This window comes from Heloderma suspectum, chromosome 1, assembly GCF_057233095.1.
Source record: "Heloderma suspectum isolate Gila_16-S chromosome 1, 16-S_ref, whole genome shotgun sequence".
NCBI lineage: Eukaryota > Metazoa > Chordata > Lepidosauria > Squamata > Helodermatidae > Heloderma > Heloderma suspectum.
The window spans coordinates 142,423,940-142,652,500 of NC_139458.1; the positions used below are offsets into that span (position 1 = coordinate 142,423,940).

A 228,561-nucleotide genomic window follows, 5' to 3' on the forward strand; every position below is an offset into this window, starting at 1 on the left:
CCATGGTAAATTACTTCATTTTCACTTATTTTATCACATTGTTGCCCTGCCCTTTCTCCATGGAGCACAAGACAGTGTACATGCAGTTATCCCATTTCCTTCCTTATTTTTTTATAAATTCTTCAACACTGAACACACTGAGGCTGCTTAAATCCCATTGATTTCAATCCTTGTGCACAGGATTGTTGCAGCCAACATTTTTATGCCACATTTCAACAGCGTTACTGAGATGGTGGTGTACAAGTTTAAAAGTTTATCTTCAGAACTACTTTGAGAAGTGGTGACTTTGTTTAAGGCCACCCAGTTAGCTTCTTGGCTGGATGGAGATTTGAACCCAGACCTCCAACCCTAGCAATTGATCCAGTACACCCCAAAGCCTCTGTCAGGGTGGACACTGAGCCCATAGAATCCCAGAGTAGTTCTGGTTCTGAGGAAGAGCAGTCGCTCCTGGGAGAGGCGCGCGCTCCTCTTTCCCAGGGCCAACAGCTGACGGAGATTCCTCCCACCAGCATTCCTAGCTTAGATAGCAGTCCAGGGAGTGACAGAGCGCGGGAAGCAGACTTGGTGGACGCACAACGCTGACGCAGAGAGCGGCACCAAATGGAGGGCGCAGAAAGGAGGCGTAGTGCCCGGTTGGCGCGCAAACAACGGCTGCACCCAGAGGATCCAAGGGAAAAGGGGAGGGACTCTCCCTAGTCCTTAAGTTCAGGGGTCTGCCAGTAATTCCCTTTCAAACGGGCACCAACTGTTCCAACTTAGGGCATAGGTACTGTGCTGCTCAGATCTAGTTGCAATCGGTATAGTTGTTAAGTTGTAAAAGAAGAATAAAGCTTTGAAAGGAATCCCTTTGTCTGTGTCTGGACTTGGCTACTGGATTAGACTGAGAGAGGCCTCCAAGGAGCCCTTGACAGCCTCACTCATAAGTATGATTTGTTGAGACAGATTAAATGGGTCTTCATGGTGGGGTGACCACTGAAACTAGTATTATGGTATAGGGTAGTATTCAGTGTTAGTCCTCCATAGAGTTGACCCATTGAAATAAATGGTATTTAAGTTAGCCATGACTACTTATTCTCACTAAATTTACTGGGTCTACTCCAAGTAGGACTAATATTGGATACTACACACAGTGCATGCTCATCCAAAGCTGCCCCCAAAGCATTTGGAACAACCTTCCCCAGCGTGTTGCCCTCCAGACGTGTTGGACTACAACTGCCATAACCTGAGCCAGTATGGCCAGTGGTCAGGAATGGTGGGAGTTGTAGTCCCACACATCTAGGGGGCACTAGTTTGGGGAAGGCTGATTTAGATGAATATCATGTTAACATAGCTTGTTAACTAGAAGTGAGACTGAGCCAAAAAGGGGGGAAAAGTGAGCCAAGTTGGGAAACAAATGCCTTTCCTAACACCCCTCCATCAATGCTTCCCCCACTGCTTCTGTTTCTTCCTCTCTTTTCTATACCTTGCACATTTTGAGCAACACCATGGTACAAATCTAAGTATGCTTGCATTCCCAAAGGAAGGGTAGAGAGATTGCACTACATTATATTTTAAAAGAGGGAGACATCATGGCCCTGATGACTATGGACAGTGGGGCTGAAGCTGCCTCACTTCTCCAGGATAGCTAACAAGTCCAAGCAAGACTCACCATCTTGCAAAATGTCTTCGACCTGGCAGCAATGAACTCAGAGGACGAAGGATGAGAATGAAGGTGTTACTTGCAGGGGCTGGTTTTTATAGCATTCCAAAGCTCATCTCTAGGCAGGAGAGATGCTTTGTTGTTAGAAACGGACACAGGGCTAGCCTTTTCCTGAATGGTTTCTGGGATACGACCAAGCCCAACACATAACCAATAGTAAAAGCAGAGCTAGACCTCCAGGGGCCTTGGTTACATCAAACAACACCACAGCCAGGGCCTGGTGTGTGTGTGTGTGTGAGTAAAGTCCCCAGAAATTTCATATGTGGTATTGAAACCTTATTCAGTCAAGCTGCACAGCAAAGGCAAACCTGATCACAGGGGATTTAAAAAATGATACTTGGTAGTATAGCTAGGGCTTGACCTTGGGGCCGAAGTCCAACCCCCCCCATCCCGATGATCACCCAAGCAGCAGTCAGCACCTGGACCAGTGGGAGGGCGCACTAGGGCTGCTGCTGGCCATCTTTCTGCATTCTTTCTTCTTATTTTTAAAAGGGGGTGGCCAGGACAGGAAGGCCTGGCGTGCTATGGTCCATGGGGTCACAAAGAGTCGGACACGACTGAACGACTGAACAACAACAACAACAACAACCAGGCCTGTACATGGTTACAAATGCTAATTTTATTATTTTTACTTTTAAAAACAATAATATCCCTTTCTACAACTAAATGGTGCTTATTTCCAAGTAAATGTGCTTTACTTATGCAGAAAAAGTGCAGAAAAGGGCAACTAAGGTGATCAAGGGGCTGGAGCATCTCCCCTATGAGAGAAGGTTACAACAGCTGGGATTGTTTAGCTTGGGAAAAAGGAGGGTAAGCGGAGACATGATAGAGGTATACAAAATTATGCGTGGTGTGGAGAATGTGGATAGGGAGACATTTTTCTCCCTCTCTCAAAATACTAGAAACCAGGGTCATCCTATGAAGCTGATTGGTGGGAGATTCAGGACAGATAAAAGGAAGCACTTCTTCACACAGCACATAGTTACACTGTGGAATTCGCTACCACAGGGTAGTGATGGCCACCAATTTGTATGGCTTTAAAAGGGGGTTGGACAAATTCCTGGAAGAAAAAGACTATCAATGGCTGCTAGTCTTGATGGTTATGTGCTACCTCCAGTACCAGAAGCAGTGAACCTATGTACACTAGTTGCTGTGGAACATGGATGGGAGGGTGCTGTTGCACTCATGCCCTACTTGTGGGTTCCCGGTCAACAGCTGGTTGGCCACTGTGTGAACAGAATGCTGGACTAAATGGACATTTGGTCTGATCCAGCAGGACTCTTCTTATGTTATTATGTGTTTAGTATCAGGGCAGCAGCAAAAGCAAACCCCATTGTATCCCTGAAGTCGTGTTGGTGCTATTATTTATGAGTTTAAAATGCAAACATGCACGTGTTCAGAGGATTTAAAAAAACAAAACACAGGGTTGGCATATACAGGGATTTGGGGTTCGTTTGTTTCTTTTTGCTCTAATGTATCAGGAATGTAGAGGCAGTTGTAAAACATGGAATAGTGGTGTGTGTTGGGGGGTGGGTGGGAGAGAGAACAGAAATATTGCAATAGGAAAAAGATGTGCTTCACAACTGAAGTAATACACATGGCCATCTAAAGTATCCCCCGCCTCTGGTAAGACCATTATGTTCAGGGGTCTAAAATTACCTAGCTACACCACCAATTGGGTATTTTGTTTTGAACTCTTCTGCGCTGCCATTATGCTAGCAGAGGAAGCTAGAGTACAGCATATGTGTGGTGGCAGAATAGGTGCAGGGCGCGGAGGGAGGGATGTGCCACTAGCAGAGCAAATCAAGCTGGGTAGAAACACTCACGGAATGATCCACCCTTCCTGCATCCTAACATGGGGCTTCTCCACACCACACATTTTTTCTTGTAACTTACTGGGACTTCTGTTTCTGGATTCTTTGCAGGATTCGGCTCCTTACACAGGCTGACACAGGCTTTTTTTCTGGGACTTCCTTTATCTGTAAGTTCTACATGTTTCATTATACAGCCACTAGATGGTACTGTATTGTAGCAGAACGGTGCAATTTCACACCGCCGTTAAAGCGGAGTGACATTTATTACTGCATTATTCCCGATTTTTAAGAAACTGGGATAAAGGTCAGAAAGCACAGGAGACACCCTGGAGATTGGCGACTTCATGTAAAGGACCCACAAACGTCTGTGAGTGACCAATCGTGAGCATGTGATAAAAGCCTCATGTAGAAATGCTCATGGTTGCAGCTTTGCTGAAGACACCAAAGCAGTGATCTCCTGGTTTAGTGTATCCTAGATGGGCTGGAAGTACAACTCTCTCCTCTTTACCCCCCCTGAGGTTGCTTGAGTGGACTTGATAACTTTGGCAGGAAGGTCAAAGTAATGTGCCCGTCCCTGAATTGCACCAGACAGGCCCTTCGCCCTCGCCTAATTTATGCCTTGAAAATGCATAAGGCTTTTTGGATCTGAAAATGCCTTTGCTCTTTGGAGGATGCTAATTCAAATGTTGTTGTTGTTGTTCAGTCGTGTCCGACTCTTCGTGACCCCATGGACCATAGCACGCCAGGCCTTCCTGTCCTGCGCTCTCTCCCGGAGTGTGCTCAAGTTCATATTCATTGCATCGGTGATGCTATCTAGCCATCTCATCCTCTGCCGTCCCCTTCTCCTTTTGCCTTCAGGCTTTCCCAGCATCAGGGTCTTTTCCAGAGAGTTTTCTCTTCGCATTAGGTGGCCAAAATATTTCAGCTTCAGCTTCAGGATCTGTCCTTCCAATGAGCACTCAGGGTTGATTTCCTTTAGTATGGACTGATTTGACCTCCTTGCAGTCCAGGGGACTTGTAAGAGTCTTCTCCAGCACCACAGTTCGAAAGCATCAATTCTTCGGCGCTCAGCCTTCCTTATAGTCCAGCTCTCACAGCCATACATTACTACTGGGAAAACCATAGCTTTGATTAGACGGACCTTTGTCGGCAAGGTGATGTCTCTGCTTCTTACTATGCTGTCTAGGTTGGCCATAGCTTTCCTCCCAAGGAGCAAGCGTCTTTTAATTTCATGGCTACAGTCACCGTCTGCGGTGATCTTGGAGCCCAAGAAAGTAAAATCTGTCACTGCTTCCATTTCTTCCCCTTCTATATGCCAGGAAGTGATGGGGCCAGATGCCATGATCTTAGTTTTTTTAATGTTGAGTTTCAAACCAGCTTTTGCACTCTCCTCTTTCACCCTCAACAAGAGGCTCTTGAGATCCTCTTCACTTTCTGCCATTAGGGTGGTATCGTCTGCATATCGGAGGTTGTTGATAATTCTCCCAGCAATCTTAATTCCGACCTCTGATTCATCCAACCCGGCATTTCTCATGATGTACTCTGCATATAAGTTAAATAAGCAGGGTGACAATATGCAGCCTTGTCGTACTCCTTTCCCAATTTTGAACCAATCGGTTGTTCCATGTCTGGTTCTTACTGTTGCTTCTTGACCCTCGTACAGGTTTCTCAGGAGACAGGTAAGGTGGTCTGGTACTCCCATCACTTTAAGAATTTGCCACAGTTTGTTGTGATCCACACAATCAAAGGCTTTAGCGTAGTCAATGAAGCAGAAATAGACGTTTTTCTGGAATTCTCTTGCTTTCTCCATGATGCAGCGAATGTTGGCGATTTGATCTCTAGTTCCTCTGCCTCTTCGAAACCCAGCTTGTACTTCCTGTACATACGTGTAAAAATTTCCATTACTTACCGCTGTGATGTCACCACAGGGAAAATACTTTCACTGTCTGATCCTACTGAAGTCATCCCGATATCTTCAGTGAGATGTATTATGACAAGACAGAAGCCAGATAAGTTTGAAAATATTTGGCAGAACTTCCTATAGTTCTTTGGGGACTGAGTTGTTGTGGGGGCTTTCTGCTTACCGGGGGCAGCTGACAGAGAATCTCAAAACTTCCCCCTTTTCCCATTTCCTTTTTCCTCCCTGTTTCCTTTCCTTTTTCTTCTTTCTTCCATGCCCACTCTTCTTATATTATTAAATTAAATTAAATTATTTATTTATTAAACTAAATTAAATGTATTTATTTTAACTGTGTTAACTATGATTTGGGCATCCTAGGATTGGGGGTATTGGGAGGGTGGAAGGACATATAAAGGGGGGCATATAGTTCAGTGAGGAAAGAGTTGGAGAAGGAAAGGTTTAAATACATTATAGACCAACAGTTACGCAAGACAAGTTTGTTGATAGAATTCATTTATAACCCATGAATATTTTTTTTAAAAAAGAGAGGTTTACTCCCGAATACACATTAGATTAGAACCCTGCTATTTTAATCACAAGTTATTTTGGAAATTATGCTACAATTAAGAGGTGGGTCTAAATACCCCCCATACATACTGGTCAGGGCTGTTTCAAACTGGTCAGGGTGAGCAAGTCGTAGGGTGGCCACTTATGAATCGGCAAAAGAAGAGGATATGCACCAGCAAAATTACGGGGCAGAGGAACTAGAGATCAAATCGCCAACGTTCGCTGGATCATGGAGAAAGCAAGAGAATTCCAGAAAAACGTCTATTTCTGCTTCATTGACTACGCTAAAGCCTTTGATTGTGTAGATCACAACAAACTGTGGCAAATTCTTAAAGTGATGGGAGTACCAGATCACCTTACCTGTCTCCTGAGAAACCTGTACGAGGGTCAAGAAGCAACAGTAAGAACCAGACATGGAACAACCGATTGGTTCAAAATTGGGAAAGGAGTACGACAAGGCTGCATATTGTCACCCTGCTTATTTAACTTATATGCAGAGTACATCATGAGAAACGCCGGGTTGGATGAATCACAGGTTGGAATTAAGATTGCCGGGAGAATTATCAACAACCTCCGATATGCAGACGATACCACCCTAATGGCAGAAAGTGAAGAGGATCTCAAGAGCCTCTTGTTGAGGGTGAAAGAGGAGAGTGCAAAAGCTGGTTTGAAACTCAGCATTAAAAAAACTAAGATCATGGCATCTGGCCCCATCACTTCCTGGCATATAGAAGGGGAAGAAATGGAAGCAGTGACAGATTTTACTTTCTTGGGCTCCAAGACCACCGCAGACAGAGACTGTAGCCATGAAATTAAAAGACGCTTGCTCCTTGGGAGGAAAGCTATGGCCAACCTAGACAGCATAGTAAGAAGCAGAGACATCACCTTGCCGACAAAGGTCCGTCTAATCAAAGCTATGGTTTTCCCAGTAGTAATGTATGGCTGTGAGAGCTGGACTATAAGGAAGGCTGAGCGCCGAAGAATTGATGCTTTCGAACTGTGGTGCTGGAGAAGACTCTTACGAGTCCCCTGGGCTGCAAGGAGGTCAAATCAGTCCATCCTAAAGGAAATCAACCCTGAGTGCTCATTGGAAGGACAGATCCTGAAGCTGAAGCTGAAATATTTTGGCCACCTAATGCGAAGAGAAAACTCTCTGGAAAAGACCCTGATGCTGGGAAAGCCTGAAGGCAAAAGGAGAAGGGGACGGCAGAGGATGAGATGGCTAGATAGCATCACGGATGCAATGAATATGAACTTGAGCACGCTCCGGGAGAGAGCGCAGGACAGGAAGGCCTGGCGTGCTATGGTCCATGGGGTCACGAAGAGTCGGACATGACTGAACGACTGAACAACAACAATCTGCATATCCTAACTTATTTGTATAGAAGCAAATTTTAAAATAATGATTACAATTGAAATAAAAATACAGTGCATTTCAGCATAGTGTGGAAGACTGAGACCAGGTGGCCTGTGTGCCTGCCTGCTCAGTCTGCTGTTCAAGTGCTAAATGTTGATGGGCAACTTCAAGGCCCAGTTCTTACTTCTGATGGTTGTTTATCTCTATACTGGACTTGCAATGGACAGCCCTTCAAACAGAGGATGCCTTCAAAACAGAGGACTGTCCCTCTGGCAGCCCCTCAAATAGAGGACTGTCCTCTGTAAAACAGGCCACACAACCGCCTTAGGCTACTGTGCTTGTTTATTTATTTTATTTATTGCATTTATATCCCGCCTTTTTTCCTCTTGCAAGGAACCCAAGGTGGCTTACATTATCCTCCTCCTCTCCATTTTATCCTCAAAACAACCCTGTGAGGTAGGTTGGGCTGAGAGTGTGTGACTGGCCCAAAGTCACCCAGTGAGCTTCCATGGCCGAGTGGGGACTAGAACCCGTATCTCCTGGCTCCCAGTCCAACACTCTTGCCACTACACCACACTGGCTCTTGTGCTTCCTTGTTTGCCTTTTCCCAAACGTCACTGCAGCACGCGGGGGATTTTTCGAGGGGAGAATCGAAGGGTTAGCCAGCTCCTCCCTCCCCAGCAGCGCCCCGCCCCTCAAAAAATGCCCCCCATACACAGCAATTAGGGTTTTTAAAAGCCTAAATGGTGGGAGGGGAGGCTGCGGGCCAGAGGCCCTGCCCTGCCTACTGTTCTGCTCAGCCAAGCTGTGACCATGGAGACTGAGGAGATGAGGCAAGGGCTGGTTCTCCTTTATATTTTCTGCTCCAGCCCCCCCCCCCCAGCCTGCTCAAATACAGAGGACAGGCACCGCACGCATGGTTCACCGCCCCTCTCCATGGCAGGTGGGGTAGCCACTCCACAGAGTACATTTAGGGAGGGCTTGTCAAGACTTCAGAGAGTTTCATACTATAAACATTATTACTGCCGTTTCCAAGACTCAGCAGCAGCAAACAAGGGACAATGCTGTCCCCTCGTGGTGCATAGCCAACAACCAGGCAGACTTTGTTGGCATTTCCAAGGCAACGGGCAAGTCTCAACAGAGAGCGTACTGAGTCCGAGGAGAAGAAGAAGAACAGAGAGACCCTTTGTCAGGAGCAGTGCTGGACAGGTGGGAGCAGAACAGTCTTTTTTGCCACTAGCTTTCTAGAAGGAAAAAGCTCCTCTTCCCTTCGAACCTGGGACACTCTGTCATGATTTAGCTCTTGGGAATGGGCAATATACGTTTCCTAGCAGTGTAAACCAGTGGGCCATCTTGCCCAGGAAAGGCTCCATCCTAGCAACAGACCTTAGCCGCAGCTTCCATCCACACACACACCTCTGACCTTTTGGACTGTGATCACTGGATCCAAGCTGCAGTTTCCAGTCGTGGGCACCAAAATCTACACGCCAAGCGCTCTGTGGAGCTCTCACAGAGAGACCCTCCAGTGGAGCAGGTAAGGGTTATTTACAGGGCTGGTTGGCGACTTTGGTGGTAAGGCACTCCATTACAGTGATTGGGGGTGTAGGGTGGGAACATTAGCTAAAGATCCCAGGCAGGGGCTGACTCTGCCTTCCCCAACCTGGCACCCTCTAGCTGTGCTGGACTACAACTCCCATTGTTACCAGCCAGCATGACACAATCCTTTTTCACAACCATGCTGGACTGGTACACCAGTCCAGCACGGTACAAAGATGCCACATCTGCTGGATTTAATGGCACCTTTCCTTGTGCTAATGCATAGACCACATACTAGCTGTGCTGATTAGAACATGTTATCTTTGGCAACATATTTGGGGGGTGGGAGGCAGGAGCAAAATGCTGCCACTTATTTTCACACTGGTGGACCTTCTGTGTTGGGCTGTAAGTAACCACAACCTGCACACAGTTGGATCACAAGGTGGACAGAATTTGTGCACTGCCATCTTTCCTTCTGGACTTTAGTAGAAGGGATGGAAGAATCTGTCAATATGGTTTCTCATTTTTCCAATATTCAGTTTGGTTCATCTCAGTTCCACATCAATGTGAGAATGTTGTTTTCAAAGTATGCACAAAAACTTGTAGCATTTTTGTGAGCAGTCCTCTTAATATGTGCAATTTTGTATGCAATTTTGCCTAATATATGCATTTTTGCAAGCAATATTTCCTAATATAACATGTTTTGTATGTTATTTTCACTAATATACAAATTTTTGTGTATATTTTTCTAATATACACATTTTATATGTATTTTTGTCCTTTTGTTGAAATAAATAACATCAAAAGGAATTAATAAATGTTGAAAGTGATTGTATTGGAGGGGGGAAGGCTGGAAATAGATACATCTCTGTCATTTTTGCATGTGCCTCTCCAGACGTTTCCAATTCCATGCTGCAGGAGTTTGGTGGATAAGCCCCACTACATCCCATGGCTAGGGATGTGCGAACTCACCCCCATCCAGGTTCTCCAGACTCCTGCCCAGCCCCTGCCCCCACACACCAGTCCCTGGACTATGCTCGAGACCCTCCCACTCTCGGCGAGCAGCCCACACTCACCCCAGCAGCCTTGTCGAGCTGTGCAGTCGCCATTTCTAAAAAAAATAAAATGGCAATTGCAAAAATGTGCATGTTTTTGTATGCACAAAAATGCACATTTTTGTGAATGCGCATCTCATGTGTGAAATGCGCATTTTTGTGAAGGCACACATTACACTGTGTACGAAAATGTGCATTTTAGTCATATATGCATTTTGCGCATATGCAAATATGCGCATTCACAAAATGCGCATTTTCGCGTGTGCTCAAATTTGCACATTTTTGCAATCGCCATTTTCTCTCTCAGAAAATGGAGACTGCGAAGCTTGACAAGACTGCCAGGGTGAGTGCAGGCCATTCGCCGAGCATGGATGGGGGCAAACGAGTGGGGCTCGGGGATGCAGGCAGGAGCAGGTCCACCAGATTCCCAGACTGAATTTGGTGCCCGTGCCATCCCTACCCATGGTTGAGCCATTCTGAACGTTGTGTTGGTAACACCCTCTGGTGGTAATGAGTAGTGATACATGCCTGCTGCATATATGAGGATAGTGTGTGGTAGGGAAGACCATGGCTCATCAGAAACTCTTGCTCAGGAGAACTGGGACAGGCAATTGTCAAGTACAAGAATTGTTGTCAGGAAAAAGGTGGCTCCCCCAATGGTGGGAGTGAGCCTACCCTTACCTTACCACCAGTGCAGTCATGCACCTGCAAGAAAGAAAGCACAGGAACATAAGAAGAGCTATGCTGAATCAGACGAAGGGCATATCTAGTCCAGCATTCTGTTCATTCAGTGGCCAACCAGCCACCTGTGGGAAGCCCACAAGTAGGGCACAGTTGCAACAGCACCCTCCCCCTTCTGTTCCCCAGCAACTGGCACTGAGAGGCACACCGCCTCCAATACTGGAGGTCAAATATAGCCTTCATGGCCAGTAGCCATTGATAGCCTTTTCCTCCATGAATTTGTCTAACTGAGAGCCAGGGCCTGCAGGAGAAGCTGCCACCACAGGGGAAGAGGCGGGCCTGCTGCTGCCGGGCCTGCTGTGGCTGCTGCCTCCACCAACACCAGGCCTTCCCTATGGACCTCTGCCTGGCAGACCGCCAGCCCCTGCAGGACCAGGCCCCCAGGTACTGAGCCAGCTGTGCTGCTTCCACCTGCTCCTTCCTGGAGGGGCTACATAAGCTAGCTGGCTGAGGTGGCCTGGGAGAGCCAGGGCCGGCAGGAGAAGCTGCCACCACTGGGGAAGAGGCATCCCTGCTGCTGCTGCTGCTGCTGCTGCTGCTGCTGTGCCGCCGCCGCCGCCGCCGCCACCACCACCACCACCACCACCACCACCACCACCACTATCACTACCGTGGACTCCTGCCTGGCATTATTTTTAAGGGATTTTTTAATTAAAAAAAAAATTCTGGGGGATTCTGTTGTGTTTTTAGGGGTGGGTAGCCTGCCTGATAGGCGGGAGTGAGGGGGCATGTGTCCACGTGATGGAGGCAATGGGGGGAGTGCTGGGGGCCAGAACATACCGAGGCTGGGCGGCAGGCGCTGGTGGAGCGCTAGGGGCAGGCCATGCCAGGTAAGGGGAACAAGGGAGAGATGCGTAATATCCCTTGTTCCGGGCCTGTCCAGAGCCAAAGGATGGTTGGGGGAGGCATGACTCCATCTTCTGGCCTTCGTTTGCTGCTCTGCAATGCCAGGTCTGTTACCCAGAAAATCTCCCTCATCCATGACATGATCCTGGATGAGGGGGCAGACCTGGCATGTATTACGGAGACCTGGCTGGCTGAGGCCGCTGCTCCAACTCTTGCGGCCAAGTGTCCAACTGGATTTTCGTACGCATAGCAGCCGAGGACTGGGGATCGGGGAGGGGGAGTGGCTGTTATCTACGAAGAGTCCTTGGTTTTCACTAGACCCCATCTCTGGGAGACCAAGTTTGCTGAGTGCATGTACTGGAGGTTGGGCCCGAGGAGCAGTCTTGTGTACCGTCCACCCTGCTGCACAACTGACTCCCTGGCCGAGGAGCTTGAGGTGGTCTCTGATGTGCGTGTGCAGTCCCCTAACTTATTGTTGTTGGGGGACTTCAATGTACATTCAGAGGCCATCCTCACGGGGGCATCTCCAGACTTCATGGACACCATGGCTTCCTGGGAGCTGCACCCTATTCCAACTGGGCCCACCCATTTAGCCGGTCATGCGCTAGACCTTGTGCTTGTTTCTGGAGAAGCGGGGAATGATCTGGAAGTCGGGGGTATATCCAAAACCTCCTTGTCATGGTCAGATTACTATCTGGTGACGTTGGACTTCTCGTTTCCACAACCCCTCCACGGGGCGGTGACCCATTAAAATGGTCCGCCCCAGGCATCTTATGGATCCGACTGGATTCCTGAACACGCTTGGGGATTCTCTGGAGCACGCCAACGGCCACTTGGTTGAGACCCTGGTGGGTGGGTGGAATTCCGCAATCACTAGGGCATTAGATCGGGTGGCTCCAAAACGCCCTCTCCCCCTGAACAGGACTCGGACTGCACCATGGTTCAATCCGCAGTTACAAGCTCTGAAACAGGAGGTGAGATGGCTAGAGCGCTGGTGGCGGAAGTCTCGCTCCAAAGATGATCAGACATAGGCTAGAGCTATATCTTCCGCCTATCACGTGGCGGTGAAGGCAGCAAAAAAGGAATATTATGCTGCCTATATTGCGTCTGCAGAGTGCTGTCCCAGGAGGCTGTTCCAAGTGGTCCAGAGCCTGGTTGGTCCAGTGGCTCCGGAACCGCTGGAGCATTCTAAGGCCTCCTGTGAGGCCTTGGCAAAGCACTTTGTGGATAAAATTGATGGGATTAGGAGTTTTATTTCATGCGCTGTGGATACAGTTAGTGAGCAAGAGGTGGTCTGTGGTAGGGATGGACGAAAGGGACTTACCTGGTCCCTCAGCTTGCTTCGCGGTGGGGGGGAGGCGCTTCGGTTCTCCCTCCAAAGTTCAGGTGAGGGGGGGGAGGCGCCCCACCTCGCCCGGCCGAACTTCAGGCCGGGGGGGAGGCGCCCCATCCCTCGCCGCCGAAATTCAGGCGGGGGAGGAGCGCCCCGTCTACCCGGCCGCGAAAAAAAAAGTAAGTAAAAAAACAACAACACACACCCGTGATAGGCTACGTAAAGATTTACGTGGCCTATCACGGCTAGATTTCCAAAGTCAGCCGTGATAGGCTATGTAAATTGTCACGTAGCCTATCACGGGTGACTTTGAAAAAAAAAAAAAGCGTGTACGCAAATGCGCGTACGCATTTGCGTTCCTTAGTTTGGCACGTCTAGTCTACGTAAAGATTTATGTAGACTACGGTGAAAATAAGGGAACGCTATTTGTGTTGCCCTTATTTTCGCCGTAGTCTACGTAAATCTTTACGTAGACTAGACGTGCCAAACTAAGGAACGCAAATGGCGGCGCCCCTTGGGCACTGCCATTTGCGTACGCGCTTTTTTTCCCCCAAAGTCACCCGTGATAGGCTACGTGACGATTTACATAGCCTACCATGGCTGACTTTGGAAATCTAGCCGTGATAGGCTACGTAAATCGTTACGTAGCCTATCATGGGTGTTTTTGTTTTGTTTTACTTTTTTATTTTGCAATGGCAGCGGCGGCAGCCGGTCAGAAGACCGGCCGCTGCCGCCGCCCCCGCTGAAACGCCGCCGAAACGCCGCCGGGACCCGCCACCGAGAGGGACATTTGCATGAGGTACATCCCATCCGGGGGGGGCGGGGGCTGGCGGAGAATTTCACCACCAATTTCGGAGGGCCGAATGCATTGGCATTCGGCCTCCCGGAGATTCGTGGAGAAATTCTCCGCCATCCCTAGTCTGTGGCAAACTGGTTTTGTGGGATAGATTCCAGCTTCTTCCTTCTGATGACGTAGACAAGGTGCTTTCATCTGTAAGGCCGACCACCTGCTTACTTGATCCTTGCCCATCTTGGCTCATTATGGGCTGCAGAGAGAGATTGGGTGAGGGGATCAGGGTGGTGGTGAACACCTTCCTTGAGGAGGGAGTGATGCCATCAGCCCTCAAGGAGGCAGTGATAAGATCGTTCTTAAAGAAGCCCCCCTTGGATCCCCAAATTCTGAACAACTTTTGCCCAGTCTTGAATCTGCCATTTTGGGGCAAGGTGATTGAGCGGGTGGTGACGATGCAGTTGAGGGCACACTTGGAAGAAGCTGATTATCTAGATCCATTTCAGTCGGGCTTCAGGCCAGGGCATGGGACAGAAACGTCCTTGGTCGCCTTGGTGGATGATAGGAGGAGAGCTCTGGATAGGGGCGAATGCTCCTTCCTTGTTCTCCTCGACCTCTCAGTGGCTTTTGATACTGTTGACCATGGTATCCTCCTGGACTGCCCGGAGGGGTTGGGCATTGGAGACACCATATTGCGGTGGTTCCGGTCCTTCCTCTCCGGCAGGTACCAGAGGGTAGCACTGGGAGAGGAGGTTTCCGACCCATGGCCACCCACTTGTGGGGTGCCACAGGGTTCCATCCTCTCCCCGATGCTATTTAACATCTATGTGAAGCCGCTGGGGGCTATCATCAGGAGGTTTGGGGTGCGGTGTCATCAATATGCGGATGACACGCAGCTCTACCTCACGTTCAAATCTTCACCAAGGTTGGCTGTAGAATCCCTGTCCAAATGTCTGGAGATGGTGAGTGGCTGGATGGGGAGGAATAAGCTGAACCCTGACAAGACTGAGGTACTTTAGGTGGGAGACAAGAGGAGTTTGGGGGATGCTGACCTGCTGTTGAATGGGGTACGGCTACCCTTAAAAGACCAGGTCCGCAGCCTGGGGGTCATTTTAGACTCCCAGCTGTCCATGGTGGCTCAGGTGTCAGCTGTGAGCCGGACAGCGCTGCACCAACTCCATCTGATATGGTAGCTGCACCCCTACCTTCCCAACCACCTGCTCCCATCGGTAGTACATGCCCTGGTCTCCTCTCGTTTAGACTACTGTAATGCACTCTATGTGGGGTTACCCTTGAAGACAGTTAGGAAGCTGCAGCTGGTACAGAACGTGGCAGCATCACATCACTCCAGTGCTGAAGGAGTTGCACTAGTTACCAGTTGTTTTCCAGGCCAAATTGAAGGTGTTGGTTTTGACCTTTAAAACCCTATATGGTTCTGGCCCAGCCTATCTTAAGGAGTGCCTCCAGCAACACCAGACAGGCCGCTCCACAAGATCAGCCTTGGATGGTGTTCTCTCTGTCCCATCAGCCAGGACAGCTAGGCTGGTGAGGACGAGGGAGAGGGCCTTCTCTGTGGTGGCCCCCACTCTGTGGAACTCCCTCCCTAGGGAACTCCGCCATGCCCCCTCTGTAATGAACTTCCGCCGCGCATTAAAAACATGGTTGTTCAGGCAGGCATTTGGGGTGGGTTAGGGTACTTTTTATGATGTTTTTAATGTAGAATTTTATTGTTTTAACTGTTTTGTTGTTGTACATCGCCCAGAGTGGCTGGGTGACCAGCCAGATGGGTGATTGATTGATTGATTGATTGATTAATAAATAAATAAATAAATAAATAAATACTCCCTTTTAAAGCCATCTAAATTGGTAGCCATCATGACATCCTGTGGTAGCCAATTCCATGGTTTAACTATGCGCTGTGTGAAGAAGTACTTCCGTTTATTTTTCCTGAATCTCCCACCATTCAGTTTCAAGTGATGACCTCGGGTTCTAGCATTATGGCATTTTTCTCCCTATCTACTTTCTGCATGCCAGGCATCATTTTGTACACCTCCATCATGTCTCCCCATCCTCGCTATTTTTTTTAAGCTAGACAGTCCCAGACGTAATTGGCCAGAGCTGCCTTTGTGGCAAGCGTTTGGAGCCCTGCCCCTTGGCAGTCGGCATCCACATTTCTTTCCCATGTGCATGATGAGAGGTGACCTGGGACTGTATTTGTTTGCCATCTCAGCTACACAAACTGTGTGTTTCTTTCATTCTGTGCTGCTGAGACTATGATCATGAACTGCTATGACCTGCTGAACAGTGAACTGCTGTTAGGCCTCCAGCAAGAGCTTCTTACCTTTGTTCTTTATGCTAGCCCTTGTCATGGCTAAAGAGTTAAGAAAAGGAATGGAATCACTCACACACAGAGAGAGACACACACACACAGCTTCAAGTTCCAGAGGATTGCATGGAAAACCACTGTTGCCCATGATGTATTGTCTTTAGATAAAGATAGGAACGCTCCATCCATGCATCCCTATGGCACAAACCTTATATGGCTGGCCATAGTAATTAGGATCCAGTGTAATAAGTTGTAACAAAATGTTACAGTGTGGAGCGCCCCTCTTCAGAGTTCCAGGTAGCTATGCTCTTTTCTGGGATACTCCATTCTGTTCTGCCTCACCCATTTTGCCTCAACAGTCATTCAGCATTCTATGCCAACTGAGCATACTCAGTCCTCATTGAGCTGTTTTTGCGTCTCCCCCATGCCTTAGGGGATTTTTCCCTAAAGGTTTTTTTTTGGGGGGGGGGGTACTGCAGACTGTGAGCTTTCCCTGAGCCTCCTGATACCTCCCCCTTGCATGTGGATGGTGCTGTTTTGGCTACGTAAGAATAAGCACTCTTAGAACTGAGATTCTAGAAGAGGCAGTAAGTTTGGAGCCAGATTACCTTGGCCATGGATAGTCAGTGGCCTCACTCTCAACTTTTTCCTCTAAGGGTAGAAGAGATAGAAGCTTGAGGTTGAGAGTGTCTGGTTACCAGTGTGGCTGCTAATGACCCTGCAGCTCAGACAGCTAAGCTTATTTATGTGTTACATTTTTATCCTGCCCTTCCCCCAAGGAGCTGGAATGGCTTTTTTGATGCTTTTTTTTGCTGGCTGTTTTAATAGCAGGCCTGACATGCATGTAAAGCTTTTCCCATCACTTTATCTTTGTGCTAGAGAAAGCTTCACCTGCAAAATTCTTGCATGTCAGGCTGCTGTTAAAGTCACAGCAGCTGGGCCAGACAATAAAATAAGTGAAGACCTTGCAAGGAGCCCAAAATTGCATTTTAGCTTCACAAAAACTGTGCCAGGTAGGAGAGGCTGAGCAAAAGTGTTTAGGAGAGAGATGTATGAGACAGAAAGGTGTAGGGGGAATTGTGTAGGTGTGGTGCTTAGCATAGGTATACTAACATATACCAGGATAATTTAAAAGGCTCTTCGGTCCTTGCACGATCAGTCATTCAGTTTCAGTGAGTTCCTACACCTCACTTGTGTGATCTGGCTACTAGAATGTGGCTTGCCTTTGGCCTTAAAAGGTATTGAACTCCAAGTAACAACTAAATAACAAGAGTACAATTTGGTTTTATTAATAAGAAAGACAATTTCAAACTTACAATATGAAATGTACGTTAGATACAGTTCAACCTTCTATTTCAGCAGTGCGCAATCTTTTTGGCCCTGAGGGCCAAATTTGATTCTGTGGGGGGTTGGGGCTGCACATGGCATGCACATGCATACTGGGGTTGGGGAGATACACACAGAGCTACTTTGGGGTCCTCCGATAACCCTTCAATTACAGGGCCCTCTGACAACCCTTCAAATATGGCCTCTGTGAAGTAGGACACAGGACCATCCCTCCCACAGCTTCTGCTGTCCCCACATGCATTTGTTTTACAGCTCACACACAGATATGGGCATGGCCAGGTGGATGCAAATCCCCCACTCATTTCCTGCAAACCCTATGGGTTTGATGGACTCCTTGCTCTGGACCTCAGTATCCTCCAGTCATAGCAAGTCCTGCAAGGGATATTCTGCCCTTGGCCTCCCTTTAAACCAAGGGTGGGCTACTTGTGCCCCGCTCCCAGATGTTTTGGCCTACAATTCCCATCAGCCCTAGCCAGCATAGCTAATGGTGAGGGATCCTGGGAGATGTAAACAAAAGCAAGGGGGGGCACAAGTTGCCCACCCCTGCTTTAAACAATATTTTCCACAAATAGTGGCACAAAAGCAACCCTGAGTGTCTGGAAGGGGCACGTTCATTAAAGGTAAGGCCAGCTAGCAGCAGCAGCAGCCTTATTACTGTGGCCACGTGTCCTACTTTACAGAGGAGAGTGCTCTGTTTGAAGGTGTCTTCTGTTTGAAGGGCAGTCTAGTCCAAGTTTGGTATAAAGGTAAAGAAACATCAGAAAAGAAGAGCTCAGCCTTGAAGCTGAGCATCAACAGTTACCGCCTGGACAGCAGACTAAGCAGCAAGTGCACACGTCACCTGGTTACTGTCTTCCCCAATATGAGACGTAGTGTATTTCTATTTAAATAATTATTTCTAAATGTGTTCCTATACATATGAATTAGCATATGCAAATCGATACAGATCTATGTCCTCTTTTCTGGTGATGCATTGCCTCTTTTTTGATGAGGCACAAGTGACCACTCTACCTCCAGAGGGGGGTGAAAGAACAGAGCTTCTAATCCCAGGCTCAGCCAGTGCGGTAGTAGACAGTTTCCATATGCACAGTTTCAGCTGGGCTAATCAAGGAGCCCATCTTTGAGTCCAGTGAACTGCATGCTTGGGAATGCTCTGTCATGTTCCGCTGTGCTGGGAATCTTGGAAATGAACGATGATGTCGATAGGACAAAACAGACTGGGGCAATTTAATCTTGCAGCTCACAGAATAACAGAACCCAGCTAACTCCCAGCTATTTCTCTCTCTGCCCCCCTGCCCCTTTCCATCTATCACTATGCCCAGTACAAAACCTGGCATGGATGTCCCTGGAGCCCTGGCCAGAGGCTAGAGCGACTGAATGAATGAATCCATAAATATTACATGCCCTTGTACTGTTTCTTTGCCTCAGGCAACCAGAACAAACAGGTTAACTTCTCTTCTAGCCAACTCCTGCACAGTGCGTGGTCTACATAGGTAGGGATGTACGAAAGTCATTTACCTTTTTACGAAATGTGATTTGAGGTGGGGGGAGGCGCCCCGTCCCTCCCCCCTGAAATTCTGGCTGGGGGGGAGGTGCCCCGTCCCTCCCCTCCCAAATTCTGGCCGGTGGGGGAGGTGCCCCATCCCTCCTGCCGCGAATCCTGGCCGGCCGGGTCTGCAAATGGCAGTGGCTGTAGCCGCCGCCGTTTGCATCCCTGCAGTCAGCCGTGATAGGCTACGTAAATGTTTACGTAGCCTATTATGGCTGAGTAAAAACAAAAACAAAAAACTGTGCGTATGCAAATGGCGGCGCCCATGGGCGCCGCCATTTGTGTTCCTTATTTTGGCACGTCTAGTCTACGTAAACATTTATGTAGACTACGGCGAAAATAAGGGGAACGCAAATAGCGTAGCGTCTATGCTATTTGCGTTCCCCTTATTTTCGCCATAGTCTACGTAAATGTTTACGTAGACTAGACGTCCCAAAATAAGGAACGCAAATGGTGGTGCCCATGGGCGCTGCCATTTGCGTACGTGCAGTTTTTTAAAAAAAATTTACTCAGCCGTGATAGGCTACGTAAACATTTACATAGCCTATCACGGTATTTTTTAAAAATCTAGCCATGATAGGCTACGTAAATCTTTACGTAGCCTATCACGTTTTTTTTGTGTTTTTGTGTTTTTTTACTGGAAATGGTGGCGGCGGCCGGTCGGAAGACCGGCCGCCGCAGCCGCCGCCCCGCCGCCAGAGCTGCCGCCACCAGGGAGATTCGCCCAAGGTAAGTCCCGTCACGGGGGGGGGCGGGGGGCAGACTGTTCCGCCACCGATTTCGGGGGGCCAAATGCGCTGGCATTCGGCCTCCCCGAGATTCGTGGCGAAATTCTCTGACATCCCTGTACATAGGTGCCTTCCTTGCTCTGCTATTCAGCAATGAACTTGTTTCCCAAACACGTACTCTTTTATTATTTCTGCAAGCACCAGATGAGCACAGGCAACATGAGCTGCTGCTTCTACTTGCTCATTAACTAAACAAAATTCTTTTGCTAACCAATCATGTCCTCTCAGAGCCCGCCGCTTGTGCCTTGGCTGCCTGCCCAACACTTGCTTTCTCTCAAGGGATTCTTGCGCGCGAAGGCCCCTTGGACCGCTGGTTTTCGCTAAACTGGAGCATTTCCCTTCTCTGGCTCTGCTGGGGGTTGTTGACAGGCTGCTCACACCACATGGGCGTTTGCCCATCTGTCAGCTAAAGCACATACACGCAGCAGGGACAGAGGACAGGCCAAAGTGCCAGGAGGCAGCAGGCCCTCTCCTGCAGGCCCCTTGGCCTCCTGGGAGCTCTCTGCACAGGAGAAAGGATCTTGGGCTCCTTGCAAAACCAGGCATGTCCCACAAGGTTTGCACGTCAGGCTTTGAGAGGGTAGTCACCTGGAATGTAGCTTTTGCAAGTGACAGGAGTTCACGGACTCAGCATTGACAGGCTGGATGGGCCTGATCTCGTCTGATCTCGAAAGCTAAGCAGGGTCAGCCCTGGCTAGTACTTGGACAGGAGACCGCCTGGGAATCAGGCTTCTTGCATTGAGCAGGGGGTTGGACTCGATGGTCTTGTAGCCTCCTTCCAACCCTATGATTCTATGACTGCCTTAGGAAGGAGGAGCTAATAGCAGTTCTTGTCTGACCCAGGCCCTGCTCCCCTGCCATCTCCATGAGGTGTTCTTTGCTGAGTAGCTGGTGATCAAAGGGCAAAGATCCACTTGCAGCCCTTCACTTTCAGCTAATTGCCCTGCCCTGCCCTGCCCGCCTGAGAGTCTCCCTTCGCCACCTGCCAGGGAACTCTACTTACAGAGGGCACCTAGTTAAATTTTTGTGCCTGTACATTTTCTTCTTCCTGTCTAATAGCAGCTTAGTAGAGGAGGATTTGGATCAGGACCGTGGTGCATGGGCAAAAGGTTAGACTCTCCTCTCCTATGCTGAGGTACCAGTCCAAATCCCCCACCCAGCCATGGCTATTTTTTAAGAAAGAGAGTTCCACTCGTGGGACTGCTGTGTAACATCTCACTTGGCCCTTAGCTACGAGGCCCTAAAAGCCTCATCTTCTCCATGGCTAGATAACCTCATATGAGACCTGGGGAATCCTGCCCATCATCCACGGGCAATTTATAACCGTCATCTCCAGTTGTTCCACTTGATTGCCTTGTAAATTTAACACTTTACAATAAATACAAACCCAGCAAACAATACAACCCCTGCAATGTGCAAATCAGGATTAAATCTCCTCCTTCGTAATTTCATGGTTCCATCCAATGTCACCAGAGCTGTCACTTCCCTTCAAGTAACAGGACTTCCCCTTCTTCTCTTCCTCCTTGCACCCCCCTCACCTCCTCAGAATCTGCTCTGAAGGGTCCCCCAACCCTCCTGCACAGATTTAGACCGCATGAAGTGGGGAAGGGGAATCCATTTTGCCAGCAGTGTCTGTTCCGCTACTGGACAGGCACCACTGGAATCTGGATACAACCCTCAGCTTTTAGCACAGGGTTGCCACTTTTCTACCCTGGCAGGACTTCCCTGCCTTTAACACAGGGAAGGAGAACCTCTGGGCATAGGCCAAATTTAGCCCACTAGGCCTTTCCAACTGGTCCACTGAGGCCCCTCTCTTTCCCTGTAGCTTCACCCCCTCCCTGATATCCCTGTCCTTCAGAGAAGGGAGGGAGGGTCTTCTGCATGCAAAGCAGGTGCTCTTCCACTGAGTTATGGTCCCTCCCCTGCCTGACACAGCTGTCAAAGCTATAGGAGCCCTAGCAGGACAAAAAAGATGGCAGCACTGCTGTGGTTCTTGATGCTATTCTTGATGAGCATAGCATTGCCTAGCAAAACAAACCTGAGAGCATATACTGTGAGACCTAAGGTTGACACTTTTTTTTCCTGGCAGGGCTCCTGTGTGAAGCTTTTCGTGCATGCATTATGTGTTTGTTAAAGGAAGCCCTACTCCTCAAAAGGCCAACCCTTTGGGCACCCCTTATTGCAGTAGAGATGCCATCCTCCTTGCACCCCAGCTCTGACATAACCTTCCCTCACCCCAAAATTCCCTCAGGCAATGCTACAGTGTGCTCAGACTAGTATCTACAGGTGTTACCACTGGTTGCCTTAAACCAGCCTTCCCTAACCTGGTGCTTTCCAGCTGTGTTGGACCATAACTCCCAGCATGCCTCAGCCAGCACAGCTGGCTGGAGCATGCTGGGAGTTGTGGTCCAACACAGCTGGAGGGCTCCAGGCTGGGGTACGCTGCATTAAATCAATAGTGGCATAGATCCTTGTCTACCATCCCAGAGCTGCAGGAGAACATGTGGGTGGGAGAAGAACCATCCACTTCAATGGCAGAGCCCAGCTTGAGTTTGGGGGAATGAACACTCATGTTAATTTTAAGCACAGTACTGCCTGACATTAATGAAAAAGTGATAGAAAAAAAAGAGCGGAGGAGGAAGATGGTAATAATGATAAACCCATGACAGGCGTAAGGCAGTACTGGAGAGTGAGGAGCCATGTGGGGGAGATGATGAGGTACAGAGGGGTGAAGAGGAGGCTGAAAATGCTGGGCAAAAAGTGCACATAATGTTATTGGAGGTTAATCCCATGTGGTGCATGTAGATCAGTGCTTTATATCCAGCAGTGACCCCCAGTTCCAAATGCTTCAGAGCCGTAGTTTTCAAACCTCCTGCCTTCCAAGGAACCCTTTCTGCATTCACTTGTATGCCAAGAAACCTGTATTTTAAATCTGTATTTTAAATTTCTGTATTGCTGCTAGGTTTTATTCTGGTTGTATTGTTATATTGTGGTTTTAATGCTTTTATATTTTATATTGTTTTATCCTGTGCTTTTTGGTTTTAATTTTTGTGAACCGCCCAGAGAGCTTTGGCTATTGGGTGGTCTAGAAATGAAATGAATGAAATGAATGAATGAATAAATAAATAAATAAATAAAACCCTGCAAGTAGCAGAGGATGCTGGGGAATGTCCTCCTAGGTCACGCACAAAGTTCACATGAGGTTTTGGCCAGGAGGTGTTGGGCCTCAGTGCATGAAAGGAGGACGGAGTCCAGAATACACCCACCACATTGTAGGAGATGAAGGCAGTGATGAGCAAGCTGTCTTGGAGGGAAACATGTCCACCATTCAGTATTGTCATTGAGGAATCCATTCTTTAGAGGTGACATAAAACAGCATGTGAAATACACCATAAGCATATTTCCTTCTGCTCCCAGCAGTCTTGTGGGGTTGATGGTTCAATGACTTTGCCATCCTAGCTATTGTCATTAACATTCCTGTTTTTTTTTTATAAATTTGTTTACACCTCTTTTTAAAATGATATTTTTAGCCATCATATGCCCTATGGCAGGGTGATCCACAGATCCATAGTATTCTTTGTTGGGGTTATATTTTTGTTTGTTTTGCTGTGTGTTAATTTGATTGGGTGTCTACTAGTTGTGCTATTATGTGAAAGAGTAAAATATGTCTCCCTTGTTTGCTTTTGTGCCTCAGACCATGTATGACTTCAACAACAGTCATTGTTTACCCTTTCTTCTACCAGACTTTCTAGTATGTTTCCCAAAGTGTGGTACTGAGAAGAGAATGAGAGAGACTGTAAGTAACAGACATGCTGTCCCTTTAAACTAAAGAATAGTGGTTACTGTGTGTGCCCAACTTATAAGAGGGCATGCTGGGAGCTGTAGTCTGGATACAAGGAACTGGTGACTGAAAAATACACACTGTATAAAGCTGCCTATTCTTGTAGAGATCAGGACAGCAGGAAAGTCTGGGAAGATATGGCAGTGTCCCACAGTGAGCAGTATTAGAGCTTAATCAAGGCCATTATAGCTTGAACATGGGAAAGGGAAATACTTAGAATAAGGCTACTACTTGTTCACTGGAAAATATTTTAATACAGATTATATAATTTAGACCATTTTCTCCCTCTGCTGCTGCCTTAGCACAGACATGCCTCTTAAGGATCAGACCTGATTATTATTATTTTAAAGCTCACGCAGATGACCCATGTTTTCATTTAGAAATATCAACAACAAGAGTAGAGTGACACAGACAGCCTGAATATGTGGCACAAACAGAAAGCAGCCATTAGCCATGATGCTCTATGGACTGAGACAGCAGTGTCACTTTACCCCTCCATCTCTATGGTGTCCGGGGGTACACAAGCTGCTGCCATCCAGATGTTTTGGATTACAAATCTCAGCAGCCCCAGCCACCATGGCTAATTGTTAGAGATTATGGGAGTTGTTGTCCAAAACATCTGGAGGGCACCAGGTTGCCTATCGCTGCGGTAAGCCCTCTATGCTGGCATTAGGAGTTCAGTGTCATACCAGAAGTGTTGAATTTACAATTGTTGGAGATATTTTCTTCCTGTCTGCCTACAAAATGCTGTTCTTGGAGACACTGGCCACTGAATTTGTATGGCAAAGTGTCAACTCAGGCAATGTGGCACAAAGCCAACAGGGAGTGATAACCCTCACTCCCGCATGCATCAGTGCAGGCTAGCATTGCCCTTGAATTTTGCACAAGTGCATTGCTAACTCAAAGGGCCTTTCTAATACTAGAAAGTAAGTGTTTAGCCCAACCCAGCAACAGCCTGAGTAAGAGCAAAAACAGACATTACTTTAAATCTGATTTTAGCAGTTGTGTTTTGGTTGGTGTTTTACTTTAGAGTAGGTGTAGGGGGGCTGAGCTGGATTGGGACCGGAGCATGTAGGGTAGGGGGCATTTAAGATCTGGATTGGCCCCCCTGCACCTACTCTAGACTAAAAATGAAAAAGACATAGTTGCTAGACACAGATTTAAATTAATGTCTGTTTTGGCCCTGACAGGCTGAACCTATGCAGAGCAAGATGCATGTAATTGGCATACCGAACTGGATAGGATCAAGCTGTTCTGTAGACATTTCCTTGGGAGGAAGCCCTATTGAACTCAGAGGGACTGAGATTCAAGTCAGAGGCAGCTAACTCCATCAGTTTCAATGCAACACACACCCTGATCTGAGCTAGAGCTATCCTGTGCTGGCCAACGCCGTCTTGCTGCCTGAAGCAAAGCCCAGATGGTGTCTCTTCGCCCCGCCCCACCGGCAACTCTTTAAACCTTGCTTTATCATTCAACACTATTTTCTGTCCACATCCCTCCCTCACGGTGAAATAGGTTATTTCACCCTGCTGCGTGACAGGGCCAGCCCTGGAATTAGGCACCCCTAAGCCCAGGACTGGGGAACCTTTTTCAGCCCAGCTGTCCAGTGGCGTTCTGGGGGGAGGAGGCAAAAGGGGCGGGGCCAAAATGCCATCACATTGTAGCTTAAAGCTCTTACTACCAGTAACGAAGCCTGCCTTAGGAGAGGCATTTCAACGGGGGGGGGGGGGGGATACTGGGAAGCCACCAAATGGTCACTGGCAGGAGGAAAGGGGGCAGGGCTATCTGGGGAACCCTAAGAGGGCTGGGTTTGGCCCCAGTGCCTGAGGTTCCCCACTTGTGCCTAAGCCCACTGAAATCAGTGGATGCAGGCACACCTAACTACATAAGATGGCAGCCTAAGTCGCCCCTAACTTTAGCTGGATATTGCATAGCGCTTGGAACTTGCCTAGCCTCCTTCCCTCCATCAATAGCACCATGTCCATATGAACCTGACTGATTGTTAAGAGCCCCATCAGAGGCCCTTCCCAAGTGACTCTGCTTTCAGAACTGCGGTAGGCAGCTACCAGGATAGGAGGGCTTCTTCCGCAGCAGATCCTCATTTGTGGAGCCCCTCCCTAAACCTGTTTGCCTGGTCCTGACGTTGTGGGCTTTTGGGTGCCACATGAAAGCAGTCTTGTTCTTCACAGGCTTTTACTGGCTCTTAACAGCTTTTAGTCATTTCCGTTGTGCTTATTAATTTTGCTGCCCATGTTTTGTTTTTCCTCATATTGTATTTATAGTATTTCATTCTTTTTTGTGTGTAATGTGTGGGGTTTTTTTAAGTGTTCTAAGCCAGGTGTGGGCAGACCACAGGTTTTGGATGTCAACTCCCAGAAGCCCCTGCCAGCAAAGTTAAAAGGAATGCTGGGAGATGAAGTCGAAAACATCTGGAGATCTACTTTCTGCCCACACCTGTTCTAAGCCACCTTGAAAGCTATGCCAACAGGATAGAGAGAGACGTTTTAAACCAGGGGCGGGGAAAGTGTGGCCCTCCAGATGTTGTTGAACTACAACTCCCATCATCCCCCACCTTTGGCTATGCTGGCTAAGACTGATGGGAGTTGCAGTCCAGTGACATCTGGAGGGCCATACATACCCCAGCCCTTTTTTGAACCAATGAATTCATTCCCATACATAATGGGTGGGGGTGCAAACTATGCTCATGCTGCGGGTCGCCTTGCCCTTAAGAAAGGAAAGAAAACAATCCACAGCCAAATCCTATGACCATCTACTACTCAGAAGGCTCACTGTATTTATTGGAACTTACTCCCAGGCAAGCATACTTGGGATTGCAGCCTTAGAAGCACTGTGCTCTGCAGCACTGCAGAGCTGGAAGCCCATTGCCTTAAAAAAAAAAAAAAACCTTGAAGAAAAATTAAAGGAAGGGCACAGAAAATGGTGTGTCATTGCTGCAAGAGGGAGGAGGCAGCCTTGCTGGTTTCCATCAGCTTGTTTGTTTAAAGAACTAGCAGTGCATTCTTGCACTTGAGTTGTACAGCAGGGACTGGGAGCACTTTGCCTCTTAAGATTGCTTAGGGTTGCAGTCCTAAATGTGTTTACTGGAGAGTAAGACCCACTGTACTCGGTGGGACTTGCTTCTGAGTAATGATGCATAGGCTTTGAATGTAAGGCTGCATCCTTCCTGGAGTAACCTCAGTGGGATTTACTTCTGAATAAACATGCTTAGGATTGTGCCGCATGAATATAACACCCTATCAGAAAATAAGGTGTCAGATGATTTTCTTGTTTTCCTGAGCTTTCAGTCAATAATGTTGGCTAACTTTTATTGTTGTTACTGGGCTTTGTTTTGTTTTCCTTGTTGTGTTTTGTTAGTGATTTTATATAGCTATTTCTTTTGCTCCATTTTAAACTTCTGACCAGTAGTTGCCGTTAGTATATTTTTGTGGAAAGGCAGGAGACACATAGTCTAAATAAATAAATCCAACCATGTACTGCATAGTTCTTCTGGTGCTAAATGCCAGGAAATTAATGAGTAATAGTCCAACCCTATACCTACCTACTCAGGCGTAAGTCCCATTGAGTTCAATAGAGCATGTTCCCATGTAAGTGGGTATGGGGTGCAGTTACATGGGAGTAATTTCCACTGAACTCAGATGGACTGGGCTGTATCAAACCTAGGAAAAATAAACCTATCTAACCAATGCAGAAACCTTAGAATCATAGAATTGGAACGTGCCTCAAAGGTCATCTAGTCCAACCTGCTGCCAACTCAGGAAATCCACAGCTACAGAATCGCAGATAAATGGATTCTGCTTAAAAACTTCTAACAAAAAAGAATCTACTACCTTCTGAGGCAGTCTGTTCCATGATCAAATGATCAGGAAGTTCTTCCTAATGTTTAGTCTAAATCCTTTCTTGTAATTTGAACTCATTGGTTCATGTCCTATCCTCTGGAGTGGGGGTCCCCAACATGGCACCGTGGGGACCTATAACAGCACCCACAAAGCTCTCCCTTCCTTCCCCCTTAAAAAAAAAATGGTTTTAAGAAAAACCATGGAAAATGTTAAGGCAGTCTTCTTTCTCTCCCTTTCTAGTCTCCAGCCTTGATCTTTCTCTCGCCTCTACCTTGCTATTTTCCCCTCCCTCCCAGCTTCTAGTGTGATTATGGCCCTCTCCACTTTAGCTCACGGTTTCTCCCCTCTTCCAGCCTCTAGCCTTTCTCTTTCCCTACCTCTTTGCCTTGCTGTTTCCCACTCCCTCCCAGCCTCTAGCTTGGCTATTTTCTCCCCATCTCTTTATCTTACTGTTTCTCCCCACTCCCAGCCTCTAGGCTTGCTCTTTCTCTCCCCTCCACCCCTTTGCCTTGCTATTTCCCCTTTCCTCCCAGCCTCTAGCCTCACTATTTCTCTCCCCCATCCTTCTTTAGCTCACTTTTGATTAACCAGCTGCCCCATGGCAGCCATTATGTGACTAGCCACATCCTCCATAGGAGCCATTTTGTGGTGGCGCCCACAGCCGTTTCTCAAATTCCCCGATGTGCCCATGGATCCATAAAGGTTGGGGACCCCTGCTCTGAAGCAATAGAAAACAAATTTGCTCCATCATCTATGTGACAGCCCTCCAAATATTTGAAGATGGCTCTCATACCACCTCTCAGTCATCTCTCCTCCTCACCACCACCCCTCCCTATGGTCTTTTTGCCAATACTTATAGTGTAATATTTCTCAAAGCATTGTCAGGTGGTACAGAAAGTTCCTGAGACTGCACAGAGCAAACCACCCCAAATCATGCAGTCCCCCTGCCATCGCTCCATCTTTTCCCACAGCATGACCTAGGCAACCATTTCAGAGACTGAACAGCAGACTTTAGTTCAAATAGGGGAAAGCAGCAATGCAGGTGCCGAGCCCAAGGCCAGGAGAGCTCAGCCCACACACGGCATGCAGCTCCTGAGTGGCTCAAAATGCACAGCTCCCGGCTCCTTAACTCTGTCTTTGCCTCACTGCAGCTGCTGCCTCAACTTGGGGGAGCATTTGGGGCACGTTTCTCTCTAGTAAGCAAGTCTTGGCTTCCAAAGGGATTTCATTAATAAATGAGCCTCTCTCCTTTTCCCCCTCCAGGTATGATCAGTCACGGCTTACCTGAAAATCTGCCTGGTGGACTGGAGAACTGGTATGTGTACAATGCCCCCCACGTGCCCGCATGAAAAAGTCTGTGACTGTAGCCATTGGACCTGTGTGAGCTGGCTTCTCCAGAGTACTGGAGGACTGAAACAGGAGGAGGGTATCATCCTTGAAAATAGGAAGAAATGCTTCCCTGAGTGGTCCCTTTAGCAGCCCTAGGCATTTGGGCATCCTAGGCAGGGGCCTAATTCTACAAACCTGCATGCCCAGCTCCATTGTCACCCTTTAGCAGCATGACCTTAGCTCAGGGGCTGCTACATCTCCACTTGCTGCCACCTCCCTTCCTCCTTCACTCCTCCTTCCTGGGCTCCCAGATCCATCTGATTTCTGGCATTACTTTTTTTAAAAAGAAGAAATAGAACTTTTAACTACAACCCACTCACCTGACTTCAGGCCTTTCTTATGAGAAGCGAAGTCAGCTCCCAAATCAGAGGCGGCTTGTTTAGCAGGACGGAGACAGCGGCCCCAGGAAGGGTTACCTGCCTGTCCTAGCAGGCGCAGCTGAAAATGCACAAGAACTGTGGCTCACATGCCCAGACCTGCCATCACCACAGGCAGCATTCTTGAGGAGAGGTGCAGGGGGAAGGGAGGGGCTTCTACAAGCCCGGGGACTAAAGGGGTAGTGAACAAGGAACCCTGCCCCCATCCTTTTGCTTTTCTGCTTCTAGGCTTTTCTGGTCCAGTCCTTGGACAGCTCCTGTATTTTATTCAGAAGGGAAAACAAATCCCAGATGTGACTTTTACCATTATTACAGGACTGGGGGGGGGGGTAACCTGGTAAAGTTTTATTTATTTGTTTATTTTATTAAATTTCTTAATGGTAACGTTCTGATTTCCATGCATCCTCCACCCACCCACCCACCCACCACCAGTCTCCCAGTGGGTGTCATGACAGTGTCGCTGGCACTAAGCCAGGTCTCCTTTGGTCCTGGCCCCACCTCAAAGGTTCTTGTGCACATTTGACAAACACTATACTAGTGTTTGTCAAACATTTTCCATTTCACAGCCATTTTCATTTTCCATTTTCACAGCCCTGTCCTATGACCCTAGATGCTCAGGGCTCAGCTGTGGCCAGGACTGCTCTTACCCAGGCTGATGCACCAACTAGGCCTGTTCCTGGGCACTGCAGACTTGGCCAGGCTGACACATGTCTTAATCACATCATGCCTGGATTACTGCAATGTGGTCTATGTAGGGCCACCTTTGCAGAGTGCCTGGAAATGACAATTGATTCAGAATACTGCGGCAAGGCTGTTAACAGGGGCTGCACATGCTGAAACAGTTCCACTGGCTTCTGAGTTGTTTCCCAATTCAAAGTTCTGGTCATGACCTTAAAAGCCCTTTAAGTTTGGGACCAGGATATCTGAAGGAATGCCTTCTGCCTTATAAACCTCCCTGCCTACTGAGACCATCATCGGAGGCCCTCCTGTGTGTCCCAACATCCCCAGAAATGTGTGTAGTTGGGACCAAGGAGAAGGTGGCCTTTTCAGTGGTTGTGCCCAAGCTCAGGACCTCTCTCTTGAGGAAGGCTCACCTGAACCCCTCTTTAGGGGCCTTCTGTAGGATGGCCAGAAAGTAAAACTTTGGGCCACAAATGGTTGCTCTCTTTTTAAGAAGCGCCATGCTGGATCAGACCAAGGGTCCATCTAGTCCAGCATTCTGTTCACACAGTGGCCAACCAGCTGTCTACTGGGAACCCACAAGAAGGGCATGAGTGCAACAGCACCCTCCCACCCCTGTTCCCCAGCAACTGCTGTACATAGGCTCACTTGAAGTGAATTAAAGTGGGGGGGGGAGTTTGAAGTGGTTTAAATTGCTGTGGTTAAATGATTTTTGAAGGCTGTTTGCATTTTTCAATGGTTTTTCTCTGCTGTTAGTGTTTTATGGCTGCTTTATTGTATTTAATATTATTGTCATACAGATTTTTTTTTAATGGTGAGGTTATTGTTTTAATGTTTGTTGTTAGCTGCCTTGGGCTCCTTGAGGAAAGGTGGGGTATACATGTTTAAAATAAACAAACAAATGTTCACTCGGAAGCAGTGCAGGAAAGGGTAACCAAAATGATTGGAGAGCAGCTGGAGTGGCTCCCCTATGAGGAAAGGTTACAGTGTTCGGCTCTTTTTAGCTTAGAAAAAAAGGCAAATAAGGGGGAACATGATAGAGGTGTATAAAATTAAGTACAGCGTGGAGAAAGTCTCTCATGAATGAGCAGAGATAATGGCCAGATTCCCCTGCGTGCTGCTCCCCCTCCCCCTTCCATTGACAGGGTAACCAGCATGCTAAGGGGAATCCCCTCTGTTATCTCCACCCACTGCTGTCCTTCCGTTAATGGAGGATTAAGTCATCCAGCCCACCCCCACCCACCCCAGTTCCCCAGCCCTGGCTTACGGCCGTAGGCAAACTGCGCCTGTACAAAATGGCACTGCCACTACTTGCAGGTTGGGTGGATCCTGATGTTCCTTTGGCCACATCTCTCAGGTATTCCATTCTAGCCATAACTCCTTTTCATTGTCTCTCCCCGGCTGCTCTTTTGACTTCTTCACCCACAGGCAGCACCACCATGCTAGTCCTTTCCCACATATACTGAGAGCCAGTGTGGTGTAGTGGCAAGAGTGTTGGACTGGGAGCTGGGAGATCCGGGTTCTAGTCCCCACTCGGCCATGGAAGCTCACTGGGTGACTTTGGGCCAGTCACACACTCTCAGCCCAACCTACCTCACAGGGTTGTTGTTGTGAGGATAAAATGGAGGGGAGGAAGATAATGTAAGCTGCCTTGGGTGCCTTGCAAGAGGAAAAAAGGTGGGATATAAATGCAATAATAATAAATATTTGATCTTCTTTCCCACCCCTGACATATAGGAGAAATTGAACTCCACCAAACAGCTGGTTTCTTGGGACTCCCCTAAATAAGTGTCCTGGACCATTATCAAACCTTTCCAATGACACCAGGGTTAAGCATAGTTCAGCAACACCGGTTCTAACCCATGGAGCAGGGGTGAGGAACCTTTTTTCCGCCAAGGGCCACATTCCCTTCAGGGGCAATCTGTGTGTGTGTGTGGGGGGGGCATGCTAGCTGTGGGTGGGACCAAAGTGGGAAGGGCCACTTCTTTCCCCCCTCCCCAGTGGTGTGTCAAAGGAGGGGCAAATCACACTTGCCCAGAGGTCTGAACTGACTGCTTGCGGAGGGCTTTTGAAATTGGACAGAGGTGTTCAGGTTGCCCACCCCCACCACAGAGATACACCCACATGGCATGTACTGCTCTCTTCTCATAATGGTTACATGCAGCAGCACTTTTTCACAGGGGCCTCTGCTGCCTTCCTGGTCTTCCTGACAGGTATAGAGTTGAGCAACAAAACTTTTAGAATCTGTTAAGAGGCTTGGTGAAGCTTGGGCTGAAGCCTGGATTGCTTCTTTTAAAAATGAAAAAGAAAATAGGCATGGTGCCTTTAACAGCTGGATGGCAGGAAGAAATCAACAGGTAACGCTCTCCTCAACATGGAGATGCCATGAGGGGGGGACTTCACCTTTTGCTTGCTGCCTGTCAAGCAACTGCTGAAACCCTGCACTGCCTCAGAAAAATCGGTGATCCTAGCAGTAAGGTACGAGGTGCCAAGGAAAGAAAGGGGGCTTGCTTTTCCCTGTCGTGACGGTGTTACGCTCCTCTTATTGAAGCTGCACCTTTCCAAAACTCCCTCCTGTACACTCAACCATTTGTTGTTGTTGTTCAGTCGTTCAGTCGTGTCCGACTCTTCGTGACCCCATGGACCATAGCACGCCAGGCCTTCCTGTCCTGCGCTCTCTCCCGGAGCGTGCTCAAGTTCATATTCATTGCATCCGTGATGCTATCTAGCCATCTCATCCTCTGCCGTCCCCTTCTCCTTTTGCCTTCAGGCTTTCCCAGCATCAGGGTCTTTTCCAGGGAGTTTTCTCTTCGCATTAGGTGGCCAAAATACTGGAGCTTCAGCTTCATTATCTGTCCTTCCAATGAGCAGTCAGGGTTGATTTCCTTTAGGATGGACTGATTTGACCTCCTTGCAGTCCAGGGCACTCGTAAGAGTCTTCAACCATTACCGGTTCGTAAAGCGGCTCGGTCCTCCTTTGCCGCTGGACAACCTACCTAGCAACGCCCCCCTCCGAACTCACTTCTCTTCGCCTGCTGCTGTGTGAAAAGGGTCAGCGCGATGGCGGGGGATTTACAGCCGAAGCTGGGCCAGCCGCCTCGGAAAACAAACGCGCCCCGCCCCAACAGTCTCGCCTCTCGCCAGCAACCACGAAGGGCGCGGCTACTTTGGGGGCCCGGCCCCTCTGCCGTGGAGGCCCCGCCCACTCCTTTATAATGCCACTGCGGCAGGGCGGGTTGCGCCAGGCGTAGCTGCTTCTCACAGAGGCTCCGTCGCACCGACTCTGCGTGAGACCTCAGCCCCGCCGTTCCTCACCATGGTAAGCGCGGCGCGAGCGGGGAGGGGCCTGCTAGGAGCCGGCCTGAGGCCCTTGGGCTGCTACAGGAGCAAGGCGCGGGGTCCCTTTCCGGGCAGGGGAGCGCGTCCTCCACTCCGCGCGGCAGCTGGTAGGATCCTTGGTAGGTGCCTGCAGGCGCTGGCTGCGCGCGCCGGGGTTCCCCAGAGTACCTCTGCCTTCCTCGCGTTCCAGGCGGGCTCTGAAGGTGTCGGCCGTGTGCTGCGTGACCTTGGGGTGGGGAAGGTGCCGGTGCTCGGCTCGCCTCTTCTCCCCACCCCGCCTTCCCGCTCCAGGAGCATGGTGAAGGTGTAGCCAGGCCTGCCAGCGAGGAGGGGGAGCTAGCTGGCCAAGGGGCTCCCCAAGAATTGCAATTCGGCACTGTAGGACACGGAGGATACCTGACGGGTTGCGAGGCACGTGTGGAGGGGGGGGGGAAGCAGCCGTACAGCAGGATCGGGCAGGCCTCAGCCTCTGATGGTAGCTGGCCGCCTGCCCGGAGCTGCTCCTGTGCGCGCTCAGTTTCTCGGCGGCGCCCTTGGAGCCACGTTGGTACAACGGGCAGGGACAGCTGGCCTGAGGCGCGGGCTCCGCGCTCGAACGGAGGAGGGCGGAGAGAGACATCGATAAGTTGGGGTGGGCTGCGTTGCTGCCCGCGCTCGGTGCTACGGGCGAGTGGGGAGAATATTCTAGTCACGCGTTGGGAGAAGTCGTGCTGCAGATGTATCTATTATCTCCCCCCCCCCTTACCGATCACCGCCCGCGGACTGTGGGGGTGGGAGGTTATTAATAGGCAGGTAGCAGGAAGGGAGAACTGGGCTAGGGTGCTTCGCTGCGTCCCGCCGCCCCGCTTCCAGCCAAATCCCAGGGCTGGAAATAGCTGGGCTGGCGGCCAGGCTCCGGTCCAAAGTAGGTAATCGCATCTCCCGTCTCATCTCGGGGGAATCTTCGCACTCCGGTGGAGGGAGAGGGCGGCCTATATTTAGCCTACCAGGCTGGACGAGTGAATGAGCAGGAAGCTGGAGCTCGCCGCCACCCCGATCCCACCCGAGGCGGTCTTTGTCGATCGGGGTGCTGGCGTTTCCAAGTAGCTAGACTTGTTCCCCCAGCTCCGGGAGCCAGTAGCCTGGAGGCCGGGGCGTTTTCACAAGTGACGCAACTCCTTTTTCTTTGGGCTGCGTCACTTGTGAATGTGCGTGTCGGGAGGTGTGGAAAGCGGAAGAGAGCCATTTTAAAAATCGCACGTTCGCTCTAGCTAGCCAATGTCGGGCTTGCGATTCGAATCTCGAAACGGGAAGTGCAAGAAACCGATGTAAAGCGGCGCTTAAGAGACCGTCCTCTGCCACTGGAAATCCTTGGAGAGGGATTCAGTAGAACCTGGCTCGCCCGCCCTGACAGCCCGCTTCCTGCCCCCAGAACGCTGCTTTACTACGGATAGTTCCTTCACCCGTTACGTGGCTCCATCTGCATCCGAGACTGGAACAGCCTTCCCAAACCGGGTGCTCCCCAAATGTGTTGGACTACAACTTCCAGCATCCCCCAGCCAGCTGGGAGCTGTAGTCCAACACATCTGGAGGGCACCGGGCTGGGCAAGGCTGCTGTTGTGCTTTTCCAGTTACATGTGCAGTCCCCACTTCCCTTGCTCCCAGTATCAGGAAGCTACGAGCAGAGCAATATAAAAGGGCAGCACTTGATGTTGAACCTCAGCAGCTGTGGAATGGGGAGGACATCCCACATCTGGCTAGTTGGCAGACCAAGGGAGGAGCTTAGCTCACCAGACTTTACCTGGTTGGTTGGTTGGTTTAGTTTCAAAATTACCGTGGTGGTGGAATGGCGGGGCTGAGATCTCACACAGAGTTTGCCTTTGCTATGGAGAACAACAATTCAATACATTCCTGTATTTAGGGAGAAGGTAGAGCTGACATTGGAGAGTGGGTGCGTGGCCTCCATGTGTTTTGGACTACAACTCCCATAAGCCCCAGCCAGCATGCCCCAAAGTGAGGGACTATGGGAGTTATAGTCCAAAACATGCCGATTGGGGCATGCTAGGAGTTGAGGGACTTTTTTCTGTCTAAACATGCATAGAATTGCACCTGAAGTGAATCTGATTAGGAAAAACTTCCTGACTGTTAGAACAATACAACAATGGAACCAATTATCCAGGGAGGTGGTGGGCTCTCCCACACTGGAGGCATTCAAGACAAGGCTGGACAGCCATCTGTCAGGGATGCTCTGACTTGGATTCCTGCATTGAGCAGGGGGTTGGACTCGATGGCCTTGTAGGCCCCTTCCAACCCTACTATTCTATGATTTGAACCTGGGACCTGCTAGTTCTTGGCTCAGTCTTGGCCATTATGTTCAGTCACTTTCTACTGTTTGGCTGTGCAAAATGTAGCTATTTTATGTTGTAATAGTTCTCTGGAGAATTTTAAAACTGTATCTCCTTGTGCAATTGAAAAAAAAGACCAATGTTGTTGATTATGGATACTGTTGCGAGTTAAGATTTTGAAAAAAGTATGGTGTAAAAGATGTTGCAATAGCCTTAAACAACAAACAAAATAATACACCCTTACCAGCCTCCCCTAACACGGTGTCCTTCAGATGTTTCGGTGCTGACTAGCCCCAGCCAGCATAGCCCACTACAGTGCCCAGTAGCAGCAGCCAGCTCTGGCCAGTGGTCAGGCATGATGGGAGTTGTAGTCCAAAACATCTGAAAGACACCCGATTAGGGAAGGCTGCCCTTATCTCTTGGCCTTACCAATTAACAACCAAAGTGTTGGTCAGTTGCGAACAAGGTGAATTTTGAGGTTGTTTTGCTTCTGTTGTGTTACTGGAAGATGGAACAAAGATCCTTAATATGAATAGGATCAGTTTACACATGTTTATTCAGAATTAATGTCACTGAGCTGAGTGGGCCTTACTCCTAGGTCAGTGTGCTTTACGGTACTTCATTTCTTTTAAAAGTATCCTCTGTCTTTCAATTTACACTTTAGGGGTTTGGGGGGCACTTTGGAATGAAAAATTTATTTCAAAATCTAATTTCTCTGAAATTACTTTGGTAGAGCAGAGCCTTAAGTTGTGCTGTGCTAGCTGTATGCAGTATGGGTGGTGTTGCCTCTGATGCTACCCCCTGCAGTGCACCACTTGGCTTAGCCTGTGATTGTAAAATAAATTGCAGTGCAGGTAGTCAGACACTCACTCTTGAGAGTGCAAGTGCACCTTGATTGAGTTGAGGCAGGGAGAGGCTCAGTGATGCAGGAAACGGCTCTTAACAATGACAAAATTCTGGTCATAATTTTATGGGGTGGCAGGTAACCTGTTTGGTGGCTTCCTCATTGGCTGTGACCCAGTGGTTTATTCTGCTCATCTGTGCACTTGGTCTGGGGGTTCCACTTGTACCCCTTCTAAAACAGAGCTGTGGTCTGTAGTTTAGAGACTGCTAGAGAAATGTGCATCCTTGCCTCCATTCCTCCTGTGTCTCAATGCCCACTGTGAATGAAGTGGGTCTTGGCTTTTCTCACCATAGATAGGTGAAGACCTGATCAAAGGAATACTGTGCTGGGTTCACATGCTAGATCTAATTGTTTATAGATGTGGTCTTGGGCCTAGTTCTCAGTGAAGACTAGCCTACTTTCTATCCCTCTCCCCCCTCCCATTTTCTATAGTTTTCTATTTGGAGGGTGTGCTCATGGAGGAGCAGTCTCATCATTTGAGCCCTCATCTGCAGCCTAAAGTGGTGCAGCTTGGACCATGGTATTAATAATATCATATTTATATACTACACAACTGACAGATCCCCTTGGGGTGGTTTACAATCATAAACCTGCTCAAAACAACAATACAGTAACAACCAAAACAATAAATCCACCCAGAGAACATTGGTTATTGGGTGGATTAAAATTGTAATGAATAAAATAAATCAGTACAACAATAAATATTAAAATATTAATTCACCACTTCAGTGAGAATGAGGCTTTAGTTTTAAAGCTGTAGTCAGCAATTGCAGGCAGGGCACCCCACTCCTAAGTTGGGCTCATCCAGCTCTACCAATATGGCTTGCTCTGAGCAGCTAGCTGGTTCTTTTTCTCTGGAATGGATAATGTCTCAGTGCTGGAGGCAGGAGGTGACAGCACTGATTTAAAGCCCAATGTTCTATGTGCCCATTCAGCACCTGGCTTTCACTGCTTCTGGCACTGAATCAGGCTGTCGCAGCAAGGAGCTTACTAACTGCATGGGCTGGGCTGCCCAACAGCCTGGGTGACTCTAAACAGCTACCCTCCCTGACTGAACTGTGATGACCTGACCCACTGAGCACCAGCTGGCACAAACTCACCAGCCACATGAGCTGTTTGGAAACGTTCTCTCAGGCCACTGCCAGCTTGGCCACTACATTCCACATTGCGGTCTGTCTGCGGTGGGGCTGGAGTTAGATCAGGGCAGGCACCAGTCGGTAACCCTGGAGCGGTGTTCTGGGCCCCACCTCTATTCATGGAAGTAATGATCAACTCTTCCCTGTTGTTCCTCTTTCCTCCCTCCCACCTCCATTCTACTTTGGGCTCTTAATAGCCTCGATAGACATGCTGTTGGCCTCTTCTTTCTGATCATTTGGATCCAGTTCTGTCATCACCACCACGGTCTTGGCTTCCAGGTGGGAAGTGACTGCATGTAACCTGTGTGTGGATTCAGACATCCTTGCCTTCGGACCAGGGAGAGGGAATGCGTATGTGCCCCAACATGCTTTCTGAGTCTGGATGTTGCTGGGGTGTGGAGGGGGATATCAGCCTGTGAAACTTGTAAAATAAGTTCTGTGCATCGCTCGGGGCAGAAGCGGGCTAAAGAGGCCTGAATGCACCTCTTGAAAACTGCGGAGTGTGAGAGTGAGAGGGAAATGCTGTTCGAGCATGTGCTGTGGAGTGTGAGTGGTGGAAGTGTGCAGAGTGGCAGTTCACAGTAATCCCCCTGTGGCTCTGCAGCGTAATTGATTCCTTAGCAACACTGCTACCTATTTTGCTCACTTCAGTCACTGCCACCATCAGTTTCTGAAATGGCCACTTAATGTGAATAAATTAGGGATTGACGCTCCTCAGCACAATGCATAGCTCAGGCGCATTTCTCCCGTCGCCAACACTTACTTTGGCATTGTATTTAACAAGTAATGTCAACGATTCTGCTGTCTTATCCTGTAACTGCTTGGGAGCGTAGGCAGCCTACCTGCAGCACGAGTGCCACAGTGTGTGTCTGTGCACCTGGCTATGGCATAAGCAGGCCTACCTGCCTCTCCCATGCTGCACTGATGCTGCTTTCTGGTTCGGTAGGGCTAGAGGCAAAACTATGTCAAGGCATGGGTTGGTTTGCATGTCACACTTACTAAAATGTTACTAAAATGTTACTGTGAAATACTCTAGGCACCTCACACAAACACACACCTCTACTGCCTCTGACTGGTGTATCACAAGCATATTGGCCTGAACCAATGACCCTGGTAAAACTCCTTCCACAAGTGTGCACAAAAAGTTTGCGACCTCTGGCCCGTGGTTTGGAGTCTTTGCACTCAATTGTGCTACCACTTGATCTCCTTTTGCTAAAGAAGGCTCAACATATTTTCTCTCTACAGCGTGAGTGTATCTCAGTCCATGTCGGCCAAGCTGGCGTGCAGATGGGCAATACCTGCTGGGAATTGTATTGCCTGGAGCATGGAATTCAGCCGGATGGGCAGATGCCAAGCGAGAAGACCATTGGGGGTGGGGATGACTCCTTCACCACTTTCTTCTGTGAAACTGGAGCTGGGAAGCATGTGCCCCGGGCAGTCTTTGTGGACTTGGAACCCACCGTGATTGGTGAGTGCATGCATGTGAGGGAGTGTGGGCCTCATGCCATCTCGTGGGCAGCAGTGGCTACTGCTCTCACTGGCCCTGTGGTCTGGCTTGGGTCTAGTTCAGCACCCATTTCTGCAAGAACAGAACTGGGTGGTGGTGGTTTGAACCCTTTAGTACAGGGGTGCAGAACCTCTTTCAGCTCAGGGGCCAAATTCCAATTACCTGAGAAGTTCTCAGGGGCTGCATCCCAGTGGGGGGCAGGGCCAAAATACCAGCATATTTTAGGCTAAAGCTCTTGCTGCCGGTAACCAAGCCTTAGGAGGGGCATTTCAGCCTTTTAGGATGGAGGAACAATGTGCAAAAACTGGAAAACCACCAAACAGTTGGTGGTCTGGGGGAACGAGGTGTAGCCATCTGGGAAAATCTGGAGGACCAGTTTGGGACTCTACAAGGGCTAGATTTGGCCCCTGGGCCTGAGGTTCTGTATCTCTGCTTTAGTAGCTAAGGAATTGCTGAATTCTAGGTCAGGAACTGGCAGCCCTTTGGGACAAATTTGACTCTATGAAGGATGTAGTCTAGTTCTACAGTTCACAACCCAGGGGACTGTGGTTGAGTAGCATTTGCAGCAATGGGGCTTGACAGCATGTTGAGGGACAGGGAGGAGCCTGGCTTGCCAGCTTCCACTCAATAGTTACAGTGGCACACTCCATCAGAACAACTCACTGGCATGTACACTGTTGATTTAACCTGCTAGTAAGGCAATATTGGGCGGGGAGTGAGGATTCCTGGAGTGTTCTGGATCTTGTGAGCTTTTGAGGCATTTAGGCAGCACGCAGGTACCCTTTCCTCTTGGTAGGAGCCTTGGCTGAATTCTTCAGACTGCTTGCTGTACTGAGAGTCTGAGAGCATCCACCTGATGGACAATTTATCTGGCATCCCCTCCCCAATCTTTTCCAGATGAAATTCGTACTGGCACTTACCGCCAGCTCTTTCATCCAGAGCAGCTGATCACTGGCAAGGAAGATGCTGCCAACAACTATGCTCGTGGGCACTACACCATCGGGAAGGAGATCATCGACTTGGTGTTGGACAGGATCCGGAAGCTGGTATAAATGCAGTGAGGGACCGGGGGCGGGGTACTCTTGGGAGGAGGGGAAGGACTTGCCAAGGGATGGCAAGTGGTGCTGAGCTGGAACGTGGGGGCGGGGGGCTTGCAGGCTAAGGATTTAAGGTGACTCTTTGCTCATGGAACTTCTACTGAGGGGCTGATTCAGGATTTTGCATTGCCACATTAAGCTACATGGCAGATTTCTTCAGGGGGTGGGCAACCATACCTCCTCTTCCTAAAGTACTCCCCCAACCTCCTGATAAACCATGTTGTGCTATGGAGGCCGTGCTGGAAGGTTTCAGCCAAAGAATTGGATGCTTAGTGCAAAAAATGGATGTGAATTTCAGAGCTGCCACCTCCTCCCTGCTTCTTGGCTCTCATCACCCTACTAACATTGCCAGTTCCATGATGCAGTGGTGGTAGAAGCCATAAGTGGCAGAACTTGCCTGTCAGAGTTCAGGTTCTAAACTAGAAACCCGCTGCCCCCCTTGGCTTCCTCCCTTGCCTGCCCACTTCCTTCCTGCTGATGGTGCTTAGAGACAGAAAGAGCTGTGTGCTCTGCGACTTGCCCAATTCTACTTTCTCTTTGTCTCCACCACCTGTGGTTTCTTTCAGTCCCTGACTTTTTCAAGCTTTGCTACCTTTGACTCACTGCTTTTGCTACCTTGGCTCTTTGCTAGCCTTCCTGGAACTCCCCTCTTCCACCCCCCCCCCCCGCATAGCACACAGCCCTTCCTGGCCTTAAACACTGGGCTATTTCCAAAGAACCCCCTCTTGCCTCGATGTACTGTCTCCTCTGCCTTGCTCCTCCGAGCTTCTGTCTTTTTCCCTTGGGTTCTTCTTTCTCACTCCATTGCTTGCTCATTGGTTTCCTTCCCTCGCTGGCAGCTCCTATCTGACGCTTCTGTGAATCTAGGACAGTAAGGGAGAAGCAGAGCTGGGTGAAGGGGTGGGTGTTGCAGCTAGCTGTCAAATGCTGCCTCTATGTGTCTGGGAACTAAGCACAAGTTCTCAGGAAGGATCCAGAGCTTGGTGGTAGAGCACATGCTGCACATGCATAAGGTCCCAGGTTCAGTCCCTGGTATCTCCAGTTAAAAAGCCCCCTCTCTGAGGGCCTCAGGAGCTGCTGCCAGACAGAATAGACAAGGAATGTTTACTCTTTCAGACCTGGGACCCATCTGTAGCCCAAACATAAATTTGGGAGGGCCCTCTTAATTTTTTACTATATATTTGTATGGTGGTAGTGCTGCTGTTCTGACCTGCCTTAGGTCAGGCTGTGACCCAGCAGTGCAGGAGTAGGCCACCTCGTAGTCCAAAACCTCTGGAGAGCACAGCTCCCATCACCCTCAGCCAGCATGGCCAATGGCCAGGGATTGTGGGAGTTATAGTCCCATACATCTGGAGGGCACTGGTTTGCCTACCCCTGCAGTAGTGGTTCCCAACCCACCAAAGTTTAGTGGAGGAGACCAGCCTTCCCCAACCTGGTGCTGTCCAGATGTGTTGGATTGCAATTCCCATTACCTCTGGTCGTGGCAGGGGATTATGGGAATTGTGCCATCCAGATGTGTCGCCTACCCCTGCAGTAGTGGTTCCCAACCCACCAAAGTTTAGTGGAGGAGACCAGCCTTCCCCAACCTGGTGCTGTCCAGATGTGTTGGATTGCAATTCCCATTACCTCTGGTCGTGGCAGGGGATTATGGGAATTGTGCCATCCAGATGTGTCGCCTACCCCTGCAGTAGTGGTTCCCAACCCACCAAAGTTTAGTGGAGGAGACCAGCCTTCCCCAACCTGGTGCTGTCCAGATGTGTTAGATTGCAATTCCCATTACCTCTGGTCGTGGCAGGGGATTATGGGAATTGTGCCATCCAGATGTGTTGGGCAACCAGATTAGGGAAGGCTGGAGGAGACAATACTGGGCCAGTGGTCTGATCTCCTATAAGGCTGCTTCCTGTATTCTCTCAGTTCAGTTTGCCTGCCTGCCCTCCCACCACTAGCCCTCTGGCTGAGGATGGGCTAAAGAGATTACTGCCTCTCCCCATCTGCCACATCTCAAAGGAGCAGGAGGAGTGGTTGATGAGCCTTTCAGTTTGCATGGCTACCTGAAAAAAGGAGGTTGGCCCCTTACTTCCTGGGAGGCCTGCACAAAGAAAATTGTAATTGCCTTTCCTCCTTGGTTATATGCAGGCGAAGGAAGGGAAGTGAACCTGATCTTTCACTCAACCTGAAGGGATGAGTTGGAACAGCACAGCCTCTTCTCTTCTTAGGCACTTTGCAAGAAGTAAAAGGCTCACACAGGGCCTGCAAGGAAACCCTCTTCTCATCCTCAGCCAGAGGATAGGAAAGCAGCTTGCCCTGGTCACACATATCCTTTGCCATGCTTCATTGCCACAAGTATAGTACAATATGAGATGTTGTCTCCTAACCTTGAAGAGCTACTTGCTTTTCTACATTGTGAGAGGGAAAGGATGGTCTATGGGGTGGTGGGGAGGGACTAGTCTCCTGAGGCAAGGAAGAATTGTCTCAACCAGGTGGCTAACGGCAAGTTTTACATTTGTGGGTGAAGGTTAGATACCTCTGCTGGATCAGTATAGCAAGTTGCACTATAGGTTGGGAGGAAATGATTTTTAGCAACTATTTCTTTTGGGGTTTCCAATAGGCTGACCAGTGTACGGGACTCCAAGGATTCTTGGTCTTCCACAGTTTTGGGGGAGGCACTGGCTCAGGATTCACCTCCCTTCTGATGGAACGGCTCTCTGTTGACTATGGCAAAAAGTCCAAGCTAGAATTTGCTATCTACCCAGCTCCGCAAGTCTCCACAGCTGTGGTGGAGCCCTACAACTCCATCCTCACCACACACACCACCCTTGAGCACTCAGATTGTGCTTTCATGGTGGACAATGAAGCCATCTATGACATCTGCCGCAGGAACCTGGACATCGAGCGCCCAACGTACACAAACCTGAACCGCCTTATCAGCCAGATTGTCTCCTCCATCACAGCCTCCCTGCGCTTTGATGGGGCTCTCAATGTAGACCTGACAGAGTTCCAGACCAACCTGGTGCCCTACCCTCGCATCCACTTTCCCCTGGCCACTTACGCCCCAGTCATTTCTGCAGAGAAGGCTTACCATGAGCAGCTCTCTGTGGCTGAGATCACAAATTCTTGTTTTGAGCCTGCCAACCAAATGGTGAAATGTGACCCCCGCCATGGCAAATACATGGCCTGCTGCCTTTTGTATCGGGGTGATGTGGTGCCCAAGGATGTCAATGCTGCTATTGCCGCCATAAAGACGAAGCGCAGCATCCAGTTTGTGGACTGGTGCCCCACAGGCTTCAAGGTGGGCATCAACTACCAGCCCCCCACTGCGGTTCCTGGCGGAGACCTAGCCAAGGTGCAGCGGGCAGTGTGTATGCTGAGCAACACCACAGCCATTGCTGAGGCCTGGGCCCGCCTGGATCACAAGTTTGACCTCATGTATGCCAAGCGGGCCTTTGTCCACTGGTACGTAGGGGAAGGCATGGAAGAAGGGGAGTTCTCTGAGGCACGAGAAGACATGGCTGCCCTGGAGAAGGATTATGAAGAGGTGGGCCTTGACTCATATGAAGATGAAGAGGAGGGAGAAGAGTAGCTGAAAATGCCATATTTTGTCTGGACCTTCATTTTCATTAAACTATGCTTGGTTTTAATCTGAATTCCTGTGATATGTCTCTTCCTTGGCCACAATCGTGGCTGCTCAAGGAGCAGCTCATCTAATGTAATTGCTGCTAGTGCTAGCCTTCTCCCTCCATTCTCTCCCTGGTAGGATGGAAGAAGGGAAAGCGTTTTTCTTGGCAGCTAAAGTTGAAGAACCTGGTGGAACAATATTGCACCACAAAGGCACGTTGTCTACAGAGTACTTGGGAAAGGTGGCATGAACCGGGGTTGGAACAGGTGCCTTTCCCATCTTCTTTAGACAGATGAGCCTGTGTCCTAGCCTTCCCCAACCTGGTGCCCTCCTGCTCCCATCAGCCCCAGCCAGCATGGCCAGTCAGGAATGCTTGGAGCTGTAGTCCAACACATCTAGAGAACACCAGGTGGGGGAAGGCTGCTATACCTATTGAAAGTTAGATTTAACATACATTTTATATCCAGGAAATAAATTATGCACTCAAATTATAGGAACTTGGATATTATTCCCCCTTGCCCAAACTTGCTTTGGTTTCTAATTTTAAATCCGGGATGGGGAATGAGTGGCCCTCCGAATACTGGTTTGCATCTCTCCCATCAGCCCTCACAATTGGCTGTGCTGGCTGGGGTTGATGGGAGTTGCTGTCAACAAATGGCGGGAGGGCCACATGTTTTAAATAAGATTAGAAAAGTGGAATGAGGTTAAAAAATAAGGATTAACTGGGACAAAGGACCTAATTCCTGGAGTAAAGGCAGGGCTATGCACCTACTGCCCTGCCTCTGGAAATCCCATGCTGCCCCATATATTCGGCGGGGTGAGCTGCCTTAAAAAAAAAATTGAATTCCTCATTGCGGAAGATTGTAGCAGTAAGATATCAAACTGCTAGAAAACATCTGTATCGCACCCTTCTCCAGAATGGTGAGCAACATTTTAGCTCTACAATAAACTGTTGAGGGAGTTTAGATGTGACCAGCGTGAGCTTTATGTCTGGGCAGGGATTTGATTTCTGGATCTAATTATTACAATTCCTAAAAAAGGGGGGTATGCCAGAGTGGCTTAAACGGAGCTCCCCTCCAGGCTGAGACATGCTTAGCTTTAACCATGTAAACGGGGATCCCTAACCTTTTTGGGTCAGTAGGCACATTTGGAATTTTGTCGCTGGGTGCTTTTACAAAATGGCTGCCAGAGGGATTTTCACCTATTCACAAAATGGCTGCCATGGTGGATGTGGCCAGTCACAAAACACCCATTTCCTGGAAGGCAAAGTAGTGAGAATAAGAGAAGGCACTTGCCCAAGAGCATAAGTACAAGGCAGAGGTGGCATCTGAATTTGGAAACAAAAAACCACTCCAAACCCAGTTTTCTGCTCCAGCACCCAGCTCACAGAAGACAAACTGATAAGAATCGGAGTCATAACTTGGCCAAGAAACCAAGTACAAGGCAGTGATGGGGTCTGAGTCCCAAATGCCAAATCACATATTTACCCCCCTCCAAACACATAAAAAAATCAACTGATAAGAATCGGAGTCATAACTTGGCCAAGAAACCAAGTACAAGGCAGTGATGGGGTCTGAGTCCCAAATGCCAAATCACATATTTACCCCCCTCCAAACACATAAAAAAATCAATTTTGCAAGGCAAACATTATGTGCAGAGAACATACTCCATGCCACCCCCTCCAGTTCCCTGGGATGCTCCCTACCACCCATAGTAGACAATTTTCTGGACATGCTTCAAAACTAAGAGCTGGGCTGCAGCCACCTCTCATGTTTATTTTCTAAAAATCTCAGGCTCACAGGCATTCTTGAAAATAAAGATGGTGCTGGAGGCCAGTTTTTAAAATTAATGTAAACAATCTAAAAATTTAATGCAGAAGGGGAGCCTGGTTGGCACCAAGGGAGGTGTCTATGGTTACAAGATTGAGCATCTCTGCCTTCAGTGGATACAGTTTTTCCTACACCCCCATCTGCCATCACTGGCCATTTGCTTGCTGCATGTGTGGAATATACATCCCTTGAAGAGTTTGGTCAGAGGAATCTGGAAAGATGTAATTGAGCCTTTGGCCAAAGACTGATTCATCTTCTCTTGGAGAAGTTTTACTTGTGCCACCTTCTCCCACCACACACCCTTCTCCACTGAACCATATTGCATGCATCTAGCCCTCACCCTGTTTCAGTTGCCTTGGTGGGGTAAGTAGCCATCTACAAAGGGCTTAAAACAGCTTTTCCACAACCTTGGATCCTCAGATGATGTTGGACTGCAACACCCATCATCCCTGACCATTGTCTGTAGTGGGACTTGTAGTCCAGCATAGGGGGTGGGTGGGGGCTAGCCTAAGGAGTGGAAATGACCACTGAAGTAGATAGGAGGGGATCTGCACTACAGCTCTGAGAGGAGGGTAGAACATAATGTACTCTAGGTGAAAATACTAGCTTTGCGTCTTCTGCCTGCTGCTTTTCCAGACAAAAGTACTTATTCATTCTTCCGGGAGTTTCACAACTGCCAGGGGACGGGTTGAGAGGAAGAGGGTCAGTGGTTAAACCCAACGTGGAAAAATGTGCTGGCCCCCGTCAGGTCTGGCAAGGCCACTGTAAATTTTGCTCCATCCTCCTTTGTACCAGGCAGAGAGACAGTCCTCTCTCTTTCCCCTCCATTTCTGCTTAGTCTCTACATGGACCACAGAATAGGAATCTAAAACTAGAATTTCCAGCTTTTACCCACCTTCACAAAGGGTGGTGGGTGATGGAGAGGCCTGTGCTCCTTTTAGGTGATTGGTCTTGTGAACCCCTTTGACCTTCCTTTGTTGAGTATACAGCATTTACTTTCTTCTACACGTGGCCAGACTCATCCTATCATTTTTTTCTTCAGTAGGAATGCTTTGCCTGCACTAATCTTGTCAAGAGCAGCTGTCACCCTTGCTTGCTCACATCATATGTGCCTGATGGGTGATCAGTGAATTTGTTCCAAATAAGACAGTGATTACTACTGAATACAAATTCAGCCCCTCTGCCCCACCATGCAGTGTTTCTATACCTTTGAGGTTTGTGTGTGAACAATGCCTAGTGAACCTGCAGCTGATCAAATGGACTCTAGTCTGTAAAAGCTTATGATGTAACAAATTAGTCCTCAAGATGCCACAAGACTTCTTGGTGTTTTTACTGGAACAGACTAACCCAGCCTTCCCTCCAGATGTTTTGGACTTCAGCTAGCACAGCCAATGGTCAGGAATGCTGGAAGTTGTAGTCTAAAACATCTGGTGGGCACCAGGTTGGGGAAGGCAGAATTAACCCAATTATTCCTTTGGAAACAGCAAAATCTTGGGAGGGCTAAACAAGATTAGTTCCCCGACACCAAGTGTGAGCAGAAGGTGGATCTCCAGATGTTTTGAACTTCCAACTCTCAGAAGCTTCTGCCAGCATTTTGTTGTTGTTCAGTCGTTCAGTCGTGTCCGACTCTTCGTGACCCCATGGACCATAGCACGCCAGGCCTTCCTGTCCTGCGCTCTCTCCCGGAGCGTGCTCAAGTTCATATTCATTGCATCCGTGATGCTATCTAGCCATCTCATCCTCTGCCGTCCCCTTCTCCTTTTGCCTTCAGTCTTTCCCAGCATCAGGGTCTTTTCCAGGGAGTTTTCTCTTCGCATTAGGTGGCCAAAATATTGGAGCTTCAGCTTCATTATCTGTCCTTCCAAAGAGCAGTCAGGGTTGATTTCCTTTAGGATGGACTGATTTGACCTCCTTGCAGTCCAGGGGACTCGTAAGAGTCTTCTCCAGCACCACAGTTCGAAAGCATCAATTCTTCGGCGCTCAGCCTTCCTTATAGTCCAGCTCTCACAGCCATACAAAAAATGTTGGGAGCTGAAGTCCAAAACATCTGGAGATCTCCTTTTGGCTCACCCCCTCTGAACAATTAGCAGGTGCAGCGTAAGTTATACAAAAAGAGCAAGTTTCTCAATTTATACATAATACAGTTCCATGCCCAGAAAATGCAGAAGCTACCTGGTGCAGAACTGGAAGAGGCAAAGTATAAAGGAATGGGCGAGGGAACAGTATTACAGTTGGATCACCTCCCCCTGCCACTGGTTTATAAACTTTGCAGCCCATACTTAAAGTATTTATCTAGCTTTGTTGCACAGACTTTATTCAACACACAGGCATTGAGGGCATGCCTGCACCAAAACAAATAGGGCATCAGCCCCTCAATAGTTAGCTGGAAGCTGTACTTGAGTACAAAAAGCTCAGCATCTTTCCTACCCTTCAGTGCTGAAGTACCTTGGGTCCCATACAGCTGGAGTGGCTTGCTTTGTGGAAGCAGCTAACAACTGCCAACACAGCAGGTGACGCCCAGTGAAGACCCAGGCAGTACCAAGGCAGGAGGTGGTCCCAGAGTGGACAAGTTCCTGGCATAGAACAGAAACACAACGAGGCTGTGTCAAGTCTTTGCTTTCAATGTAACCTCTTGAGGTCCCATCTGGGCTGCAACTCCTCTGCTGCCCCCATCTTTATCACACACACAGTGGGCTCAGATGTGTGTGGTGTCCTGTCCAGTGGGAGGTGGCTGTATCTCTTCAAGCTGGTAGATGACGTTAGCAATGTATGGCCTCTCCTGGGGATTCACCACCATAGTAGAGGAGAGGAGATGTTCCAAGGCAGGTGAGTATCTGAAATTTAGAGGCAATTCACATCAGGTCTTCCTTGGATCAAGGGCAGCCACAACCCCCACCCCCTCCTTGCAAGAACTCCTTACCTGGTATTCTGGGGCACAGTGAGAAGGTTCTGCACAGCCAAGGCCACGCTGTCCCCCTTTTGGAAGATCATGTCATAAGGCCCCTCGCCAAACATCATGCAGTACAGAACACAGCCTAAGGACTAAGCAGAGGCAAGGTCAGCATAGAGAAAAGAAGTTTGCCCTAGAATGGTGAGACACCACAAGGACAGTATCTCCCTGCCCTGGACAGAGATGAACCAGGATATTACACTCTTTTGAATACTTTTGGAAAGGTGACTTGACACATACTCTTAAGTAGAAATGAAGGCCCTTACCCAGATGTCCGTACGTTCATCAATAACGCATTCACGCTCAACAGAGAACAGCTCTGGTGCTCGGTATGAGATGGTGCAGCGTTGGGCAGCCCAGTCCTATGAGATAAATTGGGAGAGGGGAACGGAACTGAGCCTCAACTGCAAAGGGGGGTGGGGGATGGACAGAAGCCCCCAATCCCAACTTTTCTCTCTGGAACGTCCCCACATTGCCTACTGGCAGCTAAGAGATCACAGCAGCAGCAAGTCATTTTAAAACAGGGACAGCAACCTTAAATGGAAAAGGGCAGGCAAGACTCAGCAAGGCCCCTGCCTACCAAAGAAAGAAGGAAAGACATCCCAGGTTTCCTGCCTGCCCATAGGCCTGTAATTTTAGAAATACTTTTAAGAGGTTTGAAGTTACAATTTGCAACTCTGTAATTCAAAAATATATCCTTTCTTCTGCATAGATGTCCTTTCATGGCTGTCGTTTGCTAGTTGCTCCCCTCCTGTTGAAACCATAACCACACTATGCTGGAGGGAAGGGGAAAGCAGCTGCAATCAGTTCCCCCTCTTGGAGCAAAAGCTGGGGTGGGTTAGTCTTCTGGAGATCCAACTTGTGGTGACTTTGGTTAAGGACCAGGTATAGAGGTAGCTTGTGGGAACACATAAAGCAGCCTTTGTACTGAATCAGATCACTGAGTATTGTCTGCTCTGATTAGCAGCAGGTCTGAGGTCTTGGGCAAAGGTCTTTAGGAAAGGGCAGGAGCTCAGTGGTATTGCACATGCTTGGCATGGAGAAGGTCCCAGTTTCAATCCCCAGCATCTCCAGGTAGAGCTGGAAAAGACTCATGTCTGAAACCCTGGAAAGCTGCTGCCAGTCAGTGTTGACAATAGTGAGCGAGATGGATCAATGGTCTGAGTCAGTATAAGGCAGCATCTTGTATCTTTCCTGTCCTCTTCTGCATGCAGAGCATATTCTCTGCCACTGAGGCACAGCCCATTCCTTCAAGGAGATTTTTCCATGTTGCAGAACAAAAGACTGCACAGGATTGTAACACACCATTTTGCATGCGCAAATGAGATGACCCCTCGTAAACATTCTCTTTCACTCTGCCATTAAACTGTGTCTGCGTGAGCTTGTGGGTTTTATAGTTCCATCTAATTGAGAAGCTTCTCTCTCATCTTTGTTGGAAGGAGCTATCCTCCCGCTTCCCTTTCACCAGGCCACCCTCATACCTGGACAGTCATGGCCTCCCGTGAGCTCTGCACCTCAATTCGTGCCTGATTCATAGAGCCCAGGTCCATCAGCAATGGTTGGTCTTCATCATCCAGCAGCACATTTGTAGGTTTCAGGTCCCTGAAGAGAAGGGATGGATGATCCTTGATGTGTTTCAATCACAGAACCATTAGAGCTTTGCTCCTGCTTTGAAACCATCTTTAAATATCTTAATACCCCAACCTGGGGTGGGGGTGAGGCTATTGATAATTGCCACTGATGCTCCATATCAAAATGAGGCTCCTTACCTTTGTTAACTGCTCTTTTCCAATGACCTCACTACTGATTGACAGCCACTCACTTATCTGAACTCTACACCCCACCCCATAGTCAACTCCATCCATGTGAATGCCCTAGAATGCTTTCTAGAAGCAGCTCACCTGTGTGCATAACCCTTGTTATGAATGGCCTGCAGGCCCCGGCAGATACCATGAAGGATGGTAAGGATCCGCTCCTCAGGCATGAAGGCACCTTTATCTCTCAGAGCTTCAACCTCCTGCCAGAGGGTCCCTCTCTGCAAAGAGAAGCCAGGGGACCTTGATGACTGGGATTGCACATACTCTCCCCAAAAATTACTGGCTGAGGAGATTGTCTACAGGTGAGTACCAGAGCCAGTGGCCCAACAGGCCTAAGGCTAATTTCGTGCACTGGGCATATGCTCTATAAATTTGCGAACTGCAGAGGCTTGAAGGGCAGTGGGTTCTTGGATGGTGGCATCCTGCTCCACATGGCTTCTTTCCCTATCCAAATATCACCCAGAAGAAGCAAATAATGTTTACTGAGGATGGGCTGGCTAGTTTGGGAGCTATCCTGAATGCCTCGCTTTTCCAAGAGCCCTGCTTGACCGTGGGCCACCACCCATATAGCTCTGAATTTATCCTATCACCCTGCTAGAGTCTGCCGTTTTTAGGTGACTATTGTTGTGGAACGCTCCACCACAGGGGGAAAATGCAAACATAGCAGAAATGTGGGAGAGGCAACAGAGGCAAGAAAATTACAGTAACAGCATCTATTGCTTTCATCTTACTGATGTGGGCTTGGACATGGAAAAGGAATGGATACTGGAGGATCTGAGCTGACTTCATTGGTTACTGCCATGTGCATCCCTTAAAGGCAGGGATAGGCAACTTGTGGCTCTCCAAATGTTTTGGCCTATAGCTCCCATCATCTCTAACCAGCACCACCAATGGTGAGGGATGATGGGAGCTGTATGCCAAAGTATCTGGAGGGCCACAAGTTGCCCAGCCTGGCATTAAGGGATGCCTGTAGAAAAACCAAGCTAGATTTTCTGATCCTCCCAGTACTGTGGTGGTTGTTACAGAATCTTATGTGCCATGTTACTAAAGCCTTTCATACTGAAGCAGAAGCTGTGAACACCTTCCCCACGGAGGCCGCTTGCCTCAGAGGACATCTCTGATATCTGATCCAGCAGAAGTCAGGTAGACTACAGTATGCTTTGTGGCTGAGGCAGCCAGAGAGGAGATGCTATCATTCAGGGGTTCATCTTGTTCCCTGTGCTATTCAATATTTATATGAAACTGCTAGGAGAGGTCATCCAGGGATTTGAGATGGGTGTCATCAGCATCCAAACTCTCCTCCTTTTTATCTGAGGTCCTGAACCAATGCCAGAGTGCAGTAATGGACTAGATGAGGGCTAACAAGCTGAGACTTAATCCAGACAAGTCAAAGGGACTCTTAGTGACTAGGAAAGATTAGGCGTACGTCTTGTTCTGGACAGGGCTGTGATCCCTTTGAAGGGCCATTCTGGGTAGGGATGTACGGATTATGTCAAATCCGTTCCATCTGTGTATCGTGGGTTGTCAGGCGCCTTTTGCTCTGTCATCTGCCCATCAACGGAACTGGATTTTTTTTTTGGTTTCCGGAATGCAAAATGCACAAATTCCCACAAAATGTGCAAATCCTCCCACATGCGCACTTTCATGCTTTAGTCTATGAGGGAAGTGTACGTTTTCAGCCAGATTTTATTTTTGCATATTTTTCTATGATGAAATTTGTGCAAAATTCCCAAAGGTTAGAAAAACAGTCCAGAAGTTTGCAGAATCTGCCCAACAGGGGAAAAGCTGGTCCGCTGCAGAATCCATGGGTTGGATTCATGAAGATCCAAACTAGTTTGGTTCTGTTGCAGATTTCGCCGACATTCCTAATTCTGGGGGTTGATTGTCAGGTGGTAGCTGTAGCCAGGAGTGCTTTTGCACAGCTTTGGCAGGTGTACCAACTTTGCCCTTTCTTGGAAAAAGCAGATCTGGCCACTGTCACACATGCCTTGGTTGCATCCAGACTAGATTACTGCAATGCACTCTATACAGGGCTGCATCCAGAGTGTTGTCTGGGGCTTGTTTTTCAGTGCATATAAATCCAGTTTTGTTCAATTTGTGCGGGCTACCAGTTCATTTCCAGGCACAGTTCAAAAGTGCTGGCTATTACCTATAAAGCCGTGAACAGTTTGGGACCAGAAAATCTGAAGGACCACATTCTCCCGCATGCTCCTGCCCACTGATTGCATTCTTCGCCTAAGGCCTTGTTCCATGTCCTGTTGTCATTGGAAGTCTGCTTGGCTGGGGCACGGGACAGGGCCTTTTCAGTTGCTGCACTCAGACTGTGCAACTCCCTACACTGGGAGGTCCTGTTGCCACTCTCTCTTGTTGACATTTCAGCATTCTGTAATGATCTTTTTCACCAAGCCTTTGGGATGGTTTACATCCTCCCGGCCATCCACTTCTGTGAGTTATGTTTTAATTAGCTCTAGTTTTTAGTTTCCTGATTCATTTTTTTAAAAGTTGTCTTATGTTTTAAACTGGTGATTGTGTGCCACCTTGAGGGCCCTAAGTGGGGCCCAAAGGCAGGATAATATAATTTTATAAATACATAAATAAATGCTATTGGACAAACTGCAGCTGATCCAGAAGGGTTCTATGTTTTCTAGATCTAGGGGACTCAGTTATATCAGCTGGCTCCATCTTGAAGATGGCCTCATTCTGGACAGGAACCTGGAGGCTGCCCAGCACTGGAACAGCCCAGCCTCTGGCACTGGTGTCTCATTCACCTCACAGCAACACATGATGTATCCACAAATCCTACACTTCCCAGCATGCACTGCTGTACTCATCTGTATTTTGCACTGAGACTCAGGTTCCAGGCATGATGCTACCCGCCTCTCAGATACTCACCTTGAGAAAGGGCAACAGGAGCCAGGCCTCGTGTTTGGATCCCTTCTCCACCATGGCATGTGCACATAGGGGCAGGATGTTGGGGTGCTCAAATAGCAGGTGCATCTCTACCTCATGCATGGCCTCCTGGCGATCTTCCTTATCATGGCAGATGATGCGTTTCAATGCATAGAAGTGCCCATCGTGCAGCCCCTCGACTAGGTCCACATAGCTAAAGCCACTGTGTGGGGAGGAGGTATGTCAAGAACAGAATGGGCAGCTTGGCAGGGAAAGGGAGGAAGCATTTCAATGGACAAAATCCAGGCAGCTTTCTTCCCTGCTCCCAATCAGGTCTTTCCCAACTTTAAAAGCTCATATGTTTAAAATAAATGAACAAGTAAATAAATTATCAAGATAAGCCTTCTTTTGTCACAGGTTTGAAGGGAACTGGGGGTAGAGGGGACTTTAAGTGTCCCAACCTTCCCCTCTCCAGTCCTCAGTCTGGGGGACAAGGCACAATCCACACGCTGTGGCACAAGGACCTCCTTCTGGCTCCTCCTTGCCCCTTATCACAACTCTGACAAATACTGCAGGAAAGCATAACTGAGTAAGCTAATAAATAACTAGGGAGTTCAACCATATGCTGAAAATATCTCTAACCCATTGGAAATATATGGGGACAGATCACCGCAGATCCTGAAGCTTCCTGCAGTTTCTTCTGAAACATCAGATACAAATCAATGAGCTGGAAACACTGTTGATCTAACAGCCCAGTTCCATGTGTTTTAGATATCTAAAGGAAGACATACAGTAGCGGAAGAAGGTCTGTTTACCAAAGCTACTTGAGGGAGGGCAAGCAGCAGGTTCAAATTGCAGCAAAGCAGACTTTGGTTACATATCACACTTGAATAAAATTTCCAGCTGTAAAGAATGACTAGGCAGTGGAATGAGGGGTCCACGCAGTTGTGGTATCACCTTCTGTAGAGGAATTTGCAACCCACTCTTACATTCTTTTACTTAAGATGTCCAAATGGGGCTTACAGCCAAGCAGAGTATGACCTGGTTTGCCTGTAATGACAACCCACTGATTTAAAAACCGATGGGTGCATGAACAGATGCACTGCCTGCAGCGCACTCCTCTTCGGCTTTTACTCAGCAACCCATGATTGGCTCCTGCTGAATGTGACGTCCAAACCCAGACTGCTGGGTTGCTTAGGGGGTAAACATCCCAGTGGTTAACCCACAGTGTGTTGTTGGGTTAACCACTGGGTTGTTTAGCTCATAAACATCCCAGTGGTCTGGGGTTGGATGTCATGCTCAGCGGGAGTCAATCGTGGGTTGCTAAGTAAAAGCATGTGCAAACAGCCCCCTTGAATAGGACTGCAAACCTTAAGGCAGCCTTCCTTCCCCAATCTGATGCCCTCCAGATGTTTTGGACCACAACTCCCAGCATTCCTAGCTGTGCTGGCTGGGGCTGATATGAGTTAAAAGTCTAAAACATCTAGGGGGCACCAGGTTGGGGGAAGACTGCCTTAAGGGAAGCTTGAACAATAATATTTTGGGGATGGTTTACAGCAGCTTTCCCCCTACCTGCCCCCCTGGATATCTTGGACTACACCTCCCATTATCCCCACCCAGCAGGGCCAATGGGCTTGCTAACTGGGGGTGATGGAAGTTGTAGTCCAAGGCATGAGGGGGGCCAGGTGGAGGAAGATGGATTTACATAGAGGGAATACTGCCCCTGCAATGGTTGGACTAGGTAATCCCTAGATGAGGCACCTTCCTCCATCCCTTGCAGACAACGGCAGTGCTCAGCGTGCAAGATGAGTGTTGCCCTCAGCTGTCTTATACTCACCCTTCCCCAAGCTTATGGATTAAAAGGTAACGTTTGTTATTGATGGTGATGGTCCCCCTTGAGCAGATACATAGGGCATGGCCCATGATGGTCGCTCCAACATCCTTCAGGCCCTATGGAAGATAAGAAAGTAATGGCTGTCTACAACAGAATCATATTTATTCACTGATGATGATTTGTATCCCACCTTTTCCTACATGATGCCCAAGGCAGTCAACAACATTAAAATCGCAAAATATACTAATACGATAAAGATTATAAATAGCAAAGATAAAGTGACAGAACTATTAGCAAGAAGGTGGCTGAAGCGAAAATCAGGCAACATATGGAAGTACAGCATGGCAGAAATCCAACAATCCAGGCCTGCTGAAACAAAAAAAATATGGCCCTGTCAGTGAAAGACTATCTAAGAGGAATCTAGATGGCCTCTCTAGGAAGAGAGTACCAGATCCTGGGTGCAGCTACTGAGAAGGCCTCTCCCCAACGAAACACGTCAGAAATTGGTGGGATGTGGAGAAGAGCCTTTCCTGAAGATCTTAGTACATGGGCATTGTAACATATGGTCCTTCGAGCAAGTTACAGAATTGGAAGGCAGCACAAGGCAATCTATTCTAACCTCTTGCACAAAGACAGGATTATCCACCCACTTGCTTCCCCTGCCCCAATCAACACATTCAATTTTAAAAGGCAGCATCCATAACACTGGTACCGGTAGAGAGCAAATGACCCCAGAATGGTTCAAAGAAGTGTTTCAAGTTGCATGTTTTAATGGAAGACAATCCCTCCATCCTCTGCTCTGTTACCATTGAATCTGTTGGGTGGACTGCTGCAGAAGAGGGAGAGGTTAATTTCCACCTTCAAATATGGTGATCAATCTAAAGTAATGTTTTCAGTAAAATATATTCACTGGGTCTCTCAAACAGAAATGGCAAGGTTATGTGGAACTGGAACTGAAGGACAGGGCATGACTCCAGTCACCAAGATCCTGTCCCATTCTGCAGCATTTCCCTCACCCTGCCCTCAGGAGAGCAAAACCCCACTATTCATCTGAGCAAGGAAAGGAGGAGGAGATCCCTCCTCCACCCACTGCCAGCACAGGTGTACTATGTTGCAACATGCTTGTGGTGGCATGAACGTGGCATTACCACAAACGCAAGGAAACTGAGTCATGACCCCAACTGAATGGTTTGGACAGACAGCTCAGCTTGGAAGGAGAGAGGGGAAGTCAAAATGCCTCAATTACTGACTGTCAAAGGTATGCTGCTACTCATCGTTTGTGTTTTTTAAAGATGTCTAATAAATACACCTCTTAAGGAAGCCCCATGCCAGTAACGTCATGTGCTTCCTTGGAAATTAAATGGTTTCTAATACTTATACTTGGGCTATTCCCTCACACATACACACCCCATGACAGGTGACAACTACAGCTAATTTTTCAAACGAGCAGAGAGCACCAACTTCCTACTCAAGAGACTTCCAGTGGAATCATTCCCATGTAAACGAGCTGCTACACTCTAGAGTGAGCACAGGAGGGGCAGAAATACCACAGCTCAGCTTTCCCAGGAGAAGGCCATTTGTGGGCGTTACTGGGGGAGAGGGTCGTTATCAACAGCCCCCACTGTGGCTAGTTCAAAAAGGGACGCCCTTCCTCTAAACCCAGATGTGTAAAAGGCTACGGTGAGTCCGCAATGAGGGGAATGCATTCTGCACGTGCCCAGAGGCACGCTCGTTTTTATTGTTACGTCATTTGTTCCACATCTGATCTTTGATAATTGGACTGGGTTCCGGGGCACAAGCTCTGGCTCAAAGTAAGTGGGAGGGAGCAAACGCTCTGCCTAGGCAGCCCCGACGCTTTTTCTGGCCCCAGCAGGCTGGAGGAAGGAATAGTAGAAACCATGACCTCGCTCACCCTAACGCCCCGCCCACCCGCGGAGCCGAGGGGAGGGGGCGGGAGGGGGTCGAGCACTCACCCCGTCTCGGTCCAGCGCACGGAGGCTTCCCAGAGAGCGTCACTGCGACAAGAGCCGCTCACGCCGCCTGTTGACGTCATTATCCTGCGCCATCCACACGGCTGCCTGCAAGGGGGTAGCCTAGCAACCATGCAAGGGGGAGGAGAAGGAGGAGCAGAGGAAAGAGGGGAACTGAATAGGGAATGGGGAGAGAGGAGAGTCATAAACTGGGAGCAGAAAGTTAGAGGCAGAGCTTGGGTATGGGGAGACGTGCAGTGCAATCCTACACCTGTCTACTCAGACGTAAGCCCCGTTGGTTTCAATGGAGCTTACTTCCAGATGTGTATAGGACTGCAACCTTAAGCTAATTCTGGTCTCATGCGTATTTGCTTACAAGTAAGTCTCACACTGAATTCAGTAACCCTTATTCCCAAATAAATGCGCATGGGCCTATAACCTCCAGACGAATTTTGTTATGGTACAAGCACTTCCGTGTTCAACCTAGTTCACCTCACAGGGCTGTTGTGAAGATAACAGTAAGGGCCAGAAATATTGAAAGAAGGATAACTGTTTTGGCAGTTGGCCTCTGTACACCACCACATTGAAGTTGAAAGGAAACACACCCAGATGGGGGCGAAGTCAGGACTTCCAGCTGTAATTCAAGGGGGTTGACAAAAGTGGGGCACTAACCATTCAGGAAGGACAGCCAGTGGCATACACCCCCCCCCCCATCGTTGGTGGCTCATAAGTAATGGAACAAACCAACATCATTTCAAACTTAAGGATCGGCTTTAATACCTGGATGAAAATCCTTTGCAGTATATGAGTGCCTGAAGTGTAGAACCCATGGACATGACCAAATGCTGAGTTTCCTCCCTTGAGATGCTTTGCCAGGCCTTTACTGCAGCTGCCTTCAGCTGCTGCTTGTTTGTGGGTCTTTCTGCCTTCAGTCTTGTCTTCAGTGAGTGAGAAGCAAGCTCTGTTGGGTTGAGATCAGGTGACTGGCTTGGCCATTGAAGAACATCTCACTTCTTTGCCTTCAGAAACTCTTGGGTAGCTTTTGCTGTATGTTTTGGGTCATTATCCATCTGCAATATGAAGCGGCGTCCTATCAGTTTGGCAGCATTCGGCTGAATCTGAGCAGAAAGTATAGCCCTATACACTTCAGAATTCATCCTGCTGCGTTTATCAGCAGTCAGGTCATTAATAAACACCAGTGACTCAGTTCCATTGGCAGCCATACATGTCCATAACACTGCCTCCACCATGTTTGACAGATGATGTGGTACGCTTTGGATCATGAGTTGTTCCTTTCTTTCTCCATACTTTTCCCATCATTCTGGTACAAGTTAATCTTGGTTTCATCAGTCCAAAGAATCTTATTCCAGAACTGAGCATGCTTTTTAAGGTGTTTGCTGGCAAAGGCTAATCTGGCCTTTCTGTTCTTGAGCATTACCAGTGGTTTGCACCTTGTTGTGAAGCCTCTGTATTTACATGCATACAGCTGTCTCTTGACTGTAGATGTTGACAATGACATGCTTACCTCTGCAAGAGCATTCTTGACCTGGCTAGATGTTGTGAAAGGGTTCCTCTTCACCATGAGCAGAATTCTGCGGTCATCCACTTTAGTTGTCTTCTGTGATCTTCCAGGCCTTTTTGCTGTTGCTGAGCTTGCCTGTTAATTCCCTTTTTCAGGATGTTCCAGACTGTTGTGTTGGCCACTCCCACTGTTTTTGCTATCTCTCTGATGGGTTTATTTTGTTTCTTCAGCCTGATGATGGCCTCCTTCACTTGCATGGACACCTCTTTGGACCTCATGTTAGGAGTTCCAGTGAACAGCAACCAAATGCAAATGTAACACTCAGAACCTCCTCCAGGCCTTTTATCTGCTTGATTGGTCATGGGGTACTCAGGAAACAGGCCACACCTGGCCATGCAGCTGCTTGTCAGGCATTCCTTCCATTACTTATGAGCCACCAATGATGGGTTTGTGTGTATGCCACTGGCTGTACTTCCTGAATTATTAGTGCCCCATTTTTGTCAAACTCCTTAAATTACAGCTGAAAGTCCTGACTTCGCTCCCATTTGGGTGTTTCAACTTCAATGTGGTAGTGTACAGAGGCCAACTGCCAAAACAGTTATCCTTGCTCCAATATTTCTGGCCCTGACTGTATAGCAAGCTAGGTATTGTAAGGCAGTTGTACCTTAAAATAAATTTTACTTTTTATTACATTTTTATATTAGCCTTCCTCCAAAAGCTTAGGGCAGCATACATAATTCTCCCTGATTGTGGCTAAACCAAGGTCATCCAATGAACTTTGTTGCTGTGTAGGGATTTGAATGCAGGTTTCCCCCATCTTAAGTCCCAGCGCTCTAGCCACCACAAGAGATTGGCTAATGAAATTAAGATAATGAATAATGATAATAAAGTTCATTTCATCCCTTCTCAAATATGAATATGGGACAGGAGCACTCTAAATACAGACATAGGGTGCTTCCAGATGAGGCTTTTATCATGCCATCACCCTGCCTCATTCATGGAATGTTATGGGAGGTTCAGATGACATCTTCCAGATGTAGCCCTCCTGTTTTCCCCCCACCTCATCTGTCTTTTCTCTTACTGCAGAAAATGTGTTAAGAAAGAAAAGACGGAATAGCTCCACAATGATTTCTAACTGGTAGCGCTAGGAGCTGTAGAACGTAAGAGAAGCCATGCTGGATCAGACCAAAGGTCCATCTAGTCCAACATTCTAGTCACACAGTGGGCATGAGTGCAGTAGCACCTTCTTGCTCATGTTCTTCAGCAACTGCTGTCTGTAGGCATACACTCTCTGATACTGGAGGTAGCATATAGCCATTAGGGCTAGTAGCCATTGAGAGCCTTATCCCCCATGAATTTGTCTAACCCCTTTTAAAGCCGTCCAAATTGGTGACCATCACTACATCTTGTGGTAGAGAATTCCATAGTTTAACTATGCGCTGTGTGATGAAGGACTTAATTTTACTTTTCCTGAAACTCCCATCAATCAGCTTCATGGGATGACCCTGGGCCTTCCATCTGGAATCACCTGACATAATCCCATTGTGGATTAGAATCAAATTTAAGGTGCAGTTCTGGACCCTGATGTCTTTCTCATAAATTGCACCAATCAGTGACTCTGATGAAGTCCATGTTTCTTAGAACATCCTATCCCATTGTGAGGTGACACAGAATGTAGTGATGCCAATGGTGGTGTGGTCCTAGCTTTGATATTCTGTATAAATCACCCATGGGTTATACGGGGGATTCCTACCACTTAATGGACACAGTGACTGTACAGGCCCAGTGAGTAAAAGGGTCTTCAGCTGACAAATGAGTTGCTGTAAGTTGAATATAAGTGAATACTCATTGGGGTTATGTATTTTTTAATGTATTACATTTTAAAAGGCATAAGTAAAAAAGAAAAACACATAAAAATAATCACATTATGGGCAGCATCCAATGGGTCACCTCACCCCCACTGATTCTGTTCTGTAAATGGTGCCTACTGCTAGACACTGCCCAAAATGTAACATAATTGTTCATAGTGAGAGCAGTGCAATGTAATACTATGTATTTCAATGAACATGTATCCAAAATGATGCTAATTAATAGATGACATTAATTATGATACATTTTCTTCAGGTTTAACTGTGCATTTGATGCACTCACTGGGCACTGATGTTCATGCATCACACTATCACCAACATACTTCTTGCACATTGTGCTGTGGGAGGTCCAAACTGAACCATAAACATAGCACAAACTCAAATCTAGCCATAGTCAAGTCATGTGGAGTCATAACTCATTTACCTTAACCACGATTTCTAGTGACATGGATGAAGATTGCAAACATTTTGCCACATTTTACCTATGTCCTTGATAGGATGATTAGATACTAATTTCTTTGAGAATTTTCTTTGAGAAGTATGGTTATTTCTCATGGAAAATTGTGCAGCCTCTGTATTCTGGCTTCCGTGGTCAATTTACATCATAAAGGCTGTTGTGATTTGTATTCTGGTTTTCCTATTGCATGGGATCTTGGATTTATTTTTTTACTTACTTCCTCTGAAATATTACGAACTGCTACTAGAAGGGACAGGTCATTAGGTAGAATGGAAAAGCATCCAGTTAAATTTTCCTTGGGATAGTTTGATACATGACATTTTATCTCTGCCAGAGCATGTCTGAGGACTCACGATACAGCCACCTTGCTAAAGCTAGGCAGGTCTGGAAAATGGATCAGTGCCTGGATGGGAGACCACTTGGGAACCCCATGCATGCCACCTTGAGTGACATGATAGAATAAAGATGGGATATAGATGTACTAAATAAATCATATACAAATATATATGGGACCACCGAGGGATTTTTCCCTGTAGTCAGATTGGTAGAGACTCTGGGAGATTTAGGGCACCATTCTATCTTGATAGTCGGCAGACTCTGAAGTCAGAGGCTGCCGAGTATCCAGCACAGGGCAGCCAGAGGCGAACCTTGCCTCCATGCTCCAGCTGCCCTCATTTTCCCTAGATGGGTGATTTTGGCTGTCTAGGCATGGCTTTGGGGAGGGGAAGGGAAGGAGGCCGGGATGCTTATAGGAAGTGGCTTAAAGCAGCTTCCAGGGTCTCCTCCCTGCCCCCAGGAGTGTCCCTTGTCCTGTCAGCTTCAGCCTGGCAGGGCATTGGATACACGGAAGCCTTAAATTTGGAGGCTTCCATCTTGTGAGGATGCAACCCATAGGACTGCGTCCTAATTCTATCTAGGTAAGATCTGTTAGGGTCATGGCCCCTCATTTAGGGAAGTTCCTACTGATCTATGTATGGCCCCTATGGTGTAGGCCTTCAAACAAGCATAAAAGACTCATTTGTTTTGGGTTGTGTTTTCTTATGGTTTTAATGGTGTGGTTTTAATATAACATAGCTTGCTCCAAATTGTTTACATTCATTTTTTATAGTATGATTGGGTCTATTGGTTTTAAGCTCCTGTTTTAAATTGATTTTATTTGGCTGGAATTGGTTGTTTACTTCAAATGTTTATATTTATGTTTTGATGTATGTAAACTGGCTTATGAAGGCTATACCCTAAAAGGTAGACTAAACAAATAATCCCTAAATACTTTTTTTTTAGTTAAAGATTTAAAGAAATAGGGCTGGGAAGACCTCCCTATAGCAGGGATCCCCAGTCTTTATGGGTTGGTGGGCACATTTGGAATGTTGAGAGTGTGTCATAGACACACTCACAAAATAGCTGCCATGGTGGGTATAGCCAGTCACAAAACACAAATTTCGCAGAAAGCAAACTGATGAGACAAAAAGAAAAGTTATTTCCCCAAGAACCTAAGTACAAGGCAGAGCTGGGGTCTGAGCTCCAAAAGACAAAACCACTCTTTTGAACCCAATTTGTTTTTTGTTCCAACACTCATTTCACAGAAGGTAAATTGATGAGGCTCAGAGACAAGTAACTTCATCAAGAACCTGAGTAAAAGGCAGAGGTGAAGTCTGAGCCCCAAATGCCAAATCACATACTTACCCCCATAAAGCACAATAAAATACCCATTTCACTGAATACAAAAGGTGATGCTCCAAGAAATACAAACATACACAAGCAAAATCAGAGTAGACTATTCTGGGCTGGGCGGGCTAGTGGCCTGACTCATTATAAGGAAACTTCATATGTACTATATAACTGAGGTGGTCCAAATAAAAGTATTTTCTCATTGCTTTAGTCTGGAGGAAGGGAACCATTCTGCTTTTGATTCCAGTACTGTTGCTGTAATTCCTGAAAACTTGGGAGGGGTTCATGGAGCAATGATAGGAACTGTGCCAGTTAGGATAGTTGTGGGAAATTGTACTCTGTTTTAGTATTAGATATGGGAGAAGATGCAAGAAGGTGTGGAAACAATGGTACAAACAAATCAGAACATACAAGAGACTAAAAGCTCACAATCTTGCAGCTTCTCTCAGGGAGAAAAATAAGCACTGAGTAGTAATGGTAGATGGGATGCCAAAATGCAATTTAATTGAACAGCTGGAAGTTAAAGCCAAAAGTCCATATTAGAAGTCATTTCCCAGGATTTAGCAGACAACACAGATTAGTCATTAGAACAAGCTGCTGGTGGGAGGGAGGAGGGTGCATTTTCTATCACTCATAGCCTCCAGACCAACAAAGAGACCATTTAGTTATATGTAATGTTATAGCACAAGTAGTCTTAAGGGAGTGCTCTCATCTAGGTTATCTAAGGGAGGTCAGATTAGTTGTTCTTTCTGATCATTGTGCTATTTCCCAGATTAGGTGGGTGAATTACACCTTGTTCCAACAGGACCTTGCTTAATCACTGCATTTAGTTCACCCCATTTACATTTAGATACTTTACTAGACTTATGAAAAGTGCCCCAATATTGCCTACCTTTAAGGGAGAAGGAAAAACCCATGAAAACTCTGACTTAGATTAGATGTAGAGAGAGTAGGAACCTGTTCTACTCTGTATGGCCACACTCAAGAAACCTCTGTGCCAATGATTGTTCCTGCCTCAGTGAGAGCCAATGCTAACTGCTCGTTCTCTCTCGCTCGCTCTCTCCCCACCCCCCGGATGCCTTTGAACAGCACGAGATGATTGTCTATCTCTGATAGTTCGAAGTCTGTGTTTCTCAGACCTTGAAATCTGAGTAGAGAAAACAGCCTCTCTGTTTCAGTTCCTCCGTGTTGATCTTCTTTTGTCTCTGGATTTGTGGGAGTTTGGTGCCTCATGATCTCCTCTGATTCATGGTCACTGGCTCTGGATACTGTTGCAGGGATATTCCCTCCTTCCCTTCTCTTTCTAATATGTAGTGTTTGTGCTTGCGTCATCTTCAAATTTTGGAAGAAGCGCCGGGGCCTGCCCACTCACTAGTCATGTGATGACTCCCTGCTACTCCTTGCCTCAGGCTGAAGCTGTAGCCAAAGAGATGGGGCTGTGGCTGTATGCCCTGGTGTTATTGTTGGGAGGCCTGCAACTCCAGGTAAGGAATAGGAAGGAGATTATGGGAGGGTGTTTCCTTGGGGGAAACAACAGAGATGACTCTTATCTTAGGGTATCTAAGGGAACTGTATCTGTTGCTCTAGGTCCCCCCCCCCTTACTTTCCGCACAATTAAACTGAGCCCAAGCTCTTCCTTGGATATTCCTGGAACTTCTCCCCCATTCCCCACCTGTTATTCTGTCTCTTGTCATTAGAATGTCTGCTCTGCTACAGAATTGAGCTCTTATGTGGTTATAATTATCTGGGAGTACCCCAGTATGGAGCATATCCATCCTGCTTATTTAAAATACCCTGCAGTCAAGAAAATGGTGGCTGCTCCTTTATCCACAAAGCAAGGGCAGAATGGCTTTATCTGCTGCTGTAATATTACTGGTGGATCAGGCAACAGTGAGGAGCAGTCTGTAGTGCAGATGATTTCAGGGTCAGGACAAGATAAAGTGAATGACAAAATCTTTCTCCTGTGCGCTGGCTGGAGACGTATGTGACTGCAGCAGAAGTTAAGGTACAGCACTGGTAGCCCCAGGATATGATTCAGCAAATGGGCCTATATGGGCCAGTAATTCAGGGATACTTGGGAGGGTCTTGGAGCCTGGGGAGAGGATTTGAACCTCTGGTGCAAATCTTCACTGGAAAATTAGATTTAAACTTGGAAGATTTTGAGCCGGTTGAGCATGTGCAAGCACTTAGAGATATATTATGTGATATGCCTTTGTGTATTGGACTGCACTTGGGGAATGCATGCCATGTGTACTTACATACTAGGACATTGCACTGCTTGGGCCAGTTCTCACGACACACTGGGCTCACCATGGCTTATTTGAATATGCAACCCCCAATGGGGTTGAGGCATGTTGTCCAAACCTGGCCTCCATGGGTTACTCGAGAGTTAAACAACTATAAATTGAGGGTTATGCGAGGCCTGTTTAATCCTTGAATAACTCACAGTGGCTGGGTTTGGACAACACCATCAAGGGTTGCATATTCATGCCTGGCACGTGCTTTGGCTCATCATGGGTTAAATAACCCATGGTGAGCTTGGTGTGTTGTGTGAACCAGGTCTATGTGTGCTGAGTATGCAATGAATCCAGGAAGCTCTGTGCAAAGCAGTGACATTGTAGAGATACCCATGAGAACAGACAGTGTCAACCTTACTACCCAGGTTCCATGGCAAGGAAAATGACATCCATGAGTATCTCCTGCTGTGACAGAAAGCAGGGGGTGATGCTCCTTATCTGATCCTCGTAGCAAGGGATGGGGCAGTGTTGCAGTTTTATATAAAAATAACTATGTTATCTTCCCCGCTCCCATCCTGGATGCCAGGCCACCTCAGCGGTCCGTTCCTTCAGCATTGATTATGAAAATGACTGCTTCCTCAAGGATGGTGTTCCATTTCGCTATATCTCGGGCAGTATCCATTACTTCCGTGTCCCACCTGCCTATTGGAAAGATCGGCTCCTCAAGATGTACATGAGTGGCCTCAATGCTGTGCAGATGTAAGTGATAAGTAGAAGTGGGGCTATGTTGGTATTTAATCTGTGCAGTGGCGTCTCGAGGCTCAAGACTGCCCATAGGTGCTGCAGCTTTCTCAGTGGGTGCTCCTCGCTTTAGACTCTGGTCAGCCTTTGGAACAGCGGCACTTATGCTGAGTGAGAATGGAGCTGGCCCAAGTAATGGAGGCCTTTGACTGTATCACATGGTCCTACCAGGACCTAGAGCACCTTGTGGTCAGGGCCAAAATGAGCAAACACTTTTGCAAACAATGGCACACATATCCATATCACCCTATCTAGAATACAGAAAAAAGGGCTGCAGGAAAAAATGTCAAACCTGTGCCTGTTGTTGCCCACCTTTCCTTTAGGATTAGGAGAATTATCTCTGCTCATGATCCCAACTTGAAAAACAGGGCAGACAAATCTTTGTTCATGTCTTTCTCCCACCCCCACTTTTGTTTGGATATTTTGACATACTGGACTGAAAAACTGGAATTGGATCATGTAGATGAACTGCTTCCGCCAGGCTTTTAAAACCTGGCTGTTCAGGCAGGCATTTGGGATGGGTTAGGGTTTTTTAGAGCGGTGTTGTTTTGTTGTGTTGTTTTGTTCAGTTGATTATGTAAATTCGTTGTATTTCGTGTTATTAGTATTGTATACCGCCTAGAGTGGCTGAATAGTCGGCCAGATGGGTGGCTAATAAAACTAATAAGTAAATAAAATAAGTAAAAGACGAAATATGTGTAATGTGTAGGGCTTGGCCACAGCCATAATAGATTCCTGCCTTATTTATCCACAGATATCTCCTAGGGCAAGGTGCAGAACCTCTTTCAGTCCAAGCGCCAAATTCTATTTCAGAGAAACTTTTGGGGGCTGCATTCCAGTGGTGGGTAGGACCAAAGGCAAGGTGGAGCCATAAATACCAGCATATTTTAGCTTAAAACTTTTACTGCCAGTAACTAAGCCTTAGGAGAGGCATTTCAACCTTTTAGAAGGGTGGGGGGGAACTGCACAAAAGCTGGAGAACCACCAAACAATTGGTGGTTGCAGGAAAGGGGTGTGGCCATCTGGGGAAACCAAATTAGGACCCCAGGAGGCCTGGATTTGGCCCCCAGGTCTGAGGTTCGGCACCTCTCTACTAGGGAGTATCCTCCTTGTCTCAAGGCTTCTATTTCAGACTGAAATGTGTACCTTCATCCCTCAGCTATGTGCCCTGGAACTACCATGAGCCACTGCCTGGTAGCTACATCTTTTCTGGAGACAGAGACCTGGAGGGATTCCTGGACCTGGTAGAACAGTTAGGCTTGTTGGTGATCTTGCGACCTGGGCCCTACATTTGTGCTGAATGGGAAATGGTGAGGGCTCTGCAAAAGATTCAGATGAGTTATGACTCACTTGCTGCATTTGATTGCTATTCTACACTACCCATCTCTGCCCACATGACTGCCATTCTCCTCTGAGTAAACTGTCTATCATTTCATTCTTTTTAACTCCTCCTGTGCCTTGGCCTTCTATCACACTATCCTTTCCTGGTTCTCCTGCTATTTCACTGACCAATCTTTCTCTCCTTTTCTTCTCCTTCCTTATCTTTCTTGGGTTTTGATCTTGTAATTTTCTTGCTGTATATTTTTTGTATGGATGCTGCCATTTGCTTTCGTGACGTCAGCAACTACTTTTATGATAATGAATCTCAAACTTGCTTTTGCCACTATGGATTCTCACCTTCCAACCAGTTCCACCAGTACTTATTGTTTGGATCAGGGGATGAGCACCTACACACTCAGGCCTTATTGGTGAGGGAGGTTGACCTCTTGACCTTTTTTCCTAGGGCGGCCTTCCATCGTGGCTGTTGGCAAACCCAGGCATTATCCTGCGCACATCTAATCCAGGTAAGAAGGAACATTGTAATTGGGGGTGCGGGGAGAGACAGGCACTCTGGATCTCAGTTTCAGTTCCCTAGATTGTTGGTAACTTTGTTTTGGTTCTGGCTTGTCTACACCAAGCTGTTAGAAGGACAATCATCTGGGCTTCCCAGCTTCCATATCTCGCCTGCAGAAGTAAAATATGTTGTTTAATGGCCGAAAGGGACTTTCAAACCTCTTCTCTCTACACAGTACCAGTCTCCAACTCTTTTCTTAACAACTATGTTGGGAATTGGGCAGTAGTGCCCCGGTCCTTGGTTGAGTGAGTTGCTTTCTGCTCTCAGATTTCCTGAAAGCTGTGGACAAATGGTTGGATGTCTTACTGCCTAAGATTAAGCCCCGTCTCTATCAGAATGGTGGCAACATCATCAGTGTCCAGGTGCGTGCGGTGTTTCGGCATTATGTTTCCTGTCTGTGCCTCCAGGGTGTGGGGGTGGGCAACTCCAGAATGAGTTAGACTCCAACTCCTGTCATCTCTGTCCATTGGCCATGCTGCTTGGGGCTGATGAGAGTTGGAGTATGACAACATCTGGAGGTCCTCAGGACGTCCACTACTGCTCTAGTGGCTTCCTGAACAGCTAACTAGAGGCATGCAAAGTTAGCTTGTTGAGCTGGTGTACATTTGTGTGCACTTGTGTGTGCAGTATCCAGCTGAGGGAAAATAAAAGCCACTACTGCATTGCCACCACTAGGACTTTCTGTGGAAGAGACAGGCCAGCCAAGGTTTCATTGCCCCTGCCTGAGCACTGACTACCCTTTAAGAGAATTGCCATCTTGATTGGCCTGTCCCTTGCACAGAAAGTTCTGATGGTGGCAATGCAGTGAGCAGCCACTCATTATCCTTCTATCTTTGATCTTGGCAATACTTCATAGCGGGCTCTGTGACAAATAGCAGAAAGCAGAAGAGCATTGATGGACTGTAGATGGAGCATGGGTGGGGTGGAGTGCCAGGTAGGATTCATATACCTTAAACCGTCGCTTCATACCTGTCTTTCACTGTCAAGCTAGAGGGGCATTGTTAACAATAAAACCCTTCGGCCACATCAGGGGCTTGGGGCTTTCAGAATATCATGTTTGTCTCCTTAATGAAGAGTGGGGCTGTACCTACTTTGGTGACCAGCATCTGGTGTAAAAAGGGTTGGGCACCACTTCAGTAGACCTAATGTTTGACAGATGAAGTCTGTACGAAGGCTTATAAAAATCTGCTCCTTCAGGCAGGGTAAGGGCTGTGAGTCACCATTCTTTAATGTTTGCTGTTCTCCAGGCAGGTGGAGAATGAATATGGGAGCTACTATGCCTGCGACTATGACTATCTGCGGTACTTACTGGCTGCCTTTCGTGCCCACCTTGGCAACGAAGTTGTGCTCTTCACCACTGATGGCACCTCAGAGTCCGAGCTCCGATGTGGGACGCTGCAGGGCCTTTATGCCACTGTGGACTTTGGACAAGGTAGTGCAAGCCTGGACGAGCTCTGATGGGATTGGCAAGAATCAGGAAGGAGTCTTGGTTTGATTTCTGCTCTTATCTTTGCCCTTTAACAGATGAGAACGTGACAAAGGCATTTGAGCAGCAGCGACTGGTTGAGCCGAAGGGGCCACTGGTGAGAGGTCCTTGCCTTGAATTATGGAAAGATGGCATCCCATGTCTTCAGTAATGCTTACTCCTCCTGAGCACCCATCTCTCAAAATAATCTGGCCACGTCTCTTCTAGGCCAGACTCTGGCTTGTTTCCACCTCTCATGTTGTCTGCTTGACTGCCATGTCCCTTCCCTAGCATCTTCCAAGGTACTCAGAGAATCAAGAGTACTGAAGTGTTAAATCCTTCTTTACTCACGTGGTTACTTAGCTGGTGCTGACACCATGAAGCTTGCAATCAAGTGCTTTCAAGAGTCTCTTGACAGGTTATGAACTTGGCTTACTTCTTTGAATTATTAATGATGCCAGACCTACAGGCTCAAAGGATCATCGAGAGCAATCCTACCTTTTGGTAGGCATTTCTGAGGGCCTTATCAGACTAATTGGCCTGTGTTGCAATGAAACCAGCTCTCACAATATATAGACTGTCTTGGCCATTACAGGTGCGAAGAGATCTTCATCCTGTACAGTGAGATTCCAAAATGGGCAAGGGAAAAATTGATATCTTTTACCCTGCTGCTTCACTAAAAATGTTGAAAATTACTTAACTGCCCCTGCTCCATAAAGGTTTTGATTCTGCTTTCCTCCTAGGTGAATTCTGAGTACTACACAGGCTGGCTGGATTATTGGGGTGAGCCACACTCCACAAAACATGCCAAGGACGTGGCTCAGGGCCTGCAGAAGATACTAGAATTGGAGGCCAACGTCAACATGTAACCGTGAGGCCATAGGGGAGAGTGGGCAATGGGGCATAAGCAATAAAACTGATAATACAAAGTGGGGGCTAGCTCCAAGGTGCAAGCCCATGGCTCTTTGCTTCACCTTGCCCTCTGCAAATCTCTCAAGTTGCTCTGAAATGTGTGTCTGTGTATGTAACCTCTTGTTATCTTTGGCCATTTGCATAGCTGGCAAAGGTTCCCTGCAGAATGAAGAGTAAGGTCCATAGTTTTAGCCACTACTCTGGGCCAGAGACTTTTGCATTCCCATTGCAAAACTAACTAGCTCCCATCTCTTTTTGTCTTACTCCCCTGCCTGTAACTGCCTTATTATTTCAAAGGCAGGGGAACTCTTATTGTGATATTTGGCCTTTTTACAGGTATATGTTCCAGGGTGGCACCAACTTTGGTTACTGGAGTGGTGAGTTTCTGGCTGTTGCCTCAGCCAAGACTAGGGAAACCTAGTTTCTGGCCAGAGTCGAGGCACCTGGGTTGGGGTGGGTGGGTGGTGGCATTAAGATGCATGGGCAGCGTGTGCTCTCCAGATGGTTTGGCCTGCTACTCCCATCAGCCCTAGCCAGCACAGCCAATGGGGAGGGATGATGGAAGTTGTAGGCCAAAACGTCTGGAAAGTCGTAAGTTGCCCCCCCACCCCACTTACGTTGAGAGGTCCAAGAGCCTGCCTTATTCTCACAGCCTTCTCTATCCAGGTGCTGATTACAAGGATGGTTACAATCCCATCACTACTAGCTATGACTATGACGCACCTCTCTCAGAAGCTGGAGATCCTACTGACAAGCTGTATGCCATCCAGGCAGTCATTGGCAAGGTAAGAGTCTAGCACTCTTTTGGCAGTGCATGGGATGCAGTGAAACACTTCATACTGATTGAAAGGGGCTATTTATCATTCAGGCTGTTGTATGAAGTGTGCGTGCGCACACACATATGCATGTACACCAGGATACACTGTGCTCAATTCAGTAACTTACTGCCAGTAAAAATCAGGAACTATAACTCGGTTCTGTTCATGGTTCTTGGGAACAGAGGAGTGGAATTGACACTAGTTCAGGACTTCAGCTGTGCTGTTGTGCGTGGTCAGACCTGACCTTACCATCGAGTGAAGTGAGCTGCTTCAGGTGGCAAATTTGGGGTTACTTTTCCGGGGTGGCAGATGGGTTTCTGGGTTCTGCCATCCCAATCTCCAGCTCACCTGCCCTGCCTCCTTTATTTAACATTAAGTGTGCACACTGCTTTATCTCCTCTTATTGGCTTGGAGAGAGAGGAAGAGGAAAGAGGATGACTAAAACACACTGGGAGGAAACGCAGCACTTCTGCTTGCTTACTCACACGTCTCACATAATAAGTGGGTGTCAGCCCAGCATTAGAGCATAGTGTGGAGGGGACAAGTGAGAGTGAAAATCAGAACATGCGTGTGAAAGAGTGAGAGATATTTTTTAATAGCACTGCATCTTTACTCGGAGACATCCCATTGAATTAAATGGGGCTTATTGCAGTTGCATCCTGGACATGCATTCTTTGAGCACCAGTCAATGTCATGAAGACCAGCAGAGAAACACAAGATACGTTTACTTTTTATTATTTATTATTTTATTTATTTCTCCAAGGAGTTCTAGGTGGCTTACAAGATTCACTCCCACCATTCCTCTTTTATCCTTACATCAGCCCTGTAAAATGGTTTAGATTGAGACAGTGACTGCTCTTCATTTCAGGTGCTGTGTGTGGAGCTGCCATCATCTGAAACAGGGGCCCAATTCTGTTGACATATTTTTTTAACTTCAGTTTCAGGTGCTGCCCACAGGACCAATGCCACCCCCCACCCCAAAGTTTGCATATGGCTATGTAACCCTATCACAGGTGAGTCAGAACTGGAAGCCATTCCCTCACAAGTGAATTTCTTTGGTTGGTAGAGAGGTTGGCTGTGTTCCCCTGCACGCTCCCTCATGCACCTATGGTGACTGGGTGTGGACGACATGCCATGGCTCATCATGGGTTATTTAACCTTTGATGAGTTGCAGTGCCCACAAGCACCAAGTTGATGTTTAACTTGGGGGTTGTCGTGTCATGTGAATCTGGCGAGTGTGGGTTATGGGAGGGTTAAACAACCCTCCCATAACCCATTGTCTGTTTTAGGGTTATGCGAGGGTTGTTTAACTCTCATATAATCCACACTTGCGGGGTTCACACATGACAAGCTCTGAGCAGGAACTGCATATTCAAAATGGTGGCTGCATTTGTGCTGCCTTCCCCTTACCTCACGGTGGGTTAAATAACCCACGGTGGGCTATTGTGTCATGCAAACAGCCCCAATGTGTTCTGTCTATCAGCTATCTCATCAGATATAAGAACAGGTAGATAAGGCAAGAAAGCAAAGTGGGGAGGAGTTCAAAGGAACTGAAATGGAAGCTGGTGAAATATAAGGGAACTTCTATGGTGGTAGATGAGATACCTTGCATATCCAGATAGGGATACAGGACCTTTTTGGTGGTGGTACCACCATTGTGGAGTTTTCTCCCTCCAGAATGTCAATAGATTCACTCTTCCCATTTTTATTTGGTGTTTAAGAGAGGTATTTATTCAAGAAGGCATTTTATGACTGAGTCTGCTTATTGTTTTCTGCTGGCTCTTAATGCTGTTCTCTGGTTAATTGGGGGGCTATATTTTTTTCATGTCAGCCACTTCAGAATAAAAAAGCAGAGTAGACATAATTTAAATACAATAACTCTTCCCACTCTTCCTCTTTCTTGTAGCGTGTGGCCTTGCTGGATGTTCTAGGCCTTATCTCGCCTTCCCTGCCATTTTATTCCTCCTTCCCCCTCACATTTGAGGCTGTGAAACAGGTAAGAAATGGGGCAGGAGTCCGTGTCAGCAATCAGAAGTTGTGAGAGTCCAGCGGGGATGGTCTTTCCTATTTGTCACCTGGATTGTAGTTCATACCTGAGAGGGCTTCTGTTCTGTATTCCAGACCCATGGTTTCATGCTCTACCGGACTGTTCTGCCACATGACATCCTGGAGCCTGAGCTGCTCAGTATTCTTGAGAATGGGGTCCATGATCTTGCCTACATTCTTCTCAATGGAGTAAGGTGGAAAGTGGAGGTCTCCCTTGTGGGCAGGGAAGGTGATCATTCACTGCAATTAACTGCAACAATGCAACAAGTCCCAGACCCTCACTGTGGCTTACAGTATCTCCATGGGATTGTCAGGGGACACAGGGGCTTTGCTTCAGCTCTGCAAGTGCTCCTCAACTACGATGACTGCTAATTCTGTTTCTCCCTTTCCCTCTTCAGGAGTACAAGGGGACACTAGAACGGGACAGAGTGAATGGGGTCAATATATCTGGGCAGCTCGGGGACACGTTGGACCTGCTGGTGGAGAACATGGGTCGTATCAACTTTGGGGCCAATAACAGTGATTTTAAGGTACATCTGGACAGGAGCTTTGGGGCTGCTACTTCTGGAATAGTGGGTTGACAGGTAATGCTTCCATTATTGTCTGCTGGAGGCATGCTGTGTTGAGACGGACTTTTAAGGACGTCCCTGGCTGTGTCAGACTTCTAGCCTAAGCTGAACACTAGCCAGCAAGGATACCTGCCAAGACTGAATGACTGAAGCTCTCAGCTGGAGTTGGGAGACTAGAGTACAATGAAATAAGTGGAGGTCTTCCATGAGCTTTGGGATGTTGTCCTACCTTAGGAAAATGGGCTGTAAGAGCTGCACAGGCCTGGTTTTTAGCTCTGCTTCAGTCACTGCAAGTTCTATTGCAGCTTAATTTAATAGTGTGAATAGTACTAGATCCAAGCACGAGTGCTGGGGCAGTGAGATTGCATTTCTGTGTTGGTTATTTACCAATTTTCTGCTCTAACTGCTTCTCCAGTGTTGGCAAATTAGCCCGCATAGGCACTTCCTCCCTATTACAGAGCAATTATGCCAAGTCAAGAGGAGAGTTGTGTGTAGCTCTCATCACTCTCACACTTTAAGGCCAAGAGATGCATCCTGGCATCCACTGTTTCCAACTCAGAGAAGGCTCATTGCAGAGCTATCCTGGCCCTCAAAGCAGGGTAGCAAAACAGTGCCTTTTCTATCACCAGATACAGTATTGCTCTTCCCAAGGGGGAATGTCCCCTAGCCTACTTTTAAGAAGAGGAAGTGCGTTGAGCCTTGTAACGGTCTTTCAAGAAGGAGCAGATGGGGAAATGTTGGATATGCATGGGTAGTGGCTGATGGTCCTACTATTTGCAAGGTCACTAAATGAGTAGTAACTGAGCTGTAGTTCTTACACTTAAAAGATGGACAAATGCTATTCTTCCTCCACTCTTGGCTGCACCTAACCAGTCTGTCTTATCCCATCCTCCTGCCCAGGGTCTAATCCACAATCTCACGCTTGGTTCCACCATACTCAGCGACTGGCTCATCTACCCCCTAGACATTGACTCAGCTGTGGCCCATGCATGGCCCCCAACTGCCCCATCAAGTAGCGGGACCACAGGACCTGCTTTCTACACTGGTGTCTTCACAACGCCTGGCATCAGCGAGGACACCTATGTGAAACTCCCAGGCTGGAGCAAGGTACTCTTGAGCCCAATCTCTAGCTAGGCAGCTATGCTATTTCTCCAGCAACTGCGGGGCAGGGGCCTCGTCAGAACTAGACAGCTAGCTGCAGCTCTTACACTGCATTTACTGTTTTGGCACTGTATAAAGGTATAAAGGATTCAAGAACAAGTATGCAATAGATAGTTTTGCCTTTCCTTTTTCCTCTGTTTTAAGATCAGATGGCCATTAAGCATTTAAGATCATGGACAGGATTGTAGTCTTAAGTACACTTACCCCCTAGTAAGTCAGTGGGACTCCTTTCTGAGAGAACATGCTTACCATTGCATTAGTAAAGCTTATTCTCTTGCCCCAGCAGACCTTCCTGGCTTCGGGGGTGAGGAACAATAGATGGAAGTGACTAAGCAAAGTTTTGGGATATCTAAGTAGAGAGAAGTATTGTCTTGTAAGAGTCCCTCTTGTCTTTTCACTCAGGGCCAGCTCTGGATCAATGGCTTTAACTTGGGCCGGTTCTGGCCAGCTCGGGGACCTCAGCAAACTCTCTTTGTGCCTGGCCCACTCCTCAATGGCTCAACCCTCAACACTATTGTGATTCTGGAACTTCAGGATGCTCCAGAGAAGCCCAATGTGCGCTTCCTTGACCGGCCCCTTCTCAATGGTACCTACAGCTCCACCCACAGAAACACGGAGTAATAGGAACTTCTATCCAGCTATGAAGTTGCTGAGATCTGCAGTGCAGCTGTAAGAGAAATTATTTCCCTGAAACCAACATATTCTGTAACATTGATTCCTATGTCAAATGAATAGAGGGTACTCTTTAAGATCAAGGCTCTGCTCTTGTATGTCAGACTGCAGTTTAAAGAGGGGGTAAAAAAGCACTCAGGACTGTGATTATTAGGAAGACAGTTTATGTACTCAGACTCTTCCCTCAGTACTACTCACAGCTGATGTCATACAGGCCTGTGCAGCAGGACAGAATCTCAGCACCTAACGTTGTATTGTAGGCATTAGCCTCCAAATTAAAAATACACAAGCCTGGTATGGCTCTGTGGTAAGTATATTTCTCCACTGTGCATCAAGGGATTGGGGAGAGAAGATTTAGGGACAAAGAACAGTTTTATAGCTCCAGTTCAAAGCTAGACAGACAATGCAGTGAAAATAGTAGGGTGTAAGACATGATGAGTCTTGATGAGTGTAAGACACATACAAAGTGGCATATAGTGGTGACAAGGCACAAATAAACCTACATCCAACATCAGTAGCAGAGAGCAAAATTCTCTGTAGTGTACATTAAAAAGGACCATGGTTTTTATCTTGGTCCTTAAACCATCCTGCACAACTTGTGATGCCATATGTTTCACAAAGACATAGCAGCAGAATGATGTTCCTGCAGGCATTGTTTTGTTTAGGGAAATGAGAGATGATCAAATAGTTCTGGTTGTGGTCCAGAAAAATATTCTCATAGTACTCAACTCTAGGCAGATTCTCCCAGTTTTGGTATATTCACTGCTAGAATAGGCGATGTCTCTCCCTTTTCCAAATGGAGAGAAGAGGATATCTATATTCTTTACCCCTGGACACTGTCAGATATCTTCTCCACCCACTTTGCACATATAACATTTATCTTCTGGCTTAAAAGGAAGAAAATTTTCTCAATAGGCACCAGCTACCCATGTTAACCTCCTATGGGATACATGGAAGCAGCTACTCAGGTCTGTCCTCCCTTCTCCCACCCAAGTGACAGCAACCATTTAGTAGGATTTCCATTCAGAGTACAGCAAGTATAGTCCACTGGTACTGAATCCCCTCAGCTAGGACGGGGCAGCTTTCCCTTGTCGATGAGCTTGCAGACAGCTTACGGAGCAGAAAGAGAAGTCAAGGTAATGGAATGGAATGCGGCCCAGCAGTGACTCCCCACAAAGCCAGCAGCGCCTGTAGAAACCAAAGAGACAGCACCATGTAGCCTTGTAGTTAGAGAACATACTAAAATGAAGGCACCGCTCTCCCAAGGTACCTGGTATTACTTAAAGATGCACCGGAGTCCTTCAACTGGGAAGCAAGTCTCCTCTCAGCCGCCAGAGCACGCTATAAGAAAAAACAAGCTGTTAAGAACAAAAAAAAAACCTAGCCCCCAGGGTTAAAAAGGAAAAGGGCCTCCATCCCTCTGTACATAGTCAACCTCAGAGGTTCTGGCCAGCTTGCTGTGCAGGAATGTCCCAGCTGGGCCAAACTATGGAAGGAATCTGCCTACGACACTGACCAAGTCAGAATTAGCCACTTTTATTCAAGGGAGCTGCTTGACTTTTAAAACAGAACAAAAACTAAACTAGAACAGTTTGCACCAGAGATCATCCCCAAAATGGGGGGGGGGGGAGTATTTTAGCAAGTACTGTAGTAGAGATGCCCTATAATCTTAAACTAATCAAGGCCAGAGTATATGTTTCTCTATAGCAAGATCAGGCTGGCACAAAGCAGCAAGTTCTGAATCCCTTCTCACTGTAACTCTGGCTGATGGGTGAAGCCTCAGGAAGTAGGACAGACAAAGCAGGTTATTTCCCATCCTGGGAGTTCCTTCTTACTTGTAGGCCATGTCACACGCCTACACAAAAGGCAGACATGCCTCTTTTGGGTTCAGGGTACATCCCAGCATGACATGTTAAGTAGACCTTCAAGAATCAATCATTTTTTTGCACAAGTGGGCAGAGAAAGGGCAAGAAAGACATATACAAATAAAACATCTCAGTGGAGATGTCTGGCAGAAGGCAGCAAAGAAATGGATCATCACTCAAGAGAAGATGGTAAGTTATCTTGTCCAGAAAAAAGGAGTTATCAGCACAGCAGAAAGTTTTAATGGATGTAAGCACAGAAGTGAATGCCACCTTTTAAGCCACCCTTTTGCTTGAATCACATGAGAATGTTAGGCCCTCACCTTCTCACGGTCACTTAGCAGGGCAAAACGCTTTTTCTCATCCTCCTCTTGCTCCAACAGCTGCTGTGCCTCTCGTTCCTCTCTCTCACGCTGCTTCCGCTGGGCCTTCTGTGCTCTGCGGCGTTCTGCCTGCCTAGCCTCCATTTCAGCTGTTAGGGGTCCGGGGACCTGTGGTTACAATGTAGATGTAGATCAGGCAGTACAGGGGCAGGTCCCAGCATCAAGTGGCCAAAATGAGCCTCGGAGGGACTAAACCAGGGGTTTCAAACCTTTTTAGGCTCGTGAGCGCATCTGGCATTTTGAGGAAGTCAGAAACTGACTGCAGGGCGGGGGGAACCACAAAAATGTTAGGAGTACCCCCTTATCTGTGTGTGCATGTGCATGCTACCCACTATGGCTTCTCTCTCACTCTGGGGCTATTCTTTGTTTCCTTCTCTCTCTCTGGTGCTTTTCTTTTTCTCTGACTCCTCTTTCTTTCCCTCCATATGTCTCCCGGTCCTGTCTCCTGCTCCCCTTCCTTCTTTCCCATTCCCCTGGCTGCTGTTCCTTCCCCTCTATCACTCGCTCCTTTCTCTCTCTGGCTCCTCTTTCCTTCTCTCCCTACACCCCCTCCCTGCAGCTTTCTTTCATCTCTCTCGGGACTCGTTCTCCCCCCACCTTTTCCGCTGGCTCTTCTGTCTCTCTGCCTTTCTCTGGCTCCTATTTCTCTCCCACTCTTCCCACCCCCTTGCAACTGAATGGAGCAATTTCTCTATTCATTTGCATTCTGAACATGGGTGGTGGTGGGGTGATATCCAGTCCTCATCAAGGACCCTGTTGCCTCAAGGGTTCTTGATTGGGGGGGACTTCTCTCTCTCTCTCTCTCTCTCGCGCGCGCACACACACACACACACACACACACACACAGTCGCTTTTTGGCAAGGGGGCTTTATCGCTCCTAAACCAGCCTACGGAGCTATTCCTCAAAGGTTTGTAAAGGGAGTGAAAAGCCCCCCCTGCTGAAAATGGGCAGGGGGGGTGACATCCACCCCCTACCAAGGACCCGGCTGGCTCTAGAGTCCTTGAAGGGAGAAGGACTCCCCCCCCGCCCCGCCGCCACTGTTGGGCAGGGAGGCTTTTTCACTCCGTATACAACTAGATAGGGCTGCTAGTTGGAGAGTCTTTTACATTTCTGTGGGTATTTGGCAAAGCAATCTTCAAGTGAGGAATCGTCCATAGGCTTATATAGGGAGCAAAAAAAGCTTAGTAGGCACCATGTTAGGGACCCCTGCATAGACTTTCACCTTGTCCTGTGTATGTCGTCCCACTCAACTGCTGGGTGCACACTCCCTGGACACCATCCAAATTCATTTTTTCCTTCCCCAGTGGACTCCAATAACATGTTTAGATGATATTTAGTTGGACAATTAAAACAAACATGCAAAGACATCCTCCATACACATACCCAAAGACACCTTCCATTTAGCAGATCAATGCTTATTCAGTAAATGTTTGGTTAAAAGAAATGAATGTGCACTGTGTGTGTGACACCACAGAAATATGTAAAGGAGAAATATGTAAAGGTGGGTGGCAGGGTCCAAGTAGCTTCCCTCCCCAAATTATATTATTATTATTAGCATTTCTATACCACTTCATAGCTGAAGCTCTCTGAGCGGTTTACATAAGTTAAAACATTAGATACAATATAAAAAGTTTAAAAGCCATTTACGTAAATGCACACAGACAATATACACAGACATATAATGAAAAACAACTTTGTCATTAGTTGTCATTCATAACTAATGACACATTCAAGACAAATTAAAACTCATCATGTGCTGCCAAATGCCTGGGAAAAGAGATAGGTCTTAATCTGGTGCCTAAAAGATAATAATGTTGGCATTAGGTGGACCTCATCAGGGAGCTTGTTCCACAGATGGGGGGGCCACCACTGAGAAGGCCCTCTCTTTTGTTGCCACCTTCCAAGTATCAGGGTGGAAACTGAGCCCATAGAGCCCCAGAGCAGTTCTGATTCGGAGGAGGAACAGCTATCCATGGGAGAGGGGCCAGCTCATCCCTCACAGGCTCAGCACCTGGCAGAGATTCCTCCTGCTGGCATTCCTGAGGTAGATAGTGATCCTAGCCGTGAGAAAGTAAGGGAACGAGGCTTGCTAGATGCTCGACACAGATGCAGAGAGCGACGAACAATGGAGGGCACAAAAAGGAGGCGTAGTGCCCATTTGGCGCGCAAGCAACTGCTGCCTCCCATGGACCCAAGGGAAAGAGGGAGGATCTCTCCCTAGCCCATACGTTCTGGGTCTTCAAGTGACTCTCTTTCAAATGGGGATCAACTGCCTATTTGAAGCTTAGGCCACTCTGCTGTACCTTGCTTTAGTCGCTGGTGATTAGCATCAGAAAGAGTCATTAAGTTGTAAAAGGATTCAAGCTTTGAAAAGAATCCTTTCATCTGTGTCTTGAGTTGGCTATTGGAGTCTACTGAAAGAGGCCGCCAGGAAGCTCCTTGACACCAAGCTTCTTTGGGAAGAAGCCCTCAGAGGAGGGCCATAGATGCTTAACAATTGTGGTTGTATTGTTATATTGTGGTTTTAATGTTCTATATATTTTAAATTGTTTTATTGTGTGCTGTTTGGTTTTAATTTTTGTGAACCGCCCAAAGAGCTTCGGCTATTGGGCGGTATAGAAATGAAATAAATAAATAAATAAATAAATAAATTAACGTAGTATATGAGTAGGTTCGAAGTGAAGTTGTGTGAGAAGCAATAGAAGGGAACAAAGCAAGGACTAATGTATTCTATCCATCTATTCTCCCCACCCAAGTTGCAGGTCATGCAACTCAAAAAACCACCCAAAGCCAGGCAAAAAGTAGAAAAAAAGTCTTCTATGGCCTTGGCCCTGGACAGTCAGGTTGCAGCTGTCCTCCACTCCCATTTATTCCCAAGTGTTGGGATCCAGCCCAGACACCTCCCACTTCCTCACACATGCACCCAGGATACTGCTTCCACTCACCTGGGCTCGGACATAATCGTATTTTTCAGGCTGTTCACCCATGAACTTGCGGAATTCACTACGAGTTTGCTTATTGGCAGACACACAGTATGGAGGCTGTTCCTGTCTGTCCCTGGGTAGGAAACACAGTGTGTTGCTCTTTGAGTCCAAATGTACAACCTTCACCTTCGTAGCAGATATCACTGCTGAGAAATGAAGCAGTGTGAACCACATCACTTCCCTTGCTTCCAGAACTAGGCACTGAGGGCAAGGCCACCCAAGGCTATGAACAGATTTTAATTTGTTCCAGGAAGTGGAGTGGGCTATGGCTGCTAGTTAAAGAGCCTTCTGCATTTCCATGGGTATTTGGCAAAGCAATCTTCAAGTGCTCAGGCTCTTGGAAACCAATTAATTCCTAATGCCCAACCTGGGCTCATACTGCACTGTGTGTTGTCACCAGGAGCAGTAGGCATCTAGCAGGAGCTGATTGCCCACACTGAAGTCAGAACTGCTGACCCTGTGCAGAGAGCAAGCGAGACTCAAGATCCATATCTCAGGACTCTAAAACAGAAAGCCCTGCCCTCAACATATCCCTCTCCGGCTGGGCATTACCTGAGGGCAGGGTCAGCCCCAGTCTCCAACAGCAGCCGCACAACTGCACTTCTTCCTGCTGCTGCTGCCACATGCAAAAGCGTCCAGCCACTCTCATCCAGGGGTGTGTTGAGCAACTCTTGTGGGGCCAAACTATCGCACTCGTCTCCTTCATCTGCTGTGCTATCAGCCATCCCCAGAAGATGCTGTAGTGCTTTCATGTCTCCCATCTTACAGGCTGTGAACAAGGCATCCTGCACTGATATGCTGGGAGTGTCTGGGAGGGAGAAGAAAGGCATTCATGGTTCATGTGAGGCAGTTACCTACAAGGATACCCAGTGTCATGTAGTGGTTAGAGTGTTAGACTGGCACTCCAGAGACCTGGGTTCTAGTCCCCACTCAGCCTTGAAGCTCCTCAGGTGACTTTAGGCCAGTCAATGACTCTACCTCACAAAGTTGTTGTGATAGAATGGAGAGGAGGGGATCATGCATGCCATCTTGGGCTCCTTGGAGGAATGGTGGGATATAAATATAATGAATAAATAAAAGAGAGCAGAATATTCAGGCTCTGCTTCAGGGGGAGGTGCTGTTCCATCAAGGGTGAGCTGTTCCACCTGCTTTCCTCCCCCCACCTGGGGACTTTAAAAGCAAGGCTGGAGCTGCAAGTTGGGAGGCTCTGCTTTGGGGGGAGGCGCTGTTCCAACCAAGGCATTTTTTTCCTCATCTGCTCTGCCCATCCCCCTGCCTGGGAAACCTTATAAGGTGCCCCAGATTATTCCAGCTCTTTTCTGGTATTTTTGCTGATGGGTTTTTGCGTTTGGATATGTAGGAGGTGTGTTCAGGCTGCAGGGTTTTTAGTTGTTTTAGTTTTAAATCACTGTTGTGATATTTCTGCTTTAAATTTGTATTTAGTGTACTGTTTGAATGTTGTATTTATATATTTTTGCAAGCCACTTTGGGGGCCTTTTGGCCGAAAGGCAGCATAAAGTATAACATAATGTAACATTCAAGTCCCAGCAGCCAACCTTGAAAAAAAGGCCAAAATGGCAAGTCACTGTAGAACCCCACATGGCAGAATAGAGCTGGAGCTGCAAGCACAGGCTTAGCCATCTCAGATGCCATATGCTTTAGTGTACACACACACACACACAAACACACACACACACTCCTCAGACTCACCTTGATGTTCCTGATGCTTCTGAGCCTCAGCTGACTTCTCTCTTCTGGACAATGAGGCCTTGGGCTCTTCATCATCTCCCAAACTCTCAGAGCAAGACTCTGTTTCAAAAGTGATGGAACACATGCTGGAAGGTGTTCCTTCCCCAACTCATGTCAGTCTAACAGTACTGTTGGATCCCTGTCCTATAAACATTTTAGCTCGGGCCCAGTATGACCCAGAAATGGGTGGGATTACTGGCCCAGTGATTTTTAAAACAGCAGGTTTCTAGTCCTCATGGGTGAATTAAGGGGGGGGTGAACACAATGCCTTCCTGAAACAAGCTTGAGTTTCTTCTAGTAGCAAGTGTAAGTGCTTTTTCGTAATTCACACTCTATGACAACTACCCCTCTTGACTGTTCAGTTCCCACAAGTTCAATTCTGTCATGTTTCTTCCCATCTTCTTCTGTTGTACATTTTAAAACTAGGACAGATTGCTTATCTAGCACATTGTTGTTAATGCTAAATGGAGTCTGCACCCTAAAGTTTACTTTAATATGTAATTGTGTAATTTAAATGATTCTCAACAGGAATGGATTTCAGTTTCTGAGTTGTAGAATTTGTGTTGCTGACACTGTGAACAAAGGATCCTGATTACTGCACCAAGCCTAGTACCATCTCCTTATTCTGATGGGCTGGGCCTTGTTAGGAAGCAGCTGCCAAGAAGTACAGCAAGCTCAGTTGCTCTGTACTTCTCTGTACTGCATTGCCCAGAAACAGCCACTCTAGAAAGGATATGCACTCAAGTTATTTGTGCCTTACAGCAGCGCCATTACCTCAGCCACCTACCTGTCAGCACTTTTGGTTTCTTCCTTCTCTTCTTGCGATTTCGTTTTGGCACCACCTCAAATTCACGTAGTTCCAGTGTATTTAGTGTCGCCTCCACCAATTCCAGCTGCTTCAGACTTCCCTCCTCCCCTTCTTCTTCTTCCTCCTCCTCATCTTTTGACCTTGCAGAAGAGACTGTAAGAGAGAGGGGGCATGGTTCAGTTTTTCCTTCTCATCTCCAAAGGAACAAAGGGACTATTAGCTATGGGGGGTGGGTGGGTAAGGGAGGATGGTCTAATCAGCTAATCATCCCTCTCGCAGCTATACTGCAGCCATGGCTATAATCACACACCCCTTTTTTTCAGGGTCTCTTCACTAAAGCCACTCCAGGCAGAATCGCCTGTACGTTGTTGTATTCAGCAGCCTTCAGATGGTCTTTCCATCTGATGTTGTATTCAGATGGTCTTTCCATCTGAGAGCCTAGGAGTCAGGTGGAAAGGATGCAGGACACACCTACATTGGCAAGAAGGGCAGGGCTGGCAGAGTAGGAATGCCTGCAAATGCCTTTAGCTTCAAGAGAGGGCTCTCCAACTCACTAGTGTCTTGATGCTGTGAAGATACTTCATCCCGGCGAACTACTTTTTTCCAGCTCTTTCGAGGAGAGCCAATCAGCTCTGCCACTGTTGTGCCCTTTCCTGTCAAAAGAACCAGAATGGCATTTTCCCTGGCAGAAGACCTCTGTTATGCACCCTTATTAAAAGCCTCAATTTGGGATTGCAAGCAATACACTCCCTTCCCGGCAGCATCCCAGTGGCACAATTCCAGCTGGCCAATTCACAATGGCCAAATTTCAATAAGAGCAGAGTAGCAGCCAAATTACGTGGGCAGGGCTGGAATGGAAAAAGGCCAGGAAAGGGTCAGGAAAACTGCATGAAGCCTTCAGAGCAGTTTCACATATGAGTGCGGAAGATAGTTCAAGGATAAGTTCAGTCCTTTGACTGGCAAACCCTCTAGTGCATTATGGATAAAGGCCAAGGGGTCCCAATCTTTTTTGGGCTGGTGGGCACATTTGGAATTTTGAGAAAGTGTTGTGGGCACTCTCATGAAATGGCTGTCATGGGAGCATGCCCATTCATAAAATGGCTGTCATAGCAGGCATGGCTGTACACAAAACACTTGTTTCCCAGAAGGCAAATGGGGGAGACTGAAAGAGAAGTGACTTGCCCAAGACCAAGGCAGAGATGGGATCTAAGTACCGAAACACAAAACCACACTTTTGAACCCAAATTGTAGCAGCCATATCGGGGGTCAGACTAAGTAGCCTCATGCAGTCTCATGCTTCATGTTCTTGCTGAGCTCTTTCTCCCTTGAATATATTGTTGTAAGCTGACGAGACACAGGAATTCCTTATCTTGTCAAAGGTCATACAATTGTATATCTTGTTCTCTGCTGTTCTCTTCTGTTCTCTCCTTATCATGGCTACCCTATAACCCAGTTCTTGTATTATAAACAATAGTGCTAAGAGAAAAAATGTTGAGGATTGCAACCCCATGCGGGAGGGAGAGGAGGAGCCGTTTCATATGTGTCACAATGTCTATAAAACCAATGTGCTAATGTAAATCAGGGCTTCTGGCTCTTTGGAAACGATTCCAGCCTTAAGCCCGCGCGTTAAATAAAGAATCTCTTTTTCCTTCACTCCGTGGTCTCTCTGACTCTGGGTTCTGCAACATAAATGGTGCCGTGACTCGGATGTGGCAGGCTCTGAGCCAGACAGGTGGCAGTTGCCTGCTCTTGATCGCCGCACCAGGAGGACGAGCTCGGCGCATGCCTCCCTTTCTTGGCGCCACCGACCTTTTTGTCGAGTGAATGGGAGAAAGCCTGCACCGGGATCGCCCAAACGGCAGCGAGCAGCAACAGAACCTTGGGAAGCGGAGGAAGGAACTTGAGCCCTGCCTGTATCGCAGCTGCAATTGAGTTGAAACCCACATTGGAAGCCTTCAGGAGAAAGGCAAGTATATGGGAAAAAGAGGGCCCCGCCTTTAGGGAGAAAGGCCACTGGGCAGAAAAAAAGAGGGCCCCGCCTTATGAAGAAGGTCAGTGTTGGTGGTATACGTATACAAAAGAACCTACTCCTTGCGGGTAGAAGGGGGGCCTGATCACACCCCCGAGTGGGCGCCAGTACCTAGCACGCCAGTACTCAGTAGGAAGCTGAGGAAGCTGGGGAAGCCGTTTTCCGCTCTGGTAAAAAGTGGGAAAAGTGGGTGGCAGGGACATATGGATGTAGTGGAGAGATTGATGATTGTGTGAGTGGCTACTGCGGTTTCTGACGCATACCGTTGACCGTCCGGGTGCCCAGGCCAGTAGCAAAGTGCGTGGTGTGAAAAATCCTCTTGTGTCGGCCAGTGAGACCCCTTACTCACTGACCAATTCCCATTCCCTAATTGTGTCTGTCTTCAATTTAGGAGGGAGGCTATGGGTGGTGGGGGAAGCAAACCTTGCACCCCCTTGAGATGTATGTCAAACAAAGAAGGAAAAAGGTTTTTTTAAAAAGATTCAGAATAAAGAGAAAACAGCAAAAAGCTCAAGGTCGAGCTGAGAGGAAAAAAAACAAGATCTGAGGCTGTTAATTAGAAAAATGTTGCAGGACAGTCTGGCTTTTAACAAAGCGTGGGAGCGTGAGAGTGTAAGGCCAAAGAAGTAGCTGTTAGCCTAGCGCGCCGAGAGAGGGGGGGCAGGAAAATTGCCCACAACGTTCTGAGTTGTGCAACATCATCACCTCGCCTAATTGAGATAAAATCCCTAAGAAATGGAAACTGAAAATGAAGACCCAGAAGATGAAGGCAAAATAGAAAATAAAGGTGAAGAATCAGCCCCCAGAGCACAGGCTAGACCCCTCTTCGAGTGAAAAGTGTGCCATAAGACTGTCCTAAAGCAGAATGAAGCGGAAAGACCATGTTGAAGATCTCTGTCAAGGTAACCGTGTTTAGCTTTGAACTGTGTTAGAATTGCATAGAGCCTGTAGCTACTGACCATCAGCTATATGATTTCTGAAGAGCGTAACCATTAAGCTTTTGCCATGGGATTCCCTGCAATGAAGAAATCTCACTGATTTGAGTGTCCAGTGTTACACTGCCTAAGTGTGTGTGCTAAAGAGACCGAGAAACCAGACAGCATGTTCCTGGCCAAGCCAAAATCACGCTACTGCCATGCTCCTGGAAGCTGCAATAAACTGTGTAAGCTGGGAGACCCAACCTGATTGAGAAGAAAAGAAGATATTGGAGCAACTGTCTTGAAAAACAATGAGATCTGTGTAGCTGGCTGGCTGACGCTGTCAGTGATGTTACAACTTTAAGACTGTTTTCCTGTTTGAGACCCCAGCGAAGAAAGCTAACCCGAGTTATTTGTTGCCCGTGCCAAAGCAAGAATTTGGTGGCCCTGTACCTCATCGTGTCCTGTTTTGAGCTTGGGATTTACAAATACAAACAAACTGAGAAGCTTGCCTTTGAAGTCCTGCAAATCACCCCACCGCCTTCCCGAAGATTAATGGCTGCCTGAAAAATGCAAGTATAAAGCGATGCCCATCACCCCCCAGCGTCCTGAGTTTCGGCACTCAGTGTTTCAGTGCTTTCGTGTACCAGGTTAGAAGAAAAAAAAAAAAGAGTAAGTTTTTAAAATGTCTGTGAGAGAACCTGACAGAAGTAAAATAAAATTTACAGAGGAGTTGCCCAGGTTAAAGTGTCACGGCTAGAGAGCTGAGCTGTGCCGCTCTGTTTAGACAGAGGCCTTGCTAAAAAGTTAAAGGCCCTTGTCTGTCAAAAGGGGTGTAGGGCCACACTTTCCCTTTTTAAACTCATGCAAAAGTAGAGAGCCTTTGCTGGAAACATCGCATCTTCATTGCCCAGAGCCTTCACTGTTTGCCTCCATCATCATCTGGGCTTTTTAGAGACACTCTGCACATGAACTAAAATTTTAAATTGTCAAAGACTTGCCATGGACAGTGCTGTGAAGCTTTTGATAAACTTGAGCTCTCATCGCTGTGGACCATGTGTCTATGTTTGTAGTCAGCTCAGTGTACAGCAGGCTAAGTTTGATTTATAACTTTTAAATTTCCTTCTGCTAAAACTCATGCAGCATAGAGTTGCTGATGCAAAAATGGTGACCTAGAACTCTTTGTGTGTGTGGGTATGCCTTTCCCTTGATTTTGATGAGCCCTGAGCTTTCAGCCAGAAGAGCAGTATAATTGCTGGATCTGCTCCATCATGCCTTACCATGCAAAAAGTGTTTTCCATTCATTGTGTTAAATTGCAGAAAAAGTTTGTTGTGTATATTTTATGATTTCTTAAATATCATGAAATATATGTGATATTTGCAAATTAGTGTTAGTTGCAACTCCAAATGATACTAAGTGTAGTTCCCAATGGATGACGAAGAGAAAAGACAAAAGCAAGTAGAAAAGAAAAAATAGAGAAAGTAGAAGACAGATAGAGAAGAGAGAAAAAGAAAAGGCAAAAGGCAAAGAAAAAACATTTGTAAAAAAGAAGCGTGGCCATAGTTGCCCCCAGGGTAAATTAAAAGCAGCTGATTGTGCCTGGAGCTTATTACCTGGAATAAAGTAGCCACAATAATGTAATAGTTCTTTAAGATAAAGAAAATGTAACTAGAAGGAGAAGAAGAGCCTATCCCAAATGTGTGTCATTGGGACTAGTGTAAGGCAGAAAGGTTTAAGTAAGTTTAACTTGAAAAAGACAAATAAAGAGACAAGGCTGGTGCATGGAGCAGAAAGTTTTGTGTAAAAAGTTTGAAACATGATCTGCAATACAGGCAGATCAGCAAAGAAAAAGAAAGCAAAAAAAAGAGAAAAAATTTGTCTTCCCATACTAATAAATAAAAGTGTTATCAAGCACTCTGAGAAGCGAAATTGTTTACAGGAAGCTGTGCCTGAGAACCAAACACTTCTAGCCTATGCTGAAAATGCTTGCTAGTGTTGTGCTGCCTCATGGGTAACATGTATGGTATAAAACCCATTTAGCCCAATAGCTCGTGGTTCAGAGAAGCTGTCTGATCCAACCATTAAGTACGCCTGTGTGCTGTAAGTTACCCAATAAAGCCTCCTTGTAAGTACCCCCCCCCCCGCTGGAATCCCAAAACACAAGTGGGGCTAGAGCGCCTCACCCAGTATCAAACCTGCTGTTAGAAGCCATGAAAGCAGGTATGAAGAAGTCAGTTAATATGACCAAAGTGTCTAAAGTGCTGCAAGGTGCCACCGAGGCCCCAGAGCGTACTTGGAGCGTCTTTCAAATGCCTATCGCCAGTATACCTCCCTCAACCCAGAGGCCCAAGAAGACATGGATGAAAGAAGAAAAGAAGAAGACCCAGCAGAGGCAGAAGATTCTTAAAAAAGAACCAGTGTGCCCAGTGTGGACAAGATGGACATTAGTGGCATGAATGCCCAAATAAAATAAATCAAATACACAAAGGAGAAAACCAAAGGGGCCAGAATGGGCGAAGAGGGAGACAGCTTGAGAGGGGCCGTGACATTGACTGTGAGGGGCAGTGACATTGACTTCATGATTGACACTGGAGTGGCATCAAAAGCAAGCAAACGTTAGCCTTAAACAAGAAGTTCAAACACTGAGCAAAGTTCTTCAAGCCCAGCGTTGCTTTGTCTTAAAAAAATAAGCCATTCCCATCACAGAAGTTCATCCTTTCCAACCAAGAGTTAAAGTATGAGTTAAAGAGGGAAAAATAACCCTTTGACTCCCAGATGGAAAGAACTCAGAACTGTCATACTTTCCACCCCCGCAGCTATGAAAGCAGCTAGAGTTAAACCCTAGATACATTGGACACGAGTCAAGAGAGCGAGAGGGGGAGAGTAGACTGTAAACAGAAATCCTGAAAATCCTTTAAAAATCATTCTGAAAAAGCAGTAAGAAGACTCAGGCTAGACCTTACTGTGGACACACCGGGAAACTGTCCCCCTGCGTACGGTCAGACCTGCAACTGGAGAATTGAAGAAGGGGACTAGACCCTACTGCAGCTTGCCAGGTGAATAGCTGCCCAGCGTACGGTCAGATCCCAAAGAAGATCAAACATGCGTGTTGTAGTGTTAGTAGTGTTGCATTGTGTTTCCTTAATAAGGTGCAAAAAGGGGGGTCTGCCCCTGGAAAAAGAAGTTTGTCCCAGTGATTTGCTGATAATTACTGGCTTCACCTGGCTAACATCACGAGAGTAAAACATTTTTGTTTGCCAAGACGTATACCTGCAAACAGGCTTATTAGCTCTTGCCTAATACCTGTCTGTAGACATCCTGGGAACATTCAAAAAGATACCATGTTAAGAGTTTATGGTGTAAGTTTAACTTATTCCCAAAATGCTAATTGGGGCGTAGTTGCAAAGATCCTACCCCCTACAGAGTTCACTCTACGCACCCCCATCATTGCTGAAACAAATGCTACGTGTGCACGAATGCTTAATTGTCAAAAATTTTCCAGAAAATATAAAGCTATCCCTGGCCCCCTTCCACTGAAATAAAATTCAAAACATATCTTTTAATGATGCCCACATACTTTTGCCTCATGGATAGTTTTAGACATGTAATTCCCGCACTTGGTCATTCATTCCTGCCAACTTGTCTGATAACCACCCATGTTGCCTCAGCCGCCAATTGAACTGGTGCCAATTCTTCCCCTGTAGCCCGAGAAAATCCGTCAACGGCAGCCTCGAGCACTCCAACTAACTAAAAATTGTAATAGTCATGTGCAGTTATATTCTGACTCAGAAAAATTGGCCTTAGCAATGTCACTAGCTGGGGTTCCAGGTTTAGCCTTGGCTAATGGTCTAAAGAACAACTGGTTAGCTTGCAGCTTAGCCAAAAGCATAAATGCCACCTCACGAGCATTGTCATTGTTAAATAAAGAGTTGCGTGATCTAAGAGGTGCAGTTCTAGAAAATAGAGCTGGTATAGATTACCTCTTCCTTCTTCATCATTTAAGTTGTGAGACACACCAAAAGCTCTGTTGTTTTAACTTAACTAATAATGGCAATGCTGTAGATGAACAGATCAACAAGCTGCACAATATAGTAGCTAACAAAACAATAAGACAAAACAATTAGCTCAATTAGTTAACCCCTTGGCTTCCAGATCTTAGCTGGCTTAAAAGCATTGTTCATCCTAATTCTACCAGTATTGTTCATAAAAGTTCTGTTATGTCTCTGCGTTCCTTGTCTTATGCGCTGTTTAACCAATCTGTTTTATGTCTCAGCTAGTAAAACTGCTGCCCTCTATGCTCTAATAGCCCAACAAGAGGCTAATATGTATGTCACAAAAAGCTTTGTATAGTTATCAGAAATGCTATAATTGTAATGAAATTATGCATTTAAGGGGGGAATGTAGCAGCCATATCGGGGGTCAGACTAAGTAGCCTCATGCAGTCTCATGCTTCATGTTCTTGCTGAGCTCTTTCTCCCTTGAATATATTGTTGTAAGCTGACGAGACACAGGAATTCCTTATCTTGTCAAAGGTCATACAATTGTATATCTTGTTCTCTGCTGTTCTCTTCTGTTCTCTCCTTATCATGGCTACCCTATAACCCAGTTCTTGTATTATAAACAATAGTGCTAAGAGAAAAAATGTTGAGGATTGCAACCCCATGCGGGAGGGAGAGGAGGAGCCGTTTCATATGTGTCACAATGTCTATAAAACCAATGTGCTAATGTAAATCAGGGCTTCTGGCTCTTTGGAAACGATTCCAGCCTTAAGCCCGCGCGTTAAATAAAGAATCTCTTTTTCCTTCACTCCGTGGTCTCTCTGACTCTGGGTTCTGCAACAAAATAAAGATGGTGCTGGAGGGCAGCACTTCACTGGCAGCCTCCCAGTTCATTTTTTAAAGCATGAAAAATCTTAACTAATAAAACTCAGGAGAACAGGGAGCCTAGTGGGTACCAAGAGAGGTGTCTATGGGCACAATGTTGGAGACCCGAGGCCCAAGCCAACAACACAACAACACAAATTCATCATGTGGAAGAAAAGCACACTCTACCAATACAGTTTTAAAAGGTGTGCTTACCATACACTTGCAAGCTGCTCAGAGCCCCATGCACCCGCTGCACCTCATGGAAAGTGGCTCTCCGGGTGCTGAAAGGAATGCCCCGGATACGGGAGTCATCTCGCTGAAGAGGGCCATTTTTGCTGCCAAAAAAACAAGCCCGATTGGTGCGAGGGGCACGAAGGAAGATGCACTCAGCTCCTTGTAAATGCCCTGCCCAGCTGGCCAACAGCTCCTGAATGTCCTGCAGGAAAGACAAGTACAACAGGTATATCTTCATGTACAGAGTTTCCATCCTGGTGTATGCCAGTGCAGCAGTAGCACACTACAAGGAATGCTGACTTGTGGCCAAAATGCAAGAACTGGTCAAACATTCCAAGAGATCCCTGCCTTGGTGCTCTATCCCACACAAAATCCGTGTTTTCATGCAAATAAAACAATACAAAAACCGTGCAAATGCTATAGAAGAACCCTGACATGTGGGATATACAGAAAGACTTCCACTTTAGCAATCAATCTTCCTGATTTTCTCTTTTGACCACTCTGCTCTGCTATGTATGCTACCAAGAAGAATCTATATAGACTTACCAAATTAAATTAACGGTATCTTGTCTTTGTGAAGGCAGAAGAGCCTTGGCAACCTCACCCAGAAAACTGCAGAGCCAAAGGGTGGCCCCAGGGCTCTCAAACAGCCCAGTCCCTCCCACTTTGTGGGTTAATCCTTGGCTGCTCTAGGGGTCACACTCACCTTGAGCAGGGCAGCCTCATTGTAGCGTCGCAGTGAAGCCCCAGCAGATTTCGGCATAGATCCTTGAGCATCCCTCACCCCTTGGGCTGTACCTCGGCGAGCTCGAACTGTGTACCGATGGAAAGTCTTATGCTCCAGTACCTCATTTCTGGGAGGAAAGTGAAAGTAAGGAGATAGCAAAAGGGGGCACCTAGGATCATTAGGAATGATATATGGCCAAAATGGACTCTGCTTTTATCTACACTCTGAATGGGGTCCAGCAGCTTACAGATGGGGCAGGAGGAACCCTCCCTGTTACGCAAACATGCGCAAAGCACTCAAGCACATTACATTCCCTACCCTGCCAGCCCTCTCCCCTGAGCGACCTGCCATGAGTAAGACCATGGGATGAGCATCAACACTGGCCTAGAATCATAGCATCTTTCAGCCTTCTGACAGACCCACACTCTAAGGGAGCATCTACAGCCCCATGACAGCCAGCCCTTCTGCATTCTTACCCCTTAAAGACAGCTCCCGCAAAGTGTCCCCCGCCAGCCATCAGGATAACCCAGGACATCCCGGGACTCTGACTCTGAAGGGATGCCACTAGCTCTGCAGGTTCTTCCATACTGCCCTGGAGATACACAAGACCCCTTCAGTTAGTGAGGGGTCATAGATGGAGGGATGGGAGCATTCTCAGCATGGCTGTTAAACAGGGATGGGCAGGGTGTCACCTGGACCTGCAGAAGAGGGCAGATAGTTTTATGCAAGATCTGACCTTCAGCCAGAGATAGACTTTGCAGGTCCCAAGCAGGGACCAAGCAGATAAATATACAATTAAAAAAAGTCAAGGGAAAGCATCCCGTGGGGATGTTCCTTTCCACACAAGTAGGGAAACTGCCTCCATTCATCCTGCAGAAACTCAGAAGATACAGGAGGGGAGGAATCGTGCCTGGAAAGCAAGATGGGATGGTGTGGCATTACAAATGGATGGGCAGGGAAAAGTCACAGACACGTGACTAGGGCAATTGTGCAGGACTCATGAGGTAATCTCACATATTCAAAGCAACAAGCCCACAGTTTAAGAATAGTCCCAGCCAGCTGAGATCACAACATTAAGCTGAGACTCAGGATGCCTGGGAGGGAGGAGGTTGGCAATTAAAGTAGGAAGGTAGGTGGGAGAATTAAACGTAGCAGAAGTTAGTTAAACTGTAGCACAGCAGACAATGGAGCTGTTCCTTTGAAAGCCAGCTATGACATTGCCCTCTGCTGGTTTCACAATAGGCAAATAAAAGCTGTATCTATCATTTCATGATGGGCAACTAAAGGAGGAAGAGACAGAATGCTAGAAAAGGAATGAGGCCCAGTGGGCTCTTTGCTTTGGTGTCCTGCTGCAACATGCCTTCACAGTGGTCAACACACAGCGATAGACCGAGATGAGCTGGCCTTGGGAATTTCTGAACAGAACCCGCTGAGAGCGTGGACGTGGCGAAGGGCTCTGACTGCTCCCCTTGCCTTCATTGTTCTGGTAAGATGGTGATTCGGATTCACTGTCCGAGTCAGAGTTGCTGGAATCCGAGCCAGAGATGCTGGAGACATCACCTGTGTACCAAGGCAGTGACATGAAGATCACAAAGCTAGAGATCCCATCTCTGGCATTGCACTTCCTATCCTCCCAGTGACGTTCCTGCACAAAGGAGACCCATCCAGATTGGCAAAGCTGGACAATTCCCTGGTGGAAGAACATGTATTGATCTAAAAGACCAAACTTCTCTGGACATATCTCACCAACAGAGTTTTTTTATGGTCACTAGAGTCAAACGAAAGGGGTGCAAGTGTTATATGGCAGTCGATCATGAAATGAACCAGTGCCCCATGCAGAGTAACATAATGGATAAGGGACCCAGCAGAGATTGTGTAGTCACCCTCACCAGTCTGTTAAGGAATGACTCTGAAGCTGGATGCCTGGAATCTTTGACTGAGCTAGGGCAGAATGGTGGGGTATTAGGACCACCAGAAGTAGCAGAGTCTTTGAGCAACAGCTAGCCTAAGCCATGAATTTTTCCTCACCCGCTTGAGTTTTCACCTCAAATTCTTCAGCTGTGAGCATCCAGCGGCCCAGCAGTCGCTGCTTTAGGTTGAAGCGATGCCAATCTAGCCGATAATGCTCAGTCTGAACAGGAAAAGAAGAGACAGGGGCGAGCCGACATAGGCAACAGCAGTAACTGGTTCAGTGTTTGGCATGCGTGTGTGTGTGTGTGTGTGTGTGTGTGTGTACACCAAACCTCCCTCCCTCCAGCTACTAGGGGTAAGCTAAGCCCAGAATGCCTAGTACTTGGGTAAGGATATAAAGTATCCAGGCCAGCCCAAGATAGAAGATGCACAGCTCTCTTTGACTACAGGGATCTACAATTCCCATAATATAATGTCCCACCTTTGCATGATTCTTAGGGCCTGTAGTCCCTGAGTTTCATCTGAGGGCAAGAAATGAAAGGATTCTTGCACCATCCTGCTCCCACAGAAAACACCTTTCACAGAACATCACTCAGCAACACCCACCTGCTCCTCCCGACTGTCAAAGGCCCTTGAGCAGGCAGAGCAATACATCCGGTCGGATACCTCTAGGACCACACAGGGTCGATCTGGTCCCTTAGTCACTGCAGTGAACAGACCCAGAACAACAGACAGATATAGGCATAAATACAAAATTATGTAAGGAAAGAATATAAATCCTTATCTTACCCAACTCACAAACTCAAAGATACGAACACACAATAGCTACCAAATTAAGGATGCAAAAATCACGATGCAAAAGGATTAAAAGTTAAAATGAAAATAGGAATTCAGAAAGCATGTGTGTGCAGTTTATATACAATATACTCAAAAGGTATTAATCACCTGAACTAGAAGAATCTCAGGTGGAATGCAATACATGAACTTACTCAGTGGCAAAGGGAAACCAGATTCTTAGAGAGCTACAAAACTGGTTTTAACTAGTTGATAAAAATGCTAATGTGCTAAACTTGCAGAACGATGATGTCATGAAGTGATATTGTAACACTTCAGACTATGGCCCAGCTCAGACATATCATAAAACCATGATTTCCTATTATGTTCCTGCTACATGAATGAGCCATGGTACGCCTTGAGCTTATGTGCTACCTCCTCTCCCCCTCTTTTGTAGTCCTGAGATCAGAAGCTTTCTCTCCTGCTTTTAAACTAACCATAGTTTCCTGTGATGTCTGAACTTGGGGAACTGCGGTTTGTTCAAACTATAGTTAGTGAAAACAAGCCAGGATGTGAAAACCCAAGAATAGGACTCAGTGACAACTGTGCATGTTAGGTAGCAGAAAAGAAGTCAGCATCTAAAAGAAAGAAGGGTAGATAGATCTTCAGTGTTCAACAGTGTGGGGAATTATCCAATGGGACAAGCTACCCATATAGAAAGTAGAAAGTTGTCCATCCACAGCACCCAAAACTAGATGTTTTGATTAAAGGCAGGTTAGCTAACTCCAGTATAATTCTTGGAGAACATTTTCAAGACTTCTAGAAGAGCTAAACTTGATACCACCAGCTTCTTTTTAACTAGAGACTCAAGAGTCACAAACTCTTCAAATTTGGTGAACGGTAACCATTGGCCAGAACCCTTTCCCCAGGTATGTTGCCTTAGAAAGTAGCACCTGGAACTGCCACAGGGGTGGCATGTCCTGTTGATTCAGGGATAAGGCAAAGTCCATCCATTAAAGCTGCATTCTGAACGGCCTCAAACACAGACCAGGTCTCAGCAGGCTGCATGATCTGAGGAAGAGGAGAAAGTGAGGGAAGATCAGAAAGCCTGGGGGGTGGGGGAGTAAGCACACACGCATGCATGCACGCACGCACGCACGCACACACACACTATGGATGGCAACACATCCAGCTGTTACATCTCTAGATCCAACAGGCAGTTCTGAAGCTGGCACTAATAATCTTCCTCCACCGCCAGGGGCAGGGATAAGGCCTACCTAGGGTTACCACCGCCATACTGCCAGACCTCTGTGCCTTTAATATATTTAACATATTGCTACAATTTCAATAGGTGCAGCTTTTCCCAGCATGGAGATATGGCAATGCGAAAAGCTTCACTTGCTGAATTTGTTTCCTGGGGGAACCACTTTAAGAAGGGGGTGGGGGAAGGGAGTGCAAAGAACATTTTAGCCTCTCTCCATAAGCAAAGGGCCCTGCAAATGTTAGCAAATCCCATTGTCATAGCAACATTTCCCTTCTTTCTCCATTTTTCATAGGCAGCAGAAATTCTTAGGTGTCCAAATACAAGCCAGGGGCTAGAGGTTGGTATTTCTTATGAGAAATGAACAAGAGCCATATCAGAAAAAAGTAGTAACACTAGGAGCACCCAAAGAAGCACGCTCCTTAGCCTATTAGGCTTCAACTGGTGGTTTGCAGAGGCAGCATCACCACCACCATTCTTGTCTGGGTTCCTCCCACCCCCATCTAAAAAAAAAAGGTGTGAGAAAAAGAGAAAGATGCTACTCCTGGGGGCTGATCAAATTTGCAGATGGCACAAAATTGGGCGGGATAGCGAATACTTTGGAAGACCGAAACACAATTCAAAGTGATCTGGATAGACTGCAGTGCTGGGCAGAAAACAACAGAATGACATTTCATAGGGATATATGCCAAGTTCTGCACCTAGGAAAAAGAAACCAAAGGCACAGTTACAAGATGGGGAAAACGTGGCTCAACAACACTACAAGTGAGAAGGATCTTGGAACTGTTGTCGATCACAAGCTGAATATGAGCCAACAATGTGATGTGGCTGCAAAAAAGGCCAATGCTCTTTTGGGCTGCACTAATAGAAGCATAGCTTCCAAATCCCGGGAAGTACTAGTTCCCTTCTACTCAGCACTGGTTAGGCCTCATCTGGAGTACTGTGTCCAGTTCTGGGCACCACACTTGAAGAAGGATGCAGACAAGCTGGAGAGGGTTCAGAGGAGGGCAACAAAGATGATCAGGGGACTGGAAACAAAGCCCTATGAAGAGAGACTGAAGGCTAAACACTGGGCATGTTTAGCCTTGAAAAGAGAAGACTGAGGGGAGATATGATAACACCCTTCAAGTACTTGAAAGTTTGTCACAGAGAGGAAGGCCAGGATCTCTTCTCCATCATCCCAGAGTGCAGGACATGGAATAATGGGCTCAAGTTACAGGAAGCCAGATCCCGGCTGAACATCAGGAAAAACGTCCTGACCGTTAGAGCAATACGACAATGAACCAATGACCTAGGGAGGTGGTGGGCTCTCCCACACTGGAGGCGTTCAAGACGAGGCTGGACAGCCATCTGTCAGGGATGCTCTGACTTGGATTCCTGCATTGAGCAGGGGGTTGGACTCAATGGCCTTGTAGGCCCCTTCCAACCCTACTATTCTATGACTCTATAACTGGAGGACACTCTAATAACAGGTATCTCGAGCAGGGAAGAATCAATCCTTGTTCAGCTACAGCAGAGGTAGGCACAAGGTTGATTGGGATCTAGTAGTAGTTCTTTGGGTGATTTGCAGTAGATCAGCAAAGATTTCCGACTCCTAATGGCCTAACAACAGCAACTAAGCATGCAATCCTATGCAGGTTTAAACAGAAAAAAACTCCCATGCTGGCTGGGGCATGCTGGGAGTTGTAGGCCTTTTTCTGTCTAAACCTGAATGGGATTGTTCCCTGAAAAGCTTTTTTTCTCTCCTCAGCTAGGTTGCTGGAAAAGAACACTTGGGGGAAACCCAAGGGCGGATTTGTGCGTGAAAGAACTTGTAAGTTTGGCTCTCCTACTGCTCACAAATTCCTGGGCTTAGCATGTCCTTAGAGGCACCCTGTTCCTTAATGTATATCCACCCACTTGTGCCACTATTTTGTACCTGGCTCTGGTTGGCGGACCTCAGTGTTCTAGTTAAAAAAAGAAAGTAGATCCCGCAAACCTGAAGTCTTCCCACCCCTGAGCTGCTGTAGTTCGTGGAGGAATTCTATGGCTGCAATACTGACGGGAAAATATGGGGGATTTATTTGTTCCCCAGGAGAAATAAACCTCACAACCCAACGATTACGGGGCGGGGAGCGCTTACCTCCCCCAGAACTGGAGAGCACACGCGGGAGGGACTGACACCCCACGAGGAAGTTGTAGCACTGAGCTCCGTCACTTCCGCCCGTCAAGGTTTTCCCCGCAAGAGACCATCCTTTCCGCCCCACCGCCTCACCCCCAGCGCAGCTTTCCCATTGGTCGGCCCTGATTCCACCTCCTGGCTCCGTCCTGACCTCCGATTGGTAGCGGAAGGCGCCAGCCGGGGAGGAAGGAGAGGCTGAGGAGGAGGAGGAGGAGGAGGAGGGAGAATGAGTGACAGTCCTGGAAGTCGCGGCGGCGGCGGCGGCGGCGGAGCCCCGGGCCGGTTACCAGGGGCGACCGTAGAGGTGAGCCGCGCAGCTTCCAGGGAAAAAGGGGCGAGCGCGGCGGCGGAGGAAATCTCCCCCACGCTCCCGCTTCTCGCCTGGCCTCCCTGTCTCCCTCTCCCCCGCAAGTAAACAACCCCCAGGAGGGCCCCGCCCCCAAGCCCGGCTGAGCCCAAACAAAACCGCCTCGGAGGAGCTGCCGGAGCCCACCGGGGCCCGTCTCTAGCCTCGTCAGCCCGGCCTCGGCCTGGCAGCGCTGCCTTTCCAGCGGAGGAGGGACCCGGCGAGAGCCCACCTTACCCTCCGGCCGCGCTCAGCCCACCCTCGGGGGCAAGAGGTGCACCCGCAAAGGCGCGGGAGGCGGGTGCCTTGCTCACCTGTTTGGCCGGCCCGCCGGCCGGCAGCTGGAGCTGAGCAGGCCTCCCCCCTCCTCCTCCTCCCCCCTCCTCCTCTTCCTCTTCCTCTCTCGACTCACGGGCGTCGGTAGAGCAGAATCAGTGCCCCCCCCCCCCAGCTCCAAATCGGGGTGGAACTGATTCTCTGCTTGAGAAGGAGCCACTAGCCGCCACCAGCTGTCACCAGGTGTTGAATGAACCTCCAAGTGTTTTTCTGGGCACCCAAACCCTCATCTCCCTGTCGAAATCGCCACTGTAGGCTGTGCCTTATTCTTTCAGACGCTACCCTAGAAGTCGGGGAAAGCACAGTGGAGGTCCCAAGCTAGAGAGGCCCCCATGCCTCTCAGATGTCCAAAACGCAGCGCAAGACTGGTGTTCCCACAGCACTAGGGATAGATGGAGCAGGTGAGCATCTCTCTTGCTCTGGGTGGGATTTGTTTTGTCACGCTAAAGGAATTGAGGCTGCTGCTTGTTCTGAATGGTGGTAACTACACACCAGTTAAGCTGGGTGTGCCCCTCCTGTAGCTGTGGGCACTGCCTCTGTATGAGTCAAAGTATGGGGCGTATTATAAATAAACAAGGAGAAATTCTAAAGTATGGGTGTGGTTGCTTTTATTTGCAAAGCTGGCAAGAACACAGATGAGCGTAGAATGAAAAGCATCATAAAGTATCTCAGGGATCCTTAATATAAATCATTTGTTCTGATGAAAAAGAGTGATATGTTCTTATGTTATACCACCCTTGATTAATGGACCACAGTCGTTTTCAGCACATAGCTTTCCAGTAGTGCCAGTTCCAAGTTAATCCTGTTTTTCTTCCACAAAAAATGACAGGTTCTGTAACCATGCATTCCATACATGTGGATTTTCCTCACTGCCCAGGATTTGGTATTTATTGCAGAATTAACATCCTGAGATGAATCGGGGTTGCTTTCAAATGGAGGGCTCCTGGCATTACCAGTCAAAGGACATTATACAGCTGTTCCACCTTTCTCTCCTTAATAGATTTTTTGAAGTAAGAAAAAAAGACGGAAGAAGCAGTGGGAAAATGCAGGAGGGTTACAAATGGAAGACGTCAGGTGCTTCCAGACAGAGGGCTCCTAGCAGTAGCAGTCAGAAGGCAATTACATATTTTTCCTTAATGGTTTTCTACGACAGGAAAAGAGACAGAAGAAGCAGTAGGAAAATATGGGAGGGTTATGAGTGGAAGATGACGAGGTCTGGACCCCCCTAGAAAATTCCATGAATCAGACAGGGGGATTGTACGATAAAAGCCTCATCTGGAAACACTTCACGTTTCATTATGCTCGTCTTTCTGTTTGTTTATTTTTTTCTTTGTTTTTACATTGCCAACATGCTATAATTTAAGAATGGTGTATATCTGCTACATTTGTTCAAATTTTTATATGGTCTCTTTTAATTAGAATGTATTTTTACAAATGTTGTGTAAAAAAGCTATAACAATAACATAAGAAGAGCTGTGCTGGATCAGACCAAGGGTCCATCTAGTCCAGCATTCTGTTCACACAGTAGCCAACCAGTTGCCCATAGAAAACCCACAAGCAGGACATGAGAACAATTTAACGTATTCCAGTTTAACAAATTAAACTGAAACTAAAACTGAAGAGAGTTCTTATAAAGACCAGAAGGGAGTGGCTTTCCTTGACTTGAAACATTGTACTTTGTATGTGGACAGAGATTGATATTCTTGTAACTATATGTGCTGAATCCATGTTCCTGCTGTTCATGAAAATGAAATTAATGTAAGGGTTTTATTTTAGGGGTATAACGTAGTGGCAGCCAACAGCTTTCATTACTGGTGTGACCATAGAGATGAGCCACACATCCTCCAGGAAAAGGAAATGATGGGAAGAAGAGGCCATCGCCCCACAATATCCTGTCCCTTCATTTTTACTGCTTCTCTGTTGTCGGCACTTTCCTTGCACTTGCTTTTCCTCATTGTTTTCCTCCCCTTGCCCTCTGCCCTTGTATCCCCACAAAAACCTCTCCAGTTTCAAGTAAAACTAAAAGGAAGTGTTGAGACTTTCCCCAGAGTCTTCCAAACTGGCTGATGGCTGCTAGTTGAGCCAAATTGCTGTTCTTTACACTGGCTTTCCTTCCCTCAGAACCTGTGTGACGCTGGATGACACCCACCTTGGTGACAACATGGCTCACTTCGATACAGAGTATCAGCGGCTGGAGGCCTCATACAACGACTCTCCCCCTGGAGAAGAGGACTTGATGGTTCATGTACCTGAGGGCAGCAAATGTGAGTACAGTTGAGCTGCCAGTCTCAGTGCCAGGCACCCTACAAAGCAGTGCTGACAGTGCCTGTGCTTGGCAAAATGCTAGTCTGAACAGGAAGTAGAAATGTGGGCCTCTGGCCTACATTCCTGGAAAACTGTTTCCTGTGCAGCAGGATCCCAAGCAGGTTTGCTCAGGAATCCCACTAAATTCAGTGGGGATTACTTTCTAGTAAGTGTGATAGGAATTCAGCTTTATATTGTGTTGTTGTAGCAGTAAGCTTGAGTGAGGCAATGAGCTGCCGTGTCGGAGAGAAAATCATACATCTCATAACTCCCATGGAGTGCAGGTCCTCTAACTGAGGGTGATACCTGCAGCTTCTCACATGATGAGACTCTCTCACTGACAGTATCTGTCTGATTTCCTGTCCTATGAAACCTGCTGAGTTGAATGTTGGAACTGTTATTTTTTTTTACCTTGTCTCTGCCTTGTAGCTCCCTGGCACCACATTGAGAATTTGGATCTTTTTTTCTCTCGTATATCCTTACTTACTTGATAGAAAGGCAGGGATGATTGCGTCCCTGCTGTGGGTTTTGGGGGTGGGCAGCTCAGTTGCAGCAGAGGTAGGAAGCCTTTACAAGGGTATTCTTGGCCCAAGGACTTCTGAATGACTCCCAGTCCAAAGACATGAGCTTTGGAACTACCTTGCTGAAGAAACTACCTGAGTGGACTGTTGGGGCAGCCTTTCCCCTGATTTCCCTGGGGCTAAAGACCTGCGTGCTCTGAGGGAAGGCAGAAGAGGAGAAGTCCAGTCTGAGGAGCTGGTGCTATCAGCTCCTGCAAGGAACTTCAGTTGGCCTGAGAGAACTGTACGTTGATGTTTTGCGGGGATTGGTAACATTTGCTTGTTTCCGTATTTAAACATTGTGCGCTGCCTTGGGGGCCTTGACAGAAACGTGGTATAGATATGTATTGCATAAATAAAAAATAAGGATTTATTCAGCAGAATGTAATTTTTGACATGCGAAAAGGCAAGAGTCTTTTCAATATAAATTTAGGAACAAAGATGAGCATAGTCTAGGAACAACCTCTCATATAGAACTCATGTGGGTTTTATGGATAAAATGATAACAAAAGGAATACAGGGAGGTTTGTGGTATTGCCTTCCAGTGGAATTATTTATGGCAGAAAGTTACTGACTCCCTTTTCAAGCTGGTTATGGCTCACTTCTTGGAGCACGGCAGGTAGAACTGGGAGAGGAGAGGCCTCCTGCAAATTGGAGGAGGCTAGTCTCTGATGTAGCCAGGGGTGGGTTCTGCAGCCAATAGTCCATGCAATTCTCCTTGACTGTAGCCCTCACGTCTATAACCTGCACCAGAAGAATGGCTTCACTTGCATGCTCATCAGCGAGATATTTGAGTTAATGTGAGTATAAACCATATTCCTATTCCCTGAAGCTAGGATTTGTAAGCGAGCATTCTCATGTTTTCATGTGCACCCTGTGAAGCAGAGGGGGAAGGAGTCATCAGTTCATGCTGGGGATGGCAACCCTTCCCTATCCCCAGTTTCCTGCCATTTAGGTTGAAAGGAAAATTAATTCTGCTTTTCATTCTCTTACCCTTCACCCACATGCAAGATGTCTCTGATATGAAGGACACAGACAGCCTGGTGCCTTCTGCTGCCCCAGATAGTTTCAACGTGGGCTCCTGTTCCACATGGTCTCCTGATGTGTGTCCTCTTTTCTCATAGGCAGTTCATCTTTGTTGTGGCCTTCACCACATTCCTTGTCAGCTGTGTTGACTATGACATCCTTTTTGCCAACAAGCTGGTGAATCACAGCCAGCATTCCAGTGACCCAATCAAGGTGACCCTGCCAGATGCCTTCCTGCCTCCCAATGAGTGCAGTGCCAGGTAAAGTTGACGGTAGCCATCCCTGACTACATTCAGCCACATCCTTGCCCATCTTGATGAGGTCTAAAATCCAAGAGACCTTCCGGACATGGAAAGATCCTCTGCTTCGAATTAGGTTGCACTCCATTAGCACTGGAATTAGGAGTGAGCAGTGAGGTGGCCATGTTTGCTGATGACACCAAGTTATCTAGCGTGGTTAAAACAAAAAGATTGCAGAGAATTCCAAAAGGATATCTCCAAACTAAGAGAATGGGTATTAAAATGGCAAATGGAGTTCAGTGTCAGCAAGTGTAAAGTGATGCACATTGGGGCAAAAAAATCCCAGCTTCACTTACACACTGACAGAATTTGAGCTGGCAGTGACAGACTGAGAAAGTGATCTTGAGGTTGTGGATAGCTCGATGGAAATGTTAACCCAGTGTGCATCTGCTGTGAAAAAGGCAAATTCCATGTTGGGGATCATTAGAAATGGAATATTTATTTATTTATTTATTAGAATAGAAAATAAAACTGTCAATATTCCAATGCCCTTGTGCAAATCTATGGTGCAACCACACTTGGAATACTGTGTGCAGTTCTGGTCACCACAACTAAAAAAGGATATTGTAGAGTTGGGTAATGTGCAGAAAAGGGCAACCAAAATGATCAAGGGGCTGGAGCAACTCCTCTATGAGGAAAGGTTCCAACATCTGGGACTGTTTAGCTTAGAAAAATGGTGAGTAAGGGGAGACATGATAGAGGTGAACAAAATTATGTATGGTGTGGATAGGGAGAGGTTTTTCTCCCTCTCTCGTAATACTAGATCCTGGGGTAATCCAATGAAGCTGAATGGTGGGGGATTCAGGATAGATAAGAAGTACTTCTTCACACTGTGCACAGTTAAACTATGGAATGCTCCACCATGAGATGAAGTGATGGCCACCAGGTTGGATGGATTTAAAAGGGAATTAGACAGATTCATGGAGGACAAGGTTATCTACAGCTACTAGTTATAATGGCTACAGATTACCTCCAGTATCGGAAGCAGGATGCCTCTGTATACCAGTTGCTGGGGAACATGAGCGGGAGGGTAGTATTGCACTCATGCCCTACTTGTGGGCTTCTCCCAGGCAGCTGGTTGGCCACAGTGTGAAGAGAATGCTGCACTAGTAGACCTTTGGTCGCATCCAGCATGGCTCTTCGTGTGTTGTTATATTCACTTTATGCTGGGAAATGTAGCTCTCGCAAGGTGACTGTAGCTGTCACTGACTGCTAGTTAGAACTGCTTTTAGATGTTTGCTGCTACATTTGGAGAATTGAGGGTCTCTGGTGTTAACCTACACTCTGCAGTTGGGGTGGGCTCTTGATTAGTCAGCTGGACTCAGTGACAGCACTTGTAATTATAGTCAGCCAATCTTTGAGCCCTCAGTGTCTTTTGGATTGGTTGTCCACTTATAGGAACAGGGATATTTCAAGAAGCCCTTGTGAGAGAAAACATTGTATTCACTTCCATACTACTACCCTGATCGCCTGCTCTCAGTCTTGCCAACCCAGCTGCTTTGTGATCTAACCCCCCTAGTACAGTTTAATGATGTATCTCAGCACAGCATGCCTTGTCATATTTGCAAAGCCCTAGCGGCACCTTCCAACGGTGAGTCCATTCTTTCCAATAGGATTCCGGCCAATGGCTTTCTCCTCTCCATCTTGGTGATCGCGGGGGTCTTCTGGATCCATCGGCTGATTAAGTTCATCTACAACATTTGCTGCTATTGGGAAATCCACTCTTTTTACATCAGTGCTCTCAAGATCCCTATGGTAAGCTGTTGGGCTCCAGAGACCATGGGCATGTGTGCTCACATAAACGTTCTGTGCAGATAAAAAGGAATGTAGAGACATAAGTGGAACTTCATGTTTAGAGGCAATAGATATTTTCAATTACCAGATGGCTTGAGGCAAGCAGATCATCATCCTTTCTGCATGTTTCTCAGGGGCATTTGGCTGATTCTTGTTGGAGGCAGAATGCTGGACTAACAGGACTTTGGGGTTACTCCAGCAAGGCAGTTCTTATAGTCTTGTGTTCTTGTCAAAGCCATGAAAAAGCAAGAGATAAGAACTGTTGTTGCTTACTACTGCCTTTTTTAACCCCCTCCCCCAATACCCAGCCTAATGTCTTCTGGTTTGTTTGCTTTCCCTTACTGACCTTCCTCCTGAGCTATGCACTGCTGCTGATCTCTCCAGTCTGGTGCAAATCCCACGGATGCTCTGTCTTGCCCATGCGTCTTGTTTGCTGTTCTGACATATTTTGTTGAGTGGCAGGGTTGGTATTCTATGCAGCTGCTATGTCTGGGTTTGCCAGTATCTGTTCTTGGGCTCTTGCCCAAGGGTGTTAGAGGCTGAGTCTCTACATTAACGAATTCCCTTCCCTTTACACGTAAGCAGAAAAGGTTTAGTCCCATTGCACCAAAAGCAAAATTATAGAGCAAAAAGGCAATATGAATTTTACACCACACTTTTTTTGCATTTGAAAGGAGTTTTGCATTCCTTTCAACCTTTTCTGAAGCTGAGTGAGTGGAGAGCACTGGGAAAAGGAGAAGGGGGAAAAGCTGAGTTGGGTTTGTTAGGAGCCATTAAAGAAGCTTTGGAGTTGCGAGCCTGCAAGTGGTTTCCATTTGGGAGAGGACCATACAGAAGGTTAAGACATATTGTGTAGGGAGAGAACACAGAGGAGAAGGACAGAAGAATTCTTGATTATATGCAGAAGCATGGGTCCTATGACTTCCAATTATCAGTATGATGTGAGGAGTTCATATCTCCCAGTAAGCAGGGAGGGGGAGGCCCTTATTCCATTGACCTTGTCACACTGCTAACTGCACTGTGCCTGTCTCTCTGCCTACAGTCCAGTTTACCCTACTACACATGGCAGGAGGTGCAGGCCCGGATTGTGCAAATCCAGAAGGAGCACCAGATCTGCATCCACAAGAAGGAACTGACAGAGCTGGACATCTACCACCGTATCCTGCGTTTCAAGAACTACATGGTAGCCATGGTGAACAAGTCACTCCTGCCTGTGCGCTTCCACCTTCCCCTGCTGGGCGACACGGTCTTCTATACGCGTGGCCTTAAGTACAACTTTGAGCTCATCTTCTTCTGGGGCCCCGGCTCTCTCTTTGAGAATGAGTGGAGCCTCAAGGCTGAGTACAAGCGAGGCAGCAACCGCCTGGAGCTGGCCGATAAGCTGGGCACCCGCATTCTGTGGATTGGTATTGCCAACTTCCTGCTCTGCCCGCTGATCCTCATCTGGCAGATCCTCTACGCTTTCTTCAGCTACACGGAGATCCTCAAGCGAGAACCTGGCAGCCTGGGGGCGCGTTGCTGGTCCCTCTATGGCCGCTGCTACCTGCGCCACTTCAACGAGCTGGACCACGAGTTGCACTCACGCCTCAGCAAGGGCTACAAACCGGCCTCCAAGTACATGAACTGTTTCATTTCACCCCTCTTCACCATCGTGGCAAAGAACGTGGCCTTCTTTGCTGGGTCCATCCTTGCTGTCCTCATTGCCCTCACCATTTATGATGAAGACGTACTTGCTGTGGAGCACGTCCTCACTACTGTCACCATTCTGGGTGTGGCAGTCACTGTTTGCAGGTGAGTGAGAGTGACTGAGTGGAACCTTCGTGCCTTAGGAGGGAGAGTTCTTTATACTTTGTGGACATCAGCAGGGCAGCGGTGGTGGTGGTTACTGTGCGAAGCACCCAAGCAGAGAATTGGCAGGTGGAAGCTAAAAGCATTTTGCTGACCAAAAGTGCATTCATCAGCAGAACCTATTATGCTCTCTGTCCCTCAGTTAGTCTGTAGCTAGAATACAAATGGCCTGTGCTGCTCTTTAGCAAAGATTGCTAGAACACTTGAGAGGTTCATGGGCCTGAAATTTAATTTCAACTCAACTAGGCAAGCCTCTTCTCTAATCTCACTGCTGATGGTGCCTTGGACTCATTTTCATTGTGACACATGCACTGTGAGGGCCTCTGAGATTCCACAAGGCAAAGTCTGTCTTTTCTAGAATGGCGCAACCTTCAACCTACCTTTCAGGGTTGGTTTGTTTGTTTGTTTGTTTGTTTGTTTTTGCTGGATCAAGTGGGGACAGGGCTTCTAGTTGTCTGTGAAGGGTGTGACAGATACTGCTCCAGGGGGAATAGGCTAGGGCAGTCTGCACATTTGCTTAAGAGAACTGGAATGGAGAAAGGAGTTGGAAGCATCAGCAGAACTTGAGAGATGGAACAGGAAGGGACAACATTGGGGGTAATATAGCGGAGCGGTGGCTGTTTAAACAGCATACCTCCCAAGTTAGCTGTGTTGTATATTGATCTGTGTTTAAAATCACTCAGACATTTTATATGTTATATGAAGTTGATCTGCTGCTGCCATGATTTTGGATCAGCCTTCGCCAACCCAGTACCCACCACATCTGTCGAACTACAACTCCCATCATCTCCAGCAACATGGCAACATATCTGGAAACTGCCAAGTTGGGGAAGGCTGCTTGATATTGATGTAACCTGCAGGTGACTTCAGCAGCTTGATAGGACCCTAGGAATCCATAGCCTAAGATTTTGGCTGCCCACTAAGCCCGTGAAAAATTCTTGCAAAATGGCTATAGGTGAAGAGGCTTTATCCATTTTATTACTCTTTTATCAAAAGGTAATCTGAAAGCTGATTTGTATACTCCAAACCAGGATATAAGCTAGTATAAAAATGTGTCTTCCAGCGTAATGAATTGCTTTGGTTAAAGGTGACCATGCTAGATCTGTGCCACTAAGAGCCTCTCTCTGTAGGCTTGCTAGTGTGTATGTTTTTTCATAAAGAAGGAAGCCTGGGGCTGTGTGCTGGACAGCCTGAGGACCTAGACCACGAGGACATGCAACCTTTTCCAACAAGCTGCTTTTTCATCTGCTTGCTGTTATCAAGGGATGTAGATCTCTTTGATTCATTCTGTGTGTCCCACCTGTCCTGCAGATCCTTCATCCCAGACCAGCACCTGGTATTCTGCCCAGAGCAGCTGCTTCGAGTGATTCTGGCACACATCCACTACATGCCTGACCACTGGCAAGGCAACGCCCACCGCTATGAGACCCGAGATGAGTTCGCCCAACTCTTCCAGTACAAGGCGGTGAGATGGGGTGGGGGAGGGTGGAGAGGGAGGGAGGGAGTTGTATCACTGCTGCCCTTGGGATCCTAGTACATCTTGTTTTCAAGTGTTCCCCCAGGAATTGGGGAAGCTTCTCTGATGACAGGGCACATGGGTCAAAGGCAGTGCCTGGAGTCTTATCCTGAGGCTGTACTGGTGAAACATGTGATCCCCAGCTGTGGCAGTTCTTTGAATTTGTCTTCCTTATTCAAGGTCTTCATTCTGGAAGAGCTGCTCAGCCCCATTGTGACTCCCTTGATCCTCATCTTCTGTCTGAGGCCCAAAGCCCTGGAGATCATTGACTTCTTCCGCAACTTCACAGTGGAGGTGGTGGGTGTGGGAGACACCTGCTCCTTTGCCCAGATGGATGTGCGTCAGCATGGACACCCTGCAGTAAGTCCCAGCAAAATTGAGAAATTTGGGGTAGGGAGCTCATGGACTTCTTGGGTAGGATATAAATACCTTCTCTTCCATAATTGGATGAAAGCATGTCAGACAGTGGCTTCAGTATCTCAAGTCACAGAGTGCAGACTTGTAAGATCAGGTGGTAACATTTGGTTTATGTGAGATGATGAATGTATAATTGCCTTCAGCATTGAAGCTAGGTTTTCAGGGTGGGAAATGTCACTTTCTCCTGTTCAGCCTTAAAACAAGTGCTTTAAAAGAAGTGAAGTCCATGTTCTAGGCAGCTGGTACACTTGGGAAATTCATTTTGACAATGTGTGTTCCTTTCAGAAAGTATTGGCTCCTTTTGTTCCTTTCAAAAAGAATCTGTTTGATGCTGAGAAAAGTAATGGCTTGAAAGGAAAATATATTAATTTTGTTAATAGACACAAATCTCAGTTAAAAAGCATGACCTCACTTCACAGAAACAAAACTTGCCCTCTTGATCCCCAAGCCACAGTTTCAACGCTTTATCATTTGAACAGAGTTTTGTGTCCAATCACTGCTTTTGACCAGATATCAAGACTTGGCTACTGGCAACTCTGTTTTCATGCAACAAAAAATACTAAGTGAGGGTCTGCCCTACTCCTAGATCTCTTACTGGAACATTGTAGGGTCGGACAGTCCATGCTGGTCCCAGTATCCTAGAGGAGTGGTGCGGATCTTAGTGTGTTTGTAGCCCTTTCCTTGTTTTGGCTTTGGTTTTGGGAGACCTAGATGGTTGGATGTGTGTGGTGGAGGGCAGTGGGGTGGTGTAGGCTCTGCTACAAGTCTGGCCCTGTGTGTTTTGCAGTGGATGTCGGCTGGGAAGACTGAGGCTTCCATTTACCAGCAGGCCGAGGATGGGAAGACAGAGCTGTCCCTCATGCACTTTGCCATCACCAACCCACACTGGCAGCCACCTCGGGAGAGCACGGCTTTCATTGGCTTGCTCAAGGAACGTGTGCACCGGGACAGCAGCCTGGCGTTAGCCCAGCAGGCTGTCCTCCCTGACAACACACTCTTCACCTCCATCCAGTCCCTACAGTCAGAATCTGAGGTACCTGCCCTGAAGATGGAGGGAATGAGTGGGTGGTAGAGCAGGATATAATCTTGGCTTATCATGGGAGAGAGAGAAGCAGAGTGCTGAGCTGGTTTTGTGGGATATGCCTATTTCCTTGTGTGCCCTGCCCTGAGACTGGAGAGTACTGGTGTCTCTGCATGGACCTCAGGGCCAGTGGAGTCATTTAGGTGCCAAGGTAGGGAATAGCATGGCTGCTCTCCCGCTTTGCCTCATAAGACCCCTCTTCTTTGTTTCACAAGCTTGTTAACTTCTGCCTCCTTTTTTCTCCTCAGCAAAGCTTAGTTATATTCCACTAAAGGTTGGCATCCTCAGACTATCCACATTATCCATCCCCTTACATTAGGCTATTTTGAGATTCCTTTCCATAGGACTTCTTATAGTGATTAACAAACCTCACTGAATCTCTCATCTTCCTCTTGTCTTTGTAAAGGATCCTCTGTCCAACTATAACGTCTCCTCTTCCAGAAGTTAGTATTTAGAAGTATTAGACCTGCTGGAGGTTTGAGATGGGTGGGCTAACTTCCCAGACGTGGAGGGAGTTGGAGATACCCCAGGGGCAGAGCTGAAGATGGATTGTGGTGGCTGAGTATCACACCTTGAGATGGACAAGACGTTTGTGTTCCTGTCTGACCCATGCTCCATTCTGTGTTCTCTCCCTGCAGCCGCACAGTCTGATTGCCAATGTGATTGCAGGCTCCTCAGCACTGGGCTACCAGGCAGTCCGTGATGCGCAGGCCTCGCGGCATCTCTCAGCTGTTTCTGAGGTGGCATCTGCCCTGCGTTCTTTCTCCCCTCTTCAATCTGCTCAGACAGTCCACGGGAGTTCCCATGCTGATGGTTCCCAACTTCGGGGCGCTGGCACAATGGCAGGCTCAGGGTAAGAAGCTGCATTTGGTAAGGACCTAGAGAAAAAGGCCAAGGATCAAGCACTTCACCAGCACTTTACCTAGAGAGCTTTGGGACAGCTGTCTTTGAGGACAATGTCACACATGATGCTTTTCCCAGCAAAGGTTTCCAGGAGCGTTGGAGGGTAGGGAAGCAGTCTCCTACATGCTCCTTAAAAGCAACTGTGAAAATTTTTGTGGCCTTTATTTGCATCCTTTCTTTCTGTAGTCTGAGTAGTGAGTGCCTAAGGTTCCTTTGCATTTGGAGCTGAGGTTATGAGGGATAACACAAGACTATCCAGTTCTGCAGGACTCCACAAAAGACTGCCGTGCCTGTCAACCACATATTTTTTCATTCCCATCCCATGGGTACATGATCTATGTGTTACAAAGTATGCTTTAATGTACAGGGCTGTCCATCTCATATACATGTAAACCAAATACATACATGAGGGATCTTTTGGCATTGAACTCTGGGCATTTAGGAAAACCCAATAACCCCAAAGCTGAAAGAATAAGAGACCACAACAAGGTCTTTTAAAGCAATTAGTTGTTTTATTAAAGAAGAATTTAAAATGAATTAAAATCGCACATGTAGGGAATTAGAATCGTACATTAAAACTGAGAAAGTTAAAGTTAACAAGTATTTCAAGTCAGTAGTGAAGCTAGGTACGCTGGGATACTTAGAAAATCTTAGTGTGTTTGTGTGTTCAAAAGAGAACAGATTTAATTTTTAGCAAGGTGTATATTTGTGTTCAAAAAAAGGGTGATAGAAGTGGGGCACCTCGAAGAGGGCAGTTTTGACTTTTAGCAAGGTGTGAGTGTGGCTTATAGTGAAGTGGGGGAGAGAAAGAAGTTTCAGCCTGGGATAATTTGAATAGGGGAGGAACAGACTGTCTTGGGGGATTGTAAGACAGTTTTGGAGGAGGGGGTTAGAGCAAATGTAGGGGTTTGGGAAGAAAGTGGATGGAGAGGCATAAAGAGCAACAGGGAGTTGCAAAGCCAAGGGGTTTTGGAATTTGGAACCGGGTAGAATATTAGGGAAAGGGGATGAAAAGAGATAATTGGAGTATGCACCCCTTAGAAGGAAAAATAGAAGATAATGCAAAGATTTACCTCTCTGTAACTACTGACTTGTGAAGTGATGGGAAACTCTTTAGAGCTCCTTCTCTGGAAAAGAAGGGGAGACAGAGTGGAGGAAAAAGGGGGGTTGCTCTTCTGAGCAGAAAGAATGGAAGGGATCTTCTTTCCTTCTCTCCCTCTCTGTGTAAACCATGAATTTGGGTTGCTGCTTTTATCCCTCCTCTCGCACGATTTAGTGATCAAAATAAAACCGAACAAATCCTTCCTCCAAGATTGCTCATGGATGTTTGAAAATGGATTTTTAGGTGCCAGACATTAAGGAAAGAATGAAGACAATGGGCTCCTCTTTCTTTCCTGATGTGAGGAAAGGATGGGAGTGAATGAGTGCTTCTCTCTGGCTATCATAGGTCCAGGTGAGCAAGATGGGGGGGGGGGATTTTGGTGATTGTCTTATACAAAGGTGAGAAAAAGAGTCATGGAGACATGCCTGCTTACACAATATTGGATTGTCAGGGTCTCACAGCTTTAAAAGACACTGAATTCTTTATTTTTCTTTCCATTTAAACAAGAGGGTTAGAAATCAGCATAAAGTATTTCATGGTGGAGGTGTCTGTGGTTGTTGTCCTGAGGCAAGATCTGAAATTTGCAAGTGTTCTGGCTAGAAAGTTGTATTCAAGAAGTCTGCAGCTCTATTTGGGATGTGCAAGGCCTCAATATCCTATGGAACCTGCTTTTTCGCTCTTCTCCAAGACCAAGAAACCTTAGTCCCCTTCCAGATACAGGTCCCTTCTTCTCAAAACAGCAGAATTTGGGGGTTCTTTATAATATATGGGAGTTGGATGGTTTGGACTACAACTCCCATCATTCCCCAACCATTGGCCATTCTGGGTGGGGCTCATGGGACTTGTAGTCCCAATCATCTGGATGGCGCCAGGTTGGTGAAGACAGATCTGTGGCTAGTACGCTACTGCAGAGGTGCTGTTACCATGTCTAAGCTAGGACTAATGACAAGCTGCCACATTCACGGTTTATTAGGGCACAGGGTGCGGGGAAAGTCATTCCGTACACTAAAGAATCCTTTCTCACACCACATCTTGACTCTCTTTTCTCCATTCTGGCTGCAGGGCTGATGCGAGAACAGCTAGTTCTGGCAGCAGTGCCTGGGAGGGCCAGCTCCAGAGCCTGATTCTTTCGGAATATGCCTCTACTGAGATGAGTCTGCACGCACTCTACATGCACGAGGTGAGCTGAGCCCTAAAAACCATTTATTATTTATTTTATTTAAAACATTTCTTGTCTTCCTGTCAGGGCAGAAGCCCTCCCAAGGTGGCTCACAGCAATAAAATACATAAAAACAGTTAAACATTAAAAGGGATAAAAAATAAAAACAATAAAAGCCAACAATAGAACCATGCAGGTCTTAGCATTAGGCCATGGAGATCCAAGTAGACTCGCATATCAAGATATGAAAGCCTGAATGATCCTAGCACAGGGGAATCATATAGTACTGTGGTGGGGTATCTGAAAAATATGCACTTCATTACATCGAAATCAGGCTGGGAGGAAGAGTCCTCCTCACTGGGTATGTATGGAGTTAGGAGGGTCCATACATACCTAGACATCACAGGTGGGTAATCTACAGCCTTTGGCTACTCTCCATGAAGCCTGCCAGAGTCCCAGAGAGCCCTGCTTACTTTTCTCCACCACCCAGCTGATCAGCTGGGTGGTGGGGAAAAGACAGCTGTTCCGGCACTAACAGTGATCTTGATCAGGATGACTGGCGAGTGCAGGAGGCTTTACCCTTGCTCCCCCCCCCCCCAGTGTTCCTAGTACAGCCAAGGTCACTGTTTCCTTGCTTCTAATAGCAGTGGGGAAACTGCAGTCTGGATTAGGATTGCTGAGGCAGGATGGCTTTAAATACTCCCTCTAACGATCCCATTCCATTATTTCAGCAGACAGGGAAGGGAGATTTAAACCTCTCCATCCTTTGCACCAAGGGGTGGGTGGGTATGGGGAAAAGTATGTGTGTGCACGTGCATGTGTGTGCGACCCCCAACCCACGAGCAGACACCACGTGAAGCCTTTGGAGCAAAAAAGCTTACATCATACAGTGAAGCTGGAAGTACACAGACTTGCATTTCAGGTAGCAGGATATGACTACACTTTGCATAAGTGCAGGTGGGAATTCTCATAGAGCATAGGATCCTAGTTGGTTGAGCATGGCCCTGAGTTGTCAGTTCACACCTCCCCCCTGTCACTCACACAGTTGCACAAGCAGCATGCCCAGTTGGACCTTGAGCGGCACTTGTGGCACCGGCGAGAGAGTGATGAGAGTGGCGAGAGTGCCCAGGAGGAGCCGGAGGCTCAGCGAGGCACCCCCAGCAGCGCCATTCCTCGCTCAGCCAGCTATCCTCTTGCCTCACCGCGCCAGGCTGGAGATGAGACAGCTGCCCTGCAAGCAGGCTTCCAGCGCCGATACGGTGGTCTCTCAGGTATAGATAAGGAGGCCTAGATCCATTGTCCATCTGTATTCCTTGGCTGGGAAAATGCCTTGTCCCCCGCCTAACATTGCCCATACACTTTTTGGGGCCTCTTGGGGCATGGGTTAGGCGGAGCTTGAAATGCAGCTCTGCAGTTTGGTGGACCTTTTTGCCTAATTAGATGGCTAGGGCATCACATAGAAGAGGCAAGCCTGAACTGCCTATACCCAGAAGCAGCCCTAAGGCTCCTTCCCAGCCTCTCTTCACTCATTGCTACCCAGCAGTGGTGAAAGTAAGTGGGTACGGTCAATCAGAGAGCATCAGCCTAAGGCTTAGCAATGATACAGGAGTGCCATGGTAAGCTTGAAAAGTTCCCCAAACCATTTTGCATTCACTGCTGCTGTTGCAGAAGGCACCATTTTGTCCTTTTTTTAAGGCTCCATTTTCTCTTGCTATGAAATGATAATTTTTCAAACAAGGGGCATGGGAGAAGGCTTGTAGGGTGTTGCTTAATGGGCTTGGTTAGAGGAGTGGGGTGGGGGCTCCAAGTCCAACTGTACCTGCAAGGGACATTATTTCTACTGCTTCTCAGCTATCTCTTTTGGGTAGGGACAGGGCAGTCTGGAAACCTCAGGTAGGTTTCCTGGAAGCTGGCCTTGTTTCCTGATGCCTGCTCCCTCCTGCAATTATCTGCCCCTTTTGCTATCTGTCTCACGCAGACCCGGGTGCGGTGAACAGGGCCGCGTCACACTTTGCTCGGCTGCCACTTGGGGGCTGGGCTGAGGATGGCCAGACTGCTCGACACCCAGAGCCTGTCCCAGAGGAGAGCTCGGAAGATGAGTTGCCACCTCAGATACACAAGGTACAGCCTGGCTCGTGCTTTGACAGTGGTGGTGTGTGGGACACAAATAAGAGCGATCTCCTGTCTCCTAACTGGGGGATATACATTGTTTCACCTCCATTACCAGGGGTGTTTCCAGATGAGGCTTTTATCGCAGCATCACCCTGCTTCATTCACAAAAATGTACAGGGCATTCAGGTATTGTTATCGTCCATTTGTAGTCCTATGTTTTCCCATTGCTTCTTCCATTTTTTTTTTACTGTGGAAAATCTGTTAAGGGAAAAAGATGGAATTGCTGCACAGTGCTTACTGATGGGTACCACGAGGAGCCCTCCGTCTGGAAGCACCTCAGAACTATCTGTCCAAGGATTGGTTCATAAATTATTTGATTCTGAGTTTAGAAAGGTACTGTTGAGGTGAGGTCCCATTTGCAAACAGACCAGGTGCATGAAACCTATTAAATCATGTGTGGCTAAAATGTCTCTATCAAAAAGGTATCCAGTCTTGTCAGGGTAGGAAGGAAGAGAGAAATCTATGGAGAGGTTTGGGGACTAAGAGCCATGGAGGAAGGACAAAGAGCTATGCCAAGCATAGCACATTCTATCCAAGATCTTTATTGGTTTCTGAGGCTTTATTGGTTTTCTTCTGCTTAGAAAAGGGGATTTCAGTATACACAGAATTTCTTGCCCCTGCATCACAAGTTGTACTTGCCAAAATGTCCTTCTCTGTACAGCTGTGAAAGGTAAAGCAGCCTTGTCCTCCTTTGCATTTGATCACCTTGGACATCAGCTGTGCTTGCTTACAAACCACCTACATTCATGAAATACAAAAACGTTGCTTTAAAAAAGTAAATAGAGAGATTTTCAGGAAGGTGAAGCTTGCTTGCCCCCAAATTTAGAGTAGCTTGGTTTCTGACCAAATCAGTCTTTCCTCTATCAGAATAACTGCTTCTGTCCTACCAACCCCCAACAGGTGTAGCTGTGAAGGCTGAAGATCCCATGAGGGTTCCAGATTCTGGGCCCGCCGCGGCTGCTGGGACATTGGGTTACCCTGCCCTGCGAGGTATGGGTCGGCTCAAGTGTCCATGTCCTGGACGTCAGTACCAGAGGGAAGAACTTGCAAGTCAGCAGTGCCTTTGTGGTGGGCGGAACTCTATCCAGACATACACCATGCCAGTGGCGCATTAGCTGTGCATAGGCTGGATGTGTGTGTGATTACATATATTTGTCGGTGTCTGCATATATGTCGTCCATGTTGGAGAATCATCCGAGACCTGCACGGAACGCCACGGAGCACACAAGATAGCAGGGAGATTGGTAGGCACTCACCCTGCCTGAAATGTTCCATAGTGGGAGGAGGACCTGTGATATGGATCCCGTTCAGAGGCCGGAAAAGGTGTACCGCTGTCCAGGCTGCAGCATAATTAAAGATGCAATCAGGAGATAGATTAGGACTCAGGAAAAGAAGGGCTGTGAGAGATTATTTTTGTAACAGTAATTGGGCACAGGCTTCCTCCAGTGGCAGAGCCTGACTCAGATGAAGTTTTCCACACACAAAAAGTGTGTGAATCTTTTTCTGTCTTTATCATTCACTCATGAACTTCGAAGCCAAGCCAGATGGAGCACCCCCGTAATGCCATCACGGGTACTGCCGCAGGATTTCCCGTCCAGGTGCACAATTGATTCCATTCTGCTTTGGGCAACATTTATTTAATATCCCTATCGCAGTATCAAAGCACAGGCTTGGAAGGGTGATGCACCACACCATTACTGGGGTTTACTTGAGCCAGTAGCTGAAGCAGCCTAAGTCATCTCCACACCTGGCAAATCACACCAAGCTTGAGCACCTCACTCTCCATAGAGATGGCTCTGGAGGAAGCCCCTTGCTCTTGCCTTGTTCATCCTGTTAGGACTTAGAAGCGAGAATGAGGCTCTTCATCATGTACTGTACATGGGTGTATGGGTGGAAGGCGGGCAGGCGGGCAGGCGGGCAGGCATTATCATGCTATTTGAATATATCCCCGTTTCCTAGACCCTGCTTGGGTTATTCTCCAAGCTGGTGCTGCCCCATTTGTGATATGTGTGTGTTTTTTTCTGGGTGCCTTGACAGGAAGCATCCAGGTCTCATTGAAGTGCCAGCAAGTGAAGGATTCTTACATGCCAAAATAAATAGAAATCTGTCATTATCTTAAAAATTAGGGAAGGAATGGGTTGCAGGTTCTTCTGGAAAGAGCTAGACCTCCAAAGGCGTTTGTTTGAGCTGTCTGCTGAAACTCTTCTTGTTCTACTGGTTCACCGCTTATACTCAAGAACGATGTTCCACTCTTGCACCTGCACCACTGCCCTTTTCCCATTGCTATCTGGCCCCTAGCACAGCAGCAGGAGACTTCATCGTTTGCATACCTAACATCGCTACACATCCTCCCTGGAGGGCCTGTCAAAGCATTGTATCCCAAGGGGGCATGGTAAAATCCAGCCAATACTTGCATGGGTGAATGTTGAGCCACAGGTTCCCACATGCCTTGGTCTACCCTGTAATCTAACTCCTTCCTTATCTTTCTGGAGCCAAACTTGGAACACTTTTTTAAAATTTACAATGGCTGCTGCAAACTCCAACAGCTGCTTGCCAAACCCACTCCTTTGTGTGGAAAAAGGGTTGCTGTCACAGATAAAACATGTATCCCTACTAGCTGTTGGCACAGGCTGAGCTGCATGAAGATCCCATACTATGAGCTGGCCCTATGAGTGGCATTACATATTTTGGGAGCCAGAACTCCTTGGTCTATTTTCTTTCCTGCCCTGTTTAAGAAACAACGAGGTTATTTGTCCTTGGCAAATGGAGGGACTGATTTCAACTGGAGGCTTGCTGCGTACTGACAGATTATACCTGCAAGGAGCACTGCCCCCTCCCCCCAGTAGCTTTACAGGATCCTGCCCTCCAGATCTATTGGATTGCAACTCCTGGCATGTCTGATGTGTTTGCTGGGGCTGATGGGAGTTGAAGTTCAAAACACCTGGAGAGTGCATCAGGTTGGGGATGTCTGGGGTAGGTACTGAGAGGGAGCTTGGTAAGCAGCAGCTCCAAGTTGTTTTCTACAAGAGTTTAGAACAGTTTTCTCCAACTTGGTGCCCTCTGGATATGCTGGGCTACAACTTCCATTATCCCAAGCCAGCATAGCCCATGTTGATTGGGAATGATGGGGGTTGTAGTCAAACACATCTGGGAGAGCACCAGATTGGAGAAGGCTGACTTAGAAGTATGGATGGGGTTGCGATCAACCTTATTCCCACTCTCTTACTGGTGTATTTTAAGATAGCCTTCCCCAACCTAGCATCCTCCAGATATGTTGCACTACAACTGTTACAATGGCTGGGGGATTATGGAAGTTGTAGTCCAACACATCTGGAGGATGCTGGGTCGAGGAAGGTTGTTTTAAGGAATTCAAAGCAACTGGTGCTACAATATACATTTGCTATTCTCCCCCCGCCCCCCATATACACATACTGCCCTGGACTGTAGGAAGGAGGAAAGCTTCGTAGGCTGCAACTTTGAACTGTGCTGGCTAGGTATTGCTGCCAGAGCACCCATCTTGGCAGAGGTGGCCCTGGTCCATGCTAGTGGAAATATTTGCAGCCTTGTCCTAGCAGTGAATAAAGGGAGCATTTTTAGCTAAAATATGGGTGGGGGTACTATCAGCCATGTATTACGCTTGTCTTTGCCCCTCTCCATGTGCATGGCACAGCTACCTGCTGCCTCCTGTTTTATTAGTGACACTAGAAAGGCAGAGCTGTGAATATGTGGAGCACTGCAAATGGTTTGTAAAGCAGAGCTTATGTCTGGCATCCTGTACAGTGCTGTATCTACTGAATAAAGAGGGGTGTTCCATTCTTTGATGGCTCTGGCCACTTCTGTGGGATTGTCCTTCATTATGTGTCATAGCCTGCTACTTGCAGGATGAATCCAGCAGAGTCCCAAGATGTCAATGCTCCCCAAGTTAACTCCTGGATGTCGTTATGTATGCTATTTGGAACACATTCCAGTTTCTCTGAACTGTGAGAAGTGGGGGTGTCTCATCTGGAAACAAAAGGAACTTTGGAATTTATTTGCTGCATGTAACCAGGTTACATGTGTTGTCACTTGGGACTGGTTTTTGGACATAGAACTTTATTGTTTTTTATGTATATTGGTTGGTGTTTTGTTTTTGTTTTTAATCACAACTTTAGGTAGTGAGGGGAAAAGAGTGAGAGGGCATCTGTGCTTAATGTATAAGAACTGTGGTCATGACCTGTGGGGATGCTCTTGACCTGGACATCTTCCCTGATCCCCAGTTCCATCCTTAATCTGAAGGCTTAGACTGCCTTTTTAAAGGCAAGTCACAGTCAGGCCTGCCTGTACAGGGAAAGGGATGTGCTGATTAGTTGTGTGTAAGAGTACTTAATGGCTTTTGTCATTATTCTTTCCATTTTTCTCCTCTGGCTTCTAATCCTAGGATGCTGGAGCAGGAGTATGTAGACCAGATCCCCCTACCAGGGTGAAGATGGGGCTTGGAAAAAGGGATTTCCTGAGGTGTTGGCTGTATGGCTTGGGCTTTGTTTTTGTAAGCTGTGTGACAAGGATTAAACACCATAACTTCTTTAGCTCCAATAACTTAGACCAAGGGTAGGCAATGTGGCATGTGCCAAGGTGCCTCCAGCTGCAGCAGTCTTCATTTCTCATGAATGCCTCTGGGCTACAAGATGGGGCTCAGAGATATTATTAGGAAATGAAGACAAAAGGGGGGGTGAATGTGAGTGGAAGGGAGGGTGGGAGGAAGGGAGCAAGTGAGAGTATCTATGGGTGGTGATCCAGAGTGAGATAGAAAAAGAGATGGAGGAGAATTAGTTGGCTGGCAGAGAAGGAGGAGAGAACAAAGATGTCGTCTTTGAAACAGGTTTCTGCTGGTGCTGAAAACTGAGTTCAAAGGAGTTGTTAGTGGGCTCACACCCCACCTCTGCCTTGTACAGTGTTGTCTGGGCAGGTTACTTGTACTTTGTGACTAGCTACACCCCCCATGGAAGCTATTTGTGGTGCTGCCATGACAGCATCTCAAATTGCCAAATGTGTCCATAGGTCAAAAAGGTTGTCCGCCCCTAATCAGGGCAAGTAGGGTACAATCCTAATGGGATAGTCGGCTGCCTCTGAACTCCGAGATGGCCGACTGTCCAATGCAGGGTGGGCGGAGCATGGAGGGGATCCTCTCCTCTGTGCTCCGGCTACCCTGCATTTGTCTAGCTGGGGACATTGGAGCTGGACGGGGGGAGGTTGGATGGCACATAGGAAGTGTCGTAACCACGCTTCTGCAGTTTCCTCCTCATCCCTGGGAATGCTCCCTCTTCACCTGCTCTGCACTGCAGTTATGAGCGTCGAGATGGGGAAGAACCACGCTGCTTAGCGGCCATAGGATTGCTCTCTCAGTGAGGAGCCAGGTCTCCATGTGCTCATGTTGCCTTCTGAATACATCAAGCTTCCTCTATCAACCACCATGTGAGTGTTTTTGCTTCGAATAGGTTCACTTTACTATACACAGCTGCAATCTGAGAAATGTTCGACAAATTAAGCAAAGTGTTTTGGAATACTTCAAAACAATATCAGTATTTAATATCTGTGCTCAATGGAATTATGAAACATGTCCATTTTAATTTATGATACCAGGAATTTTATTTTAAAAAATGGCTGTAGAATACTGATTTTTTACACTTCAAAGGAGTAGAGTTGCATCTGCTTCTAAAAAGAGAGGTACAAACCTGCAAATTTGTCTCAGGTAACTTGAGATCCCCAAGGATGAGCTGTGGGGTATCCATTGGTAGGAAGAGCCAGGGGGCAGTCTGTTCATGATGCATAGAAGCACTGCTTGGTCCTTTCACTTCATATATATTTCAGAGCTGAGGTCTCATGAACCTTGGCTTCATTAAGCTACGAAGGGGATGCAGCAGCTTATTATTGATCATATATGGATTCCACTCTTCCTCCAAGGAGCTCAGCATGGCCTGCCAGAGATTATACCATTTTATCCTTCCAACAATGTTGTGAGGTAGTTTAAGCAGTATGTGAGGGGGTGGAGGTGGGGGGTGGCTGGCTAGCTCAAGGTCACAAGCACCCATGGCTGCTTAAGGCTTGGAACCCAGGTTTAAGGCTTCACTCCTATGCACTGTTCCTTGGGAATTCAGTGGCATGGTCTTCTAAATACACTTGCTTTGGCTTGTGCTGATTCATTGTAGTCAGTGGCTTCTTAAAAGTATACATGGTTTTCTTTCTTCAAATTATACTTGTAGAGCGATGTAAACGTGTGGGTATGGGCAGGATCAGCTCTCATGTATTTATCCTTGTAAGCCGCTTTGCTCACTCCTTTTGGGTGGAAAAGGGGAGATAATTTATATATATATCATATATACATGCATGCATATATAGATATAGATAGAGAGGTTGTGTGTATGTGTGTGTGTGTGTGTGTGTGTGTGTGTGTGTGTGTGTGTATGTAAATAAAAAGCGCGCACCCTGGAGGCTTGAGTTGGTCTATACTTGAAAGTCGTGACGACTAGGACCCAGGGGGAGCCTGCTCGCCCTGCGTGAAGCCGGCACTAGGGCCCTGGGGAAGCCAGCAGGGCCTGCCACGGCTCCGTAGGCGCTGCAGAGAGCGCTCGGGTCGGCACCGGTGTCCGGGCAACCAAAACGGCGCTGGTCAGGACCAGAGCAGAAGGCAAGTGGACGTTAGATGTGCCTGGGTGTCGGGAGGGGCGTGCTGGCGGGTCTGCGACAGTCCCCGCGGAGGGGAACCGGTGAAGCGGCCGGAACAGGGGTCTGGGCCGCCTTGCTGTGCCCCCGCCGGCTGCCAGGACAAGGGTGGGGCGCCCCCAAATTCCCACCGCCCGTACACAGCACACACCCCTTCCGCGGCACCACTAAGTTCGTTGGTTTATTTACTGATTTACTATGAAGGTCTCTGGGCCGTTCACAAAATAGAGGTTAAACCTGTGAAGTACAAGAACACTCCGCGGCCAGGGAGGCAGCCTCTGCACGAGCAGGGCTGATCGCGGATCCCCTTTTCTTTCCTCTGCCCCCCCCCCCCGCTTCTTGTAATGGGGTGATGCCCCATGGTTTGACTTCCCTTCTCCATAAGTAACCTACTGGCCCGGCAGGCACCCCGTCCCGGTAATCGGGCCTGCTCCCGGTATACAGGGGAGAGAGCCTGAGTGCGGGGAGCCGTACATTTCCTTTCTACCCCGCCTACTGTTAGCCTTTTTAATATATATTTATTTATAAATAAATCCAGCGGGACAGGAAAAGGCAGGAGGGCTGGAACCACACGCAAGTAGCTATTCTTAGTGAAAGACAGCAGCGTGGCTGGTGCTGTCACCGCAGCCCATGTGGCCAGTGCTGGAGTTACTGGCGTGGGACTGTCAGCTTTGGGCTCGCTGGAGTGCCCTTGGGCAAGCCACCGCCTTCCCCGCCTTGGAAGCCCTTCACACACCCCTGGGACAATGGGGGCTACTGCCTAACAGCCGACTTCAAAGGGCTGTTGTGAGGATGGACAGGAGAAGGATTTTGAAGGCCCTCTCGTCTCGAGTGTGCAAAGTGTAGTCATAACAACCCAATGCGATGGCTTACTGTTTTAATGTTCTGCGTCAGAAAGGACAGAGCAAAATGATGTTGAGACGTGGAGGAAGGCATCAAAAATACCAGCAATCTGCTGCCATGTGAGCTGAGACTTCAAAAAAAGAAAAAAGCAATGACTTCATTCGACTCCCATCAGACCCAGGCAGCGTGGCCAATGCTCAGCAATGTTGGGAGTTGTAGTGCAAAACATCTGGAGGGCACCAAGTTGGGGAAGGCTAGAATAGTAGCATCCCCATTGGGAAAGTCTGGGAGAAGCCAATGAGATACAAAAGGTTGGTGGTGGGTGAGGATAAAGTACATGAGTCACACAGCACAAGCCAGGGCATGTCTACTCAGAAGTAAGCACCACTAAGTTTGTTTATTCAGTGATTTACTACAAAGGTCTCTGGGCCGTTCACAAAATAGAGGTTAAACCTATAAAGTACAAGAACATGACAATAAAAAAATAACATAAAATCTAAAACAGCCATAGAATGAAACTAAAGTACATTGGGATTTACTTCTAGGTAAGTATGTATAGAATTGCTTGCAGAACTCTGCTCTGGGATCACACTATCATAAGCACATAGCATGAACAGAATTTTTTAAAAAACCATTTCACTAACAGAGGCTCAACATCTATAGAACTGAATGATCCAAAGAGCGTAGATGCCTTCTACTGAGCATTTCTTTAAGTCAGGAGGTGGGGTGAACAAGGTGATTTCTTCCCAGGGTGCCTTATGGTTTCTTCTGGATTTTCTTGTGAAACATCTTGTTCTGCCTCTTTTGGTGGTTGTGGGAGATACTGGGCAGGATGAATAAAATGACGTTTGTCCCAGATTGGTGAATGTACTCATGCCTACATAGGCATGTATGCCAGTGTGCGATGTTCACTCTTGCACTTGTACGTAAGCCCATGAGAACACATGTCTGTGTGTTTGCATTTCCACATATTAGCCCAAGCATGCATCTTAATTTCCTCCCTCCTTTCTTTCATTGGTGTTTCTGCAGTTCCTCTGCCAGCGGGATGGTGGCGTTACAGAGCTACTGTGAGGGAAATGAGTCCTTGGCACAGGCATGGGCCCAGCAGGGGCTCTATCCCTGTTTCTACTTCACACTGGTGCCCGCAGTGCTGTTCAGTGTCTGCCTCCTACTGGGTGCCCTGCAGTATGCTTGTTATGCCCGCTTCAGCCGCACCATGGAGCCAAAGTATATCCCGCGCTCCCGCCTGTACCACATCCAAGTTCTCCTCTCTCTGCTCCTTGCGCTGCTGCCCTTCGTCACCTTCCTGTGGCAAGCGTTGGGCATGCAGCAACTCTATGGGTATATGGTGCTCTACGCCTGCCTCTCTGCTGTGGGCTGGGCTGGCTCAGTTGGGCTGCTGCACTTGGAGCGCACCAGAGTGATGGCGCAGGACCGGATCCGAGGCCACGGCGCAATCCTTCTCCTCTACTGGGCTCTGGCTTTTGCTGCAGAGAACCTGGCCTTCATCTCTTGGAACAGCCCACTCTGGTGGTGGGGTTTAGAAGACACCGACCAGAAGGTAGGTCACTGGTGGGTTTGGAGAGAAGGCTGTGGGGACTTGGCCTATCCGGTGCTGGGGCGCAGGAACATAGCACAATTTCCCTGGCAAAGGCAAACACCCTTTCCCCTTGAGATGCTGCTGCACTCAAAGCAGGCAGCTGGCCAAGTAGACTGCACAGTTTACACAACTGATGTCAGCTATAGTCCATATCAGGGGTGTCAAATGTTTTTCAGCCTGAGGGCCCCAAGAAGCTCTCAGGAGCCACATTGTAGTGGTGAGTGGGGCTAAAGGCAAAAGGTGGCGGGGCCAAAGGCAGAAAGCGTAGGTTCAAGATACCAAAAATGCCAGCATATTGTGGCTTAAAGCTTTTACTGGCAGTAAGTAAGCCTTGGGAGAGGCATTTCAACCTTTTAGAATGGGGGGAAAACTGTACAAATACCAGCAAACCAGCAAATGATCTGTGGTCAGGCAAATGGGGGCGTGGCCACCTGGGGAAATGCAGAGGGCTGGATTTGGCCCCCAGGCCAGAGGGTCTGCATGCCTGGTCCATATCAGTGTCTGGACTGACAGGCAACTGCCACTGATTGAGACATCTTGATGTATGCAGCAATACGGTGTGCTGAAAGTTCTGATACTAAGGAATCAGATGTACTCCGTACACAGATGCTTGAGCTAAAAGTGGGCAAGGAGAGGTATCTGCCTATTCTCAAAGTGCGGGGAAGATTTCCCCTTCAGTGACAGTTGCAAGATTTTCCAAGGACGATTGTGAGTTCCGCTGAATCCTGTTTTATCCTTCCTGTGAGTGTAGAATATAGTTGCCACCTTTTTATAGACAGCGCCTCTATAAAAAGCTGAATGAAAGGCAGAAAATCTATAGTCAAAAGTGAGGCTTTTCCTGGCATGGAGATGTGATGAGCATACCCTTACCTGTTGACTTTATGCCCCTCATGCAGGTCTTAAACACATACAGCCTCTGCCCATAAAATAGATGTCAGTCTTAGAATGGAGGGCATTTCAATCCAGCAATATATCCATATTGCTGTTGGAGAGAGGTGGATTTTCCATCTATTTCACAGGAGATCTATTGTCCTGCCCAGCCTCAGTAGACATCCCATACAAGGGACAAACGCCCTCACTTTTAGTCATACTCAATTTATTTGTTCTCAAAGTGGTTCTCAAAAAACAAATAGCCATAATTATAATACATTACCCAACAATCTGGACTCAATGTGTTCGTTTAAAACATATCAAATTTTAATAAGCACAAGGCATACTAATAGGCCAGTTAACAATATCCAGGCCATTTAACAATATTCAGCATTTGGATAGCCAATATTCAATAATATTTTTCTAAGTTTGAGGGCTGTGAGACAGGGAGGAGGGTATGTGGCCTGGAATTGTATTTAAAAAAATCACTAGGAGAAGGACAGAAGCTTGGAGCCAAGCAAACTTGCTGATGTCTGTAGCACATCCACTGTTACTCAAGTGCCAACCACAGCTTTTCTTTCCCCTCCCAGCCTACTCAACTCTGCATACTTTTGCTGAGTCACTTTGTTGTTCAACAGGCTCACGTGAACACATGATGTGTGGTCGCGCATGTGTGCGCTCTCTCTCTCTCTCACTCACACACACACACACGGACAGAGACAGAGCAGACTGTTTTGCCTAGTGTTAGAGGACTTTGCCCAGTGACTTAGCACAAATTCCCACTAAAGAGGTTTCTAGGCACAAGTTGAGATTTCCCATTTCTTTGCATAGGCAGCCAATATCTTTGCACGCTAGCAACATGCTGGAAAGACAGAGAACTTATCCCATGCCAAAAGTTCTGTGTTAACATATCTTCTAATCAAGTGATTAGGCCCTGGGCTCTATTCACCTCTCCCCACTAGCAAGCAGCAAAGATAGCAAGGCTTCTCTGCATTAGGATCAGGCGACTGGGCCTAAATTTTGAAAAAATAAATAGGGTGACTCCAGCAAGACTGCATACCCTCTAATTTTAACATCTCCGTTTAATTAATTGGCCAGTGCTTTCAGCCCTGCTTTTGTGTCCCCTTGACACCATGCACCATGGTGGCACATGCTATTCACCACGTGGCACATGCTACTCTTTATACCATACACTTGTGACCATTTGCCACAGAGCTATTGCTCCTGCCACAGTCACTGAGCTCCCCATTTCACTTGTTGGTGTAAATCAGGGCCATCCCTACCATTTCAGCAGAGTGATGTGGCCACCTCAGGTGGTAGATGTTGAGGCAGTGCAGAATGGATAGATCTGCATGTGCCACGTGACCAGCCCTGTGCCCCCTAAGTTGCCCTGCTACCTCTTGGTGCACTAGAGGACACTGTCCTGTAGCCAGTGTTGAAATACAATTCATTGGCCAGTCTAGTTGGCTTTTGTACATAGAATCATGACACCACCTTGTCCTTTGCCTCAAGCAGCAAAATGTTTGGGGCCAGCCCTGGCACAGGCCAGTTTCAGATCTGACCAACCTGCTGGATGCCTATTCATATAAGGGGGAGTCTGGGATTGTCCGTTTGGAGCCGGTCCATACAGCAGGGGTGGATAACTTGTGGCCCTCTAGGTGTTTTGGTCTACAACTGTTTTTTACTCTGGTGGCTCACTTTGATTTTATTCTATTTTAAATGACAGGTTTTTATATTGCATTTTACTGTTATTGTCTTTTATGGTTTGTTTTGTGAACCAATCAGAGAGCTTTGCCCATTGGGCAGTATAGAATAAAATAATAAATGCAACTCCCAGCATCCCTCACCACTGGCTATGCCAGCTAGGGCTGATGGGAGTTGTAGGCCAAAATATCTAGAGGGCAGCCACCATCAACTTGAGGGACTTTAGTTTTATTTAGTCCTGATGGGGGCAGTCCTTGCATTCACAAGGGCCAGTTGAGCTGGAAATGCTGTTTTGTTGACAGCTGATTATTCGATTAAATATTGTGTGAAGTTGAGGGTGTCCTTGTGCGAGGGGCAGCCTACCTTTTGATTGCACCATGACGTCACCTGATAGCAGTGGCAAGCGGGAGGGGCCCTTGCTCCCCAGTCCCACAGGAGTCGGGGTCAACAACGTATACACCCCCCCCCCTTCAAGAGCAGGTCCACCAGCCCTGCCACTCTAGTGAACTCCCGCCACCGTCACCCCTTCCTGTTAAGTCACATGACCAAGCTTCTCCTGCTGGCCATTGGCTGAAACTGCAGCATCTCCGCACAGGAACAGGCTCCGGGAGGCAACAGGAAGCAGACTCAGCCAAGCAGTCATCACACAAGTGCCTTGGGATCAGGACCACCAACAAATGCTCTGTAAAGCTTCTGGGAGGGACTGGGTATGGGGTTTCCCAGAAGAAAGTAGTTTTGTTTTTGCTTTTTTGGTAATTATTAGCATAATTCTCTCTCTTCAAGCAAATCAAATGCTTTAAATACTTTACTATTATTTGACCAATTTTTGGTTAATTGACTTAACGTTTGTTTTTGGCCAGTCAAATATCAGCCTTGGTGGGTGGCTTCTCCTCCTATTCTGGGCCACTTGACCTAGGGGTAAGAACTTGGGGAAAGAGGTATTGCCTGGTTTGTAGGGGGTGGTGGGAGGAGAGGAAGGGGGGCTGCTGGAATAATGAAATTGACATGAGCTGAACTCCCCCAGGTCCAGTTCAGCCTGTGGTTACTCCGCTACATCGGCAGCTTTACCCTCTTCGCTTTGGGGATAAAGGCCCCAGGGCTGCCCCGAAAACCCTACATGCTTCTAATTAATGAGGATGAGCGCGACGTGGAGAACAGTCAGGTGGGCTTCTGTTCCCCTAAACAGGGTGTCCCTGTTCTATGTCTGCCTCTTTCTGTCTATCGCTCTTATTTCTCCCCACCTCCAACCCATGAACCAGTTGCAGGGAGTGGGAGGGGACAAGTGTGTGAGGATCACTGCAGCCAGGAGCATCTCTTTGTCAAGAACAGGGTTTATGGCTACAGCTTCTCCCCTTGTAGTAGCTGCCATTTGGAGGATAGCACTGTAGAAAACCGCGGCAGGGTCAGAACCTGGAGCCAGAGCACATGCTGCAGTTGCCGCTGAGCTGTCTCTAAAACCAGCCTCTCAGGAGCGATCTTTGCCCAGGCTATTTATACCTGGATTGCCATCACCACAGTTGCTCCTGCCCCTGCTACCAGCTGCATGCAGCAGGAGTGTGGTGACTCACAACATGAAGGCCTTTTTTCGGCAGCATCCTTGTGGTGACTGCCATGTGTGCTTGCAGGTCCAGAGGAGAGATGAGGCAGGATTGGGACTAGAAACACTGTCCTGTTGCCACCTCTTTTTCTGACAATGTGAGACCCATAGTTGAGTGGTAGAGCAGGTGCTTGACACGTAGATTAGTCCTCCATTCAATCCCTGCCATCTTCATTTAAAAAACTCTTTGTTGGTAGGCTTGGGGAAGACTTCTGATTGAGACTTTGGAAAGCTGCTGCCAGTTAGAGTTGGGCTAGATGGACCAGTGGCCTGGCTTGGTATCAGGCAGCCTTATTTGTTTAAAGCAGATGTGGGGAACCCATGGCCTTCTAGATTAGATGTGGTTGGACTTCCACTCCCATCAGCTCCACCCAGCATGGCCAGTGGTCAAGGATGATGAGAGTTGTCCCATAAAACCTGGACGACTGCAGGTTCCGCACCCCAGGTTTAAAGGCTCCTGAGTTTTTCACAGCAGTATGGTGCTGAGAAATTTAGCAGCAGCTGCTCTTCTGGTCACGGAGCTACAGTGATGGGGAAAAGCAGCTCCTGCTGGTTTTCTCAGAACCATGCAGCTGTAAAAAGCACAGGATCCTCGTTATGGAAGTGGCACTTGAGCATGTATTCAGGGAGAGTAGCAGGCTGTAGGGAAAAGTTCACAGAAGGTGTGGGTTTCTAAATAAGCTGGTAAGGCTGGTTCAGTGATACAAAACATGCCATGAGGTGCAGCCGCATTGCTCTCAGGCAAAGCTGTTGGCTAACGAAACAACAGCTCTTTGGCACAGGCAGCTGGGCGGCTGGGCCTAGTGCCCAAGTTAGGGATAGGACTGTTGTGAGGAGTGCAAAGGACCAGTCTAGACAGGCCCGTGTTTATTAAACATACACTTGCTTGCCTGTAAAACAGGTGTGGTGTCTTATATCAAAATGAGCGTGCAGCAGTGAGGAACAGAACTGGTGTGCTCCCTTGGCTTTATCTCAGTGTGCTTAGCTTTAAGCCATTTCCCCCCAGCTTACTTCCAGCATTAGAGCAGGGCTAGGGAAAATGGCTTAGGGCGCAATCCTATGGTCGCTAGTCAGCAGCTAGACAGCCATAGGATAGGTCGGTTCCCTGAGAACCGACCTCCACCCCTCCTGCACTGCCTCTTAGGCAGCACGGAACGGCCCCGCGCTCGGAAGAGGAGCACAGAGCAGCAAAAGCAGGGCATTCCTGGGGGCGTGTTGGGCAGGGAAGTCGGAAATTCCAGTATGACACATCCTATGGGTTGTCTGGCTGCCACTTGCTATGCTCCGAGGTCCTGGTCCGAAATCAGCTGTCTAGCCATAAATGCTGGGTGGCTGAAGCGCAGAGGGGACGATCCCCTCCACACTTCTCCTGTCCTGCATTGGATAGGTGGCTGCCTCTGAGTTTGGAGGTGGCCACCTATCCTGATAGGATTGCGCCCTCCAAGTAGCCAAGCACCATGGGGAGGGGTTGAGGAAGGATGAGCTTCAGTGGTAGAGCACCTGCAGAAGGTCCCAGGGGTGATCCCCAGCATCTCCAGTAGGGCAGGAAACACTCCTGCCTGAAACTCCCAAGAGCCGCTGCCAGTCAGTGTCGACAGCACCAGGCTAGATGGAACCATTTTCTGACTCTGTGTAAGGCAGCTTTCTATGTTGGATGTCACTCCTCTGCCCTGTGCTGTCATTTTGATATAAAAAGTAGGAACACACACATGCCGCTTTAGAGGCAAATGGCCAAGTGTGTATTTAATAAACATATGGATGCCTAGTTTTGGTCCTTAAATAATATTTGTGGAACACTTTGAAGTTTTGAAACGGGCTGTGTTAAGCGCTAAGCATGATTAGTATTGCCATATTTTGACAGTGGGAAATCTTATAAACAAAACGAACACCACATGATGAGTTATGACACTAGCTGGACACTAGTTTTGATAGGTTGCCCCTTTTCAAGCTGGTGCATAATGAAGGGAATGTTGCAAATGGTTTTAGCCATAGCTGATATATTCTTAATATTTATCACTAGAAACAGATCTCTAACAGAAAGTCAGGGATTCGGTGGGGGGGAACCTGGCTGATGTGAATGATCACCAGCAGAGGGCACTGGGGATCTTTCCTATATCTCTAGTCTATTCATTTCAAAGATTTACACCAGGCAATCAGTCCAGTTTCTGCAGCCAAGAGAAGAGGAGTTCTGTGATTTATATACATTGTATAATTTCTTGTTTGGTATAACTTTAGAATTTTTAAAATTGGTTTACATCATGTATTTCGGGTTTTTTGCCATTAGAAGGGGCACGGAATTTTGTGAGGCACAGAAGTTCTGCTCCTAGCCCCTGGCATTGTATTCAGCCACTCCTCTGGGCTTCTGACACATCAGTAGGAATGGCCTTTTAAACATCTCTTCTCAGCCATTAGGGATAGAAAGTCACTTAAAAATAAATAAATATTGAAAACAGTTTCCAGAGATTCCCAGTCTGGCATGTTTCCAGAATCATAGCAAACACACAGTGCTGGCTGTAACCCCCACCCCCCACCCCACATGCACATGCACAATTGCTGGCACCTGCCCTAGTATCTCTGGAGTACTTATGCAATAGCATTGCTCGCTTTACAGTTACATTGGGGTGGGAAGGAGAAAAAAAATCGTAATTTCACTTGTGTAATGATGGGGTCTAAAACATGCTGTTACCACCCAGAAAGGAGCGGAAAATGTCAGCGCGGTGCACTATGAAAAGGGCAAACTCAGTGTTAGGAATTATTAAGAAAGGGACTGGACATAAAACAGCAAGTATCCTAATGGCATTATATACATTTTTGCTATACCGACAAATTACTATATGCAAGCCTTCCCCAACCTGGCACTGCCCGGATGGGTTGGACTGTAACCCCCATCACCCCCAGGCATGACAGTCACTTGCCATGCTGGCTGGGGATGATGGAAGTTGTCATTCAACACTACCGGAGGGCCACCAGTTTGGGGAAGGCTGCTGTATGCAGTTCAGGTCACTCCAACTCAAAAAGAACTTCGTAGAGTTTGAAAAGGTACAGAGCAGAGCAAGTAAAATAGGGTACTGAAAAACCTAGAGGTTGAGGCGATGTAGTTTGGAGAAAAGATGATTGCACCCCTGATCCTTTTCACTCATGTTTTCTTGACCACATCCAGTGCCCCTGAAACTGTGTGACGCTGAAATTGTAAAGGTTTTGCTTCACTTTCCAGCCATGTTTCTTCAATGCTCTCTCCCTGTGCCCTTTGCAAAGACGTGCCCATGGTTCCCATATTCTGCCCAGTTTCTAGCCAGCTCCTTCTCCCACGTGCCAGCTGCCATCTCTGTACAGATGCCATATTGGCTGCCCTCTCAAATATTTCCAGTGGCCCTGCCCAAAAGCCCCTCTTCCCTTTCCCCAGCTCACTTCTGTTTCTGTGTCTCAGCCCCTGCTTCCGGATGCTGGGCACCACGGCTCCACCTGGAGGGATTTGGGCCAGAAGCTGCGCCTCCTCATGCAGTACATGTGGCCGCAGGGGAACCACCCGCTGCAGGGGCTGGTGATCTTCTGCCTGATGCTCATGGGGCTGGAGCGCGGTGTCAACGTCTTTGTGCCCATCTACTACAAGAACATTGGTAAGCGGAGTGGGGGCTTCCCGGGAGGCAGAGACCTGGAAATGCACAGGGCAGGGGGATAATATAAGTGCTAGGAGAATGCTAGGGGAAGTGTTAGATAGCGGGGCAGGGACAGATCCGATTCCTTAGTTGTAGCTCAGTGGCAGAGCAACTGCTTTGCATGCAGAAGGTCCCAGGTTTGATCCCTGGCATTTCCAGGTAGATCAGAAACCCCGGAGAGCCACTGCCAGTCAGTGCGGACAATACTGGGCTAGATGGACCAAGGGTCTGGCTCGATATAAGGCGGCTTCCCATGTTCCTGCGACAGAATGTGAGTGATGTCCTCTGTTTCGACCGATATTTCAAATTGGCCAGCAGAGGCTGCTCTTATGCAGGCGTTTGCAGGGTGCAGTGGATTTACCGAAAGGGAACGGAGCAGCTGTAGCGAGCCTAGTTGCGTTGCTTCATGTAAGTCGGGAGCCTTCTAACAGAGACCGAGACTTGCCCCAGGGAACCACAGCCAACTGGGAACCCTTCAGGGTGTGGGCCCTTATCAGGCACTTGTTCTGAAGCACTAAGGACGCAATCCTGTGCATGTTCAGACAGAAGTAAGTCCTACAGCTCCCAGCATGCCCCAACCAGCTTGGCTGTAGGACTTATTTCTGTCTGAACGTGCACAGGATTGCGCCCTAAATGTCGCAGGCCCACACTCCAAAATGCCATGTTTGAGGAGGTGCTTGAGCAACCTCACTCCCTAGGGTCGGGGAATGCCTGCAGAACCCTTGACGCGCTTAGGAGACATGGTTTGGCACACTGCAGCATGAGGACTCGGGGCTTCCAGCCCACATGGTGAGAGCGTGCCAGGTGCTGAGATGTGTGGAGCTGCTGATCTGTATAGGTTCACTTCGCCTGTTGCAATGACACAGTGGCAGGAGGAGGAGCAATTTTTGGACAGATTCCTTGCCTGGCCCTGAAACGCAAGGGAGGGGCCACAGCTCAGTGGCAGAGCACCTGCTGTGCATGCAGAAGGTCTCAGGTTCGATCCCCGGCATTTCCAAGTAGGGCTGAAACCCTGGAGAGCTGCTGCCAGTCAGTGTCAACAATTCTGGGCTAGATGGACCCAGGCTCTGACTCGGAATAGGGCGGCTTCCTATGTTCTTATGTCACCCCGCATGGGAAGGAGTGGTTGTTTATACTGGGACCATGTACTTGGAGCATGTTCTTTTTGGGATGGCACCAGTAAGCAAATGTGAATGTGGGATGGCCGGATACAGACCTCCTGCCATGTTGCTCCCTATTCCTCTTGACCCTTAGAGGTTTCCCATGCATTGTGAAGAATGAGGTGGTAGACCAAGGTGGTGAGTTCATGACTGTACTACTTCAGACTGGGGGGGGGGGGGATAATATTTTTGAATGCTCCCTCATCTAATGAACCCTTTATGTACAAAAGCAGCACACGATAGAGGCAGCAAGAGATAAGTAGAGTGCTTCCAGGTGAGGCTTTTATCTTGCAATCATCCTGCCTTACCCAGAGCATTTTACATGGGTGGGGGGTATCCAGACAACAACGTGTTCAATTTGTAACTCTCTCATGTTTTCCCAGCGCTTTTGTCACCCCCCCCACACACACACAGAATCTGGTAAGGAGGAAAAGACGGACTAGGTGCACAGTGCCTTTGGACTGGCAATCCTACGGGCTCTCCATCTGGAATCACGCAGAGAGAGAAGTTTTGCCAGCACTCTCTCTGATGTGCTACTTTCAAAAACAGGACATGCCCCTCTCCTGCCTGCAGTCTCCAGTGGCTCAGTCTACAGTTCTGCCACCCCGTTTTGCAGAATGTATAGAACAGGGGTGGGTCACTCGTGGCCTTCCCAGTGATTTGGCTTACAACCCCCACTGGCCCTAGCCAGCATAACCAATGGTGAGGGATGATGGGAGTTGAAGGCCAAAACATCTGGAGAGCCACAAGTGGTGTAGAACACCTCTCATTTTCATCAAGTGATTTCCCTGCCTTCCTTCCAAGTTCTTCCTCAAGGCCCACTTCTTCAGCAAAGCCTTCACTTTCCCTCTGTGGTCTGACTTAACCTGTGCTTCCTCTGTCACCTAGCACACCCCTATCTCTGGGGTATCTCATCCCAACTCTCCATGATAACCCCCTGGAGTATCATGGATACTCCATGATAACTTTCCTGCCTGCCTCCCTCCTTCGCAGCAATACCATGCCCATCCTGGGAGTACGATGTGACTCCTGTGTTTTGGAATGTGTTTAATAAGAGTACAGGATCTGAATCTGCAAACTCAGGGTGAGCTGCTCAGGTGGCATCACAGGGTGTGGGGGGGTGTTGGGGGGAGGGCTTTTCTCCATGGAGACATGGGGGATTTTGTGGCCCCTGTAGATCTCCCTGATATTCTCACAGAGGCTTCTGTCCTGAGTCCTGCTGTGACCTCCCATCCTGCTTACTCCCAGGCTGACTCTGTGTTGAGCTTCTGGGGGGAGGAGAGGAGCAGCCTGCAACCAGGGGGGTGGGGGCTCCCTTTGTTAGCAGAAGCCGTTGGTGTGTGCCAGGTTCCCAGGCCCCAGTGGGCGGTGCGAGTGCCAGCTCAGGGCAGCTATTGAGAGGTGCCTGAATAGGGGAGGATGGACTCTGGACCTGCCTTTCAGCCCTGACTTTTAGACTTTACAAAGGAGTCACTGCAGGCGGGAGGCTCGGCACTGCGAGCTGCATACACAATTGCTCGATGGGAATGGCGCTGGGAGTGGGGAAGGCTCTGCCCTACATGCTAAGCAGCTGCCAGGCAGAGAGACGCCTCTTGGTCCCACCTGGGCGAGGCAGCACCCTCCCAGTCATGTCCGGATTCCCCCACCTGCCACCAGTCTGGGCGGCTCTGGCTGCTGCTCCTGCCAGTCCTGTGCCCTACTGCTCATCCTTGCTACTGTAGGGACTTGAGGGCCTGAGTGGCCATGCGCTGGGTCAGAGCAGTGCTTTGCCCAACATCAGCCCATCTTTGCTAAAAGAGCCTGATGGGGGATGCTTATGTTTCAGTTACTCTCCAGTAGCTGGTAGGCAGAGGTATACTACTCATAGGAACGTCGGAAGCTGCCTTATATTGAGTCAGACCATCTAGCCCAGTATTGTCAACACTGGCTGGCAGCGGCTCTCCAGGGTTTCAGGCAGGATTCTTCCCTAACACTGCCTGGAGAAGCCAGGGATCGAACCGAGGACCTTCTGCATGCAAAGCAGGGGCTCTACCACTGAGCCACAGCCCACTTCCTGAAAGTGGAAGTTCTGCTTTTGACTCTCATGGCTTGTAGCCAGCCACCAACGCCTTCAGTATATTCACTCGATCTTCATATGTTTACCTAATTCCTCTCTCTTAATCATTTATGCTGCTGTCGTTACAACATCCTGTGGCAACGAGTTCCATAGGCTAGTTATGCACTGTGTTGTGTACAGCAGGCAGGGTTGGGGTGGGGAATCATTCAGCTGTTTATCAGTTTCCATGGATGGAATGTATTTCTAGAATTTGGGCCAGAGGGATGCTATCTGGACCGGGGGAGTTGTTAATGTTTAGCTCATAGTTCTACATAGTTTAGTTCTACATCTGAATTTCTGAGGCAGTTTCTCAGCTCCCTGCAGCCCTCCTTTCTGGTCTTAAGAACATAAGAGCCCTGCTGGATGAGACCAAGGGTCCATCTAGTCCAATGTTCTATTATGACAGTGGCCAACCAGCTGTTGAGAGTCCCGTGAGCAGGACATGAGTGCAACAGCACCCTCCCACCCATGTTCCCCAGCAACTGATGTACTGTTGGTACCTCTGGTACTGGAGGTAGCCGATAGCCATCATGACTAGCAGCCATTGATAGCCTTCTCCTCCATGAATTTGTCTAACCCCTTTTTAAAGCCATCCAAATTGGTGGCTGTCACTACATCCTGTGGTAGTGAATCCCATAGTTTAACTATGCGCTGTGTGAAGCAGTGCTTCCTTTTATCTGTCCTGAATCTCCCGCCAATCAGCTTCATGGGATGTCCCCAGGTTCTAATATTATGAGAGAGGGAGAAAATGTCTCCCGATCCACTTTCTCCGCACCATGCATAATTTTGTACACCTCTGTCATGTCTCGCCTTACTCGCCTTTTCTCCAGGCTAAACAATCCCAGCTGCTGTAACCTTCCCTCACAGGGGAGGTGCTCCAGCCCCCCTTTTCTGCAGGCATATATATTGGGGGTCTTGTAGGGGCCCTGTTTCCCTGACATTATTCATTAGATACACCTAGTGTACCAGATGCTGCTGTGTACCAAATCCCTGGTCTTGTCCATCTACACCCAGAGCCCCCTGTTATGGGGTGGTTACACTGCCAACCCTACTTCTCGATGGGAAAACGAGTGGCTGCAAGTGTCATAAAATTCTGTGAATGAGGCAGGGTGATGGAGCCATAGCAGCTTTGCCTGGAAGCCAGTGGCTCCACCTGACCGCCACACCCCAGATAAGCCTCGCTGTGCTTCCAATGCTCCTCTCTTCCTTTGCACCATGCCTCACCAGGAGGTGTGGACTGAGAGTTGAAACATGAGACTGGCATTTGGTCTGGGAGACCTGGGTTGAAATCCCATCTCTGCCAGAGGGCTCATCTTTGCATCCTCGGCAGACTCAGGGTTGCTCAGGCTCAGTTTCTCCATCCTGAAAAATGGGAACGGCCTTCCTCCACCTTGCAGTTGGTGGTTTACAGCAAAAAGTTGCAAATTGGTTCTTTTTAAAGGAAAAGCACTACCCAAGAGAGAAACAATACTCGTAAACGTGTGTGTGGTCCAGATTGCCCGTGCTCATCTCTGCCATCCGCCTTGGATGCCCACCTTTTTCCAGAAGTACAATTTCTACCTGTGCTTGAGAACAGGGTCGATTAACAACCTCCGCGATGTCCAGAGTGAAGCAGGATGGGATGGAGGAGGGGGGAGGGGGATTTCACCCCCCCATGTAGAAAGAATGAAAGGCAAAGGGGGGCGCTCCCACATGGGGTCACCCACCCTGCCAGTTAGGATTACGCAGCAAAGTGCCGCTGGCAGGGAACAAACAAGGAGCCTTTGTATCCCTGGTCTGGTCTCCCAGCAGCCCAGCAGGGAACGATTGGGGGTGGGATCTTTGTTGCTGTGTGACTCCTTGAAAGAGAATAAAGGGAGCCAGGGGATTTCACTAGTGTCTCTCCAAGCAAAGGGGAGTGAGCAGCTCTTGGGCAAGAGGCGTACGAGGTATGCAAAAAAACCAAACCCAAAACAATCCAGTGAGGGTGACTGTCAGAGGAGAGTCCCACGTAGCGAGAGCAAGATCCCACCCCAGAATATCACATTTTGGTACTGTAGGGCTTGCTGGGTACTGAGAAAGAATTCCTTGTTCGTTATTTCTGTTAAAAAATGATGAGCTGCCCTTCGTCCAGAAGAGATCCTGGGGCCATGTACATAAAATGACAGGAAGACAAATACGGTATACCAGCCACAATAGAACTGCAAGAAAAGAGGCATAAAAACTATTCAGCCAGCAAACCAATGAACAAATCATTATTACTGTTATTATCAATAGTAATAAGAAGTTTTAAATTTAAAATACCTGGGCTGAACAGGAACGTTTTGATTTGGCACTGAAAAGGGCACAAGGTCGGCTCCTCTTGTATCTCACACAAGAGAGCATTCCGGAGTCAGGGCGCCACCACACAGAATGCCCTTTCTCTTGTAAAAACACAACATATTTCACCCACTGATGCTACTCAGAGACTTGGTTTGTATGATGTAACAGCCCACTGTGGTTTAATTTACCCACGGGGGTTGTCACATTGTGCTGGGCACCCTGGTCACCATTTTTGCACAGTGCCCAGCTTCCTGTGGCTTATGTCATGTGAACCCAGGTGGCAGAGATTGTTTGAGGGTTAGACAACCCTCAAATAACCCTAAAACAAGCCATGGGTTATTTGAGGGTTATCTAACCTTCAAGCAACCCCTGCTGCCTGGGTTCGCACGGCACGACAAGCCATGGCAAACCGGGCGCCCGCCTAATGCGACAACCCCTGCTGGTAAATTAAGATGTGGTGGGTTGTGGTGACGTGCGAACAAGTCCAGTGAAGGGCCTCCTCTGAAGATGTGGATGCATGGCAGGATGATGAAAAACAAGGCCCAAAGCTGGTGTTTTCAAATCAAAAGGATTTGGATGTGGGGTCCTGGGATAAATGTGAGGACTCACTAGCAGGAGGCCATGTCCTACCCATCAAACTGTTTCCTGTCTAATAGCAACCAACCAGAACTGACAGTACATTCTCACCCCCCAACCCCTGAGTCAGGCCCAAGTGGCTACTCTGAAGCTCTTGATCATAAGAATACCTCTCCCTCCACTCAAACTGTAGCAAGCCCTTCCTTCCCATAAGCCCAATTTGCCTGACCAGGATCCCACAGAGAGGTTAAGGAGTGGGGCGGGGTGGGACTACCAGAGGCAGTGTGTCAGGGTGCTTCCCTGGCACTCTCATAAACATTCTCCTATTTCTCAGACAGGAACCCCGAGGCTAATTGTAGGAGTTTTTTCCCTGGTACAGTGGCTCTGTCCCTGTACCATTCTTTGATGAGCTTCTGAAACTCTTTAAAAACCTGGCTGTTCAGGAGGGCATTTGGAGTGGGTTAGGATTTTTTAGAGCTGTGTTGTTTTGTTATGTTGTTTTGTTCAGTTGATTATGTAAAGTTGTTATTAGTATTGTACGCTGCCTAGAGTGGCCGGCCAGATGGGTAGCTAATAAATCTAATAAATAAATACATTCAGTCTGGCCTCAAGATCTTTGTGTCCTGGATCCAAAGATCCCATTCAAGATCTTTATGCTCTACACCAGTCCAGAAGTATTTATTTATTTTATTTATTATTAAATTTATTAATCGCCCATCTGGCTGGTCACCCAGCCACTCTGGGCGATGTACAGCGTACAATAAAACAGTTTAAAACAATAAAATTTTAGAGTAAAAACATTTTCTAAAATACCCTAACCCACCCCAAATGCCTGCCTGAACAACCACGTTTTTAATGCACGACGGAAGCTCATTAAAGAGGGGGCATGGCGGAGTTCCCTAGGGAGGGAGTTCCACAGAGTAGGGGCCACCACAGAAAAGGCCCTCTCCCTCGTCCCCACCAGTCTAGCTGTCCTGGCTGATGGGACAGTGAGAAGGCCATCCGAGGCTGATCTTGTGAAGCGGCCTGTCTGGTGTTGCTGGAGGTGCTCCTTAAGATAGTCTGGGCCGGAACCATATAGGGTTTTAAAGGTCAAAACCAACACCTTGAATTTGGCCCGGAAAACAACTGGTAACCAGTGCAACTCCTTCAGCACTGGAGTGATGTGATCTCGCTGGCAGCTGCCTTTAATCAGGCGAGCTGTCGCATTCTGTACCAGCTGCAGCTTCCGAACTGTCTTCAAGGGTAACCCCACATAGAGCGCATTACAGTAGTCTAAACGAGAGGAGACCAGGGCATGTACTACCGATGGGAGCAGATGGTCGGGAAGGAAGGGGTGCAGCCGCCGTATCAGATGGAGTTGATACAGCGCTGTCCGGCTCACAGCTGACACCTGAGCCTCCATGGACAGCTGGGAGTCCAGAATGACCCCCAGGCTGCGGACCTGGTCTTTCAAGGGTAGCCGTACCCCATTCAACACCCCCCAGCCTCCTCTTGTCTCCCACCAAAAGTACCTCGGTCTTGTCAGGGTTCGGCTTCAGCTTATTCCTCCCCATCCAGCCACTCACCGTCTCCAGACATTTGGACAGAGATTCTACGGCCAACCTTGGTGAAGATTTTAAGGAGAGGTAGAGCTGCGTGTCATCTGCATATTGATGACACCACACCCCAAACCTCCTGATGATAGCCCCCAGCGACTTCACATAGGTGTTAAATAGCATCGGGGAAAGGATGGAACCCTATGGCTCCCCACAGGTGAGTGGCCACGGGTCTGAAATTTCCTCTCCCAGTGCTACCCTCTGGTACCTGCCAGAGAGGAAGGACCAGAACCACTGCAATACGGTGTCTCCAATACCAGAAGTATTGGGACCCGTTGCCTGTGCGCCTGTGACCCATTGTTGACTGCACATGGCATAAGACCAGAACTACTTGAGGTTCTGTGCTTCCCTAGGTAGTACAGAGCAGAGGTAATGTGAGGACTTTCATGTGCAGAGAACCCCCACCCCATGATATCTCGGGGTGATATCTCTCCATGTTTCCATGGAGAGAAGAGTATCATGCTGGAAGCAGTGCAAGAGCCCAGACTGCTTCTGACATGGCAAGAACCCTTGAATTGTGCTGTTCTAGGCAGCTGCTTGTGCTGTCAAGCTGGCCCTGCACCAAACATTGCTTTGTATTAAGGTAAGTCATGCCCAACCTGACACCCTTAGGATGTCTTGGACTACAACTGCCATCATCCCCAGGTGAGGATGATGGGAGTTGTAGTCCAACACATCGGGAGAGCGCCAGCTTGGGGAAGCTGGATTAAGACTGAAACCGCTATCATTGTTGCCACATGGTTGACACTCTGGCATTCCCAGTGTGTGTTGAATTGGTGGCTCATTGTGCCGTGGATGGGAAGGCTGTGAGCTAGACAGGAAGGGAGCTGGACCTGGCGGGGGGGGGGGGGCAAAGATGAGAAGGTGAGGGCTCTTTCCCCACTCAGCTGCATCCCAGCCAACTGCTACCCAATGACAAGCCAAAGAAGGAGACGGTCACTTCTGCGCACTTAGATATGTGTTCTGATACGAGTTTACCATTTTTTATCTTACTTTGCCATATATGTATGGTCTGTTTTTAAAGAATGCCTTTTCTCAGTTACACCCAGTAGCCTAGCAGCTCTAGGTTACGCAAAAGCTAAAATGATGATTCAACCACGTATTTGGGATGTAGAGCTACAACACCATTTAAGCAGGGCATTAAGGCATCCTGAATTTAGAGACAATGTGAGGGCATTTGTGCCTGCAAAATATTTGTCTGATTTGCACATCCCTAAATTCAGGAAAGCTTTTACCCGGCAAGATTCAGTGTACTACCATCAGCCCTATTGAACGGAAGATTTGGAAGGAAACAATATCAGGAATGGGTGTGCCCCTGGGGGATGGGAGAAGTGGAAACTGTAATCCAAAACATCTGAAGGTTACCATGTTGGGGAAGATTGTTCTATGCCTTCAGGATGCTGAGTGCTGCTGTTCGTGGAAGTAGTACAGTCCTTGCTCAGGAAACTTAACATTTACTTTAGACACTCTGAAGGAACAGAAGTGTCCTTCTTTGGGGGGCATCTAGTTTGGTTGTGGGATATTATGGGGTTAAATCTGTGTGTGTGTGTGTGTGTGTGTGTGTGTGTGTGTGTGGCTGGTCAGTTTCATCCAAAAGCAATTGTTTAGAGATCAAAAGTTTAGTGAGAATATAGAGGTCAGGAATTTTTGCTCAGGAAGCAGGAGATTATAAAGTTCAACAGAAGGTCAGATGAAGAGAATGTTTTAACTCAGGAAAAAGAAACTTAGTTGGCAGAAATGAATAAACTATTCTCCTGCTTGGTCAGAGTTGGCAAAAGAAAAAAATAATTTTAGAAGTTAAAAGGAAAAGTAGAAGCGGGGGGGAGAAGGCTAGAGTCCTAGAGGAAAGAAAAAGTCAGAGCTTCTGGAACTGGGGAACTAATTAAGAGAGCTGGACTAATGACAGTAAGATATTGTTCAGACAAAGAACATGGATAAAATAGAGATACAGTCCCTACAGTTAGCTGGAAGAGTTTATCCCTTGTTGTTTTAATACCCTGTTGCTTGATCGTTTTTGTGTGCGCATGTGTATGTGTATCCATTCAGATTTTAAATCATATTCCTATTCACATTTTCCTTCAGTAAAATCTAAACCTTGTTAGCTGAAATTGTGTGGCCTCTTTTGAGTTACCCACCCCATGTCTAATAGCCAACTTACACTACCTAAAGTAGATACCTGAGACCTAGAGTGTTTTGAGGCTGGTTTGACGGAGGCAGCCAGAGGAGAAAAAATATTTCACTTGGTGGCAGCAAAAAAGGCCATAGGAAGGGAAGGATCCAAACCAAACAATAAGTACAGTAACACTACAATCAGAACCCTATATAACATACACTTTGAATGTACTCTTGAGTGTTTTAAAATACACTTGTACAAACATGCATATCCATACACTGAGTAACAATGCACAATTGAGAACATGTATCAATGTACAATGTCCATAGTATTTTAAAGCAGAGTAAATTCAAAGTGTATGTTATATGGGGTTCTGGTTATAGTGTTATTGTACATAGGAAGGGAAGGGCAAAAAGGAGTGAGAGCACACTATTTTGCCTGCTTTCACTTCAGCTAATGGAACAGGCCGTTGGCGGTTCGTGGCACACACACAAAAGGAGGCTATAAGGTGAGGTCAGCAATTGATGCATGAGTTGTGGGAATGGGTTACAGGGCTGTGAGTTGGCAAGGGAGGTGCAAACAAGTCGGATTAAGCTCACGTGGCTCAGGATTATGGCCTTCTCAGACTGACTGTTCTTGTCCCCCATTCTCCAGTGAACGAACTCACAGATGGGGTTGCTTGGCGCATCCTTCTTCAGACTGTCTGTGTCTATGTGGCCCTCAAGTTTCTCCAGGGAGGAGGTGCTGGTGAGTCAGCCTTGCGTGTGGAGGCCGTGAGCTTGTGTGTCTGGCCAAAGCTGCTTTGGGTCTAGCCGCCTCCACCTTCACCATCTGTGCTGCTTTCTCACTATTTCTTACTTCCCTGCCCACTGAAAACGCAGATTGTTCCTTTAATTTCTGCTATCTAGCCACCCTCTGTCACCTAGCAAAACCAACTTGTTCAACCCCATAGTGCAAAGGAAGGACACTTCTTCTACAAACCCCCACATCCTCTTGGGCAATCCAAACAGTGCCTTCCCTGAGAAACCTGGCTTTAAATTCCAGCCTTCCCCAACTGAGGGCACTAGGTAACGCTTCTTCCAGCCTTCTTTTCTTCCTTCTTCTTCTCCTATGAAGCTACCAGAAGGTTTCCCCTTGCTAGTGGTGCCACTGGGGTAGGAGGGATATCGGGAGCTCTGTGTGTGGGTGCGCATGCGTGCATGCAAAGAAAGGGCAAATTGGGTCCTAGGAGAGCAAGCTCTGTCTCCAGTGTGCACACTCCGCTTGTTAGGAACATCATGCTCTGAGGACTGAAGCCAATATTATTTTTAGGGGGCAGGAAGGACAGGGACCCTGGCCAACTTTGTCCCCTGCAGCTTCAGCCAACCCTATGAGTAGCAACAGGAAACGGATCACCTCAGGGAGCAGATTTTGAGTAGGGGATAGGTGAGAAATTTGTTTGGTTCACATTTCAGTCTGAATTTACCAAATGCGCACTTCCCGAACCTAAACACAAACTGGAACGCAATTAGATGTTGAAATTCCTTACTTTCCCAAAGTTTACAATGCAGTTGCCCCCAAAACGGTACATTTGGAAAAGCGCACACAAAATATGTGTACATGTGAAACGATGCGTTCAAAAATGCGTCTGTTTGGGAGAATGTGCACAAAAACACTTATTCAATGGAAAAATCTCTGGCAAAAAAGTGTACATTTGAAAAAAAATACACATACTTTGAAAAATGTGCATGGAAATATGTTTGAATTTTTCTGCTGACTAAAAAATTGCAGTCTGATGTGGAAACAGGACAGAATAAACTTAGCCATGGAAAAAGGAGAAGGTGAGTAAAACTGACCTTGAGAGATCAGCCCATCCCTAATCTTGAGCACCATGAAAGGGCAGCAAAATGTTAGTTATTTTAGGTTATTGAAATAATGGGCAGGAAGGGATTCCCCCCACCCCCGGGAAACACTGCTGAGCTGTGAGGCTAGATGATGAGCTTTCCACTCACCTAGCCCTGAACCTCAGTTGCCTAGCACTGTAGCATAATTGGCATATAGAACTGACTGCTGAGGCTTGGGGCCAAATGAATACGAAGCTGCTCATCCAGCTTGAAGGTGAGTGGTCCTGACTGGGCAGATGGGAGGGATATTTTAACCTCTCCCTTCTTATAGTCTATGGCAGAGCTGCAGGGCGGGTAGGAATTGGGATCAAGGGACACACACAACACAAATTGTAGGAAACTTCAAGATGTTAAAGGCTCTGCCTCCTGTGCAGCTGAAAAAGTCCATAGGGAAGGATGAATTAATACCAAACACATTTTCTGTAATGCTAATGAATCCCTCCCCACCCCCACCCTAGGACTCCTTTAGCTTCAAAGGAGTCAGAGCCCTTAAAAGCTTATAACATCCTGGACCAGCAGGGAGGAAACAGCCCTAATCCTATTCTACTGGGATATTATAAGCTGTCAGGGGCTTGAGCAGGCTACCCCCACCCCCTGCCCATACATTTTCATTTTCCAAACTGGCATCCTCAACTATCTATGGCTCAACCGAGCATTTGATAGGTCCTTGAAGTCACTGAGCAGAGGCCCGTGGGCCATTTGGGGTTTTCTTTTGCTTTTCATTTGCTCAAACATCTTTCTGCGTATTGGAGAGTACCCAGTCTGCTCAAAGGGAGGCATGATTGGCAGCCGAGAATCAAGCATTCTCACCTCCAAGTGAGACAGCCCTTAATATTGCTGAACAGCAACATTCAGAATGAACTCTGCCTGTGCTCTGGGGGCCTTGAAGGCAATTCCAAAGCTCTAGATCAGAGGTGCTGAATCTCTTTCCATCTGAGGGCCAAACTCCATTTTGGAGACGCTCTCGGGGGGGAGGGGCACATTCCAGTGGTGGGTGTGGCCAAAGATCCCAGCAGCTTTTAGCTTAAGGCTATTATTGCCAATGACTGAGGCTTAAGAGACCTATTTCGACCTTTTAGAATGGAAAGAAATGGCAAAAAGCTGGGAAACCACCAAACAACTGGTTGTCGGGGGGAAGGGGTGGGGCTGGGGGGGTGGAGCTTGGCGGTGCCATGGCGCTCCCTCCCGGCTCCCACCCTGTCGCTGCCATCACTGTGCACAACCCCTCGCGCTCTCCTCGCTGGTCTCGGCAGCCTCGGCAAGGAGAGCGCCAGGGGCCTGGCCGGCGGCAGAAGCCCATGAGCGGGCCGGACTCATACTGGTGGGGTTGGGCCAGCATGCAGACAAGCGAGCCACCCAAAGCGCGGCGGGCCAGACCCCCCAGATGGATTCCTCCGACGTCCTAGTTACAGCTCTCATCCCAGGCGAGGGTGGCGGGGCACGGGTGTTCCTCTGAGGCATAAATGCGCACACACTCTCTCTCCGTAGGCTCCACTGGCTTTATTAGCAACATGCGCACCTTCCTCTGGATCCGGGTGCAGCAGTTCACCAGCCGCGAAATCCAGGTGCAGCTCCTCAGGCACCTGCACAGCCTGTCTCTCCGCTGGCACCTGGAGCGCAAGACAGGGGAGGTGCTGCGCAGTGTCGACCGGGGCACCAGCAGCATCAACAACCTGCTCAGGTTCGTGGGCGCGTCTGGGGGTGGGGGAGCCCTCCGCCTCGGGCGGCTGGCTCAGAGGGACCCACGTTCGCACCTCCTCTGTCCGGCCCTGTGCGGGTGGGGCTTGCGTGCCAGCCGACCTGACTCTTCCCACCTTCCTGTCCTGCAGCTACATCGTATTCAGCATCTTCCCCACAGTGGCTGATATCGTGATTGCTATTGTGTATTTCACCTCCATCTTCAGTGCCTGGTTCGGCCTCATCATCTTCCTCTGCATGAGCCTTTATCTTGGTGAGTGCTTGGGGTGGTGTGGTGGGGCGGGGAGGGAGAGGTTTGCTTGTTAATTACATTTTGGAGCCGCTCAACAACCCTAAGTTCTCTGGGCAGTGGTTCCAATTACAGACGTAAAAATGCAAAATGGCAAGAAAATAAGTCAAATCAAAACAAAATGAGATAGGTCTGATAAAACCCCAGATAAAAACTAGTGCAAGTGCATAATAAAACCAAGAGTAAAACCAGCAACAGGGGTAAAACAGTGTAAAAGATTTACAAGCAGGAAGAACAGTTCCTAAAATGCCTGGGAAAAAAGGTCTTCACTTGGTGCTGAAAAGACTGGGCAGTTTCCACATCTCAGCATCCGGGGAGAGAACCCTGTAGCTCAGGGGTGAGGAACCTCAAATCCAGCCTTTCAGGGTTATCCAGATGGCCCCGCCCCCTTTCCCCCCCCCACCAATCTTTTGATGGCTTCCCAGCTTTGTGCAGCTTTTTCCCCCATTGTAAAAGGTTGAAATAGCTCTCCCGAGGCTCAGCTGTTGGCAAGAAGAGCTTTAAACTAGCATATACTGGTATGTGTTCTATTTTTGGCCCTGCCCCTTTTGCCCTTCGCCCCGCCCACCATGGGAATGCAGCCCCTGAGCACTTCCCTAAAGTGGAATTTGGCCCTCGGGCTGAAATTTAGTTCCTCACTCTTACCATAGCTCCTCTCAGAACCTGTGGGCAGCTGAGCAAGGACTGCAATACACCTGCATCCATTCTGTGATGAGTAGAAGCAGGGTAAATTCTGCAAAGTGAGCAGATCTGTGCACGTGTGCTTAACTTGCCTTGGGTTGGATCCCAGCTAAGTTAGTTATGCTTTAGTTCCATTTTAATCAATGGGACTTAAGTTAGTCACGACTAATTTGTTTCACTTATTTCAGTGGGACTGAAGCATGACTAATTTCCTCTAGATGCAACCCATAATTTATTGAGGCCTCTATACATTATATAGAGCCACGTGTGGTGCAGAGTGGTAGGCGGCAGTATTGCAACCGAAACTCTCCCCACGACCTGAGTTCGATCCCAGTGGAAGCCGGGTCTTGGGTAGCCAGCTCAGGTCGACTCAGCCCTCCATCCTTCCGAGGTCGGTAAAATGAGTACCCAGCTTGCTGGGGGAAAGGTAGTCACGACTGGGGAAGGCAATGGCAAACCACCCCGCTATAGTCTGCCATGAAAACGCCAGCGCAAGGGGCGGCCCTCTAGGGGTCAGTAACGAGCCGGTGCTTGCACAGGAGGAACCTTTCCTTTCCTATACATTATGCAAATGAAGCATAGCTGCACAGATTTACTAGTTTTGCAAGATGTACTCTTCCGGTAGTCTTGGAATGCATGCAAAGGTATTTAAGCCTCCCTCAGCTACCCATCTCTTACCCCACAGCATCTGAGAATATTGTATTTATTTATTTACAATATTTGTCTCTATAACAATAAAGCTTTGCCTACACACTTCTTAGATATCTTCATAAGGTCTAGAAACCTGTTGGAGTTATTCATAACCTGTCTCTTTCCCCACAGCATTGACCATTATAATGACTGAGTGGCGAACCAAGTACCGCCGGGAAATGAACACTTGTGACAATGCGGCCAGGTCTCGCGCAGTTGACTCGCTTCTCAACTTTGAGACGGTACTCAGAACCTCCACACTGTCCGGCTGGTGTGTGGGGAGGACCGGCAAGAGCAAGGAGTGCCCAGAAGCCTCTCTGGCCAGCTTTCTTGCTCAGAGTGCCTAGAATGGATGTGACTCCACTGGTTTAGTGGAGGAGGGAATCCACCCACCGGTCTAAAACTGGTGCACTTTTCTTGTTTGTGGGGAGAAGCTGGATGGCTTAGAGTGGGGAAAGCCCATCCCAGCACTGACCAATCCCTCTTCTGGTTTGTTGCAGGTGAAATATTACAATGCTGAGAACTATGAGGCTAACCGCTTCAACGATGCCATTGTCAAGTACCAGGTATAGAAGGACCAAGATGTGGTGATGGGATTTGCTGCTTCCATGACCTTTGGGATGCACTGTTTACTTGGCAGGTCCTCCTCCATGCTCCTCTTCTTTCCACATTCCTCCTTCACCACCACCGCCATGCACATATATGTGCGCATGAGAGCACGTGTACACACACACAGAGGGCAGTTCAGATGGGAGAGAATGGACCAGGTTCCTGTGGAGGAAAAACACTACAAATAATGCATGGAAAGAAAACTTGGAGCTAGGAAAAGGCTTGATAACATAGGAGGGACTGAGCAGTGGAGAGCCAGAGATGTTCCCCAGGGAATTCCCTGATGCTGGCATGTTTCCCAATGATCATCATACCTTTCAGTCCAGCAGCAAATAGCATCAGCTGCTCAAATGCTGCTCTCTCTTGGGTTGGCTGCCCAAGATGTGGAGGCAGCAGGAGCAAAGCAAGCCCACAGCAGGATCTGAGGTTGGGGGAGAGTTTGGACTGTCTCATTGCCGTAAGTGTAGAGAAGGGAGAAGATCCTTTAAGGGCTAGAATCTCTCTCTCCTATAAGTAGGAAAAGAGCCATATCCAGATATGATGATCTTGGTTCCCAAATCTGCTTGTGTGGAGTAAGGGCGGGCAGACGTCTGACTGATCAGATCTACCTGGGTTTTGTTTTTGTTTTTTTACTAGACCCCCAAGATCCATCAACCAGGTGCAAAAGACATACATTTAGCATTCAAGAACAGGGTGCCTCTGAGCATGTTCTGAGCTTAGGAATGTGTTTTAAGTACCAAATCTGAATGGAGCTCACAGTCCTTCCACACACAAATCCACCCTAAGCTTTCTTCATTTCAGCAATGTAATTTAGGGTGAGAGGGGAGTCATTTTGTTGCTGCTATTGTTAAACAATTGGGAGTCAGAGACTCTTGCTGATCTACTGCGAATCAGCCCAAGATCTACCAGAAGAATCTACCTTCTGTCCACCCCCTGGCGTAGAGGACCGGAGCTTGAGAGTTGCGGGAAGCACATTTGTGTGCCTGTTCAAATTGTCTTGCAGTGGGGCAGGGGAGGGCCCCTCCTTTTCTGTCCTTGGGGCAACATTGCCCGGCTGTGTGGAGGTTAGAGGGGAGTGGAAATCTGCTGGATGCTCTCTGCGGGCTGCAGAGCGGTTCCAGGGCCGTGCCGGAGTGGTTCACTTCCTTCTCTCCTCCTGGCAGGTCTCTGAATGGAAAGTCAATGCATCGCTGGCACTGTTGAACCAGACACAGAACCTGGTGATCGGGTTGGGGCTGCTGAGTGGATCCCTGCTGTGTGCTTACTATGTGACCAAGAAGAAGCTGCAGGTGAGTCTCTCCCCACTGTAGCGCCACAGGCGTCAGTGGTTTGGGCATCTCTGGCTACCAGGAACCCACAACTAAGAGCCAGTGGACATGTCACTCTTGCTGTGTGTAGATCATAGGAAGCTGTCTTGTACTGAGTCAGACCGTTGGTCTATCTAGCCCAGTGTTGTCGACACTGACTGGCTCTCCAGGGTTTCAGGCAGGAGTTTTTCCCAGCCCTGCCTGGGAATCCCAGGGATCAAACCTGAGGCCTTCTGCCTGCAAGGCACATGCTCTACCACTGAGCTACAGCCACAGTTTGTGGAGCAGCTGACTGCATGAATTATCCCCCATTGTATGGAGTGTTTCCATGCCACTGCCAACCACCTCCCCAAAATCTAGTAGTCACTTGGCAGTTCTCCACATGACGGGACCAGTCTGCATGGAGAAATGGAGAGCCACTCTCCCTGTTTTGTGATAGCTGCCACGCAGGATTCATTTCCACTGGCCTTTGGGCTGCATGTGAAACACTGCATGTCTTTAGACATCTTTAGGCAGCAGACACTGGGCAGATGGGGGCACGTGTTTCTCAACGTAGTATCTCCTAGAGATGAGTGAGAAATCAGTGCTGGTTTGAACTCTGCAGATTCACACTTCATGAACCAGAACACAGTTACATGTTGAAATCCGTACTTTTCTGAGGTTTGTGAGGCAGTTTATCAAAATAATGTGTAGATTTGAAGAAGTGTGCCCAAACAAATGTGTACCTTTGAACCAAATATACAAAAATGTTTATATTTGGGAAACGTGCGCACAAAAATGCTTTATTCGGTGGAAAAATTGCTTGCAAAGAATGCATTCATTTGAAAAAATGCATATAAAAATGTGCATATTTTGAAAAATGTGCACAAAAATATGTACAGATTCTCATGTGGACTAAAAAATATTTTCAAACCAATGGGGAAATGGGACAGAACAAACTGAGCAGTGGAAACATGAGAACCTGAGCGAAATCGAGCCTGAGAGATTTGTCCATTTCTAGTATATTTTCATGGCCTTGGGATAGCTGCAGTGTGTTTCTAAGCTATGAAAAGCTAGGAAGGCATGCAGACGAGAGGCTCTGATGAGAATGGTGAAGGTGGAAGGGCTTGCCAGAAGATCCATGAAGAAAGGCTGTTGGGAGAGGCCGTGGCTCAGTGGTAGTGCGCATGCTTTGCATGCAGAAAGTCCCGGGTTCAATCCCCGGCTTCTCCAGGCAGTGTTAGGGAAGAATCCTGCCTGAAACCCTGGAGAGCCACTGCCAGTCAGTGTTGACAATACTAGGTTAGATGGACCAAGGGGCTGACTCAGTATAAGGCAGCTTCCTGTGTTCCTATGCTGCAGAACATAGTCAGATTAAGTTGTGGGATGGGATGGCTGGAGGCGGCGTTGGGGGTGGGGAGCATAAGAGCTTTGCCGTTTCTGAAAAGTCTTTGTGAAGGCTAATTAGTTGTTCTCCGAATTCAAGGCTGAGTGGAGACTGAAGCTGGTTCTGGACCCATGCTGAGAACAATGGGCAGCCGAGGGTGCTGGAGATTAAAACAAGAACAGATTGGGGAATTAGACCCCTCTTTGAGAACAAAAGCAATTGCAGACAAGAGCCGAGGCTGGAAAAGGGTTGCCACCAATTAGGAGATCTAAAGTGTGTGTGTGTTGGAGGTGGGGGGGGGGGGCTGGCCAAATGGGAGCTAGTTTCCACCAACATCAGAAGAAAGGGACCAGCGTGTTTTGGGTTTGTATTGCAGATGTGAAAGCACACATTCCCACATGGAGTGCAATCCTAATGGTGGGAGACAACAAGGAGATTTTAGAAAAAGAAACAGGGTAGGAGGTACAGGAGGGATGCAGTTCTAAAAATGTGAGGGGCGGGGAGCTTTCACCTTGAGATTAAGGCAAAAGGAGTTGGATGTGAATTGTAAGGAAACAGAGCTTGGTTCAATGCCAAGGGAAGCATTTCTTGTTGTAAGGAACCTTGTGCACTGCTGCCCAACCAAGCTTTGTTTTGGAGCAGTGCTGTGTGTGGGTTTTGCCCACCATCCGCTCTGACTTCTCACAGCATTTGAGGCTCCAGGAAGGAATCTCCCCCACCCCACCCCACCCCACGCGCCAGTCAGTGTGGCTAGTGAACTTGGGTTGCCTTGCCTTCCTTTACAGCAGGGATGGGGAACCTGTGGCCTTCTAGATGTCATTAGACCACAGCTCTGTCATCAGTCATCCCGTTGTCTGTGCTTGGTGGAGTTTATGGGATTTGGAGTCCCAGCAACATCTGGAGGGCCACACATTCCCCACCCCTGCCTTAATGGTGTCTGTCTTTGCTTGCTTGCATGGGTTATCTGCAACCTGCTCTCTGCTCATGGTTTGGCCTCATTGTAATTGGGGGGGTAAACCTGCATCTGAGCTGTAGCTCTTCAGATTTTAGGTGAGTCTAATGCTCCTCTATACCAAAATTAGAAAATTAAAATCCCTTCTCATAGAAAATTAGCATGCCAGGGAAAAGGATTCTACCGTACCCTTCTCCTTGAGATCTAGTTTTCTGTGGAGGGGATTTTGTTTGCATGGAGGAGCAATCAGTCGTGTACTACAGCCCAGACATTTAGGGCCAACTTAGAAGTTACATAGAATTCCTTCCTTCCTTCCTTCCTTCCTTCCTTCCTTCCTTCCTTCCCAAAACCTGCCTTGGCAGGCTTCCATTCTAAGCAGAGGAAGGATAGGCATGGAGAAGAGGCTGCTTATCCCCTTTCCTTTCACCCACGTTTTAGTTTGTAATCACACACGTGTGTACGCGGACACACGTACGCACACGTACACCCCCCCTACCTGCTTTTCTCCCAACAGGGGAACAGATAGGGAGACCCAGGGCCAGCCTCAACGGTGGGCATGATCGACAGCAGCTGAGGGCCCACAGCCCAGCAGGGGCCCACTGGCAAGAGCCCCCTGGACTTGCTCCTCCACTTCCCCGTTGCACCCTGCTTGTTCACCTGCCTCTTGCTCTGGCCCAGTCAACACTACTGGTGAGAGGAGGAGCAGTCAGTGCCACTGCCTGCTTCCTCGCTGGCTCTCTGCCTGTCAAGCAGGCAAGCGGTGAGGAGCAGCAGCAGCAGCTAGTGACCACGGGGTGAGAAGGGAGGCTCACTGAGGGAGGGGCCCCTTAAGGGTGTCTTGCCCAAGGGCCCTCCAAAACCTGGAGCTGGCACTGTGGATACCTGTGGGTGGACGACAGCTGAAGAGGAGGGGTATGCTTTTGAACAACTGGTCAGAAGGTAACGAGTTAAGCTGCTCCTTCCACTCGCAAAACAACTCCAGGGCTGTTTTTCCGCAAATAAACGCAAACTATTGATGGGGAAAGAGACACCATATCCTGTCAGGTCTCCTTTGAGCCTGAGAACTGAATTGCATAGAGCAGCTTTCCCCCACCTGGTGCCCTCCAGATCTTTTGGACTATAACTCCCAGCATTCCTGATAAATGGCCATGCTAGCTGGAGCTGGTGAGAGATGATGATGACATCACCATCATTATCATCATCATTAAATTTCATTTCTCTACTGCCCAATAGCCAAAGATCTCTGGACAGTTCACAACAATTCACAGATAAAAACAGCATAAAAGATTAAAATATGCAAAATGTAAAACAATTTGCACAGCTAAAAACAATTTCAACAGAATATTAGAGACGTTCAGACCGCTGGCATAGATCCCCCATTGTATGCCATTAAATGCCTGGGAGTAGAGGACAGTCTTAACCTGGCGCCAAAAAGATGACCATGGTGGCGCCAGGTGGGCCTCAGTGGGGAAAGCCTGGTCGGTCCAGTTGCTCCGGAACCACTGGAGCATTCTAAGGCCTCCTGTGAGGCCTTGGCAAGGCACATTGCGGATAAAATTGATCGGATTAGGAGTGTTACTCCGCACGCTGTGGATACAGTTAGTGAGCAAGAGGCAGCCTGTGGCAAACCGGTTTTGTGGGATCGGTTCCAGCTTCTTCCTTCTGATGAAGTGGACAAGGTGCTTTCATCTGTAAGGCTGACCATCTGCTTACTTGATCCTTGCCCATCTTGGCTCATTATGGGCTGCAGAGAGAGATTGGGTGAGGGGATCAGGGCGGTGGTGAATGCCTCCCTTGAGGAGGGAGTGATGCCATCAGCCCTCAAGGAGGCAGTGATAAGACCACTCTTAAAAAAGCCCTCCTTGGATCCCCAAGTTCTGAACAACTTTCGCCCAGTCTCAAATTTGCCATTTTGGGGCAAGGTGATTGAGTGGGTGGTGGCAATGCAGTTGGAAGAAGCCAATTATCTAGATCCATTTCAATCGAGCTTCAGGCCTGGGCATGGGACAGAAACAGCCTTGGTTGCTTTGGTGGATGATATGAGGAGGGCTTTGGATAGGGGTGAATGCTCCTTCCTTGTTCTCCTCGACCTCTCAGTGGCTTTTCATACCGTTGACCATGGTATCCTCCTGGACCGTCCAGAGAGGATGGGCATTGGAGACATCGTATTACGGTGGTTCTGGTCCTTCCTCTCCATCAGGTACCAGGGGGTAGCACTGGGAGAGGAGGTTTTGGACCCATGGCCGCTCACTTGTGGGGTGCCACAGGGTTCCATCCTCTCCCCGATGATATTTAACATCTATGTGAAGCCACTGGGGGCTATCATCAGGAGGTTTGGGGTGTGGTGTCATCAATATGCGGATGACATGTAGCTCTGCCTCTCCTTAAAATCTTCACCAGGGCTGGCCGTGGAAACCCTGTCCAAATGTCTGGAGACGGTGAGTGGCTGGATGGGGAGGAATAAGCTGAAGCTGAACCCTGACAAGACCAAGGTACTTCTGGTGGGAGACAAGAGTAGGTTGGGGGATGTTGACCTGGTGTTGAATGGGGTACGGCTACCCTTGAAAGACCAGGTCCGCAGCCTGGGGGTCATTTTAGATTCCCAGCTGTCCATGGAGGCTCAGGTGTCAGCTGTGAGCCGGACAGCGCTGTACCAACTCCATCTGATACGGCGGCTGCACCCCTACCTTCCCGACCATTTGCTCCCGTTGGTAGTACATGCCCTGGTCTCCTCTCATCTAGACTACTGTAATGCTCTCCACATGGGGTTGCCCTTGAAGACGGTTCAGAAGCTGCAGCTGGTGCAGAATGTGGCGGCTCACCTGATTAAAGGTAGCCACCAGCGTGATCACATCACTCTGGTGCTAAAGGAGTTGCACTGGTTACCAGTTGTTTTCCGGGCCAAATTCAAGGTGTTGGTTTTGACCTTTAAAACCCTATGCGGTTCCGGCCCAGCCTATCTCAAGGAGCACCTCCAGCAACACCAGGCAGGCCACTTAACAAGATCAGCCTTGGATGGCCTTCTCTCTGTCCCATCGGCTAGGACAGCTAGCCTGGTGAGGACGAGGGAGAGGGCCTTCTCTGTGGTGGCCCCCACTCTGTGGAACTCCCTCCCTAGGGAACTCCGCTATGCACCCTCTTTAATGAGCTTCCGCCACGCACTGAAAACTTGGTGGTTCAGGCAGGCATTTGGGGTGGGTTAGGGTATTTTTAAATTATGTTTTAATGTATAATTTTACTGTTTTAAATTGTACCATTGTACATCGCCCAGAGTGGCCGGGTGACCGGCCAGATGGGCGATTAAGAAATTTAATTAATAAATAAATCCATAATTGGGGGGGCCACCACAGAGAAGGCCCTCCCCCTTGTTGCCACCTTCTGAGCCTCCCTCAGGGGTAGCGTTCAGAGGAAGGCCCCAAATGTTGATCGTAGCACCCAGGTAGATTTAGGTCAGGAGAGGTGCTCCATCAGGTATTGTGGTCCCGAGCCGTGTAAGGCTTTATAGGTTAAAACCAGCACCTTGAATCCAGCTCAGAAACATACAGGGAGCCAGTGCAAATGGGCCAGAGTTGAAATCCAAGACATCTGGAAGGCAACAGGCTGGGGAAGGACCTCGGAGCGTGGGAAGCGGCAGCTGGACAACACATAGGATGCGTTGTACTGGCATTTCCGCCCGCCCCGGCCTGCCCCCAGGAACGCCCCGTTTTCACCACTCTGTGCTGCTCTTCCGAGCGTAGAGTGCCGGGCCAATCCGCGCTGCCTATGAGGTGGAGGGGTGGGGGTCAGTTCTCCGGGAACCAACCTATCCTATGGCCATCTAGCCACTGAGTAGCAGCCATAGGATTGTCCCCTTAATAGTTCTTTCAGTGGTCCTGGAACAAGGATTTATATGCTACACAAGCCTTTACCCCATCCCATGGCTCCTTCTCAGCCTCATTGTTCTGCTCCAGCAAAATCTTCGAAAAACCTATTCCACAGCTTGCGTATGTTGTTTTTCTTAACATAAATGTGATTTTTCCTGGAGGAATCTCTCTTTTTTAAATTGCTAGTGAAAACATTTTTCTCTATTTCTCCACAATGGTTTGAGTAAAAGGAAGCCACCTTCCAGTGAACTAACTGGGACAGGGAAATGAATGGGGGACTAACTGGGATCTTGAGGGGCACTTAATATTCAAGGTGTCAACTCACATTTTCAACATATGGTGCTGAATGAGAAAACTTCCTCTCTGCTGCAGGTACAGTTTCTGCCGACTGGGCTATAATAGGGGGCTGCTGGATCTAGCAACTTGTGCAGATCTATTGTACTTTTATATTGTAGTTTTAAGTTTTCATGTTTTATATTGTTTTATGTTGTACTTTATGGTTTTGACTTTTGTGATCTGCCCAGAGAGCTTCAGCTATTGGGCGGTGTAGAAATGGAATGAATGTATAAATAAATAAATAAATAAATATTGATTTATTCTCTCTCAGAAACAAACCATTTCTGAGAGATAAAATTGGACACTAGGGTGGGGGAGTCCTAACTGTCTCTTGCAGTAAAAGGGCTTCCATTTTGCCCTCCATGCTAAGGGGTGAGGGATCTCCACTGCAGTTTCGTACAAAGGCTCGAAACACGGCCACACTTCCAAAGACAAGATCGCAAAGCGTTTCCATGCTCTGCCACAGAGAGACATCATCTCTTTGGCTTAACCCGCATCTTTGTTCCCTCCAGGTGGGCGATTATGTTCTCTTTGGCACATACATCATCCAGCTGTACACCCCACTGAACTGGTTTGGCACCTATTACAGGTAACTGCATGGGGTAGGATATTCTGCTCTGTATATTGGGTAACTGTTTGGGTGATGCAGTCTGTGGATGACATTTGGGAAACCTTGTCCACACAGGCAAGAATTGGAAAATCAAGTAGTGGTCCACGAAAGCAACCTGATCCCGGCAGAGTGCCTGTGCCCTTGCCTCCCAGATTCAGCTTTCTCTGTTAGAGGAAAACACCACACAGACCCAGTTCACATGTAACAACTTGTAATGACAACCCATGGGTTGTTTAACCCATGCATTGTCAGGAGCGAGCTGCCTCCCGCTTGCTTGTCATTTCTGCATCTTTTCTACTTTTGTAAACAACGCAGGAACACCTGGGTTGTTCGTCGTGGTGTGTGTACCTGGAACTCTGGGCTGTTGAGAGGGAAACAACCCAGAGTTTTAATCCATGGTTTGTTGTTGGGTTAAAACTCTGGGTTGTTTCCCCTCAACAACCCCAGGTTCCGGGTTCGCACATCATGGGTTGTTTACTTCGTGTTCCTGGGTTGTTTACAAAAGCCGAAAAGAAGTAGAAGTAGCGAGTGAGTGGGAGGCAGCCTGCTCGCTCCTGTTTGGTCCCGGCCAACTATGGGTTGTTTAACCCTTAGTTGGTTGTGACGTGTGAACCAGGTCACAGAAGGCTACGAAATCTGTGTCTGAATGAAAACATAATCCCTAGAGGGGATCACTTGTCAATTCATTTTATAAAGGGACATGTGAAGCAAACAGATAGGGATGCAAGATGCAGGTACTGAAACTTTATTTTAAAACTTTATCTTAAGAGAACAGGGCCTATTTATCCTGTAAGGAAGAAAGCTTACCAGGAATGTGATGATACTTTACAATTGTATCATAGCTAGGGCAGAGTCCTGTTTGGGTTAAGAGATTATAGGCAGAGAATAAATGAGTGGCCATGGCCCATTAATAACTTTGCTTGTAAATTAGAAGGTGGATCCTAAAAACAATGAAAATAGTGAGGCCTGATAATTTGTAAAGCAGGCCAGATAACATTTCTGAATGGAAAATGAACAGTTGAAGAGAAGGAATATATACAATGAAATACACACTGGATATATTAAATATATTAAAATAAATAAATTATAAATAGTATAAATATTTAAATAAATAAATAAATTAGTTGCTAAACTAAGTGGAAATATGCATAAAGTACAATACAGAAATGGCTCCATAGTTTCACAGCAACTTCTGCTTTTCTTTATGGTGGGCTGATCCTAATAATGAACTGAATATTAAATTCAACACCAAGTTTCTCACAAGCAAAGTCAATAATGAGACACGAAAACTTGTTACACATGTTGTCTCCCTCCCACAAAGTTTTTATCTCCTCCTTGCATGAATTCCTGTTGCACAAACACTTAACAACTCAAACAATGACATGAGAATGTCAGAAAGCCTTCCTCAGTCCCAGGAAGTTGAAAATCAGACTAGGAAAATTGAAACCTGCCTTGTTGATTGTCTATTTGTATCATGAAAGGTTTTCCTAAGAGCTCGGGTTGTCCTCTCGCCTCCCCTTCTTCTGAAGTTTCAGTGATGGTTACAAAGGAGGTGTGATACCATTTAGCGTGTGAACATGTGTTAAAGGTTTGGGAACATTTGCTGGTGGGGGAGGTGTGACAGATGGGGTTTGATTTCATGCTAGGGGTCTAATTGATGTCTGTATCTGGAGTGTAAAAAGATGGCTGCCCCACTCCCACCTCTTTCCTTGCCAGAGAGGGAATGGGATAGTCCCCTGCCCACCACCTACACCTGGTTGCTTATGAATGATGCAAAGTAGGCTCTGTTTTTCCTTTTCAGAATGATTCAAAGCTCGTTCATTGACATGGAGAACATGTTTGAGCTCTTCAATGAGGAGCAGGAGGTAGGCTCAGACCTAACCTACGCTGCAGTGGATCTGCTGTGTTCCCCTTCTCAGTTATCTCTGCCCATGCCTATAAGAACATCAGAAGCTGCCTTATACAGAGTCAGACCCTCGGTCCATCTAGCCCAGTATCATCGACACTGACTGGCAGCGTCTCTCCAGGGTTTCAGGCAAGACTCTTTCCAGCCCTACCTGGAGATGCCGGGGATTGAACCTGGGACCTTCCGCATGCAACACAGGGGCTCCACTGCTGAGTTACGGTCCCCACCCAAACATATACGCACGAGAACTCCAGTGACTTAAGGGTTTTCTGGGAGTGGGCCTATCCCTTGTGGCCTTTCCCCCTACCTGGTTTTACTGAATTCCTCACGTTCTTGTACTGTGCTCCGGGCTGAACCACTGAAATGGAAAGGCAACTGTTTGCTTGAAAACTAGAAGTTTCTCTTCACACAACACATAATTAATCTATGGGACTTGCGCCCTTAGGGTGCTATGATGGCCACTTTCATAACTGTCTCTTTTAAAAGGATTAGAGAACTATATGCAGGATAGGTGGCCAGTAGGCCAAAGGGCATCCTCCATTTTCTGAGAGGGTATTTCATTGACAAGTAGATTACTGCAATACTCTGCATGGTGGATGTTGCCATTAGGAGCTGCTCCTGAACCTCCCTGAGGTGTGGGTCTGGGGCATAGGAAGCTGCCTTATACCAAGCCAGAGTCTTTGTCCATCTAGCCCAGTATTGTCTACTGCAGGGGTCCCAAATGTGGTGCCTGTGGGCACCCCCACACTTTTAAAATTTTTTTCTCCCTTTTGTAATATACATACATAGATTTGTATGTATCCATAGCAATGACTTCATATGAAATGCATACAACTTCCTAGCAATGTTACATAGGCTTCAACACAAGCGGACCAAATATCCAAATAAACATCCATATAAAGGTGGCATCTATATGCCACTCGTTCAGATACTGAAAGTGTTGTAAGGTCCTCAGTCCCTTGCATTATAGGAGGTGAGTGTTTATAGGAGGTCTTCCCATCATCTACTACCTGATGTTTTAGTTGGAGATGCCAGGGAGTGAACCAGGGACTTTCTGGACGCAAAGCAAGTGCTCTGCCACTGAGCTATGGCCCCTCATATCAGGAGTTGTTCCTCTCCACACCCTTTGTCTTCTGCTGTTCTGTGGATAAGCCCTCCCAAAACAAACTCCTTGGCCACTCAGTTGGGATCCTCCTGCCCTTGGTTAGCTGGGCCCCAGCCACATATCTCACAGGTGTGTTAACTTGCAGGTGAAGGATGAACCAGGTGCTGGGGAACTTCGGTTTCTGGCAGGACGTGTGGAGTATGAAAATGTCCATTTCGGCTATGTGGAAGGGTAAGGAAGAAAGTAGGGAGAAGTTGGTGGCAGGAGATGTGTGTTGTGGGCCTGGGAATGATGGACTGTGTACATCACCATGGGTTCCTTGCAAGAGGAGAAAAGGTGGGGCATAAATGTAATAATTAAATAAATAGGTGTCTGTGCTCCTTTGCACTCGTACAGAGTAGCTCTGTTTATAATCTGGAATGGGTTTGTTGGCCATCACATTTGGAAGTGGGTGGGGTGAGTACAGGGAGGGCAAAGGAAGACACGGGTGGAGGGTTTGAGGGATGGCTGACTCCTCCCTTGTGTTCACTCTCTCCACAGGAGGGAAATCCTGCATGATGTTTCCTTCACAGTGATGCCTGGGCAGACCCTAGCACTGGTAAGGAAAGAGAGAGAAAGAGCTAATGGTGTTCCCTAATAGCCAGCCCCTTTTGGCCTTTAGCAGAGGCCGGACCCTGGAGCGTCTCCCTGCTCCCCACTTCTTCCCATTGGCTCTATCCCTTTTGACACCTCTTCTCCCCTTCTCTGCCCCCGCTACCCAGGTGGGTCCCTCTGGCTCAGGAAAGAGCACCATCATTCGCCTGCTGTTCCGCTTCTATGACGTGTGGGGAGGCTGCATCCGAATTGATGGCCAGGATATCTCCAAGGTAACAAGGCCATTACGCTGAGGTGATACGCGGAGGCCCTGCTAGCAGGGTGTCAAATGGAGGGTCGGTCAGTCACTGTGGAGCAAGGAATGGAGACAAGGTTCCTGTCATTGGGGCTGGGGGAGGAGGGTCTAGACTCAAAGAAGCAGGGCCCTGTGAGAAGAAGGTGCCGTCACTTGAGTCACTGGCTGCAGCCTTGCGCCACGCAAAATGTCTAAATCTGGCCAATGAAATCTGGAACACTGTGTGCAGTGCCCCAGATCTGAAAACCAAATGGCAGACCTGGAGAAGGAACAGAAAAAGGCAATGAATTGTGCAAGGTTGGGTGCATAGATGGATATTCTCGCTCGAAATACCTTGAGAGTGATGTGATGGATTTGATGGGCAGCTGTTTTGAGATAAGCCAAAGAAAGCACTTCTTTATAGCACATGCAGTTAACTTACCAAGTTGGTTGCCACAAAACGTGGCAATCGCCTCTAGCTTCTGTGGCTTTTAGAAAGAATTTGGCAGTTTTGTGGAGGACAGATGTAGCCATGGCTATTAGTTGTAGCAGCGAAGATGGAATCTCTGGACTCAGAGGCAGGCAACCCCTGTGACTGCCAGATGCTGGGGACAAGCAGCAAGACAGAGGTGGGGGAGCTATGGCCTTCCAGATGCTCTTGGACTCCAGCTCCCATGAGCCCCAGCCAGCATGGCCAGTGGTCAGGGATGATGGGAGTTGTGCTCCAACAGCATCTGGAAGGCGCTGGGTTGGCGGACTAGACAGACCTTTGTTTTAGTCTAGCAAGGCAGTTCTTACATTCTTAAGAAGTGGGAAGTGGTAGCAGGGTGGAGTTTTTATCCTGGACCTCGGATGGGGTGGGGCAGGAACAGCTGGAGACTTAAGAGAGCTGTCTTTTGAAACACTGCTGTGGGCAGTCAAAAGATACAGAGGGGAAGCTAAGAAAATCGGGGGTTGAAAACCTTTCTGACACCATGAGCCTGAAGGAGCACAATCTGTACGAAAGAAAGGGAAGCGAAAAAGACTGGAAGCCCCCTCCCAGGAAGCTACTGTTGGGTGGTGAAGAGCTTTTGGTCATGCAGAAGGGGCAGAATAGAAACCAGCAACTTGGAGTTAAAGCCAGGCACATTTCCAGGCACCTGAGAAACCAATTTCTGACCAGGGGTGTGTGTGTGTGTGTGTGTGTGTGTGTGTGAGAGAGAGAGAGAGAGAGAGAGAGGTGGATTTACTCATGTGATTTTCTTTCCAAGGAAGAGGAAAAATCTTGCAACATTCAAATCCAGACTTATGGCACAAGCCTTTACATATTTACCTCCCTCTGTGTTCAGTGAGGATGTAAGCACGTGTTTGGATTGCAACCTTTGTTTGCTAGTGGCCAGCATTTGCGGCGAGCATGCCACAAATCCGGTCCATAGCATGAGATGGTGCCATACTGACACACACATACAGACACACTACAGCACATGCCTTTGACATACAAATAGCAAAAGGAATTCCCTGGCCCTTTAGACTACATAGTTCAGAGGATGTACGGCTGAGGCGGGCATATTTGCATGTGTCTGTGTGTGCATGCGCGCACATGCATGTGCACGCACACATGCATGTTTCTCCCACTACTCAGGAGTCTTGCTGCCCCAGCCGGGCTGCTTTATTCCTGGTTTGTGTTTGTTACCCCCAGCGAAGCAGAGACGCGTGATTCTACTTAGAGACGGATGAAAGGGTTGTGTTGGGGGGGGCACAGCTGCAGTGCGCCTCCACCCCCCTCTGACCACCCAGGCTCACTGGAGAAGGGCTGCAGGGTATCTGGGTGGGGGCTAGGTGCCCCATCTGGGTTCCAGGATTTCACGGGGGTCTGGGAGGCTGAGGTTGGGGGAGGACCAAAGGGTAGCTGCTCCTTTCATGTCTTCTCCAGCTGTTTGCTGTCTGCTCTGTTAATATGTGTCATTCCACCAACCTACCCTGTAGCCTTCTCTCCCTACAATTTTACCTATCCTGCAGACAGTTTAGCTGGTCATTGGAGCAGAATGTCTAGGAAGCAATGGAGGGAGAGATGAGTTAAATGGCACAGGCTTAATAGGCAAGAGTTGAAGGTGGTCTGAAAGATGCAGCACTCCCCTTGGGGCACTGTACACGTTTCTTTTGTCCCCTGATCAAACCCATTTCCCCCCAGATTTTTAAAAGAACACAAACCTACAAAACCTATCTACCAAAGGCAACAGTAGAGTGAGCGTTCAGCCTGCAAGGGTGCTTCCTCTTTCAAAGCGTCTGAAGCTCTCTAGATTTAAACCGACATCCCTGCTATAATGTTTTTGGGGCGATAGGTGCTCTTTCTGTCCCTCTCCCTCTCTCACTTGCTGCTCCAACCCTCCTTCTCCCAATGCCCGCAGGCAAAACAGGCTTCCGTGCGTTCCCACATCGGTGTGGTGCCTCAGGACACTGTTCTCTTCAACGACACCATTCGCAACAACATCCGCTACGGCCGTATCGGTGCCACCAACGAAGAGGTGGTGGAGGCAGCGATCGCTGCTGACATCCATGAGCGTATCCTCACCTTCCCTGATGGTGAGTGCTGCTTCTCTGGCTGACCCACTGCTGTGCCATCAGGCTGCTAATCTACCCTGGGCTGCTCTAACCCCCCCGGTAATTGCATCGGGAGGCCCCCTTCCCTGCTGTAGCTCAGCAGCAGAGCAGCTGCCTGGTGTGCAGAAGCTTCCAGGTTCAGTCCCTGGCATCCCACAAGAACATAAGGAGAGCCTTGCTGGGTCAGACCGAGGGTCCATCTCGTCCAGCATTCGGCTCACACAGTGGCCAGCCAGCTGCCCACGGGAAGCCATCACCACAAGGGCTGGGAAGGAACCCTACCTGAAATCCTGGAGAGCCACTGCTCTGGATGGACCGCTGGTCTGGCTTGGCAGAAGGCAACTTCCCGTGTTCCTGTCTGATCTGAATCAAAGGAGACTGTCCCCACACTTGCTCTTTCCCTCCGAGAAAATAAAGCCAGATGCTGGGCTTTTGCGGGAGTGCAGACTGTCCCGGGGCTCTGATCATCGCAACGTCACATAAAAAAAGCTTTTTTTTACTCTACAAGTGAACATGGCCTGTGAAAGTCGAGCCCCTCACTCTAGGAGCCCAAGAAGAGCAGTTGATTGAGAGAGACCCTGGCCAATGAGAGAAGCCAGACTGGCCTCCCAGGCTATGTTTTCAGAGATGTCCCATTCCTTTTTCCTGTTTTTAAGTGTCCTGGTCAGTCAACTTCGGGATTGCTAAACGTGTCTGTGGGGATCCCAGATAATCTTCCTTGGCAGCAAGCCTGGAAGGTGTAGCAAGATGCTAGAAGCAGCCCTAGTTTTATGGCACTCTGCCTGAATGGCTGGAGTTGAAGATTGGCACCTAACTGGTCACCCGCCCTTACATAACATTTTATCCTCCCCTCCCCGTCTGCTTGTGCCTGGCAGGTTACGATACGCAGGTTGGCGAGCGGGGGCTGAAGCTGAGTGGTGGGGAGAAGCAGCGAGTTGCCATTGCTCGCACCATCTTAAAGAACCCCCAGATCATCTTCTTTGACGAGGTAAAGGACAAGGATCGTTGGCTGTACTGATAGTAGCCATCTCAGCTCTCCAAGTGGCGGCCCATATGCAGCCTAAAGAGGGAGGTATGCTCGGGGATGCCAGAAGTTTGCAGAAGAACCAAAATTATTTAGAATAAAAAACCCACCACAAGCAACCCAGCGAGGACTGTGCATGCACAGCGGACCCAGAATGCTGGCTGACGGAGGAAAAAATGGAACCGGGGTAGGGTGGAATGGGATGGCTGGAACCCTGAACTGAAGCACTCCGCGCTGCAACATTTTGTTGCCTGTAGCCCTTGGATCATCTTCATTTCCAGTTTTTAAGACCAGCTCTCATTTGCCCCCTCCGGCCTAGATTCTGGAAACGGTTGAGAGACGGGCAATACTTAGCCTTGTTGAAGCTGGAAACCTCCCTCCATCTCCACTGTGGAATCGGGCTACCTGGCCATCTCCTTTCCAGCTTCTTTCTGACCCGATGGGGCCTCTCCCCCATATTTGCCCTTCCCCCATCAGTTCTCCCACCAAGGGCAGCAGCCTCTCTCAGCGTTTTTGCCATGGCACCACCGTGGCATGGGTAACTTCATTTACAGATACGTCAGTGGCTTGGCAATGGGAGTCAGAGTCCAGGAGCTTTGCTCACGTGCCCAAACGTACCTGGATCTTACAGGCGACATCAGCGCTGGACACTAAGACCGAGAGAAATATCCAGGCATCCCTGGCTAAAATTTGTGCGAACCGCACCACCATCATTGTGGCTCACAGGTAAAGTGAAGCATCCTCCCAAAGGAGCTTTGTAGCTAGGGCCAGTGCTGCAGCCAGGAAATTTTCACCCCTGGACGTAATGGTCTTATTCCCATGCATGCACGCACGCACGCACGCGCGCCCCGCTTAGATGGCCACGTGTATTACTTCAGTTGTGAAAGACAGCTGACATTTCTAATCTCTTTTACACACACACGTGCGCACACATCACCACCACCATGACTCCATTCTTTTCAGCTGCTTCTATGTTCCCGATACATTAGAACAAAAACAGATCCCTGTACACCAAGCTTGATAAAAATTACAATAATCCTCTGAGCATGTGCCGTTCTGCATTTTAAGTTTACTTAAACCAAAGTACCATCATGACTACAGGGATAAAATGGGAGTTTCCTTCTGCTGCCCTGATTTTGGGGAGAGAGCACCGTTTTGTTGTAGAAAAGAAAAGGATAATATATTTTAAAAGTAAAATAATAAGATGAGCATCTGTAGCCATGGCCATATGCCTGGTTGGCTGCCCCCTTTTAAAAATAAGAAGCAAGAAAGGATGCTGTGAAATGCTGGTCCAGATGCTGATGCCACCCCTGTCTGGGTGGTCAATTGGGGGACCCTTGGGCTGCAGGGCCCTGGTCTTTGGCCCCGAGTTCCAGCCCTAGCTGTACCATTGGCCAGTGCTTTCACACTGGGGTGGGGAACCTCAGGTCTGGGGGCCAAATCTGGCCCTCCTAGGGTCCCAATCCAGCCTTCAGGGTTCCCCAGGTGGCCACACCCTTTTCACCTGACCACCAAATTATTTGATGGTTTCCTGGCTTTTGTGTAGTTCTCCCCCACGCCCCATTCTAAATGGCTGACACGCCTCTCTTAAGGCTTAGTTACTGGCAGTGAGAGCTTTAAGCTGCAATACGCTGAAATTTGTTGTCCCACCCGTTTTGCCTTCAGCCAGTAAGAGAACTTGTCCAAAATTGAATTTGGCCCTCGGGCTTCAGAGGTTCCCCACCGCTGCTTTAGCAGAATAGCAGCTGGAGGGATGCTGCACCCTTTAAATGCGGAGAGGCAAATGCCAATTCCTCGCCTGCATCTAGTTCCACGCACACTCAGGGCCCCTCTGCCGTGCTGCAATGGCCTCTGTCAGATATTAAGACGAAACGGAATGAGTAGCGGGTGCAGTCCAGATAGACCTAAGCTCTCGAGTTCCATGAGACAGAATCCCTTAACTAGGTCCTTCCACTTCTCTGATTTCAGCTTGCATCTTCTCTGGATTACTGGGAGCCAGTGTGGTGTAGTGGCAAGAGTTTTGGACTGGGAGTCAGGAGATCCGGGTTCTAGTCCCCACTCGGCCATGGAAGCTCACTGGGTGACTTTGGGCCAGTCACAGACTCTCAGCCCAACCCACCTCACAGGGTTGTTTTTGTGAGGATAAAACGGAGGAGGAGGAGGATCATGTACGCTGCCTTGGGTTCCTTAAGGAGGAGAAAAGGCGGGATATAAATGTAATAAAATAAATAAATAATGAATAAATAATAATTACTGTCTGTCATCAACGCATAAGAAATAAAAGCATAAGAGGATCAGACCAATCATAGAATAGTAGAGTTGGAAGGGGCCCACAAGGCCATCAAGTCCAACCCCCTGCTCAATGCAGGCCAACCCCCCTGCTCAGTGGGGAGAGGCTAATGCTGATGACCAAGGGGCCATCTAGCCCAGCATCCTGTTTCCAACAGTGGCCAGCCCAAAAACCTCCAGGACGCTCATTAGCAGGGTGTGGAGGCAATTGCTCTGTGCCACTCTTCCCTTCTGCCTCCCTCCCAGCAACTGGGTTCAGTGGCACAATGCCTCTTGGCAGGGATGTTCCATTGAGCCTCTCAAGTCCCAGTAGCCATTGATAGATCTGTCCTCTGGGACATGTCCCTTTTAGAGCCATCGAGGCCAGCAGCCGTCGTGGTGTTGGGCAGCAGTGAAGTCATGCTGCCGATAGAGGAGTTTGTGGACTTCACTTCCTTGGACAAGCATCTGTCAGGGATGAGTACTGAATAGAGTAGATGTAGCCTTCCCCTACCTGGAGCCCTCCAGATGTGTTGGACTACAACACCCAGCACCCCCCAGCCAGCATAGCTGGCTGAGGGATGCTGGGAGTTGTAGTTTAACACATCCAGAGGGCACAAGGTTGGGTAAAGCTGGAGTTGGGTATCCCAGGCTAGACTAAATGACTTTGGATAAGCAGTGGTGTAGCGGAACCAGGGCTCTCAAGGATGCAGCCCTGGTCCTTTTTTAATAGGAGGGATGCTGACGTCATTGGTCACCCCTCTCAGAATTGCCTGTTTCTTCTGAGTTGAGCTGCAGTTCTCAGAAAAGCTGGTGGGAAATGAGTTTTCTCAACAGCAATATATTGTTACCTGCTGTAATGCAAATTATTTGGGGGCCGCCTGGAGTTGAATGGCAATTAAGAGTCATCAGCTTTACAAAAGATGTGCTAATAACTGCTAGGACTGATATATGATAACTGCTAGTCAACTGATAAGATGACTCAGCAGCCTGCATTTTGGGGCTCTCTTTGCGGTGTGACTATAGGGACAGTCATGATGGGTGCCTGCACTTCACCCTTTACTACTACACCACTGGGGATAACCTTCCATCTCATAAATTTAGGAAGCAATCCTCAACTGTGCTGTTATTAATGTTTTCAAGATACAGAGTGGTGGTGGTCTTAGAGCTGGGTCTCTTGCTTTGTCTTTGTTGCTTTCTGCAGCAGAGGACACCTTTTCTGAAGATTCCTCTGGCTCGCATCGTGGCTGGGGTATCTGGTCTCCTAGCAACTTGCTACTTGTTCCCCTCCCTGCGCTTCTTTCAGAACTTGGGAGAAGGGCAAAGCTTGAATGTTCTTAGTCCTAGCCCTTCCATGGCCCTGTGCTTCATCCAAGATATTGGCCATGAAGTGAAGATCTACAGATCGTTGGGGGGCTGGCAGGCAGGGGTTTGCTTGCTGCAGTTTGCAAAGTCAGAATTGTGTCTGAATGCCCATTCATGTTGCTGAATCAGGATGCTAGGAATCAACGCAGCTGAGCAGTTCTCTACAGAATTCAGCATCTCCTGTGCCTGGCTTTGTTACACGCCCGGCATTGAACTCATTTCCCATGCACTGGACCTCCGCCACTCAACCTACTAAAGGCTGCCTCTTGGCAGCACAGTTAATGTACAGGTAGCTCTTTCACCTGGGCCAGATTATGTCAGAGATGGCAGGGCTTCAGTCCTCATTCTGTTCACTCTAATGTCTGGTAGAAGAGCGGGGTGGGGTGGGGAGGGAGGGATCACTGTTACATTCTGGCCCCTTGGTAGCAGCCCTAGTGACAGCACTTTCTTTACAGACTATCCACTGTGGTTAAGGCCGACCAAATCCTTGTCATCCGGGAGGGCCGAGTGGTGGAGCGAGGAAGGTAAACTTGTTGTCTGCACCCAAGACTGTGTGCATTCCATGCTAAAATAAATAAAAATTCCATGGTCAGCTAATGCAATCTAGAAAAGCTGAATTCTGTGATCTGTATAAATTACGCCAATGGAGACCATTTGTATAACGCCTCTTATTTTGTATAATTTATTCCAATGTTGCTATTCATGGAAAGTGGCTAGGAGCAACACAGGACACGGAAGTCCCACCATTGCAAATCTTGTTCAGCCACCTCCCTAGCTTCTTGGAGTTCAGCCCGCCCATGTTTAACCATAGCTTTGCAACCCCAGAGGGCTAGAAGCTTGTTCTTTCTTTAAAAAGAGAGCTGAGAATTCTTCTTGCATAAAGGCTCAGCCATGCTAGTGGTGATTGCCAAAGGACACTTAAGGCCACACTGAGCTCTTACATTCAGTGCTTTTTCTGTACTCCTGCACCATGCTAGAGTATGTACAACCCTGTCTATTTCCCTCCTAACCGAGCTCCACCTGGAGACCCCTTTCATATGGAGAGAAGGAACAGCAGGTGTGTAGCACAGGCGCTGTAGCACAGAGAGGGAAAGCAAAAGCACCCTGTGCCGCCCTTCACATTCAAGTATCCTGTCTGCTCCCATTCAAAACTCCAAACCACCACCTGCCTCCCCCAGTCTCTGCCGCTTCGTCCTTCTCCTCCATGATTCTCTGGCCATAGTGGCCAAGTTGGGGAGCTTTTAAACCACAGAGACCTGTGGGGCCCCATGTAGGCCAAGGATGACCAATTGACAAGCTGAGTAACTTCTGCTCTATGTCTTGGAGGGTCGCCATAAATCAATCCTTTATCGTTGGTCGCATGATTGCTGGCAGTTTTTTCCCTCTTGGCCAGGCTGTGGCAACTCCTTTATGGGAAGCAGGTCTATATGGGCAGAGGGGCCATAGGTTGTATATGTCTGAAAAGACACCCCATGAACAGTGAGAAATGGTGAGTCTGTGGATGGTTCTTTCAGGCTCGCCAAGGGATGCGCCCTCCATGGAGTCCTTGGAATTAACTGTTCCTTCACCTTACAGGCATGAACAGCTAATGAAGAAGGGCGGCATGTACTCCGACATGTGGTTGCAACAAGGGAGTGGAAAGCCAGGCGGCTCGGATGCAGAGAGCAAGGACAGTGCTGAGTCGGAGCCCGAAAGCAAGGGCAGCGGTGCTTTGTACGAGTTGCACGCGGCCAGCGAAAAGAGCACCGCCAGTGCCAAGTCTGCATCCGAGTCAGCGGCTGAGACGGCCAGCGCAGCATCGCACCCAAGCACCGGCGAGAGCACCGCCACTTCTGAGTCATAGCCAAGCAACAGGGAGAACCGTTAAGCAGCCTACAGAGATGATCAGCAGCTCCTGGTGGCTGTGGCTTGAAGCCAAAGTTGGAGGGACCACCTCTGCAACCCTACTTGCGACTCCGTATGGCGTTAACAGTGGAGTTGCTCAGGTCACTGGAGCACGCCGCAGCAGATCCACCACATTGGAAGTGTGCTCAGGGAGACCAAACATGAGGAAGGCTAGGTTGTGCCATTCCCAGCATGCCCCTCTCCACATGAGCAGGCCTGCCCCTTGTACTAGAGCAATGTAAGAGTATCCTCCAAGCCGCCGCCAGTGATCCAGGGAAACGTGTTGCTCGGTGATCCAGGTGTATTATCATTGATTAGAGGAAAGAGAGGCTGGGACCAGGGCCACCCTGCCCCACCGTCCTCATTGGCCTCTCCTTGCCGAGATGAATGGGGGGGGGGGAGGGAAGGGCATGTGTGAGTGTTGCCAGCACTTTGTATGCAACTGCAGAGGAAGCCCGGAAAATGGCTGTGTGTTTTCATAGGTTCTGATTTTGAAATGTCTGTTTTGATTTTCATAAACTCTCAGTGTTTTCAGATCCACTTGTGAATCCAGGGTTTTCAGTCCCAGCTGCAGCGGGGGTGGACTCGGAGGAGGGGTGTCTGTCTGTCTGTTGGGTTTCTTTTCAGTGTTCCACTGGTGAGAGGGTAGCAGGCAGCGGTTCCCAAACTGGCGAGAGGGTAGCAGGCAGCGGTTCCCAAATTGGCGAGAGGGTAGCAGGCAGTGGTTCCCAAACTGTACATTTCAACACAGGTCAGATTAACTTGGGTTGTTGAGCCAAAAGGACACGGGTTCCACACATTCAAAGATGGTTTACAATTAACATACACAAAATAAGAAGAAAACAAGAGGGCCCCCCAAAAGAATTCATAGTGGCTGGAAAGGGCAGGGATAGATGAGAGACGAGTCCATCTATCTTTCACCCCAGCCCAACCCAACCCAATCAGCTGCTTCTGTGTGATGGTTCTATAGAGTGGATTTTCAGAAGGACCCAATGTTTATTGCTGTTCCTGCTTCAAGGCCGTTCAGATCCCAGGCAACCCTGGGTGGCACCCGCCAAGTCTCCCTGAATGCTGCCTCCGTGTATTTCTACAGAACCGTCAATGGGCGTAGTGCTTGCTTGACAGGTAGCAGGCATGGAAGTAGCTGGCAGAAGAGTCCAATGAGTGCAGTCATCAGAAGAGTTGTGTTGGGTCAGACTAAAGGTCCATCTTACATTCACAGAGTGGCCAAACAGCTGCCTGTGGGAAGCCGACAAGTAGGACCTGTGTTCCCCAGCAACTGGTAGTCTCATCAGGTGCTGCTGGGCTGCCTAGCAGCTGCTGCTCTTGCGGCCCCCTGCTTGCAAAGGGCAGACACTGAGACCAAAGGGGCTTTGGTGGAGCTGATACCAGCACTTGGCCAGCCCTGGTATGTTTGCAGGTGGTGAAGAGCAGTCAGGACACCCCTCGCTCCTCCCTTCCCTCCCAGCCTAATGTACCAATGCCTCCTCCAACTCTTCATAATTAGCATGTGTATGGCAGTTTCAGCTCCTAGAAAAGCCCCTGCAGCATGAGGCTTGCCCACACACACACACAACATACAGGACTGCATGAGGACAGATGGAGGTCTATTCCACACACACACACACACACACACACACACACACACACACACACACACGTTTTTGGGAAGATTGCAACCTTGCCTAGGCAGCCTCACCTCTAGCATGTCAGGCTTGCTACATGCTGGTGGGGTTTAAAAATAAGATGACCATTAACTGAACCGGGGGGGGGGGGTGCGCTCCTGGAATCAAACTGTTCTCCTGAGCCCAAGCCATCTTGTTAACCTACACCAGAAGAAGAAGTGTTCCCTGTCCTGGTGCCCTCCAAGTGTGTTGGACCGCAACTCCCTTGCCCTTGGCCATGCTGGCTGGGAATCACGGGGGTTGCAGTCCAACACATCTGGAGGGCACCAGGTTGGGGAAGGCCAACCCATGTTTGCCCAAACCAGCAGGGAGCTTAATGAATGAAAAGGGAGACCAGGAGGCACTGCAAAAGGCGCCAGGCACCTAGTGACTTCTGGGTTAGGAGGAACTCCAGTTCCTTTAGACTGGAGTTGCAACATCCAAGTGGAAAATGAAGGAAGGTTTCAAGGTACGTGGTACCTGGACTGATGCCGCTCCTGTGCCTGCACTCCCACCCCTGGACATCAGTGTACCAGCAATTGTGCTAAGCAGAGCAATACCACGATTCTGTTGTGCCTACCCATGTAGAGGGCACACGTGAGCTGTGAATTTGTGCAGAGCTGATATTAAGGTGACCTGTACTTACAGGCTAGTGCAGAGAAACCCTTGCTGCTGTTCTTCCTATAGTGTCTTTAATTCTCCGTGCGAACAAACTCGTGAGGCGGAGTAATCAGCATCCTGTTTTACAGATGGGGAATTGAAGCTGAGAGGAAGTGACTTGCCCCAAAGCCAGTGAGACAACAGCTGAGCAAGGATCACATCTTGGAAACAGCACAGAAAAATGACTGGGAGCCAGGAGTCCTGGCTTTCCTCTTTTCCATGCTCTAGCCACTGAATCCATTCACCTCCAGTGACTCTGGAAACCCTGGCTCCCTGCTCATCTCCACAGAATGGCTAGAGTCACACTGAACGTTCATTATGAAATGAAAGCTGCCGTTGGTCATGGTGTGGCCACAGAGCGGCGTCAGTCTATGCCCTGATACCGCCAAAGGCTGAAGAAAGCTGAGAGATCGCGACGTGGCCCAAGCTGAGTCTACAGCTACCAAGGATCACTTCTTGGAAACCACAGAGAAGCAACACAAGAGCCACGGCGTAAGTGACACAAGAGCCACGGCTTCAGCGTTTCCCCCTGGAAGAATGGAGAACTTGTTCAACTTCAGATCAGAACAGTAAGGACTGTGTTGGGATTGTACCAGTTCACCCCCCACCGCCCCTCCCAGCTCTTGCTCCCTTGTTCTCCTATCTAGGCCATACACCCTTCCAGAGCAGGAAAGAGGAAGCCAGGTTTCCCAGTGTCCCTCAGTGGCTTACCTTTGCTGCAGCAGCAGCAGCAGCAGGCAGGCCTTCGCCCTTGTATTGCTTCTCACTCCGACAAGGTACCAGAACACATACACAGCAACAGCAGGCGGGAGTCAAAAGCAGTAGTGGTCCTTTATTTCAAGGGATTTGTTGTTTTACAGCATGTCCCCCGTCCCCCCCGGCACACCTTTTTTTCTCAGCAGAGGGTGCTTCCGGGTTTATATCCAGGTGGCGGAATGGGGTGGGGGAGTGATACGGAACCCTGCCTTTCTCGCGCCCAGGCGGAAGTGGGGGAACTAGCCATATGTAGGGCAGCAGCACGGTGAGGATGTGAGGGCAGGTGCTGTGCCTCCACGGTGCTCTGCCTATTCACCTCGTGCTGGTTCCCCTCTTGCGGTCCCCACCCCACATGGCCATATTCCAATCAGTGCCCGGCAGTGGAGTCCCCCTGATCCACGGCTCCGGTGTTTTCCCTCTCTCCATGTAAATCTCCTTGGCAGGGCAGGATGTCAGGTCAAGGCCTTGCTATGCCTGGCTTCTCCTTTTGGTCCTGGCAGCTGGAAATGGCTTTGGAGAGTCCGGTGCAGCAGTTCGCGCTTACAAAGGCCTCAACCTCTCCCACCAACGTTCAACAACCAACCTGCTGGGCGACTGGCAGATGACTCCACCCGTGGGCCTTGAAGCCAAGAACCTCCTGGGGGGATGGGGAAGGGTCCGTGGGTGCAGAACAAGGCTCTGATCTTGAGGGCAGGTCCAGGGCGGTGCCCCCGTCAGGCTCAGTCCTCCTCCTGGGGCAGCTGCTGGTGCCGGTTCTGATACCATAACATGGTGGGAAGATTCTGGCAGCCTTGGTAGCGACGCTGGCGCTCTTCCTCGCCCAGGGGTGGCACAGAGTGGCAGGGGGCTCCTGCTATGGTGACATTGAGCAGCTGAGCTGAGGTACCAGAGGCCAAGACTGCAGACCATGGACCCACCTGCAAGAAAGGAGAAGGGCAAAAGGGGTAGAGCCAAGAACACCACCACCACCCCAGCGTAATTTAGTGCGAAGCTCTTCCTGTCAGGAACTAGGCCTTAGGAGAAGCATTTCAACCTTTGAGAATGGGGGAAAACTGCACAGAAGCCGGGAAACTACGTAACCACTGGTAGTTGAGGGAAAGGGAGGGTGGCCATCTGGGGAACCCTGGAAGGCTGGATGGGGACTCCAGGCGGGCCAGATTTGGCCTACAGGCCGGAGGTTCCACACCCGTCATGAGCATTTACAGTGTTCAAAGTGCTTCGGGTATATGATCTTGGTAATCTGTACTATTATCCTGTACGGTTGGTCAGTAAAGTAAAACAGATTAAAGCAGCCTTACTAGCTCTCACCTGCTGTAAAAAGTGCAGATTTTGAATGGAATGCTTTTGTTTGCTGACTCCGGGTTGGATCCAGAGTAAGTCAGGTCCCATTGAAATCAATGTGAAAAGTTAAGTGTGGCTTAAATTCTACTCATTTCAGTAGGAATTAGGGGCAGCTCACTTAGTCTGGATCCTACCCACTGAATGTAAATATTTGTCCCAACTACTCTGGGTGGCACAAACACTTTTTTCCTAGTGGCAACCATCTGCTTTAAGTAAAACTAACGAGGTGGACTGTAATGACGCTCCCAAGTTTTCTCCTTCCGAAGGAGCCATAGTTCACATCAAAAGGACACTTTGCTGCAAATTTCCATGGGCCTTGCATTTGTTTTCTCATTTCATTGCAGCTGAACAGTGTGTACATTAAAAAAACGAATTCATTCGCTACCCAAGACAGCTCTGACCATTTGGCAAATTCAACATGTCTCATGGCAGCCCCCACAGCTGTAATGTTGTTGCCCGACCTCATAATGAAGTCATTTTCCCCCCACACCTCTTCACAGGCCGACACCCAACCTGACAGCAAGTTGGTGTGGTCAGAAGATGGTTTGGCCATATGGGAAGCAGAAATATGCTCTGCATGTGCTGCAAAACCAGGGCTGACCTTCCTGTGTTGATCAGCCATGCATTTCTAGCCCTAGAGACAGCGTGCCTGGGGTCCTCTCCTCAATCTGTCTGATCCCCTCTCCCCACCCCACAGCTGAATTAGGAGCGGAGCCCAGGGAGTCCTGTCACCCAGTTAATGATGCTGCCACAGTCTTCAAAAGCTATCCCTTTGAACTGGAGAGGCACCTGTTGCTAATGCCACCTGCCAAAAAGCAATGTTAGGACAGGGGCTTCCTAATCACTATTTTGGGTGCCCTGGTATTTTGTTGGAATGAACAAGAAGTGCTGGGATCACTTGAGGAACAACAACCTGTTGTCAGAGCACGTGCTTGGTGTACCGACAGTCCTGGGTTCAACCTCCAGTTAAAAGGATCCAGTTAAAAGGATCAGGAAACGGGTGATCTAAAAGACTCTGTGTGAGACCCTGGTATGGATGCTGCTAGTCAGAGCAGGCAAGACTGGACCGGATGGACCAACAGCCAGACTTGGTATAAGGCGGCCTCTTTGGTTCCTGCACTCTCCTGGGCCTTTCAGCAATCACGGTGCCCCTACTGCGTGGCTTTGCTCTTCAGGACACTTACCGGCAAGATATGCTGGAGCAGACACTGGTCAGGCTGTAGCCCTGCCCAGGACTCGGCAAACGCGGACCCCTCGTTGGCAGCCGTAGCCGTGCTGCGTACCAGCACCACGTTGGGGTGGCGCTGTGATGCCCGTAGCTTCTTTGCCCACGGCCCCGGATAGCTCTGGTCAAGGAAGAGGAGGACCCTGCGGGCATTGCAGTTCTCCAAGTCGGCCAGGAGCTCCAAGACGGGGTAGCGCTCCTTAGGGTCTGCCTGTTGTGGGGGGGAGCGTCAGCTCATCAGCACCGGCCCCTTTGTCACAGCCGCCCCCACCCTGCAAATGCTACAGTTCAGAGATCAAGGGAATTCCGCCGCCTGGGAGTTAAAAGCAGCGGATTAAGTAGGAAAGAGCAAGCCAGGGCCAGCACCCGTTGCAAACGCTGGTGTGGTTTTCTCCCCGCAGGCACACATGAAAGAGCTGGACAGGCCTTTGAAGGGAACTGATGAGCGGAGGGGGCTGGAGTCTCCACCTGCAATTCTGTCAGCATCTCTCCTTCTTCCTCCAGTTGGACTGTCCAGGACATGCTGGGACAGGTGGGATGACCCCACCCCTCCCTCCAAAAGAGGGTCTCAATTCAATTTCTATTTCCAGCCAATGCAATCCTGGTCCCTTGCAGATGGACAAACACGGGCCTAGAAGGAGCCTTTTAGAAGGGCTGCTGCTGCTTGATATCTCTGCACCCGCACCTTTGGGAGCCCCCCCACATTTTTCTGCCCTTCTGTCACAGTGGAATGTACCTGATAGCCCTTGCTGGGAAGGGCTATCAGGGAATAAAGCCCCAACAACTCATCCCCCCAAAACATGGCAGTCATCCCTCCCCAGGAATCTCCTTCTGCCTCATTTTCACTTGGGCATCGGTATACAGATCAGATACCGTATTGCATACCTTGTGCCTGTTTATTAACTCACATGCTGAGCTCATGCACAAGGGCAGGGGACTGGGGAGAGGCATATGTCCTCATATCCCTCTCCAGGGATGTCGTACCTGGATCGTTCAGCCCCTGCAGCAGCCCCATCCTAGGCACTGGAGCATTTTGACTATATATGCGAAGTTCCAACAGGGGAGGGACAGCATCTAGACTGGGTGCAGGGGAGAGAAGAGAACCTTCCTCCATCATAGCTGGGCCAGTCACCTTCAGTAAAGGCCACAACAGGGGTCATTCAGCCCAAGGGCCGGATTTCATTTCAGAGAAGCTCTCGGGGGCCGCATTTCAGTGGCAGCCAGGGCTGAAGGCAAAAGTGGCATGACCAAAGACAAGAAGGGTGGGACCCAAAAATGCCAGCCTATTCTAGCTGAAAGCTCTTAACTGCCAGTACCTAAGCTTTAGGGAGAGGCATGTCAACCTTTGGGAATGGGAGGAGGGGGACTGCAGAAAAGCCAGGAAACCACCAAATGTGGCTGTCTGGGCAGATGACTGGTGGTCAGGGGAAGGGGAATGTGGCTGTTTAGGCAACCCTGCAGGGCTGGATTTGTCCCCCAGGCCTAACGTTCTGCACCCTGGGCCAAAAGGGCTGCTCTTGTCATGCTTGGGTAATGGTGACAGAGGAGCTTGGCATGCTGGTACAAACAATCCTTGAAAAGAACAGGATGGTGGGGTCATTTCAGCTACAGAGATGGGCTGTGGTGTGATGTTTTGTAATGGTGGTAAGAGGGTGCAGACTGGTGCCAGGGTAGAGTGTGCTGGTGGAATCAGTCCTTCATAGGAGAGCCCATTTCGGCAGCTCGAGAGCCCAGCCCCATTAGGCAACCCCCCGCCCTCCTCTTTCAACCTGGATCCACCTCCCGGGCCACACTCACAATGCCATTGCGGTTGGCATCCCACAGCAGTATGGTGCCATCGCTGGCTGCTGGGCTGTTGAGGTAGAGCACCAGTGAGTCGGCACAGTGGAGGCTCCGGCAGAGCAAGGCCAGGTGGGAGCGGATCGCCAGCTTCTCTGTGGCCGGATGCACATCGCCCATCTCCACAGCCACTGCCCAGGGGAGAAGAGGGAAGGGGCTGCTGACCCCATGCCATGAGGATCTGTTTCCTCCCATCCAAACCCTCCAGGCTCCGAAGGTATCCACATTCCTCCCTTGACACACACACGCACACCACTCATTCTGCCCGCTTGGGAAAGGGCCAGGTCTGGGAAGGAAGGAACCCCCTTTGGGCAGCATGGAAGTATTTGCTAGGCTCTCGTCAACCCATTCTGCAAAAGCCCAGTAGGTTGCTCTGTCTGTGTTGTGCAGGCTGGCCATCATTTTGAAGGGAACAAAAGGCATCCCCACCCCCAGGGGCTGATTGCTTGTACTTTCATACCCAGTGATGGCTACGGTAGGATGGCACTCCAAAATGGAACAGCCCATTTGGAACGCTGACGGTAAGGAGCTGGTGGGTGATGGGGAGTAGTTGGAGCAGGGAACAGACCAAGCGGGTGTTGAGAGCCAAAGGATCCCCGTCACTGAAGAGCGACTCTTGGCGTCCAAATGCTATCGGCACGGAACAGTCACCCTCCCGGGATAACAAGGGGCCTTCCCAACCCTGCGATGGACAGATGGCTCCCTTGCACTGGTACCTGAGGCCTGCCCCTCGCTCGCAAAGAAGGCCTTGATGTGTTCTTGACGGAAGCCGTTCCGTCGAAGCATCTGGTGGAAAAGCATCAGGTTCTGGGTGTGGTGGGGGTAGATGACCTGTTCCTGCCAGCCACCTAGGAGAGAAGCACTGTCAGCAACCCAGAAAATTGAGGAAAGGCCGGCATTCATTCATTGATTACATTTCTATATCACCCAATAGCTGAAGCTCTCTGGGCAGTTTGCAAAGATTAAAAACCATTAAAATACATTATACAAAAGGAAAACCATTTGCAGACAAACGTATAAACAGACTGCACACACACAGATAACATATATCTAAAACAATTTAGGGGGTCAAAAAGGAAGAGGTGATCAAGCAGAATGAACCCTGAACCTCAAGGAGAAAGACCCTTAAGCTCATGCCCAGCAAAACAAAGCAAGAGGGGCTGAGCCTCAGAGCGGATTCATCCTCATTCAAGGCATCCATTGCCTTACAGCAGGGGCGCACAACCTCTTCAGCCCCGAGGGCTACATCCAATGTTGGCAGGGGGCCACACGTGTGCACCTCCACACACACTCTCCCCCACCCCCCTGCCACATACACATCTCCCCTCTCTGCCCACTGAAATCTAAGGACTGCTGGGCAGAAGATGGAGGTAAAAGCCTCTCTCATCCCTCAGCAATCGCCATCGCTTCTCTGCCACTGCAAGCAGCAGGAAAGCAGTGATCCTGGAATCCGGGGAACAATGTTTGCCCTCCCCCTGACAACCCAGCTGATCAGTTGGACTACAGAGGAAAAAGGGTGGAGTTCTGCCAGCTTTGGGAGCCATACAGGCAGCATGGCCCCAGAGCCACAGGTTGCGCACCCCTGTCCTAGAGCGAAGGGCTCCAATCCCCACCGTTCCCCACCGGCACCAGATCAGAATCAGCACCTCCTAGCAGCCCCCATGCAGCCCTCCCACAGCCCACACCTGCAATCAGCACCGCGTGGTCGCACGTCTGATACATGCGGCACGATCCGTGTGCCGGGCGTTGCTGGCGATGGCACCGCCGTGTGTTCTTGTTGAGCTCGCAGTGGGCAGCCGTGGCACTGGAGCTAACGAGAGGCAGCGACTGAGGGCACGGGCTGTATCCACGGAGAGCTGCGGAAGGGAAGAAGCAGCAGGAGTGGAGGAAACTGTAGGAAACAAGGGAAGGATGTGTGGGGCGCAGCAGATCAAGGGCAGGCTCGGGCCAATGAGAACTGCACTGTCTTCCCAACAAAGGAATGTAGGAAGCCGAGTCAGACCCCGGGTCCCTCTAGCCCAGGACTGTCCACACTGACTGGCACTGGCTCTCCAGGGTTCCAGGCAAGAGTTTTTCCAGCCCTACTCAGAGATGCTGGGAACTGAACTCAGGACCTTCTGCATGCAAAAGAGGTGCTCTACCACTGAGCTACAGTTCCTCCAACACCTTCAGCTCATTGCGCAAGTCTCTCCCTGAATTTGCCACCACTGAATCTCATCTTGCATCATTACCTCCCTAACAACCTTGCACTTCCCAAATCCCCAAAGTGGGAGGTTTTGCCTGGTTTACAATCTTGGTCTAGTCAGACTTCCAGTCTCACTGAACATTCAAGTTCAGGGACGTCCCTGCTTGGCTGCTGCTCGCTTCCTTCCTGAAGCCATGTTTTTTAGTGGCATTTTGGAGGGAAGCTGCCATGGGGTGTTAGCAGAGACTACTGCACGGACTGCGGGTAAGGTAGATACTTTCCATTACCCCACCTCTTCCACCCCGTAATTAATCCCAAGCCCGATTCAGGCACCCACCCATGCAGTGCAACTTTTGCAGGTGTTTCGGGTCCTGTGCCACCACCACTGTGGGCAGAAAATGGATCTCGCAGAGCCCTACTGGGGGCTCCTCACGGCGAGCGCGGCCTGCCAACCACTGGCTCCGTCCCTTGCCATGTCCCGGCCTGCGCTTCAGTTGGTTCTCACACTGGCTCCTCTGGGCAGGTGTCAAGCATTCATAGCCGCCTGCATGGAACAAGCACGTTGGGAAGAAAACCCTCTGAGAAACACTGCAGATGTTTTGCAAAAATATACAGTCCTTTACCAGATGTGTGAGTGGCGAACGGAACAGTCCAACAAGTCCAACTCTTATAAAGTAATCAGATACCTCCACACATCTAACACCACACTCTCCCGTCCATATCGCCAATCATGCACGCAAACCAGAGTGCGGCACACAGCAAAGAGCAAGAGTTGCTGTCCCAAGGCAGCTGCAGAACAGATAGCTCTAGATCACTCAAGCAAGTGAGCCAAGTCACATGCTACAGGAGAAACGGGGGGGCGGGGACATCAACAAACCAACCAGCATCTACCCCTAAAATCACTAGCCAATTTTTGTTATCCCAAATGCAGCCATTAGCCCTTGTGGATAAGCAAAACCCACCCAGAGAGACACCAGGAGGAAACTTAATGGGGGGGGGAGGCCACCTAGGTCCCCTTCACCCAGCATCCTATTTCCCATACAAACAGCACTCAGCCCAAACCAGAGCTCTAGAAGAGGCTGCACCTACTTGGAGAAGCGATCAGTGTGTGCAAATAATACCAGGAGAAGGATGCTGGTTGAAGTTTGGCTGTTGCATAAACCAGTCTGGGTAAAGAAAGCCCTGGGGGTTAGAAAGGTCAAAGGGTGCAGCAGTAGAGATACTGGATCTAGCAGAAAGGGAGACTCGGCACAGTGCCTGATTTCTAAACATGAGAGGCACCACTGGTCCTCAGGCATCACTGGACCTCATAATTGCTGCCTGCTGCAAATTTTTTATTTTAATTTTATTGCATTTCTATACCGCCCCATAGCCGAAGCTCTCTGGGTGGTTTACAGAAGTTAAAACATTAAATACAATGTACAAAATGCAAAACACTTATTTTAAGTCAAGATGTTATCTTACGCTGGGTCCTCTTCTGTGGAAACCTTTACAGTCCAAAAGGGATGGTGTGGACTGGATACAGATACTCAGTGGTGACCAAAAGGGGTTCTGATGCTCAGAGAACACTCTGCGTAGGCTCAGAAACAACCTCTCCCCTATTATGACACCAACGTGGTCTCGGGTCCAGCTATGGCAATGAGCACAATTTCCAGACCGAATCTGGGCCCTGCCAGGGGCGCCCAGATGGGGCGGGGGAGTAGAAAGCCGGGGGGCCAAGACGTCCTGGGTCCGGAGGGTGGGGTCCGCAAGCGGCTGGTCTGGAGCGGGCGCGAGGCGCTGTGGCCTGCAGTTCACTCACCCAGGTAGAGGCGGTCGCGGCTCCGGCACCGGCGCGGGCTGACGTTGAAGCCGACATAGAAGAGCAGGAGCGGGTGGCCGAAGTTGGCGCCGGGGCTGGGGTCGAGCACGAGGACGGCGTCTTGCCCCGAGGGCGCGGGGGCCGGGCGCTGCGGGCCGCCGCTCTGGCTGCGGCCGGGCACGAGGAGGGGCGCGCCCGGCCTGCCTCCCCAGCCGTCGGGCAAGAGCGCGCGCACCTTGTGGCCTGGCCGGGCGGGCTCCGAGACGTAGACGGCGGGCCCGGGCCCTTGCGGCAGCCGCGCCAGGCGCTGGCACTGCGGCCGCGGCAAGAGCCCGCCGCGCTCGGGGCACTGCGCCGCCGCCACGTGCCGGAGCGCCGCCGCCGCCCAGCGCGCCACCCGCGCCTCGGAGAAGCGGCGCTCCGACGGCGAGGCGGCCGCCGCGCCGGACCAAGCCAGGGAGGCAGCGGCCAGCGCCAGCAGCAGCGGCGCCATGGGGCGGCTGGAGCCCTCGCCGAGCGCCCGCGGCAGCTCCGCGCGCTCTGCCCGGCCAGCGGGGCTCCTAGTCCCCGCCCTGCCCCGAGAGGAGGAGGCTGCATGTGGGGGGAGCCTGTGGCTGTGTCCCTCCCAGCCTGACGGCCCCTCTTGGAGGCTCCTGGACTTCCCTTCCCGGGGGATCACTGCCCCTCCAACCCACCCGCTGCCCCTCCCACTTTCCCCGACGGGGCGGCTTATCCCTTTCCTGGTGGGGTCTGACGCGAGTTCGTCTGCTCTCCACACGGAGAATGGCAAGAATCCCGGACAGAGCACCCCTCGGATGGTGCTGGCGCCTGTGGGTCAAGATTAAGAAGAAAACGGGCGGAAGGTGGTGGGGAGGAGAAATCAGTGTGGAAATTATTTCTGCAAGCTCTAAAGCGGCTCAGCCCTGGAAAAATGTACAAGGATAATAAGAGGGCCTCCATGCATGTGCAGAGTGCGTTTCTCAGCAGTGATGACCATCCGTAGGGCAAGGAGACAGATGCGCGCGCGCGCACACACACAGAGGATTCAGAGGCAAGGCTTCTAGGCAGGCGCGTGCCAGCATCTCTAGAAACAAGGGCTGCGTTCCTGTGCACACTTGTTGTTGTTGGTTGTTCAGTCGTTCAGTCGTGTCCGACTCTTCGTGACCCCACGGACCATAGCACGCCAGGCCTTCCTCTCTTCCGCTCTCTCCCGGAGCGTGCTCAAGTCCATATTCATTGCATCAGTGATGCTATCTAGCCATCTCATCCTCTGCCGTCCCCTTCTCCTTTTGCCTTCAATCTTTCCCAGCATCAGGGTCTTTTCCAGGGAGTTTTCTCTTCGAATTAGGTGGCCAAAATATTTGAGCTTCAGCTTCAGTATCTGTCCTTCCAATGAGCACTCAGGGTTGATTTCCTTTTGGATTGACTGATTTGACCTCCTTGCAGTCCAGGGGACTCGTCAGAGTCTTCTCCAGCACCACAGCTCGAAAGCATCAATTCCTCTGCGCTCAGCCTTCCTTATACGTTGCCATACGTTGCTACTGGGAAAACCATAGCTTTGATTATACGCACCTTTGTCGGCAAGGTGATGTCTCTGCTTCTTACTATGCTGTCTCGGTTTGCCATAGCTTTCCTCCCAAGGAGCAAGCGTCTTTTAATTTCATGGCTACAGTCACCGTCTGCGGTGATCTTGGAGCCCAAGAAAATAAAATCTGTCACTGCTTCCATTTCTTCCCCTTCTATATGCCAGGAAGTGATGGGGCCAGATGCCATGATCTTCGTTTTTTTAATGTTGAGTTTCAGAACAGCTTTTGCACTTTCCACTTTCACCCTCAACAAGAGGCTCTTTTGATCCTCTTCGCTTTCTGCCATTAAGTAAGTGCACACTGGGAGTAACTTGCATTGAACTCTGCGGGGCTTGCTTCTGAGTAGAAATGCATAGGATTACAGGGCTCTCTGTTCACATCACTAGATCTATACACACGACCCCCTTCATTTATTTATGTTTGGTATCTTCGCGTAATTTAACGTTTGCCTTTTCGCCACCCATTCCAACACATGGAAGTCTTGTTCCAGGGACACAGAACTCTTGAGAATATCGGATCGTGTCCCGCTTGTATGCCAATCCTGTGTTGTGTGCGCCCCCAACCCACACCTCCGCCCTCGCACGCTGTGTGGATCGGGATCTCGTGGCTGAGATCTGCATGAAGTCTTCATCAAGACAATGCCTTCAATAAAATTGCCCCAGAACTTATTTCAGGGCAGGGCCGTAGCCCAGTGCTCACGCACCTGCTTTGCATGCAAAAGGCCCCAGGTTTCAAGTCCAGTGCAGCCTTCCCCAACCTGGTGCTCTCCAGAGTTGTTTTGGACTCCGTTTCCCCCATTCCTGGCCATCATCTGGCTAGGGATGATGGGAGTTGCATTCCCAAAACGTCGGGAGGGCACTAGGTTAGAGAAGGCTGCTGCGCATCTCCAGGCAGGGCTACGGAAGGATCCTTAGCTGAGAACCCCTTGGAGAACCACTGCAGGAACCCCGGGCAGTGTTGGGCTGGTTCACCAATGGTTTGGCTGGATCGACGTCCGCCAACGGTCCAGCACCCTAGGTAGCTCCTTTAGAGTTCTGGCTGGGTCTGACTGAAATCCAGGATGGATTCACCGCTCCGCCGAAATCGGAGCCACCAGCCTCCACTGGTTGCCTCTTCTCATCCGCTCCGGAAAACCACCGGGCGATCGTTTTCCGGAGCGAATGAGAAGGGGCAACCAGTGGAGGCTGATGGCTCCGATTTCGGCGGAGCGGTGAATCCATCCTGGATTTCAGTCAGACCCAGCCAGAACTCTAAAGGAGCTACCTAGGGTGCTGAGCCCTATCCCGAAAATAGGTTCAGCACCTTGGATAGCTCCCTTGGAGTTCTGGCTGGTTCGCCGCCCCTCCGAAATCGGAGCCACCAGGCTCCACTGGAGGCAGCACGGAAGTTCAGCGCCGGGGGGACCCCTGAAACTTTAAGGCTGGCTTACTGAAGACTGCGGGTGTTGGAGGCAACGACAACTTCTTCCATGAACGAAGGTGGGCATGACGTGGACTGAGGAGGAGGCAACACCTCACACATTGAGATAAATCAAGTTACGAGGCAAGAACTAAAAAGGAAAAAAACCAAAACATCAACGGCAGGAAGGTGGGACGGACGGCTCCTTGGGCAAGCCAAAACGGTTACGCTGCGGTCCCCGCTCGCTGTTGTTACAGCGGCGTCAGGGAGGGGTGGGAAGAAGCCGTGTGGGTTGGCCTGGCGTAGAGCTTCCTCATCCAGCCTCCTTTTGTTAGTATCCATGCTGGCAAAACGCTGATTAATTTCGAAAATGGGAAGGGCTGCTGCTGCTGCGCTGGTGCAGCCTGCCTGGGACCCTCCGGCCGCATTCGCTGCCCCGAGCGTCCTACATTCAATCCCATGCCAGGATGGGAAGCCCCTGCCCTCCGGATCAGATCCCATGTGATCACATGCAGGCGCAATCCCTTGTACGCTTAAAGAGGAAAAAGTCCTTCGACGCCCAGCATTCGCCAGCCAGCCAGGACATCAAACCTTGCTGACAGTCTTGTAAATCGCCCTGCCCTGGCTGAAATCACGTTGCCTACTGAATTATGAAAGGGGGTGTCACTGGGCGGTGATAGCTAGCGTGAAAGAAAAGGCACTCTGCACATGCTCAGTCGCGCTGAGCTTTTACTACCATGTTTCAGGCTAAAGCTCCCTGGCACAGAAAACATCACCAGAAGAACCCTGCTGGATCGTCCCACAGTGGCAAGCGAAGTTCCGCTAGGAAGCCCACAAGAAGCGGGACATGAAAGCACTACGCACCTCCTCCCCCTCCCCGGCAACTGGTGTTCAGTGGCCTGGCAGTTCCTGGGCTTAGTCACAGTGTCCAGGAGCAGTTCGCTTTGGCCATTCGGCGAGCTCTCCAGGAAAGAAAATGTGAACGGGCGCAGGCGATACATTCAAAACGAAACAAAAACGAAGGGTGGGGAGCGCGTTTCACCCCCACTGGGCGCAGCACCTCCGACCGTGGGGCCGCCGCCTTCACAGGGCAAGGAGAACGCGGGGCTGCAGGCTTGGATCTCGTCCGCGTATCTGGTTGTGAAAAAAAGGAGGGGGAGGAGAAGCAGCGCCACAGAGCCTCTGAAGCTAATTGGTAAAGTGCCCTGAACGCCTTGCCTACGACAAATACAATAAACCAGTTAGCCTCTAAAGCGACACCGCGCTTTTTGTCTTTTCACAGCTAGGGGTTACCTCGGCTCTTTTTCTGATAATCGATTGTCTCGTTCTTTCAATTGGGATTAGGGGAGGTTCTTCCTGGCACAACAAAAAGCAAATTATAGCCCATTTGCTTGAGTTTCGGATTCTAAGTGTCTCATGTTTCAGTACTCAGGGTTTACTTTCTATTCCCTTTATCTTTAATTCCCAGCGTGTTTATGTGCCGTGGGACCTGTATAGAGGCTTACTCGCGTCTTGCTCCACTTTACTTATCCGAGGGAGTTGCTGGTCTATGAAAGCTTGTGCCATACAAAATTAGTGCACTGACTTGAAAAATCACTTTATCACTCACGAAATTTAGATGATATTCGTTTCAACTGATTCACATAACCACTTTTTCACGAGGGATACTTCTGCTGAAGTTAACATCCCTTGACTTTGTCCCGTTAGTCCAGGAGAGCCCACTCACCCGCTTACTGTATCCCTGTATGTCCCGTATTGAATTACAGCAATTCACATGTGCATACAAATACAACGACATGTCAAATTAAGACACATTAACTCAGGTTACATGCAGGTTCAAATCCCCACTCAGGCATCAAGCAGTCTACTATCTCTCGGCCTAACCTACCTCACAGGGTTGTTGTGAGGATAAAACAGGGATGAGGAAAAAACCCATGAAAATCATCTTCAGCTCCTTGGAGGATGGTTAGGATAAAATATAACGAATACATTTAATGTCACTTATTTAAAAACAAGGCTGCCCCCCAATTAGGCACAACGTCTTTGTCTTGCTATGAAGGCCTCCTATTGAGGCCCTGTACACCCTATGTGGAGGTCCCCTCCCCCTTGGTCCAATAGCTTGTGCCTTAAGCAAACCTCACATTAGACAGTGCCGGCATTCTCCCTTTCCCCTCCTTCTAGCTCACATTGGGAAGCTGTCCGAAGCATGTGCCTACATCAACAATTTGTTTTAAAACAAGAGTTTGTAAGTTCTATATGCTGTCTATTTGAGTACCTATCTCTATATAAAGCCTTCAAAATGTTTGAAGTGACTCACAGGCTGGTTGTGAATAAACATTTGTTAAGCCTCTGCAGAAGAAATTAATTGTGAATGGGGAAAGCTCCCACTGCCCATATCCATAAACCATACCAACTTGTTCCTAAATGACGCTCTGCCCATCACCACACAAGTTCTACATACTTAGCATTTGTATTTCAAGCATGCAAAATGCTTTACATACATTATATGAGTAATTCTTACAACAGTCCTGAATGCGAGACCAGTTTTATCCTGCCATTGAAAATGCAAGGCTCAGCCTGAGAGAACAAGTGGCTGACTTAAGGCCAATGATCAGGTTTGCAGTTCAGGTGAGATGTAAACAGAGAACCTCACACTTTATCACTAGGGTACACTAACTCTAGCATCACGGATGCAATGAATATGAACTTGAGCATGCTCTGGGAGAGAGCAGAGGACAGAAAGGCCTGGTGTGCTATGGTCCATGGGGTCACGAAGAGTCGGACATGACTTAACGACTGAACAACAACAACACTAACTCTTGCCACAGACAGTGCAGAGATAGAAGGCTGCCATGTGTTTATAGAACTACTTAGATCCGCTCCCCAGTGAAGCAAACTAGGGAAGAAGTCGGTGACCTTGTTCCCATGTAATCACAATCCAGAGTATGGGTTGTCATTGAATCATGAGTTGTCATTATGTGCAAAGCATGCACAATGGTTTAACTATGGGTTGTTAACCAACAACAATCCAGAGTTCACAACCAAACAACAAACCATGGGTTCTCTTCCTGGAGCTCACGGTTAACAACTGCTAGTAAAACCATACTATGGGGTTCTGACCTAACAACCACTCAAGATTCAACAACAACCCATACTCAGCCCATACATTACATGTGGACCAGGCCATAGCCTGGGTTTAGACATCATGTAACAATCCTGATCAGCCCGATCAGAGGCTGAATGTTCAAAAAGGCCACGGAACACACCATGGCAAATCATGGTTTAATTAACCCACAATTTGCCACCATTACATACAAACAGCCCCAAGAATATATATGAATATATATTCATAATTTCATTATGAAGCAGCTGCTGCATGCATCAAAACCCAAATATATCCCACTGCAATAAACATACATACACACACACTGTTCCTTTATACACTAATCGAACACTTTTCCCTCAAGAGAAACGGCTGTACAAGACATTGCCTAGTATCCATGCCTGGGCCACAACATGTGTGACACATCTCCCGCCACTGTAAGCGAGGCCTGCATAACTTATGACTCAGCAAACCAAACACAGCCCACCAGCCATATATTGTAGCCTGCCAAATGTTCAGTAGCCCCCATTTCTCCAGTCCCAAGGAAGCAGCAGATTTGAATCCTTTGCAGATTGCCCTATATGGCTAGCGAGCTCTGTTCAGTTTGGTGGGTCCCAAGGGGTGCAGGCCCATTTTAGTCCAAGGTCATTCTGCGTTCCCTACACAAATGCTCTAGTTCTACTGAAACTGACAGCTGGTGGGACCATATCCCTGAACACACCTGCTCCATTACCAGATGACATTCCTACACTATTGTTCTTTTATAAAAGCTATCCCCTTCCCACTGTCCATTTTCTTCTTGTCTTTTATTTTCCCCCATCCAAAGCATTCTACAGAATATTGGGGTATACTGGAGGGACTGACTTTGTAATGTTACACTATTAACATGACACTGAATTCATCTACTCATGTCAGAGACATGAAGAAAGGAATTGAAGTTTAGAGCTAAGGGGGTGGGGGTGGTGTCTTGGCCAGTAGACCTTGTGGCTTTCAAACAAACTCCTGTTCATGCAGATTATTTACCATGCTAAGGGTAAACCAGAATATATTAAAAAGTATTAGAAAGTTGCTTTAAATTAGTTGAATCTAAAAAAATCACTTCTAGCATCTCTTTGGAAAAATAACCTGATTTAAAAGGAAATTGCATTTGGAAGGAGATTAATGTATTAAAAGCCTACATATACCTAATCTCCACTAAATGCCCAATCCTAGGTATGTTTACTCAGAAATAAATTCCACTTTGTTCAATAAGACTTATTTCCAAATCACTATGCACAGGATTACAATCTTAGCTTTTCAATAAGCAATCTTCCTTAGGGTAATATCTAATGTTCATCCTACATAGAGTAGACCTACTGAAATTAGTTGTGACTAATTTAAGACTCATTCATTTCAATAGATCTACTCTATGTAGAAAGGCCATTGGATACTACTCTTAAGGAGCAATCCTATGTCCCCTAGACAGCACGTGGGGGACATAGGATACTTTGGTTTCCTGGCTCTGAGGTCAGAAAGAGGGCTCTGTCCTCAGAGCCAAGAAACCACACTTCCCTCCCCCTTCTCCAACCCCTCATAGCCGGTGTGTGGAGAATCGCACTGGCTACCTCTCCGCACTTCGAAAATGGAGTGCAGAAACGGGGAAAAGGGGATGTTCCCAGGGGCAGGGAGGGGAGGAGACGAGGGCGGCAGCCATATGAGATATCATATGGCTGCCCCAGCTACCTTCTCTCCTCCTCCCTGAAGCCTCCGCTAGACAGGTGAAATGCCTGTCTAGCTTAAATGCTACTTTACAAATACCTGTAAGCCTCTGAGTTCAGAGGGCTGAGTAGCCAGGGCAGATCCCGTAGGATTGCACCCTTGGTGTTCAGTGCATATGAAGAGAAAACTTTAAGCAGATATAATTTTGTAGTGCAAAAGGCAGATGGGCTGCATGTTCAAAGATTTTGGATTAAGCTTCTAGGTTGTATAAAGCATCTCTACTTGCAAAACCAATAAAGTTTATTTGTTATAGCAACCAATTAGACTGCATGCTTGTTCAGGAACATAAGCATTTCAAAAGAGGAAACTTGGATTTAAAATTATCAATTTTCTTGGTAACTTAAAGCGTGACTTAAATCACCTTGCATGCAGTCAGTCCACAGCTAGCCTTCTTTCTCAAACATGCATAGGGAAATTATATACTGTAATTGTCATTGCATAATAAATGCCCCCAACTCCAAGTGATGAGCTATTTCTTAGAGCAACCCTCTAAAAGTCTTCCAATCCCCACCCTCCAGGATGGATAAACGTCACCCTTGGTCGCTCTGATGTATGACCTTTATTGGAACAGTGACAGGGAGAGCGCAACCCTGTTGCTTCTCCTTGATCCCTCAGCGGCTTTTGTTACCATGGACTAAGGTATTCTCCTGGACTGGCTCAGTGCGGTTGGATTAGAGAGCACTGTCTCTGTTCCTGCCTGCAGGTCAGTTTCAGAGAGCAGCATTGAGGGATTGTGTCTTGGCCCCCTGGCAAATGTGCTGTGGGGTGCCACAGGGCACAGTCCTGCCACCGATGCTTTTTAATGCCTATATGAAGCAGTTGGGTGCAATCATTAGGGGGTTTGGGGCAAGGAGTCATCAATATGCAGATGACCCCAAGCTCTAATTCTGTTATATCCGAGTCAGCCATGCACAACCTGGACCAGTGCAGGGAAGCAGTGAAGGCCTGGATGAGAGCCAACCCACTGAAATGGAATTCTAGTAAGGTGGAGACTCTGGGGACTTCTGGTGAAGGTGGCAGCATGGTCAGTCGTGTTGCTTTGTTTCCTTCATTTGGCCGAATGGCGACAAACAAAGCTACAAAGGGGAAAGCAGTGCCAACTTCCACCCATCTCTGCTCCGGCGCAGCGAAGGATCTGCCTGAAGAAGAACCCAAGGGGGATGTTATGACATTAATTAAAGTTACAGCTGGAGATTTAAAGATGATTAAAGCCTCTGTAGTAATGTTACAGGACTCTATTGACGGCATAATAAGGAGGCTGGATCTTGTGGAAGCTAGAGTTTCACAGCTGGAAGATAAATCTTCTGGGGCTTATGAAACTGTTGTCTGCTTTGCAGAGATCTAATCTTGTTTTGAAGTCTAAGGTAAATGAGCTGGAAAGTCAATCTCACTGTTGTAATCTATGAATGATTAGGATACGTGAACGGGCTGAGCAGGGTCAACCAACTGCTTTTATGGAGTCTGGGGTGTGCTTTTTTTGCATCAGTTTCTGGATCTGCCTGAGGACTATCAATTAGATATCAAGTGGGCATACCGAATCCTGGTCCCCCTCCCCCTTGTTGAAGAAACGCCTCATCCATTCACTGTGATGTTTTCAAGGTTTTCTGTCAAGGAGTTTATTTAAAGAGCTGAGAGAAACAAGGGAGAAGAGCTGATATGGGGAGCCGATAAGAGCCGATTAATGATATTCCCAGATTATACAAAAGAGATATCAGAAAAATGGTGTGCTTTCACTACATGTTGAGTGTAGGCCCGCGATAGGAATCTGCGGTATTTTATTCATTTTCCTGTTGTCTTCTGTTTAAGAATGGAACCTGACCTCAAAATGTTCAACACACCAGCAGTGGCAGATTATCTCTGTGGCATGAGTCCAACTGCTAGGGTAGAGGAGGGCTGAAGTTGTCCAAGATTTTAAGGCTTCAAGGTTGTGTGTGTGTGTGTGAACATGGAAACCCCCCCCCCATTCTTTTTCTACTACTGACTAAACTCGACTTTGAGACATTTACATTTCAGAACTGTAATGGCATGTATACATGTGTATGCATATTGTATGCATATGTAGGTGTGCATATCTTTACATATTGGTAATTGGGGATATAATACCATGCTTGGCTTGGTCTACAGCTGTTGCTGGCAGGGGAGGGCAGTGCGGGTGGGATATGCTGCCATCTGGTTTGGAGGCATGGGGTTCCCCCCAGTCCTTTTAATTTTTCTTTCTTTATGGACCCTTTGGTCTCTTTTCATTTTTTTAAGGTATTCTTTATTTTTGTTAGAGAGTAGGATATGGTTGATTGGTTGTTTTTTGGATTCTTTTTTCTTTTCACTTTCCTTTTTTAATATAAGGCTTATCAGTAAATTTATTTCTCTGGTAATTAATGGTAATTCTAAGAAAGCTAAAGGAGCATTCCTGTGTTTTTATGTATACTCGTACATTTAAAAAAAACACCAGTATTGGGGTTACAAGCAATAACTGATCCAGAGGGATGTTTTCTTATTTGAGTGGTTAATTATACAAATATGGTAATTGCCATTGTTAATGTTTATGGCCCTCATTTGGATTTGCCTGTTATGTTTCCTGAGTGCCTTAGGGCGCAATCCTATAGCCCTAAGCTTGGAAGCTTGCAACGTCCTATGAGCGGGAAGATCACGGAGGCGATATTTGCCTTCGCGTTCCTCCCACTCTGCATTTTTGCAAGAAGGGCTCCCGCACCCCAGTCCCATCTGGCTGGGGCTCCGTGGAAGAGGAGGGAAGGAGGCTGGGGAGGCCAGAGGATTCTTCCACTTGGTACATTAATGTTTCTTTCCTTAATAATAATTGTAAAATACAGATGGCTTCTGAACTTAGTATTTTAAAATTAATGAGGCTGCAACCATGTCTTGCGCTATTGAATGGGAGGCCTCAAAGGCTTGTATGAGGGAAAAGATTATTGCATTTACTTCTTCTAAGAAGATGCTTAGGGTTATCCAGGAAATGGAATTGGATAAAACAGGGAAGACCTTATTAAATCAATTTGCAGCCCCTCTGTCCCCAGACCTCTATCAAAGACTTCAGTATACTAAATATGAATTGAATAGACATTCCTCTAAGGCAACATTTGCATTGACTTGTCTGCATCAGAGGTACTGGGAAAATAGAGAAATGCCTGACAAGCTTCTGGCATTTTGGTTGAAACAACAACAAAATGGAATTATATTCCATTGATAAAAGATAATCATAATAATATATATACAAGCCCCAAAGATATAAATTTAGAGTTTCAAAAATTTTATTCTGAATTATATAAGAAGGACAGGGAGCCTATGAGCCAGGAATCCGAAATTATTTTCCACAACTGGATCTCATTTTTTTGATCTCATTTTTTGATCAAGTCACCTCCCTTGTAGACCGTGGGAATGCTGTAGACATCATATACCTCGACTTCAGCAAAGCTTTCGACAAAGTGCCCCATCATATCCTGATGAGCAAACTAGCTCAAAGTGGGCTAGATGAAACAACGATCCAGTGGATCCACAGTTGGCTACAGAATCGGACTCAAAGAGTGCTTATCAATGGGACCTTCTCAAGCTGGGGAGAGGTAACGAGTGGGGTACCGCAGGGCTCAGTCCTGGGCCCAGTGCTCTTCAACATTTTTATTAATGACTTGGAGGAGAAGGTGCAGGGAATGCTGATCAAATTTGCAGATGACACAAAATTGGGAGGGATAGCTAATACTTTGGAAGACAGAAACAAAATTTAAAGTGATCTGGATAGACTGGAGTGCTGGGCAGAAAACAACAGAATGGCATTTAATAGGGACAAATGCCAAGTTCTGCACCTAGGAAAAAGAAACCAAATGCACAGTTACAAGATGGGGGATACGTGGCTCAACCACACTACGAGCGAGAAGGATCTTGGAATTGTTGTCGATCACAAGCTGAATATGAGCCAACAATGTGATGTGGCTGCAAAAAAGGCCAATGCTCTTTTGGGCTGCATTCATAGAAGCATCGTTTCCAAATCCCGGGAAGTACTAGTTCCCCTCTACTCAGCACTGGTTAGGCCTCATCTGGAGTACTGTGTCCAGTTCTGGGCACCACACTTTAAGAAGGATGCAGACAAACTGGAGAGGGTTCAAAGGAGGGCAACAAAGATGATCAGGGGACTGGAAACAAAGCCCTATGAAGAGAGACTGAAAGAACTGGGCATATTTAGCCTTGAGAAGAGAAGACTGAGGGGAGATATGATAGCACTCTTCAAGTACTTGAAAGGTTGTCACAGAGAAGAAGGCCAGGATCTCTTCTTGATCATCCCAGAGTGCAGGACACGGAATAATGGGCTCAAGTTACAGGAAGCCAGATTCCGGCTGAACATCAGGAAAAACTTCCTGAGTGTCAGAGCAATACAGCAATGGAACCAATTACCTGGGGAGGTGGTAGGCTCTCCCACACTGGAGGCCTTCAAGACGAGGCTGGACAGCCATTTGTCAGGGACGCTCTGACTTGGATTCCTGCATTGAGCAGGGGGTTGGACTCGATGGCCTTGTAGGCCCCTTCCAACCCTACTATTCTATGATTCTATGATTCACAGCAAAAGGAGCTGCTTGCAGTGCCTCTGTGGATGGAAGAGGTTACGGGTGCAATCCTATGCATGTTTAGACAGAAAAGAGTCCTACAGCTCCCAGCATTCCCCAGCCAGCAGACTTTTTTTCTGTCTAAACATGCATAGAATTGCGCCCTAAGTGTGTCATCGAGAATATGGGGAATGGGAAAGCTCCAGGGCCATACAGTTTTCCTATAGAATGGTACAAGGCACCCTTAGACATTTTGACTCCTGAACTTTTCTGTCTTTATCATATGGCTTTTGAATCAGGAACTTTACCCACTTCTTTATATGATGCTTATATATCCATTATCCCTAAACCTGACAAAGACCATACCAACTGTGTACATTATAGGCCAATTTCCTTATTTAACGTGGATGCTGAAATATTAACATCAATTTTGGCTGATATCAGCATGTGATACACATATTAGTCCATCCTGATTAAGTGGGATTTATTTGCCAGAGACAGGGAGCAGATAATTTAAGGCTTGCAGTAAATCTGATTGCTTTGAATTCTCAAAGAACGGATTCGGCTGCAATTATTTTGATGCCGAGAAAGCATTTGACAAATTATATTTTTCCACATTCTGGAAAACCCACCCTCATGTATTTCGAGGGGCAGAAAGTGTAAAAATTTTTTAATGCCTCCTGAAAACACACCTTTTCACACAGGCTTTCCCTGGGATGTAACTGCTGCTTAGTTTTACTTTGGTTTTATGTGGTGCTTTTAAACTTTTAAAAGTTTTATATTATGTCTTGACAAGTTGTATTTTATGGTTTTAATTGTGAACTGCCCAGAGAGCCTCAGCTGTTTGGCAGTATAAAAATGTAATAAATAAATAAATATTGGCAGTTGATGTTTGTAACCTTGGAAAAATTTGGATTTTCACAGGAATTTTTAAAATGGATTAGAATTTTATATCCCTCCCCTGTGTCACGAGTGTTGACAAATGGAATTCGTTCAACTTCTCTGTCTCCTCTGATATTTGACTTGTGCTTGGAACCCTTGGCATGTGCAATCAGGCAGAACAGAGATGTTTTCAGCTTTGTGCAAAAGCAGGTTATGTGAAAAATGACTTAATACACAGACAATTTGTTCTTATTCATTAGTAGGTTAAAGTCTTCTATACCAAAATTAATGAGATTGATATCTTTGGTACACTTTTGGGTTATACTATTAATTGGTCAAAATCTGAATTAATCTCTGTAGGGTAGTATCAAGACACCAAAAGTACTTACTAACTGGCAACTTTATAACTAACTGGCAGAAGTTATAAAGTATCTTGGTATACTGGTGCATTACTGAATATCATTTGCAACTGAATATAAATGCATTACTGGCAGAAATAGCTCTTGACTTGGGGTACTTGGAATAAGGCTGACATAATTAAGATGACTGCCTTGCCATGGGTAATATATGTATTAAAAGAATGTAGTATTATTTTATATATTCCCTAAACATATTTTCAAAATATTTATGCAACATTTTGGAAGTTTATTGGGGGGGGGGGGTCTCATCCATGTTCTTCATTGAAGGAGATGTAGTCAATCCAAGAGGGCAAATTTAATTTTCCCAATCTTAGTTTCTATCATAAAGCTTATTTATTAACCTACACTAATGACTGGAAAACATTTTCTTTTAATATTCCTGCATGGGTTGTTTTGGAGTCAAACTATTTGGTACCCCTTTTTCTGGATGGATGGCATTAGTATCTAGATATATTTTAAAAGAAAGGAATGGCGCCACTAACAATTGTAGCAGCAAGAGACTTGGAAAGCAATGGCTCGTCAGCTGCAGTCTGATCCATATTCTCATGCTAACTTTATGGGAGACTCCAGTTTTGAAAACAGAGAGGTGACCTTAAATGTGGAGGAGTTAGGGTGATAATGGGAATGTATACTTTATATCAGTTAATAGGTTTGGATGATGAATGTGTTTACCATTTTTAATACTGAAGATTAGATTTACCATTTACCATCTAGTGATAGTTCGCAGTACATCCAGTTTCAGCATTTGTTGGAGTCTCTGTGGAGGAGTTTAACGCAATGAATGGAGCAGTATCAAATTAACACAGGAGCAGCCACATGTAGATGGTTGGCTTCCCTTTTTGGATGTAGAATTAAAGATCTGTAATCGGCACTTTCCCCTTCATGGATCACTGCCTTGTTGTGGCGAAGGGGCTTGCGTAACTCAGGGAAGCCATAAGCTATGCTGTGCAGGGCCACCCAAGACAATCAGGTCATGAGCCTCTTGTTGAGGGTGAAAGTAGAGTGCAAAAGCTGGTTTGAAGCTCAACATTACAAAAACGAAGATCATGGCATCTGGCCCCATCACTCCCTGGCATATAGAAGGGGAAGAAATGGAAGCAGGGACAGATTTGATTTTCTTGGGCTCCAAGATCACCGCAGACGGTGACTGTAGCCATGAAATTAAAAGATGCTTGCTCCTTGGGAGGAAAGCTATGGCAAACCTAGACAGCATAGTAAGAAGCAGAGACATCACCTTGCCGACAAAGGTTCGTATAATCAAAGCTATGGTTTTCCCAGTAGCAACGTATGGCTGTGAGAGCTGGACTATATGGAAGGCTGAGCACCGAAGAATCCATGCCTTTGAACTGTGGTGCTGGAGAAGACTCTTACGAGTTCCCTGGACTGCAAGGAGGTCAAATCAGTCCATCCTAAAGGAAATCAACCCTGAGTGCTCCTTGGAAGGACAGATTCTGAAGCTGAAGCTCAAATATTTTGGCCACCTAATGCAAAGAGAAAACTCCCTGGAAAAGACCCTGATGCTGGGAAAGACTGAAGGCAAAAGGAGAAGGGGACGGCAGAGGATGAGATGGCTAGATAGCATCACCGATGCAATGAATATGGACTTGAGCACACTCCGGGAGACAGCGCAGGACAGGAAGGCCTGGCGTGCTATGGTCCATGGGGTCACAAGGAGTCAGACATGACTTAACGACTGAACAACAATGGGCACTTTGAAACAAGGTGGTATAGGAAACCTATGAAAAGGGATATATTATTGAATTGTAATTCTGCATGCCCTGCGCTAGTGAGAAGGCAAGTGGTAAATAACATGATTCAGAAAGCTATTAGGGTGTCTACAATTAATTATTCTGAGGAATAAAAACAAAAGTCCGTAAAACTGGCAGAGGCTAATGGTTATAGGATACCAGTCCCTGCTGTTAGGAGTGTGAGGTGTGTCAAAAGGCTGCCTGTTTTGAAAATTCCTTTTGTGACTGATGTATTTGTATGAGAAGCCCAAAACAGCCTCGATTGCCATAACATCAAGGCTAATGTTGTTTGTACTGCCCTGGTAACATTGAAACAACACCTTGTGAAGTCATGGTTGTACAATAACAAATGCTGGACACAGGAATGCCCTTTTGTGTGGAGAGTGTGCAGTTAAAGGGGAGATTTACAAAATTGAGTGTTTGGAATGTAATTATTTTTACGTTGGTAAAACAGGAAGACCTGTCCTAAAAAGACATAAGGAGCACTTGTCTGATATTCAGGATAATGAAACACATGCTAGGCCTTGGTCCCTTCATATGAGAAGTATGCTGGCAGAGCAACTTTAATGAAGATCTCTGTGCTAGCAACTGAACGGAGCCTCTGAAGTAGAAAGATTGAGGAAATACTTGGGTTCAGACAACATGATAGCCCACACTCAAGGGTTGAATGTGGGTTGTTGTTGAAAGTTGGGTTTTGTTCTCTAAACCCAGCCATGATAACAAATCATGGTTTGTTAACCACAAACAACCCACAGTTCACAACCCAACAACCATGGGTTCTCTTCATGGGTTGTGGTAAACAAACCATGATTTGTTCATGTGGCTAGGTTGAGACAACACGATAACCCAGATCTCAACCATCCACAGTTCAACGACAACCAACACTCAATTCTTGAGTGTGGGTTATCATGTTGTCTGAACCCAGCCATTGTTTATTGATCAGCTGAAACCCAGTAAGAGTGTGAAGGATAAGATTAAACAAGCCATGATGTTTATGAATGCGGCTTGATTGGCTGTTGAATACAGGCACTGATTGTTAATCTTTGTTTCCCTCATTGAAGCTTGGCCTGTTCCTGATTGGTCCTGGTTCAGTTTATAAGCTGGCGTTTTATGTTGAAACGTTTCACGTTTTAAAAATCTGTTCATTATTAAAATAAAAAAATAAATATATAAACTGGATGCACTGTCTTGTGGTCATTTGTTTTGTTTTGGAGTGCTGTGTCGTGTGCATCGCATTGCCCATGGATCAGTTTATTCAAAGTGTTTCTGCTGACAGCTGAAGATGCACTTGTTTGCCCAGGCAATTCCCTGACTGCTAATATCGTCAGCTACCACTAGTTATTTTAATTAAGATTTTATTGTTTTTATCATTGGTTTTACTGTATTTTCTCATTTTATATTGCAAACCACTTTGGGATTTTACTTTACTTTTTTTAATGAAAAGCGGTATAGAATGTTTTTGAAATAAATACAAATTTTAAAAATGTTCTGTGTGCTCCAAAAGAAAATGAAAGCAAAGGACAAGCTATTTGCGTCTGTGAGTTTATTGGCTCCCACCAGCTTTCCCACAATGCCTGCCACCAAATCTTTCTTCTTCCACCCCTGTAGGTGACACAGCAAAGGCACAGAATGCTAGATGGTGAAGTGGCCCCTGGAGAGGGAGAGACTATAATTGCAGCAGAGCATACAGCTGGAAGCCCAAAGCTGTAAAAAAAACAAAAAACACCTGGTAGAAGACCGTGTCTGACCAAAGCATGCATCAGACAGAAGATAGACATCCGTGTAGTCACTGAGGTATGGGTGCCCACTGGGGCCAGCCAGCTCTTCAACATGCAATCTAAGGCAGCTGGCCATCTACTGGAAGTGGAAACCCCCCTTCGCTCCCACTACAGGGCAGCCTGTGGACTACTGGTCGCTTCAAGGTTGATCTTTGGCAGACTTTCTGAGAGAGGGCTAAGTGTCAGAGTACTGGCAAGGGGCTGGCAGCAGGAGCTACTCGAAACAAAGAGAACGGGAAGATTCAGCCGTCACCTTCCGCCAGGGAAAGGATTACACTGCATTATCTGAACTATCTGAATTAGTGTCACTGTGCAGCAGCAGCTTTAGGAGCGGATCTCCCCCACTGAAGCAGGTAGCTAGAAGTCCAGCAGCACCAAAAACGAGGTGTGGGAAAAACCTTTAATCAAAGCATTTACCACCACCTACTGTCCAACTGTGGGACTGCCACAGGCCAAGAGAGAGATGCAGCAAAGAACGAGCCTCTCTCTCATGCTCCCCTCAGCGATGGGGCATCCCCACACAGAACACCTGGAGGTTTAACCCAAATTATACCAATGTTTCCTGCCAGCCCAGCCCCTTTGGCTGCTGCGGCCTGCACTAGCCCTGGCTCTGGTCGTGGGACTGGGGGCTGCCACCCCAAGGCTACCGCTGCTCCATCCAGTTGGGGAGATGCTGCCTCCTGTCCCAGAAGGTGTGGTCACGGCACAAGGTGACTACGGCTGTGTGGCAAAGAGACTCTGTGAGGGCCAGGCAGGGGTTCAGCCTTTGGTTCATTGTTAGTAGCCCTGAGGGAGCAGCAGAGGAAGGTATCCCCAGCAGGAACAGAGGAAGAGCCACAGTGGCCAGGCATGGTTCCCAGGCTGCCCAATTCTTCTTGTGCTCAGGACAGGCAGCAGTTGGACGGTTTTGTGCTTCGGGCCTAGGACACAAATATGCAGAAGGTAAGAACAGTCAGAAATGGGAGTGCACTTCTCCCCCCGCCCCCGAACTGGGCCGGCCATTTGCTATGAGAAACTTGCGACACACACAAAACTCACACTCTGATTGGCTATATAGAAACCAGCACACTCTTAAGTCCCTATTTGGTGGACTGCAGTCACCCCACTTCATATATGAACATGCATTGCAAGGAGGAGGAAGTTCCATCATGGTGTCATCCTGACTTGACAGCTGGCTAAGGATTAAACTACATTAAGCATCCATTGAGTACTTGTTCCATAAGTCTGTCTGAACTTTCAAGATACCTGCTCCTCTCCTATGGGAGGATGCAGGACAATTCATTCTAGTTAATCTAATAAAATTTTTACCAAACCTAGTAACCAGTGATCCAGCCTCCAGAGTTCTGTACAGTAAAGCTTCTGAGAAAAGGCCCAGGGGCTGGGGTGGGGGTGATGGAAGACACTGGTTTGGTCTCCAGTGATTGGATTGGCCTGGCTTTGGACTTCCTTGCTGAGATACAGAACAGTCTGATATAGTCACAAGATAGCCTAGATAGACTGGCAAAATCTATGCACAGAAGGATGGGAAAATTATTTGTGGAATTTGCTCATCTTGCTCACCCGTTGCTGCTGCTGTTGTTGCCGCCGGTATTCTTCCTCACTAGCTGAAAGAGCCCGAGCCAATGCCAGGTCTTCCTCTTCCTGGGTGCTGTTCCAGATACAAGGATAGGGTGAGTCACAATTAAGAGCCTCCTCTCCCCAACTTCCTGCCACATTCTCCCAAGATAGGGAGCGCATCAAAGTTAGCATGCTGGTGTGTGCCTGGTAACCTTGCCATACCTTGGTTTACACTTAATGCTCAGAGGGCCTGACCAGCACAGGGGGCCCGAATGCTTACCCCAGCAGGGCTAGAAGGAAAGAATTGGACTCCATGTCAGGAGATCCACATTGGGATCAAGGGCAGCCTGTTGGCACTGCAGTTTGGACATGACGGTTAGGACAGTTCCCCATCCTACAGGTTCCAAGCAGGCAGTCTGGCGCAGGGGCATTAGTAAGGTCCTGAAGCCAACCCATCTCTGCAGGGCTGCTGCCACGATGTGCTACCTGAGGGGCTGTGGTTGCGTGGGCACCGTCTCCGCCAGGGACATCTCCAAGGCTCGTTGCAGCGCTTCCTCCTCGCTCTGGAACGAGATGCAAGCCTCGAGTTAGCCTATGTGGCATGTACCACCTGTTGGGCAGGGCCTATTCCAAGAATATGGAGCTGGGTTTAGCTTTTGCTACATTTTAATTGTGCAAATTAATCCATTTTGTATAAAACTAAATTTGCACACGTTGGGCTTTGCAAACACCAGGGAGGATAAAACATCAGCATACACCCTCAGACACTGGGCCAAGGAGCTACTTGAGATAATCTGGGCTCCAGAAAAAGCAATGCTCAGATCCTTCCTTCCTTCCTTCCTTCCTTCCTTCCTTCCTTCCAGAGTACCAGCCCCAGAGTTATCCTCTCCCCCACCCCCCTAATAGCTTTTAATGGTCACCCATTTATATAAACTTCCAGTGAAGGAATTGACCTGTGGCAAGGGTCTTTTTCCCCTGTCTGAGCTATCCACTGAGAAAGAGATTTAAAACATTTATACTCTACTCTTCAACCAGAAAGACTCTCAGAGCAGCTTACAGATAAATACAAATGAGACAGTCCCTGCTCTTGGGCTTATAGTCTATAAAGACATGACACAAAAGGAAAAAGGGATGTGTAGGGGAAAGAAAAAAAAGAAAGCAGAGACACCAGTTCTTAATTCAGCCTTCCCCAACCTGGTGTCCTCCAGATGTTTTGAACTACAACTCCCATTACCCCTGGCCATTGAATACCCTGGCTGGGGCCAATGGAGTCAAAACATCTGGAGGGCACCAGGTTAAGGAAGGCTGTCTTAATATTAGAAGGTTCTTACAGTGACCAGACACAAGGTTTTAATGGCTGTAATATAGCCAGATGTTGTTGGCATCCTTATTATGACCAGCTGGAATAGGAACAGCTCAAAGACAGGAGGTGCCAAAAATGGCTGGTCTTTCAGCTGAGCCAAGGGAGTAAGTAGCCTTGCTTCCTGTCCCTCCCTCTTCTACAGACTGATGGAATGGCTGCTGGGTGACCGCTGCAGGAGAGGCGAAGCCCAATGAAGTGGTTTCTCAGGATGGCTGATGGTGGCCCCACTTTCCTTCTCTGCCCCTGCTGCAGTCTTAGCATACAGCACCTGGTATACTTTGAGGTGCGATGACACCCCTCCCCCCCTTGCAGCCATGCAGCAGGAGACGGGCAAATGCATGAGGGGAAAGGGAGCATGCACATCACAGTTTGAGTGTCGAGCCACCACTTACCAATCCATTCTGCAGGGCAATGGCCGGTGGAGATGTGCTTTGGGACGGAGGTGCTCTTGCCATCTTGCTGGTTCTGTGAGCAAGGGAAGAGATGTCAGCTGGTACAACTCACAAGGCACGTAAGCTGGGAAAACCCACTGGCGCGGTCCAAGGCAGCCTTCCCTCCCCCTGGTGCCCTCTGGAGGTGTCGGACTACAGCAACCATTATCCCCCAGCCAGCGCTGCATTGTGCAGTCCGACACATCGGGAGGGCACCAGGTTGGGGGAAGGCTGGCACTAGGGCCACATTTACAGCACAAGTCCAGGCGGTCCTTATGCTCCGAGGAGGAAGAAGGGTGGGCTGAGCTGGGATCTCGTTTTACAGCATGCTCAGTGATGGTAGGGCTCGTTAGGTTCAAGGGCATTGCTGGACAGGTGGTGGGCAAATGGTAGTGGGAGGGAAGGGTCTGTGACTTCACCACCTCCTGAACGCTGTAGCTGCTGGAAGAAACGGTGGAGAACACTGCAGATTCAGGTCACTGGTGTACCTGCTGGAGGGTGGCGGGCTTGCAGCAGATCTCATGGGTCCACTGCTGGATGTGGCGCTTGTAGGTGCTTTGGCAGCCTTTTGAGCCCTGGCAATAGCAGCGTTCCTGAAACAGGGAGCACAACCCTCGGTAAGAGCGCTGCCTGCATCAGCACACCAAACCATCCTCCTCCCCTTCCTGAGAATAACAGGAACCCACGTGGGCACCATCCTCTGCGGCCACACCAAGTCAGCCCCAGGCAATGCCTCGTGTTGCTTCTATGCCCCGCATGCTCAAGGAACCTGAGCTGTCAACACTGCTCTGCTGAGCAAAACACAAGTAGCACACATCTTAGAGATGCCAGGGGAGGAGCAGGTATCACCTTGCAACCCCATAATACTTTGACAGAGTTGCCGGAACAACCAAGGATGGGGAAGGAAATATGTACCACTGCCCTTCACAGAAGTGTGCACTAAAATGGCCACGTCTGTGTCTGCCCCCTCCAGTCTTGCCCAGGACAGCCCCCCAGTCCCGCCTTTACCCTGCCTTGGAGAGCGAGTGCCCGGCCCCCTTGCAGTCATGATCCAGTGGGTGCCGGTGCTTGAGGCAGAAGTTGCCGTGACACTGATCACAGAGAACCTTCATCATCTCCCGTTGCTTGCAGCCAGGCCGCTGACACTTGTTGGTGAAGATCTAGGTAGATGGACACAGTTGTGACTGATGGGAGTGGAATGGCCTGTTAGCAAGGAGCAGCCCATCGAGACTTGACTGCTTTGCACCGAGGTGGATATGAGAGACTAGGGGGCCCCCGAAGCTTAAGTTTCTCTAACCAGGGATAGGCAGCCTGATGTCTTCGAGATGTTTTGGACTACAACTCCCAGAATCCCTGACCATAGGCCATGCTGGATGGGGATTACGGGAGCTGTAGTCCAGCAACATCTGGAGGGCACCAGATTGCCCGCTTCTGCTCTAACAGACGAAGACATGAACCTTGAATTAACTCAATTAACAAAAAAACTTTTCATTTTACATGTGTTAAGAGCTTTCCATCATCACTCAAGCTCCAAAATGCTGGGAAATTAGAGCTGTAAAAACCACGCCCTTAACAAATGCATTCTTTACGTCAGGGGTGGGCAACTTGTGATGCTCCAAATATCTTGGCCTACAACTCTCATCAGCCCTCACCACTGGCTATGCTGGCAAGGGCTGATAGGAGGGCCACTGTTGATCTGGAGGGCCACAAGTTGTCCACCCCTGCTTTAGGCAATCTGGATATGGTATGGGATTCTATGCTGCGGTTAGTTCCAGCTTCACCACTACATTGGAGCTGGTTGGCTATCAGTGGCAGAATAGTAGCATTCCACATTACAAGGACACCACTGGCAACCAATACCATCTACACAGAATGATAAAACTGAAGGGGCTTTCTGGAACACAGAGGTAAGGGAATGTTGCTTTTAGATTTAATTATTTTTGCTTGCAATAGTTTTACAATGTAATCATTTTTTCTGTGCTGAGTTTTCTACAGATTCTTTAGACAGCTCTGTTTGTTACTTCTCTGGGAGGATTTTACCCTCCTTTATCGCAACTTTGCCTTGTAGTTTTTAGAGACAGCTGGCTTTTTTCCTGGGTTAGATTTTTGGCTTGTGGACAGCTTGGAATAAATCTAGATTTCCCATCTTTCCTTTCCTTTTATTTCCTGGTAAGGCTCAGACATGACTATTCTATTTTTAAACATTTCTTCAGTTCCTAGCTGGATAAATTTTCTATTTGGATTCCACTGGATCCTACCCCTGGGACTTTGATCCAAGCCCACATAAACGTGTCTTCTGTGTTTGAGACAGGTAGCTATAAGTCTTTTTAATCTTTTGATTAAACAACTATATAGTGAGAACTTAGTAAATTTTAACTAGTTTGGACTGGCAGAAGTTTTGGGAGGATGCAGTTTAAAGCTTAGTGTTATACATGCTTTATTGGTGGCACTTTTGATATTTCTTCGTTAATTGTGTACACAGCTTCTATCTTCATAATCCTCGTTGTAGTGTCTGGTCCTTTAACTTTATATTGTTTCTTTATTTATAGTTGTACACTTTCACATTTCACCCCCTAAATCACTACATGTATCCACTATTCCATTTATATACTGCTTTCACACCTCAATGCGGAATCTGCGTATTTATCATTTGTCATTGAATAAAATATTTCACCTTTATTTTCTGACTCTGGTCCTTTCTCGTTACCACCACTAGCTCACAGGAGCAAGCTCAACAGACCTAAAGCTTGAACCTATATTCACTCCCCTGCTTGTGGGACATATTCCAGCACTCCCCAAGGTTTGCCTAACATCAAACTGCCCTCACTCAACACATGGAAGCCTAGACTAGCACATTATCCAGAATTTGGGCATATCAGATTCTGGTGGGCTCAAAGCCAAGTGTCCCACCAGAGGCACTCGAGAAGGTAGTTGCCGCCTCCTACCTTGCGCTTACGCTGAGCTGGATCCGATTTGCAGTCCTGATCAATGTGTGCTCCCACCACGATATCAGGCATCTCTCCTCGCTTCACGGGGATGGGTGTGCTGCACAATGGGCACACAGGGACTTGCACATCCTGAGAACAGAATAAAGCTTGAGCTGGTACACAACGGACCCATTTATTCAAGAGTATCACAAGAAGACCTGGAACAAAAGCGTTCCAGTGAATCACCTCCTCCTATTAGGTATGCTCCAGTTTAGGGTTCCAGACAGTCATACTCTCCAAGCAGGGCATTCTGGGTTTTCTCTGTCCCCAGTTTTTTCTTTTCCAACTGATACTTAATGTTCTGTGGCTGAGCATACTCCGTCTTTATTAGGCTATTTTTTTTGCCCTGTTAAGTCTATCTAACTTCTGCAAAACTCAGGGTTCCCTGAACAACCTCTCTTTTGTTTCTCAGTGGTCCTGTTTTTGCTCCATTTCTGCCAACGCTCACCATCTGAGTTTCCTATTAGTGGGCGTGAGAAGTGAATTAACATTATCCCATAAAAGCCCAACCCAATCACCAACGGTCAGCCCAAACCATCAGCAGTCCCACAAAGAACTTTTGTCCTTCCCACCACTGGAATGTGGCCCCAAGAGCTTCTCTGAAATGGAGTTCAGCCCTTAAGCTAAAAGAGGTTCTGCACTCCTACTGTAAAGGATGGCTAGCAACCTCTTATCACCATTCACTAAGACTTCTCCACAAGCAACACAAAGAACTACTAAAGTACACATACCAATGGCAGGTCCTTCAACCATGTTGCCCACATGCCCTGATTAACACCATCGAAGATCAATAAGGCAAGGCCTCCTATTGATCTCCTGGCAGAGATCACCATTCAAGGACCAAAAATACATGGCAGTGCCCTGCTCAGGCTGAAAGACACTCTGGCAGGTATCCAAGAATTTAACAGCAACTGGGTGTCCTTGAAGCTGCAAAACTGCCACCTTCTCAACAACGTTCACCAAAAAGAAAAGGTTGGATGGAAACAGCAGTAATGAGCTGTGGACTCAGCATCAGAATTAGGTTTTCTGAGGAAGAGATGGCCTACCAGTGATTTTGGGACATTTGACATTGTACTTTCTCCAAGAGAAGCATTAACAATCCAAGCCAGAAACTGGATCCAGTTTCCCCTAGCTATTTTTCATCAACTAAAGGTGCAATTCTATGTGGGTTTAGACAGAAAAAAAGGCCTACAAGTCCTAGCATGCCCCATGCTGCCAGGGGCATTCTAGGAGTTGTAGGCCTTTTTCTGTCTAAACCTGCATAGGATTGCGCCTTGAGATGGGTACGGATCCAATTTGCAAATTATTGTTCTCAGGCTTGCCCATCCCCATGATAAACCTCTGCATTAGCTGGCACTTCTAAGCAGAACGAGGAGGCAAATCAGTTCAAATTATACTGGATATGGGGGGGGAAAATAAAGGTTTGGCCCATCTTCCTGCTTTTGCAATGCACAAGAGCCACATCAAACCTGAACTGAAACTGGATTGAACTTTTATTATTCCTGAACTAGTACATAACCTGAACTGCTATGTGAAAGTCTCTGCAGAACATGAAGCAGTTTGTCTCCTTCGCTGAAAAGTCATCCAAACAAACAGGCCAAGACTGACCTTTTGACAACTCAAACTATTTCTGCACTAGAATTTCTTGCTCTTGAAGCTATTTTGTCAGCAAAGTAGGTGGTAAACGTAGCACAAAAGGCAGATGGTGATGGAGCCTGCGGATGGAGCGGGGTGGGGAACTATTTTAAGGTGGAGGGCTGAACTGCCCCCCACTGGGCCCAGCATGGGCCAGATGATGTAAGTGGGCATGGCCACTACCTGGCAGAGAGAGCCTGGGTTTACCAGGCTGTTATCTACTCATTAACAATTCCACTGCGTGGCACTGGCACAAGGGTGAGGAATGTGTGGTCCTCTAGCTGTTGTACGATTGCAGCGCCTACCAGCCTTAGCCAGCAAAGCCAGTGGTGAGGGATGATGTCTGGAGGGCCATGTGTTCCCCATCCTTGCACTAGCAGATACAAGGGCAGCAGAGGAGAATGCATTCACTGTTGATGCTGCCTGCTGCAAGCAGCTGGGGAGGATCTTCGGGAAGACCTGTGCTGGTGACTAGGGTCACCTGGCTCTTCCGCAGGCTGCTAACAGAGCACCCATCAAGGCCAGCACATAGATCTTCCAGAGAAGCCTTCCCCAACCTGGTGCCCTCCAGATGCTTTGCAATTCAACTCCCATCAGCCACCGCCAGCTTAGCCAATGGTCAGGTACCCTGGGAGTTGTAGTCCAAAACATCTGGAGGACACCAGGTTGGGGAAGGCTGCTCCAGAGTGTTCTGGGATCTATTTGCCTTCATGAGCCTCCAAGAGCGGACAAATCTAACTGCCCCACCCACACGCCAATGGGAGCCCAGGAAGGTGCCTTCAAATGGTAATGCTCTGACCATTTCAAGTATCTTCTCCTGAACACTAATAATTGGATCACTTGTCTTCCACGCCACTGAAAAACACCATGTACAAAGTCTCCTGAGTCTTAGGGGCCAGCTGTCACTTGAGATAGAGCCATGGTTGTAACAAAGATCATGAACTCCTGTGTTAGCACTGAACGGTACTACGTTACCCTTTATGGCATAAACTCCCTTCTTGCCTGCCTTTTCTGGGGTTGCAGCCAAACAGCTTCTTCCACTGCAGGGCATCCTCTGCCCTTTGCTCTTTGGCCAGGACAAAGTCAATGCGTTTCGTGAATGCTGAGAGTGCATCTGATGTTGCATAAAGCACCTGACTCCATAATTCTGTCCCTTCCGGTTTCACTTACCTTCTTGTAAGCTGAAGTGCAGTTGTGATGGGCATAGACAACATGGTCAGTGCAGAATAGCTGTTCGCAAGCATCACATTTCAGGGGAAGAAAGTCTGAGGGCAGGAAAGGACAGGATAATGAAGAGCTATAGCTGTCCCCCTGCAGCCCTCCAATGGACAACCCGGGGATTCTACTGGATGGCATAACAGAGGAATCACCAGATTTCCTTTATTTATGGGCACACACCCTTTTCAGCACCCAAGAGCACAACAGATAGGTAGGGAAATATTTGAAAATGAAAGTGCTATGGTAACAGATGACTAAAATAGATTAGTCATGGGAAAGCTAGGAAAAAAATCAGGGGAAAAGGGTGCCCCCACATTTTTTTCTGGGCCTTCACATCTCTAAAACAGAGTCAAATAAGAGATGTACAACTGGGAGATCCAAGATGCCCCTCACCACCAACACAATGTAATGTACTTCACAGACCTCAATTCCCCCACTGGATCATAAAATAAAGAGAACCAGAAAAATGCTTCTAAAAATGGACTTGAAAGAAAGCACACAGATTATTAGCATACAGATTGTTGCCTATCAGGGAACATAGCTAGAACCACAGATTACACAGCAGGTGGCTGGCCGAGTTTGCTGAAAAACCAGGTGTGCAGTGAAAAATTGTGGTCTATCAAGAAAAATGTTCTCAAACACTAACACCCACCCATGCAAATCTCTACACATTCGAAGAGCTTTCTCCTTCAGATACTGGGGTGTTTGAACCTCCGTGTCTAATCTTCAGTCTCGCAAAATGTGGGATTTACATTATCAGATGACAGAGCACTGCTGGATCAGACTGAAGGCCTATCTAGTCCAGTGCCTTGTCCCCACAGTAACTAACCAGGTATCTATGGGAAGCCCAGACGCAGAACGTAAGTGCAACAGCACCCTCCCACTTGTGTTCCCCAGCAACTGGTACTGAGAGGCGTACTAATACTGGAGGTAATATATAGTCATCAAGACTAGTAGCTATTGATAGCTTTAGCTAATCCCCTTTTAAAGCCATCCAAGTTCCAAGTATTGATGTGCAAGGTAACAGCCCCAAGAGTTTGCATTTCATCCCAAATTGCTAAGACCCTAAGAATGATCCAGATCCCTAGACACAACCTCTTACTATTGGTAATTTCTTAAGTACTCTGTGTTCAAGCTAACAATGTCGGATAAATCTGCAACTGATTCAAATGAGTTTGAATTTCTATGAATCCAACCTACAGATTCCATAGCAAAGCAGCTTTCTCCAAGTTGTGCAGACTTGAGGACTAGTTTTTTTTTACTTTTGGTGGGGATTTGTGCAATTTAGGGCACAATCCTACGGCGATAGGCAGCTGCCTCCGAACTTGGAGGTGACTGCCTATCCATGCTTCAGCCGCCCTGCGTTTGTGGCTAGACAGCCGATACTGGCTGTCTAGCTGTGGGAAGGCGGAGTGGGGGAAGCAGCTGCTGGACGCCATGTCGGATGTGTCATACCGGCATTTCTGCCTTCCCCGCCCAAGAACACCCCCCCCCCCAATGTCCCGTTTTCGCCGCTCCACGCTCCTTTTCTGAGCACGGAGCCATTCCGAGCTGCCTGTGAGGCAGTGCGGGGGAGGTCAGTTCTCTGGGAACCAACCTTGGAGCGCAGGCTCCGAGGTCAGTTTCCAGAAACCGACATATCCTATGGCCATCTAGCCGCTGACTAGCGGCCATAAGATTGCTCCCTCCATTAGTGTGCTAATGTGCACTTGCAAATGAACAAATTTAACACAATCCACACATCCCTAGTTCAAGCATATGTCAGCATTAGCTGTGGGGAGCGGGGCGGCGGGGGGGATCCCTTCAGTCTGAAGCATACAAAATCCACAACTATTTCCAAATTCTAGCTAAGAAGCACCAGTGTTATGTTTTTAATTTAGGGTTCTCTGAAGTTAGACAGAGGATACCTCATAAAAAACAACGGTTGTGCCATGATAATTAGTGTTTGCCTGGTTTCTTTTGGGAATAAGGTTTATGCCATTACTTTAGTACCAAAGCAAGAAGAGAAACCAAAGCTTTCCATTGGGAAAATACCGAGGGTGCATCTCCATAGAGAAGCCCCAGCTCATCTGTTGGAATTATTTCAGAAAGCAAAGCACCAACACTCTAATGCTAGCACAACTGAAACAAGCCTTTTAATATGCTGTGCCCCACATGCAAAGCATGTCCTAGAACCATCATATGACAAGTTATCCAAGCTGCAACACACTGCCAGAACAGTGACATGTGCAACAGACCACAGAAACCACTTCTGAAGTCCTACTGGGAAGCTTTACAGCCAATTCCCACAGCTCACCAGTGCTTCCCAAAACATGTTATGGGCTACTAAGAACACAGAAGCCTTTGAAGAAGCCAACACAAACGTTCCTGTTGTGCTAATGCAGTGAACAGCATGTCTTCACCCAAAGCTCCTACACACGCTCAAGGCTTGTTCTAGGACGGAACTTTGTACAGAACGACCCTCACATTTGTGCTTGCTTTAAAGCACACCCGTTGGCTGAAGGGCAGATACCACATCTGACCCAGCAACGGGAATCTGTGATGCTCCCCATCACAAGTCCCAGGCAGTGGAGGCTGGTGGCTCCAGTGTCGGTGGGGCAGTGCATCTGCTCCAGGTTTCAGTCAGAACCCTAAAGGAGCTATCCAAGGTGCTCTGCTGGTAGATAGCTCCTTGGATAGCTCCTTTAGGGTTCTGACTGAAACCTGGCTCTGATTCAGAGCCCCACCGACATTGGAGCCACCAGCCTCCACTGGTCCAGGCCATCCACGTCCCCCAACCAGTTACAAGCACCACCCTTCTCCTACCCCCCAGCAGACAACTGGCAACAGCGCCTTCGTTCTCGCCCCGCATTAGGGGCTGGTAGGTGCTGCCTGGCACGGCAATAGGTCATTCCCCCAAGCTTCAGCCCGACCAAGGGAAACGAGCAAAGGGGCGCACACACAGGGCAGGCAGCTGAGAGCAGCGTCTCACCCAGGCGCTTGCAGGACGGCTCCGAGCAGTGGGCGCCTAGGTCTGGGAACTCCATGGCGCCGCCCGTGAGGCTGGATTCAGCGGGAAGGGCGGAAGGAAGAGCCCTGCCTGTTGGGAAGAAAACAGGATTAGAGCCTAGAGGCTCGGCGCACAAGACAGAGATGCTACCAGGGAGGGAGGGACAGCGGGCATGCGGCAGCACCCAAGGGGGCTGGAAGGAGGAGGAGCTACGGCACCCACGGGTGACTACGGAAGGGGAGGGGGCTACAGCACCCAAAGTGAGAGAAAGAGAAAGGGGGAAACACCGCTGGTTAGAGGGCGGCGGCGCGGGAAAGTAACCCCCGGAGAACGGGGGGAGGGGGACTAACGAGTACCCCAAGCAGCCCGCAGACTCCGCCGCTGCAGGCAAGAAACCCTCGGCGGCTCCCTCCACCCCACCCACTTCCGCTCCTGGGCCCGATGACGTCATTCTACAACGACCCTACTGTGCTTCAGGCATCGACTGGCCCATCCCATCCCACCCCACCCCGACCCGACCTTCTTTCCAACTCCACCCCCCCCCCACGGAAGAAGCTCCGCTTACTTTGACCCTGCCGAATGCTGGGAAATGTAGTACAACGCGAGGGGCGCGCGCGCTGAGCCGACGCCAGGCTTCTTTCTGCCTCTAGAGCGCGCGGTACGTCGGGAAGCCTAGAAGCCGAATGGCGCGGTGTATGACGGTAGTTGAAGTCAGTAGGTGCGTTAGTTCCCGCTTTTGCCTTAGTGAGGCATTCGTGGAGAATTCCGTCATTGTCCATCATACCCTTTAGTAGAGCGGGGTGTATGCTAGAAGCCGCCACATGCGATATTCTAGTCCCGCCTTAACCGGAAGTGCCTCCATGGTAACGGCGGGCGGATCGGGTTGGGCCGGAGGGGGCCAAGCCACCGCCCGCCCCGGAGCCGGTAAGTGAGTGGGCCCCCGTGATCGCCCCCCCACGAGTGATCGCTCATCTCTCCCCCCCATTCCGCGAGGGCATTGACCTTCCTGCCTAGTCTGAGGCGGCCCTGCCTCAGAGTGAGGATTAAGTAGCGGGCTCTTTTTCGCAAGCGTTCACACGAGACTCGGGATACTCTGAATTAAGCAGCCCATGTTCATTTGGAAGACTGCTGCCCTCTCCCCCTCCGCTGTGGGCTTCTTTTCTTGTGGGTCAACGGCGCGCTCATATGTTGGGTCCCCTATGCAGATACTCCTAGCCATTCTCTCTCCCCATCCCCGTGGTGGTTGTAAGAAAGTTGCATTTCTGTATTCTAGGGTTATGGTGTGGTGGGTTGAGAGGAAGCAGTGTGATCAAAACACGTCTGTGCAAGTGTAAATTGAACACTGCTTCACCAGGGTCAACATGGGGGAGGGAGTGGGGAGCTTGGGTCCTTCGGGTGTCTGCCTTCGAGCGTGTTACAGTGGTGGTGTGTTCAAGGACTGACCTATCTTTCTGCTGTGGGTCTGCATCTGCATCTCTTTCTTGCTTGTTTTTGGGTCAAATCTCTGGTCCAGGAGTAAGGTTCACAACCCAATGGCAGACTCGTTCTGCTGGTATGGTAGCTACAAGAAGGTGGGCTGATGTATGTCATGGGGTACTTGTGGAATGCTTATGTGGGCAAGCATTTTACTCGCAGCCTCTATCTCATCTGTTACCACCCTGCTAGTTTGATGTGCTCCGTTACTCATTTTTATTATACATCTTGCCTGTTGGTGGGGAGGGAGTCTTTTGTGTTATTTTAAACATGGGCAGTTTTTTCATAGTCATCCTCATAGCAAACTGCTGGGTCTTTCTATTTTTTACAGATTGTGAAGTAAGACTGAGAGAAACAGTGATTTACCCAAGTACTTTAACTGGGTCCAGGGCTGAACTTGAGGTTTCCACCCAGGTGTTTCCAGTCAGAGTGCTATATTTGGTAGTGTTGATTCCTTGTTATAAGATGTTGTTTGCTATTGGCCCAGCTCTTCTGTTCATTTGCTAATATCAGCTGCAATATGTTTTGGAAAAAGAAAAGACATAGCTCAATATATTAAGTTTGCGTGGAAAGAAGCTGGGTGTCTTAATGAATCATAAGCTGAATGCGAGCCAGCAGTGCAGTGCAGCTGCTAAGAAAGTTAATGCAATCTTCGGTTGTATTATCAGGTGCATAGATCACAAGAAGTAATAGATCCTCCTTTTCCGGCACTGGTCAGGCCACATCTGGAGTACTGTGTCCAGTTCTGGGTGCAACGTTTTAAGAATTACATTGACTAAGGGTGCAATCCTATGGCCACTAGTCAGCGGCTAGATGGTCATAGGATAGGTTGGTTCCCGGAACCAACCTCAGAGCCCGTACTCTGAGGTTGGTTCCCTGAGAACCGACCTCTACCCCTTCCCACGCTGCCTCGTAGGCAGTGCAGAACAGCTCCACGCTTGGAAGAGGAGTGCAGAGCAGCGAAAATGGGGTGTTCCTGGGTGCATGCTGGGGCGGGGAGGGTGGAAGTACTGTTCTGATGCTTCCTATGACTCAGCTGGTGTCCACCACCACCCCTGCTCCGCCTTCCTGCGGCTAGACAGCTGAAATCAGCTGTCTAGCTGTGGATGCAGGCCAGCTGAAGCATGGAGGGGACGATCCCCTCTGCTTCTCCTGCCCTGTATTGGATAGGCGGCTGCCTCCGAGTTTGGGAACAGCCTCCTATCCTGATAGGATTGTGCCCTAAGGGTGTAATCCTATACATGTTTAGACAGAAAAAAGCCCTACAACTCCCAGCATGCCCTGGCCAGCCATGCTGGCTGGGGCATACTGGGAGTTTTAAAACTTTTTTCTGTCTAAACATGCATAGGATTGCACCCTAAGTGGAGTGTGTCAAGAGAAGGGTGACCAGGATAGTGAGGGGTCTGGAAATCAAGTCCTGTGAGAAATGGTTGAACGAGCTGGATTTGTTTAGCATGGAGAAGAGAAGACTAAGGGGAGCCATGATGCTGGTCTTCAGATATCTGAAGGGCTGTTGTACAGAAGATGGAGCAGACTTGTTTTCTGTTGTTCCCAAAAGCAGGACTAGAACCAAGGGGTGGAAATTGCAGGGAAGCAGAGTTTGGCTAGACCTTAGGAGAAACATTCTAATGATAAGAGCTGTTCAGTGATGGAAGATATTGCCTTGAGAGGTAGTTGGTTCTTCTTTGCTGGAGGTATTTTAAGCAGAGGTCAGATGCCCATCTGTCAGGGTTTCTGCAGTTGCATGCAGGCTTGACCTGACAGAAAGGGGGGTAGGCTATTTTTGTAGATTTCCCCCCTCAGCTTCCCACATCACCTCCCACGCTGTTCCTGAGGGTCTCCAACCTTCTGGAGCAGACTGTGGGGGTGGGGGGAAGAGGACTTAGCTAAAGTTGCTTCCCCTCCCCTCCTCCATTTGTGGAGGCCTCCACTGGATCCAAAGCCCTTCTCCAAGCAGAAGAGCACCATTGGATACAAGCCATATTATTTTAATAAGCTTTACTTGCAGCAAGAGCATAAGAGCCCCCCTAGATCAGGCCACAGATCCCTCTAGTTCAGCATCCTGTTTCCCACACTGGCCAGCCTGACTCCTCAGGGAAGCCCACAAGCAGGGCATGAAGGCAATAGCTCTCCCTAGCTGGCATTCAGTGGCATGTTGCTGAGTTTAGCAAGCTTTTGTCTAGGAAAAGTATGAGTGTGCTTCATCTGTGGTATATTGAGAAGTCTGCCTGACTTGGGATTTGGTTAGCATTCTCCCCATGTGTAGTGATTGTGGTGCTATCACTTTTACTACTGTTTAGCACTGAATTAATACCAGCAGAGTGCTCGGTGCTATGCAAAACATGCAACTGAAAGCCCCTGCTCAGAGGGGTTGCAGTCTGCATTCCATGCAGAACACTGAGGAAGAGGCATGTGTGAATAGTAAAGTTGGCATAGAGGAGACTAGGGGAGACTTCTTAAAATACTTCATTGGTGATGTGCAATTTGAGGTAGATCTTAAAGGAGAAGAGGGAACTGGTTTGACAGATTGAAAGCTGGAAGTTGGTTTCAGGTGTAGAGAATTTTATGGCAAAAAGAGGAGACAAAGGGGGACAATAGTACACAAACATTCATATAATGGAGAGCATGAGAAAGGGGAGATTCAATCAACCAAAAAAAAAGAGACAGACAAGATAGGGATGGCAACAGCAGGAAAAAACACAGGTGTGCAGAGGTGATGGGACCGAGCTTGTGTTTGGTATAAAAATGTCCAAACAGATGAGTGTTTCTTTACTACTGAGTGTGATGGTCAAAGATACCCTCTATTGGGCACTGAGGAAAATTAGCTTGTCGGTTAGCCAGTTCTGTGACCTTCCAATAACGTGCACTCGGCTGAGTTATAGATAGCAAGGCAAGTTAAGACCTGTTAAGCATTTCACAGCTCTTTGTTTACTTTTCAAGATTACTGTGAAACAGTTTGTTTTTCATAAATTTTGTTTGCTCATCTTTGGAAGCCATAGCAACGAATGGAAATCCTGGTTTGCTGTTCACACTCATTATCTGCTATTCAGTGTGTCCACCTTGTTTGATTAGAAGCATAACCTACTTTCAACTTAGGAACACGAGTCTCAACCCAAACAGGCAACTAAGGGCAAAATGCTATTACAGGTCTTTGGGCTCAATATTATGGTGTATTAAAACCAGATTAAAGCTCTGGTTTTAATACAATGCAAACAGCACACCACTCTTTAAAATCTTTAACATGGCATCAAGAAAAAAAGGAACCTTCCTGGCAGAATTTCTAGTGAGAGTGCAGGCATGTTTGGGGGCAGGGAGGGGATAGAAATCAATGTATCCTTAGTATGCAGTTTTAACATATTTTTTTAAAAAGCTTTATGATTAAGTATTTTTGAATTTTAAAGGGCTATCAGCTGCTTACTGCACAGCTCCTTTCATTACAAGATGCACCATATTAAAACTGGTGGGCAATTCTGAGAAATATAGCTTCCATAGCGAGAGTACTCCTTGGAGAGATCTTGGCTGTGAATAATAGAGGGCAATTGCAGTTACTTCCTTGGTAAATCCTCCTAAACCTCATTTGCATTCTGCTATGATGATCAAGAGAGCAGTGTGCTACCTATGTGAGAGACCTGGGTGAGACCTATTCTTCTCTGTCAAAGAACAGTTGTTCTCTGCCAAATTCAGCAGCTGTTGTTCAAATCTTGTCTGTATGTAACAAGTGAAAATGTCAGGGTTGCTATGGTACACTGTTACACTTCTGCATAATTGCTCTGTCACATAACCTTGCTGGTGTTTGGCAGTGGGCCATATTTGCATCAGAGTGATGGCTAATATCTTTTAAGGGCCTTATGAGATGTGTGTGCAGGAAAGTGTTGTTGAGTCTGTTTTCATATATAGTTCTAGTCCTACAAGAACAGGGAGATGTCCAGGTACCCTGATGGGATTCCATGCTTTTGATGTGCAAAAACTATTTGGGTCTTTTGAATGTTTGGGAGAGTTTTCCTGAATGCTAAATAAAGATGAAAAATGAAGAGAGGAAAGAGGACATGGTATTGCTGGTATAGTAGACTGGCATTTGGGTGGATGTTTGAAACTATTTTGGACTGTAATCCAAGATTGGGAACAAGCCCTGCTGACCAGAGTGGGACTGACATCTGAGTGAACATGAATAGGATTGCACTGCTAACTGTATTCTCTACCATAACTTAAGCCATCATGCACTTCTATGATGCTGTGTGCGAGTTGAGATGGCTAAAAAATATGCTTTTGAGATTTATCTGTATACATTCATAAAGGGATCGTATACATCTCTGTATACATTCATAATACATTCATATATCTGTATACATTCATAAAGGGATTTTCTGATGCGAGTTGAGATGGCTATACAATATGCTTTTGAGATTTATCTGTCTGTATACATTCATAAACTCACTGGAAAAGACCCTGATGCTGGGAAAGACTGAAGGCAAAAGGAGAAGGGGACGGCAGAGGATGAGATGGCTAGCTAGCATCACCGATGCAATGAATATGAATGTGAGCACACTCTGGAAGAGAGCGGAGGACAGGAAGGCCTGGCGTGCTATGGTCCATGGGGTCACAAAGAGTCAGACACGACTTAACAAATACATTCATAAAGGGATCGTAGTTCTCATCCATCCAACATAGTGCTGTGGGAATTTTAAGTGTATCTAAACTGTAGGCTGGGTAAAACCATGAGGTTGAAAGCTTTCAAAATAACTGAAATCTGTTGTTCTCTGGAATGTAACAAACCTGAGGCCTGCATAATAGTACATCATGTTGCTGGCATGTTGCTGGCATGTTGCTGGCATGTTGCTGGCATGTTGCTGGCATGTTGCTGGCATGTTGCTGGCATGTTGCTGGCATGTTGCTGGCACTTCTTTGGGGGTATTCAGTCTGTCCTTGATAGATTCTCCTTGAGCCTTGCTTTTTTCCCTTATGTATGGTCAGGCATACATGCCAGGATGGTGGATGGATTTATCTGCTAAGAAGGCATCACAGCTCTAGCAAAGGCCAGCATCTTGTATCACTCAGCTTTTTGGTCTGTGACAACAGGTCATACTATAGAGTTGTCTCAGTCATTTAATATATATTAGCAAGTGAGGGAATGCATTGAATGTCAGGAGTTTTTGTTGCCTTTTCAAAAGAGAGCTAATAGGCAAGGTGGCCTCTTTTATTAGACCATCTTTGTATGTTATATCTTGATACTAACTGGCCATCCCAAAAGGCTCATGATTCTCTAGAAATGAGTAGTGGGACATTCTGGAAGTGGGAAGTCCCCTTCCTCAGTGCACTGGAGACAGAAAGTTGAAAATGAGAACACTGGAATTGATTGGGCTCTCCCTGAGATACAAACTTCTGTAAATCCTTTTCTAACATGCCCCTTTGCTCATGACCTACCCAGTAAACTTCTTTTTTGGACATGAGCTTAGAGACATTCCATCCCATGCCTATAGATTTCTTTTGTCGTGGGATCTTATTCTTTCTGTAATTGTCCTGGTTGTGCTTTGTTCAGATTTCCAGTAAAGCATTGCTGTTCCAAACTGAGAGTAGGGAGCTTCCCCCACCTCAACATCTTGCCTGCAGCTTCCTGAGGAAGCCCCCCTTCCACTTCTGGAATGCCTTTCAGTTCATATCTAGAAAGGAGATTCACCAGATAAGAATCCCCCTTATCTACTGGCCACCTCCCATCTTTGCAAAATGGTGATCCTTGGGTTCTTTTTAAATGACCATTTATCACCATTTCCATCTTTTTCTTTAACAGCTATTGCAGACCCACATCTCTCAGTCTAGAGACCCTGCTGGTATATTGTCTGACATGCATTTTTGCTTGGCTTAGCCAGCTCTCTGTGTTCAGTGAGCATCCTGCCCCTTAAACACTCTGTTAAACCTTGCACTCTTTCAATACTGCTTATATAGTTGACCCAAGAACAAATGGAATTAAGTAGCAGAAATTTTGTGTTAAATGTTCAGAATATTAAATATTAAGGACAGCAGTTTGGGGCATCCGGTCAGAAAAACAAGCCTTTAAGGGAGATCATGGAGCCAGAGGTGGCTCGGTTATCTTTTGGTGTCTTAAGGCAGAAAATCCAAATGGCTTTCTACATGATGGGAAAAATATACACCCCACCTAAGGGTGCATGGAGCTCTTTCACTGGAATTTTTAACTAGGCTGGGAGAGCCTCCATAGGGATGGCCCTTAGAGGAATAATGTTGGAGGGGGCTGGAGAGGCTCTGAAGAAACTTCTGGTTCTGTAATTGCATCATCTCATTGCCGTGCTCTTGTTGGTTTTTGGTCTCAGAAATACTTGGGTATCAATTTTCCTTAAGAACCTAGTTGAGGAACAGTATCTGGCAAATAGTAAGCAACCTATTTACGAGAGGAAACTCTACCCTTCCAAGTGCTGGTAGCTCAGTGTAGCCTCTTTGATTTTGCGTTAATCTGCCAGAAGGGGTTGGATGTCACTACAGGTTGGAATGTGTTGCTGGGTGTAGACTAGGTAATCCAGTACATGCAGCTGTATCAGGTGCTGCCTTCTGAACTGGAGCACAGCTGCATTAGCAGTCCAATGGCAGGGAGGATGGATGAGCATTGGAGGCAAGGTCCTTTGGCAGCAGATAGCAGCATTGCTGTTCATCTGTTGGTTCTCAAGTACACTAACCTTTGGCTGATAAACCCTGATGAGTTTGGAATGGGAGAAACCGGCAGCCTTCCAGGATGGTCCTGCAAGGTGGTGTATGCTGCTGCTATGTCTGGCAGCCCATTTGAAGGAGGGCAAGAGTTGTGCAGCACACTCCACCCAATAGCCAGAATAGTAGACAAAGTCCTATTCTAGAATGTTAGTGAGTGTTGGCAGTTTTTTTGGTACAGAGGCAGTTTGCTTTGGGATAGCATAGAAGCTTGTTATCGGAGCAAAGGTCTCTTTTCTCTGTTGGCCAAGATCTTAGAGGCTCTATGTGATGGTGGGAACCTAGTATAATAACTCAAATGTGACTTCTGTGACAACAGTATTTTGTATACTGCTTAGAGTGTAAAGCGCATCCATGCACAGGAATGGATTTTTTATCGAGTTAGAGACAAGCTGTCTGATGTAAATCTCTTTCAGACTGTATGGAGGGCCATGTAGTGCCATCTTTGGAATGTAGCATACTGGAGTTCTACAGTGCTGCTAATTCTGTGAGCTTTCTGCTGATCATATGAGGTCAGCACTAAAGGGCTTTTCTCATGAATAGTCTGCTCTGGGGTGGGCTGCGTTTCTGAGACAACTTCATTTTTTTGGCTGTGCAGATTCATTCATATGTACCAACATCTTTCTTTGCCAACAGCCTTGTATACCAGCTCTTTACAAGAAAATGGAAGTGGTAATTCTTCTCTGGATCAATATATATATCTTAGACGATTTGGTTCCTTTCAGATGCATTGCATATATATGCCCTGATGCTCTTCTTCCCTTCCCCGCCTTTACATCTACTAGCATCTCTTTAAACAGATTGCTTGGTAAGCTCTCTAGAAGGTTGAAAGATGAAAAGGGCAGTCAGTATATAGAGGGAAGCCTCTTTACTAATCCCCATTAGTTAGATTGTTGGAGAAAATTGGTGTTGGAGCCAAAATTGTGGTATTTTTACTTGTGCCTCCTGCTGCCTCTGTTGGTACATTGTACAAGGGGCTGTATGCTTGAAACCAAGACTGTGTTTTTTGGGGGCTGCCTCTCAGTTGGCAGGGTTCTGCAGAGAAGAAACAGCCAGCCCTCCACTAGTAACCTGGTAATTAAACTGTCAGCTTTTCTTCGTCTGCATGGGAGATCTGATTCCTGATGTTATATTATGCCAGTGGAAGGGCAGGGAAGGGGTAATCCATTTAACTCTGATACATCACATAATGAAAATGGGTTAGCAACCCTGCTGACACAAGATCTGAATGTTTTCTGAAAATAAATAGTTGCTTTCTACCATGAAGGTTATACAGTGTACCTTTTATATGTAGACCAAACCCTGTGTCCCTTGAGGCAGCCACTCTGAAGTTCTACCACCAAGAGTTCTAAGGAGGAGTTGTTACCTGGCTGGGTAACCAAATGAAGGACCTTTTGTGTTAGTCTGAAGGCTGGAGCTAGATGTGTTCGGCAAGGGGTTGCTGTTAGGTCTAGTTCTGTCTCAGTTATAACACCATGTGAATGTTCTTGCTTCAGAAGACGAATCAGGAGAAAAACTCGAACTGGCGGAAGAAGGAATGTTGTATCTATGTGTTTGTTTCTCATCCTTACACAAGCAGGAACACTGCTCACTTATTGCTTGCTTGTTTCCTTTAAAAACAGTTGTTTAACATGTTAAACTGTGTTCCCATGCCCAGTCCCCCAAAACACTTGAATCGTTCTTCCCTGCATAGAGTAAGACTTCCCAGTGATGCTATTATTTCCTCTAGGTGCTGTTAAAATGCTTTGCACCCCAGAAATTGGCCTTTCCTCCAGATTTCATGGCATGTCATTCATTAGTCATTGGCCCAATTTGCATGATTGTCACAGCCCACTGTGGCTTATTTAAGCCATGGTGGGTTCTGGCACTTGCCAGCAGCCGTTGTGAATATCCAAGCTGCAGCCAGTGGTCGCTGCGACTTATTGTGATGTGTGAACCCAGTAAGGGTCGTTGCCATGATTAATAAACTGCCCACAACCCATGGACTGTTTTGTGGTTGGGGGTGGTTTGTTAACCACAGCCAGGTTTGCATGTTGCAGTAAGCCGTGGTGACTGCCTGCCAAGGCTTGCTTAATCACAGTGGCCATCAGCATGCACTGCAATCCGCTGTGCACCGCAACAGCACCATGAACTGTGGTAATTGTGCGAACCAGGCCTTAGTAGCAATGACAGTGGAGGCCACAGTGGAGTTTGCTCTGGACCTCAAAAGGTTTATATGTGTTTCTTTGTTTCAGGTTGGTCATGGTAAAGATGCCTCTCTGACTGACTCCTGTTCACCAGCTTTGCACATTGAGAGTGTGGGATGGCTCTACATGGCCTCAGCAGGGCCAGAAGCCTATAGCCTAGGCCTCAAGAGGGGAAGCCAGTTCCAGGTGGGCATTTCACCAGGGCTGACAGTGCCACCACTTACAGCAAAGCTTCATGAGAGTAAGGCCTGGTTCCTTGCTAAGCAGCAAGTAAAGCCCATTTGGCAGCTGGAACAGAATCATGTGACCACTTTTCAGGATCATCACCGGGTCCACTCAGGGATCTCTTTGCAGCGTCCCCGCCTCTTGTACCCAGAGTCGTTATGTGGTGAGGCAGTGCTCCTGAGCCCGCCTCCGCCTCAGCCCCACTCCCTCCCAAACTTCCTTGGCAGCACCTTGCTCTATCGGCGTTCTTACTTCAGACACAAGCCATACCGGAGGCTTGAGTCCATCTGTTTGCAGCCTAGTACTTTGGAGAAGAAACCTCTTCGCGTCCCACCCCCGCCTGCTTATCGTTCTGTTCTCAGCAACACCATGACATCCTCAGCTGTGGATCCATTCCTTATGCCCAGTGCTGCCGGCGAGCGTTCCGGTCCAGTGTCAAAAGGGTTTCCTCTAAGCTCAGGGAAACAAAGCTCCAGTGCGTATAGACCAGTGCTAAACAACAACTCATTCCTGAGGCCGACTAGTGCTAAAGTGCCTTTGCAGCAGCAGCAGCACCAACCGCTGCCACCAGAAAATAAGAAGCTGAAAGGCTTGTCAAGGCCTCTGGGATTCTCCTGGACCCATTCTGGGGGAAATGGGGATGGCTCTCCCAAAAATCTTGAAAGGAAACTTGGGAAAGGCAGCAGCTTCACTCTTGAACAAGCCAGTGCCAAAGCTCCCCGCTCCCCTGTTCACAATGGCCTGGTTCTCAAAGCAGAGCGGCCCTCTTGGCGACTTGAGGATGGTGAGAATAGGTCGCAGAACCTGAAAGAACAAGATGTGCGGTTGACAGAAGCCATGAGGAAGCTGACTGCAAGTGGTATCCGGAAGGTCAGTACGTACAATGAGTTTGGTCACCGCATTGACAGCTCCTGCCTTATGAATGCAAACTTCCAGTCCAGTCTGTTCAATCGATGGAAACCACACATTGTAGCACAGATCACCCCAAAGGAAGTTCCAGCTGCCACCTCCCCAAATCTGGAGCCTGGTAGCCGCCACCAGAGCCTTACAGGCACCGAAGCTGCCGATGTCTACACTAAACGCATTGATCTTCGTTTCCTTGCCTCGAATTCTGAACCTTCCAACCAAAGCACCTCGAGTCAGTCTGTCAACCCCCCACTGGTGAACACTGGAGAGCAGGTGGTAAAAACGGAGCTGTCCCCACGGACTACTGTCTCTGAGGTAGAGACAAAAATTTCCTCTCTCCAATTGGGCATGGATACAAAATGGGGGCAGCCTACTACTGTGAAAGATACTGAGTAAGTACCATGTTAGATGTCTGTCTGTTGCGTCAAGGCCATGTTTCCCCTTCAGTATCGCTTGGTAAAGGCTGGGTGTGATACGGTATAGAATGAGCTGAACAGTATAGTACCAGAGTATTTCAGTCCCTCTCCCTTCCATGATGTGCTTAGTGTAAACAGGAATATGTAATACTATCTTTCTTTCTCTGTTTCATTGGCTAACCTAAGCCCTTTTTATCTCTCAGGGTCTGACATCCCTTGGCTAGCTTTGCAGCTTTATCACTGTCTCCAAAACAACTCTTAGATTAGAGATGGCAATTCTGTGTTACTGTCGGTAGACAACCTTTTTGACAAGTGTGAGAGTGGCATTGTCACTTGGGCCTTAACTCCCCCCCCCCATGCTTTTCATCACTTTTACACAACAATATTTGTCTCAACTTTGACAAGATGGTTAGCTGCCACTGTCCTATACCGCTAAGAAAAAACACTGTACCATTTGTGTGTGTGGAAGTAATACCCATATACGGAAACAGCCAAGCATGAAACTGCTCCTAGTCTTGGGAATGAACTGAATGCAGAATGCTTAGTGCTGTAGTTCTCATTAGCTCCCATAGTGGAAAAAAGATTGTGGGGAACAGGCCTAGTAATAGCTCTTTGGGATGCTTTAGCTTTATCTGCTTATGTCTGGGATCGCGTCATCCCAGTTTGTTGGTTGTAGATGCTTCTGAGTAGGAGTTACATTGAGTAGGAGCTACAAGAATGTATCTGAGCTACCTAGAGGGTTCCACTTTGTGGCTGTAAGCTTTTGTGTTGTAGAGCTTCAGTCAATCTGCCCCTGCTGGACCAAGCGGAGGTGGAAGATGTGGAGGAAGAACTCCCTGATGGCTTGGAAGATGCCTGCAGTCAAGATGAAGAGGGGGAAGAGGAGGATGGGGAAGGTCAGTTGTATTTATTTATTTATTACTTATTTTCCTCAAAGTACAAAAATACAAGCATCCCCCCAGTGCTATTGCTTTCATTTCAAAACACAAGTTGGATCTAATAAAAACCCGTTTATTAGTTTCCTGCCATACTAATAAATATTTCCATCATTAGCATAAGTACAGTGCATGTACATCCATAATATAATAGACAGAAATATAATAAAAGAGCTAAGATTTATTACAATCATAATTACTGCTGGCTTTAGTAGGATAATTTACCTCTAGGGTCCCTTTAGCCTGTATGTATCATATACACTTGTGAATATTTTGTGAAATATCTCATTGATTGCTGCTTAAGGGAGAGAAAGAATTGGATCTTTTACACTTTACTGTTCTATTCTATTCCACTATTTAGTTAACTGATTTTCATTTATCCAGAAACTAACTCTTCTTTGATTTGTCTCAAAATACTACAGAGTGAGTTATGACCCCGGCTTTCACTGACCCATTCTACCCTCCTAGGTCAATAACTTCTTTGAATAAGGGTTTAGAAGAAACCGCAGTAATAACATTTTAATATTTAGTCAGAGCAATCCTATACTTGAATTATTGTGGGGACTGGGGTGCCACTGCTATAAAGGGAAACGGCTGCTGCCTCCTATACATGTTTATCCCGAGAGGCGAGGGGAACACATGTGGGGACTGTGCCCTTTTTTAGCTGTTCTGCTGGACTGTCTGTCATGGTGGTGGGACTTATGCCAAATGTTGTAGCCCTATAGCCAGCTGATCTTTAGTATAGGATTGTGCCCTCAATTTCCATGCTACGAATATTCTTAACATAACTCAATAAACATGGGAGGGGGGGAGATTTAGTCCCCACAAATATCTTTCCATTGTTGCAATCTTGCTGCTGTTCAGGATAATGCTGCTTCGGCTTATCACTGACCCATTCTAACCATCCTAGGTCAATAAGTTCTTTGAATAAGGGTTTAGAAGAAAGCTGCACTTTGACTGTCCTGGCTGTTATTAACATTGTGATGTATGAACCTGAGATTTTAATTACTGTGTTTTATTACTGCAATAATTTTATTGCTTGTGTTTTGAAGTGTCGTCTTTAGTATAATCCTGCACTGTGGCTCATCACTCTTACGATATCCTTATTTAAATAGAAGGTGAACCTTGGCTTTTGGGGTGTGAAGCAGTGAGCAAAGTGTTGTGTAAATAAATCTTTTACTCTCTTCCAACTTAATGTTGGGGTCCTGTCTTAATAGAACGCACACAAGGGGTTCCAAGTCTGTGTTGAAGAGCAGACAGAGATAAAGGATATCCCTAACCGCAGCCCTTATTTGAGATGATACCAAGTCTTGCTTGAAACCATTGAGCAGAAATTATGGTGCCTGTTAGGTGTTTTCTCAGCCATGTGGGAGCTGTTTTGAGGGCCAAGAGAGGTGGCTGGGTCAATTGGACATTCTCTGGCCATATTTATTTGTTTACAGTATTTTTACCCTCCTTCTGCCAAAAAAAAGGCAGAGCAGCCTACAAAGATAAATAATGAGCCAGGATTGTAACCCTGCTCTCAGGCTTATAATCCAAAAGACACCACACAAAAGGAAAAAGGGATTGGGAGGGAGGAGGAAAGAACCAAAACTCAGGCACTAGTGCTTAGTTTCAAAGTTCTTATTGTTGTTCTTTCTGGCAGGGAAGGGTGAAACAAGCTCCCTGGTTGGTCTCCCTCTTGTCGTGATATGAGAAGTACTCATGGATAAGCAGGTGGCTGGGAGAATGTTTAAAGAGCACCCATTTGAGGGGAGCATGTATATGTTATAAAGTGGATTAAAAGGAAGGGAGGCCGAATTTCTTCAGGGTGTTGATGGGGCGTGGCCAAGATTTTGCAACCTTAAACTACCTTTGCCTTTTTCTTCAGGGGAATCGGATGGCTCCTCATCATCTGGCTTATCCCCCAATGGTTCTGTGGCTATTATATCCAGGTTAGTTTTCAAAATGAACTGGATGTGTTTTCTGTCCAGTGTACTGGACCCTTTTGTTCATAGAGAAACTAAAAAAGGGATATTCACAAGATGCTGGGTATGCACCAGGACTCTGTCCTGGTGGATCAGCCGGCTTATGCTGACTCGATGTACTCTCTGCAAAGAGAAACAGAGCTGCTACGCAGTTGGGCTGAAAGGCAGCTTATATTCCTTTCCTGAAGATCATCATTTGTCAATGCTTCTCTGCCAAAACAAAGTTCACTTTTCCAGTCAGAGTTGATTAAGTGCCGCAGGAATTAAACTGGACTGGGTATAATGGAAACAGATATCCCAGAAAAGGTGTTACACTGCGGGCTTCCCCAACTCGGCTTTGTGTTCCTTTTGGCTTCTTTACTCCTGTAACTGTGTAGATGGGCAATCCTGTTTCTTTTCCTAGGAATTGCGTTGAGGGACTGGTGCCTCCACTTGAGGGTCAAGAGCGAATTCTCAAGCCAGCTCTCATATGCAGCCTGTTCCCCAGTGTGTCTCCCACCCTATATTTTGGTACCCGGGATGAGAGAGGTAAGGTGGATCTGAATTAATTGCAGGGAACAGGCAAAGCCAGAAGATATTAGTGGTAGGGTGGACTTGGAGCTTAAAACAGGAGAGTATAGAGTGAGGACGTGACAATGGGATGTGTATGGTAAAGTCATTTTAAGTATGTGGTTTAGAGAAGGGAAGGGACAAAGATGTTCTGATAAAGTTAAGAGGCAAGCTTAAATCTAGATTTGTTTATAGCAGGGGTAGGCAGAAGTTAAGTCTGAATGTACTGGTAGATCTCCAGGAGATCTGCAGTAGATTGGTAAGGATTTCTGGCTCCTAATGGTTGAACAATAGCAACAAAATGACCCCCACTCCTAAGTTATATTGCAGAAATGAAGAGAGCGGGTGGTGGTGGTACCCAGGAGTGAATTTTTGTGTGTAAGAACTGTGAACTCAGGTCTGGCACTCAAAATAAATTCCTGAGCTCACAGTTCTGCAATGGAAAGTGTATGTCTTTTGCACCAGACTATTGATCTTGGGGTTCTAGTAAAAAAAAAAACCCTAAGGAGATCCCATAAGCCTGAGGTCTGCCCTCCCCTGGCTTATAGCATATCTGTGGAGCTGTAGAATCTTGAGATCACTAGTAAGGAAGTTGAGGGCTGAAATGGCTGAAACAGGGAGTGTAATACTTCATGGGCATTCCCGTTGGCCTTCAGTCTTAATGCCACAGTAGGAAGAGCGATGTTTCTCTCCTGCCCTGTCCTGTGATGAGGAGAGTGGGCATGCAGATTCCCTTGCCAAAGAGATGGGCCGAGTTGTCTTGTTCCTTCTGCTGTGGCCTGGGTGTTTTCCTAGTGAGGAGCAGGCACAGCAGCAGCCCTTGGTCTGGAAGGCTTAAAGGTGGTCTTGAGCACTTGGGATATGCATGCTGACAGGCTCTGGATGCTTCTTGCTATGGCAGCATAGTTACTTGAGCTTGCCCCCCCCCCCAACTTATTCTGTCTTCCACCTCCCACCAAGCCAGCACCAGCTATCTGTTCCACAGCAGAGCATATAGAAAAGAAACCCCTCAAAATCACTGACGATCCTCTGCTAGAGGGCATTTGGCTTACCCATTACTGGTGAGGCGAGGAAAGGTACACTTGCCTGAGGATCCAGTTCCTCCCAGAAACTTTGCATCCCCACTTCAGGTGCTTGGTGCTCCTTGACAGGGTCTTGTCTTACAGCCTGAGAACCACTGCAAGTGCTGGGACTTCTGCCCATGGTTTCTCCTTTATTTCATAGTCTGATTCTGTTAAGATTCTTTGGGTAGAAATCTCTCCCCTCCTGGCTTCTGTGCTCCATGATGAACCAATCTTTAAGAAATGGGTGCTCCCCAGACTGGGTTTTTGCTTAACCTTAGGGTTTGCTTTCATCCTAGTGGAGAAGCTCCCTTGGGAGCAGAGGAAGATGCTGCGATGGAAGATGAGTACAGTGACTCCCAACATTGTGAAACAAACGATTGCCAGGTCCCACTTCAAAATTAGCAGGAGTGAGTCATCTTCAATGTGGGAATGGTCTGTGGGTGCACAGCTTTGCCTTGGGATAGAACTGGGTGTTTGGAAATTCATTGTCCCATTTTGAGGATCTGCAGAGGGAGAGAATACCCAATAGAACTGGTACTCCAGTGTTCCTCTCTGGCATGGAGGACTCCGTGTGATGCTGCAAATCAGGACTCTGCAGATCTAATTGTGGCTTTTCCACTGCTTCCCTCCCAAGTCTTGGGCAAGTCTTCTGGCTCTTCTGCCTAGGTGTATCCTCTTTGACAGCTCTCACTGGGGTGGTTACACCCATGAGATGCTAATGTTTTCTGCAGAGCCACACTAGTGCAGCATGGTCTTTGCTTATAGAGGCTGGGAAAGAAGGTTCAAGACATGGGATAAAAGGCTGTCCTGCTGCACATACATTTTAGCAATTCTTCACCTTGTGATCAGTTGTGGTCTGTGCCCTTTCCATTAAACTATTTCATAAATACAACCATCCTTCTCTCCCCCCATGAAAGGAAAGTTAGCTAGGAAGTGGGGGATCTGGAAAAGGGGTTGGGGGCTATAATGAGACATCTCTTATCTGCTCAGCCTTTACTGCAAGGATGGGGCACATGCGATCCTTCAGACATTGTTGGACTGCAGTTCTCATAATCCCTCACCACCGGCCATGGTGGCTAGAGCTGATGGGAGTTGCAGTCACCAATACTTGGAGGGCCAGACATTCCCCACCCCTGCTTTATTACATGGTGCTTGACTTTGCAGTATACATTGTGTTGCTGATGCTACAATACTCTTATTGTGTACAGTTCTCCACAGAGTTCTGGGGCCACTTGTATGAGGCTGCTGTTAGGTGTCTGTGACTGTTATTGTCAGAGGTGCCTCTGCGCATAGGCAGTGGCAGAGTAGCTCAGATTCCGAAGAGGAACCGCAAAACGTGGGGGAGGAACTTTCCCAGACTCTTCCGGACAGGGCAAGATAATCTCCTCAGGTTTCAATAGTCCAGCTGGATGGAGAGAGCCTCTCTTCACACACCCCCGTGATAGATAGTGAACAGGGAGAGGTGGGGCTTGGACAGCCTGAATTCTTAGATGCCAGGCACAGACGCAGGGCCAAGAGAGAGCTGGCAGGGGTGGAGCTTAGGCAATCTGCCCGATTGGCCCGGCGGGAACAGCTACATGTAGATACCTCACGAGACAGAGGGAGATCCCCCCCACCCCTTAAGTTAGGAAAGTGTGCCTGCCTTTTCTCAAATGGTAGGCAACTTTCAACCTTCCTGGTTTCCCTTTGAACTCCCTGAAGGCTTTTCCTTTGTAGACTGTGAGTTACTGACAATTAGCATCTGTATGACCCATTGAAGTAAAAGGATTAAAGAGTTGTGGATAGAAGCCTCTTGTCTGTGTTTTGATTTCACTACTGAAGTTCAGCAGGGACAAAAGGGAGACCTGACAGCTATATTTCTTGTGCATAGAGTAGAAAAATGTATCCACTATGCTGTCCAGATAATAATCTCTGCTGCTCTATTGCCCACAGGAAACAATGACTGGCTGGGCTGCTGGGGCCATCACATGAAATCTCCTGGGTTCAGAGTGATCAGAGAACATCAGAAGGTATGAGATATGGCCATGCTACACATGAACATACAGAAGAACATTATGTAGTGTGGGGGGAGAGGATGGGATGAGAGGGGATGGGATGAGATACATCCCTTCTTCTCTCCAGTTTTACCCATCTGTATGCTACATGCAACTGATACTTGCCTGTTTTCTGTTGCCACGTTTTCTTCCTCCCTCCCTTCACATTCTGCTCTTGGTGGCTGTGCTGCTGAAGGCAGCCTCCTTGGTTTGCAAGACACAGTGTGGTAGATATGTCAGTGCTGGCATCCTTACTTCGTATGAACTATCTATGGGGAGTACCAGCCAGGGACTTCATGACAGCATGGGCAAAATAGGTTCTCACAATTATTCTTGAATTTGGAGGAGAGGATGCTCCCTTGTTGTACTAGGCAGGAGACAATGGGGACCTCATTGCTCTGTTTTTGCCTTCCTCCTTTCCTGCCTGCAGTTGAACCACTTTCCTGGCTCATTCCAAATTGGTCGGAAGGACCGTCTATGGAGAAATGTGTCCAAAATGCAG

The 228,561-nt window shown here is 48.0% G+C and overlaps 9 protein-coding genes across 21 annotated transcripts in view; 5 read left to right on the forward strand and 4 right to left on the reverse strand.

The window, feature by feature from the left end:
* Positions 1-33,036: 33,036 nt before the first annotated feature.
* On the forward strand, positions 33,037-43,744 carry LOC146358199 (tubulin alpha-4A chain). Its single transcript, XM_084805364.1, has 4 exons — positions 33,037-33,112; positions 38,742-38,964; positions 39,901-40,049; positions 42,709-43,744. Exons 1-4 carry the CDS (start codon positions 33,110-33,112, stop codon positions 43,678-43,680), a joined length of 1,347 nt encoding a protein of 448 aa, XP_084661490.1. The 5' UTR covers positions 33,037-33,109; the 3' UTR covers positions 43,681-43,744.
* Positions 43,745-45,449: 1,705 nt separating this feature from the next.
* On the reverse strand, positions 45,450-57,057 carry STK16 (serine/threonine kinase 16). Its single transcript, XM_084805375.1, has 8 exons — positions 57,009-57,057; positions 55,039-55,151; positions 53,205-53,424; positions 50,397-50,530; positions 49,977-50,097; positions 48,762-48,857; positions 48,466-48,587; positions 45,450-48,379 (listed from the first exon to the last, which is right to left on the reverse strand). Exons 2-8 carry the CDS (start codon positions 55,122-55,124, stop codon positions 48,241-48,243), a joined length of 918 nt encoding a protein of 305 aa, XP_084661501.1. The 5' UTR covers positions 55,125-55,151; positions 57,009-57,057; the 3' UTR covers positions 45,450-48,240.
* Positions 57,058-63,607: 6,550 nt separating this feature from the next.
* GLB1L (galactosidase beta 1 like) lies at positions 63,608-75,790 on the forward strand. The gene is made up of 16 exons (XM_084805347.1): positions 63,608-64,004; positions 65,344-65,516; positions 66,718-66,868; positions 67,342-67,402; positions 67,720-67,814; positions 68,704-68,884; positions 68,977-69,035; positions 69,661-69,782; positions 70,166-70,206; positions 70,496-70,614; positions 71,586-71,660; positions 72,554-72,643; positions 72,769-72,882; positions 73,092-73,223; positions 74,163-74,369; positions 74,826-75,790. The coding sequence occupies exons 1-16, from the start codon at positions 63,903-63,905 to the stop codon at positions 75,042-75,044; spliced, it is 1,941 nt and encodes a 646-aa protein (XP_084661473.1). The 5' UTR covers positions 63,608-63,902; the 3' UTR covers positions 75,045-75,790.
* Positions 75,239-97,834, reverse strand: ANKZF1 (ankyrin repeat and zinc finger peptidyl tRNA hydrolase 1). Of its 2 annotated transcripts, XM_084805333.1 has the most exons (16): positions 97,724-97,834; positions 95,294-95,411; positions 94,173-94,270; positions 93,684-93,786; positions 93,016-93,215; positions 92,132-92,247; positions 91,635-91,782; positions 90,908-91,130; positions 83,437-83,535; positions 82,862-83,035; positions 82,036-82,134; positions 80,878-81,133; positions 80,287-80,398; positions 77,281-77,448; positions 76,366-76,436; positions 75,239-76,283 (listed from the first exon to the last, which is right to left on the reverse strand). In XM_084805333.1, exons 2-16 carry the CDS (start codon positions 95,406-95,408, stop codon positions 76,163-76,165), a joined length of 2,103 nt encoding a protein of 700 aa, XP_084661459.1. In that variant the 5' UTR covers positions 95,409-95,411; positions 97,724-97,834; the 3' UTR covers positions 75,239-76,162. The 2 variants fall into 2 exon arrangements, with proteins under 2 accessions (XP_084661459.1, XP_084661448.1); XM_084805322.1 differs by lacking the exon at positions 97,724-97,834 and having other exon boundaries at positions 95,294-95,560.
* A 117-nt stretch (positions 97,835-97,951) lies between these two features.
* Positions 97,952-118,443, forward strand: ATG9A (autophagy related 9A). 8 transcript variants are annotated; one of them, XM_084805272.1, is made up of 15 exons: positions 97,952-98,066; positions 100,566-100,708; positions 101,178-101,219; positions 102,037-102,108; positions 102,433-102,594; positions 104,247-104,388; positions 105,470-106,218; positions 107,587-107,740; positions 107,972-108,151; positions 108,996-109,241; positions 109,928-110,142; positions 112,357-112,474; positions 113,499-113,724; positions 114,432-114,574; positions 115,526-118,443. In XM_084805272.1, the coding sequence occupies exons 4-15, from the start codon at positions 102,080-102,082 to the stop codon at positions 115,529-115,531; spliced, it is 2,370 nt and encodes a 789-aa protein (XP_084661398.1). In that variant the 5' UTR covers positions 97,952-98,066; positions 100,566-100,708; positions 101,178-101,219; positions 102,037-102,079; the 3' UTR covers positions 115,532-118,443. The 8 variants fall into 8 exon arrangements, with proteins under 8 accessions (XP_084661398.1, XP_084661353.1, XP_084661380.1 ...); XM_084805254.1 differs by lacking the exons at positions 97,952-98,066; positions 100,566-100,708; positions 101,178-101,219 and adding an exon at positions 114,681-114,751 and having other exon boundaries at positions 101,988-102,108; positions 115,526-115,631; XM_084805227.1 differs by lacking the exons at positions 97,952-98,066; positions 101,178-101,219; positions 115,526-118,443 and having other exon boundaries at positions 100,635-100,708; positions 114,432-115,071.
* A 2,700-nt stretch (positions 118,444-121,143) lies between these two features.
* ABCB6 (ATP binding cassette subfamily B member 6 (LAN blood group)) lies at positions 121,144-169,431 on the forward strand. Of its 3 annotated transcripts, none has more exons than XM_084805309.1 (20): positions 121,144-121,289; positions 123,197-123,728; positions 127,366-127,503; positions 131,366-131,555; positions 142,092-142,184; positions 144,809-145,001; positions 145,150-145,271; positions 146,811-146,920; positions 147,179-147,244; positions 148,451-148,576; positions 155,624-155,700; positions 157,523-157,586; positions 158,878-158,963; positions 159,273-159,330; positions 159,494-159,598; positions 161,988-162,162; positions 163,056-163,168; positions 163,836-163,930; positions 167,293-167,361; positions 168,413-169,431. In XM_084805309.1, exons 2-20 carry the CDS (start codon positions 123,213-123,215, stop codon positions 168,678-168,680), a joined length of 2,664 nt encoding a protein of 887 aa, XP_084661435.1. In that variant the 5' UTR covers positions 121,144-121,289; positions 123,197-123,212; the 3' UTR covers positions 168,681-169,431. The 3 variants fall into 3 exon arrangements, with proteins under 3 accessions (XP_084661435.1, XP_084661425.1, XP_084661417.1); XM_084805299.1 differs by having other exon boundaries at positions 121,179-121,289; positions 163,759-163,930; positions 168,413-169,261; XM_084805291.1 differs by lacking the exon at positions 142,092-142,184 and having other exon boundaries at positions 121,206-121,289.
* A 2,518-nt stretch (positions 169,432-171,949) lies between these two features.
* On the reverse strand, positions 171,950-180,766 carry LOC146358205 (uncharacterized). Its single transcript, XM_084805355.1, has 7 exons — positions 180,193-180,766; positions 178,729-178,935; positions 177,892-178,062; positions 176,923-177,054; positions 176,165-176,337; positions 174,327-174,578; positions 171,950-172,718 (listed from the first exon to the last, which is right to left on the reverse strand). Exons 1-7 carry the CDS (start codon positions 180,683-180,685, stop codon positions 172,521-172,523), a joined length of 1,626 nt encoding a protein of 541 aa, XP_084661481.1. The 5' UTR covers positions 180,686-180,766; the 3' UTR covers positions 171,950-172,520.
* Positions 180,767-196,980: 16,214 nt separating this feature from the next.
* Positions 196,981-210,448, reverse strand: ZFAND2B (zinc finger AN1-type containing 2B). 2 transcript variants are annotated; one of them, XM_084805413.1, is made up of 10 exons: positions 210,160-210,448; positions 209,577-209,684; positions 206,558-206,652; positions 203,711-203,842; positions 201,774-201,925; positions 201,254-201,358; positions 200,727-200,799; positions 199,458-199,534; positions 198,975-199,062; positions 196,981-198,334 (listed from the first exon to the last, which is right to left on the reverse strand). In XM_084805413.1, exons 1-10 carry the CDS (start codon positions 210,374-210,376, stop codon positions 198,296-198,298), a joined length of 1,086 nt encoding a protein of 361 aa, XP_084661539.1. In that variant the 5' UTR covers positions 210,377-210,448; the 3' UTR covers positions 196,981-198,295. The 2 variants fall into 2 exon arrangements, with proteins under 2 accessions (XP_084661539.1, XP_084661549.1); XM_084805423.1 differs by lacking the exon at positions 210,160-210,448 and adding an exon at positions 209,951-210,034.
* Positions 210,170-228,561, forward strand: part of TTLL4 (tubulin tyrosine ligase like 4) — a 44,280-nt gene continuing 25,888 nt past the window's right edge. Inside the window, exons 1-8 of one of the 2 annotated variants that reach the window (XM_084805400.1) lie at positions 210,170-210,252; positions 220,013-221,487; positions 222,286-222,407; positions 224,317-224,380; positions 224,817-224,941; positions 226,323-226,433; positions 227,959-228,035; positions 228,490-228,561. The exon at positions 228,490-228,561 is cut by the window's right edge and continues 123 nt beyond it. In XM_084805400.1, coding sequence (XP_084661526.1) covers positions 220,091-221,487; positions 222,286-222,407; positions 224,317-224,380; positions 224,817-224,941; positions 226,323-226,433; positions 227,959-228,035; positions 228,490-228,561 — 1,968 coding nt within the window. In that variant the 5' untranslated portion in view covers positions 210,170-210,252; positions 220,013-220,090. Of the gene's footprint in view, positions 210,519-220,012; positions 221,488-222,285; positions 222,408-224,316; positions 224,381-224,816; positions 224,942-226,322; positions 226,434-227,958; positions 228,036-228,489 lie in introns of both variants that reach the window. The other variant, XM_084805390.1, reaches the window with a different exon arrangement.

What these genes read in the sequence shown, in the direction of transcription:
- LOC146358199 (XM_084805364.1), top strand. An exon ending in CTTGGAACCCACCGTGATTG is followed by an intron (nt 38,965 to 39,900) that starts GTGAGTGCATGC and finishes AATCTTTTCCAG; the next exon opens with ATGAAATTCGTACTGGCACT. An exon ending in TGGACAGGATCCGGAAGCTG is followed by an intron (nt 40,050 to 42,708) that starts GTATAAATGCAG and finishes GGTTTCCAATAG; the next exon opens with GCTGACCAGTGTACGGGACT.
- STK16 (XM_084805375.1), bottom strand. Translation starts at nt 55,124, where the DNA reads ATGGGCCATGCCCTATGTATCTGCTCAAGGGGGACCATCACCATCAAT. An exon ending in TCCTGTTGCCCTTTCTCAAG is followed by an intron (nt 50,531 to 53,204) that starts GTGAGTATCTGA and finishes TTCTCTTTGCAG; the next exon opens with AGAGGGACCCTCTGGCAGGA. An exon ending in ACTGTGCCCCAGAATACCAG is followed by an intron (nt 48,380 to 48,465) that starts GTAAGGAGTTCT and finishes TCTAAATTTCAG; the next exon opens with ATACTCACCTGCCTTGGAAC.
- GLB1L (XM_084805347.1), top strand. Translation starts at nt 63,903, where the DNA reads ATGACTCCCTGCTACTCCTTGCCTCAGGCTGAAGCTGTAGCCAAAGAG. An exon ending in TGGGAGGCCTGCAACTCCAG is followed by an intron (nt 64,005 to 65,343) that starts GTAAGGAATAGG and finishes CCTGGATGCCAG; the next exon opens with GCCACCTCAGCGGTCCGTTC. An exon ending in GGCCTCAATGCTGTGCAGAT is followed by an intron (nt 65,517 to 66,717) that starts GTAAGTGATAAG and finishes TTCATCCCTCAG; the next exon opens with CTATGTGCCCTGGAACTACC.
- ANKZF1 (XM_084805322.1), bottom strand. Translation starts at nt 95,483, where the DNA reads ATGCATGCGTGTGTGCTTACTCCCCCACCCCCCAGGCTTTCTGATCTT. An exon ending in CACCCCTGTGGCAGTTCCAG is followed by an intron (nt 94,271 to 95,293) that starts GTGCTACTTTCT and finishes TGTTCACTGCAG; the next exon opens with TGACTAAGGGACCAGATCGA. An exon ending in TTGACAGTCGGGAGGAGCAG is followed by an intron (nt 93,787 to 94,172) that starts GTGGGTGTTGCT and finishes TTTCCTGTTCAG; the next exon opens with ACTGAGCATTATCGGCTAGA.
- ATG9A (XM_084805227.1), top strand. Translation starts at nt 102,080, where the DNA reads ATGCTCATCAGCGAGATATTTGAGTTAAT. An exon ending in GGCACAATGGCAGGCTCAGG is followed by an intron (nt 110,143 to 112,356) that starts GTAAGAAGCTGC and finishes TTCTGGCTGCAG; the next exon opens with GGCTGATGCGAGAACAGCTA. An exon ending in CCGATACGGTGGTCTCTCAG is followed by an intron (nt 113,725 to 114,431) that starts GTATAGATAAGG and finishes TGTCTCACGCAG; the next exon opens with ACCCGGGTGCGGTGAACAGG.
- ABCB6 (XM_084805309.1), top strand. Translation starts at nt 123,213, where the DNA reads ATGGTGGCGTTACAGAGCTACTGTGAGGGAAATGAGTCCTTGGCACAG. An exon ending in TATCCTCACCTTCCCTGATG is followed by an intron (nt 162,163 to 163,055) that starts GTGAGTGCTGCT and finishes TGTGCCTGGCAG; the next exon opens with GTTACGATACGCAGGTTGGC. An exon ending in AGATCATCTTCTTTGACGAG is followed by an intron (nt 163,169 to 163,835) that starts GTAAAGGACAAG and finishes TGGATCTTACAG; the next exon opens with GCGACATCAGCGCTGGACAC.
- LOC146358205 (XM_084805355.1), bottom strand. Translation starts at nt 180,685, where the DNA reads ATGGCGCCGCTGCTGCTGGCGCTGGCCGCTGCCTCCCTGGCTTGGTCC. An exon ending in GAGCGAGGGGCAGGCCTCAG is followed by an intron (nt 176,338 to 176,922) that starts GTACCAGTGCAA and finishes TCCCCTGGGCAG; the next exon opens with TGGCTGTGGAGATGGGCGAT. An exon ending in TGCTCCAGCATATCTTGCCG is followed by an intron (nt 172,719 to 174,326) that starts GTAAGTGTCCTG and finishes CCTTTCTTGCAG; the next exon opens with GTGGGTCCATGGTCTGCAGT.
- ZFAND2B (XM_084805413.1), bottom strand. Translation starts at nt 210,376, where the DNA reads ATGATGGACAATGACGGAATTCTCCACGAATGCCTCACTAAGGCAAAA. An exon ending in TTGCCCTGCAGAATGGATTG is followed by an intron (nt 199,535 to 200,726) that starts GTAAGTGGTGGC and finishes ATCTCGTTCCAG; the next exon opens with AGCGAGGAGGAAGCGCTGCA. An exon ending in ACGCAACCACAGCCCCTCAG is followed by an intron (nt 199,063 to 199,457) that starts GTAGCACATCGT and finishes TATCTGGAACAG; the next exon opens with CACCCAGGAAGAGGAAGACC.